Source organism: Leucopleurus acutus, assembly GCF_964270905.1.
Source record: "Leucopleurus acutus genome assembly, chromosome: 16".
Taxonomy (NCBI): domain Eukaryota; kingdom Metazoa; phylum Chordata; class Mammalia; order Artiodactyla; family Delphinidae; genus Leucopleurus; species Leucopleurus acutus.
The window spans coordinates 61,650,774-61,935,804 of NC_139158.1; the positions used below are offsets into that span (position 1 = coordinate 61,650,774).

At 52.1% G+C, this 285,031-nt stretch overlaps 2 protein-coding genes and 2 pseudogenes across 7 annotated transcripts; 3 read left to right on the top strand and 1 right to left on the bottom strand.

Moving 5' to 3' along the window:
- Positions 1–7,580: 7,580 nt before the first annotated feature.
- ASXL1 (ASXL transcriptional regulator 1) lies at positions 7,581–74,405 on the top strand. Of its 3 annotated transcripts, XM_082858088.1 has the most exons (12): positions 7,581–7,657; positions 13,495–13,592; positions 15,919–16,027; positions 64,012–64,132; positions 64,209–64,306; positions 64,881–64,974; positions 65,433–65,585; positions 66,802–66,965; positions 67,060–67,156; positions 68,660–68,765; positions 69,051–69,684; positions 70,425–74,405. In XM_082858088.1, exons 1-12 carry the CDS (start codon positions 7,601–7,603, stop codon positions 73,341–73,343), a joined length of 4,650 nt encoding a protein of 1,549 aa, XP_082714214.1. In that variant the 5' UTR covers positions 7,581–7,600; the 3' UTR covers positions 73,344–74,405. The 3 variants fall into 3 exon arrangements, with proteins under 3 accessions (XP_082714214.1, XP_082714212.1, XP_082714213.1); XM_082858086.1 differs by lacking the exons at positions 7,581–7,657; positions 13,495–13,592 and having other exon boundaries at positions 15,880–16,027; XM_082858087.1 differs by lacking the exons at positions 7,581–7,657; positions 13,495–13,592; positions 65,433–65,585 and having other exon boundaries at positions 15,880–16,027.
- Positions 74,406–83,540: 9,135 nt separating this feature from the next.
- NOL4L (nucleolar protein 4 like) lies at positions 83,541–208,065 on the bottom strand (the record flags this gene model as incomplete). Of its 2 annotated transcripts, none has more annotated exons than XM_082856484.1 (11): positions 83,541–83,761; positions 88,264–88,465; positions 88,904–89,026; positions 89,230–89,421; positions 89,501–89,686; positions 92,075–92,325; positions 108,283–108,424; positions 141,868–141,977; positions 150,723–150,834; positions 156,787–156,942; positions 207,745–208,065. In XM_082856484.1, 11 exons carry the CDS (start codon positions 208,063–208,065, stop codon positions 83,541–83,543), a joined length of 2,016 nt encoding a protein of 671 aa, XP_082712610.1. The 2 variants fall into 2 exon arrangements, with proteins under 2 accessions (XP_082712610.1, XP_082712609.1); XM_082856483.1 differs by having other exon boundaries at positions 92,057–92,325.
- Positions 134,314–134,783, top strand: LOC309972823 (large ribosomal subunit protein uL23-like; annotated as a pseudogene). Its single transcript has one exon. The product of its transcript is annotated as a large ribosomal subunit protein uL23-like (transcript).
- A 64,036-nt stretch (positions 208,066–272,101) lies between the features above and the next one.
- On the top strand, positions 272,102–273,313 carry LOC309972904 (ubiquitin-fold modifier 1-like; annotated as a pseudogene). The gene is made up of 2 exons: positions 272,102–272,123; positions 273,066–273,313. The product of its transcript is annotated as a ubiquitin-fold modifier 1-like (transcript).
- The last annotated feature ends 11,718 nt before the right edge of the window (positions 273,314–285,031 follow it).

The window sequence follows — 285,031 nt, forward strand, 5'->3', positions numbered from 1 at the left end:
AGGGCACCTCCCATATTGACTTGCCATCACTTGAAATCCATCTATATGATGCAGGAACTGTGTCTAATTGGACTGTTAGTCCCCAGGGCTCAGCACAGGGCTTGTATCAGTACTAACTTATCAGTGCCAATTAAAGAAGGTGCCCCATGCTGTACTACTGTTTTCTGGGATAGAAGAGCCTCTCTTCTAGGACAGAGGGCAGGACGGTAAATAGGCCCACAGTCCCTGACCTTATCTGGCTGACAGTCTAATTGGGGAGCAGACATTGAGGAAGTCATTATTAATGTCAAGAGTGAATTATATTTTTCCTCATTACATTTTGAAGGAAGCTTTGGATGCTATGGGAGTGTAAAGGACTTAGTGAGTATAGGGCAGCAGAGAAGGCCTTGCTGAAGAAATATACAAGGAGGAGTCTGGGGCGACTGCACCCGTCTTGCTCCCCCTCCACTGCAGACCAGTGTTAGCACCCAGTCCTGCTTGAACGTATCCGTTCAGCAAACAAAGAGCATCTGCTCTGTGTCAGGCTCTGTGCTGTTGGGTCTGGGACCACAGAGTTGGGTAAGAGCCAGTATCTGAGCTCAAATCAGAGTTCTGTTGATTCCTGGTAGTTACAGGAGGCAATCAAAACTCCTCAGCCTGGAGAGCTACCTCCTGTCCCTCCCTTATGCCCCTACTAGGCCCCAGCCCACCTTTCTGCCCTTGGGTCCTCCTGCCCCACTGGACTGCTGACCCCTCCCCAACTGAACACACTTGTACTTTCATACACACGTGGAGGCTGTCACCCCCTTCCCCCATCATACTCACTGTCACTTCTACCTAGAACTCCCCTGAGCCACTCCTCTTTCCTCTGGGCCTTCAAGAACCAGGGAATCACCAGCTCTGTGAAGTCTGCCTTCCCAGCGTTTGTTACTTCATCCTTGTCCAAAATTGATGGTGGGTCTTAAGAATGTGTATAGTTATTTGTTTCCACGTCTGTGATCCCATTAGACCAGGGCGCCTTCAGAGTCAGTGACCTTGACTTTGTCTCTTTGGTGGGAACTAGGACGCAGTGGATAACTTAGGAACTGCAATTAAAATAGGGTAAAGAAATGCAACTTCTGTAATTGAAGGGGAAGGATACAGAAGTTAGAGAAGGGATGGGATTACTTAGCTTAGAGCAGTGGTTCTGAACCTAGGGCTCTAGGATAGGAGCAAGGTGGCAAAGAGTGTGAGGTATGTGCAAAGTTAGGTTACTTGGGTTTCAATCCTGGCTCTGGCATATAGTAGCTCCACAAGTTGGGACAAGTGGTTTTATTTCTCTGAGCCTTTGAGAAAAGGGGGAGTACTACTGTTACTAGCATTACTATATTGGCTTCAGAGGGTCTGGGCACACCCTGAAATGCTATAAAGAATTTTGTATAAATAGGTGTAAGTAAAGTTTGTCCAGAAAGAGGGTCCCTTGATTTTCAGCAGCTTTCACAGAATGTACAAACTAAGCAGAAGGGAGGCACTGTCTTTCTCAGTTGTCTGGTGCTGTGTAACAGATTACCTGAGAACTTAGTGACTTAAAACAGTAAACATTATCTCACACAGTTCCCAGGAGCAGCATATTTGGGTGATTCTGGCTCTGGATCTCTTATGAGGTTGATCTCTCAAGATGTTGGCCAGGGCTGAAGTCATCTGAAAGCTTGTCTGGGGCTACTGGCCGTGTAGACATCACCTCTCCATATGGCTGCTTGAGTGTCCTCACGACAGGGTGCCTGGCCTCCCCCAGAGCCTGTGATCTAAGAGAACAAGGCAGAAGCTGCAGTGTCTTGTATGACCTAGCCCCAGAAGCCACACATGGTCATTTGCAAAACATCCTATTGGTTCCATAGTTCAGCCCTATTCAAAGTGGGAGGGGACTAAAAAGGATATGAATGTCAGGGCTGGGAATCATGGGGGGGGGGGCGGGGGGGCACTTTGGAGGCTGGCTACCACAGTGCCTTAGAAGGAATTTGGAATGAGGAGTTTTAAGTTTAAATCTCGACTCCAACAACAACTAATTGTGTGATCTTGGGGAAAGCTCCTTTGCTTTACTGGCCCTGCCAATTTTCTTACTCAGCTCACATGGTGGGTTGTGATATTCAAGAGTTAAAGCCTGTGAAAGCCATTTATTCAAACCCTCAACTTCACATTCAGTTATTAGCAATCATTAAAGAGGAGGGGGAACAAAAGCCACTTGAGGCAGTGTGTAAGTTCATGTTTTCCGTATAAAAAATTGAAAATGAAGAAACAACCCAATTTCATCAAATTAGCACCACTCTTAAAATTTTGGTGTTTAAATGCACTTTAAAGTTTCTTTTCCTTCTTCACAGAGAAGGAATAGAGGAAATGTCTTAAATTGAGATGAGAAAGATTTATGGGAGATGAGAAAGATTTATGGTAGATGAGTACATTTCTTTAGTATTAAGAGATATTGAAAATTGGGATGGGCTCCTTAATGGGGTCCTGAAATCTCCACGTGAAAACCTTAAAGAATCAGGCAGAGGGCTTTTATTATCTATACTTTTAGTAAAAACTAGCTCAGGTCATCCTTTGAGGCCATTTGGGAGGGGACACCACAAATCTTTTTTTTTTTTTTTTTTTGCGGTACACGGGCCTCTCACTGTTGTGGCCTCTCCCGTTGCGGAGCACAGGCTCCGGACACGCAGGCTCAGTGGCCATGGCTCACGGGCCCATCTTCCCAGACCGGGGCACGAACCCGTGTCCCCTGCATCGGCAGGCGGACTCTCAACCACTGCGCCACCAGGGAAGCCCCCCACAAATCTTAAGTAAAATGAAAAGAAGTATTATTAAAGGTGTTCTCATACTGTTAAGCATTAAAATCTTTATTTTTTCATCATACTCAAATGAGTATGAGTAGCACATACTCATTCTAGAAGATTTGGAAACTACAGACAAGTGTAAAGAAGTGAAAAACATTATATCTGCCACCTTAATCTAAGCACTTTGTTTTGTGGCTTAGATGAAAAATAATTTTTTTCAATTAAAATAATGTGGGCTTCCCTGGTGGCGCAGTGGTTGAGAGTCCGCCTGCCGATGCAGGGGACACGGGTTCGTGCCCCGGTCCGGGAAGATCCCACATGCCGCGGAGCCTGCGCGTCCGGAGGCTGTGCTCCACAAGGGGAGAGGCCACAACAGTGAGAGGCCCGCGTACCACAAAAAAAAAAAAAAAAGTAATACTTTGTAGGAAACACCCTCCCCCCAAATTGGCTGTAGTCTCACAAGCCAGAAGTAACCATTATTAACATTTTGGTGGCGTAAAATGGGATTTAAACACGTTTTCAGCCTCATGGGAGACTGAAAAAACAGGAGTGGATTTAAGTGATGGTGAATGGCAGGTAAGCTGAGTTAGGGCTGCCCATCACGTGGGCAGATTCTGTGCCTAATGACCACAGTGAGGTGAGGAGGTCTCCATCTCTAAGCATCTTTACAACTTGCGTAGGTCTGTTCGGGTGAATCATGCCTCACTGTTTACCAATTCTGCCTGGGCAGGTTCCAAATACTGGATAGGGCTTATTCCATGGGAAATTTGTAGTTAGGGACTTTGTCCAATAAAGTAATTATTGAGTAAGGTCATCCAGATTGAGTGCCTACCATGTGCCAAGACTGTGCCAGATGTTGGGGGTATGATAATGACCTCAAAAAGATGCTAACAAGAGCACAGACATTAGACCAGAAATCATACAAGGAAATGAGATGTGGGAGGTACCAGGAGAGGTGCACATTTGTGGATCATCTGCTATGCTGGAAGTTTAGCAGATGTGATCTCACTGGGACCTGAGGGAGGTAATTTGACCTCTCTGAACCTCAACTTCATTTGAAACTGGGGACAGAGTCACTGGGAGAGAACATTCGTTAGTGTGGCAAACTCTGTTTCAGGGTTCACTGAAGGTTCACTGAAGTATAAAAATGAGACACTTTTTACACTTCAGACTCTAAACCTTCTCGGTGGCAAATACAGCTGGCCTTTAGTGAGTCTACTGTGTTCAAGGTGTTTCACAAAGGTCCCATTTAATCCCAATTCCACCTTTTGAGTTTATGTACCCCATTGTCTAAATTGATGGCTCTGAGTCAATGGGAGTTTTCATAACTTGACCAAGACCACACAGCTGGAGAATGACTGCAAGAAGATTTAAACCCAGGCCTGCTGAAGTCCAAAGCCAGTGGCAATACATTATCTCATAGTGAGGTTCCAGGGGTGTATGTGTCCTTTTGGAAATGCTTGGGTCTGCTGGTGGTGTGTTTGTTATTCAGATTCCTGAATGTGTGCTTTGCTCATAACTGTGCAGTTTGGAAACACTGACTCACCCCCAAACAGGGCAGGGTTGGATATCAGTCCCGTTTATCTTATACTGTCCTGTGGCACCTGTGTTGACTTCAAAGAAATTCTGTAATAAAAGCACTGTGATTAAAAACAGAAAAACACACACCAAAAAAAGGTATAGGTTTGTTTTTGGTGCTTGTGACAAGAGAATACACTCATGAGTGTCATTAACTTAAAAAATGACAGCTATTTAAGGTTTAGTGACTAAAGCCAATTTTCTAACACACATCTTGTATAGTCCTCTGAACATACTCTTTTCCCACTTAACTATGATGTTGTCATTAGTTTCCGTTTGATCCTGCAAGGGCAGAGACCTTGAACGTTCACATCTGGATTCCCCCATGGCTTGACCCAACTGACAGCCAGGCAGAATTGACCGAAAAACTTAAAGGCGTTTCCACGGTGCCTGCCTACATTAGCTTTCTTTTGCTACTGTAAAAAGTTACCAGATTTAGTGGCTTAAAACCTTCTGTCTCACACTTTCTATGGGTCAGAAGTCTGGACTGTGTGGCTTAGCTGGTTCTTGGATACAGCTAAAATCAAGGTGTTAGTAGGACTGGACTCCTCTCTGCAGATTCCGGGGTTGGGGTGGGGAGAACCTGCTTCCAAGCTCAGTCAGGTTGTGAAAGCTCAGTCCCATGAGGCCGCAGGACTGAGGTCCCATTACTTGCTGACAGGGCTTGTTCTCAGCTTCTAAAGGCTGCCTACATTCCCTGGCTCATGGCCCCTTCATCAACAGTGGGTTGAGTTCCTCTCAAGCTTCGAATCGGATTCTTCTCCTGCCTCTTCTCTCCAAAGCATCTCTTTTGCATTCCTCTTCTGCTTTTTAAGGGTCCATGTGATTACACTGGGTCCACCCTGATAATCCAGGATAATCTCCCTATTTTATGGTCCTTAATTCCATCTGCAATGTCCCTTTTGCCATGGAATGTAACATATTCACAGGTTCCAGGGACTAGGGCATAGATAGTTTTAATTTTTGGGGGGGGAGGGGGTGAGGAGGACGTTATTCTGCCAACCACAGTGCCTGTACTAAACATGTAAATTTTAGAATTAATCTTCTCTAGTTGACTCCTTGGAGGTCAGAGGGGGATGAAGCTACTCAAGAAGAAAACATTTGAAACAAGCCAAATGACTTGTCAAAGGTCACTGCGTCTGCTGTAGATTAAACCACCATCACCACCACCACCCCTTTGTGAAAAATCAGGTCAAACAATTTTTTGGTCGTGGAGGTGGGGTTCTTCCTTTCCCCCTATTGGGGTGAAGTTAGAAGCGGACAGAAGATTTAAAAAACATGCCTATTTCACCTTCTACAGTCTATTCACTTTGCAGGGTTTTGTTTATTGGATGTGCAAGTCTTCTGTGTGACGAGTGTTAGAAGCAGGAGCACTGAACTCCATGATGTTAGGCTTTGGCAGCACGTGTTGATCTTCCCTAAGCACTGCGCTAACACCAGTGAGTGGAGGGTATGCTTCCTCACCCTGGGATAACTTTCAAATGTGGCCATTGACCCTTCCTCCCTAATTTTAAAGAAGTGGCCACTATCCAGTTTAGGACTGATTCTAGGAATGTTTCTGGACGTTGACTGGTTCAACAAATAGGCACAGAAAACCTGTGTGTTGGGTACTCTGAACATCATTTCATTTCATGCTCTGCAACCAAGGCTCAGAGAGGGTAAGTACGGTGCCCACTGCCCCTCAGCTGGTACCAATTATTAAACACTTGCTATATGTCAGGAGCCAAATTATATGGACCTAATGTCATGGTCCCCCTTCACACCCTCTTCCAACCTGCCAGGTGTTTTATGTTGATTTTAATCTCAATAATGCTGTGAGGTATTAGGCTGATAGCCATGGAGTGGCTTAGCCAGAATTCCGGTCTAGGTCCGTTTGACTCCAGGTTCTGTGTTCCCTTCAGGATATTGCCTCTAAAAAGGCCTCAGGTGCATTCTGGTAAGTATGTCCCCAAAGTCCAAGTTCTTCACACAACCCGTAATCGTATCACCAAGTTCACCAGGTGGCATGAACGCTGTAGGCTGCGTGTGCAGCTTCTGCAAATAAAGCTTCTGCAAACACATAGCGGCATGAAAGCACAGGAGGAAATGGAGAACTGTCTAGGTTCATCAATCGTGAAATAACCGTTTTACTGGTATGAGTATCTTTTTGTCTCATTATTATGCGGCAGTGAGTCATTTAGGGGAGGACCAAAAGGGAAAGTCCTGTCTCTTGTTACCTACAAGAAGTGTCAGTGAAAACCGCTCAGGCGGAGAGAGGCACAAAGTGGGCGCTGGAAGTCGAGCTACCACTTCTCGATCCCCCCCGCTTTACCCGCGTGGCGGCCCCAAGGCGAGAAGCGCCGAAGGGGTTAAACACAGCTCACGGTAGTGGGGCACAGGGCCACCGCCCCTTCCCAGCATCGCCTCCCAGAATGCCTCAGGCCCCCAGCCAGTTCCCGCACCTCGCGAGACTCCGCCCAGCCCCTTTCCCGAACGACTGTCCGGCCCCCTTCCTTACCGAGCTCTGCGCGGGGCAGAGGAAGGGAGGGGAGGGCGGAAAAGACGGGCCGCGGGGCACACTGGGAAGTGTGGTCCAAGAGTTTCACTCAGCCATATTCTTCCGGAGCGGGGGAGGCCAGAGAGGCAGCCGGGACTACGACTCCCAGCCGCCCTTTCGGTTTGTTTTTGTTCAAAAAAAAAAAAACCCCACACTCCCCCTCCTCACTCTTCACACACACTCACACACACCCACGGCAGACACGCACACACCCGGGCGCCGAAGGGAAAGCCGCGTCTCGCTTTCCCGCCCCGCCGCCAGTCCGGTCTTGGCCTCGCAGTAGAGCGGGAAAGCGGAGGCCGGAGCCGTGACCTCTGACCCCGTGGTTATGCGGAGCCGCCGCATTCCTTAGCGATCGCGGGGCTACCTCCTTCTCCTTCGCCGCTGCCGCCGCCGCCGCCGCCGCCGCCGCCGCGGGCGACTGACGCAGCGCGGGCGCGTGGAGCCGCCACCCCTCCCCCACCGCCGCCCTCGCGCCCGGTCTAGCGCCAGCCGGTCCCCGCGCGCCCGCCCCCTCTCCCCAGCCGCACCCGAGTTCTCGCGCGCCGCCGCCGCCACGCGCCCCCCGCCGCCGCCGCCGCCGCCGCCGCCGCCCCGCGCCGCCGCCGCCGCCGCCGCCGCCGCCGCCGCCGCCGCCGCCCCAGCCCACCCCGCCCGGAGGTCCCGCGTGGAGCCGCCGCCGCCGCCGGGGAGGAGGAGGATGAAGGACAAACAGAAGAGGAAGAAGGAGCGCACGTGGGCAGAGGCCGCGCGCCTGGTGAGGCGGGTCGCCGAGGGGGGCTCGATGGGGGGCGTGGGGGGTTGGCTTGCCGAGCACCCCCCACTGGGAGGGGGGAGGGGCGAAGCCCTGCCCACTGTAGGAGGGGGCGGGCCACCCTTTCTACTGGAAAGGGACAATCCCCCAAGGCGTTGGGTGGGGAGAGGTCCCCCGCCGGGTCGGAGGTGGCGCCTTTTTCTGCACGTCCCCCCTCTAAATTCCTGCGGAGGGGTCGAGCTGGCAGGCCGGCTCCTCCCCCTCCGGGCGGCGGGGCCCCCGCCTCCCCTCCCCCACTATTTGGCAGCTTCTAGGGGGTCTGGGGAAGCTTCGTTTATGCACTCGGGGGAGTTAGGTTTCCGGGAAGGGTCGGAAGCTCCTCCCTCGCTTCCTGGTGGGCAATGGGGTGGTGCGTTTGACTCCAGGGGTTGGAAAGAGCCCCCAGTTTCAAGGACGCGAGTGGCATTTTGAGCTTTCGCAATCTAAACCAGGTGTGTGGAGGGAAGCAAATGCTTACTCCCAGCTTGAACCCTGAGCCCTGGTTCTCAAACTTTAGTGTCCTGTGGGGACACCTGGGGAGGTTGTTAAGAATGCTCATCCTAGGGCCCTACTTAAGACCTACGGAGTCTGAGATTCTGGAGTAGAGCTTGAATATCTTCATTTTAACCAGCTTCTCGGGTTGGTTGTAAAGCAGGTGGCCCACGTACCACACTTATGAGATTCTGCTGACCGGACTTCACAAGCTAGACTGGAAACAGGCACTCTTCAGAGAACTAACTACACTTCGCAAAGAATGTATGCGTGTGTTCTCTCTTCCTTAGTGTCCTGGTGCATGTATACTTGAAGTGTTGGGCAAAGACCAAGTGTCTCTGAAGATAATGCTCACTGAGGACTTAGCAAAGGAGAGAGTAATTTGAGTATTTGAAGCTGCCTTGTAATGGGGGTTGTGAATTTTCTGTTCTCAAAGTGTCAGAGGACTTGCAAGTGAAATATCTTCCTTTTGGATTTGCACCCACAAAGCTAAGACACTTTGAGACATGTTCTTATAAAATCTTGCTGATGACAGTAGTAACAGGTTATGCTTGTCTCAGAGATGTCACTTCCTCATAACTGTCACAAAGCAGGGTTATAGTGCAGATAGTATACTTGTCTCTTGACACCCTGTAGTTTATATGTAATTGCTGTAATTCACTTTTAATGATGAATGAAGCTCAACCTTCTAATCTTTCATTTTATTGGGAAGTAGGGTTCCTGCCTCAAAGGTGTTGTGCAAAAAAAGACAAATATGTGTTGGAGGTTTTTACAAATCTTTGGTACACCTTTTTCGTTCTTGGAGCCTGTAAAACTCAGTTATTGACTTAAAAGAACTAACTCTGTTTGGTTTATAGGGGAAATTAAACTGGTGTACCTGATCCTCTTCCTCAGGCATTTGTTGCCCAAGAAACAGAAGTAGCAATTAGTTTGTATGCTGAAGTTTTGTGCTTCAGTTAATTTGTTTTGGTTTGGCATATGAAATTTGCAGATTTTGAAGTACCTAAATACTTTTTTCAGGTTCAGTCAGATTTGGAAGCTTTGTTTAGCTTTCAGGATCTCTTGGTAGTTTCAGGATTTCTCCATTGTTGCTTTACCTGAAGAGAGTAGAGGAGAGCCAAAAGGACATGCTCTCTTTCTCCTGGAGGTTGAGTCTGTTTATTGAAATTCTCCTCTGAGTTTCTGTTCTGCAGGTGTTTATGACTCTGGGCACCAACAGGAAATTTGCTTGCCAGAGTTTTACTTGTTAGAGGTAGGTGAAAGTACCTTTAAATCCTGTGTTATTTATGTCTCGACAGAATTCTAAAGTCTGCTTGTCTCAAAGCTTTGTTGGCTCTTCCTAGTTGAAAGTCTCTAGGAATTTGGGGTCCACTCTTAAGCCTCTTTAGGCTCTTGAATTTACGGTGATCTGCACTCCAGTATCTAAGTTGCTATTTCTGTTTTATCATTGGCTCAACTCATGCTAGATTATCCCAGTAAGTTCTTTCTCTTCTTTTACTTCTATGGTTCTTCATTAAAAAATAGTAAGTCCTACTTGGAATTACTTCTGGTGCTCTTAAACACATGAAAGATGACTTGTGGGTATATGGTGTGTAGTTTTGCCTGTCTTTTATTGTTTTTTGTTTAGAATTTTCTGTCCCTTTGGATGGGACTAGTTGGTGAGCGAGGGGGAACTTTTAGAGTTCTCTCCTCATTTGGGGAAAAAAAAATTGTTGTAGCAAACCAAGTGCTGGAGAGTTTGTGAGGCTTAACACTGGCTAGAGAAAACCTTGACTCTAGTGAGCTATAATGATAGGGCTGGAGATTAGATCTAATTACTCTTTGGACAGGTGAATTTGGAGTGCTTGCAGTGGCGATCAGATGCACTTGCTTGGGGGCAGTTTCATATTGCTCCCAACCTTGCTCACATTGGTGGCTAAAGTGATACCAGGAGCCCTTTTAAAACTATTTTGGTAGGAAAGAAGAGACTTCTGGACAATTTCAGTAGTGTAGTAAGCCCCAGGAGGTTGATTTTTGCAGCTGTTAATTATGTTGTTGAGAAGTAGATATTCTTCTTTCAAACATTTTGTAGTCTTGTTTTTCCTAGATGTAGGAGGTAGACTTTAGGGGGTTGGGTGGGTGTAAATCCTCCTACTTGTTAGGAACAATTTGTTTGGGAGAAATAGCTGAGTGGATTTCCCTTTAGATTGAATGCCCTTAAATGGATTCTCCCTGGCTTTGAGAAACTCTTCATTGCATGCTTTATCTTTCACTTTGATTCATGACTGACCATTCTTACATCAAACATTTTTTTCCCTTTGAAGTTGGAGAAGAGATACTTTTTTTTTTTAAGTATGCTTTAGAAAGACGGACTAGGGATAGAACACTGCTGAATTGTTCTTATACTGAAAGCCGGAGGCATGTACAGTTTTAATAAAAGTGAAAACTTTGTATCTTTTGATGTAACTTCCCTTTAGAGATTTTGTTTCCTCTCTCTTAGATTCTCAGGCTCTTCCTGACTGCTGTTTAAATAATTGGTAGCTAATTTTTCAGTCATGCTTCTTTAAAAAAAAAAATTACCATACAAAAATTCACTAGCTTAGCTCACAATTAGTATCAAAGAAGTTATATCTGTGGCAGTGAACATTAGTAGCTTGTATTGTGGGTTTGTTCAAGTCAACACTGCTTAACTTGGCACTTAGGTTCTTGGAATACAAAGATGGATAAGGTTTGCCCTTGGGGAACTTATGGTTTTTCTGGGGATGGAGAAGGTCCAGACAGGTGAATAGAATTTCATTACAGCCATGGTCAGTGCCATCATAGATGTATGAATGGTAATAGACATCCTGGTTCCTGCTTATTGTCTAAGCATAATTATGAATAGCTTCTCCTTTTACTCTCAAGTGTCCTTTGGAAGATAAATTAGCAGTGTTGTGCAACTATGGGGCAATGAAAAGAGACATTTGAACTGTCTGGCAGAGAGCAGAGAAGGCTTCCTGGAGGAAGGTGCTTTCCGAACTGAATCTTGAAGGGTGAGTAGGAGTTAGGCCTGTCACAGAGGACGTAAGCAGGAGCTGGTAACAAAAAATAGGAGTGTGTGTGTTTATTTGCAGGGTGGAGAGTGTGGGAACTGGGTAGAACTACACATAGTTATTGGAACATAAAGTTTGTGGAGAGACAGGCAGAGATCAAATTGTGAGGGCCTTGTACGCCAGGCCAGCACACACCTACTTGGTGCCAGGCACTGTAGGCACTCAGTACATTATCTCTAATCTGTACAACAACTCTGAGAGGAAGATCTCAGTATCCTTCCTTCACAAACGAAGGAACCTAGGCTTAGGGTGGGTAGGTAACTTGCCCAAGTTTAGAAGACCAGAATTTGAATTCCTTAGAACCACGTCTGTCTGGTTCTAAAACCTGTGCTTTTCCAGTGGACTAGTGGTCTCTCTGGAAGCTTCAGCTTTCGCTGTGTATAATTAGGTTTCTGTTGAAGGACTTTAAATTGGGAAAGTGATTAGGGCAGGTTTATTTTGTTGGACTGACTGGGGCTATATAGCAGGGTAAGTTATGCAAAAACGGGGATTTGGTCTTTTTTTACTGGTGAATTTTTAGAATTGTCCCTAGCACAAAGTGAGTATTTCACGTATTTGTTGAATGAAGGATGGCAGTGGAGTACGAATGAATTTGAGGAAAGCGGGGCTGGTTGCAGGGATATTAGCGGAAAGGCTATTGTGTCAGGTCAGGTCAGAAACTGGTGGTTGGGAACTGGGGGACAGGTGAGAGTGAAGGGTGATGCCTGGGTTTCTGAATTTGGTGATGAGACAGGCTGCCGACCAACGAGAGGAATGTTAGAAGGCGGGGTGGTGGTGGTGGTGGATGAATTAGAGTAGGTGAGCATGTGGGACGTCCAGTACAGAACTGAGTATTTGGAGTCTGAAGCTTGGGAAGCAGTCCGCACTCCAGGCTGGAGGTAGAGATTTGGGAGTTATCAGAATTTTGGTAGTAGTTGAAACTGTGAGAGATGATAATGACACCCAAGGAGAATGTAAAAACTGAACAGAGAGAGGCTAAGAATGGGACCATGGTAGAGGTTTTATTTCAGCAGCTACTCCTCCAAAACTTGCCTTTCTTTAGTGCTCAGGGTTCATGTTCTTCCACAGAGAGAACCTTCACAGCAGTCCTGTGGGACTGTACATTTTACTTGTGACAGAGCAGTACAGTACTTCGTTGTTAGGGTTGTTAAATGACTGCAAGATGTTGGTGTGGTTTGGAGTAACCTCAGCAGCTGCACTGGTAGAGATGGTACAGAGATATTGACAGCCTCTCTTTTTTCCTCCCTGAGAAGAATAACATTTATAAAACAACTCAGCTTTTTCAAGTGAGAGAGCTCTGGTTGCTCACTATGACCTTACTGCCAGGACTTAGTTATAGATGTCGCTAACATAAGTGGGATGTTCCATTTCTCATTGTTTGCTTGCACCAATCATATAGGATCACAGCATCATGTTGCCAAATGGCAAAATGTACTGTGGCAGTTAACAGAATTGCACAACCCAGTGGCACAAAAGCCATCATTTAAAAAATGTGGGTACTGGGAATTCCCTGGTGGTCCAGTGGTTAGGACTCTGTGTTTTCACTGCCAAGGGCACAGATTCAGTCCCTGTTTGGGGAACTAAGATCCTGCAAGTGTGGCCCCCACCCCAAAAAAAAGATAAAAAAATATGGATACTAATCAAAGTACCTTGGGAAAGAAAATCTAAATGCATTTCTTTTTTTTTTTTGCGGTACACGGGCCTCTCACTGTTGCAGCCTCTCCCGTTGCGGAGCACAGGCTCCGGATGCACAGGCTCAGCGGCCATGGCTCACGGGCCCAGCCGCTCCGCGGCATGTGGGATCTTCCTGGACCGGGGCACGAACCCGTGTCCCCTGCATTGGCAGGCGGACTCTCAGCCACTGCGCCACCAGGGAAGCCCCTAAATGCATTTCTGTCTTATAATTTATTGCATAGAAAACTATGTATTCTGTGGTTTAGCCGTATTAACAGCATCAAGTTAAGCGGTAATCAAGGTTGCTAAGGCCCCACATATCATAACATGTATGCTAAGAGGTTGTGTGTTTTCAGAATTGAGAATTAGAATATTTCATCTAATTGCAGTCACTTTCAGCAGCTGTTAGATATATGTGTAATTTGGTTTCAGAAGTAATTTTGTCTGTGGAAAGACTAAATTGTCAGCAGCGGTACCTCATAGCAGAATTGTAGCCCATGTTATATAGTGATGGATGTAAATGGAAGTTGCACACTGAAATCAGAACACTTATATTTTCTTCAGGTACTAGAAAACTACTCAGACGCTCCAATGACACCAAAACAGATTCTGCAGGTCATAGAGGCAGAAGGACTAAAGGAAATGAGGTTTGTATGGCTCTTGTTGCTTAATGTCAGGGTTTCACAGGACACGTGACTTCCTGCACTCAGGCAGTGATATGAGAAAGTCTGCATGTGCATATATGTGTACATACATACACACACACACACACGTCCGGTGGTGGTGTGGAACTATCTCCCATGTTGTGTGTCCTCTGGGTGGAGGGTGGGAGTGGCTCAACATTCATTTGTTTTCATCAGAGTTTCAGTGGCTTTCCCTATCCTTGCTCTCCCATAATTTCGACATGGAGCTTGTTTTTTTGTGTAAGGAGTCAGCACATTTTCTCATGTACTCTGTTTTGCAAGTTTCAGTGATAGAGAAGGGACAGACTCTGATAGGCTCCATCGTGTCTAAAACTTCCCTTCTCTCTATACCATATCTTTGAAGTCCTTTGTTTTAGGATCAAAGAAGGGTGGTCTAATCACCATAAAACCCACTGGCTTTTTTTCCCCCTACTGATTCTAGGCATTCATGATATGAGCATACTAAATTTGGAGGTGACCTTGATTTTCTTATCCTGTGATATATTTTTCCTAGAGAAGCAACAGATTGGAAACACAGAAAGAATTGCAGGCACAAACAAAAATCAGTGCCTGTCCTGAATCCTTTCTCTCCTCACCCCAACCTTTTTTAAAATTAAAATGAAAGAGGAGAGCACAGCACAGTTCCTTCTCGGGATTCAGAACAGACAGCATATATTCTGCTGGTTAAGCTTTAGCTGCTTGAAATTGATCTTTTAGGATCGAAAGATCCTCACTTTCCAGTTGTCAGTTCAAACATTCTCTAGCTGACGTTTTGTGGGGAGGGAAGATCAGGATTGTCTAGATACATTCATTTAAATACTACCTATGCACTGTGTAGTGTTATAATTGTTTTTTTTTTGTTTGTTTGTTTTGTTTTTATGTGCTATTTCCCATCATGCTGCTGTCTGCACTGCTGTTGGACCCCTGTGCCTATAGAAGGTAAATTAGTCCCTTTGGGACAGATGGAGTTGAGAACCTAACTTGTTTCTGCTTCTAGCTCTTACAGGAATTATGAAGCAGTCATGGTGGCTCGTGATGAGTGAGCAGCTCTGTGATTTGTAGACAGAGGTATAGTGTGTAGGAGTCACACTGTTTCAAGAAAGACTCTGCCAGCATGCCTTTCCCCACTGTAGCAGAGACATTAGCACACCCACTTGATACTCCAGATTCTGCACAAGGTTTCTTTTAGAGATTGGTTCTTCGTGAAATTTTTTTTTTTTTTTTAGCATCCAGTGTGTTCCAAAGCCGAATAAGTAATAGGGTTTTTTTAATGGCTTTTTTAGACTCAGAATTTATTTTTAACACTCTGCATAAATTAGGGCCTCTAATTCTGAAAAATGCTGAGAGGCTTTACTTGAGATATTTATATTTATTTAACATGCTGGGGAGAGGGAAGAGAAGGTGCACAGGTGAACCCTAGCACTAACATGCTAGCGCCAAACTCAGTTAATATTAATAATGGACATTTGTCTGTATTTTTGATAGCTTTTCTGTTTTAAGATTTAGTAAGTAGTCGCTAACTCACATGAGTTGTCATTGTTTTGCGACCTACTGTTGTAGCAGGGACCATGATATAACTTAATATGCTATCTCTTTTTGGTTTAATGTTTGAGCATTATTGGGTACTAAATCCATGTGACTTTCTATATTCAAATTTAAATGATTGCTCCCGGGTAGATATAAAATAAAACCCATCTTTCCCCCTTCCCAACTGAGAAAAAGCAAATGAAATACTGTTCCTTTTGTGTGTTTATTAGAAAATGTTAACTGGAAAAAAAAAGTGTGCTTATTTTCTTGGGACAGCACCAGTGATCCTGTGGTTTTTGTGTTGAAAATGTTATGTGGCAGTTTCTGAGCATGATACGCAGGTTGGAATATAGATGCTAGGAAACTCGGTTTTGTTTTTAATTAACATTAAAATTTAATTTAAATATTTTGGGTAAATAAAAATATTGGGTAATTTTTTTTTCAAAACTCCTGAGTGTACCTGAAAAATCATTGTGTAGTGTTTCTAAATTTCTTGAGAGTTTGGTTCATATTGTCAAAAGGCACTAAAGGATTGTCAGGTATGGAGTGGAGATATCAGATAGCATGTCTTATCCCAGAGCTCTCTGGGTGTGATTTATGTGAATTTCATTTGTTGCTCTTTTGCCACTTTCAAAGTAGAATTCTTGTCATGGGATGTTTTCTTTTATATTTCTTCCTCTTTTTCTTGATTTAAGAGTGAGTTAAAGGGTATTAGAGCTTTGAGTAAGTAGACATATTGATTTGTATGACCACCTTCCATCCTTGTATGTTTTTACAGTGGGACATCCCCTCTTGCATGTCTTAATGCCATGCTACATTCCAATTCAAGAGGAGGAGAGGGGTTATTTTATAAACTACCTGGCCGAATCAGCCTTTTTACACTCAAGGTAAGTAATATAAACTCTACTTTAGTGCAGTGGTTCTTCAGCTTTTAGTGTTCCTAAGAATCACTGGTAGGTCTGGAATGTGGCCCATGAATTTGCATTTCTAATAGGCAGGCAGGTGATGCTGATGCTGTTTTTCTGAAATGGCGCATTGAGGTGTTCTGGTGTGAACAGAGTATTAGGAATTATTTAGTCATATCAGCTATTGTGTCTGTATTCAGTTTTTCCTTGTTTATATCTGCAGATTGTATGCAATAGAGGGATAAGTATGTGTGGGGGTAATTGCAAATGTGCCTTAATTATAGTTTTGTTTGTAATAATATGTGAAGGATAAATTACTGGACAGCCAAGTAAGACCTAGTCTATGGAAAATAACTGAAATGTGAAAATACTTGTGGAAATTCAAAAACTCAGCATTTACCAAGTGACACTAATTACAAAGCAAGAGAACTTAAATCAGGTTCAATTCGTAAGCTTAAATAGAGCTGAAATGAACAAGCTAATTATTTTTCTATGATTTGTGATATACATCATTTAAACCAGGGATTGGCAGATTTTTTTCTGTAAAGGACCAGAAAATAAATATTGTAGGTTTTGTGGGCCACACTGTCTCTATCGTAACTATTCAACTCTGCCATTGAAGCAGGAAAACAGCCACAGAGAATGCACAAACGAATGGGCATGGGTGTGATCCAATAAGACATTATTTATGAAAAGAAGCAGTGGGCTAGATTTGGCTTGGGGGTGTAGTTTGCTGACTCCTAATTTAGACATAGTTAACCTGTTGATGGTGAGAAACTGAAAATTTGATGCTGATCCTTATAATCTTCCAAAATGTCGTTATAAATTGCAGTAGTCCATAAACAGACTTTTCTCTTTTAGTTTTGTTTTTGATAGACTTGTTTTCTTTAATTAATTAAAAATTAAACACTTGAACAAATACCAACTATATAACCTGTGGTCATAAAACTTGATCTTTAAGTACACATCAGATGTATCTTATGTTCAGATATCTGTGCTGTTCTCTATGTTGTTTTTATTTGTAGTATTTCAGACTTTAAAAGGCAGCATAATGTAATGTCAGAAACTGAGCCTTGGAAGAGTCAGAGCCCTGAATTCAAAATTTAGCTTTGTCACCTGGGACAGATTTAACCCCTCTTTATGGTGGTGTATGCATCTCTGACAGTCCTTAATAAATGGTACCCTTTATGATATTCCTTTAGGTTCCTTATCCTTAATTGCTTGTTAATGGCATTTTTCTATTATGTATTATTAAATATATTGTAATTATAGGTAATTATGTATAGTTATAGTTGTGTGTATTATATGTGTTACAAATGTGCCTGTTAGTGGAACATTTCTCTTTTAAGAGGGAGAAGAAATACCTATTTCTATGGATACCTTAAGGATAGGAATTGAGTTTCATTTGTCCTTGTAATTTGGCTCTGGGCAGAATTCTTGGCATAGTCCATGTTTAATAAATTTTTTTTTAAATAAATTTATTTACTTATTATTTTGGCTGCATTGGGTCTTCGTTGCTGCATGTGGGCTTTCTCTAGTTGCGGTGAGTGGGGCTACTCTTCGTTGCGGTACGGTGCGCGGGCTTCTCGTTGCAGTGGCTTCTCTTGTTGCGGAGCACGGGCTCTAGGCACATGGGCTTCAGTAGTTGTGGCACGTGGGCTCAGTAGTTGTGGCTTGTGGGCTCTAGAGCGCAGGCTCAGTTGTGGCACACAGGCTTAGTTGCTCCGCAGCATGTGGGATCTTCCTGGACCAGGGCTCGAACCCGTGTCTCCTGCATTGGCAGGCAGATTCTTAACCACTGCACTACCAGGGAAGTCCCTGGTAGACTTTTAGCTTGGTTGATCATCCGTGCGTGCTATCCGTGCGTGTCTCTTTTAACATTTTGACCTGTTAGAAAGCGATATGTGCAAATGCAACAGAAAGTAAAATGCAGCAGGGAAAGTGAAGGTAGCCCATAAATTCTGCGATTTGTAACCTAAATGATAATTTATATTAATAATATTTGAAAAAATTGGATTATAATTTCCTTATAGCTTTACTGCTTGTTGTATTCAGTTAATATATTTGCCATGATGGCATTGATACATACAGGCACACCTTATTCTCCACCACTGCCCCCGCCCCTCCCAGGGCTCCTTGAGAGTCTGAAGTATCGATTAGTCTTATTAATTGCCTCATTATCACCACACTATCTTCCAGAAGTTGTGCAGGCATTTACTTTATTGTTATTTGGGAATGGATAAGAAAGGATACCAAAAATCTGAACCAGCTGATTACCATCCTATCCTCATCACCCGAGGACCCAGGTCTGCTGAATAAAGTACAAGGTGGTGCATTTTTTCCTTTCTTATCCTCATTTGAAGAAATTTCAAACCTACAGAAAAATTGGAGTACTACACTGAACACCCCACCTATCTTGCTTTCTTCCTAATTGTTACAAGTTTGCCACATTTGCTTTATCCCTCTCTACATATATACGCTTTTTTCCCCAGAACCATTTAAAAGTGTTCAACTAGTACTGGTACTTCACCCTTACATATCTTAGAATGTATGTCTTAGGAGCAAGGACATTGTCCTACATAACCACAATACCATTGTCATAGTCAAGAAACTTAATGATACAGTAGTATATAATATATAGTCCATATTCAGTTTTTTTCTAGTTCTAAAAATATTTTTTCTTTATTTTTGGCTGCGTTGGGTCTTCGTTGCTGCACGCAGGCTTTCTCTAGTTGTGGCGAGCGGGGGCTACTCTTCGTTGTGGTGCGCGGGCTTCTCATTTTGGTGGCTTCTTTTCTTGTGGCTCATGGGCTCTAGAGTGCAGGCTCAGTAGTTGTGGCTTGCAGGCTCTAGGCACGCAGGCTTCAGTAGTTGTGGCACATGGGCTTAGTTCTGCGGCGTGTGGGATCTTCCCGGACCAGGGCTCGAACCCTCGTCCCCTGCATTGGCAGGTGGGTTCTTAACCACTGCACCACCAGAGAAGTCCTGTGGCATTTTTTGGGTCTGTTTCTCATGTGTTAAGGAGAAGCATGTGCAGAATGGCTTGGTATTTTTCTCCCCACTGCCTGGAAATCTCTTCTAGTGGGCCATCAACGTCAGAAACCATGTGGTTTCACTACTTAGTTGAAAATAGGAGTTTTTTCAGTTCTGAATACATTTGTGTGGACTTATCTATGGTTACCAAAGCTTTACTGATAAGCTGGAGTCTTTGGGGGCATGCCACAGGGTTCCTTCTCTGATAAAAGTTGTTCTGGGTAATGCGATGGTACATTTGACACTATATGTAGATGCTTGCATCAGGCCTTAGAATTAGTACTCAGGGATGTGTGGGAGAGGTGAAATCTATCCATGCTTTGAATTCTTGTTTTGAGTTGCTTTTCTTAAGCTTTTCCTGAAGTCAGCTGTCAGTGTCCATCATTGCCTGGTTAGAGGTGGGATTTATATTGTTTTTTACACTTGGAATTTCCCATCCTTGTAAAACCAGTGAGAGCTCCTTTGTAGTGTTCTACATTTTTATGACTGTCATGCTGAACTACTTTGCTTTTGTGACTAGGTGTTTGTGTCATTGGTGAGTTTAACCTGGGTTGTGAGTTGTCATTGCAGCACTCACTGTCAGTCATGACTGCAGTCATCTGAACATTGTTCAGTTTTATTGTGGAATGATGCTCAAGTCAAAGTGTCATGGCCATTTGCACTTCATTATACCTTATGTAGTGATAGAGGGCTCAGCCTTAGGGGGGTCCTTTAATTCAACTAACAAGTCCAGTTGAATCTTTTTAGTATGTAGAATATATATTTTTAAAGTATTAAAAGATCTTCTTGGTAAAAAAATAAATGACTACACTTAAAGTATCCATCCATTAAAATTCACTGTTTGCAAATAAAAGAAAAGCAAATGGAGGATGAGAAGGAGGTAATTTTTGCAGTTTCACAATGTTATTTATAGATCTACAATTAAGTTTTTCGTATACAACTCCACACTTGCAGTGATTCCAGAACTATTTATATTACCATTAAATACTGAGGGGACTTCCATACAGTCAAATCATAGAGTCTGTCATTTGCGAGGCAGGACCAGAATCCATTTTGATTTTTGATAGGTACGCATCAAGCAAAGTGGGCTTCTAAAAATGCAAGTCATATCATCCACTGTCCTGCGTGGCCCTTGCCTACCTCTTTGATCTCTCCTGGCACCTTCTCCTTGGTCATTATACTTCAGCCACCCTGGCCTTCATTTACTCTGTTTCTCAAAGGCCCCAAACTTGTGTCCACCTCAGAGCCCTTGCACTTGCTAGCCCCTATGTCTGGAAAGCTCTGGGGTAACTTCTTGTCATTTGGTTGTTAGTCCAGAAGTACCTTCTCAGTGAGGCTTTCTCTAACGGTAGTTCCAATTCCACAACATTATGAGGGTTTTGGTTGTTTCACAGTCCTACCTTGTTTGTTTGGTTACTTGGTTATCATTAGCCTCCCTCCACTTGAATGTCAGTGCAGGGACTTGGTTTTCACTGTATCTCCTGTGTCTGGCAAATAGTACATAATGTAATAAATATTGGCTGAATGGAAAGTAGAAGATAGCATCATCAATATCTTAAGCCAACTAGTTCTCCTTGTAGTCTACCTTTCTTTTATATGTTTTATTATAGAATGTGCATATTCTGGGTTATTTTTTCCTCTCAGCAAGGCAACTTCTAAGAACCCTTTTTTTTTTTCTTGCTCTCTTTAGAGCAATTCTACGTTAATCTGTGAAAGAATCTGCTGACACTAGAAATAAATCTTGGGACTTCCTCAGTGGTCCAGTGGTGAAACTCCACGCTTCCAGTGCAGGGGGCGTGGGTTTGATCCCTGGTTGGGGAACTAAGATCCCACATGCCATGCGTGGTGTGGCAAAAAAGAAAAAAAAGAAAGAAATCTTTCCCTGGCTGTGGCCCTAATGTGGTTCTTCTAATTGCTGAAGGCAGAAACTGAGCCATTAGAAACAGTTTGAATGTTTTAGGTATCTTTTAGGTATCATGTTATTCTTTTTAGTTTTGAACTTTGGTCATCATCTTTGTTAGAAAAAAGAATTTCTTTCATATAAAATGGTAGTGACGTTTTTAGATGATGTCTTTTATAGTCTGTGTTAGCTTTATCAAATATATGATCTTTTTAGTGCGTAGAATTCTAGAATTTTAGTGTGGAAGGGGCTCTCAAATCATCCGGTTCATTTGCATTTTGCAGGTAGAAAACTGAACTTCTAACAGATTAGGTTTACCCATGACTGTGTGTCCTTGCAACAAATGCATTTGGCCAAGTTGGGACTAGAACCCACGGCCCTACCTTTTGAGTTTGATTTCTTTTCATTATGCCAATTCAGAATAAAGAGTTTTTCTTCAGGTTTTAGGATCTTTGGTTACTTCATCTTTTTAAAGCGTCTTATGAGTGCCTTGATACTTCTCAGAATGTTAGTTTTATTCTCGTAATGAAAATTCTTATAATTGTTAAGCAAAAGTAGCTTTTCATGTCCTTAGATTTGTACTCTTCAGTTATGGGTGGTTGGTTTGAATTTCTGCCCTCTGCATTAATCATATTGGCATTTCTGATTGTGGTCATTCTTTTCTGTACCAGAGTGAGTGGTATATGGTGGTAGTAAGAGCACTGGAGTCAGCTTGAGGTCTGGGGTCCAGCATAGTGCCTCAGGTCCTATGGAATATCTCCATTTATACTTCTTTGTCTCTAACACTGAGAAGTTGAAATAGATTGGTCATTTAAATACTTCAGGTGTAAAACCTTTCATATCATGAAATGGAGCTGCATGATGTAGATGACTGTGAAACTGCTCTGGTTGAAACAAGCATGAAGACCCCGCTTCTCCATCTGTCGTGGATTCTGCCATCCCTATCCCATTCGCCAAGCACCCAAGGCATCTTTCCCAGACCCAGGAGCTCTGTTGAAAACCTCCTAGAGTGAAAATTCAGTGAAGATCCTTCCTATGCTCACATTTTAGCATCTAGACTATTTTGTGTGAAAAGTAAGTCGGCCCTGGATATTTTTCTTTCCTGTTCTTTTGTGATGCATTTGGTATTTACTGGAGGCTGACTGTTTTATTACAAACCCTTTCCCACTCTGTACTGCATAGAAGGCCTACTTAGTAGACCAGTACCATTTACTCTGGTTAGTGGTAGCAGTAATTTGGTCTTGATGGAGGCTTTGACCCGTCATTTGGTAAAAGTTTCCTTATTGGAGTAATTCTCAAGGGCCGCCTGGATCCACCTTTGAAAAATGGGGTATTCTGTTGTCTGACAGGATATTCAGCAAGCTCAGGGAGAAAAGAGAACTTGATTGTTAATGGAGCCCTGGTTAGACTCTGGTTTGCCTAAGAGGTGAGCAGCCTTTTGTCCTGCTACCTCCAGAAGTTCAAAGCCCTGCAAGAATGAAGTGGTAAATGATAAAGGTCAGGGAACAGAGGTTTGGAAAGCACTACCACTGGAATTATTTTTTATAGCTCAGAGGGGTGGGCAGGATGATAATTTCAAGGTTTCTAAAGCAGTATATATATATTTTAACAAAAAGGTTATAAACATTTTTTAAGTGTTATTTTAAAGCATCAGGGTTCTAGGAAAATGAGGAGCTTGTATGTACTTCAGGCTTCCTTGGGACTGTGTGAAAAAATGCTTAAACTTTTCTGTGGTCAGCCAGTATGAAAACTGCGTTTGATCTCTTCTCAATCCTTCATATCAGACTTTTGGGGAGGGTTGTTTGAGGAACTTGTTTAGTGTCAGAAAGTTGCTTCTTATCCTAGTTTACATAATCTGGTAGAAAAGATGAAACTGATGCTTAATCGAGTGCTAACTATATTCCAGACAGGCATCGTACTGCTCACGTTGGTCTCTTGAAACATAAATGTGTTTCCTACTCCTGTACTAATGGGGGAAACAGCCTGAGAGAGTTTAAGTAAATGGTATGAAGTCATGTTTTTGGTTATTTGAGAGGTTGGTATTTAACAGACGGAGGACAGGTCAGGATATTCTAAGTTTCTCCCAAATGAGTTGGCTCTCAAATATGTGAGATGCATACTCAAGGTTCTGAAAGAATGACTTCAAATTCTTTGTGCATCATGAGGCAGGAGAAGAACAGGGAGCCAAAAAAGATGTCTATTTTCTTCTGGAAGATGCTGTCTTCTTCGATTCAGTTGTACTAGATGGGCTTTGAAATGTGTGCTTTTCCAGTCAGGTAATCCTTTTGTTTTAGTTTTCTCTTTGGCTCTTTATGCCAGCTTTTCTTTGGTAAATTAACTCCTGACAGTTCTTTTAAAACTCCTTATTTTTTTTTTTTGTCTGCATTTCCACTGCCACCTTAGTCTAAGTTATCCTTGTACGCTAGCTACTGAAATAGCTCCTGCCTGGTCCACTTGCTTTCACTTTTGCCTCCTTAGAATCCAGTTTGCTCTTTTGTAATCCACAAAGCAGCCAGAGGGGTTTTTTAAAAAACAATTTGATCATGACACATCTCTATTTGATTCAAGTCTGTGGTTTCCTATGGTGTTTACCAAAAAATCCAAACCTTGCTCAGCCACACTGCCCTTCTTTCAGTTCTTTGAATTCCTTAAGCTCTTTCCAGTTTTAGGGTCTTCTATTTGGAACTCTCTTCTCTCCACTTCTGCCTGGCTCAACTTAATGAGTATCAACTTAAATCTCAGTCCCTTAGAGGAGCCTTCTCTCTAAATTGGGTTTTCCTGTTGTGCCCTGAACTTTACTTCTTTTCACTTACAACTTTATAATTATATAATTATTTGGATGATTGTTTGATGCCTCTCCTGACCAGGTCTTAGGGCAGAGAATCTGTATTATTTTGTTCTGGGCTATATCCTCAGCATCTCTCATAGTAGGTGCTTAAAAATGTTTGTTAGATAAATGCAGTGGAAAAAGCATAGAAGGAGGTTGTTATGACTTGATTGGTAGCAGTTCTCTATGCCAAACAGTAGAATTGGTTCAGAATAGTAATTGTTAGTATTAAAATTGAAACATGTAGTACAGAATGTTTATCAGGATCTCTTTTTCAGGGAATGGAGTGTTTGAAAACCTCCAAAGTGTAAGCTTTGTTTTCTCAAAAGAAAGAAAAAGTAATGTCCAGTGTTGCCTTTGAAATCTAGTGCCGTATTGATTCCTGAGATTCTGTGTTTGCCTGCCTTCTTTTTTCTATTGCCTCTCCCTGAAAACTTTTAGGATCTTATTTCCATGATTATATGCTTTAGTGTGGGTCTTTTTGCACTCCGCATGTCTTACTCAAATGTCTGATGATTTTTGGTTGAGGGCTATTCTTGACTCTTAAATATTAGCGGGAACTTCAGTGTATTGTGGTTTTGTGGCTTCACTTGTCTCCTGCAGCAGTAGGTACTGGTTGTCACTTAGATGTATGGTACTGGAGTAGGGGTGCCCATCTCCTCCTAATGTAGACTTAGCAATTCCCACGTTCTCAATTCCATACCTCATCCTTGTCTGCCATGTACCTGGTTTAAGTTCTGAGCCTGTCTGGAATTTAGGGGGTGAAGCTGCTTGGGTCTTTTCAGTATCTCCTAGATTACTGTAATAGCTTCCTAACTGGTCTCCTTACTTTGCTCTTGCCACCCTCCTCAACACTGGAGCCAGGAAATTTTTTTAAAAGCTCATAGAGGGGCTTCCCTGGTGGCGCAGGGGTTGAGAGTCCGCCTGCCGATGCAGGGGACACGGGTTCGTGCCCCGGTCCGGGAAGATCCCACATGCCGCTGAGCGGCTGGGCCCGTGAGCCATGGCCGCTGAGCCTGTGCGTCCAGAGCCTGTGCTCCACAATGGGAGAGACCACAGCAGTGAGAGGCCCGCATACGGCAAAAAAAAAAAAAAAAAAGTTCAGTCAGACTGTGTCATTCCTCCCACCCCGCTTCACTCAGGGTAAAGGCCAAAATCCTTAGAGTTGCTTGCAGTGCCCTTTCGCCATCTTCGTCCCACCCTCACTCCCATCTCTCTTCCTCTTACTCTCTCCCCTTGTTCACTCTGCTTGACAAACACAGTGGCTTCTTTGGTGATCCTTTAACATGCAATCGCTATTCGTCTCCAGGATTTTGCCTGTGCTGCTTCAGCTGTCTGCAGTGCTTTCCCCCAAACACCTTCATGCGTCGCTCCCCCACCTCGTTCAAGTCTGTGGTCGAATTGCACCCTGATGCCTCCACACCGCATAGCTCTCCCAGTCCCCCTGTTCCCTGCCTTACGTTTTTTTTCTTGGTATTTATCACTGTGTGATATACCATATTATATATGTTTTGCTTATTGTTATTGTATGTCTCCTTTGACTAGAACTAGTCCTCTAGGGGAGGAGTTTTTAATTTTAGTTAATGCCGTCTCTTCAGCCCCTAGGAAAAAGTAGGTACTCAGTATTTGTGTGAGTAAATGAATCATAGTTTATTTCTTTTAATTTGGTAATATAGTGAATTAGTTCAGTAGAATTTTTTTCCAGTGCTCAAGCATCCTTGTATTCCTAGGATAAATGTCACTTTGACATGGTTTTCTTTTAAATAACACGTCATTGGATTTAGAGTATGAATAATTTATTTAGGATTCTTACATCTGTGTTCATAAGTGACCGATCTGATATTTTGATTTCAAACCTTGCCGTGTTTTGGTATTAAAACAAGCTGTGCTGTTTTCCCTCCATTGATTTTTGCAGTAGTCTCTTTAAGACAGAGATTATTTGGGTTTTTTTGGTAGAACATGCCTATGAAGGCTACTGGGTGTGATGTGTCTTACTTTGAGAATATGTTGTTTTTAACTTTTAAAAATTGTGAAATATATAAACTATACAAAAGAGAATATATGCAAATTTTGTTATTTTAGATAATAATAACTGAGAAATAAACTGCACACTGTATCCACCAGCCAGCTCAAGAACAGAACATCCTCTGCACTCTTTGAAACCTCTGCGCATATCCCTTTCTCTCCCTGTGGAAGATAACCACTGTTCTAATTTTCATATTAATCATTACCTTGCTTTTATTTCCAGGTTTGTCCACATGTGTATATATTGCTGAACATGCTTTAAAAATATCTTTATGTGAATGGAATCACGTTGTATGTATTTTTCTCTCACTTGCTGCTTTGTGCTTATCATTTCTGAGCTTGATGTGTGTTGGTGCATTTAATTGAAATACATCATATTTTCTGCTATATGCTGTCTTATGGTGTGAATATTCCATGATTTCTTTGTCCATTCTGCTCTTGGTGTGCATTTGGGTTGTTTCTAGTTCTCGCTGTAACAAACACTGCTGCATTGAATACTCTTGTACGTCTCTTGGCGCATGTGTTCGGTAGCTTCTCTAGGGTGTGTACATTGCTAGGAATGGGACTGACCAGGAGGTTTTGCACCGAATCATCATGACTAGGTAGTACAGCTGTTTTTCGTACGTAATCGTATGAATTTGTAAAGTAATCGTATGAATTTACATTGCTTTCGTAGTACATGAGAATTCCTGCTGTTCCACAGCCTGAGTATTGTGGGTGTAAATTAGTATTTTTGTTCAGTTTTTAAAATACGGTATCATTTACCTACAGTAAAATTCACCCATTTTGATGTACTAGTGTACAGTGTACTAGTGTACAGCTCTATGAGTTTTTTTAAAAAATTCATTTTTTTTTTTAGTTCACATTTGTGTTGACATTTTATTTGGCATTTTAACAGTGCTATTTAAAGGTATGCTATACGTGTCTTGAATGCAGTTGCTCCAGTAAATGCTTTTGCTAAAACATGCTTCTCCCTCCCCTAAAAATTCAGTTTTATATTTATATACAGTAAAATTCACCCTTTTCCGGTTATAGTCCTTTGAGTTTTTTGTTTGTTTTTTTTTAGTCCTTTGAGTTTTGACAGACATACAGATGTGTAACTGCCACCATAATTAAGATATAGAACAGTTCCATCACCCCAGAAACTACCCCCTTGCTTTTTTGTAGTCAGTTCCTCTCCCGACCCCAGCTGCTGGCCAGCTATTGATTTGTTTTCTATCCTTGCAGTTATGCCTTTTCCACAATGTCATGTAAATTGATTTATACATTATGTAGCCTTTTGAGTCTGGCTTCCTTCGCTTAGTGTGAGGTGTCTGAGATTTAACTATCTTGTAACGTACAGTATAGTTCCCCCTTACCCGAGGTTTCACTTTCTGCAGTTTCAGTAACTGGTGGTCAACTGCAGTCTGAAAATACTAACTGGAAAATTCCAGAAGTCAACAATTCATAAGTATTAAATTGCACACTGTACTGAGTAGTGTGGTGAAATCTTGAGCCATCCTGTGCTGTCCCGCCTGTGATCACCAACCATCGACATCATCTCCTCCTGGCACCCAACCACTGATGTTGTCATGGCTCAGTGATCTAGGATTACCTGAAGCAGATGATCTTCCTCTTGAAGAAGGTCAATAGTGGCCTAACACTACGTCACAATGCCTACATCATTCACCTCACTTCATCTCATCATGTAGGCTTTTTTCATCTCATATCATCACAATAAGAAGGGTGAGTACAGTACAGTAAGATAATTTTGAGACAGAGACCACATCTACATAACTCTTACTATAGTTCTATTTTATTATTATTGTTGTTAATCTCTTACTGTGCCTAACTTATAAACTTTATCATTGGTGTGTATGTATAGGAAAAAACGTAGTATATATAGAGAGAGAGTTTGGTACTATCTCGGTTTCAGGCTTCCACTGGGGGTGTTGGAACATATTCCCCATGGATAAGGGGGGACTACTGTATATCAATAATTTGTTCCTTTTCAGTGCTGAATAATATCCCATTGTATGGATCTACCATGTTTTGCTTATCCATTCCTCAGCTGATGGACGTTTGGATTGTTTTCTTCTTTGGACTACTAAGAGTAGTGCTATGAATATTTGTAGACAAGTCTTGTGATAAACGTTTTAATTCCTCTTGGGTAGATGCCTAGGAGTGGAATTGCTGAGGTGTGTTGTAATTACTGTTTACTTTTCTAAGAAACAGCCAACCTGTTTTCCAAAGTGGCTATATAATCTTACATTCAAGTTTTTTGTTCTTTAGTAAAATTTTTTCTTTTTTCCCCCGGCAGTATTATTTTTTTCCTGAAGTCTATTTTGTTATTGATATAGCCCATCCAACTGTCTTATAATAAGTTTTTTTTTTTTTTTTTTTTTTTGCGGTACGCGGGCCTCTCACTGCTGTGGCCTCTCCCGTTGCGGAGCACAGGCTCCGGATGCGCAGGCTCAGCGGCCATGGCTCATGGGCCCAGCCGCTCCATGGCATGTGGGATCCTCCCGGACCAGGGCACGAACCCGTGTCCCCTGCATCGGCAGGCGGACTCTCAACCACTGCGCCATCAGGGAAGCCCTATAGTTAGTTTTTGCATGGTATATTTTTCCATCCTTTTGCTGTTAACCTGTCTATGTCTTTCATGTTTCTTTATATTTTTAGTTGGATCTTATTTATTTTTATCCAGTCTAATAATTTCTACCTTTTAATTAGGATGCTTGGACCATGTACATTTCGTGTAATTATTGATAAGGTTGGATTAAGTCTTCCGTCTAGCTCTTTGTTTTCTCTTTGTCCTATTTTCCTTCTTTTCTTTTCCTGCCTTATTTTGGATTGAGTATTTTTATTTTTTATTCATATTTCTTTGAGACATTTATTTATTAAAATTTTTTAATTGAAGCATAGTTGATTTACAGTGTTTCAGGTGTACAGCAAAGTGATTCAGCTATATATATATATACATATATATCTATTCTTTTTCAGATTCTTTTCCATTATAGGTTATTACAAGATAATGAATATAGTTCCCTGTGCTATGCAGTAGACCCTTGTTTATCTGTTTTATATATAGTAGTGTGTATCTGTTAATCCCAAATTCCTAATTTATCCCTCCCCCTACCACCTTACCCCTGGATTGAGTATTTTTAATATTCCCTTTTATCATCACTGTTAGCTTATTAACTATATCTGTTTTTTCCCCAGAGGTTGCTTTATTATTTACAAAATGCATCTTTAACTTCTCACAGACTACCTTTAAATAGTATTATACATTTCACATAAAATGTAGCATCCTTGTGATGCTGTTCTTCCATTTACCCCCTCCTAGTCTTTGTGCTATTCTTTTCATACATTCTACTTCTATATAGGTTATACAAGTCACAAAGCATTACTACTTTTGCTTTAAACAATTCTTATAAAGAAATTTAAAAATGGGGGGAAAAGTCTTATTTTACCCACATATTTACCATTTCTAGTATTCTTCATTTCTTTGTGGAGGTCCAGGTTTCCATTTGTTACTGTTTTCCTTCCTTCTGAAGAACTTTAACAGTACTGTGGTGCACATATGCTGTGACAGATTCTCTCAGCTTTTCCTCGTGTGACAACGTCTTTATTTTGCCTTGAAGGCTATTTTATCTAGATACATTGAAAGGTTCCCACCCCCACCCCCGGCATTTTAAAGATGCCAGTCCTTTGTTTTCTGGTTTGCATAGTTTCTGATGAAAAGTTTGTGGTAATTCTTATATGTGTCCCTCTTTTTTTCTGTTGCAGCTTTGAAGATTTTTCTCTGTATTATAGGTTTTGACAATTTGATTATGAGGTACCATGGTGAACTTTTCAGATCTGTGGGTCAAATTTGAAATATTTTCAGCCATTTTTTCTTTAATTTTTTTTTCCTGTCATCCTGTTTCTTCTGGAAAGACATGTGTGTTTGACCACTTTATATTATACCACAGGTCACTGATGCTCTGTTAATTTTTCCAATCTTTTGTTTCTGTGCTTCATTTTGAATACTTTCTGTTGCTACTGATCTTTTCTCCTGCAGTATCTAATTTGCTTTTAATCTGATCCAGTGGATTTTTCATTACCGATAATGTATTTTTCATCATTAGAAATTCCTTTTTTTTCTTATTTTATATCTTCCTTTTTTCTCATTGTGTTCATTCTTTTAATCCTTGATCATAGTGCATGCATTTATGGTAGCTGTTTTAAGTCTTTGTCTACTAAGTCCATCTCTGTCATTTCTGGGTCTTTTGCTGTTGACTCTTGTGAGTCATATTTTCCTCCTTCTTGGCGTATCTAATAGTTTTTGTTTGGATGCTGACAATGTGAATTTTACAATGTTCAGTGCTACAGTCTATCTTCCTTTCAAGAGTGTTGGGCTTTATTTTGGCAACTCATTAGGTTACTCCCTTTGGATTAGTTTACTCCCTTTGAGGCTTGTTTTTTAAGCTTTGTTAGGGCAGGTCAGAGTAGCCTTTTCTCTAAGGATGATTTAACTCTCCTACTAAGATACTTCCCTTCTGGGGTCTCTACCAGATGCCTCCGATGGTTAACAATGTCCCTCCACTCTGACTAGTTGGTAACTCCTAAGTCTCTAGGCCTTCTGTTTGGCGGAATTACCTCTGGGAATTACTCAGCCATTCATTGCCCAGCCTAATGGAATTTCACCGTATACATATGCAGAGACCCTATGCAGATTTTTCTGCAAAGCTTCCTTCTCTCTGGAATTCTGTTGTGCAACCTCAAGCCATTTTAGCCAACCAGAACTTTGATTCTTGTCTCAGCTCAGGAAACTGCTGTGCTCTGCTTGAGATGCCCCATATATATGTGTGTGTGTGTGTGTGTGTGTGTGTGTGTTTTAAGATAAACTGTTTCATGAGTTCTTGTTGATAATTCCAATTCAAATTCAAGACTATAGGTTTTTTGCTTGACCTTCTTCAGTTTTACATGTATATCTCCTTTCTTATGTGGAAATTCTGGTTCCCAGTGAAACCACATAATTACTCATTTGCTTTTTCCAATAATCTCAGAATAACAATACCAGCACTACCACCACCAATATGAATACTCTAAAGGGTTTTTTTGGTCGTTGTTGGCCTTAGGTATATTTTACTAGGGATTTAACACATCACTGCAATTTAAAAATCACTTGAAATAATTCATTTGTGTGTGGTTATGCCATCAGCTTGATACACAGTTTGGTTTATTAGTTTTACCTACTTTTAGAGATTGCATTTATAAATTTTAATTTTGCTTTATAATGATGTAAAATATTTATGTATGGTTCAGTACACAGCACAATGTTCATTTAATGAATTCTGTTTCCTTTCCAATCTCCTTTACCTGCTTCTTTTCCCTGTGGGTAAGCATTTTATTTTATTTATTTTTTGTTATTTTCCTTCCTTTTCAGAAATATAAATAACATATTTGTATTTGTATCCTCCTTTTTTAGAATGGCATCATTACACACTTTTCCCCACTTTATTTTTTTCACTTGACCGTTTGTCCAGGAGATCACATGGCCATATTATAGAGCTATTCATTGTTCCTCTTGACAGATGTTTAGCATTGTATTTTGTGGATTTACCATTGTCAAAAATAAGCAAAGTGTGATCCACAGACTGCTCTCAGTTTGTGAACTATTGTTCCTATCTGTGATGAGCTAAGTACAGAAATTTGGAATGTTTAGAAACTTTTATTGCAATTTGACATTGCCACAACACCTGAGTATGCTTGGTGGACTCATCCCCACTCTAGAACAGTGTATAGATCAGCTTGGGTGTTTTCAGGCTTGCACAGTGAGTCACGTGGACTAGTCCTGTGCAGTAGGACCACATATTGGTCTTTGATGGGTTGGGGGATGAAACCAAAACTGGTCCTTTAACCCAGATAGAATGAGAAGGAGTGTATCTACTCTGTGTACCCTTTTGGTGTACCTGGCGCCACAGGTTTCGACATGTGTACTTTTAACATATTTCTCCAGTTCTAAATATTTTGAGATTTCTATTATGAAATCTTACTTAATTCATGAATTAAAACTGTTTTTTTGTAAGTTTCCAAATATATTTATTGTGTTTCCTCCCATTTTATCCATTTTATTAAATCAGTGTCAAAGAAGTGGTATGTGTGTTTTGGATTCTGTTGAGACTTCTGGCTTAATATTGTCAGGTTTTTAAGTGTTTTAGCTGTGCTTTAACAGTATATTTTTTTTTACTTGTCTATTTTCTGTATTAGTATTCTATCTACTTTCTGTCTCTGTGACTTTGACCTACTATAGTACCTCATATAAGTGGAATCATACAGTATTTATCCTTTTGTGACTGGCTTATTTCACTTAGCATAATGTCTTCAGGGTTCATCCATGTTGCAGTCTGAACTCGCTTTTAAAATTCCTCTTTTGTACCCTCTGCTGGCTTGGAAGTTATTTATTCTCTTTCTATCATATACGTTACCTTTACGTTTTTCAGTTTAGGCTGAATACTTACAGCCTAAACTGAATATCTGTTTTTCCTCATAAACGATAATTGCATTTTCAAGTGTTTTAATTCTCAGTGTTTCATCTCTCCCATGCTCTTCTCTAGTTCCACCTTACTTTTAGCTCTCTCAAAGACAGGCATTAAAAAATGTTTAAAAGTTAGTATTTATGTTGAGATATTCCAAATTTATTGGTTTACCATTGCTTCTTGCATCCCATTCCTTCATTCTATGTTTCCTTTCTTTTGTATTAATGTACGTCATTTATCTAGCACTTCCAATTTGGATCTGTAAGTATAAGCTACCTTTCTGTATCTTAAGGCCTCTTTGTTTTTACTCTTAGATGGCATTTTACTTGTGTACTGATTTGTAGTTAACTGTTATTTTCCCTCATAGGAAGATGTCATTCCCTTGTTTCTGGCATCCATTGTTGCATTTGAGAAGTCTGGTGTCCGTTGCTAGTTATAATCATTCTTTTCTGTTGGTTACTTTTACTACTTTTTGCTTGTCTTTATTGTTCTGCAGTTTTGCTGTAGTGTATATTTGAGTAATTTACCCTGGCAATCTGAAAACTCATGTGTTCAATTTTGGTCAGTATGTCTTTGAATATAATCTTTCTTGCTTCCTCTTCTGTTGTTGATATTTATTGATGTTTCACCATGTTAAAACTTCTCATTCTGTCTTCCATACTTTCATATTTTCCATCTCTATCTTTTTGTGCTACATTCTGTGGGATTTCAGATCAAGAATACAGTTTACTAATTCTTTAGTTTTGACTGAGCATTCAGCTTTAGAGTCACATTTTTATTTCTAGATTTTTTACCTGATTCTTTTTGAAATTTGTGTCTTCTCATTCTATCCTGTTCTTGTCTTGCGGTTTTTCTTTCTAATTTTCTTTCTGTGCATTTAAAAAATAATAATTATTTAAAAGCCTCTTTATTCTATTTTACTTAGATCTGGAGGCCTGAGTTTGCCTATTTGTTGTGTCTGCTGAAAATCCTTCCTGTCTTTGAGGACTCATTTCTTTATATAGTTTTTTTTTTTTTTAATAATTTTTATTTATTTATTTATTTATTTATGGCGTGTTGGGTCTTTGTTGCTGCGCGCAGGCTTTCTCTAGTTGCGGCGAGTGGGGGCTACCCTTCGTTGCAGTGCGCGGGCTTCTCATTGCCGTGGCTTCTCTTCTTGCAGAGCACAGGCTCTAGGCACGCAGGCTTCAGTAGTTGTGGCACGTGGGCTCAGTAGCTGTGCTCGCGGGCTCTAGAGCGCAGGCTCAGTAGTTGTGGCACACAGGCTTAGTTGCTCCACTGCATGTGGGATCTTCCCGGACCAGGGCTTGAACCCGTGTCCCCTGCATTGGCAGGTGGATTCTTAACCACTGCGCCACCAGGGAAGACCTCTTTATATAGTTTTTAATTTTGACTTACAGGTCTATCATCTGTGGGATTTGTTTTTTTATGTGAGTCAAGTTGTGGAGGTGTCCCTGTAAGAAAGTTTGGAGCTTCTGCTGAACCTGACAGGTGTCTGTAGTGTGATTCCTGTGGTTAGGCTAATGTCTTGGCTTGCGTTCCTGGACTGCTTGGGTACAGTGATTTTTGGAACTCAGACTTGTGATAATGGGGTTTCATTTTCTCAGAGGTGACTTTTTCACCTCTTGACTTCTGGCATATGGCATACTTCTTTTTCATGGACTGGAAATGGGAGTTCATGATATTCCTGTTTAGTTCTTTTGTGGCTCTTGGTATTTTATGCATTTGACTCATTTTCAATTTCTTGTCTCTTAGTTTCTTTCAGGCATTAAAACACCTGTCCTAAGCCCTAAGCCCTGTGTCTGGTTTTAGTAGCCCTATGAGTTATTTGGCCTTGTAGCTTGTTTCTAGCATCAGGGAATTTCCCCTTCTTGCTTTTGGGCTTGCCTATGTGTATGTGTTATATTTTGCACAGTTTTTCTGTGTATTTGGATTGGGAAACGAGTGTTGCTGTGTCAGGCCTGTCTGCCATATTCACTGGAAGATCTGTGACACATTTGCTCACTTGCAGTTACATCCTGTAAAACAGGTGTAACTCACTAAAACATAGAAGTTTCTGAGTTCTGTCAGAATGGTGCTACACAAAGCACGGTGTCAGACTGCAAGGATGTATCAGTTGACATCATTAATGGGCCCTTTATAGTTTGATTGATCAGAGTGCTTTTGATTGCCTTGAGTTGTAGCACAGTTCTTTCTCATCAGCTGTTCTTATGGGAAAGAATTGCTGGAGTGGCCCAGTGTTGTTTTCTGAATTTAGATATATCTTGGGATAGACCACAACTTTTCTTTTAGTGATCTGCTCCATGCCACGCGGCATGTGGGATCTTAGTTCTCCGACCAGGGATCAAACCCACGCTCCCTGCTATAGAAGCATGGAGTCCTAACACTGGTCTGCCAGGGAAGTCCCTAGTGATCTAATCTCCAGCTATCACAGCTGAATGGGCAGATGCCCAGGTTTCTGTCTGTAATTCAAGAACTCCAGATCTGCACGCCCAAAAGGACATTCATTTCCATGCAAAGATTCCACCGGTATCACAGATTCACCTTTCTCTTCATCTAGTGTCCTCTTACTGACATCCCAAGTCATCCTTCCTGTTATGTTTCCTGTTTCTGTCTGTGCCCTCACTGTCTTCTCAGTAACCCAGACTCAAAACCTGTTTGTGGCTGTTTGTGTGTGGTCAGGATATTTTTCCTTTAGGCATATTAGGACATAACTAGGAAAAGAACCAGAAATGTATTTCCCGTTTTTGTTCTGTTTTAAACAAGTTAGTGAGTCATTAGGAAATTTTGTCTGTGGTGGTCAGGGAGTAGGGGAAAGGCTGATTCTAGAGACTGGACTTTTAGTCATTAACTTAATAGGATGTTGGATAAATTACTTATATTCTTTGAGCCTCAGTTTCGTCATCTATAATATGAGGGTTGGGGACTTCCCTGGTGGCACAGTGGTTAAGAACCTGCCTGCCAATGCAGGGGACACAGGTTCAATCCCTGGTCTGGGAAGATCCCACATGCTGCGGAGCAACTAAGCCCATGCGCCACAACTACTGAGCCTGTGCTCTGGAGCCCGCGAGCCACAACGACTGAGCCCACGTGCCACAACTACTGAAGCCTGCATGCCTAGAGCCTGTGCTCTGCAACAAGAGAAGCCACCACAATGAGAAACCCGTGCACCGCAATGAAGAATAGCCCCCACTCGCCACAAGCCCGTGCACAGCAACAAAGACCCAACGCAGCCAAAAATAAAATAAATAAATTTATAAAAAAATAAAAAATATAATATGAGGGGTTGAAGTAGGTGATTATATTATAGTCAGCATTTATTGAGCTGTTAATTTGTTCCAGGAACTGGGCTAACAGTATTTTCATGTGTTGTTACTTTAAAAAAAACTTTTTTATTTGGAAATAATTCTCAACTCACAGAAAAATTGCAAGGATAAAATAAATAGAACAAAAACATCCTTATTCCATACACCCAGATTCATCTATTGTTAACATTTAATATTTGTTAGCAATGGAAATATTTGCATCTGTGTTCATGATGTGTATTGGACTGTAGTTTTCTTTTCACGTGAGAGTAGTGCTGTTCTTACAGAATGAATTAGTGTCTTAGTTTGTTTGGGTTGTTATAACAAAATACCACAGACTGGGTAGTTTATAAACAACAGAGATTTATTTCTCACCGTTTCAGAAGCTAGAAGATCAGGGTGCCAGCATGGTAGGGTGAGGGCCCTCTTCTGAGTTGCAGACTTCTTTTTTTCTTTTTGGCCATGCCACGCAGCTTGCGGGATCTTAGTTCTCCAACCAGGGATTGAACCTGTGCCCCGCTGCACTGGAAGCACAGATTCTTAACCACTGGGAAATCCCCTGAGTTGCAGACTTCTGATTGTACCCTCACATGGTTGAAGGGGCCAGGGAGCTCTGTGGGATCTCTTTTATAAGTAACCCCATTCATGAGTCCACTAATAATCCACCTCATGACCTAATCATCATTCAAAGTCCCACCTTCTAACACTATCACATTGGGCGTAAGGATTCCAACGTTTGAATTTGGAAGGGGGTGTGGGGGACACATTCTGACTATAGCAATTGGGAACTATCTTTTCCTTTTAGATTTTTCTCAAAGAGTTTTTATAGAATTGGTATCATTTCTTCCTTAAATAGAGTTCACCTATGGAGCCATCTGAACTTGGAGATTTTTTGTTTGTTTGTTTTGCGGTACGCGGGCCTCTCACTGTTGTGGCCTCTCCCGTTGCGAAGCACAGGCTCCGGACGCGCAGGCTCAGCGGCCATGGCTTACAGGCCCAGCCGCTCCGCGGCATGTGGGATCTTCCCAGACTGGGGCACGAACCCGTGTCCCCTGCATCGGCAGGTGGACTCTCAACCACTGCGCCACCAGGGAAGCCCTGAACTTGGAGATTTTTAATTATAAATTCAATTTCTTCTATAGATACAGAGCTGTTAAGGTTATCTATGTCTTCCTGGGTGAGTTTTAGTAGTTTTTGTCCATTTCATCCAAATTGTCAAAATTACTTTCATAAGGATATTCATAATATTTCTTTATTATCCTTCTAATATTTGTAGAATCTGTAATAATGTCACTGATCTCTTCCTGATATTGGTAATTTGTGTTTTCTGTCTTTACCTTATTAGTCTGGCTGGTGTTTCATTAGTTTTAGTAATTATCTCAAGAATCAGGTTTTGGTTTCTTCGACTGTTGTTTTTCTGTTTTCTGTTTCGTCGATCTCTGCTCTTGTTTTTATTATTTTCTTTCTTACGCTTGATTTGGGTTTAATTTGCTCCTTTCTCCTTCCCATTTTTCTCATGAGGGAAGCTGAGGTATTTATTTGAGACCTTTCCTCTTTTCCAAGTTAAGCATTTAATCTATACAACAAAATAGGATGTGTTTTTGTTTTTATTCAGTTCAAAATATCTTTCTGATTTTTCTGTTGCTTCTTTAAAATTTTGGTTATTTGGAAGTTGATATTTAGTTTCTGTGTATTTGGGGAATATCCAGAGATCTTTCTGTTTTTAATTTTTAATGTAATTCTGTTGTGATAAGAGAACGTACCTTATATGATTTGAACCCTTTAAAATTTATTGAGGCTTGTTTTTTGGCCCAGGATACAGTCTGTCTGTGTAAATGTTCCATGTGTACTTGAAAACAATGTGTATTCTGCTGTTGTGAGGTGGTGTGTTCTGTAAATGTTGATTAGCTTGTTGGTGGATAGCATTTTTCAAATCTACATATATTCTTACTGATTTTCTATCAACTTATTCTAGCAGTTATAACTATATATAGGGAGGGGTTGTTGAAATCTCTAATTGTGGATTTGTGTGTTTCTTTTAGTTTTATCAGTTTTTACTTCATGTATTTAAAAATTCACTTTAAAAGGTACAGAAACATTTAGGTTCCTCTTGATAACTGACTCCTCTGTCATTTTGAAATGATCATCTTTAGCCCTGCTAATATTCTTTGCCCCCAAATCTACTTTATCTCATAATAATATGGCCACTCCTGCTTTCCTTGGATTAGTGTTTGCACAGTATATATTTTTTCCTTTTTTTTTATAGTTAGACAATAATTTATTGTAGAACGAATAATACAGTTAGAAAACCAGAAACTATTTTGATATAAAAAGTTATACCACTTAAAAGTTTTTTTGGAGAGGTAATAGGAATAATTAAATACATATATTTTTGTTTGTTTCTCTTTTTTTTAATTGGAGTATAGTTGCTTTACAATATTGTGTTAGTTTATACTGTACAGCAAAGTGAATCAGCTATACATATATATGTCCCTTCTTTTTTGAATTTCCTTCTCATTTAGGTCACCACAGAGCATTGAGTAGAGTTCCCTGTGCTATACAGTAGGTTCTCATTAGTTATCTATTTTATACATAGTATCAATAGTGTATATATGTCAATCCCAATCTCTCAATTCATTCCATCCCCCCCTTCCCCCTTGGTATCCATACATTTGTTCTTTACATCTGTGTCTCTATTTCTGCTTTGTAAAGAAGATGATCTACACCAATTGTTTCAGATTCCACATATATGAGTTAATGTATGATATTTGTTTTTCTCTTTCTGACTTACTTCACTCTATGACAGTCTCTAGGTCCATCCATGTCTCTATATATGACCCAATTTCGTTCTTTTTTATGGCTGAGTAATATTCCATTGTATATATGTACCACATCTTCTTTATCCATTTCTCTGTCGATGGACATATAGGCTGCTTCCATGTCCTGGCTATTTTAAATAGTGCTGCAGTGAACATTGGGGTGCATGTGTCTTTTTGAATTATGGTTTTCTCTGGGTATGTGCCCAGTAGTGGGTTGCTGGGTCAGACAGTAGTTCTATTTTTAGATTTTTAAGGAATTTCCATACTGTTCTCCATAGTGGCTGTATCAATTTATATTCCCGCCAACAATGCATGAGGGTTCCCTTTTCTCCACACCCTCTCCAGCATTTATTGTTTGTAGATTTTTTGATGATGGCCATTTTGACCGGTGTGAGGTGATACCTCATTGTAGTTTTCATTTGCTTTTCTCTAATAATTAGTGATGTTGAGCATCTTTCCATGTGTTTGTTGGCCATCTTTATGTCTTCTTTGGAGAAATGTCTATTTAGGTCTTCCACCCATTTTTTTGATTGGGTTGTTTGCTTTTTTGATATTGAGCTGCATGTGCTGTTTGTATATTTTGGAGATTAATCCTTTGTCAGTTGCTTCGTTTGCAAATATTTTCTCCCATTCTGAGGGTTGTGTTTGCGTCTTGTTTATGGTTTCCTTTGTTGTGCAAAACCTTTTAAGTTTCATTAGGTCCCATTTGTTTATTTTTGTTTTTATTCTCATTACTCTAGGAGGTGGATCGAAAAAGATCTTGCTGCGATTTATGTCAAAAAGTGTTCTGCCTATGTTTTCCTCTAAGAGTTTGATAGTGTCTGGCCTTACATTTAGGTCTTTAATCCATTTTGAGTTTATTTTTCAGTATGGTGTTAGCGAGTGTTTTGATTTCATTCTTTCACATGGTTTCCCGGCATCACTAATTGAAGAGGCTATCTTTGCTCCATTGTATATTCCGATCTCCTCTGTCATAGATTAGGTGACAAAGGAGGTGCGTGGGTTTATCTCTGGCTTTCTATCCTGTTCCATTGATCTGTTTGTCTGTTTTTGTGCCAGTAGCATACTATCTTGATTACTGTAGCTTTGTGGTACAGTCTGAAGTCAGGAAGCCTGGTTCCGCTAGCTCCATTTTTGTTCCTCAAGATTGCTTTGGCTGTTCGGGGTCTTTTGTGTCTCCATACAGATTTTAAGATTTTTTGTTCTAGTTGTGTGAAAAATGCCATTGGTGATTTGATAGGGATTGCATTGAATCTGTAGATTACTTTGGGTAGTATAGCCTGTGTCTTTGTATTTCAGGTGGGTATTTTGGTTTGTTTGTTTTTGCAGGCATCATACAATTGTGTCTTGCTTTTATCCAGTTTTTCTCTGCCTTTTTGTTGGGATGTGTAGACCATTTACATTTAGTGTGATTACTGACATTATAGCGTTTAAATCTACCATCTTGTTAGTTGTTTTCTGTTTGTGCCATCTCTTCTTTGTTCCTTTTTTTCTTCTTTTTATGCCTTCCTTTCATTACGGATTTTAAAAATATATATTTTAAATTCCCCTTTGTCTCTTAGTTGAACTTTTTTTAAAAAAAATAATTTATTTATTTTTGGCTGCATTGGGTCTTCGTTGCTGCACGCAGGCTCTCTCTAGCTGCTGTGATTGGTGGCTGCTCTTCATTGTGGTGTGCAGGCTTCTCGTTGCAGAGCATGGGCTCTAGGCTCGTGGGATTCAGTAGTTGTGGCTCGCAGGCTCTAGAATGCAGGCTCAGTAGCTGTGGCGCACGGGCTTAGTTGCTCCGAGGCATGTGGGATCTTCCCAGACCAAGGATCAAACCTGTGTCCCCTGCATTGGCAGGCAGATTCTTAACCACTGTGCCACCAGGGAAATCCCTGAACTTTTAGATTTTGTTTTAGTGGTTACATTAGTACTTATCGTATAGATATTTAACATCACAGTTTGCCTTCAAGTAATATTATACCACTTTACCTGTATTTAAGAACCTTATAGCAGTATACTTTCACTCACCACCACCCCCCAGTCTTTGTGCTGCTGTTGTCATACACTTCAGTTCCACAGATGTTATAAACTCCATAGTACATTGTTACTATTTTTCATTTAAACAGTCTTTTTGAGAATCTTTTTGAGAGATTTAGAAAATAGAAAAAGTCATTTTTACCTACATGTTTTCCATGTCTGGTACTTGTCATTGTCTATCTGGTATTATTTTCATTCTGCCAGAATGACTTTCTTTAATATTTCTTGTAGTGCTGGTCTGCTGGTGTTGGTATTTTAAAGCATTTGTGTGTCTGAAAAATTATTTCTCCTTCTTTCCTAAAGGATATTTTCATTTGGTACAGAATTCTAGGTTGATAAGTTTTTTCTTTCTGTACTTTAAAGATCTTGCTCCACTGTTTCTGGCTTGTATTATTCTTGATCAGATGTCTGCTGTTATTGTAATCTTTGTTCCTAAGTAAGTTATGTTCTTTTCTCCTCCTTTTTGTTAATTTTAAGATTTCTCTTTTTTCTTTCTTTTTTTTTTTTTCTGACTGTGTGGTGCAGCTAGCAGGGATCTTAGTTCCCTGACCAGGGATGGAACCCAGGCCCACAGCAGTGAAAGCATGGAGTCCTAACCACTGGACCACCAGGGAATTCCCAAGATTTTCTTTTCATCACTGCCTTTCAGCAGTTTCATTATGATGTGCCTTAATGTGGTTTGTTTCATGTTTCTTGTTGCCTGGGTTTTGTTACGTTTCTCGGATCAAATTTGATAAATATTCTGCCATCATTTCTTCAAATATTTTTCTCTTATATCTCCCTTCCACCTTTCGGGACTATAATTACATATGTGTTTGGCCACTTGAGGTTGTTCCCAAACTTATTGATGTGCTATTCATATTTTTTCCAGTCTTTTTACTTTTATTTGTTCTGGGTAGTTTCTGTTGGTACATCTTCATGGTCACTGATCTTTTTTTCTGTAGTGTTAGGTCCCTTTGGGTGTTGTTTATGTCTTACATGTCTCTGCTTAATGTGCTCAGTGTTCAACACATGAAATACAGTTATAGAGGCATACCTTGCGCTTTGCTTTATTGTCCTTTGCAGAAGTTGCTTTTCTTTTTTTTTAAACAAATTGAAGTTTTATGACAACCCTGCGTCAAGCAAGTCTGTTGGCATCATTTTTCCAACAGCATTTGCTCACATCATGTCTCTGTGTCACATTTTGGTAATTCTCACAATATTTTAAACTTTCTCGTTGCTGTTATTATGTTTGTTGTAGTGATCAGTGATCTTTGATATCACTATTGTAATTGTTTTGGGGTGCCATGAACTGTGCCCATATAAGACAGCAAACTTAATTGATAAGTGTTGTGTGTGTTCTGACTGTTCCACTGACTAGTTGTTCCCCCATCTCTTTCCTTCTCCTTGTGTCTCCCTATTCCCTGAGACATTATAATATTGAAATTAGGCCAGTTAGTAATCCTACAATGGCCTCAAAGTGTTCAAGTGAAAGAAAGAGTCTCATGTTTCTCATTTTAAGTCAAAAGCTAAAAATGATTAAGCTTAGTGAGGAAGGCACATCAAAGCCCAAGATAGCCCAAAAACTAGACCTCTTGTGCCAAATAATTAGCCAAGTTGTGAATGTAAAAGAAAAGTTCTTGAAGGAAATTAAAAGTGCTACCTCAGTGAACACAGGAATGCTAAGAAAGCAAAACAGCCTTATTGCTGATGTGAAGAAAGTCTGAGTGGTCTGGATAGAAGATTAAACTAGCCACAACTTTCCTTTAAGCCAAAGCCTTATCCAGAGCAAAGCCCAACTCTCTTTAATTCTGTGAAGGCTGAGAGAGGTGAGGTAGCTGCAGAAGAGAAGTCTGAAGCTAGCAGAAGTTGGTTGATGATGTTTAAGAAGAGAAGCCTATCTCTGTAACATCAAAGTGCAAGGTAAAGCAGCAAGTGCTGATGTAGAACCTGTAGCAGGTTATCCAGAAAATCTAGCTAAGAGAAGTAATGAAGATGGCTACAGTAAACAACAGATTTTCAGTGTAGACAGAACAACCTTCGATTGGAAGAAGACACCAACTAGGACTTTCATAGCTAGAAAGGAAAAGTCAAAACCCAGCTTCAAAGGACAAGCTCTCTTGTTAGGGGCTAATGCAGCTAGTGATTTTAAGTTGAAACCAGTGCTCATTTACCATTCCAAAAATCCTGGGGCCCTAAAAAATTATGCTAAATCTACTCTGCCTGTGCTCTAGAAATGGAACAACGAAGCCTGGATGACAGCACATCTGTTTATAACATGGTTTACTGAATACTTTAAATCCACTGTTGAGACCTACTGCTCAGAAAAAAAGATTCCTTTCAAAATATTACTGCTTATTGACAATGCACCTGGTCACCCAAGAGGTCTGATGGAGACGTAGAACATGATTAGTGTTTTCATGCCCACTAACCTAACATCCATTCTGTAGCCATGGATGAAGGAGTCATTTCAACTTTCAAATCTTATTATTTAAGGAATACATTTTATAAGGCTATAGCTGCCATAGGTAGTTATTCCTCTAATGGATCCTGGCAACTTTAAATTGCAAACCTTCTGGGAAGGACCCACCATTCTAGATGCCATCAAGAACATTCGTGATTCATGGGAAGAGGTCAAAATATCGACATTAACAGGAGTTTGGAAGAAGTTGATTCCAGCCCTCATGAATGAATTTGAAGGGTTCAAGATTCTAGAGGAGGAAGAAACTGCAGACGTGGTAGAAAAAGCAAGACAGCTAGAATTACAAGTGGAGCCTGAAGATGGGATTGAATTGCTTCAGTCTCATGATAAAAGTGGAACAGATGAAGAGTTGCTTCTTGTGGATGAACAGAGAAAGTGGTTTCTTGAGGTGGAGTCTACTCCTGGAAAAGATGCTGTGAAGATTGTTGAAATGACAACAAAGGATTCAGAATATTACATAAACTTCGTTGATAAAGCAGTGGCAGGGTTTGAGAGGATAAACTCCAATTTTGAAAGAAGTTCTACTGTGGGTAAAATGCTGTCAAATAGCATTACCTGCTATGGAGAAATTATTCATGAAAGAGTCATTCGATGTGGCATATTTTATTTTATTGTCTTATTTTAAGAAATTGCAACGGCCACCCCAGTCTTCAACAGCCACCATCCTGACCAGTCAGTAGCCATCAGCATTGAGGTGAGACCCTCCACCAGCAAAAAGATCATGACTCAATGAAGGCTTAGGTGATGGTTAGCATTTTTTAGCAATGAAGCTTTTTAATTTTTATTTATTTATTTTTTAAACAATTTTCTTAAATTAATTATTTTTGGCTGCGCCGGGTCTTCGTTGCTATGGGGGCAAGCAGGGGCCACTCCCCGCCGTGGTGCGTGAGCCTCTTACCGCAATGGCCCCAGGCGTGCGGGCCTCAGCAGTTGTTGCATGCAGGCTCAGCAGTTGTGGCTCGCGGGCTCCAGACTGCAGGCTCAGCAGCTGTGGCACGTGGGCTCAGTTGCTCCGAGGCATGCGGGATCCTCCCGGACCAGGGATCAAACCCATGTCCCCCTGCATTGGTAGGCGGATTCTTAACCACTGTGCCACCAGGGAAGTCCAATAAAGCTTTTTAAAATTAAGGTATGCACATTGTTTTTTTAGACATAGCACTATCTTTCACTTAATAGACTACAGTGTAGTGTAAACATAACTTACATGCATTGGGAAACCAAAAACTTGGTGTGATTTGCTTTATTGCGATAATCACTTTATTGCAGTGGTCTGGAACTGAACCCAAACTCACAGTATCTCCAAGGTTTGCTTGTAATAACTTTTTGTAGAGTCTTCAGTAGTCCTACCATGTGTCATTTTTGGGTCTGTTTCTATTTATTTTTCTTGTCATTATGGGTTAAATTTCTCTGGTTTGTATTCTTAATAATTTTTTTATTGGTTATCATACGTGAATTTAACTTCGGGTCCTGGATATTTTTGTATTCATGTTAATATATATTTTTAAGTTTTATTTACTTTTGGCTGCGTTGGGTCTTCGTTGATGCACACAGGCTTTCTCCAGTTGTGGTGAGCAGGGGCTACTCTTCCTTGCAGTGCATGGGCTTCTCATCGTGGTGGCTTCTCTTGTTGTGGAACATGGGCTGTAGGCACGCGCGGGCTTCAGTAGTTGTGGCTCATGGGCTCTAGAGCACAGGCTCAGTAGTTGTGGCGCGCGGGCTTAGTTGCTCTACAGCATGTGGAATCTTGCCGGACCAGGGCTTGAACCCGTGACCCCTGCATTGGCAGGCGGATTCTTAACCACTGCTCCACCAGGGTAGTCCCCATGTTAATATTTTTGAGCTTTGTTCTGAAATGCAGGTAAAGTTACTTGGAAATGTATCCCTTGGGGTCTTGCTTTTAAGCTGTGTTAGGTGGAGTTTATCCTTCCTGTGTTTATTTTTATAAAGATACACTGATATATGTTTTCAGATTTCCTTTTCTTTCTTTTACAAAAATGGCCTATATGTGTTCTTTTCATTCATTCTTCCTTCATACTCATAACTGTCTTTTTCCTTACAGTTCTAATATTCTTACTCAGGCAGTAATTACCCCTGGCCTAACTATTGCATTCGTCTCTTAATTAGTGCTCTAGTTTTCAGACTCTTTCCATCTCTAATGTGGTGTTCCAATTACTGTTGGAATGATTCTAAAGTACAACTCTGATAATGCCACTGCACTGCTTTTCAGTGCCTACAGCAGTGGGATTCACATTTTTTTATTATTTCCCCAATAGTAATTTTAAAAAAATACTGAGTTCACATCCTCAGTGTGTATATGTTTATATTTGTTTATTTATACATCATATATATGTACTATTAGACGTAAGCATATGTTCTTTTATAATATGTCCATTGTGAAATACACCCTAAAACAAATTTTAAAGTATTTTAAAATTACACTATATTTTGAAAATAAATAGTTAACATTAGAGTGAAATTATTAAATGGCAGAAGGTACGTTTCAACTAGTCTTATCTCATTTTGAATGTTTGGGCTAACATCTTTTTTTTGGGCATGATTTGCTTGTTGTTGACTTTATCGTGTAATATACCTGATGAAGAGTTTATATACTTGCTATAAAATTGTCAGCTCTTGGGCTTCCCTGGTGGTGCAGTGGTTGGGAGTCCGCCTGCCGATGCAGGGGACACGGGTTCGTGCCCCAGTCCAGGAAGATCCCACGTGCCATGGAGCGGCTGGTCTTGTGAGCCATGGCCACTGAGCCTGCACGTCCGGAGCCTATGCTCCACAACGGGAGAGGCCACAACAGTGAGAGGTCCGCGTACCACAAAAAAAAAAAAAACAACAAAAAAAATTGTCAGCTCTTCTGTTTTCTTAGTGTCCCTTGTACTTGCATTAACAGTATTACCTCAAAACTGCCTTTTCTTTATGGTAATGTTAGTAAGCCTGGTTAAAATTAGATATAAAGTCTGTTAATCTAACTATGCATGTGAAACATGCTGAAAAGAATTTCAGAATACTGAATATGATGTAGGAGTGATGTAGGAATTGAGAAAGAGCAGCTGTGTCATTCCATATACTAAATGGGTAAAGCTTAATTTCGTGTTCTGTCTTTGGATTAAAAATATGTGTGGGGAATTCCCTGGTGGTCCAGTGGTTAGTACTCTGTGCTTTCACTGTTGACGGCATGGGTTCAGTCCCTGTTTGGGGAACTAGGATCACACAAGCCACATGGTGTGGCCAAAAAAAAAAAAAAAGATGTTAAAAATATGTGTGTATGTACATTTTATTTTGGCAATTACTGGCCCCATCGATAGACACATCTCTGCCTAATCCTTGAGCACCTCCTGATTATTCTGTATGTTTAAATATTATAGCATTTTGTATCAGTTAGCTTTGCTGTGTAACAGGTCATGCCCAAATGTGGTGCTTTAACTCAGTTCCTTGGGAGAATTGGTTGAATGGGCTGTGTTTCTGGTTTGGTCTGGTTCAGATTATCCGATTATCTGGGCTTGGTGTTTCATGTATCTGTGGTCAGCTGGAGGGATGGCTGGAGGCTGGATATGTTATGCAGACTTCTAAAATGATCCTAGGACTTCCCTGGTGGTCCAGTGGTTAAGCCTGTGATTCCACTTCAGGGGGAGTGGGTTCGAGCCCTGGTGGGGGAACTAAGATCCTGCATGCTGCATGGCACGGCCAAAAAAAAAAAAAAAAAAAAAAAGATCCTAATAATTGATGCCTTTCTATAATCTCTTTCTTGGGCATGGGAGTGAGATTTGCAGTTGGCTTGTCACCAATAGGATATGGCAAAGGTGAAGAGAGTTTATAGATGTATTTAAGATCTCTAGTCAGTTACCTCAAAGAGCTATTATCTTGAGTTGGCCTGACCCAATCAGGGAAGCCCTTTAAAAGAGGACCTGGAGGTCAGAGATGGGAGAAGTAAGCTGCTATATTGTGAGAGGGCCACACGGCAAGAACTGCAGAGGTCCCTAGGAGCTGAGTGAAAGATCCAGATGACAGCCAGCAAGAAGGTGACCTTAACTCTGCACCACAAGAAATTTTCTGCCAATAACCACATGATCTTGGAAAAGGACACTGAGCTCCAGAAAAAAAAGCTTGGTTGACACCTCGATTTGAAACTTATGAGCTCCTGAGCAGAGAACCCAGCTAAACCATGCCCAGATTCCTTACCCCTGAAAATTGAGATAATAAATGTGTGTTGTTTTAAACTACTAAGTTTGTGACAGTTTGTTATACAACAGTAGAAAACTAATATACTTGATGTCTAGGATGGCCTTAGTATAATTTTATCTTTTCCAGAATGGAATAGAATCATACAGAAAGCCTTTTGAGATTGGCTTTTTTCACTCAGCATAACACCTGAGGTTTACTGAAGTTGTTGTGTATATCCACCCTTCCATTTTATTGTTTGATAGTATTCCACTTTATGGACATATCATAGGTTGTTTAGTCATTCTTATACTGAAGAACATTTGGATTGTTACCAGTTTGGGTCTGTTACAAATAAAACTACTGTGAAAATTTGCATGCAGGTTGCAGTGTGAAAACATTTTTATTTCTTTGGGATAAATCTATGAGTGGAATTGCCGGGTCATATGCTGTGTGTGTGTGTGTGTGTGTGTGTGTGTGTGTGTTCATTGTTCTCATCAGTTTATTTTATTATTTTTTTTAAATTGGAGTATAATTGCTTTTTACAGTGTTGTGTTAGTTTCTGCTCTACAGTGGAGTGAATCAGCTATATGTATACGTACCTCTCCTCAGTCTTGGACCTCCCCCACCCCATCCCACCCATCTAGGTCATCACAGAGCACTGAGCTGACCTCCCTGTGCTGCTACATACGTGTTTAACTCTATAGGAGACTGCCACACTTTTCCAGATTGGTAGTACCATTTTTTGTTCTCACTAGCAATGTATGTGTGAGTTGTTCTGCTTTCTCATTAGCACTTGATATTGTTGGTATTTTTCCTTTTATCCATTCATAGTAGAATCTCATATGGCCTTTAATTTGCATTTCCCTTATGGCTAATTATGTTGAATATCTTCCCTTATGTTCCATCTGAATATCTTTTTTTTGGTGCAGTTTATGTTCATGTCTTTTGTCCAATTTCTAATTGGATTGTTTTCCTATTGTTGACTGTAAAGTGTTCTAGATAATTTGTTGGATATGTGACTTGCAAATATTTTCTCCCAGTGTATGGCTTATCTTTTCATGTTTTTAGGAGTGTCTTACAGAGGAAAGGTTTTGAATCTTGATGAAGTCTAATTTATCAGTTTTTAAAATTTATAGATCTGTTTTTGTGCTTCTGTGCATCATGTCTTAAGAACTCTTTGCCTAACTCTAGATGATAGAAAATTTTTTCCTTATATTTTCTTCTAAAAGTTTTATATTTTACATTTAGGTCTACAATTTCTTTTGAGTTAATTTTTTAATTAGGTGTAAGGTTATGTTAAGGCTTTTTCTTTTTTTGCCTCTGGATGGCCAGTTGTTCCAACACCATTTAAATTGCGTTTACACCTCTGTAAAAAATCAGTTGGCCATATTTTTAAAAGGTTCTGCTTTTGGTCTCTCTTCCATTAACCTGTACGGCTTTTCCTCTGTCAGTACCATGTTATCTTGATTACTGTTGTATACCCATATGATAAGTTGTCAAATTAGGTGATGTGCTTCCTCCAACTTTATTCTTTTTCAGAATTGTTTTACCTGTTATAATAACTTTGCCTTTCTGTATGGAACTGTCTTAACTATATCTGCAAAATACTTTGTTGAGATTTTAGTAGTAAATACATTAAACCAGTGGATCAGTTTGGGGAGAATTGACATCTTAACTATGTTGAGTCTTCCAGTTTATGGATGGTATGACTTTTCATTTACTTAGATTGTTTTTGGTATTTTCATCAGCAGTTTTTGGTTTTTAGCATACAGAGTCTATACATGTTTTGTTAGATCTATACCTTAATATTTAATTTTTGAACAAGCTATTGTAAATGGTATTGTGGTTTTACTTTTGGTTTCTAATTGTTGATTGCTAGCATATAGATAGTACTGATTTTTTTTTTTTATGTTGACCTCTGTCCTATGAATGTGATAAACTCACTTGTTGTAGGAGTTTTTCCTTTAGATGACATGGGATTTTCTATGTAGATTATCATGTTATCCATGAATAGGACCAATTTCATATGTTCTTTCTGTTGTATGTGCCTTTTATTTCCTTTTCTTGACTGATTTCACAGGCTAGGATTTCAGGGATTGTGTTGAATAGGAGAGGTGAGTGTGGACATCCTTGCCTTCTTCTCAATCTTAGTGGGAAAACATTCAGTCTTTTACTATTAGTATGATGTTAGCTATAGATATTTTGTAGATGCTCTTCATTGAGTTGAGGAAGTTCTATTCCTAGTTTGCTGAAAGTTTTTATCATGAATGTGTATTGAATTTTGTTAAAAATTATCCAGCTTTAATAAATACATGGTTGCTTTTTTTAATACATATCTCATTGTTTTAATTGATATTTCTCGTGATAAATGATGATGAGTACCTTCTCATGTACTTATTGGCCATTTGTATCATCTTCGTATGTGAATTGTCTATTAAAGTGTTTTGCCCATTTAAAAAATAATTTATTTTTAGTTTTTAACAGTGATTAAACTTTCAGAAAAGTCTTAAATACAATGCAAAAAAGATCTCTTTTCCTGAACCATTTTAGGGCCTTGTTACAATACCTTAATACTTTAGTGTATATGTGTTACAATTAAGGACATCTGCTACATTTCCATAATACATGTATCAAATACAGAAAATTACATTGAGTCATTTTTGCCATCTAATCTTCCGATTCCATGTAAGTTTTGTTAATTGTCCCTGTAATATCCTTTATGCTTAAAGGATCTGGTTCAGAATTACATGTTGTGGGACTTCCCTGGTGGTCCAGTGGTTAAGACTCTGTGCTTCCAGTGCAGGAGGCGTGGGTACGATCCCTGGTGGGGGAACTAAGAGCCCCAAACCGGTAACAATCCAAACATGCTGTGTGATGCGGCCAAGATAGAAAAAAAAAAAGCAGAATTACATGTTGTATGTAGTTGGTATAAGGAGTTGGTCTCCTTCAGTCCAGAACAGTTCCTTCGTCTTCCCTTGACTTTCATGACCTTGACTCTTTTGAAGATTATTTCATAGTTATTTCATAAAATGTTGTTCATTTTGGGTTTTCTTAGGTTTTCTCATGATTCGATTCAAGTTATGCATCTGTGTCAGGTATTAGCAGAGAAGTGATGCTTCTTAGTGCATCTTGTCAGTTGGCTCATTATTTCTACTTGTCCTATTACTAATGCTGTCTACTTTTATCACTTGGTTAAGGAGCATCTGCCAGACCTCATCACTGTAAAACTCCTCATTTTCCCCCTTTTAATAACTGTTTTGTGGGAGGGGCTTTTAAGCTCTGTGATATCCCTTTCTTCTAAATTTTGGGTTGTTTATATATCAATATGAAATCATGGTTTTCTGTTTTACTCAGTGTGTTATAATCTGTTATTATTACTTATTTAGATGTTCAAATTGTCCCTGATTTGGCTGGTGGGAATTTTGTCAGTATGACTTCTGTGTCCCTTTGACATATTCCCATCATTCCTGGAGTTCTGTCTTCTTTCTGGCAAAAGATGATCTAGGCTCACTGTGTAATTTCCCTGCCTTAGCCCTTATTATTAGCATTTCTCCACAGAGCCCTGGTTCTTTTAACGTGTAGTGGCATTTAGAAGCCAGGATCTAGGTTTTAGATATGCTTGATGTTATTGGGGTGTTGCTGATCCCAGTTCCTCTCAGTGAGAAGCAGCTAAGGAATATTTGAGTGTATTTACATACATATACATATATGCACTTATATACATACATGCCCTTATATCTATATTTATGTGTAGTTTTATCTAAATATACTGAAAACCATAAGTTTACACTAATAACACAAATTCTAATGTAAGCCCAGAGGGTTCATTCTACTTTTCTGCCTTTCCATATTAAAAAAAAAAATTTAATTAAACATTAAAAAAAATCTATTTATTTATTTATTTTTGGCTGCGTTGGGTCTTCGTTGCTGCACACAGGCTTTCTCTAGCTGCAGCGAGTGGGGGCTACTCTTTGTTGTGGTACGTGGGCTTCTCATTGCGGTGGCTTCTCTTGTTGCAGAGCATGGGCTGTAGGCGAGCGGGCTTCAGTAGTTGTGGCTCACAGGCTCTAGAGCACAGGCTCAGTAGTTGTGGCACACAGGCTTAGTTGCTCCGCAGCGTGTGGTAATCTTCCCGGACCAGGGCTCAAACCCGTGTCCCCTGCATTGGCAGGCGGATTCTTAACCATTGTGCCACCAGGGAAGTCCTCCATATTTTTTTTAGCATTCATTTATTTTTATTTATTTATTTTGGCTGTGCTGGGTCTTAGTTGTGGCACGAGGGATCTTCATTGAGGCATGCGGGATTTTTAGTTGTGGCGTGAGGACTTCTTAGTTGCAGCATGCGAACTGTTAGTTGCGTCATGCATGCGGGATCTAGTTTCCCAACTGGGTATCGAATCCAGGCTCCCTGCATTGGGAGCACAGAGTCGTACCCACTGGACCACCAGGGAAATCCCTCCATTTCCATATTTGTAACTCATTTCTCCAGCAGTAAGAAATCCAACTCCTATTTTTCCTGTTATCTCTATATATCTAGTGTATCTCTTAATATATTTACTTGTTTAATTTTCCCACTCTCTTATATAACTAATCTCTCCCATCAGTGTTGCTGCCTTTCCCTCATGAAGATGCCCCCTTGACGCCTCTTGAATTCCAACACCCTCTGCTAGGTTGGCCCCCATGGATGATGGCCTCGCCTGCTCAGACTCTGATTCCCTGCACCAGGCTGCCATCTCGTATAAGCGCCGTCCTCACCCAACTTGGGCTTTGATACTCTGCCCCTTGTCATTCCTTGTTTGGGAATTTCACCCTTTTTTAGCTCTCATACCCACACCATGCTGCCCTCAAATGTGAATACCTTCTGTTCCCCACTCAGGCTCTAACATCCTACTCTTGGCCACTGGGGCTCCTTTCCCCACATTTCTCGTACACACACCTAATGGGAGGAAGAAAATAACAGCCCTTCCCCTTTTATTTTTAAATTGAAGTATAGTCATTTTGGTTTCCATTTGTAGATTTAAAAAAATATATACCCTGGATTCAAGTCCTTTGTCAGATATATGTATTGCAGATATTTTTACCAATCTGTAGGCTGCCTTTTCAATTTTTTTTTTTTTTAAGATCTTTCTTTTTTTTTGACCATGCCACGTGGCTTTCGGGATCTTAGTTCCCCTACCAGGGATCAAACGCAGGCCCACAGCAATGAAAGCACCAAGTCTTAACCACTGGACTGCCAGGGAAGTCCCCGCCTTTTCATTTATATTAAGCTGTCTTTAATTAGAAATTTTCAATTTTGAGAAAGTCCATTTAAAAAATTTAATGAAAGTATATAGTTAGTGTTTTTAGAAATCTTTCCTTTCCAATGAATATTTTATTACGTTTTCTTCTATAGAAGCTGTATATATTTGGCTCTTACGTTTAGGTTTGGCTCCCTACTTTATCTACTTTGTTATCTAGTTATTTGCTCAGGTCTAGAATAAACATTTAATACTTTAAGAATTGCCAACCTATTCTCCTATGAAAAATCTAACTAGAGCTCAATATTTGTTTATAGTTCATTTATTTCTTTAGCGCAAGTGTACATAGTTAAAATACTGTGTTTAAAAACTGCTACTTGAGGGACTTCCCTGGTGGTCCAGTGGCTAAGACTCCGTGCTCTCAATGCAGGGGACCTGGGTTCGATCCCTGGTTAGGGAACTAGGTCCTGCACGCATGCCGCAACTAAGAGTTCGCATGTCACAACTAAGACCCAGTGCAGCCAAATAAATAAATAAATATTTTTAAAAGGAAAAAAAAATGGAGTCGCTACTTGGGTTAAATCCACCCCTGCCCCCCTTTCAGTATGGTTGTGTTATTTGAATACATAAAGCAAAAAATTTTTAAAGTATCACAGTATATTTTCTCTTTTCAAGGCTGTGGGAAAACAGGCATGTCATACTTTGCTGTTAGGAACACAAATCAGAACAACTTTTTTTTGAGGGGAATTTGGCTGTTAACAAAATTACATTTACATCCACCTTTTGACCCATCATTTTCCACTTTAAGAATTTATTCTGAAGATACACCTTCAGTAATATAAAAGCACAGATTCACAAGGTTATTCAAGGCAGTGGCATTTCTATTTGTAAAATATCAAAAAGACATCTAAATGCCGGCATGTGGAGAAGTAATTGCATAAATAAAGTTCGGTACGTCTGCATCTTGGAGTGTTATGCAGCTGAGAAGAGAATGAGGAAGAATATCTATAAAATGAAAGAGTCATTTTCAGGATACTTTTTTTTTTTTTTGGCTGTGCCTCACGGCATGTGGGATCTTAGTTCTACCTGAGATCGAAACCACGCCCCCTGCATTGGAAGCGTGGAGTCTTAACCGCTAGACTGCCAGGGAAGTCCCAGGATACATTGTTAATTGAAAAAAGTATTTTGCACTTTGCTATATATAGTGTGCCATTTTTTTGTCTAAGGATGAAGGGGAAATTAGGTGTATATATTATCATTTGTGTAAAAAGAAACACAAGAGAAATAAGCTGGAAACTAATGAGATTGGTTACCTAACCAGGGGATGGGTAGGAATGGATTGGAAAGCTGGGGAGTTGGGGGAGGAAGAAAGGGATAAAGGGGGGCAGTGTCGATTCTCTGAGTGTAACCCTTTAGATAATTGTGACTTTTATAACCATGTTATAGTTCACATTTACTTCAAAAGTAAAATGATAAAGATGAGGAATAAAAAACAACATGGGGCTTCCCTGGTGGCGCAGTGGTTGAGAGTCCGCCTGCCGATGCAGGGGACGCGGGTTCGTGTCCCGGTCCGGGAAGATCCCACATGCCGCGGAGCGGCTGGGCCCGTGAGCCATGGCCGCTGAGCCTGTGCATCTGGAGCCTGTGCTCCGCAACGGGAGAGGCCACAACAGTGAGAGGCCCACGTACAGCAAAAAAACACAAAAACAACATGGATTACAAACAGAAAAGATGAAGCCTAATGCTATTACTAGCTATAAAAGTCCTCTTGATATGGTCAGACACAATGGTTTTGTTCTTCTTTCTAAAGGTTGGTCCTATTGCTGTCCTTATTCCGGTTCCCAGTATGGACTATTTATTGGGTGGGCAACCATCCTGGTTTGCCCAGGATTGAGGAATTTCCTGGGGTGCAGGACTTTCGGTGCTAAAATGAGGAAAGTCCCAGACACACCTGGGGCAAGTTGGTTACCCTGTCTGACATGCATCTAGCTGTTTTCCTGGGAGTTCCTTTCATTCTCACCTTAGAATTCTCATCATCTTTCTCCTGTGTTATAGCCTCTCTTACCTATACCTCGTGCAGGTGTTGTTTATTTATGTAACACATTCTCTAGTTGCTTCCTGAGAACAGGTGCATAGGAGGTAAATTACTTTGAGACCTTACATGTCTTTGTTCTGTGTTCCATACTGGATTATGGGTTTGACTCAGAATTCCAAAAGATGTTATTTTATTACATTCTCTAAAACTGCTCTTGAGACGTGTGATGCCATTCTGACTTCTTTGTCATGTAATGTGTTCTCTCTGATTAAAAGATTTTAGGATCTCTTTTTCAATCCTGTATTCTCAAATTTCATGGTGAGGTGTTGCGGAATGGGTCTTTTTTCATTCGCTGTGCTGGGCATTTTGCCTTATTAAACCTGGAAACTCAGGTCTTAATTTTGGGAAAACTTCCTGTCTTTTTCGGTTTTCTCTTTCTGGAACTTTTGTTTGTTGTATGTGGGACTTTTCTTGATGCAGCAGCCTGTCCTCTTTTTCTTTCGAGCCACTTCTGTGAGAAATAGCCTATTGGTTGTTATTGCTGATTTTTTGGGGGGTATTATTTTTAATTACTAGCACATTGCTCATGTTCTCTGATGTTCCTTTATTTTTTAAAAATAGCATTTTGGACTTGTTTTTGGACTGTCTCTTGGAGGACATTTGCTGTGAGAGCTTCATTATTTCTGTTTCCTTTCAGTTCCTCCTTTGTTATTTTGGTTGCTGTCCTTCATATAGCAGTAGTGCTTACTTATCTGGTGCGTTGATAGGTCATTTATGGTGAGAACTGACAGATTCTGTGCTTGTGGGCACTGCTTGTTGACTGTGGTAGAGTGAGGACCTGGATATTTTTTTGGAATCTCCCAATTATCTGTACTTTGAAGGTGTATTTTTTTAGGTTGGGCACTTTTTGCAGGAGGAGAGATCCTCCCGTCTCTTGCCAGGTAGCTGAGAGTAGGCTGGGGCTGTAGGGCTGCCACTGTTTGGGGAGCTTTGGGAGCCGTAGCTGGGGGAGAGAGTTAATGGTGTCACCGTTTTGTATATGGTCTTTGACTTAATGCTTCTGTTTATGGAGTGTGGCACCTCAGTCTCTCCCCACTCCTTGAACTGGTGTCTTCTATTCCAGAACCTCTCTGGTTTAGTCCAGTCAGAATATAAATCTCCTGTTTTCTTCTGGAGCTGGAGAAGGGTATTGCTTGACTGTTTGGGGACAGAGAGGAGATCTGAGGGGTCTGACTTCTTGTTCGGACTTGCAGCCACTTCTATTTTCATTCCCATGCCTCACCTCTGTCTGCAGTTGTTCCTGGTACCTCTTAATCCCTGCCCCCTTGGGGGTTTTACAGTAGAACTGGCTTGCTCTTTGTGGCTTTTCCCTCTGCAGTCTTAGACTTTGGTTTTCTTTCCCCTGCTGAGTCATCACTTGTCTTCCTGTTATTCATCTTCTAGAATTTTATTGATAGTCCTCATCTACTGCTTTTTCTTCCCTCTTTCTCTTTGTGCATTTGTACTTTTTAAAATGCAGCCATTCTAAATGAGGCTTCAGGAGTTTGCAGAGAGCTGTGTGCGTTCATTTCGCCATGTTTAAATGGAAGCTGCAGCCTTTGTGCAGAGAAAGTGAGAAATGCCTTTGACTTCCACACCAAACCCTACCCTTGTATATGCCATCCAGGCCTATGGCCCTTGTTCCTTCCCAGTAGCAACCAACTACTGTCATCAATTTAATGTGCATCCTTCTTACTCATATGTGTCCATGAAAAATGTGTGGTTTGTTTATATAGATGTATTTTTTTATTCCTTTTACCTACCGTTTAATAGTGCATCATATCAATATATCTTTTTATTTATCCAGTCCCTGTTGTGTACATTTAGGTTTTTCACAAGTTTTCCAGTTTTTCATTATTACAAACTATAATAGTAAAATTGCTGCAATAATCATCCTTTTACTTTTGTAGTCTTCATATGCAAATGTGTGGAATTTTTCTAGGAGATACTTCCCTATCTTTTAATGGGTAAAATGGAGGTGATTTGGAGGTGCTGTGTGGGCTCAAAAATATTTCATTACATTTTCTTTACGTGTTACACCTGTGATGAGAAAAGTTGAATTATAAAACTTCCAAATCTTTTCAAAAATTTTATCAAGAAGCATGTGCTTTTTTAATGGTCCAGTAACCCCTTATTAACAATACGGAAATCTGAAATATTTTGAGAACTGACAAAATTTATTCCTAACTCACTTGGCAGTAAAACTTGACTTGCTTAAACTCATTTGGTGGCAAATCTCTGATCTAGACTGACAAGGACACTTTAAACCTATTTATTTCACCTGGTATGTACATTATGTTAATTCAAAAAATATTACTGTGTTTGATTATGGGTTGCTGGTGGTGTTAATATGATATATTGCCATTTGTAAAATTCAAGAAATCCTAAGTTCTAAAACACATCTAGACCCAGGGGTTTCAGAGGAGGAATCATGGGCCTATGGTCACCCTCAGCTAGAAACTTTGTTTGCAGATGTGGGTGTCACATCACAAAATGAGAATTTTTCTGGTTGATGGAATCTACTTTTTAGTCATTAATGAGATCTCAGACAATTTCTTGTCTTTAAACTGTATTCCAAGAATGTGTTCATTTTTTAAATAACAGGTCTTTTCTTTGACAGCTGTAATATTGAAATTGCTTCTGATAATGCAAATGGATTTCAAATTCAAAGAACTTTTTTTACATTAAGTATTTTTAAAAAGGATAAAGCCTTTTCTCAAGCATACACAGAGGTTGCTTTACAAGTTTTAATCTTTCTTTAGGATTCACATAACAAAGTTAAAACATAATAACGGACCATTGTCTAAAAATGAATTTTAACTTTCGATCTATAAACGTTCTATACACTTTAATGTTTTTTATGTGGTTTTTATAAATTTTGATTAGATTCTTTCATGTTTTCAGAGCTGTCAAATTTAGTAAGCAAATTTTTATCCAGGTTTTGTGGGATGTAACTCACAGACCATATAGTTTACCCATTTAAAGTGTACAATTTGGTGGCTTTTAGTATATTCATAAACTTATGCAGCTATCACCATTATATAATATTAGAACATTTTCATTACCCTTAAAAGAAACCCCATACCCTTTAGCAGTCATTTCCTATTCTCCCCTCCCCCAGCCCCTAGCAACTGCTAATCTACTCATTTCATTACTAGAGCTTTATTAAAAAATAAAATAAAATAAAGCAGAGCGTCTCATCTTGTTCTTCTTCAGGAGTGTCTTGGCTTATTTGTGGCCCATTGCTTGTCCCTGTACAGTCAAGTTCTACCAAAAAAAAAAAAAAAAAATCTGGTTGAGTGTTTTATTGCAATTTCATTGAACCTACAAGTCAATTTGAGAAGAGTTGACATCTTTACAGTGTTGAGTCTTCCTAATCAAGAACATGGTGTAGCTCTCCGTTTACTGAGTTTTAAACCTTTCTTGATAAAGTTTTGTTTTCTTCATAAAATGATTGTTTCTTTTTGAGCTTTATCTCAGAGTAACATATTCTTTGTTATAAATTACATTTTCTAATTGCTGGTATTATGCTGATGTTAGGATCGCTTGCGTTTTTAATGTGATTTTGAATCTTACAGCCTTGCTGAATTTCTTACTAGGTCGGAATCCCTTGCATCTTCAATGTGGATAATTATACTTGTCTGGAATAACGACACTCTGGTTTCTTCTAATTCCTTCTTGTTTCTTTTTCTTATGCATTGGTTAGGAACTCTAATATACTGTTGAATGGTCAGTATGTTCTTAGTTTTTAATAATACACATTAAACAACCCTCAGATCAGCCTTCTCTAAGAGAGTACAGATTTCTTGTTGAGGACAGGTTTGTCAGACCCATAAAGAAAGCAAAGGCATACCTGAAATTTGCTTATCGTTTTTTAGTTGTGAACCTAATCCTGGGTGGTTTAAAACTTCATCGGTTTAAATTTTAGAGTTCCATTTTATTCATGTTTGGGGCTTCTTGTATTTACAGTGCATTTTATTTTTTAAAACATTTGACTTGGGCTTCCCTGGTGGCACAGTGGTTGAGAGTCCGCCTGCCGATGCAGGGGATACGGGTTCGTGCCCCGGTCCGGGAAGATCCCACATGCCGCGGAGCGGCTGGGCCCGTGAGCCATGGCCTCTGAGCCTGCGCTTCCGGAGCCTGTGCTCCACAACGGGAGAGGCCACAACAGTGAGAGGCCCGCATACCACAAAAACAAACAAAAAAACATTTGACTTACAAGAAAATATTGTATCTGGGTTTGTTAATGCTGGTTGCTTTTTTCCCCATCACTAGCCTCTTTGCCAGTTGCCTTGCCAAACTAATATATTTTATGTATTTTTAAAACATTTATTTGTGTTAATAGGTGAACAGGGGTAAAAATTATATGGCAGGTGTTCTTTGTACTATTTTTATTCTTACAGCTTTTCTTTAAATTTGAAATTATTTCCAAATAAAGGTGTGCAAAATGTATTTGTTTGTAAAGGTAATATATGCCCATTATCAAAATAAAAAATGATTCAGAATAGCTATAATAAAAAAAGACAAGTAACTCTTTTTTTTCTTTCTTTCTTTTGGGTTTTTTTGGCCATGCAGCTTTCAGGACGTTAGTTCCCTAACCAGGGATCGAATCTGTTACCCCTGCAGTGGAGTGCCGAGTCCTAACCACTGGACCGCCAGGGAATTCCCTTTTTTTTTTAACAAATAAAAACACTTGAACAAACAACTTCAGAAAAGGAAGATATGAAAATGTCCAGTAAGCACATAAAAATGCGCTCAATATCTTTAGTCATCAGGAAAATGAAAATTAAAGCCACAGTGAGGTACTCACTGCATTAGAATGGCTAGAATAAGACTGATACCACCAAATGTTGGTGAGGATGTGGAGCACCTGGAACTCTCATACAGTGTTGTTGGAAGTGTACATCTTTGGCTTTTTTTTTTTTTTTTAATAAAATTCAACATTCATCCATCCTATACCCCCACTGTTCTATGCTTAGATATTTACTCAGGAAAAATGAAAACATGTCGATAAAAGCTGTGTACAAGAATGTTCAGAGTAGCTTTGTTCATAATAACCCAAATTTGGAAATACCCCAAATGCCTTCAACAGGAGAATAGATAAACAAATGGTTGCATATGAATGCTACTCTGTAATAACAAGTAATGATCTACTGATGTATGCAGCAGCATGGATGACTCTCATAGACATGAGACTGAGCAAAACAAGCCAGACAAAAGAGAGTACCTACTGTATGATTGCATTTACATGTAGAACAAAAATAGGCAAAACTAATTTTTGGTGGTAGAAATTGGAACAACCATTGTCTCTGTGGGGTGGGAGGGGCAGTGTAGAGTGGGGATTGACTAGAAAGGGGCACAAGGGAACTTTTAGGAGTGTTGGGTATGTTCTATACCTTGGTATGAATTTTTAGAAATAAATTTATTGGGCTTCCCTGGTGGCGCAGTGGTTAAGAATCCGCCTGCCAATGTAGGGGACATGGGTTTGAGCCCTCCTCCGGGAAGATCCCACATGCCGCGGAGCAACTAAGCCTGTGTGCCACAAGTACTGAGCCTGCACTCTAGAGCCTGTGAGCCACAACTACTGAGCCCGCATGCCACAACTACTGAAGCCCACACACGTAGAGCCCATGCTCTGCAACGAGAAGCCACTGCAATGAGAAGCCCACGCACACTGCAACAAAGAGTAGCCCCCGCTCGCCGCAACTAGAGAAAGCCTGTGTGTAGCAACAAAGACCCAATGCAGCCAAAAATAAATAAAATTAAATTTAAAAATAAAATAAATTTATTTATTTATTTATTTTTGACTGCATTGGGTCTTTGTCGTTGTGTGTGGGCTTTCTCTAGTTGCAGCGAGTGGGGGCTACTCTTTGTTGCAGTACACGGGCTTCTAATTGCGGTGGCTTCTCTTGTTGCGGAGCACGGGCTCAAGGCGCGTGGGCTTCAGTAGTTGTGGCATGTGGGCTCAGTAGTTGTGGCTTGCAGGCTCTAGAGCGCAGGCTCAGTAGTTGTGGCGCACGGGCTTAGTTGCTCCACGGCATGTGGGATTGATCTTCCCGGACCAGGGCTCGAACCCGTGTCCCCTGAGTTGGCAGGCGGATTCTTAACCACTGCGCCACCAGGGAAGTCCCTTGATACACATTTGTCAAAACTAATCAGATAGTATACATTTCACTCTTTGTAAATTGTACCTCAATTTAAAAAAATAAGGGAAAGAACACAAAGAGTATACATTGATCCAAGGACAGTCTCCTGCATAAGCACAATACAGTTCATCCATGTTGTTGTGAGTAGCTGTAGTTCATTCTTTTTCTTATTATTGTATAATATCCATTTATTGAGTATTGATCAATAAATACATCAGTCAATCCATGGTAGTGATTCTATTGATGGGCACTTTGTTTATAGCCGAAGTTACAAATGACGCTGTCACGAACATCTGGATGTGTACATGCATGTATTTCCCTAGGGAATCCAAACCTAGGACTGACATTGCTGGGTCACAGGATGTTTGTATCTTCAAGTGTAGCAGATAATGCCAAACCACATTCTTAAATGCCTGGATCCATTTTCAGTGTACCTGTTCCCTGTTCCACATCCTATTAGCACTACTTGGTATTGTTAAACTTTAATTTTAGCCATTCTTGTGGATGTGATGTCATCTCATTGTGGTTTTAATTTGCATTGTTTTGTGTCTTCCTTACTTTATTGAGGTTAAATACCTTTCCGTGTGAATGTTGGCCATCTGGACATCCTCTTTGGTACAGTGCCTAATACAGGTCTGCCTATTTTTCTTACTGGTTGCCTTTTTCTCTTTTTTTTGCTGTGCTGCGTGGCATGCGGGATCTTAGTTCCTGGGCTAGGGATCAAACCCGTGCCCCCTTCAGTGGAAGCAGAGTCCTAACCACTGGACTGCCAGGGAAGTCCCTGGGTTGCCTTTTTCTTATTGATTTATGCAGTCTAGATACAAGTTCTTTATTGGTTATATGAATTGCAGATCTCATGTTCAACTCTGTAGGTAGCTTGCCCTTTTTACTCTATTAATGGTATCATTTGCTGAACAGAGGATATTAATTTTAATGTAGTTCAATCGATTGATTTTCTCCTTTTTAAGATAATGTCCTGGGTGAGTCTTACAAGTGTTGGGTTAAAAGGTATATACAGTTTTTAGAGTTTTGCTTACAGTTTACTTTACCACTGGCTGTGTATAAACCTTTTTATACCATTTTCACTCTCACCAACAGTGTTTATGTGATTTTCCCACACTCTTGCCAGAACTGGAGTTTTGGGGTCAGTTTTGACAATGTAATAGACCTCTTTTCTTCATTAAATGAGTATTTTGTCTTAGTTTGCCTGTATGATTCAGGGAATAAATTTGTTGCATTGTTCCAAGAACATGGCAGTCAGTAAGCCTAATTACAAGATTAATACTAAAAATATTCTTTAGCTTTTGATCCTGTGAGGAGCATTTATGGTTGATAGGGAAAAGAGAGAAAGATATAAAAAACCATTTTCTTTTTTATTAACTTAAGTCAGCTTGATGTTGGCTTAAATTAATGCAAATAAACTGATGAAGACTTAAGACAGTAGTCCCCCGTTGTCTGTGGGGGAATATGTTCCAGGACCTCAAGTGGATGCCTGAAACTGGATAGTACCTAACTCTATATATGCTATGTTTTTACCTACACATACATACCTATGATGAAGTTTAATTTATGTATTAGGTACACTAAGAAAGTATAAATCAGGCAGAGCGAGAAGTGCCAGCACCACTACGCTTGCCTTTGGGGCCATTATTAAGTAAAATGAAGAGTTTCTTGAACACAAGTGCTGTGATACCATGACAGTCGATCTGATAACTGAGATGGCCACTCAGTGACTAATGGGTGGGCTACGCTGGACAAACAAATGACCCACGTCCCAGGTAGGTCAGAGCTGGACAGTGTGAGACTTTAGCACACTACTCAGAACAGCATGCAATTTGAAACCAATGGGTTGTTTATTTCTGCTACTTTCCATTTAATATTTTTCAACCATGGTTGATTGTGGAAAATGAAAAAAACCCTTCAGATAAGGGGAGGCTACTATATAGTGGATCAAGGAATCCATGGAATTGATGAGTTAGAATTTTGTGGATTTTCCTTGTAAATTTCTGGCGTATTTTTAAGTGATAGAATCATGATTTTACCTACTCTTTTTCACACACTTTTACTCAAAGAAGACATCCCCACCCCAGTCTGTATCTGCTCCTCCTCTCTCCATCCCCAGTATTCATTCATACTCCTTCCTGGTTTCAAGGTAGCTCCTAAGTTTTCCTTGGGGATGGGTAGAGTTTCATTTTGAGACTCCACGACAGAGACTGTTAGAAGGAGTATTTGTTAGGAGATGAAATTTGGAGTGGAACTCTCCTCTACACTCTAGCCTTGTTCCCACTCTCTTACTTTAGTTTAGATCTTTATCCTTTTCAGTAGATTGCTGTCATAATCTAACTCTTCTTCTGCCTCCATTCTTCCCATGGTTAACAGAATGAAATTCCTAAAACTCAGATCATTCTCCTGATTCATATCCTTCAGACTCTAAAAAAATCAGTCTTAATCCCTCAGCACAGTGCCATGATTATCATCAGCCCTCTCCTGTCTCTCTATCCTCCTCACGTATCCAGTTTCCCACACACCTCCTGAAGTCTATGGTTTCTTTGAATTTGGAATGTTCTTCCACATTGGCTCATCACATTACCTAGGACTCCCTCTCCCTCCCCACTGGCAACTCATCTGCCTATTAACTGACTTCTTTTAAAACTGAGCTCAAGCAACACATCTCCTTGGAGACCCTACCTCCCTGATCCTTATTCCCCTTCTGTACCTCCATGCCCTCTTCTCCAGCTCAGTGAGGTAGATGTTCCCTGTTCTGGGCTGCTACAGTTCTCTCTGTATCCTTCCATCACCGTGCTTTGTATTGTTATAGATTTAACTTTGTCCTCTACTCATTTGAGCTCCTTGAAGGCAGGGGCCCTGATTCCCCTCCTTATTCCCACCCCACCCACCGCTTGGAACTAGCATGGTATAGTTTATAGGAGGCACCCCATAAATGTTTAATGAATAATTAGATGCAAAATTATATCTAACTTTTTAATTTATTTTTGGCTGCGTTGGGTCTTCATTGCTGCACATGGGCTTTCTCTAGTTGTGGCGAGCGGGGGCTACTCTTCGTGTGGTGCGTGGGCTTCTCATTGCGGTGCCTTCTCTTGTTGCGGCGCACAGGCTCTAGGCACGCGGGCTCAGTAGTTGTGGCACACGGGCTCAGTCACTCTGCGGCATGTGGGGTCCTCCTGGACCAAGCGTCAAACCCGTGTCCCCCGCATTGGCAGGTGGATTCTGAACCACTGCCCCACCAGGGAAGCCCCTCTAACTTTCTTAATGTACGTATGAGAAGAACTTTCTGAGAAAAAGAGGTCAGTTAGAAAGGGATAGGAATTTAATCGATATTCTAAATCCCTCCTCCCCAAAAGCAGCCCCCATTAGGGGCGACTGCTGTGCTGGTAGGATTTGTAGGGTTTTGCTCACCTGAGCTGTGCCTTGCTGTCACAGAAGGACGCCCTGCAGTGGTCTCGCAGTCCGGCTGCAGTGGAGGGGGAGGAGCCAGAGGACACAGCTGACGTGGAGAGCTGTGGGTCTAATGAAGCCAGCACTGTGAGTGGTGAAAATGATGGTAAGTGTCCTTGACAAGATGGGTGAAGAGCCACAAGCAGTCGCTAGGGTCTAACCTTTATTTCCCTCTCTTACAGTTTCTCTCGATGAAACATCTTCTAATGCTTCCTGTTCTACCGAATCTCAGAGTCGGCCTCATTCCAATCCCAGGGACAGCTACAGAGCTTCCTCACAGGTGGGGGGAGAGTTGGTGACTAGGCTGGATGGCAAAGTGAGGCAGGCACAAGACAGGACTCTTACTCCTGTAGTTAACTGAGCGTGTTGAAGAGTGGAGAAAATCACCTTGGTCTCCACCTGTTAGTACCATTTAAAAGCGGTCCATAGGAAAAGTGGGTAGTAGATCTGAGAGCAGAGCAGTTTGTTTTTTCTCTTTACCATGGATGGATAATTTTGTTTGTATTTATGAAAAACCTGGGAACATTCAGGGAGAAGTATAACAGAGTGGGGAGAACATGAGCTTGGGAGTCATCAGTTTGAATTGCAGCCCTGCCACTCACTAGCTTTGGGCATATTCCTTACCTGTAAAGTGGGGAGAGCAACACATTCTTTTCAGTGTGGGGTGATGCTTGGCATAGTGGCCAGCACCTGGCTCAGTAGAATGAGTCGTTGCTATTATTGGCATTACCTGCCCATGCTGGTTGAACACTAACTCTGTTTTACAAGACGGCGAGGGAGACGTGGTCGAGAGGGACAGCTGTTGTGGCCTGCAGGTGACTCAGGCTCCTTTTGTATCCCCTCTGGGAAAATAGGCAAACAAGCAGAAGAAGAAGACCGGGGTGATGCTGCCTCGAGTTGTCCTGACTCCTCTGAAGGTAAACGGGGCCCACGTGGAATCTGCATCAGGTATGTGTAAACTCGTGATTGCGATGCTTCTTCCTCAGGGCCTGGGGACCTGCCTCCCTCTGGCAGCAGCTCTTGGCCTAGGTAGTGCTGTGCCAGTAGAGTCAGGAGCCCTCCTCTGGCAGTCAGCACGCCGTGGTGGTGAGACCCGACCTAGCTTCCGGCATGGGCTTTGCTGGGCGCCCTTCCCCTGGCCTCCCAGGGCAGTTGTGAGGGTCCTGTGAAGGCGTGTGCAGGTGCTTTGTAGAAGACACAGTGCAAACCAAGATGGCGGTTTGGCATTCTTACGTGATAATTTAAAGCCAGACCAGGAGGTGGTGATCTCTGACGGCCCAAGGCTGGGCCATGGAAGCACCAGTATTGCTGGCAGCATGTCAGGGAGAGCTGGGAGAAGTAAGCTTGTCTGAGAGCCGTGGGCGCGGCGTGTGATGCTTTTGACCGGTGGAATGCTGTGCCTTCAGGGTTCTCAGGCCGCCACGCCGATGGCGAGAGCGGCAGCCCGTCCAGCAGCAGCAGTGGCTCTCTGGCCCTGGGCAGCGCTGCTATTCGTGGCCAGGCCGAGGTCGCCCGGGACCCTGCCCCGCTCCTGAGAGGCTTCCGGAAGCCGGCCACAGGTAGGTGGCTTGGCACTCATTTCTCTGCCTGTAAGGGGGCCCCTGCAGGCCTAGAGAGAAGATGATGTCTTCTACTCCACTCCTTTACAGTTTATTTTTACTTCTCAGGTGGCCCTCTATTTTTGTTGGTTTTTACCTTGTATTTTGGTTATGTCACATACAGATTTTTCTCTGCTAGACTGAGAGAACTCCCTGTGGGCAGAGATGGTGCCACATTGCTCCTTGTATATCCCTGTAAGGGCCTAGCCTGTGCCTGCCTTGATACTGCTTAGTGAGTGCTCAAGTGAGTGAAAATTGCTTCTGAGTGTCTCAGTGAAGAATTCCAACATTTGTTTTCTTTCTTCGGTAGCATCCTGCCAAGTTTGTTCTCAACGTCTGCAGTCTCTGTCAGATGCCCTTTTTTATAACCTAGTTAGCATATGGGGTGGAAGCCTATGTTGAATATGGGCTATGCAGACAAGTTCAGTAGTGTGCACCTCCCACCCGCAGTAGGGCTATTTGCAAGGCTAGTATGCCATTTACTATTCCCGGATTTATTTCTCAAAGCCCCCATGCTGGGTTTTTGTAGATGGGCCACTTGAAATCATTAAGAAGACTAACCTTGGCTTCTGAAAATTAGAATAAACCATCACCCAAGTGGCAGCTAGGTTTGCTGTCTTGTAGCCTCTCCAGCTCATCAGCCTTGCTGAATCTTAAAGCCTCACAGGTCTCTGTTCCATTTGCTGAGGCTTTTGTGAGAGGTATTGACATTGCAGTGGGCTTTAAACAACCCTTAGCACCTTTCTGCCTGGAGGTCAGACCTCTCCAGCCCATTCACAGAAGACTTCTGCAGATTTTTCTGTAGGACGCTAACCGGATTCACTTTTAGACTTCCATCGTTTCTCCCATTGGCTTTGTGGAGCCTGTTCTCCAGCTTTGGAGGGAAGCTCAGAGCCTGCCCCTTGCCTGGTTTTCTGTGGGAAGAGTGTCCCTTCAGGCTGTGACACAGCATGCTACTGAGTCTTGTCTGAGACGATGCAAGCAAGCCCAAGTGTTCTCTTAGGTTTGATGGTAGCTGATAGGTTAGGGTAGACTGGATGATTGAGCTCATTGTGTGCAGATAAGTTCTGGGTAGCTTGGGTGCTGCCACCAAAGTTTTCCCTCAGTTGGCATTTGCTTTTTTGGTTTAAGAAGCTGAAAATCTACATTTTGCGTCCTACTGCTTGAAAAATCACAGGTCAAATGAAGCGCAACAGAGGGGAAGAGATAGATTTTGAGACGCCTGGGTCCATTCTCGTCAACACCAACCTCCGGGCCCTCATCAACTCTCGGACCTTCCATGCCCTGCCGTCCCACTTCCAGCAGCAGCTCCTCTTCCTCCTGCCCGAAGTGGACAGACAGGTACCTGTGGGCGGCTTCCTCTTTGCTTTCTCTGGGCTAGCTTCTGTTCTCTTTCTAAGTTTCTTTATTGTTTTTTTTGCCTTGATCCTTCCAGGTGGGGACCGATGGCCTGTTGCGTCTCAGCAGCAGTGCACTGAACAACGAGTTTTTCACCCACGCGGCTCAGAGCTGGCGGGAACGCCTGGCTGATGGTGAGTAAACGTTCTCGTCGCAGCGGCTTGAAAGGTGCCTGCCACGTGTGGTGTCACTTGTCTCCTGGTATTTAAAACCCAAAACCCAAATACGCATTTTTCAAGTCTTTTTTTTTTTTTGGCGATATGCGGGCCTCTCACTGCTGTGGCCTCTCCCGCCGTGGAGCACAGGCTCCGGACCTGCAGGCTCAGCGGCCATGGCTCATGGGCCCAGCCGCTCCGCGGCATGTGGGATCTTCCCGGACCGGGGCACAAACCCGTGTCCCCTGCATTGGCAGGCGGACTCTCAACCACTGCGCCACCAGGGAAGCCCCTTTTTCTTTTTTTTCCAAGGGGTATACTTTAGTATAAGGCAGGCTTTCCTCTAATAGACGTGGTGGATGTTAATATGCCCCGTAGCTCTAAAGAAGGTACAAGAGTATTTGGGCTTTCACTATTTTGTGTGTATGTATTCATCTGCATTGCCTCTTCATCATTAAAACTATAAACTCCTATTCTTTCCAGTAAGCATGGCATTGACCTACTCGGTAAGTTCCACCAGGTGCTCTGTCTTTTTAGATGTTGCCACTTGGAGTGATTGTTAGCTTCTCATAATTCAATTTTGTGGGGAAGCTACGTGGGAAGTGCACTGGGAGGTCCCCAAGACTCCCCTCCAGGTTCGATGATTTGCTAGGAGGACTCACAGGACTCAGCATGTAGTTGTACTCATGGCTGTAGTTTATTTTGGTGAAAGAATACAGAACAAAATTAGCAAAAAGGGAAAAGATGTCTGGGGTGTAGTCCAGGGAAACCAGGTGCACACTTCTGAGATCCTCTCCCGGTGGCGTCCCACAGGATGTGCTCAGTTCCCTCAGCAAGGAGTTGTGACCGCACGTAGTCACAAGTGTAGTCTGCCGGGAAGCTCGTCAAGGACTTGGTGCCTGTGGTTTTTACTGGGAGCTGATCATGTAGGAAGCCTCTGTCTGACCCAGACCCAAATTCCAGATTCCCCAAAGGAAAGCAGGTGTTCACCATAAACCATCTGGTTTGCTTCAGCTGTTCAGGCACAGTGAGCCATTCCCTGTCAGTTATGGGGTGGGGACCCTCCTGAAATCCAAGGTCCCAGCTGTCAGCCAGGGGCCCACCTTGTCAGCAGGCCTGTCTGAGCCTGCTATGTTAACTTCTTTCTGCGCATGGAGTAAGAACAATTCTCTTGTTTGTTTTTGTTCTGATCAATGTGGTGTTTGCTGTTGAAGGACTGATTACCCGAGGGAAGGGTAAATTTCCCTTATAACAGGTGTGTTAGTTCTGTCCTGAATAAGAGCACCATGTGAGAGTTCCTCTGGGGGAGACGGGAGCCAGCGTGAGGAAGATAGTGAGGGTTAAAAAAATGGTTTCCAAGCTCACCAAAGTCACGTGTTATTTTGAAAACTCCTGACATGGTAGAACTGCAAGATTTGGCGTTTTCTAAGACAGACCTTAATATCCTTAATGCATCACTTGAAGAGTTTTGTTTCTCTCTAGGCGAATTCACTCATGAGATGCAAGTCAGGATACGACAGGAAATGGAGAAGGAAAAGAAGGTGGAACAATGGAAAGAAAAGTTCTTCGAAGACTACTATGGACAGAAGTAAGGCCCTTGGTGCTGTGAGTCCTAGTGTGGTTTCTGGGGGGACAGAGGCAGGTGTTCTCAAAGCCATGCATACTGCTGTGTCACCCAGGAATGTGGAGATTGCAGTGACTCTTATTTAGCTTAATGCCATTCATGGGGAAGCTAACATAGGTTTTTCTATGGTTAGTGTTACATACCATGCAGATTTATTTTGTTCTGAGAGATCTAATATTTGGGTGTATATTATTCACAGTGGATGTGCCCTCTCTGCCCTGTAACTGATAATGTGAGTTTGATTTGCAGGTTGGGTTTAAGCAAAGAAGAGTCATTGCAGCAGAATGTGGGCCAGGAGGAGGTTGAAATCAAGAGTGACTTGCGTGTCTCGGGAGAATCAACACGACCGCAGCGTGGCCCGGCCACCCGGCAGCGAGATGGGCATTTCAAGAAACGCTCTCGGCCAGATCTCCGAACCAGAGCCCGAAGGAATCTGTACAAAAAACAGGAGCCAGAACAAGCAGAGGTTGCTAAAGACACACAGTCTGTGGCACCAGACATCCCCCTGTACAAGGATGGGGAGGCTAAGACCGATGCAGCAGGGGTGGGCGGTCCCCACCTGCCTGGCACATCCTCCGCAGCACCCAACCCAGAGAGTTCCGAATTCCCGGTGGAAACTGTGGCTTCCCGGATCCAGCCCAATCCAGACGACCTGGCACGTGTCTCCACGTCTCCAGACAGAATTCCCAGCTTGCCTCAGGAGACCGTGGATCAGGAACCCAAGGATCAGAAGAGGAAATCCTTTGAGCAGGCGGCCTCTGCATCCTTTCCCGAAAAGAAGCCCCGGCTTGAAGATCGTCAGTCCTTTCGTAACACAATTGAAAGTGTTCACACCGAAAAGCCACAGCCCACCAAAGAGGAGCCCAAAGTCCCGCCCATCCGGGTAGGAGGCTGTTTGATCCTGGCTGCCCTGAGCCCAGGCCCCTTTGAGGGACGGGAGTTTAGTGGGGTCCTTTGCAGGGACAGAAGGCCCCCGGGCCCTTGTGTTAATTATGTGGGAGTGTAGAGCTCTCTGTACGAGAGGCGTTCTTGAGACTGACTTGAGTATCAGGGGGATAAGGTTCTTTTCTTCCTCACTTGGTGGTTCACTCTGTTGAAGTTCTCTCTAGAGGTCATAATCCTTTGGGGTTTTAAAATCTTTTATTAGGTGGTGGTAGATTTTTTGTGTAGTGACTTACACAGTCCCACCAGAAATTAAATTTAGAAGTGTGGCATATAACAGCCCTTGAGCAGAATCTTCTCAGAATGGTGTGGTGTCTTGGACAGCCATTTTACCATGATTATTTATTTATTTATTTATTTATTTTGCGGTACGCGGGCCCCTCACCATTGTGGCCTTTCCCGTTGTGGAGCACAGGCTCCGGATGCGCAGGCTCAGCGGCCATGGCTCACGGGCCCAGCCGCTCCGCGGCATGTGGGATCTTCCCGAACTGGGGCACGAACCCCTGTCCCCTGCATCGGCAGGCGGACTCTCAACCACTGCGCCGCCAGGGAAGCCCGATTATTTCATTTTTAAGGAAAATGATTGGATTCTCCAGGCCACTAGGGTCGCGATTTAGCTTTACAGTTCCTAGGTCAGAGTGCTCAGTCAATTAAAACTGTTTTCTTACTTTTCTCTTGCAGATTCAACTTTCACGTATCAAACCACCCTGGGTGGTTAAAGGTCAGCCCACTTACCAGATATGCCCCCGCATCGTCCCCATCACGGAGTCCTCCTGCCGGGGCTGGACTGGCACCAGGACCCTTGCAGACATTAAAGCCCGTGCTCTGCAGGTCCGAGGGGCGAGAGGCCACCACTGCCATCGAGAGGCGGCCACCACTGCCATCGGAGGGGGGGGTGGCCCGGGTGGAGGTGGCGGCGGGGCCACCGATGAGGGGGGTGGCAGAGGCCTCGGCAGTGGTGATGGTGGTGAGGCCTGTGGCCACCCTGAGCCCAGGGGAGCCCCAGGTACCCCTGGAGAGTGTGCGTCAGATCTACAGCGAACACAACTACTGCCGCCTTGTCCTCTAAATGGGGAGCATGTCCATCCTGGAACTGCCGTGTCCAGAGCCAGGAGAGAGGACCTGGCTTCTCCCAGAAAGGAGAAGAGCTACCCACGACAGAGGGTTCCAGATGGCCTCAGAAGCGGGCTGGAAGATGCTTCCCGACTTCCCATTGCTCCCACTGGGGACCAGCCACGCCAGGCCTTACTCCCACTGCCCTCCAAAACCCCGGCACCTGAGCGATTAGTTGAGCAGCCTGCGTTGCATCTGGGAGGTAGAACTGAATGTGGGTCTGGTACCACTTCCTGGGAAAGGGGTAATGAGGAGCAAGGACCCACCATCCCCCTGGAGAGCAGTCCTGTTCAGGCTCTAGCGGGGGATGTTGGATTAGAAGAAGGAACCAGCCAGGCTCTAGACAGTGACAGTAATCCCACCGTGAAGGATCCTGTGAATGTGACCCCCAGTCCCATCCCTGAACCATCGTTGGCCGGTTCCCTGCAGGACAGACCATTTGATGACGGATCAGGACTTGGTGGCTCGGGCCCACCCACGAGGGAAAGTGCTACTAGACAAGAAAACTTGAAAACCGAGGCTCCCGTCTCCGCTGGTGCTGCTCCTTGGATGCCTGGCCTGTCAAATGACAAGGCAGTGGGACAGCCTGAACCCGACTCCAGAGAAGACGTCCCATCTGTTGAGCCGCAGGTTGGAGAGGAGTGGGAGAAAGCTGCTCCCCTCATTCCAGCGTCACCTGGGGGGCTGACCACTGAGGAGGGTCTGGGTCCCCCCGACAGCTCGGCTTCACTCTGGACAGTGCCATCTCCGGGGTGCGTTGCCAGCACCGGCCACGACCGCAGACAGCTGGAAGGTGGAAAGCTGAAAATCAGTGGAGACTCTGACGTGCTGAGTCCTCACAGCGAGTCCACAGACACAGCCTCTGACTTTGAAGGCCACTTCTCTGAGGACAGCATCGAGGCCGAGCCTAGTGAAGCTGCAGTGCCGAAGAGGTCCTCAGCGGTGGAGCAGGGTGAGAAACACGCTTGGAACCGCTCCACCTCACTCTCCAAGGTGAACGGTGACCTGAGTCTGGTCACAAGGACAGACGGGATGGTTGCTCCACAGAGCTGGGTGTCTCGAGTATGTGCGGTTCCCCAAAAGATCCCGGACTCCCTGTTATTGGCCAGTACCGAGTACCAGCCGAGGCCTGTGTCCCTGGGCAGGCTTGCGTCCTCGGTGGAGGCTACTAACCCCCTCGTGATGCAGTTGCTGCAGGGCAGCTTGCCCCTAGAGAAGGTTCTTCGTCCAGCCCGCGGTGGCAGCAAACCCGAATCCCCACGACTCCCACTGACGACAGAGCAGAGCCATGACGGCTCCCTGCATGTGGGATCTTTGCAAGACCCTGCGGAAAGCAGTTGTGAGGTTGGCAGTAGCAGTCCCAGTTCTTTACGAGCTTCGAAGGAGTCTCTTCTACCTGAGAGCCGTGAAGCAAGCACCGGCCTCGCCAGGCTGGAGGCCGTCCAGGCTCCTGGAGCGCCCCCAAAGATTTCCAAGCACGCCCTGAGTTTAGGCTCCCTATATCCAGTGACAAATCCAATGGCTGCCTCTGGGAAAGTAGAAGTGGATTCCAAAGAGCAGTTCTCTCCCTTTAGTTTTGAAGATCAGAAGGAAGCTGGTGACCTGTCCCAGTGCAGTAATTCAAGTGCTGCCCCAGGCACGAGTCCGGGAAATCTCACTACCTCGAGAGCCCCTTGTTTCTCATCTCCAGTTGTGGTCTCCTCGGGTCCCGATCAGGCAGGTCGGGCCCTGGGTGATCAGAACAGTGCTGGAGGCCAAGGGAAGAAGCTCTTTGGCTCCAAAAACGAGGCTGCAGCCCTTCAGTGCCCCCGGCCTGTGGAGCCAACGCCTCTGCCTGCTGATGCCCCTCCCGATTTTCCCAGCAGGAAGTTGGGGCCAAGCAAAAACTCTGTGTCTGGTGGGGTACAGACTGCCAGGGAAGACTGGGCTCCAAAGCCACCGCCTGCCTCTGTTGGCAGCATCAAGAGCGAGAAGACTTTTGGTGGGGGGCCTCCCAAGGCGAATGCAGAGAACAGAAATGTCGCGGGGCCTAGTCCTCGGGAGCTGGTGGATCACTTGCAAGGGATCCCCTTTGTCCTTGATTTGCCCTTCTGGAAATTACCCCGAGAGCCTGGGAAAGGGCTCAGTCAGCCTCTAGAGCCTTCTTCCATCCCCTCCCAGCTCAACATCAAGCAGGCATTTTATGGGAAGCTTTCCAAACTCCAGCTAAGTTCCACCAGCTTTAATTATTCCTCTGGCTCCCCCACCTTTGCCAAAGGCCTTGCCGGAAGTGTGGTGCAGCTGAGCCACAAAGCAAACTTTGGTGCAAGCCACAGCGCATCGCTTTCCTTGCAGATGTTCACCGACAGCAGCACGGTGGAAAGCATCTCACTCCAGTGTGCGTGCAGCCTGAAAGCCATGATCATGTGCCAGGGCTGTGGTGCGTTCTGTCACGATGACTGTATTGGACCCTCAAAGCTCTGTGTATTGTGCCTTGTGGTGAGATAATAAATTATGGCCATGGGAAAAGTTGTATATTTAGTGTGTGTATTTTGATAATGACGGATCTTAAATCTGTATACAGAATATCATTGATAAAATAGACTGTCTCTCTAGGCAAGAGTTCTCTTGCCTGTCCCTAAAATCTGTAGTGCTAACGCCCCTCGGCCACTTGTCGGCCTTCTGGTTTTGCTGGAAGGGTTTCCTGCGGGGCAGGTTGCTGGGCTGCCCAAGGCTGGCCGGCCAGCCCGAGCTCTTGTCACACAGACAGAGCCTGGTGCGGCGTGGGGAGCCGCCTTGAGACTCAGAGGGACTTGAAGCTGAAGCAAGAAGGTTGTGTTCTCCACCGAGGGGACTAACCTACCCGAACTGAGTAGAAATGTCAGTCTTCCACTGCCCCCTCCGTGCCGTCTTTCCTCCCGCTGTTGCTCCGGGAGTTGATGGGGAAGAAGCCAGCACAGGGTTAAAGCAACTCCCAGCAGTGCCCACCAGGGGGCTTCAGAACCTGCTGACCTCAGGGTCACAGTCGTTTGCCAGTTGGTGGAGCCAGTTTGACCTTTGGTTCTGTTGCTGAAGCCAGTTTGGGACTTGGCTGTCTCCGAATAATCCACTGGCCCACGGGAGCTTTCGGGACCTTGAATAGACCTGCTTGGACAATGGGTCGGGCATAGGATTGTCTTTCCTCCTCGTAAGTCAGGTGTCCAGACGTTTGGCAGGTGAATTTGTCTGCTCGACACCCTCTCCGTCACTTTGGACTCTGTGGGAGTGGGCATCTCCACACACCTGTGTATGTGAAAGTCATTTTACATTTCAAAGCAGTGTGTTTTTCTTATTTTTATATTTTTAACTCTTTATCCTTGGATGTATAAAGTGAACTTCTGGCTTCTGTAAGTATGCTCTCTGCACCTCTAATGTTTTATCATGTATTTATATGTTGTACACAGTACTGGCCGATTCTGTAAATGGATGTATTGTACAGAGAACACGAACGACTCTCCCTTATTTTACGTCTTCGGCATCATTGCATTAAAGTGGTGTCATTGACTTCTCTCCACCTGTGTCAGAGCCACTGCGTGCTGTGCTGCCCGACGTGAGGGGTGGAGTGATTGATTTGGGACCTGCCAGTTGGCCCGGTGCCCTGTCACCGGTCAGCCGGTGGACCTGCTGCACTGGCAGAGCCACGGGCAGCCCGGCTGCTCGCTGCTGGGCGAATGCGTCTTGCTCCTCATCGCTTCTCCTCCGACCTTCACTGGCGGCTCGCCGCCACATGTGACAAATCACCACCACCAGTGTCAAGTGCTTCTGGATTCAAGGGTGAGTGACCTGGGCAGCCCCCAGGTGGGCCTTCTGGACCTGGCTCCGGGCTCCCCACCTGTCAGCAGTACCTGGGAGCACGCTTTCCTGGGGCCACAGGACTCCACTGGACATACTTTTGACAGCAGGTTAAGGAAGAAACAGCTATGCCAGCTGCCAGCCTCTCTCCCAACACGTTTCCAGCAAGTAGATGTCTCCATAGCTGTGTCACCTCACCCTGCTTCCTGCCTTATTTCTTGTTCCTCGACTTGTGAGTTGAGCATCTTCCTTGTTGAACTTAGGTCTCCCTGTGTGAGTGCGTCTGTGTGAGCTGTAAAATTGGTATGACTTCAGCAAGTCTCATTTCATCCGAAAGGTCTTTTCTTTCCCCCACTTTTCATCCATTGTGGCATTTCTGTCATCTGAAGCATGAGTGGGAAGTTGGCAAAGATGTGGTGGTGATTTAAATGCAGTATTGGCCAAGTCCAGGTTGTCAACTTCAAGAGTCTGTTTACCAAAGACAGGGAGCAGAGGCACAAGCGTGTTTGACCCTCTTCCTCCTTCTGCTGTGACCTTTGGGGCCACCCTAGGGGACAGTTGGAAACTGGTCCGCCAGGGAAAGCACTGCTCTTGTATGTCTCTGTGGTTTTGGAAAAATAAACCTGTACAACCTGCACGTGTGGTCTCGGTCATCTTCTGCGGCCGCCCTGCTGGGCTGGGAGGAAGGTTAGGTTGGGAGGCAGACCCTGGCTCACTTCACCTCGGCGCTGGAGCTGATTTTCTAGTCTGTGGAGTTTTTGTTTCGTTTGATATAGACCATTTTTTAAAGTCTTTATTGAATTTTGTTACAGTATTGCTTCTGTTTCATGTTTTGGTTTTTTGGCTGCAAGGCTTATGGGACCCTAACTCCCTGACCAGGGATCGAACCCACACCCCCTGGGGTCTTAACCACTGCACCGCCAGGGAAGTCCCTCATGTGTGGAGTTCTTTTGAGACGTTGGTCCCAAAGGTGCGACTTGTCAGTGTTGCTGGTCTTCATCAGACTGAGCATGACGTGGCGAACTTACCCATTTATCCACCATGTGGACTGGAAGCAAAATCTCATGAAAACGATGGGGGTCCTTTTCGCCTGAGAATCGAAGCCGTGAACTATGCCGTCCCTCCACAGCTGCTCATCCCAACCGCCTTGCTGAGGCTGAGGTTGCCTGAGAGAGTCCTCCGGGCAGAGGGTCTTGCGGGAGGGTGACCAGCAGCAGTGAGGGAGGGGCCTGCCCGAAATGGGGTCTGACGCTGGTTGACGAGCCTCAGTGGATGACAGACTGCAGGGCTTGACTTTAAAGATATCCATTAATTTGTTTCCCGTGAACTGGAGAAAGTAGATGTTGCGTGCGTTGGAACATGTGTTGGGGCAGTGCAAGCTGTCGTTTTGCGGTGCTGCCATTTGATCGAGGTGCGGGCAGAGGAGTCGTGGTCAGGTGGCTTTGTGGTGCCTGGGTAACTGCCTGGTGGTGGTGATGTGTACTTGTGCCTTCATGTCATGGAATCTGTTTGCCCAATTACTTCTGCAGGAGCTTAGAATGTGTTGGAAGCCGGGGCTGGGACCTGACTGCCAACTGCATCTCAGCAGGGAGGTGGAACGTGCGCTGGGTGAGAGTGGGGGCCTGGCCGCTTGCCAGCTCAGTGGTTGGGGGAAGTCACTAAGCCCCTGGCAACTTTCTCATCACTGATTTGGGCTGAGAGTTGCTACTGCATAAAGTCATAGTGTGCGGCGCATAGGAAGTACCCCATCCTGTTAGCTCGCGCGGGACCGAGACAGGAGAGGCTCCTGGCGTCTGCTTGACCCTCACCCCAGGGAGGAGCCGTGGAGAGGGGGCCCCGTGTGGCGCGCTGAGGGCTGGTGCGAGCTGAGTGGATATCTGACTTTCAGCCCCTCGCTACAGTTGAGTGCATAGTTCTGGGTGTAGAGACTGAGTACTTGGCAGGAGAGGCTGATTTTACTCATGGTCCAAAGGACAAGGAAATCTACTGTTTCAGAATCTGGAAAGTGCTGTCTTACTGGCCAGGCACAGTGTCACCCGTTTGTTTCATGTCCGACCTGCTCATGAGGAAGTCAGACCCTGCTTGAGAGGGATGCGTGTGTGTGTGCGTGTGTGTGTGTTTACACTCAGAGTAGCCACGTCCCTCCGGCCTCGGGGACCAAAGCCCAAAGCGTCTGCCTGCCCTGTGCCCTGAGAGAAGGCGGCACGGGCTGTGTTGCCGTGTGTGTGTGTGTGTGTGTGTGTGTGTGCGCGCGCGCGTGCGCCGTTTAAAGTGATGGAGAGGGTAGGCTCTGTGACCCTGGAGGTTAATACTTGAAACCAAATGGTGACAGTGCCCTGTGCTTCTTCCTCTTTGTGCATCATTTTGAAAACCTGGAATGAGCATCTCTAACAACCAAAAGGTATAGACGGAAGCTCTGTAAGGATGACAGTAAGAAAAATACAGCTGTCAGTGCAATGATTCTTAACTTTTCTGGGAACACGGGCTCCTTTGAGAGTCCAGTGGGAGCTCTGGACCCTCTCCCCGCAGGAACGTGCACATGCACACACAAGTTGTATTATTTCAGACGGTTTAAGAGACCCCCTCTGCCCCGCCGGCAGCTGGAGCCCCTCACTGAAGAACCCCCTGACTGATAATAAACCTAATAAAATCTGGGTTTATACAAAAGAGGGGAGAGAGGACTTTGCAAAGGATTATCCTACAGTCTGTAGCTACTGACCTTCACTAGTGCATTTAGATTTTAAAGTGCGTTACAGGCACGGTGTCCCCTCCTCACCAAGTAAGCTGAGCTTCGCCTTCTGGGTCACTGAGTAGCCTTGATCTGACTGTTCCATGGGGGCGTCCCCTTTGATGTCGTCCTCTACACTTAACACCGGTGGTCTGGAGCTCCATTTAAAGAAGCTGGGCCGGGACCAAGCAGCCCTTCTCTGTCCACAAGCGCTTCCTCCTTGGATCCCAGTGTCCCCGCGGCTGGCTGCGGCTTCAGCTGGAGGTGAGTGCTTTCCATTGGGCCAGCGCGGATCGTGTGCCGTGGGCCCGGGCTCTGGCTGTGTTGTCCCAGGTGGGGGAGTTTGTGGTCCTTCGGTGACTCTCAGCAGTGGTAGTTTTGGTGGGACAGGCACTGTCATGGCATCACTGAGGACTTGCTGCTCTGGGTCCCTACCTGCATCTGAGATGAAGTGTCACCTTGTGCTTTGACTACCTGCTCCTCTTCTTACGAATCTCAGCCCCAGGGTATATAGACTCCCACGGGGCAGCATCTTCAAACTGTTGGCCCATCTCCCTTTACCTGTTTTATATATTTGGCTACTGCACAGAATTTCATTTCAAAAAAAGATTCTTCTGCCATTACAAAAAAAACGTTTAACGACTGCCACATAGTGTGTGGGGGTGTGTGTATATACAAGCAATTGTTAATTACATTTATGCTTTTAACTCAGAATTGATTTTAAACTCCTGATAATCAGGTTTGGCCCCAGTCACATTCCTGAAAGTTTTCCTCAAAGTTTAACCTAAATTGAATGCAGGATGAAAAAAAGTCTGCACACAAGTAAACGTCTTTGAAAAAAAAAAAAAGCAGCCCTTTTGTTTCCTTCAAGGGGATCCCAGGTGTTGGGTTGAATGGAGTGTCAAGTCCTGACGGTTCAGGACCAGGGATGGTGTTTCCTCGGGTTTTCCCAGCCGCCTGAGTTTGGTTTGTCTCAGAAGAGCTGCGCCCTGGGCGGACGGGAGTGGAAAGAGGGCGATTTGCCGGGAAACAGCTGCATTTAAGACCTTGCTTGGGCGCTGGCTGAATCCAGGCGAGGTGTGCACCCGGCGTGCCCTCTTTCTCATCTGTAAGTGGGGCCAGAGCACCTCCCTGGGAAGGCAACGGTGAGATTTCAAAATGATGTGTGCCTGTGCTGAGCACCTGACGAGAACCAGGAAAGGTCCATTTCCTTCCCTTTCTGAAGGGTGAGGCGCCAAAAAAAGTGACAAGTTCATGTGTTCAAGAAAATCTACTAAGGACCTTCTGTGTGCTAGCTTATTGGCTAGGAAAAGGTGGAATCTGGGACTTCCCTGGTGGTGCAGTGGTTAAGAATCTGCCTGCCAACGCAGGATACACGGGGTTCGATCCCTGGTCCGGGAAGATCCCACATGCCACAGAGCAACTAAGCCCATGCGCCACGACTACTGAGCCTGTGCTCTGGAGCCCACGAGCCACAACTACTGAAGCCTGCGTGCCTAGATGTGCTCCGCAACAAGAGAAGCCACCACAGTGAGAAGCCTGTGCACCACATCGAAGAGTAGCCCCCGCTCGCTGCAACCAGAGAAAGCCCGTGGGCAGCAACAAAGACCCAACGCAGCCAAAAATAGTAAGTATATAAATAAAAAAAAAAAAGGTGGAATCTACTGGTAGAATGGTGTCTCAGTGCCAAACTAGAGTTGGAGGGAACAGAACTGGCTGGCAGTGCTGCTGCTGAGAGGACACAGTGGAAATAAAGCATTCAGTTTGTTATTCAGTGTTTATTAAGTAGATTCAGTCTTATATATGATATACAGATTCAAAAGAAAAAGGATTCCACATACTTATGAAATCAGTGCATTTAGCAAGTAATACCATGGAGATAACAGCTCGATTAACAGCTCATTGGTCTTTTGTTAAGTGAGGGGAGAGGGAGTTGGCCTGTGCTAGTCATTCCACAAACAAAACAGAATTTAGTTGCATCACATAGAGAAGACACATTCTAAGAATTAAAATATTAAGCCACATTTACTGGAAAAACTCACTATATAGAACACAAATAATTTTTATAGAGCATTGAGGAGGAAGTCCTCACCTGCTTAGAAGAGCCACGTTAAGTTGCATAGGTGCATATCTGTAAAAATATAATTTAGAGGTGAAGCCATTGATTAAGTAATAAAGAGTCATCTTTAAAAGTTCGTGCCATCTGCTTACTGTCCGGAGCCCCCTGCCCCTCCCCAGAGGTGATGCCTCATGAATGAGCTGCCTCCAGGGGACCCTGAAGAAATGCTCATACCATGTGCATTGGAAAGTCTTAAAACTCATCTCAGGTAAGGAACTTGCGCTCTTCCCCAACGTGTCTACATTATGCCAGGGGATTGGTAACCTCTCGGGTTGTCCCTAAATCTTGGGTGGCTTGACCCTGAAGCTCCCATGAGTCAACGTGACCTTCCCATTCCCAGGCTGTCAGGAGAAGAGCTATATCCACCCCCGGCTCTGCAGCCAAGTCCTACTTTCACTTTTCATGAGTCCACGCAGTCAGTGTCCCACCTGCAGCCGGTAGGAAGTCTCCCTTCTGAGCCCTGCTCCTAAATGGACCATATGACACAGGCATATGGGCCATCTGCCGCATGGAGATTTTTCTGAGCTTAGAAAAGTATTTTTCAGCAAATCTGAGTTCTGTGTGGTGTAGGGTTTTTGTTTTTGTTTTTAGGTGGAAACACAGGTAAAAAGTGAGAGGTTTTTGTTTTGTGGCTTTGCTAAGCAGATGAGCTTTGAGGCGCACCTTCCTCCTCAGGAGCGAGTCTTGCAGGACACACAGGGACCGGGGCATCTGTACATGTAAACAGTACACTTTCACTGAGTCCAAAATTAGGAGCAAAAATACAAAGGTTCACATTGGTCTTAGGTAGATACAGGCGAAAAAGGACTGAGCTGTTTAGCTCATAAACAACAAAAACAAAGTTTCTAAAGCACCACTAAATTATATAAAAATCAGACCATGGACGGATTGAAACTGGTATTCTGGTGAAATACTTTACTATCTTGTAAAAAGTTTTACAAAAAATTACAAATTAAAAGTATCAACCCTCTGAGTTCAAAGCAGCATTTTGAATATGAACTGGTAATTAATCCTATAACCACCCCTGGAGTCGTAAGTGGCCCTTGGGAATAGGGATGGCTGGGTTCCACCTGTTTGTTTGAAATCTTCTAAAACTGTCCAACCCCCTGCCGGTCCCCCTCCCCCTCAACACTGTCCTTGGGTATGAACTGAGTGGTGACGGTAAAATGAGTTTTAGATGGGTTGTACTCTCACTGGTCTACCCGATGACCCACCCCTAAGACCAAATTCCCATTTCTCCTCTGATTCCAACCTTGTGGGATTAGTTAGCCCCCTGCAAAGACTCTGGAACTGATACATTCTATTCTTGCATTACCTCTCAAAAGTAGGATCCCGAATGATCAATTTGTGCCCTGAGGCCCTCCGTAAGCACTGGCTGTGGGGCAGGGCTTTAGTCGCTCCCTTTAGGAGACGCAGTCCCTGGGGTGGGCGGGGACAGCAGCGAGCTGGGTTCGGCAGAGCCAGCTCCTTGGTGCTTCTCCAAGTCAGGACGAGAGGGATGGGGTTGACGCTGCATCTTTTAAAACAAAAGCAAAACTGAACAAGTTCCCTGACTGAACTAGCTAATGGAATCCTGTTTCCACACAGTAACTTGCTCCTGATTCGGCCGTCACGAGGGCTTCACTAGGAAGGAGCCCACCCAAGAGGTGGGGTCAACGTGACGGGATCCACTGTCCTGGAGGGGCTCTGGGAGCCCCAGTGGACCCTGACCACTATCATCATTTGCTTCCTTTCTCTTTGAAGCACACTGAACCTACACTCTTATCGCGGTGCTAAGGCCGCTGAAGGTGGTCAGTTAGTTAGGACAAGCTTGACTCAGAAAAACACGACTTCACACTGGAGCTTATACTGAGCTTCAGATCTAATCCCTTGTGCGGGTGGTGGCGGAAGCCCCTTCCCCAGTCTTTCTCACTCCTGTGCGTTCAGAAAAGCTAACCGTTTGTGCCTGGCTTGGGTACTGCCTCCGGGAGGAGAAATGACATGTGAAGCAGTTGATGTCGAGAATTCTAAGGCGGCGATTGTCTGTGCCAGTTTTCAACATTAAGATTTTCACAAATTGCCTGGGGTAACATTTTGCAAAAGATCTACTGATTACTTTTTGTAGTATTGTTCACACACAAAAATAAATATTTACACAAATTCAAACGTCCGCGAGTAGTACTGAGCAGATGGGGGCGGGACGTGTGGACGCTGGGGGGGGTGGGAGCGGCCTCGGGCACTGGAGCTTGTGCTGTGCTGACGGCGGGCGTCCCGGCCCTGGCTGGAGCCCGGGGACTGGTCAGATGGAAGGCAGAGGTGGTGTGGCTGCATGGGGTGCTGGAGGCCACTTGGGAGAGCAAAGGCCCCCCTCAACCTCTCGGGGCTGGAAGCAAGCAGGGGGCAGGACCCCCTGCCCTTCAGACTTTCTGGATCGGGGGCCCGTAGCTCAGTCGCGGATCCGAGGAGGGGGAGGCATCCACGCTGGGGCCCCCTCACCACCCCTCCTGAGGGTGGTCTGCCAGTGCCAGGAGGCAGTTGGCTGCAGAAAAGCTGGTTTGGGAAGGGGGGGGGGGTGCCTGCTTTGGGGTCGAGCGGCTCTCGACCCTAGGGTCCCCTCGGCCCTGGCTCCCATGGGACCTCTTTGCTCTGAGGGCGGAAAGGCAACAGAGGGCTTCTGCCAGCTCCGGGCAGGGGCAGGCAGCAGAGGGCTGCTGTCATGGCTACGGAGTGTCGCATGGAGAGGCCCTGTGGGCCTTGTGAGGTCTGGGCAAATCCCTGGTTTTAGCAGCACTGGTAGGTATTGCACTGAGCAAGAGGAAGTGCCTATCGGGGAGGAAGGAAACCAGGCCAGCCTTTTCTTTTTGCCCTTTTTCACACTCCAGGGATTATGGGTTTCTTCCAGGACTGGCCCCTGCAGAAGGGCTGGTCCTAGGAGAACCCAGGTGGCTTCTCCACTTCTGCTGATGGCCCCTTTACTCCAGCCACGGGGGCAGGGGACAGGAGCTGCGGTCCACCTTTCCTGACAGCCAGGGGCGCACCCTGCAGCAATGAGGGGGGTGGGGTCGGGGGCCCTGTCCGAGGGGCCAGGGCCTGTGCGGAGAAGTGTTCAGACCTGGCTCCCTGGGGGCAGGGTGAGGGCAAGGGCCCAGCTGACCGGCTGCCTGTGCCCCAGCACTCTGTCCTGTCAAGCGCTGGGGCCAGGGGCTCCTCCCTGGGCTCCATCCAGCTCCTGGCCTCCCCTCTGGACTTACCTCCCAGGCAGACACACTGGGTGGGGGAGGTGGGAGACAGCCGTTCAGAACAGGCTCAGGGCACATCCTGGAAAAGCCCACGCTGGAGTGTGAGGTAGAATACGGGTGACCGTGTGACTGGGGCGTCTGTGGGATGGGGGAGGGGGAGCCGCTTTTGTTTGTCTTTGCTCTGTAGTGGGTGTGGGTGAGGTCCTCCTGCTTGGCGGGGCTGGGCGCTCAGAGGGACAGCCAGCCCGGCGCCCCCGCTGCCCCCAGCCCTGCCGGCCCCCAGCCCGCGCCAGTGTAGTGATATGGAATGTTAGGTCACAGGGATACATCCTTCTGATCAGACAGACACAGACTGGCAATCTGTACAAACACAAAAGAATCCATTTTCAGAAAAATAAATTACTAAGGGGAGAGGAAGAAAGGGTCCACTTTGTTTTTCTCAATAAATATGCAATTCTGCTCACCTAAGACTTGAAAGGTAATTATCTGGGGGTGGGATTCTAACATCAGGGTCCACGAAGATGATTCTAAATAGAGCTGCGGCCCCAGCGCCTTGTCAGGGGGAGCCCCAGCCCTTCCAAAGCTGCCCCGTTGGCCTCTTCCAAGCAGGTCAGAGCACCCGTGTGGTGAGATTCCAAAAAAAAGTGTCCTTGTGCCCAGAGTCTCAGGCGCTTGGAGTGTGGCTAGAAACAGCTCTTCTGCATCCACCTCTTTCAAAAAACAAAAGGTACCAACTGGTGAGGCGGGAAGCCGGTCCGGGGCTGGGAGAGCCTCCTTCCCTAGGGTAGTGCACTCCACCTGCTGCTGGGTCAGTTCTGCTGTAAAATGAGGTTTTCCAGTTCATCTGCTGAGCGCAGCAGGAAGGCGGCGGACTCCCGGTAGCCGGCGATGAGCTGCCGCACGGCACTGATCTCGGTGGGGCTGAGCTGGGCGGTGGGCATGGTCCGGCTGGTGCTGTTGCTGGAGGGCGTGGGCGTGGGCGTGGTGGAGGTGTTGGAGGCCCCGCCTTTCATGCTGAGGTCCGTGGGCCCTGTGAGGAGGGGAGCCAGGGTGAGGAGGGGCACCCTTTCCCCTATCGTGGGGGCCCAAGGCCCTCGTCTGTCTCCACGGTTGTACCCCAGTGCTTAGAAGGGGGCCTGCAGACAAGACGTGGGCTTCTCTGTTAAGCCCGAGGGTGATCCTGCGTTGGGGTCGGGGGGAGGCTTTGGCCTCGGGCCGGGCAGCACTCTGAGCCCAGCTCCCTGGCACTCATCGCACCTCGGCTGCTCTCTGAGGACAGTCAGGCAGGTCTCCGTGCTCTGGGCTCTGGGCTCCGGGGGAGGAGGCGGCCTCGAGCTGGCGGGGGAGGGGGCGGCTACGACACTGCCGGTAGGTGGGGGTCCGACGCCCCCGAGGGGGACGGGGTGCGGAAAGCCCTGGACGGAGTCCAGAGTTGGAGCCCCAGAAGGCCAGGAAAAGGAGCACCCATGTGTGCGCCCCGTGAGACAAGGAAGGGGTTTCTCAACCGCTGCCGCCGGGGAAGGGCAAGAAAGAGGCTGGCTGCCCTGGGCTGCCCTGCTTGGGCCTGGGAAAGAGGCTGGGGCTGGAGCGGCCAGATGGAGCGCGCCCTGCCGGGAGCGGCTGGAGGGGCAGGTGGAGGGAGGCGCTGGGGGCTGAGCCTCCTCCTGATGGGCTGCAGCACCTCGAAGCCCCTTGCCTTTGAGAAGTTCTCTTGTGCCCAAGCGAGGTGGAAGATTAATGCTGGTGGGACGGGAGAGCGTGGGGTGGGTGTGTGAAGGTCGGAAGGTCAGACAGGACCCAGAGGGGCCCTCTGGAGAAATCACCTCCCCTTTGCCCTTGAACGGTGGCAACAAAGAGGGAGCCTGCAGTCTTACCGAAACACACTGGGGGTGTGTGCTGGGGCCACCAGGCCTGGTCTCCTCTCCACCTTTCCCAAACGGCTCTATGGGGTGCGCTGTGGCTCTGCAGTCAGCGAGCCCGGACCCCGCCGTGGGTGATTCCTAACTTCCCTGGGCCCCGGCCCTCAGCTACAGCACAAGGAGACTGTTCTGGGCTGAGCCACGCCGGTGAACCCCTCGGTGCGGCTCGGCCTACGGAGGCCCACTGGGAAAGGGCTTCCAGGAGACACAGAAGCTCCCGGAATTTGAGCATTCTTTCGAGGTGTTCAGCAAGAAAACCGCCAAAGGAGAGGATCTGGCGGTGTGGGAGCGGAAGCTTGCTTGGGAGGCCTTCTGTGCCCTGCCCAGCCCCCAACCCCCATAAGCAGAGATCATCGTACAAGGGTGTGTGAGGCAGTTCTCAGTTACCAGCCAGCTCCCCACCACCCCACCGGCTCTGAAAGCCAGTTTGAATCATTATTGCACCTACAGTGGCAGCAGCTTTTTTTTTTTTTGGCCGCACCATGAGTCTTGCAGGATCTCAGTTCCCTGACCAGGCGCTGAACCCGGGCCACAGCAGTGAGAGCCCAGAATCCTAACCACTAGGCCACCAGGGAACTCCCTATAGTTTTTATGCTGCTACAGAGATGGACAAGCCCTTGTCACTGGAGACATATAGACCAGAAGTAACATCTTGGGAGAAATTATGGAAACTCGACTACTGCTAAAAGGAAGCTGGGGAAGGAAGTTGGAATCTAGATGGGACAGTCTGTCACGTGGGGCTATTTCTTCTCTAATCAGAGAACAGGGACGTCAAGCAGGAGGTCCTGGGAACTGGCCTGCTAAGGAACATCCTTGGAACTGAGGGTCGAGGGAAGTCCGTTAAAATGAAACACAGGAGGAAGGACTGGGGCTGGGAACTGCTGGGAACTGCAGCCAAGCAGGCGGCTGACCCCCACGTGGGTGCTGCTGGGATAGTCTGGGAGCAGGCAGGGGTGCCTGCGCTGGCTCCCGGCTGCTGCAGGGTTTGGTCCCCTCCAGACACTGGCTGGGGATGGCAGAGGAAGGCCGGAGCCGCCTGCCACATGGGTGTGAGCCGGCCCTGGGCTTCCTCTCTTTCCTCTCTCCGCCCCCAAGCCTTGTCCTCTTCACTCCCATGCTCGGAGCAGGCCTTCCGTCTCTTCCCCCAGGGCTCTGGTTACAGGCAGACACTCAGGTGGCCAGGTGGTTGCTAGAGGGGCCAGAGCGGGTGCGAGTTGCCCAGCACGCCGGGTAAAACAGGCAGAGCCTGAGTCTATCTGGGCCGACCTGGATCCACCCACGATCTAAGTGAGGAGCTCTGAGCTACCAACACGACTGCCCAACCAAGGTGCCAAATGGACTGAACCCTCGTTTAAGGGCTGCTGCTGGGAAGGTACTGGGACTGGGACTGCCCGTGGTGTTCTTCCAACTGCTGGACCCAAACCCAGTGCTCACAGGACGCCACTGCCCCAGGCAGGAGGTCAGCGAGCAGATCTCGGCCTCCGTGACCTCACCACCCACCTCTAAGGAACCAGGGAGACTGAGGTACAGGGGCAGAGCTAGTGGCCTTTCTTGAAGCCTCTCTGGCAAGTGTGAACAGGGCGGGAGGGCGGCAGGCCTGGCCCTCAAGAGAGGCCGGAGCAGCCCTGGCAGCTGCGGCCCGAGACAGGCCCTGCTGTGTGGTACCAGGTGGGGGCCTATCACCATCACCTGCCCCCTGGGAACGACTCTCCCCGTGCGCAACAGGGGGGGCTCTAACTTCCTGCCCCGCACCTGTCTCCAGACCCGCTCTACCAGGGTCCCCACTCAGCAGCGCTGTCAGAGAGGCTCCTTCCTGGAAGGAAAGCAGCCCGCCTGGGACAGCCATTTCACCCCTGCTGCAGCTGGCCACTCTGGCCTCAGCCTCAGGGATTAGGGCCAGGCAGCCTCTTATTTTAGGTTAAGAGGCATTAGGAAAGGATGAGAAGTTAAGCCCAGGCAGGAATCTTCCAGGGACCCGCACGTACTTGCCGGTGGTGGGGGGCAAGGTGAGCGAGGGTGTCTGGGCTTTCTGCCATGGGTAGGGACCAGCCGCCTCCATCGCTGCCCAGGAACAGTAAGGGGTCTCCCGTGGCCAAGGACAAGGGCCTGAGAGGAATTCTCAGCCAAGACCTAGAACCAGAATTCCCTGGCCTGCGGGCGGCACCTTCCTCTAACCTACTCGTCAAGCGGCAACTTGCTGTCACCCCCAGCCTCTCCTCTCGCCTCTGAATGACCCCCGAAGCACACTGCTTCTGCCTCCTGTCCTCCCCACTAAAATCTCACCACAAGGGCAGACAGCACATTCATAGCCTCCTTCGGTTAAAGCCTATCTGTGGCTCCCGCTGCACACAGAACTAAACCCAGATACCTGGCTCAAGAGGCCCTGGGATCACCCCTACCTGACCCCGCCAGCTCCCGGAGGCCGCCAGGCTGCCCTTCACCGGGGGAACCCGCTCTTCCCCTGCCGCACCGGCCACCCAGGCCTCAGTGTGACAGGGCCTGAGGTCCGCACTCAGGGCGGCACCTAGCTCCATGGGGAGGTTTGTATCTTTTGGGGACTGTTTCTCCAATATTGGCCTGTGTTCCGTCTGCATCAGAGTCACCTGGGCAGAGTTACAGGGGGCACCTAGGGGATCACCAGCTCCTGGGGTTAGAGTGGAGGGACAGACGGCTAACCACTGCCCCAGGTGACCTAGATGGGGCCCCACAGTGCAGCAGAAAGGGCTGGGGCCCTGCTCCTAGGTGAAAGAACCTTCATCTCGGGGCTTCCCTGGTGGCACAGCGGTTAAGAATCTGCCTGCCAATGCAGGGGACACGGGTTCGAGCCCTGGTCCAGGAAGATCCCACATGCCGCGGAGCAACTAAGCCCGTGTGCCACAACTACTGAGCCTGCGCTCTAGAGCCGTGAACCATAACTACTGAGCCCGTGTGCCACAACTACTGAAGCCCGCGCGCCTAGAGCCCGTGCTCCGCAACAAGAGAAGCCACTGCAACGAGAAGCCCGCGCACTGTACCGCAACGAAGAGTAGCCCCCACTCGCCGCAACTAGAGAAAGCCCGCGCACAGCGACGAAGACCCAATGCAGCCAAAAATAAATAAAATACATAAATTTTTTTTAAAAACTAAGAAATGCTTTTAAAAAGAAGAACCTTCATCTCACAAGTGAGGTCCTAAGCGGTGGCCTGGAGAGGGAGATGACCTGCCTGGGACCAAATCCTGGCTCTGCCACCGACTCTGCAAGAGCTGGGCCAGCGACCGTCTCACTGAGACTTGGTCATTTTGGGTGAGACGAGGGTGTGGAGGGGCTCAACTCAGGTGAAGAGCGGGGCCTTGGCTGGGACTGCACACAGTGGCCCGTGGAGGGGGTGTGGGGCAGCGGCAGGGGACCAGGGAGAGGCCCAGCAAGCCTCCGGGGAGGCAAGAAAGGAGTGGAACGCTGTTCCTGTTAACCTTGCCTTCCAAGCTAAGGACTGGCTAAGATTATGAGATGGGGAGGGTCCCTGTGCCAAGAAGGAGTCACTTTCCCGGCCGCCTCTGCTGCTTCCTCGCCTGCCCCGCCCCCTTCCCAAGGCAGCTGGTCAGGGAGCCGCAGAGCCTGGTGTCCCACACTCACCATTACTGTGATTTCCTGTTTGGAGGGAGGCAGGGGGCTGCAGGTTGCTGCCCAAGGCCCCGTAACCACGGTAACTGTAGTTCAGGCCACCGTTGACGTACACAGGGTCCTGGGAGTAGGAGGAGGCTGGCAGTGAGTAGGTGGAGTGGGGGATGGCTGCGGAGTCCCGGGAGTGCTGCTTGTCCAGGGCTATGGGCTCGTCCTGCAGAGCGGGAGGGAGGCGCTGGGGAACCACAGGGGCAGCAAGCCCTGACCACGGTCCCTGGACGGGGGTGGGTGGTGGCCCCAGATTTGCCGGGACCCGGCGCGGCACCTGCAGGACTCTGCCTCTCCCCCTGGCTGCCTTGCCCAGGGCCTCCCCCAGCCCCCCATGTGCTCATCTATCTTCAGGGCAGATTTCATCTGTTCCTGCCCGGCTGAAGACACTCTCAGGGCTCGGGATGAAGTCCAGACTCCCTTCCTAGGTCTGCAAGGCCTTTGTGTCTGGGCTCCTCTGACTTCCCCCCGCCGCCCCCCTCCCCCCAGCATCTCCATCTCCCCTCTGAGGACGCCCTCCCTGCTCCCTCTGCACCCGGCGGCCGTGGCAGTATCTGCGGCATGGCTGAGGACACCCTCCCAGTGGCTGGCGGCGGGCAGGCACCTGAGAGGACGGGTAGATCTCCAGGCGCATCCTTTTGGCTGCTTTTCTCGTCTCGCTCTCACAGGCAGCTGCCAGGATGTTTTCTGCCATGGCCGAGGTCAGGTGGGGAGGTGTGGGTCTGGTCTGCAGGCAGAATGGGGATGGAGCCAGTGTTAGGGCACAGGGACCCTGCCCTAGAGGTGGGCAGGGTGGCACTGGGCTTTGGGCTCCTCTGTGAACGAGGGGCCACAATGCCTGCTTCCAGGGGTATTGGGAGGGCTGTGGGAAAAGCGCCCAGGAGGCCGGGAGGGTGCGGGGAGCCTGGGACTGGTAGGCCTGGGGCTCACCATCTCCATGCCGTTCTTCTTCATGCGCCGGCAGGACTTGAGGTACGTGCGGATGCGCTTGCGGGCCCGCTCCTGGAACTCAGGGAACTGCCGGCTGCAGGACTCGATGATGGCCTGGATCTTCTCCTTGGGCTGCTTGGAGATGGGCACCATGCGGTCCAGGTTCTCGTCCACAAAGAGACGCACAAACATCTGCAGGAGACACAGGCTGTGGGAAGGGCTGGCCTGGCTGAGCCCCCGCCCCAGCCAGCCATCCCGGGCGGGCGCTCACGTTGAAGGCCTTGAGGCGCTCAGGGTCCATGCCCTCGGAGTCATTCATCTTGTCATTGTCCTCATGGTCGTCGTGGTCATCGTCGTCGTCATCTGCTGTGGGGGCCCGGCCCACCGTCAGGTCCTCAGGGCAGCCACTGACCTCGGTTTTGATGGAGTCATAGCTCCCTGAGCTGTAGGGGGGGGACTGAGAGAGGGCGGGGCGGGGGGGGCAGAGGGTCAGGCCGCGGTGAGTGTGCGGGCAGGCGCGGCGAGCACACCCCGATGCCATGTGAGCCACGCTGCAAGGCCCTGAGCAAGTCACTCTCCTGCTCCTTTCCCCTGTGACACGGGGACAGCGATGCTGCCGCCCCTCCCTGGGCGGCATAGGAGGGACTGCCCACAACCACACATGCAGAGGCCTGGCGCCCCGGAGGAGTTCAGTGGAGGGGGTAGTGGTTTACTCGGCAGCAGTGCCCACGCCAGGCTGTGCCTCATCGCACGAGGGAAAGGCAAACACAGAAAGGGCTCCTTCCCGCCACCAGCCAGCCTCTCCTGCTTGTGCCAAGATCTGTTCTGGCTTTGGGGTTTCCCTCCCTGGTCTCCAAGGCGCTGCAACCTTGAGTTGACAACCGAGCTGTCACAAAAGCAGTGAGTGTGCTGTCTGTCGGGGATGAGGAACAGATGGGCTGGGAAAGAACCAGCCAAAGAGACAGGCCCATCAGGCAAAAGGGCATCCCCGCAGCTCCCAGGCTGGGCTTCTCCTGTCTGCTGCCACCCCTGGAAGTCACCGTGAGCCCTGATGCAGAGCGTGTGTAGAAAGGGGAGAGGGAACCAGGCACAGCCCACTGGGAACCAGGCACAGCCCCTTGTCCTGCAGTAGAGAAGGGACCCACCCCCTGAGCCCCTCTTGGAGCAAGACCCTTCCCCAGCTCTCCTGGGAATGCACTTCCCCACTCTCCTCTCTGCTTTTTCCATCCTCTTCATCCTTTACGGCTCAGTTCCCATCCGGTCTCCTGCCCCCTGCTGCACGTACTCTGGGAAGGCTCCCCGAGGACCACTGTCATTTGCCTTTTAGAAAGTTTGCGGCTTTGTCCAGTCCTGACTTCACTCAGTGGTACCCTGACTAGCAGTGTCCTGGAGACACAGTCCCTGCCCTCAAGGAGGTGGGCATCTAGTAGGCAGTCAGGCCCAGGAAACAAACAGCCGCGGATCACACCCTGCAACGTGGCCACATAGTGGCCCAGACGGCATACAGCTCTTGCTGACAAACGTATAAAGACAGACACTGATTGGTGCCCTGTCCCACGGCAGCTGCCACCACCAGCCTCCATGTGACCACACCCACCGGGGTCAGCCCTCCCAGGGTCCCTGGCCTCGTGCCCATCTCTTGATCCACACATAGACTCTGAAAGGGAAAGGACACCCAGGTTCTCTGGCCTCCCACTGGGCTGTGTCAGACTCGCGACGGAGGGTCAAAGGCGCCTTGGGCAAGTCACATTCCCAGGTGCTCTTTGGCCAATCCTCTGCCAGCGTCAGAGGAGACAGAAGAACTATCGGTGGCACTCGTGTTCCCGTCTCACTTCCGTGGTCCACACATGTGGCCTGAGGCCACGGTGGCAAACTCAACCCCTCTGGCTCTCTGCCTGCTGAGGCAGCAGCTGTGCCTGCCCCTGGGACCCAGTCAAAGAAGGGAAGACAGTGCTTTGGCCAGTACCTGTCCCTCAGCCTGGGCTCAGACACACAGCGACGACTGAACACCGTTCATTTGTACAGAACCTTCCCACGAGACACGTCATTGGAAGCCAGCACTGGCACCCACCCCACACCCTCTGCAGAAGAGAAAACAGGCCCTGGGAGGGGAAGGAACCTGTGCAGGGGCCCGTAGCTGCAGCCCAGGAGTGTAGGGCTCTGAGAAGGCACCTCTGGCCCCCCTAGCCTGGGCAGAAGAAAACACCCCCCGGGAGAGCTCCCGCCCCCGGTGCCGCACTGCACTGCTGCAGAAGACCTCCGTGGCCCGGAGATGGCTTTCGGAAGCAACAGGGGAGGGGTAGGGGAGCGCCAAACGGTGGGGCACCTGTCCGCCCCCCATTAGCCTGGTCTATTGAGTTTCACACATCCACATCCCTGGGGCCACAAACAAAGGCCTCACCTTTTTTCTGCACCATCTGTAGAATGGGGACAGGCATGCAGAGTAGCGAGAAAACATGAGGCCTTGGGCCTCTGTGCTGAATGCAGCCCACTTGCTGCTGCTCCTCACAGCAGACTGTTTTGGAGGCAGAGGGGGCCAGGCCACACGTCACCCACCACGTCCACCAAGGCAGAGGCCAACAACCCCACTTCACAGATGGGGGTGGAGGCTGAGAGAAGTGAGGGCCTTGCTCGAGGTCAACTGAGCGGTCTCCCATTCCAGAGCCTCCCCAGGACAATGAGAGCAGAGCAGCCACGGCTACCACCCTGACTTGGTGTCACAACCCCGGTACGCGTGATTTCACGTCAGCCCCACACAGCCCTGCCGTGTACGGGCGCGGCAGAGGCTCCCAGCTCCGGCGGGCCAGCAGCCCGCAGCCCCACACACCTCGGGGGTGGTCTTCACCCCGTACTTGACGCGGCTCCGCAGTCCATCGGCGTCGGAGGGGTAGGAGGGCGTGCCGAGCGCTGAGCCCTGCGGGAGCTTGTCGCACAGGTTGATGGGCTGATCCTCGGCGGTGGCGGTGAAGTCCACGGGGGCCACGGTGCCGTTGCCATTCATCTCGGGGAAGGCGGGGTCTCCCTGTGTGCTGCTCGAGGTGGACGGGTTCAGGGTGGAGGAGCCATTGCCGCTGCCGCTCTCGGAGGAGGAGTCGTCTGAAACGAGAGGCCTGGGTGTGAGGCGCCACCGCAGCACCCGCTAGCCCCTAAGACCCCCCTCCCCCCAGGTACGTGGCCACGGCAGCCACAGGGGGTACTTGCCCTGTGCTGTCCTCGCGAGCATCCCTGGGCAGGAGGCGAGTGAGCGCTGCCGTCCCCGCTGGGGGTGCCAAGAGGCTGGCCTTGCCCCAGCCTGAGGTGGGGGCAGGGTCCCTCTGCCAGAAACTGGGGCCATCAGGGCGGAGCGGCCATGAAGCATGCCTCCTGCCCTCCACCCCACAAAAGCCTTATCCAGCTTCGGGGGCCAGGGAGTGAGTGGCTGCAGCCTCAAGTGTGACCTGCCTGCCGCAGGTCCAGAGGTCCTCGGACATGCCAGGGGCTGCATGGGGCCTGGCCAGTGCCCCCCTCTTCCTCCAGATCACCACTGCCTTGCCCCTTTACACCCTCTCCCAACAGGACCCCTTCCCCACAGCAGACCCTCGAACTTCTCCATCCTCTGCCTGAGGAAGGTTGGCTCCACTGTGACACCCCTGCCCCTTAGTCACTCCCTCCAGCAAAAACGCCCAGGCCAAGCCTGTGCAGACAGAGATCTGCCCTTGGTGCACGGCCACATGGCACTGAACACCCAGAGCCAGGGCTGCGGGTGCATCCCTGGCACCTCCTGGGCCATCCCTGCTTTCCTGAAGTGACAGCCCAACAAAGCCCTGTGGAGGGCGCCCCCTGCTGCAGACAGCGCGGCATTGCTGGGGGACCTAGGAGGACAAACTTTTAACTAGGGGGTTAGACACTTCAGATAAATTCCAGGCCCCTTTTCCCCACCCTGCCCCAGCCTCCTGCCTGATCAGCTGAGAAGGCAGAGGCCCAAGCTACGCTCAAGCTCCCGGGGTCACTGTCAGGTGAGTACCGCGTGGTTCCTGGTGGCGCCCAGGTGCCCAAGCGGCTCTGCACCTGTAACCAGTGGGTGGGGGAGGGGCGGCCACTGTGAGCCCTGACCGCCTCCCAGGCCACCCCCTCCCCCAGGCCAGGGTCGCGCACGACCCCACCCCCACCCTCCCAGCCGGCAGATTATGAAGATTTAGTTCCTGGTGCTGGGCACTGGGCACGCGCACCTCCGAGCGTCCCCATGGTGACCAAGCGGCTCTAGCTCGCCAACCAATCACTGGCCTCCCGGCTGCCCAGGGGCGGGGCCGGGCTGCCCATCAAGCAGCCAGGGCCCAGGGCACAGGGGGATGGGAAAGGCCTTCGCGCCATGGCACCCCTCCCCCTCGGCTGCCGCAGGTCCCCTGGGCCAGGATGCCCCTCCTGCCCCTCTTCCTCTGGGCAGTCACTGCTCTCTCCATCCTCCTGCAGGGCAGCTCCAGGCTCTACACAAAGCCACCCCAAAGATCCCCCACGCCTTGCTCAGCTACATCCCACAGTCCCCAGGCTAGCCGCCCTGCTACGTCTGGAACCTCACCGCCCATCCCCTCCTCCTCAATCACAGATGGGTCTGGTTTTCTTCTGGCAGTGTCTCCAGCGACCAACCTAGACATTTGTAGAGTGAGTAGTATTTACTGAGCACCTACTGCGTGCTAGCTCTGTCCCAGGCTGAGAAACAAAGTAGTGACTATGACCCAGATGCCAGCCCTCCTGGGGGGACAGACGCACATTACTGAAACACACAGAGAGTGAATGGGCCACCAACTTGCCAAACCACATCCAACCCACCCCCACCCCATCCAGCCTCCTTGGCCGACCTCCCCCTTCAGCACCCCAGCTCCCCTCGGTCACCCCACCCTTTCCCAGCACCAGTCTAATGATCACTCCCCTGTTCCCTAACCTTCCTGCTCCCCACAGCCTGCCCAAGAAGAGTCGGCAAGAGTGCCGGGTGTGTTCTTGGTCCCACGATCTCTGCAGCCTCCCCCAGCCCAGGTCCCACTATCCTGGGCCACTTCTGAAGCCTCACACCTCCAGGCCTCTGCTTGGGCTCTGCTGCCTGCCCGCCACGTTGCTTCCAGCTCAGTAAATGTCAGTCCACCTTCAAGACCTGGCTCAACGCTACCTTCTCAGAGCAGGCCTCCTTCCTCCGCTGTCCCTAGGAAGGAGGTACTCAGAGCTCCGAGCCCAGCCTGGTACCCATCCTTCCAAGGGATACTTCATGCCTCCTTCAGCGGCTCAGGGTCAGTCCTGAGAGCTGCCTACCTCCCCACCAGGGCTGGGCCCGTTGCCAGAGAAGCCCCAGCACCCGGGATTCAGAAGTCTCTGCCAGGGTCAAGGAGCTGAAGGGCAAGGATTGACACCCATCCTGGCCAACGTCTGAGCTCCTCTGAGCTCTGGCCGGTGCCCATTCTTAGCTCACCTTGCAGGTGTGACTTCACATCCTGGCATCACCCCCAAAAGGCCACTTGCTTGACCTCAGAGGGCCTTGTCTTCCTCCTCTGGAAGGAGGGGTTGCTAGGAGGGTCAATGGGCACCACACCAAGCACAGAGAGAGCCAATTGTCACTACGCTCAGCACGGGCGTCAGGCCGACGGCCTCCTGCAGCATCACACCAGGAACGGGCCCAGAGGTGGCACCCTGACTGCCTGCCTCCTGGCCAGATTCCCTCCAGGGAGGATGGACCCTCTTGCCCTGTGCATCTCCAGGCATGAGCCTGAAGGAGGCTCGGGTGCTGTGAGGACACACGTGCGTGGGTGTGTGTGCGCACGGGTGCGTGTGTGTGCGCGCGTGTGCGTGTGTGTGTGTTCCCAGGGCCCTCCAGCTCAGGAGCCCAGGGTGCTGGCCCAGACTCTTGAGCTGCCAACACCCTCACCCCAGGGCTGTGCACCTCAGGCACTGGCTCCAATGGTGGCGCGGCCCCTCCGAGTAGGCCGATGCCGCCTGAGTCTGATAGGGGAAGTGGCTGGGCAGATGAGACCCATGAGGCCAGGAGCCCTGACCCCCTGTAGCTGTGCATTCCAAGTTTTTAGAAGAAACTGGAAATATGCACCATTATGTAAATGTCCAGATTTTTAAATACTGGTGACTGACTTACATTGTTCACATTTTGAAAAACCTTACTGGACACACGGACAAACAAAACGTGGTCTATCTATGCAATGAAATACTATTCAGCCATAAAAAGTAATGAAACTCTGATACATGCTATAACACGGATGAACTGCGGAAACGTTACGCTAAGTGAAATAAGTCAGAAGCAACAGGACGGATACTGAATGAGGACACTTACATGCAATATCTAGAACAGTCATGTTCAGAGGGGCTGAAAGTATATGAGGGGACACCAGGGACTGGGGGAGGGCGGAATGGGGAGTTATTGCTTAATGGTTACAGAGTTTCTGTTTAGAGTAATGAAAACTCTGTTTTGGAAATAACGTGTGCTGGTTGCACAACACTGTCAATGTACCGCTGCCGCGTTGTACACTTAAAAATGGTTAAATGGCAAATTTTATGTTTTACAAAATTTTTCACCACAAAAAATTCCCCCAAAACAAAACAAAACAAAGCAAAAGTCCTTGAGTAGGCCAGCGGGCTCAGTTTACAAGCTCCATTTGCTGCCGCCGCATGTATCCACGGGCCAAGCCTCTCGCGCCTCCACTCTGCATCTGGGGTCAGGGAGACCCAGTGACACACACAGAGCCCTCCTCTGGGGCATAGGTGAGTCACAAGTGCCTCCCCCCGCCCCCAACATGCCGCCCTTAACCTGCTCATGGGCTGCCTGCAACCTGGGGTCCACTTCCAGCCGACGAGGGAGGCCATGGGCTTTAGGCAGAATGCAGCGGGGCTGTGTATCCTTGAAGACACCCCTTCACCTCCTTTCAAAGTGGGTGCCATGTCAGTAGACAGCACCCGGCACAAAGCACCCCGATTCCCTGCCCCCGCCCAGGCCTTCTCACTTTGTAACGCACGTGCTTCCCGAGCGTGGCTTTTCCAGGCTGGACTGTGGGCTTCCGGGGGCCCCGTGGAGCCCAGCTCGGTGCCAAATCTGAGGTGGGCACGGTAAAGGGAGGTGGGAGAGGGACAGGGCCGGGAAGATGCTGTTCCTGCCCTCGTCCCTTCCTTTCTCGAACACTTACTGGGTGTCAGGCCTGTGTGGGGCACTGGGGACACTGAGGTGAAAAGATGGGGGTGGTCACTGTCCTGGAGCTCATGCTCTAGGGAGCAAAAAACCAAACATAAGGTTCTAGAGGACGCTGGGCTCTGGAGAGAGCCTTGGAGTTTCTCGCCCCTCCTGTCCCCCCACCTCCCCCTGCAACCCCTTCCTCCTCTGGGAAGCCCCCTCTGACTGCAGCGGCCATCGAGGCCCCAGTTCTGGACCACCCGCTGCGGGTCTCACCCCAGGGAGGGTGGAGCTAGGGTGGCTGCTAGGCAGGTGGGAGGCAGGGCAGGCTTTCTGGGAGAAGCCTCCAAGGAAAATGCTGAGAAAGCCCTGGGGCAAGGGCTGAAGCCCCCTGACCAAAGCAGGGCAGAGGGCTGCTGAGGAGAAGAAAAGCAGCTGCATCTGTCCAGAGGCCCCGAGGCAGCGGCTGCATCTGTCCAGAGGCCCCCGAGGCAGTGGTGATGACCCGGCCCCAGTCCACGGACTGAGTTCAAACCCCCAAGTTGAAGCCAAACTCTCCCCAGGCCCACTGGGCCCTGCTGGCAGCCCCCCACCCCCGCTGTCACCCGCTCTGGCTGTGCGCCCTGGCCTCTGCCCTTGTTCCCTCTTCTCGGGACACTCCGAGTTCCCTTCCCTCCAGGGCTTTGCTGAAAGGTCACCTTCCCAGTAAGACCTCCCTGCCCCCACTCTGACACACTGACCCCTTTACCCGTTTCTTTCAGAGTGTTTATCACCTTCTCACATATTATGTCTATGGTCTGTGCCCAGCGCCCCGGTAAGCTGCCCTGGATCGTTCCTGCCTCTCCAGAAACCACACCCCTTCCTCTTGTGAGGGCACCCCGAGTCTTCCAGGGTGTGAGCATGTGTCCCAGGCCCGGCCACTCAGCACAGCCCATCACAGCGATCCCTGATGGCCATGTGACCAAGCTCGACCCATGAAAGTCAGTCCAGGGGCTTTTGCAGAAACAACTGGGGAGAAGTACCCTCCCCTCACCACAGGGGCCGCTGAGCCCACTCAGCAGGGAGGCCCTCACCCGGAAGGCAGGGCTGACAAGCTGGCACAGACAAATCCCCCCTAAATCCGTCCGTGCCCAAAGCCAAAGAAGGCCCTAGACTTTCTGGTTATAGGAGCCAATGATTTCCTTAACCGCTAAAGCTGGCCGGAGGCAGGTTGCATCACGTGTGCCTGGTTTGGTCTCTGAGTAATCCACGGTCCTGCCCCCGGGAGCGCCCGAGGGAATGCAGCCTCCACTGGCCCTCTCCTCACTGTGGGCCACCCCAACCCCAGGAGGGGCTGGCTGCAGGGCCCGCCCTCCCCCAGCGCCCCGCACAGCCCTGGCCCAGAGACCTGCCTGTCACCGTGTGGGGAAAGAAGAAAGAGGGAGAAACATCAACATCCCAGGCTGGGGCACGCTGGGCTCTGATCCATTCCTAGTTCTCTCCTCCTCCCGACCCTCTCCAAAAAAATGTGATTTAAGGGAGTCATGCACGCAAACCCACGCCCGAGGAGCAGGGCCGGGGGAGCAGGTGCGCGGCCTCGCTGTCTCCCGACCTTGGGCACAGCCTGCCTCCCTGGCTCCTCTTATCTGCAGTCTAGGGAGTTGCCGCTGACGCCCTCTTGGGCTCTGACACTTTATGACCCTGTGAAAGAACCCAGCTGGCCCCATGGGCACCAAGGGCCCAGTACACGGAGTGCAGGAGTTGGGCCTGCCGGGGGTGCAGGCCTCCAGGCACGGGACACGGAGCTGGAAGTGACCCTCTTGTCTCCACCTGGTCCTTATCTGTGCAGCCGTGCCAGGAGGCCCCTCCAGGGTGGGCACCCCACCCACGGCCGGCCAGCCGGAGCCCCGAACAATGCCAGCAGGACAGGACGGCCCCCAGCCTGTGACTGCAGTGACAGGGACAAGTGCAGTGCGGGGCCACAGGGAAGCGGCGGGAATGCACCCCTCCCAAGCATTTCCACAAAACCAGGCCTCCCTGGCTCCGGCGAAGGGCAGCTCCCCGGTCTGGGCAGGACGCAGGGCCCACCACCTGTGCCCGGAATGCCTATGGGCAGGGGAGGACTGCGTGCCCATCTATGTAACGTGGGGCAATGCGCTGCTATTCAAATGGGGGAATTAGTGATGAATGGGGGAAATTGTTCCTCCTTCTGTCCAGTCTCCAGAAGGAGACAAAAACCCCTTTTACCTCGGCAAACAATGCCCTTATGTGGGCGCCAGCACCCCGCAGTCTGCACAAGCCCGGCTCTGTGCGAGCCGCCAATCGCCACACCAGGCTCTGGGGCCACAGCCGGTGGCGCCCTCTCCCAGGGGCGACCCTCACAGGCTCCCGAGGAGGGCTGGGCAAGAGCGCGAAGGTCCACCAGCCCTGGGACCACAGGCCGGGCCCCACCAGCCCAGAGTGCCCACCGCAGGCTGCCCGCTGTGGCCAGAGGTGCGGCTGGACTGCCGCAGGAAGCGCCCCCTCCTGGCGGGCTTCCAGGCAGGGGAGGGGAGGGGGCGTCGATAATTCACACACACAGGACACGGCCCGGAGGAGGCGGGGAGGGGAGAGCTGGAGCCGCAGCCCCACCGCGGGCCCGGCGGCCCCCAGGATGTGGAAGAGCCAGCCCTGCCTCCCCCCTGCCACGTGGCTTCGGGCTGCAGTCCGGGGGCCCTGACTCTGCTCTGAATTTGGGGTGCGCGCCTCGCCAGGGCTGGCCTCCGCTCTGACAAAGGCCAGTGGCCAGGCTGTGTTGACATGATGCCTAGTTCCCAGGAGCACCCGGCTCCTGGCAGGCTTACCCGGCTCTTCCTCCCGGAAGAGGGCCCTGGGGTCAAACGGGGGACACCGAGGAGTTGGGTGAGGCAGTGTCCCTGGGACCCCACCATCCTGGGCGGTGGGGCCACGCTGGGCATCTGCCCCACAGTCTGCCTTTGGACCCCGCTGCCCCTCCTGAGCGCTACCCCGCTCCATCCCTGTGGCTCCCAAGGCCTGGCCCGGCCCCTGCTCCCCATCCCAGCTCCACTCCTGCCCCCAACATCCCCAGCACCTCTACTCCACAGCATCCACCTTCCTGCACTTTTATGACTCATTCCTGAAGGTGGCATCAACACCTGAGCCCTCAGAGTCCAGAGCGGCGCTGTCCAACAGAAACGTAACGCGAGCCACCTACGGAATTGTCAGTTTTCTAGTAGCCACGTTAAAAAACGTAAAAAACAAAAAACAAGTGGAATGAATTTTAATAAACTACTTTATTTAACCCAATATATCCAAAATATGATCATTTCAACTAATAATTAATTCCGTGTTAAATCTGAGATACCTCACATCCTTTTTTCATACAAAGCCTTTGAAACTCTGTGTGTGTTTTACACGGTACACCTCAATTTGCACGAGCCCTTTTCCATAGCGGTCTGTGGCTCCCATGTTAGCACAGACCCAGATTTTTGTGATTTCCCTCTGAAACTGAAATCATTTTGCTCAGTGCAGGGACCCTGGGGTCTCAGCCCCTAGAGAGGTGTCCAAGTTGCAGATGAGAGCTGGGGTCTTGGGGCAGGTGGCCTGAGCAGGGCTGGTGGCGGGGCACTGGGGGCAGGCGCCGCCTTCGGTGGGGGTGGACACCAAGTATGTGGCAGGCGCCAGGCAGACTCATCGTGCCTGATTTGCACAACCACCCCCCGGAACAGACATCAGGAAGGAACCAGAGGATCCCAGAGGGAAGTCATCGGCCGTCACACAGTGTGAATGGAAGAGCACAGATGAGCCCCAGTGCTGCCTGATTCCCCGAAGCACCCACCCCTCATGCTCTTTCCTCTCTTGGCCTCGATTTGCCCATCTGTACTATGGGACAGCCCCCACCCCTGCCACTGTCCCACTTTCTGCCGGCCCTCCCCAACATATCCTGGCCCAATGTGCCCCGGGGGAAGACACTCCCAATATAGACTGCCTGGGTCTTTGTCTTCCCAGGCCTGACAGTCTCCCTGGCCCCACCCTCAAGGCCAAACACAGGCAGTGAGCCCTCAATGCTAATTCAGTGTGCAACTCTCTAGCTGAGATGTCCCCTGCGCCCCCTCAACCCAACCCCAAAACAAATGAGCGAAAAGAGCCACTTCGGGCAACCATGTGTGAATGATTCATGGGGCAGCGCCCTAGCCCCAGAGCCTGTGTGCTTGTGCGTGTGGCTTCTGAGGGCCTGGCAGGCCTTCTGCCAGACGGCTAGGAAGCCCGTCTGGGTTCGGTGCATCCCAGCCCTTAGGTCAGAGTGATCAAGCCAGCGTGGCCCCGGTCACTTCCTGGTTCCCGGGAACGTGGCCTGTGGACAGGCTCCGGTGGCGAAGCCTCTCCGACACACCCCTCCCCCGGCCTCCTCTCCAGCACAGCAGGCCTGCCTCCACAGAGGGGCAAGAGGCAGCTGGGTTTCCACGTGTCCTGGGCTGGGGAGGGGGGCAGGGGGGAGCAGGGCTCTGACACCCCGATGGCTCAGCAGGCCTAGGCGAATCTTCCAGGTGTCGGGGGGGGATCTCCCTCTCCCCTTGTCAGCAGGTGAACTTTACCTCTAGGGCCCTGGAGCGTGTCCTGCCCTATGCCCCCACCGGGCGTCTGGGGGCCTGTGAGGGCCTAAGACCCTGGCAGCCTGCACAAGGCCAGGGCTGTGCAGGCCTGGCCTGCTCCGGGGATAAAGGGATCTCTCGGTGCTGTCTCCCAGCCTCCCTTACCCCGCAGCGGCAGGAGGCCAGGACAGCCCAGCATTGTCTGTGCTGCCTGCAGCCCAGCTGATGATGGACACTTTCCTGTGACCCGGGCCTGGCAGGGTGGCCCACGGCCAATCCCCGGAAGGGCCTGGGCCCTAGTTCTGGGGTTGGGGGGCGGGGGCAGGAGGCCGCCGCCGCCACTGCCTCTCTCCATCCGGTGTGGATGTTCGGAGCCTTGAATACGAGCAAATAGCTACTGCTCTAGGAGGAGGAAGTATGTGACCTGTAGCCAGAAAATAAGGCCCAGACACAGCTTCCAGTCTCACCTGAGAAAGGTGGAGTCAGGACCAAGATCAGGCGTGGGGGAGAGGAGGCTCAGTTTAAAGGCCCACTGCAGGAAGCCATCCCAGGGAGGCCACTGTGAAGGGGCCACAGTCCCCCCCACATGTGACAGTGACCAGGGAGGATGCCCAACGACGAGGGCTGGGTCCACAGTGAGCAGGCTGCAGCAGGCTGTGAAGCCTTGGGGCCCCGGCTGGGGAGACAGCTGCTCCAACCGCAGGGGTGGGCCCGTGGGAGGGTGGGTACCATGCGCACAGAACACGAGAAGTGGCCGCGGCTCAGGGGTAATGCGGGAGATCGTCTCCGAGCCTGCCTGGCCTGGCCCCAACCCCGCTCGCAATACAGCCTCTTGGCTCTCCCCTTGCACAAGCAGCTTCCATCCCCGGCCGGGAACACTCCCGTGGCATCCTCAGTGCCCGGCACAGTGGCCAGCACACAGGAGCTAAGCTGCTGCCCGGGCGCCTTCTCCTTGGACAGAAGAGCTAACTTGCAGCTGCCCGTGGGGCTGCCCATCAGTGAGGGAGCCTGGGACGGGTCTGGGGTTTGCAGATTAGAGAGCAGGATCCTGGGAGACGTAAGGTCCCCCAACAGGCCCTGGCACACATGGGTGGTGAGTGGGACAGGAACTCAGGAGATGCTAGAGCAAGCTGTGGGTGCCCAAGCCGCGAGCTTGTAAAGAAAGCCGTGGTCAGAACCCCACAGGGCGCGGTGGGCAGAAGGGATCAAGAAAGACCTGGATGGATGAGGAGACAGGACTGGACCGCATGGGGCAGTGAAGGGTCGGGTGGATGGGGTAAAGTGAGGCGGACTCCTGACCCACCTACAGCCCCCTCAGCCTGTGCCAGTTGGCCACGGACCCCAGCCTCCAGCTCTTCAGCAGAGGCTCCTGCAGCTGCCTGGCCACCTGAGAGGAAACGATCCCCTCTCCGGTCACCAGCCTTCCCTGTCCACACACTGTCCAGTCCTCACCCCGCCATCCAGTGATGGGGAGGGATTGGCCCCAGGCCACACAGCAGACAGGCCGCAGAGGCAGAATCTAGCCTGGGCTGGCTCACCGTGGCTGGGGTTAGGGCACACTCCCCCTGCAGACCCACCCTCCGTGGAGACCGGCCCAGGTGGGTGAGGACAGGGGAGGCGGCACTGCTGTAAATACTGAGCCCTGGGCAAGCAAGTCACACACCTGCTCCCCAGGTGACCGCCCCTGCTGCTGCCCAGTTTGCGTGTCTGGGTAGTGGAGCGCCACACCCAAGGGCAGCAAGAGTCAGGAGGCAGGAAGCCTTGGTCTCCTCACAAAGGGCTCCTGAGACACACCAGGATTAATGGCTGCAGTCACGCAGGCCACGCTCCAGACAGCAGCCAGGGATCAGAGGTGAACAACTTGCTTAAGACCCCACTGCAGGACCAGGGCAGGCCAGGACCTGCTCGGGAGAGCCACGGCAAGGTGCCAGGGGCTGCCGGCAGGGGGCCGAGTCCGGGAGAGACCCTGGGCCCACAGAGGCGGCTTCACCTCTCTCCTTCCTCCCGGATCCCCTGCGTGCCAGCCTCTCGCCTGGCCTGGGCCCTCTCTCCTGGCTGAAGCTTGGGGCCACAAGGAGCTTCTGGAGACATGTGACCCAGGAAATCCCCAACCCTGGCATGCAGCATCTCCCTCCCTTCCCAGCCTCCTCCTGACGTTCTGCCCAAGCTTCCCAGGCTGTTGGAACACCTGCCTTCGACATCACAACGCAGCCTCCTCCGAGAGGCTTCCGCTGGTCCCCCGTCTCTGCCACCAGCTTCTCCAGAGCCGTTTGCTGGGCACCTGCTCTGAGCTGAGGACTGGGGATAAAGCCCAGAAGAGGACACTCGGCCCCGAGGCTGCTCCGTGTCGCACTGTTTGTGACAACAGAAAAGTGGGGGCTGGGATGTCCTTCCCCATGAGTGGCCCAAACATAGGCTCTGGAGTCAGAGACACCCTTGTGGCCACTTGGAGTCTGGGCACGTTACCTCTCCCTCTCCCTCTGCACGTCAGGCCTAGTCACAGCTCTGAGCTCACAGGGTTGCAGCCAACCTGCCACCAGCGCAGAGCTGAGCAAACAGTGGGCTCAGGAATGGGACCTCCAGTCACTGGGGTGACCAGACAACCTTTAAAAATGCCGTATCAGCGATGGGGAGAGACGAGACACCATGTGGGAAAAAACGTGGGTCCAACACTACACGATCCCTCCCCCCCACCTTTTTTTTTTTTTTTAAAGGAAACGACTTCGATTATATACACAGAAAAGACTAAGAAAAACAGCACTGGTAACATTGGTAACTTTGTCATTTTTTTTTGCTCCTGTTTTTTTTCTGTTTTCCACAATGAATGTAATACTTGTGAAATAAGGTAAAAAATAAGATACGTTTCTTCAAAGACACATCTCCTGCCCTCAGAACGCTTACAACCTGGCGGGGGTCCCACGTTCTGTGTGCCTGTCTCTCTCCTGCAGGTTCCTTGAAGGGGTGAGGGGTTAACAGCCTCCCAGGCCACAGGGCTTGATATTCATGTGACAAGACTGGTGGAGAGCCCTGCAAGAACCAAAGGCTTAAGCCAGGACCCTCAGCGCCTTGGTCCAGCCTCAAGACGTGGTGATGGCCACTGGAGGAGAGACTCCAGACGTCCAGTCTGCAGGCAGAAAGCGCCGGCACCATGTCCCCGGAGGGAGGGAAGCTCCGAGGTCCAGTGGGTCCCAGAGGCCCAAGGCTGGAGGAGCCTCCCATCTGAGAGGCACAAACAAGAGGCCCCCCAGATGCCCCACAGCTCCTGCCCAGCAAACCCCAATGGCCCTGCAGGAAGACAGAAGCAGGACCCCCGGTTCTGCCCTGGCGGTGACTTCCTGTCTGCCCGGAAGGTGAGTAATGTCCACTCCCCACCCCCCGCATCCCTTCTGGAGGCCAGGCCTCACATTTTCCGCTCAGGAAGAGGCAGAGCAAGAGGCCTGGTGAAGCACATCAAGGGGAAATGGAAGGAGAGGGCCCTGGCCTGGCCATGCATCTGACATCCAGCAGCCTGCTGGCTCACCTGCCCGGCCTGGGCCCTCTTTCGCTCACTCATTTAACAGACACGCCCCCTCACTTGCTCTGTGCCAGGTGCTATGCTGGGCACCAGGGAACTGGCTCTCAGGGTGCTCAGTCGGTCACTGGGGAAGAGACGGTCATCGAACAGATAATCCCACTGACGGGGCATAACTACAGATGGATGTGCCGTTTGGTCCTAAGTCAATGCCAGACCACCGTGTCTCTGGACGGAGTCTCCACAGTTGGCTTCTTCCAACTGTCCTCCTCTCCACCCCCTGAATGCAGCTCCTGGGTGTGTTTCCAGGCACCTGTGATGAGACCAGGGCTCTGTGTGGACTCAAAAGAAAGCCCAAAGCCTCAGCTGGGGCTTAGTGGAGGGTCTGGAGGGGACCTGGCTGTACGTGGACTGCAGGCAGTGGTGGGAACAGCCTGGATCACTCAGCCCTGGATCACGACTCAGAGAAGGTCGTGCTCTGAGTTTGGGGGGACAGCCTCCCCTGGTTCCCAGGCTCCCGTGCCCATCTTCCGGGGAACCTCACACACGACCTCGACGCCTGCCAAAGAGGACAGAGGAGGGCAGCAGCCTTGGCAACCCCTCCCGACTCTGGCCAGATCACCCAAGTTCTCTCACTGATCAACAGTTCCCTCCCCTGAGACGGGACAAGAGCCCTGTGCTCACCCACAGCAGCTCCAGCCGCCAGTGAAGAAGCACCACGGGGTTCCCCGGCCGAAGCAGCCGATGCTGGGATTTCAAGAAGCCAGGAACAGGGCCGTGAAAGAGACCTGAAGCGAGGCCTCGCAGGCAGTGGCAGGCTCGGGGACAGAAGCACAGCCGCGTTTGTGTTCATGGCGCGCACACTCCCACAGCTGCTGAACCTCAGACAAGCTCCCAGGAGTGAGAACTGGCCTGATTCATTCCTGGTCTCAGCCACGGGACCTGCCCTGCCAAGGCCCAGCCCTTACCTGCCTTTGCTAAAATTTGAAAAAGGGGGAGGGAGGAGGAGGTGTTGGAGGAAGAGGAGGGCCCCCGATTCACATCCACCAACAGGTGTGAATCTGTGCAAACTGCCTGGTTTCCTGAAATGCTCTGGCTGTATCCCTGAGCAGCAGGGGTGGGCTGCTGCTCCCCGGCATGGCCTTGGGAGTCCCCACACTTTCTGGCTAAAGGAAAAGACCCAGGTGCTCAGACTGGGGGGTATCCTCGGGAACAAAGAAGCCGCCTTGGCGGGGGCAGACCTCGATCCCCTCTGGAGGGCGTGCTCGGGGGTAGGCCTCAATAAATGTTCGCTCCTTTATTCATTCGGGCAACAAACATTCAGCAGGCCCCTATGACGTGCCAGGCGTGCAGAGTCACCGGGGACAGAGCAGAGGGCGAGATCCACGTGGTCTGCCCCTTGTGGAGCTCACAGCGGGGGCCTCAGACTGAGGACCCCCGAGGCAGGACCGAGGGCCAGAGACCGAGCGCCAAGCCGTCCTGGGGGTCGGTGGCGTTGGGGAAGCTTCTGGATGAAGGCACGGAAGCAGGGAGTGGAGACCATGGAGGGCTGTGCCTGGACGCACACAGAGCCCCTGCCTGGCCTGTCCCTGCCCAGTCCTTCTTTAACAACAGGGGACATGAGAACACCCTGAAGCCCCCAACGGTCTCCCACCGATTCACTGATGGGAGCGGGATCTCAGCTCACGTCTACACTGCAGGCACCTTCAGGGGGAGGGCTGGAGGGCTGGCCAAGGACTCCAGGCCGGGTCTGCGCCCAGCTTTGGGAGCCCACTGGTCTGGACAGACACGGGAGTCACCACCAGATCTAGGACCAGAAGGGCAGCAGAGACCAAGCCAGCCGGTCTCTCAAAGCCTGCGACCCCCTGCACTGGGTCTGGGTCGGCCTCTGGCCAGCACATCAACCCACAGCCTCCAGACACAGCCTCTGATGAAATAATTAAATCGATGGTATCGTGGTCAACACCATCCTCCCTGTCTCCAGCTCTGGCTGCCTGCCCTCATAAACACCCTCGTCCTGTCAGCGGGCCAGCCTGCCCCGGCCCCAGCACCCAGTCAGGAGGGACCTGGGCGGCCGGAGGGGTGGGGGACACGTGTGACGACACACACCCGGGTTGGCGCCGCCACCTGGCTCCTGCAGGACGGGCTGCGGGACACACTGACCCCATTAGCCTCCGTGGCTGAGGAAGCCCTGTAAACCCCACAGAAACACTCCCTTCTGCTACCTGATCCTGGAGGCCCCCCCAAATCACCACATCTCCCTGGAAAGCGTCTCTGACAGAGCTGAGACACCCCCCACCCCGCCCCCCGCCGAAGGGTGGTTGTAAGCAACAGTAACACGAGTTTTCTGAGAATGAGTTGGGGGACTAGGGCCCCCATTCAGTCCTACTACTCTGGGGTTTTTAAAAATAAATGCTCTGGATCCTTCCTGGGAAGGTGTAACCGACAGCCTTGGGCTGAGCTTTGCTGGTGTGGCCCTCGGTGTGGCCTTTGGCTGTGGCCCTCAATCAGCTCAGATGAGGCGGGAGGTCAGCTGCTGGGCACGTCCGGGCCCCAGAGCCCCCCGACAGCATGCGCTGCCCCTGCCCCGTTCCCCACCCGCGGGAACGCTGGAGCTGGAAGGCGGAATCGGTCTGGGAGGCTCGCAGCACAAGGGGGTCCTGCTGACCTCATGCAGCGTCAAGGGACAAAAGCCTTTTCTTTCCCAGCAGCCTCGAACCCCACTCCTCACAGAACCACGCCCTGGGCTCCCCAGCCCCAGGCGCAGCCACCCCCAGCGGCCTCCGGGCTGGGTCTCCTCCCAGACAAAGCCGGATTCAGGCCTGGGAGGGCTGTGGGGAGGCAGGCACGCGGGTTCCGCCATGGAGACGAACTTTGACCCAAACTGCAAGGCTTCTACCCCTTATTTACTCTTTAAGGCTAACCCGTTTCACAGAGTTAACATTACACCCCTTTTTAACCCTGCACCTCCCGCCCACATTCCAGGCCCCGACCTTCGACCCCTCCTAATTGCAGCTCTACACCCCAGTTCTCTCCAGCTCATCCCCCACCCCCAAGCACCTCCTCTGGGAGAGCAGAGCCCGGCCCGCCCGGGACGCTGTGACTACAGGTGCCACCCCACGCCCACAAATGCATCTAACTGAGGCAGGCACCGGAGTCCCAGAGCCCAGCCCTGGGGCTCAGCGTGGGAGCACCAGAGTGGACCTCTGGGGTCTGACTCTGACCCCAGCGCTCCTACCCCAAGAAAGGAGCCTGTGTTCCAAGAGAGGCAAGAGAAGGCTGGCTGGCAGGCCCTGGCGGGTGACAGCTCCTCACCAGACCACCTCTCATCCCAAGGGCCTGGGCACACACGTGGACAAGCGCACTGCCTGCTCGCTGACCAGGGGAAGGGAAGGGACCCTGGTCCTGTAGCCTCACATCCAGGCCACAGAAGCCCAGCTCTTGTTTTCGTTACTGGGCAGCTGGACTGTTCCAGGTCAGGCACACTGTTAACCTTCCCAGACCTGAACCGTGATAACTTCAAAATCCATATCCCACCAGCCCGTGAGCATCAGAGCAAACAGGGAGGACACCATCAGGCTGCCTATCCCCGAAGAGCTCTGAGCCCTTCACCTTTGGGAGGAACAACTGTTCTCCCCGGAACTAGGGGCTGGGGCAGTGGGGCCTGTGGAGACGCTGAGAACACTGGGGGCAGCTGTCAGCCTGGGCCCAGCCGCCCCCAGAGGCTCCAGCCCAGATTCTACCCCTGCCCCCCCTACCCCCCCCCAGGGATTCCTAGGACCCTGCAGGTGGGGACACAGCCCCTCCCCCACCAGCCACAAAGGGACACTCACCGTCCTCTTGGCTGTGGAGGTTCTGCGGGCTCCGCATCCTCTCCTCCTGGCTGGGACTCAGGCTGGAGGCCAGGTGTGGGTCAGCTGACATCCATGTGGAGTCGTTCATATCAAAATCTTCACTGCTCACAGAAGTTTCATCCTGATAGGGACAAAGAAGGTGGGCGTTCAACAGGGACGGGCTCTCTGCAGCCCCTCGGCAACATTCTGGATGAACCCCAAGGCCCGTGGGCGTTTGGAGGTGCCCCCAAAGGCCGTAAGGCACCCCCAAACCTTGCAGTGGGGGCTGGGTTGCTCCCCCTACCCTCCCATGGAAGTGGCTCGGGCTCTGGTTCCTGTCGGAAGCCGGGGCTGAGGGCCGGCGCTGTCTGTAATTGAAGACAATTACGAGGTTTCGCATCCTGTAGGGGCGGATCGCAGGGCCTGGCTCTTACCCCTGTGAGCCAAGGCTGAAGCAACCGCTGTAAACAAGGGCCACTGCTCCCCACTCCCTGCCCACAGCCCGGCGACGGGGGCTCGCTCCACGCAGGGCCAGGCGAGCAGAAGTGGGCAGCAGGACACGCCGGGCACCACCGAGGCCAGGCTGATCGCGCCCACCACGCCTGCTTCCCGACTCCCGTGGAGCATGCATGGAATTCCTTTCTCCCACTCCCCCAGCCCAGAGGACATTTCTGTCTTCCTCCTTCCTAACCTTTGCTGTGCTTCAAAGATATGCTCTTGGGCGGCTTCCAGAGCTGAAAAGGCCAGCCCCAGAAGTATAGAGAAGGAAGGGGGTGGGGCAGGCGAGGGTTCGGATCAGACCGCAAAGGGGGTTCGGCTCAAGGGCCTGGGGGGCCGCCAGGGCCTTCCAAACAGCCGGAGGGCCTGCTGGAGAGGACCACGCCTGCCTCCTCTCCCCTCGCTGGCTTCAGTGAGCCCTTGGCCAGTCATCCGGGAACCCCCGGGGCGGGGCCCCTTCAACCCAGCCCTCCAGTGGGAAGGGACCCCACCTCCTCCTGGCCCAGCCTCTTTCAGGGGCAGCAAGCAACTGTGTTTGGGAGCTGGCTGTAAACGCAAGAAAGATGACCCAGCAGCTCCCACACCCTGGAGCTCTGGCTTTGCCCCTTCCCCTTCCCCAGCAAGATACAGTGGCCTCTGTGGGCCCCCAGTAAGGACCTCTGGCAGAGCACTACCCCCCAAAGGCCTCCCTCCAGGGGCCCCTCACAGAGGTCTCTTTTACAGCGAGCAAACACACTTCGGTTTGAACTTTCTTCTGCTGCTGTCCGAGGCAGACACATCTGCTCTCCAAGTGCTGGGGAACCAGCCTGGATTATCCCCACTCCCTCCCCCACCAGCCCGGCTGGCAGGGAGTTTCCTGGAATTTATAGCTTCTGTGCAGCACGAGTGTGCACCCTCTGCGGCTGAATCAGGAGGACTCAAGCCCGGCCAGAACGCCAGCTCCGCCCAGCTCAGGGGTCCCCACGCAGCACGCCCAGAGCCTCAGGGGACGGGGACCACATGTGCTCTCATGCCCTCTCCCCACACATGCACGCACTCTGCTTCCCTCCCACGGGTCGCCCTGCTCCTCATACACAAGGAAGCTCACTCACACACTCACTCAGACTGTGTTCTCACACCCGGAGGGAGGAGGGAGAGACACACGTTCAAAAGGTTCTCTCTGCACAAAGGGCAACACGACTCTCCCTACGCTAACAGGACAGGACCCAGAGTGAGGGGTGGCGGGCAGGTGGGGAGAAGGACCCTTGGAGGGGAAGGGCCATACAGGTTCTGGAAGCCAGGAACTGGGCCATCCTTGCTTGGGGCCCTGGCTGCTTCCTGGCTGCCCAGGGGTCACTGTGCTCAGGGTATGACCTGAAGTCCCTGCTGAAGCAGGAAGGCCCTCTCCTGGCTCTTGGGTATTGTCGAAACACTCATGGTTTAAAGGACCAAGTATTCTGTTCACATCTGGGAGTAACATCTACTCAAAATGCTCCGTCCGTTTACTCAACAAGTATTTACTGAACACCTACTATGTGCCCAACACCTTGCTAGGTGCTGGAAAATTCAGCTGTGGACAACTCCTGGCCTGCCCAGTGCTCACTGCCCAGTGGGGGCGATGGACAATCAGCAGAAAAACTCATAATATCAGGAGCGACGAGGGCTACAAAATAAAGCAGAATAAAGTAGAAGAAGAGAGAGAGGAACCTGCAGGACTGTGTTTGCCAGGGTGGCCAAGAGGAGCCTCACTGGTCAGGGGACAATCAGAGCAGAGGCCTGCAGAAGTGAGGGAGGTTGCTGGAGAGGGGGTGGTCCACGTGGGGAGTGCACCACGCACCAGCACGTGCTGGTGGCTTCCAGCAAGCAGCCCAGAGGCCACAGTGGCCGGGGGATGGGGGAGCGGTGGGCAGCGGAGCCATGCGGGGCACGTCACCTTGGACAACCATCTTCAGCTCAGAGAAGGAGTGTTCCGCTAAACACACAGGTTCTCACTGAGGAGCATGAAAAAGTCCAAGCTGCTGGCTGCAGCGCTGAAGGCTCCCACATTCTAGCCCCACCTGGCAGCGTTTAAAACAGTAACAACAGGGCTTCCCTGGTGGCGCAGTGGTTGAGAGTCCGCCTGCCGATGCAGGGGACACGGGTTCGTGCCCCGGTCCGGGAAGATCCCACATGCCGCGGAGCAGCTGGGCCCGTGAGCCATGGCCGCTGGGCCGGAGCGTCCGGAGCCTGTGCTCCGCAACAGGAGAGGCCACAGCGGTGAGAGGCCCGCGTACCGCAAAAAAACAAAAAACAGAAACAACAGAAGCCCATGTTTATCAGGTGCCAAGTGCGCCACAGGCCCGCGGGTAGGTGCAGTTATCAGCCCCATTCTACAGATGAGGAGGCCGAGGCTCCAAGGGGTGACGGCAGCTGCCCAAGGTCACGAGCTAACAAGTGGCAGAGCCACAGGTGGGCAGTCCTGAAGGCCCAGATGCACCCTCCTTCCTGCCCCTCACCTGGAACACCCGCACTGCCTCGGTGCCCCACAACCCAAACTCCAAACGCACGTCCGTCCCCCTGGCTCCGTCAACTCCAGCTCAGTCTCCATCGTTCCTCTCCTTACACCCTCTGCCTGCCGGTACCATCAGCCCTGGCACTTAGGCAGGCACAGAACTCAGCTGCAGCAGGCGGCACAGTGGCTCTCTGCCCTCTCTTTCCCCAAGAAAACCTGAAGTTCTCCCAAGAGCGGGGACCAGGCTCTACGCTCTCTGGACAAGGCCAGCGAGACCAGTCAAACTGGCTGAATTGCCTGGCATGATACCGGTGTTTAATGAGGACGCGGCAACAGTTTGACAATCAGGGACGTGGACCCACTGAGCACAGCTCCTGAATGGAGACCATATGAAACCTGGACGCTGGCTGCCGTGCCGCATCCCCCCCCTGCAGCTGCCAGGCGCCCCCATGCAGAGCCTCAGGTTTCTCTGGCTCAGATCACTTAACTATCCACCAAAATGGCCCCCCTCCACTTCTCCCTGCCCTGACAGGTCCAACGGGGCAGAGGTGGGCTAAATTTTACATTGAGTTGCAATCGCCCGATGATGAAGAGCACCCAGTGCCCACACATGAAGGGCTCTGCGGCAAGGGTGTTATGAGATTTCCTCGCAACAGCCCCACAGAGAAAGCAGGCACCCGTGTAAGGCCTATCTCCAGATCTGGTGCCCGCCCCTTGGAGACCTGCCTCAGCTGCCCAAGGGCACCGTAGCTAGTGGCAGAGCTGGGATCTGAACCCAGGCTGTCTGTGCCCAGAGCCCACATGACACTCCACCACACCAAGGGGTCCCCTCACCACACTTCCTCCCTTCAATCGGAAGAATCAGATTCCTTAACAACAAAGTGTCTCAGGACGAGACCCAAAGGAAACTCCGTGGGAGACAAAGCTATATTTACACCCATACCCACACCCAGCTCACTCTCGTCAATGAGTCGACGCGCACTTACTGAGCATCTACTATGTGCTGGTGTTACGTTAGGGGCACCAAGACTGTGGCAGGGCTCCTTTCCTCCAGGGCCCTGTTATTTAGGGAAGAACAGAGAAAAATTCTGACCCACTTGTAAGCGCAGAGAGAGAAGGGGGCTGGGGAACCCCCTCTCCAGTTATCTACCGGCCATCAAGCTCTCCCCAGCGAGTGTTCCTACAACCCCCAGGCTTCTGCCACACGAATCCCTGTTTTGTGGGTGATGGTTCTAGCTAAGCTTCTGACCCCACTGATACAGCAATTTCTTAAGTGAGAAATCAAACTTATTAAACTTAACTTTAAAAACCTGCCAAACTCTTAAGTTCCAATCAAAATTAGCTCCCACACCCTCACTTCCAGGGCTGACCTGGGACAGAAGGTTTCCCAAGCCCCCCTGCCACCCACCTGCTACAGCAGAGCTCCCAGCTGCAGAGGGCAGACTGTAACCTCACCGGCTCACACTGAGCCCAGGCTCCAGGAGCAGCCCAATTACACAGGCAATTACCAGTGCACAGTTCAGAGCCCATCAACGACGAGCAGAGGGGGGCACAGCCGGGCCTGAGGGACCTGCGGGAGATGCCAGCGCAGGCTATGAAGGGCCAGGCCCAGAGGCCATAAGTCGGGCACTGCTTGTTTTTCCCTCTGGAATCTCAAGGGAACTCAGCCTACTAATTTCTCTTTCTTTAAACAAATGTCAATGAAACTTACATTAGAAAATAAGAGTGTGTACAATCCATTACTTCCAGGTCCCCTCTCCCTAGACCCCACGTGACTGGCCAGCCAGTACCCCCGGCTCCTCTCACCTTACCTTCGGACACCCTGAAGCCTGCAGCCTTGCCCACCTGTTGACAAAAGTCCATCATTTATTAGGCACCAAAGGACCTGAGCCACTTGCGGGTCACAGGGCGATCAGGTCAAATGTTCTTCTGAAAAGGGAACACAAGAGTTGGGGCAGGGAGAGGGGGCAGGCAGACAGCACCCAGACAGCCCCTGGGACACACCCCAATCTGGCAGCCCTGACTCTGGGCAGAAGGAGAGGAGCCGACCAAACCCTCCCTGCTCTTATCTGTGGTCCAAAATTCACGGGCAGGTTCAGTTTCTCTCCACCCAGGTTCGGAGGCCCTTCCTCCTCTGCAAGCAATAGTACCAAGCACGGCTCAGCCCAGGAGGAGGAGAAAATGGGAGACCAGAGGGGAAATGGTGGAAACGCGCCTGTATCCATGGCACGTAACCAGGGGCAGGTGCTATCAGTAACCTGATTATTTTACAACTGGGGTCACTTTCTCGGGAACTGGGTTCCTGGTGCCTCTGAAGTTGAGCCATTTGCATCCTCCAGGACAGGGATCCTGGGCTTTGCCTCCACAACATTTTCCAGGCCTTTCCTCAGAGCTGTAACTCTATCTCTGCCACTTGCTTTGAGAGAGAAAAGGAGGAGGATTTGCTGTGAATTTCGTGCAGTTGTGAGCCGTAAGCCCTGACCAGGAGCCTTCTTGGGTGTGTGTTTCAGAGGAGGGGCGGAAGGCAGGCATGGGCCAGGCAGGAAACAGAGCCCCTCTCTGTCCAGCCCTTGGGGTCTTTTTGATGAGAAGCTGAAGCTCCTGCCAGAAAGACCACCAGGCTCAAGGCAGTTGCCCTGGCACCGGCCCTAACCCAAGCAGGCGGGCACCAAGACGGAGAAAGTGAGCACCTCCTTCAGGAACACCTGCAGGCCCCTTCCAGGCCCTGGAAATTCTTCAGTGCGAGGCAATTCCCCCCCTTGTCTCCATGTCAGCGAGCATTACACACACAGCCTTCTGAGCATGCCAAGGAGGTACTGAACCGCATTTGACCCCAACTTAACCACTTCAGTTCATCAGATGGCTTATTAATGGAAGACGAAAACCCTCCAGGATCCAAGGCAACAAGGGTTCAAATCCCTGTTGGGAAGGAACAGCACAAATGAAATCGTAGGGTGGTCGGAGCCACAGCTCCTGGGAGCTGCGGGGCCTCAAGGCTGCTGCTCATGGTCCTTCCCAAGCCCACCTGGCCACCAGGGGAGGAGGCCAGCCTCCCGGAGACACTCCCACACAATTCCACTCCTCCCTGCCAGCGTACCTCCTCTGCTTCCTAGTCGTACGAGCATACAGGCTCATCTGGGAAATGGGAAGTGGGGAGGGCTGATACAGCTGATCACCTAGCACATTCTAGGTAGCCCCCCCCCCCACACACACACGCACACACACACACATGCACACAGCGTCTGTCAGAAACATGTTCGCATCTACACAGGGACGCTCTGTTGTCTTTGCTGTCATGGGTGCCTGGATGCTGGGGTGAGCATTTTCAACACCTTCCTACCAGTGTATTGAGTGTAAAATGGGCTTTTGTTTCCCAAGCAAAGGCAACTGGCTGTCTTCCCAGCACTCCTCACCACGAGGGCCTCACTGATACCCCAGGCCCTGCCTTGAACAGGGGTCTCTTTAAAAGGGAGGCTGGAGAGATGAGCTTCAGTAGACAGGGTTCTTCCAGCCAAAAAGAGGGCTGGAGAGAAATCACTCTGCACTAATCCCCTGCAGGAGTTTCCTTCCAAGAAAAGGGCCCAGACAAGTCAAAAAAGTTCTTGAGCAACTCAGGGGCAGTTCAGCTCCACATGGCCCCAGGGTGACTGAGGCCACAAAAGCTTCCCCAAATCGGCCTTTCCAGCTGGGAGGAAGGCCCTGGGTGCTCTGTTCCCGGTGTTCCTCAGGAAGGTGCTGAATGGGGTCTTGGCACCCAGCCATGGTGCAAGGGTGTGGGAGGAGGTGCTGTCTCAAACCCTGACTCTCCAGGACAAGCCCACCTTGAGATGGGGTTAAATTAAGCTTGGTATTATTCATTCACGGACACACTGAGGCCCTAATGGTTTTCCAATATAGGGGTAATTTACTACCTGGGGGCTAAACTACCACTGGGGCCTGGGCCCTAAATGGGTCTTTCTCCCAGAATGACCTGAAATCCAGAAGCAGGAGGCAAGGCAAGAAAGGGCCCCTGGTCAGGACTCTCTCCTGAGGAGCTGTGAGAGCCCCACAGCCCTCTCCCCATGCCCCCCACCTCGTAGGACAGGGGCCCAGGCTGGGGTTTCCAGCTGATTCTGGGATAAGTAGGGCTTTATCTCAAGGGAGGATCTATTTCAAGCCACAATCCTTCTCAGAAAGAGGTGGAAATCACAGAGTCCAAACACCATTTCAGGTGAAATCAGGAGGTTATTAATCTCCCCTCAGAGCAGACAGAAAGAAAAATCAATGTTTTAGAGGCGGGGGAAAAAAGGTTCCATTTGAATTAATAGGTTTGTGGCTTCTCCATTGATCAGTGCCTCTTCACACTTTCTTTTTGTGCTTTTGTGCTCTTGGGGAGGAGGGAGGAAGAAGGGAATGGGGAGGAGGGGGGTGGGCCTCCCGATAAGGAAAAGGACGCTCTAACCTTAACCTTTCTCCAAGAATAATGCTAATTAGCAAGGCTTAGTGAGAACTTCCCCCAGGAAGCACGGCCCGCTAGGGACGACCGGACTCGGGCAAACGCAGCTCCAGGTGGGATTGGGGGGTGGGGAGGGGGGTCACTTCTGAACCTGAGCTGCTGGAATAAGAACGCGAATGGCACTCCCCCACCCCGCCGCCGGAAAAAGTGTCCAGCCTTGGAGAAGCGGAGAGCGGCGGACGGAGGTGTAAATCCAACTTAACCCGGGCGCGCGCCCTCACTCTGGCCAGCTGCCCCCGCCCCATGTGCCCCCGTCAGTAAGGAATGCCCCTGCGACAGGGGCCGCCGACGCCTCCAGCTTCCGCTCCGACCGAACACTTGCCAGGGGCATCAGGTCCGCTCCGGGGAGGGGCGGGGGCCTGCCGAAGTGGGCTCAACTCTGCAAACCTCGTCTCAACTCCCCGCGCCGAGGCAGGGAGCCCCTCCCTGCCACTCTACGCTTCCCGTCCTCACATCTCCAAACAGTCCACTTCCCTTCTCGCTACGGCCGCGGTGGCGGCAACCCGAGCCTGACCCCCACCCCGCCGCCTGCGAACGCCTTCCTCACCGGGACGCGGTGCCGAGCCCGCTGCAAACCTTGTGGCCGCAGCACAATACCGCGGCGCGGCGCACACAATCACCGCCCCCCAGGACCGGCGGCGCGCACGGCCCGGGAGTGGGGTGCGCCCGGCGGCCCCCGGTACTCGGGGCCGGGCACACCTCTCGAGCAGCCCGCGGCCCCCAGAGTGCAGGCTTCACGGCCCCCACCCCATTCGGTCACACTCACCCGCCCCCCCGCCCCAGCCCACTCCGCCTAGGGCGCAGCCGCTTCCGCGCGCCCCCCTCCTCAGCCCCGGTGCAGGAAGCTCCCCCGCGTCCCCCTCCCCGGAACCCCCCCAGCTTCCCGCCCCCCTAACCGCAGCTCAACGGCCGGCGGCAGCAGCAAGAGAAGGGGGGCGGCGGCCGGGGGCCCGGAAACGGCCCGATCGCGGGGATCCGGGCCGGACTCCGTACCTGGGCGGGAGGCGAGGCGGAGACAGACGGTCGGGCTCGGCGAGTGAGCGGGGCGGGCGGCGGTGACAGCCCTACAGCTCCAGCTGCTGCTGCTGCTGCCGCCGCGGCCGCCCGGGGAGAGGGACTGGCACCGCCGCGGCGCGTCACTGCCCGGCCCGGGGGCGGGGGTGGCCAGGGGGAGGGCCCAGGCGAGCGGCGGCGGCGGCGGCGGCGGCGGCGGCAGCGGCGGCGGCGGCGGCGGCGGCGGCGGCGGCAGCGGCGGCGGCGCCGCGGCCGGGAGGGAGGAAGGGGGAGGGGGGCACCGGGCAAGGGGAGGCGGGGGAGGGGGGCGGGACCCGGCACGGGGCGGGAGCCGGGGGGAGGGGAGCACTGGGAGGGCGCACGCTGGGAGAGTAGGAGGGGCAGCAGGAGGAGGAGGTGGAGGGGCGGGCGGGCGGGCGGGCGGGCGGGAGGGAGGAGTGGGCACTGGGGGAGGGGGAGAGAGGAAAAGGAGGCACCCAGAGAGAGGAGAAAGGAGGGAGAGGCGGGGGGTGGGGAGAGGAGGAGGAAGGAGCGGGTGCTGGGCCAGGTACGGGGGGAGGGATGAGGGCGCGCTGGACGCGCCGCCACGCTCTCTGTGGGGAGAGCTCTCTTAAGGGGGAAGCGCTTGGAGGAAGATTCTTGCCGGGGTCTGAGCCCGGGAAAGAAGGCGGTGGGGTCTGTGCCCTCCCCTTGCTCGCGGAGGACTCAGTCTTCGAGTCCGGGGTGGGGGTTGGGGGGCGCCCGGTCGGCTCTCCGCGTTCAGACCAGAAGAGGAGACACTTGGCCCAAAGAAAGTGACTCGGGCACTATTAGGAACTCCCGGCACCCTGGGGCCTTCGGACAGCCCTCGACCCCTGCGCGTCTTCTGGTTCCCCGGGGACTTGGGTCCTCGCTGGGCGGGGCTGCTGGGCCAGAGGGCTGGGCCCCCCGGCGGTCAGAGCGAGACCCAGCTCTGGGAAAGACAGGCACGTGGTCGGCTCTGTGCCGCCCCCCCCACTCTGGGCCCCCCCTTTTCTCGATCAAGTTCAAGCTCGGGCTCCTCGGCTTGCTGCCCATTCGCTGCCCCCTCCCCTCCCCCTCCTCTATTCCGCACCATCTCGCCTCTTCACTCTTCCTTTGTCTCTTTCCCACCACTTAGTTTACACCCTCCCCTGCTCCCCTTCTTCCCACTGGCGGGCGCCGAAGAGTCCGGCTGCGCTCACCTGTCAGACCCAAACATTTCAACCATCTCCAGCGCCCGCCGCCGGCCTGCTCCCGGCTCTCTCCCCTCCCCACCTCCCGCCGGACATTGTGCTCCTCTAGACCACACAGTTCGGGCTCCTTAAGACGCACAAAATACAGCTGTAAAGTCATAGGATAACATCAAGAAATGCTGCTCCATCCCAGACCCGGGCGCGCACTGTCCACAGACACAGAATCGCAGTAGGGGAAGGACCCACGCGAATCAGAGACGCAGTGCTCCGCGCAGTCAGACCTCATCCACCTGGGGTGCGGGAGAAGACGGCACCGGGCGTCGCGGTGGTGGGGGACCCTGGACCTCTGAGCAGCCTCAGACTCAGCCTGAAACATAACACGCTCGTACCCCGACAGCAGAATTAGCCCCCGACAGAGAAGATTGGTCAGGGCGGATTCTCCTCTCCCCAAATCCACACCCTCCAACAGATCAGCCTTCAGAAAATCTTGTGCTTTAACGGGGATGGAGAGCTGCCCTCGTGGAATTCTGTGAGGAAATGGCCAAAAAACAAAACAAAACAAACCAATAACGATCCCACCACCTGGTTCCTCTGGTCGCATCCAAAGAGGAGGGGCAATTTCTACTGACTTTCCGCTACAATTCATTCACAGTGAAACCAGCAAAGAAGAGAAAACGAGACAGCCACCGCGATTGTTTGCAATTTTGAAACAGACTGCCTTTAACCCTCCAACTTTTTTTCTGTAAAAAGCCTTTTTCTTTCTTCCACTGAAAGCTTTGCATTGTGAACAATCCGAGGTAAACAAGGCTCCCTCTACAGGTACGAGTTGGAAATACAACACCGCAGGTTCAGGGCTCAGTATTCACCCATTAGAAAAATAAAAAGATGACAACACATCAGATTAACAGCACACCGACTTCCTTCGGCACACGCTAAGGATTTTACTGTCAATATAAAAGTCACACTTTGTTTTTAAAAGAGGCTCTAAGCATGTTACTCATTAGCACCTTTTATCCCTAAAATCAAATGTGTTTTCAAACCAATTCACTCTTCCCACTTTTCTCTATGAGATCTTTATTTCTCATCCTTTGTGGTGGGGGACAGTTTGGAAACTTCATTGTCTGAACGGCCACACACCAATAATGATTTTTAGAATTAATTAGTGGCCACGAATCTTCAGTTCATACAGGGAAATACGGGTGTTTCCAACATGGGAACTGTCCTTCCTCACTCTGAAAATGAGATAATTCAGGCCCAGGATTTCCCATCTCTTCCCACCACATTTCTAGAGACCTCTGACTTCTCCTGGCCTGAGTCACTATTTCACAGCGGTGGTGGACATCTGGGCTTGAAATATAAAGCCAGATCCAGCTGATGTTCAAAGGTGGAATTGAACCCAGATAAGCCACCTCTTCTCTGACTAATAAGAGAAAGAGCTAGTACGCCAGGAGGGCAGAGCAGTGATTTTCTCTAGGCATGAAATGTGAACTCATTTACCATCCCTGAGATAAAACAGCCCCAGCCTCACTCGATACACAGGAAGCGGTTGGGAGCCCTGGAGAAGCCTGGCCATTTAGTAGCACGGCGAATTAGGTGAGTTTTCATGTGTGCTGAAGCCTGCAGAAATCTCCCGGCTCCTTAATTCCTGCAGGAGCTGCCACTCCTTGAGTAACCTTGTGTAGGTTGCCCTCTGTGTCTTTGCGCATCTCCTTAAAGTGGCCACAGCATGGGTCCCAACAAGGAATGGCATAACCTAGTTTCTTGACCACTAATTCTCCCAGTGATGTGTCTCTTCTTCCAGCCCCAAGCTGGTGGGAGACCATGACAGAGAAGGGCTGCTCTAGTCTGCTTAAGGGGGCGGTACTGCCTTCATGTCCCCTCCAGGCTCTGCAAACAGTGGGTGCCTTTGTAAATGGCAAAATTAGCAGGACATTTGCTCTGCGGAGCTTCTTAAGCAGCAACTCCCTCCAGGCGGATTCCCATATGAAATGAGCGCGCTCCGTGAGCAGGGACCTGGCCATGGGAACCAGAGGTTGTGATTCGGAATAACAGGATCTTCGTGTGACCAGAACAGATGCTGTTCAAGCATCTCAAAGCATAAAAAAAAAAAAAAAAATTATCCCTACAAATGACTTATTAATGATAAAAGGCACATGTACCTGCACCATGGAGAGACTGGTAGACACCCCCCAATCAAGGGATCAAATGCAGCAGACCCCGAAGTAGAACCACCTGACACGATGTGCTTACTTCCTGAAGGGATGCAATGAGAGAACATAGCATTACCTATGTTATGTTCTCCCCATGTCAAGTCCTCCCCTCCAAAATGCTTAACCTGAATCTGATCATGAAGAAACAACCAGACAAGAAATACTGAAAGAGAGACTCCATAACACAAGTATCCCGGACACTTCAAAAGATTCAGTGTCATTAGTTTGACTGTTCTTTTAATCACGAGACTAATGAGAAAAAACAATGAAATGCAAAGTTTGAATCTTGGTTGGATCCCAGAGACAAAGAGTGAGGTGGTGATGGGGTGAAGGAGACGCAGAGGATGGGGGCGGTGAGGGGTGGAGGGGAGACAGGGGTTGAGGGTGGAGATAAGGTGGGCTCTGGGCTGAGTGGTCAGGGAAGGCCCCTCTCAGGAGTAAGCCCACATGTGCTCTGACCCCAGGATGCTGGAAGCTGACAGCTGGGTGAAGACTTGGGGGCACAGTCTTGCAGGCAGAGGAAACAGCTGGTGCAAAGGCCCTGAGGTGAGAAGGGACTCGGCATGTTTGAGGACTTGAAAGCTACCAGTGTAGTTACAGCGTGGGGGAGGGTGGGAGGAGGTAGGGGTGAGAGGGCATGCAGGGCCAAGCACTCAGAGCCTTGGACACCACCGTGAGGTGTGTGGATTTTATTCTAAGAGCGAGGAAATCATGCCATCTAAATTATGTTTTTAGATCAGAGGAGATGAAATTATAAGGAAGCAGGAGTGGCATCCGGGAGACCACTGAGGAGGTGGACTAGAGTCTAGTCAAATGGGACTGGTTCCAGTTCTGGCTCTGACACCAAACAAGTGTCCTTGGGCACCAGTTTCCTCATCTACAAAGCAGATAATAAGATAGTGTGTTTAATGTATTCGACACCAAAATGTCCCCTTTGACATCAGAAACTGTGGTGTCCGGCCTCCCAGCTCTCCCGATGATCCTTCCCCCTCCTGGTGTCACACCCTTGGTCCCCTGGCACAATGGATAGAGCTGTGGAAATGAGGCTCTGTGACTTCTGAGCTTAGGTCATAAAATACAGCTTGCTCTTTTCCCCAGAGGGAGTACTCGGTAAATGGTAGCTTTTATCGTCCTCATCAGGAGTCTACATTTTCACAGTGCTGGTCAGAACCCTCTCCACAAACGCTGTACCAGTTTCCTCAGCAGCCAGCAGCATCTGGTAGTTGTCATTTCACTACACACTTGTCAGCGCTTAGTACTAGCAACCTCCTTTATCTCTGTCAATCTGAGAAGTGAAAAATGGTGTCTCTCTCTGCCCTCTTCATTTGGGAATGTGAGCCTATATTTATGTGTATCGTGTGTTTATTGGTCACTTGTAATTCTTTTCCTTTTTTTAAACAATCTATTCATATTCTTTGCCCTTTACTTGAGTTGGTGGTTTGTTTTTTTGGTGAGAACTGTTTAGAAAGGAAGGGAATTCATCTTTTGTCATATATTTTGCAAACATGTTTTCCTTTTGTTGTCTTTTTATTTATGATGGGATTTTTTGCCATATGAAAATTTTACTTTTTTTGTTTTTATATTGTCTCATTAGGTTTTTTTTTTTCCTTTAGGGCTTTAGGATTTCACGTCAAAACAAAGGTTTTTCTTTTTCCACTCTAAAATTATAAATGTAATTCACCTGTATTTTCTTCTAGAGCATTTATAGCTTCATTAGAGTTAAATCTTTATTCTATCTGTAATTTCTCTCCATATAAGAAGTGAGGTGAAGATCTAGCTTATTTTGTTTTTTAATGCCTATCCTAGTTGTCCCAATACCATCTTTTTTTTTTTTTTTTTTTGGCTGTGTTGGGTCTTCGTTGCTACTCATGGGGGCTGCTCTTCATTATGGTGTGCGGGCTTCTCATTGCAGTGGCTTCTCTTGTTGTGGAGCACGGGCTCTAGGTGTGCAGGATTCAGCAGTTGTGGCACGCAGGCTCAGCAGTTGTGGCTTGCGGGCTCTAGGTCGCAGGCTCAGTAGTTGTGGCGCACGGGCTTAGTTGCTCTGCGGCACGTGGGATCTTCCCGGACCAAGGCTCAAACCCGTGTCCCCTGCATTGGCAGGCGGATTCTTAACCACTGCGCCACCAGGGAAGCCCCCAATACCATCTTTTAAATAACTCATCTTTATCCACTGATTGGAAGTGCCATCTTTATAGTATACTAATTTCGCCTTATTTTTGGAATTGCCTATTCTACTGATCTGTCAATTCCTGTCCCAATAGCATGGCTCTGGAATATATTTTAATATCTGGTAGGGCCAGCACTCACCTCTACCTGCCATGAACTGTCCCTGCCCGCAGCATAATAAAGACAAACTCTTGCCACAGCAGGGAAGGCTCTAGGTGCAGCACAATCATGGCAAACGGTGGGGGGGGGGGGGCGCGTTTCTGACTGAGGGGCTGTTGGGGGGGTGGTTCCTGGAAGAGGTGACATCTACTCTGAACCAAAGAAGGCGGGAGGAATGTGACAGGTGGCAAGTGGAGAGGGCATCTCGGTAGGAAGAAGAGCGGGGATAGAAGCTCCAGGGCTTCACACATGCCTGGATTCAAAATACCTGATCTGCAGGTTGGATAGTAACTCAGCTTATCCATTTATTCTTCACATTCACTGATTTTTGCCCAGCTGGCTGCAACCTCATAGTTGGTTTGACACCTTTGTTGAAATCTAGGAGAAACTGTCCCATGCCGTTTCCTCACTCCTTCTCTATTCAGATAAATTTCCCATGATGCGTATCACTAAGAGTCTGACTTGTAGAAATACACTTTCCTAACAACCATGACAAAAGGTAAAAATTACAATTTCATCAATTGCCTTTTCAGAAATGTGTTGCTTTAAAATGTCATCAATTAAGCTCTCTTACTCCAAAACCTTCAATGGCTCCCAGTCACTGGCAGAATCAAGTTAGAGCTCTCTGGCCCGGTGTTTAAGGGCTTCCACAGCCCTGCTGGCCTTACAGCCTTCTGTTCCAAACTGTGAACTCTGCTTCAGACTCACAACTGCTGTCCCTCAACTGCCCATGTGTGACCCCCTTCAAGCCTTTGATCATGCATGCTTCCAGACACACGTTTTTTCCACAAATATGTATAGACCCCCTTCCACATGCCAGGCACCATGATTAGTATGGGTGACACAACAATGAACAACACAGATACAGGTCTTCCCACCTGTAGCCTGCAGGCCAGCAGGAGAGAGAGAGATTAATCAAATGACCACAAAGGTTTTAGTCACAGGATATATATTCGGTTTGTACTTGACAGCTGTGGGACCTGCTAGGAAGGAAGTGCCTAGTTATGTGAGAAGGACATAGTGGATCCTGGAGGGCTCCACTGAGGAGGTGACATTTAAGTTGGGCATTGAAGAATGCATGGGCATTCACTAGGTAGAAATATACTCTGGGCCATTAACAAAGACATCCTCCACCCCTGCCGGATCTAGGCCCCTCTGAACTCAGAGCATCAATCTCACAGACCACCCAGCTGGCTCTGGTGGCAGGTCTCCGTCAGTCTTATATCACTTAATGCACTTGTAGTACTTCCCATCTCCTCGGCTATACCTCATCTCCCCAACTGGACCATGAGCTCTCAGGGGCTGGGACAGGGTCTCAGGTGGCAGAGTCCCCGGTAGCATCCGGCACACAGTAGGGACCTACCACTGCATCACTCAGGACCCCATCCTGCCCACTGCCCAGCACAGCCCTGATGTCTGCAACAGAGCTCTGAATTAAGCACACCCCCCTTAATGCAGACCACACTTTGGAGCTCCCCAGAGAGGGCACCTACCTCCTCTCTCCCTTCTTTCCTGGCACCTTTGGAGAGGCTTGGCCAAAAAGCCAAGGCCAGCTGCAACCTGGCACTACTGCTCCTGGGGGTGCACACAACAAAAACGAGTACAGATGGTCCCCAAACACGCCAGGATGGTGATAGCAGCACTATTCACAGCAGCCCCGGCCTGGACGCTACCAAGTGTCCATCAGCGGAGAATGGATGACGGTGGTACAGCTACACTGTGGAATACTGCTCAGCAATGGAAAGGAACAAACTAGTGGTGCAGACCCCAACACAAGGACTCTCACGAACTCATGCTTGTGGGCAAAAGAGCACACACAGGCCATAGTAGAACAGGCAGAAGCAATCTGTGGTATCAGAGGTCAGGAGAGTGGTCACCCTTGCCAAAGGTTAGTGACCAGAGTGGGGGCTCAAAGGGTCCTTGTGGTGCTGACAAAGTTCTGTCTTTTGATGTGAGAATTGGTCACAAGAGGTGGATTCAGTTTGTAAAAATTTACTGAGCTGTCCACTTAATGATACGTGTTGTTTTCTGTATGCGTGTTATACTTCCATAAAAGTATGAAAAAGGGAAAAAAAGCTGAGGCCAGTTACCATAGCTGAGCAGCTTAGAGCTTGGTGTGATCCATTATGGCGACCCATACACTACCAGGCACCCGTGCTGGGTGGTAGGATATGTTACCTTATTTGACCAGCCAAATAACAAGGGTGATTTAACTACCACTTCGCACACGAAGATAGTGGCTGTGGGAGGGAGATTAAATGACCCATTGAGTCCCCCAACAGCTCAGAGACCAGGGGACATGCCCACAGTCACAGAGCTAAAAGCTAGTGGATGTGCTGGGGTTTGAAGCAGGGTGAGCTGGTCTCCAGGGTGCATGGTGGGCCCTGCCCAGGTGGGGCTGCTGAGACGTACCGCGGGGCACTGTGCTTCACCGACCTCCAGCAGAGCAGAGAGGGGAACCCTCTAGAGCGAGTCTGGGGCTGTGTGGGCAGAGGTTTCCCCCGGGGTTGAGGCTGCTGCGAGGTGGTCAGCCCCTCCCTGCCTGGAACCCCAGCTTCTCCGTGCAGCCCCTGAGGGCGGCTGGGCCTGGGAGTCTCCTGGGAGGCAACTCCGGCTGCTCCTCAGCAGGTGATTGGAGGAGAGGCAGGGCCCCTCTGCGAGCTGAGCGAGACGCTGGGAAACTGGGGCAGGTGGTCCCTCCGTGACGGAGGCTGCAGGTGGGGGTTGTGTGGGGGGACGGGTAGCAGCCCAGGCTTTGGGGCCAGAGATGCTGCACAGAGGCCTTGCTGGCGGCTGGCGTCCTGTGTTTGACGCTCAGCATCTAAGGTGGGGGCAGAGCAGGGGACATGTTTTGCTTGCATTCAGGCCCTTCCTCAGTGTGATCTCAGGCAGGAGACTTAACTTCTCCAAGCCTCAGTTTCTTCATCTCTGAAATGGGGGCACAATAATAGAAGCTTGTGTCTGAAGACTGCTGTGCGCTTAAATGCAGGGATGCCTGCAGGGCGCTGGACTGATGCCTGACACAGAACACCTGCCCAAACCCTAGTTATTGTTAATGATGATGATGTGAAAGATAAGTAATTAATGATACAGACATCAGTCAACAAACATTTCTTGAGCCCCTACTGTGTGCCAAGGCCTGACCCAGGTGAGGGACTGTGGTGGTGAGATAAGCAGACCCAGGCCTGTGCCCATGAAGCTGCTGGTGCAGGGCCCTTGGCCTGGCCCTAACCTCACCACCACTTTCTTTCTCCTTTCCCTTCTCCCCCCCACCTCCCCACCCATCCGTTGGGAAATAGCAGCGTTAACGTGGGAGGGAACAGGCTCTGCCTCTCACACACTTTGGGTGAGTTACCTGAGCTCTCTGACACCGAGCCTCAGTTTCCCCATGTTGTCTGTGAGGGACCCAGCACGCAGAAGGCCTCGGAAGATGGTTCCTGCTCCCCTCCCTGCCACCCCCTCCTCTCTTCCCTTCCTCCCTGCTTCCACTCTGTTTCCTTCCCTCACTATTCTTTTTTTTCTTTTGATGTGGACCATTTTTTAAAGACTTATATTGAACTTGGTACAATATCGCTTCTGTTTTACATGTTGGTTTTTTGGTTGTGAGGCATATGAGATCTTAGCCCCCCGACCAGGGGTCGGACCTGCAGCCCCTGCATCGGAAGGCGAACTTTTAACCACTGGATAGCCAGGGAAGCCCCTCCCTTACTATTCTTCCCCCTGCCCAAGCCTGTGGCAACTTAACACACAAAGGCATTGTCAAGCTCAAATGATGGTGCCCAGGCCATGGCAGACACTGTGGACTAACTTACCTGATAGCTAGACTCAACATTTCTCTCTCCCTTGTCTGAACTACAGAAGGTGGGAAGTGAAATTTTTTCTTTCCCAGCCCCCGCCCCCCACCTGCACCCCCGCAGCTGGAAGTGGCCATGTGACCCTGGCCAATGAGATGTTAACAAAAGTGTATTGGCAACTCTCTGGGAAAGCTTTTGCTTTGCTGGACTAAGCTTACGCCACCCCTTCCCATCTTCCTCTCACCCTGAATGTGGACAAGATGGCTGGAGCAATAGCAGCCAACTTGCAAGTGTGAGGAAAAGGTCAATAACATCACAGAGACACCAACCCAACATGGCTGACATCAACACCAACAGCTGCGCCACCACTCTTCCTATTTCAGGTGTCAAAAACCTTCATGTTTTGTTATAGAGCCGGCTGGGTTTTTAGACCTGTCGTCAAAAGCATCCCTGTCTGATTCACAGGGCTCCTGTTTATGGATGGACTGGACAGTAAGGACCCCAGACCCATGTGGCCTTTTCCCTAGAGCATCAGCTCCTTAAAGAGACTGAGGAGGGGGGCTGTGTCAGGGCACCTGCTGTGGCTACTGCGGTGCAGGGTGGGGGAGGACTCTGCAGAGGGAAAGGTGCCAGGCTCTGCACAGGTGTGCCCGGGCACTTCCCGAGCCACAGCAGTGTTCCAGGTAAAGAGGATCTTCTGTTTCTATCCTATTTTTTCTTGAGGCACTTGGAGCTGTTCCAAACATCCAAGCCTCCCAGCAACCATGGGGCTGGCAAGGCATAGGCTCTGTCACTCACGTCTGCTGAGGAGGAAGCTGCAGGAGAGAGGGGAGCGGCCAGCCTGGGGCCGGGCTGCCTGTGGTCATGCTGGGCTGAACCCCTCTCCCGCCTGACCGCAGCACCCCAGCCCAAAGCTCAGGGCTATCCAGGCCCTGTTATTTACTGCTGAAGGCTGGAGGTGGGCTGGCTGGGGGCAGGAAGGGCAGGTGGGCAGAGCTCTGGGCCCCTTTCCCAGCGACATGCCTGCCTCCTGCTGACCCTTGACATACTAACTTCCTCCCCAGAAGAGTTTCCTTGAAGAAAGGGGTTCCTCTGTCCAAAAGCAAATTTTGAAAACCACTGAAGTCTGGCCCAAACGTGCTGTTCCAGTAACAGGGAAGCTGCAGCTTGGAGAAGTGAAAGTTAGGCAGCTGGTGCGGGGCAGGGCCACACCTAGGGTCGGAGTCGATGGGCTCTCTTGGCCGCTCATCTCCACTTGCTGTCACCTCCAGTTAAGCCCCTGCCCTCCTCTGGAAGAGGAAGGTGCGCCTTGAGGTTCCACGTGCACACGACAGGTGGGCGAGAGAGCACTGTCCTCTGCAGGCTGCTCGGGCTTCTCCCAAGCACATCTGCCCCTCACTCCCCTGTCCTAGTCCCCTTGCTGTTCCCAGCCTAGGGCCTTTGCACCCACTGTCTGCTCCACCTGGAAAGCCTTTCCTCTATAGGGCGGGCCACCTCCTATCAATTGGGTCTCAGCCTGGATGCCATCTTTTCAGAGAGGCCTTCTCACCCAGAGGCGCAGTCTATCGATGGTCTCTATTTTCATTCTCCGCCCTAAGCATCTCACTTTTGCATATCTTTTTTTCTTTCTTGTCTTGTTTATCATCTCTATGGCCTGTGAACTCCCAGAGAGCGGGCTCCTTGTCTGTCTCAGAACAGCGTCTGGGACGTTGAAGGAACTTAAATGATTGTTGAATGAATGAAGGAGGAGATTTTTTAAAAACTATACACACAGAGGGTCGCAGGGAGGGCAAGGGTCTGGAGGGCTGTGAGCAGAAGCGTGGGCCTTTGCCTCCTCCGTCTGAGTGGAGGTTGGGGAGCTGCCAGCCCCCCGTGGGTCGATGCCTGGTCCCCGTATGGGTAAAACAAGGCAGGCAGCACAAACAGTGTGACACTGCTGTGCTACCCTCAAAAAAAAAAAAAGAAAAAGAAAAAGGCCTGTTAATGAGGTAAACACAATCACAACCAGGAAAAATCCTGGCCATGCTTCTTCGAGTCCACCCAGAGCCATTATCTCTAATTGATCTCCAGACATCAGCTGCTGAAGCGTCTGAACCCCTCCTGCATTTTCCAGGTCTGGTTACAAAGCCCTGGCCCACCCAGCCACCAAGTGGGGTCAGGTCTCCTGGAGCAGCTCTTTGCTGGGGGCCGGGACCCGTCTGGGCCCCACCTGAGAAGAAGGAGCCATCAGGCTGCCAAGGTCGGGGGAGTCAAGAAGCTGTGGAAAAGCCACAACCCATAAATGCTCGGCGCCCCCGCCCCCCCCCCCCCCCGGAGCCAAGCAGCCCGCATTGCGGTGCCTTGAGCAGAAGTCTCCACAAAGCCACCCGGGGATTCGCCCTCAAAAACATGTGACAAGAAACAGGGAGGGCGGGAGAAAGCGCCCCGCCCACGATATCCCCCTCGAACTGGGGGATACCCAAGAACTGGGGTCAGGAGTTCCATTGTTAAAAACAACAACAGGACGTGGCCATGAGACAACAAGGCCCCTCTGGGTCTCAGTCAGGCTGGACCCAGAGTTGGAGGCGGGTGGGGCACAAGGTCGGCCATTGGTTCAGTGACCATCTGGTTTGAGCTGCTCCTTCCTGGCCCAGCTGGGGAGAGACACCTCCTTTGCTGTTGGGTCCTTAGAGACAGAGCAGGGAGTCAGCTACCTGGGTGCCTTGAGGGGCGGTTCACAGTCAGAGGTCTGAGGAGACAGAGCTGCTCCCATGGACGGAGGCCCAGGTAGCGGCTCCTGACCTTGCCCCCGCCTTTTCCCTTGACACAGATAAAGCATCTTCAGGCCAGCCCCACATGCAGGATTCTGCTCCGGGCACCAGGCAGCTCTCCTGCCTGCACCAGTAAATTATGGGCACTGCATGCATTTTCCCCCCCAGATAATGAAGCTGAAAGGCTGCGTCAGCATCCTTGCAAGCATGGGGGTGGATTTGGTAGCCTGGAAGGGGGCTGAGACTTTTGGAGCGGACGGGGACAATGAGTTGTTTAGGTTTGGGGTATCTACTAACTGCATCAGGCAACTGGCTTTGGAGACAGGATGTTGGTCGTTTTCTGCTTTCCCACACAGCTTCAGGGAAGCAGGAGGAAAGAAGAGAGACACGGACGTCTCTGAACCCAGGCTGCCCTGGTGAAAACAGCTGTAATGCTCATTTTCTTCAAGTATTTGGAAACTGTAGCAAGTTTCTTCAAAGCACCGAGGACTGTCAGTGAAATATATTGATCACTAAAACAATGCCCTGTAACAAAGATGTTTGACAATGGGTTTGTCACTTCCCTTTCTGTCTTCTCAAAAAAGAGGTTTCTGGCTTCCCTGGTGGCGCAGTGGTTGAGAGTCCGCCTACCGATGCAGGGGACGCAGGTTCGTGTCTCAGGCCGGGAAGATCCCACATGCCGCGGAGCAGCTGGGCCCGTGAGCCATGGCCGCTGAGCCTGCGCGTCCGGAGCCTGTGCTCCGCAGCGGGAGAGGCCACAACAGCGAGAGGCCCACGTACCACAAAAAAAAAAAAAGAGGTTTCCCAGAAAACTTTCCCTCTCAAGTTTTAGTGATGCCCTATTTTGCCTGTCACCATCTTTAGGAGGATGGGAACGCTGGGCTGTCAATATTTATAGCCCCCAGATTCCAGCACGGAAGTGTGATGCTCCTGGCTCACGGCCCACCCGGTCCGCTGGGTGAACAGAAAGGCCTGCAATCAAAGTGTTTCAGCTTCATGTTCACGTGGATGGATCAATGGTGCCTCAGTATCTTTCCCTCACCAAGAACGGAGTATGAAATTTTTTAAGGCATTAAACTTCTTTTTTTTCAAATACTTCTTTTTTCAAGCCAAGGAAACTTTAAAAAATAAGGACAACAAGGAGGGGAACCATTCCTGCTACGTAGTAAGATATATTAATTACATGTATTAGATATTAAGACATATTAGTCTCAATACTTAAAACAGTGTGTAGCTGGTACATGAACAGACAAAGAAACCGGTGGACTGAATAAAAGTACACTCTGTTTCAGATGGAAATTTAGTAAATTATAAAGGTGGCATCTCAGATCAGTGGGAAGAAAATAGATTCCTTAATAAATGATGTTGACACAAAAGGGTAAAGCAGGACCTGTATCTCAGAATATACTAGGATGAGCTCCAAATGGATCAGAGATCAAATATGAAAAATGAAAACACATATATGTTTTTGCTCTGTCATCTGAGAGGGTCTAAAAGAAAGGACACCCCAGTAGCAATAAGTACACTTAGTGCCCAGATCTTGGTTTTCAATATGATTCTATAATATAAGGAAGATATGGCTGATTCTAGGATCGGGGTAGAATATATACAAGATGAGCCTGGAGCATCTTGTAGTAAAGAAACACTAAAACAAAATAAAATCCTTCAAAAAACAAACCAACAAAAAACTTCAATGGGGGTATGTCAAAAGGGCACAGGAGCCAGCTGAAAGAGCTCCCGGTGGCCAAAGCCGGAACAGTTGGAGCATCAAAATAGATACAGCAGTACTGAGTTATAACCCCAAGTACAGAATAAATAGCCATATAAGTAAATGACTGAATAGATTTATAAATGAGGAAGGAGAGACAAACCTCCCATGCAAAAGAATTCCAAATAATGTATGTAGACACTCTACCCTCAAGGAGGGAAATTACAAACCCCACTGCTTAGGTGTGGGCTGCACATGGTGACTTCCTTCCAAAGTGTACAGTGATGACACCTGACAAACACTATGTCAGCCGGTGTGGCCAAGGCAACATCAACGGTCATGAGTCATGGTGACAGTAGGTACACTTGATACGATGTGGTAAAAATGGCACTCTGAGTTGGGCATTGGCAGAGGCAAACTATTGTATACAGGATGGATAAACAACAAGGTCCTACTGTATAGCACAGGGAACTATATTCAATATCCTGTGACAAACCATAATGGAAAAGAATATGAAAAGAATATATATATGTGTGTGTGTGTGTATATGTATAACTGAGTCTGCTGAAATTAAACACAACATTGTAAACCAACTATACTTCAATAAATTTTTTTTTAAATGGCACTGTGTCTGTGGTCTTCCTCCTAATAACCCATAAGCCCAGTTTTATATTGAGAAAAACATCAGAGAAATTCCAAAATTCTACAAAATACTTGACCAGCATGGTTTAAAACTATCAAGGTCATCGAAACCAAGAAAAGGCTGAGAAACTGTCACAGCCACGAGGAGCCTAAGGAGATGTGACAAGTAAACGTTAATAGTGTATCCCAGATAGGACTGTGGAGCAGAAAAAGGACATTAGGTAAAAACTAAGGAAATCTAAATAATATATAAACTTTAGTCAATAATGTATCAGTATTGGTTCACTAATTGTAACAAATGTATCATACTAATGTAAGATATTAATAATAGGGGATGGGCTTCCCTGGTGGCGCAGTGGTTGAGAGTCCGCCTGCCGATGCAGGGGACACGGGTTCGTGCCCCGGTCCGGGAAGATCCCACATGCCGCGGAGCGGCTGGGCCCGTGAGCCATGGCCGCTGAGCCTGCGCGTCCGGAGCCTGTGCTCCGCAACGGGAGAGGCCACAACAGTGAGAGGCCCGCGTACCGCCAAAAAAAAAAAGAAAATAGGGAAAACTGTGTGGGGGTGGATAATGTGGGAATTCTGCACTAGCTTCTCAATTTTTCTCTAAATCTAAAACTGTTCTAAAAACATGAAAATACTAAAAGAGAACACGGAGGCAGAGTGGAGTTAGGTTTTTCTTAAGACTCAAATGCAGAGGCTATTAAAGAAAAAAACTGATAAATCTGAGTACATAAAAATAAAAATGACACACACACACACACACACACACACACACACATCATAAGCAAGCTCAAAAGATGGAGGGCTAAGGCTGGAAAAAAAGAGGCAATGGCTAACTCTGGGGAATCAAAAGAAAGAAAATGTAATCACAGTGTGCTGATTGGCTCAGCTATGAATAACCTATACAGCCAGTATAAGAGAAATATAATAATTTACCTAAATAGGGAGGTATAAATAATACTGAGGGATGGAAGAAGGAGAAATAATACATGTGTTTATGAGAGGGTGTAATAGTGTACATACTTATCTCCTCCAGCAGGAAATTAAACAACAATAACCAAAACAGCCCAAACTGAAAAATCAAGAACTAGCAGCATGAGCACATGTTATGTAGAAATAGGAGATAAATACCAGAAGAGACAGCTAAAAGATAAGAAAGAACGGAGGCTGTCTCTGAAGGGTAGAAATTGAAGTGGGGAGGCTGGGACAGGATCTGCTGTTTTTCTATATGACTTTTAAGATATGTATTTTTTATTGATAAAAATAAAAATGAATACAAATAAACAAAAAAGATGAACACTTGAGAAGCTGTTTCTGAGGGTTAGCTGCCCTGGGGTGATGCGGGGGGGCCTGAGGGGCACAGGGCAGGACCTGAGATCAGCTACCCCACCTGCACATCTTCTCACAGCAGAAATGTGCCAAGGATCATTCTTTGCCTGGAGAAATCCAAACAGCAGCCTCGGTCAAGGTCAGTATTTCAGTGGCTTTTTGTTTTTCTTATCACAGTACAAACCTTCTACAGTGCCAGGGATTTACTGAGATGGGAAAAGGTTTGTGCTACAGCTTCTCAGATCTTGATAATGGGGCCAGTGGCATTTCAGGCCTTTCTTGGGCTCTCATGGAGGCAAGCTGGGCCCCCTTCACTCAGCTACATAAGGCGGGCTGATCCCAGAGGCCTGTGGGGGGTGTCTGAGTGGAGGGAGGCAAGAAATGGAACGTGAGAAGGAAGCCAGCAGAGGACCAGGAAGGCCTGGACTTGGAAAGAAGGGAAGGCGGCTGGGAACTGAGAAAGTGGCCCCAGCAGACCTCAATGGGTGAGCCCAGTGGGGAGAGGAGGAGAGGGACTAAAATTCAGGCAGCTAAGGCTGCAGACCGCACATTCTCACAAGTTCCATGGAGTCCGCCCCTCATATTGCTCCATGCACATTTCCAGAGAGCAAACGCTGATGCTCCAAGTACAAATACTGGTTTAGAGAAGTAGCTACAGAAAGATAGTAGCAAAAATTGCAAAGGTGAAGAGACTGATGATGGGTAGATGCTGAGGGATGTGAAAGAAAGGTGCTGCCTCCACCCTTTGCCCCTTCTACTCCCCTGATACGTCCAGGGACCAGTAAAGGCCCAGAGTATATTTACATTTTGCTTACATGCTGGGATTATAAAAGATCCTCACAAGAAAAAGGGATAAAACATGAGCGTTTGGGAAAGAAAGAAAGATGGAAAGAAAGGAAGGAAGGAAGGAAAGAAGGAAGGAAGGAAGGAAGGAAGGAGGGAAGGAAGGAGGGAAGAAAGAAAGATGCTGCCTCCCACAGTGAAGTCCAAGTTACTCTTTATGTTCTTAAGACCTACTGCCCTCCTTGACGCCCCCTCAGGGCAGACTGCTGAGGTCAAGAGCCCTCAACCTCCCCAAGGGTAGACCTCCAAAGTCAAGAGGCTCTGAAATCTTACTGGGAAACTGTGCTTTTGATCAACAAAATATCTCACTTTGCCCTATTTAATGCTTTTTTTGCCTTGAACATGTTTGCGTTGAACTTGTTTGACACTGATAGCACTGCCCTCTCTTTCTTATATTTTAATCTTCCTTTTTGTGTCATCTGAAAAGTCTTTTATAAATACCAAATGGATTTTATCATTAAAAAACCTCATCTGAGCCTTTTTCACTCTTTGTAGTGGAATTTAACCCATTTATGTTTATTGCGACTTACTAGTGTTTCATCTTGTTCCTGTTAGTTTACCTATCTTTTCCATTTATTATATCTCTTTTTGGTTACTTCTTCTTCTATTCCGTCTTTTAATTACTCTTGCTGGACTGATCAAGTTTTCTTTGGTTCTTTTATTGTTCTCTAGTCATTTAGAAGTTCTACATTCTGTTTCTATTCCATGAAGATTACTGTTTAATTTTCAAGAACACACTGGCCTTTCCACGGTGATGGCACCGAAGGCAAAGAAGGAAGCCCCTGCCCCTCCCAAAGCCGAAGCCAAGGGAAAGGCTTTGAAGGCCAAGAAAGCAGTGTTGAAAGTCACGCATAGCCACAGAAAAAAGAAAATCTGGACGTCACCCACCTTCTGATGGCCCAGAATACTGCAGCTCAGGAGGCAGCCCAAATAGCCTCAGAAGAGCACCCCTAGGAGAAACAAGCTTGACCACTATGCCATCATCAAGTTTCCCCTCACCACCAAGATAGCCATGAAGAAGATAGAGGATAACAACACACTTGTGTTCATTGTGGATGTCAAGGCCAATAAGTACCACATTAAACAGGCTGTGAAGAAGCTCTATGACACCGGTGTGGCCAAGATCAACACCCTGATCAGGCCTGATGGAGAGAAGAAGCCCTGTGTTCAGCTGGCCCCGACTATGATGCTTTGGATGTTGCCAACAAAATTGGGATCATCTAAACTGAGTCCAGCTGGCTAATTCTAAATATAAAAGTTTTCACTATTACACACACACACACACACACACACACACACACACACACACACACACACACACATCAGAACTGATGCTTCCTTAAGAGACCATTAAATCCTTGGACATGGCAAAGTTTCCATTCTGCTATTTCTCCCCTGAGCTCACACCTTGCCTGGGCTTCAGGGCAGCCTGAGGAAGGGGAAGGAGGAGATTACCATTGCTATCAAGCTCTTAAACCTGGGTGTCAGAGTCAGTACTCACAGGTTCTCCACAGGTAAAAGTCCTGTGAGTCAGGCGCTGTTTAAGTAAGTGACAGGCTCTCACTGTAACCCATCAACTGTGCTTCCTCTTTAGGTCCGCCCATTTTGGGGGGTCCTTTTGAGCAGGAAGGAGGTTGAGAATGTCCATGAGAAAAGCAAGCCACAAAGAGGGGTAAGGACTCAGAGAGAGAAGGAGCAGATCCCTGTTTTAATCCCTCCCTATCCCATAACCTGGTCTAAAATATTAAAAAGTGAATGTGGCTAGCCAAAAAGTGGAAACAACCCAAATGTCCATCAACGGACGAATGGATAAAAACAATGCGTTCTATCCATACAATGGAATATTATCCAGCCATAAAAAGGAATGCAGTTTTGACATATGTTACAACGTGGATGAACCCTGGAAACATGCTGAGTGAAATAAGCCAGACACAGAAGGACAAATATGTGATTCCACTTATATGAGGTAGCTAGATGGTCAAATTTATAGAGACAGGAAGTAAAACAGTGGTTACCAGGGGCTGGAGGTGGGGGGAACGGGGAATTATTGCTTAATGGTTACAAAGTTTCGGTTTGGGGTGATGAAAAACTTTTGGAAATAGTGGTAATGACTGCACAACACTGTGAATGTACTTAATGCCACTGAACTGTACACTTAAAAATGATTAAAATGGAAAATTTTACCACAATTAAGAAAAAAGTGGGGCTTCCCTGGTGGCGCAGTGGTTGAGAGTCCGCCTGCCGATGCAGGGGACACGGGTTCGTGCCCCGGTCCGGGAAGATCCCACATGCTGCAGAGCGGCTGGGCCCGTGAGCCATGGCCGCTGAGCATGCGCGTCCGGAGCCTGTGCTCCGCAGCGGGAGAGGCCACAGCAGTGAGAGGCCCGCGTACCGCAAAAAAAAAAAAAAAAAAAAGAAAAAAGTGAATGTGGAGAGCTTTTCAGAGTGGACTTGTTTCCTTCTCCTCTAAGGAAGATGCAAGCCTGAGAAAGTTTCACACTTGGAATGTGCTCATTTCCTGCCCCAAATCCTTGCCTGGCTCCCGAGTGCTGACTGAGGAAAGGGCTCTCTCGTGGCCTTGCTTGCAAGAGGTGCATGCTCTGAGTCCCCTCCACCACCTCTTCTTCCTTCTCCTCCTTTTCCCCAAACTGGCTCTGTTCTTCCCCAGCCCAGGTTCTCCTAGAGCTGTTACCCCTCAGCTTCCCTCACCTGGGCCCTCTTTGCTGGTCCAAATCTCATTTTCAAATAAGCGAGTGTCCCCTGAACCGCCTGGCAGGTTCCTGGTCCCCTCTTGTTTCTGTTTTCTTGTCTTGGATCACAGTTCCCTGGCTGCTGTCTTGTCCCCTCTACTAAGAAGAGCTCCTTGAGACCAGCTACGCTGTCTTACTCATCTTTGCGGCGCTGCTCTCTCGGACAAGGTCATTCACTGTGTCTATTAAACCGAGGCTGCATAATAACATTACCACCAACAATAGCAGAGGTCACTGAGATTTCCTCTGTGCTTCTGAGGTGTCCGGCACGGTGCTAAGCGCTATGCCTGCTTTGTGTCATTCAACTCTTGGAATAACTCAGTGACGTAGCTGTACTGTTATTATTCTCAAGTAACGTGAGGAAAGAGGAGCACGGAGGGGTGAAACGGTTTGCGCGGAGTCACACAGCCGGTAGGCGCCGGAACTGGTACCGTCAGCCGGACTCCAGGGTCTCTGGTGGGCGGGCTGGAGTCCTGGCTGAGAACAGTGCTGCTTCCCGCTGGCCTGGAGACCCCCCCCACCCCCACCCTGCAGGCCCCACTTGTGTGTGGGGGAGGGGGGAAGCCTGCCCTCCTCCCCCAGCCTCCAGGATCCAGGGAAAACTCAGGGCCGGGCGAGAGCTGCCGAGGAGAGGGAGGCAGACGTTAAGGAATCGAGAGCCTCCGTCACGTGGGTTTAAACAATGGGGCAGCGCACCACTTCACACGCTGCCGGGAGAACCATTAAAACCATTAGCGGGACATTAGTGCTGCTCCAAGAACTGGAGACACTGGAGGTGGGAGGCGAAGGAAGGTGCCGACAGCCCTCCCGCTCCGGAAAGAGCAAGGGGCTGGTGGAGGGGCGGTGGGCACCGGAAAAGCCTGAGCCAGGGGCTGCCCTGGGAAAGTTGCTGAGCCGCCCTGGGTCTCAGCCTCCGCTACTATAAAATGTAAGTATGTGTCGGGGAAGGAACACAGATGATTTGTCTTCCTCCTTCGGATCTGGATCTGATTTCTACAACAACAGGGTCTTGGTTCAAACACCGCGATCTCAGGAAAGATCAGGATCACATCGCCCGTAACGTGGCTATCAACTTATCCACGCACCCCTGCAGGTAACTGAGCGTTCACGAGGTAGGGGGCGACCTCTCCCCCACCCCAGCCCCCTACCAAATCCCTCCTCCCGTATTTCCTTAAGCGTTATATGCTTAAGGCGGCTCCCAGTTCCCAAGCCAAAGAAAGCTCTCTGCCCTGCCAGCGTCTCTGCCAAGGACATTTTCTCTCCACTAGCCGTGCCGGCGATCTGGCATTCAGTACCCAGGTGGCACACCGCCTCCGATTCTCAAGAGCACACCCTCATCCAGGAAGTACAGGGAGAAGCAGGGCTCGCGGCCGCGGCAAGCGCACAGGTTTGGACGCAAGAGGTCTGAGTTTCAGCTCACGTTAGTGGCTGTGTGACCTGGAGCAAGTACGGAACCTTTCTGAGCCTCAGCTACGAACCTGTAAGGCGAGGATGCTGAGCTGTGAGGGCGAGGGGTGAGGTGTGTAAAGTGCTGAAACAGCATCCGCCCTGCTCACTGCCCGTCCCTCCTCTGTCCCTCCTCTAAGCTCTTCCTACAGACCCCTTTCTCTCACTGAACTCTGAGAGCCAGCAGGGCAGAGACTCTGTTCGCTAGTCTCCTCCGTGCCTGGAACCATGTGCAGGATGGATGGATGGATGGATGGATGGACGGGTGGACGGGTGGATGGGTGGATGGGTAGGTACGGGTGAGAAAGGAGTGAATGACAGGAAATTATACAATCAGCTTATCTGGTAGGTGGGAACAACAGGGCCCAGAGGGTAAGGAGACTGAATAGGATGGAAAATCAGCATCAGAAAAGCAAAGCGGGTTGTAAAATGGTGCAGACGGGGTAATTCCCTTTTCTATTCAACAGTCTGGAGGGGTGGACACCGAAATATCCACAGTGATCTGTGTGGTGAGATGATGGTGACGTTTGTCACCATGCTTTTGCGTTTTGGCAACCGAGGCCATGTGTATTTGTGTAACTAAAAGTATGAAAGAAAATAAAATGAGACAGAAAACAAACCAGCGGCTGCGTGAAGACGAGACCCTAACATGCCTCTTGGTGCGTCTCGCACACGGCCCTGAGAGGGGATTCGAAACATCAGCGGCTGGGGGTGCACTCGCCGGCCGCCTCTGGCCCTATGAGCTCGGCCTGCACCCCTCCCTAGGACCCCATCTTATCAGACAATGCTTTGGAACATTCTCTGAGACAGTCCACATCTCATGAAATCTTCACACCCTCCCTCCTACGAGAAAATGTATTAACCATCAGTACAACTAAATGCGATGTCAGTTTTATATCTTTATGACTGTTTTCCCAAGTAAGGCGGAAAAAAAAATTTTTATCAGGCTACCCTCGCCTATTTTCAGCTCCATGTGGCCACCGCAATGACGGCTCCTGGGGGGTCTTGTGTCTTAGGGTGGAGCTCCTGGAGGGTGGAGTCTGACCCCTAAATGTCTTGCATGTTGAGGACACCATAAATATTTGCTGCACTGGATCAGATGTCAAGAATCTTTTTTGTTCGTGTGAACATTATTATTAGATTTTCATATTAACTAATGTCCTCCGTGGAGAAAGACCCATTTCTCAGCACATTAACCCAACACAACTGGACAAAAGGTAACATGGTTCTGTCCAGTCCACAGGCACACTCCACCGCCTGTTCGTTGTCTGCTCAAAGCCAAGTGAGGGGAACATGTTCTACTTGCCTCACTAGTATAGTGTCTCCTGGATATCTAATGCTGGAAAAAAATGAATTCTTAGATTTTTCTCCCCCAGAGTTTTTAGACGTAGCGCTTTGCTCGGCATTAATAAAATATCACTTATCCCATTACTTTAGATTTGGGTTTGTTTTCCGTGTAGCCTGCATGAGTGATTTGTAGACACTACAGGTGTCTTCTGTTGGCAGGCCTTTCGGGGTCGCAGGGATGCTGCAGGGAATGAAACTACTTTCAGAGCCTTGCCTTGGGACGTGGGGTTTGACGGCAGCAGAGGTAGCCCTGTGGCTGCGTTGGGATAGGGAGCCATTCACCCAGTCCTGCTCTGACTGCACTACAGGAAAGAAGCTACCAATTCAAGTATGTATTTTCAGTTCCAACCCAAGCTGAAGAATCAACGACATCTGGGCCCTTGGCCCTTCCTTGCTGCTGCAGATAAATAAACTAGTGAGCAATGCGACTTCTTGTTTGCCACGCGCCTGGCTATAGCACCGGGCCAACGGTGCTGGCCGAGAGGCTGAGGCCTTGAGCGCTCACTGCAGTGCGTGCAGTGTGGGAGACTGACAGCTGAAGGGCCCCAGGCACGAGGTGGGGTGCCGCTTCTCCTGCCAGGTGTGTGCAAGGAGGGTCTGAGCCTTTATCCCCTACCACGGGAATGTTCAGATGATCCCCATCTGGGAAACCAGAAATGCAGGCAAGGAAGACACAGCCAACTCCACTGTCCACGGAGGCCACCCCAATCTCAGCGTCAGCCCCAGCCGCAGCATCCTGGGGACAAACACATCCCACAGTTCTCCCTCCCTTTGGGAGTAGCCTGAACCTCACCAGGGCAACTTATCCATCTTGTTACATGAATTTCCGTTCATTCACAGATGCGCAGCAAGTGCTTATATGCCCAACACTGTGCTTCTCCCACTTTCCTTTAGCTACAGAACTCCTCACACTCCCCGCACCAGCCACACCAGCCTCACAAATTCTCACTGGTGCTGTCCTCCCTCGAGCCACAGGGCCTTTGCACAAGCTGTTTCCTCAGCCTGGAGCTCTCCTCCCTTCAGATCTTGATCTCAGCTCAAGCACCCCCTTCTGAGGCAAACCTTCCTGACCCCTGCCTCAGTCCCCGCACCGTGTCCATCTAAGTACTCATGGCACCATGAGTCTCCTGCCCGGCACTCGTCACAGCTGCACCGTGGTGGCTTATTACCATTTGTGCGTAATTTTTTCATTAGTGTCTGTCTCCCCCTAGATCATAAGGAGAGCTAGGAATGGTACTGTCTTTGCTCATCCCCAGAGCCTGGCTCACGGAGTGGGGCTTCATAAATATTTGTTGAATGACTGAATCCTTGCTAATGTACCTAACCTACAGTCTTAATGCCCCACAGACAGTAGGAATTTGTATACCAAATGAAACATAACAGAATCCATTAATGAGGGGTCACAGAGTGGGCTACGCTGACCACTGCTGGTTCTGGTGGTGAGCTGGATGGAGCGCCATTTTGTAGAAAAGAAAGAGCCGTGGGGCTGTACTCCGGCTGTTTGGCTGTTCGAGCGCCTCTGCTCTTCACCCCGCGTGGCGGTGTTTAGATTTTAAAGCTATTAACAAAACAACACCCTTATAACTGGCATTCCTGCACAAAAACAACGTTACCACTGTGAGTTGAAAATCCAACACCATTTTCCCCACTGACATTGTTTGTGAGTACATGAAGTTTCTTAGGGATGCAACCATCATAGGATAGACCATCTCAGATGAAAAGACGCAAGAGACACAGACGGCTCTACTACCCAGAGCCAAGCTTACTTCATTTGACCTTTGGAGGCTGTAAGGATGGGAGGGCACACCATGCCTCCTCCTCGGGGGAGTGCAGAACTCAAGCCAACCAGCTCAGATCCTCAAACTGGGTGCCACAGCCCCAGATGCCACCTGAGCGCGTCCTGTAACATCACCTCGGAGCTGACTGCAGAGCCATCACCCCCTGGGCGGACACAGGCTCAGGTTGTCAAGGAGACCAGCCATACCCAGGACGGAATGCACCCAGGGCTGAAGTCAGACTTTCAACGGAGGAGAAAGAACCCATTCCCCTTGGCAGGCCTCAAAGATACAGTAGGTTCATGTGTCACAACAGATGAAAAAACTTGAAGCGAGAGGTTAAGACATCATTACTCTAGTTTTCTGGGCAGCGGCGGAGGGAGGGGGTGGCACTCACCTAGTCCTCCTCTGAAAGACAGTCAGGCTACTTGCCTTGCAAAGGGCTAGAAGGTGGGCTGTGTAGAGAGGCAGGCAGGAGGGGTTTTCTTTTCATAACCTGTTTCCATGGTGCCTGACAGCCCTGGGCAATCCACAGCTGGGGAGTCTTAGACAGCCGGGGAGGGGGAGCCCAGGGCCTTATGTCACCCAGGCCACCCTCCAAGGCCCATCTTCTTGGCCTGTCTGGGCCCCAAGGGTGACAGAAGCCACAGGCAGGCAGCAAGGGCCCCCCTCTCACGGGGGAAAGGAGCCGAGTGATGTAGCAGACAAAGGGCAGAGCAGAGAGAGAAAAACCCAAGGGCCAAGGTGGGCAGCTCTTACCCACCCCCTTCCTCGCCCCTGCCCTGAAGGAAAGTTTCACTGAAGACCCGGCAGACCCTCCAACTAGGAACACATTCCCTCCCTCCCCTCTCAGCCTGGACTGCATGGCCCAGATAACCAGATAAGGGCCTCTTTGATTTCCAGTGTGTTTACACAGGTCTCGGAAAGGATCGACCATATCCAGGCAAGTCAGGGCGCCTCCAGGGTGGGTGACGGGGGCGGACGCCTTACCTGCTCCTGGGAATTCATCACGCGCAACTTCATCTGCTTCAGGTACGTAGAGGTGAGGGGCATGTTGTAATCGATAATCCCGGAGACCAGAGGAGAGGGAGGCTCGTTTTCTGGCGGAAAGAAGAAAAGGAAGCCCCTTTCAGCCTGTGCTGTGGGCCACCAGCAGCCTGGCACCCACGTGGGGGACCCAACACAGGGACTGAGGAGGAGGGAGGGGAGGCCGGAGATCGCTGACTGGGGGCTCGCCCGCCGTGCCTGGCCCGTGGATGTGGACTGCATGACGCTTAAGTGCCAGTGTTTAGTGAGAGAGTTCACCGTTGAAAACCAGGGATTTCTGACTCCTTTGAGAAATGGAAGGTCTGGCCGCACAGGGCCCGCACTCCCACGTGGCAGACACCCACTGCAGCTGAGCAGCAGCCGCTCCTTTTAGACAGAGTGTGAGGGCTCCATTTTGCCACAGTCCCCACCCCTCCCTATTGCACTGCACACTTTCACTCAACGATGATGCCTGCCAGGCCCCTGAAGTCATTTAAGTTTCCAATGCTGGCCTAAGCCAGCTCACGTGCCACACTGTCCCACCCCGTCCCCCAACCCCCACGGTATCCCCCCCAAAGCACCGTCAGGGACCACATCACTTGCAGGTCTGGGCCAGGCCTCCAGTATGCCCAAATTCTAGTTCCTCTTTCATCACACAGAGAGGAGCATTGTTCCTCCCATTTATTGCTTTCTTGTCCTGAACATCAAAGTAACGCGTATCCCTTTTGTAGAGCATTTGCAAAGTGTGGAAAGATGTAAAGAAAAATTTTAAAAACCATAATTGCACCAAGAAGCTTGGCATATGCTTGTTTATTTTTTCCCCGTGATTTCTCTTTTTTATATACTTGATATCACAATGCATACAGAGAATTACAGTCTGCTTAAAAAAATTTTTTTTTGCTTAACATTTTCTCATAGGCATTTCCCCCACCATCAAAAATCTCGTTTTGCTTTGCAAGTATAATTTTTATAGCCCTGTACTATTTTATCCTATTTTCCTTAAGTCATTCCCTTATGATTGATTACTTAGGTTGTTTGCTATCGGGGGTTACTATAAACACTGCAGGGGACATCCTTGTGCAGGAATACTGGTCTGTATTTACGATCGTTTCCTTTTTAGACCAGACTCCAAGACGTGGAATTTGTGGGTCAAAGGGTAGGACTCGGAAACTCTTGAGATGTCTGGCCATGCTGCCTTCTGCAAAGGCTCCTGCAGTGGACACTGCCCAGCCGTTGTGTTCTGCATCTTGGGTGCCACGGTGGGTACCATTTAGGAGAGACTGCAGTGGCACAGGAATGAGTCAAGAAGATGAGAAGCATGATTCGAAGGGAGCCCATCATGTCTCTCTCCAGTCCAGCTTCCCCTTCAGATGTCTCCTGCTGTGACCAAGCTCGAAACCCTGGAGTCACCCGCTGGGACCCGTCACACGAAGCGGGGCCTCATTTCGTCACTTAGTCGCTTGACCTGGCTTCACCCTCCGTCCAGGGAATAGTCTTGGTTACCTGTTCTCTGGTTGCCTCTTCCCCCCGTCTCCAAGGGTGCCAGGCCTTTGACCCATGTCCCCCCTGGTGCCTAGTTCTGTTCACGGGCTGGGGTTTGAGTGGTGCGAGAAGTGGGAACGACTTCCAGACGGGCCAAAGCCTGCCTGCACGTCACCACAAGCACCGCGCCCAGGAGATGCGCTGGACGGGAGCGGGTGACAGGGCTGAGGTGGAGAGAGGCAGGGATTTGCAGAATCTGCCGCTCCAGAGCCAGAGCCCAGGCCAGACAGGCCCCTGCGACCTTGAAAACGCTCTGCTGAGGGAGAGAAGCCAGACGCCACAGGACAAATACGTTGTGATTCCACGTGGATGGAACATCTAGAACAGGCACATTCACAGAGACAGAAAGTAGAAGAGGGCTTCCCTGGTGGCGCAGTGGTTGAGAATCCGCCTGCCAATGCAGGGGACACGGGTTCGATCCCTGGTCCAGGAAGATCCCACATGCCGCAGAGCAACTAAGCCTGCGCCACAACTACTGTGCCTGCGCTCTAGGGCCCGCGAGCCACAACTACTGAGCCCGCGTGCCTAGAGCCCGTGCTCCACAACAAAGGAAGCCACCGCAATGAGAAGCCCGTGCACCGCAACAAAGTGTAGTCCCCGCTTGCCACAACTAGAGAAAGCCAGTTTGCAGCAATGAAGACACAACGCAGCCAAAAATAAATAAATAAATAAATTTTAAAAAAAGAAAGAAAGTAGAAGAGAGGTTACCGGGGACGGGTGTCTGAGAATGGGAAGTTACTGCTTCACGGGTCCACAGTTTCTGTTTGGCGTGATGAAAATGTTTTGGAAACAGACAGTGGTGATGATTGCCCAGTGGTGTGACTGTAACTAACACTGAGTTGTACACTTAAAAATTATTAAAATGGCACGTCTTGTGTTGTAAATATTTTGTCACAAAAAAGAAAAAAGGCAAAAAAAAAAAACCCAATAAAGATGTATTTAAAAAAACCTATAAAGGTGTACTAAAAAAAAAAAAAAAACACCAATAAGGATGGATGTACATAAAAAAAAAAAAAAAAAGGTAAGAAAAAAGGCCCCTGCAAACTAGGGGGAGAAACTACCCAAAGGGCAGCGGGCAGTTCTTACTTGGCGCAGATAGAACAGCCCTGCGGAAAACAGGGTCCACGCGTCTTGGGATGGTGTCCTTCTGGTGACTGCACAGCTTGAGTAACACTTCTTATCAAGTTTCATAAAAATGCAGAGCTTTGTTTTGCTTTTTTTTTTTTTGCCTTTGGGCCGTGCCATGCGACGTGTGGGATTTTAGCTCCCTGACCAGGGATCAAACCCAGTCCCCCTCAGTGAAAGCGGTGAGTCCTAACCACTGGACCGCCAGGGAATTCCTTGTTTTGCTTTTTAAAGCTGTGTTGTCTTACGCAGAATTTGTGTGTCCAGGAGGAGGTAAATGTCACTAATAGAATGTCTCAGAAACTGGCTTGGAATGGGCCAAACCTTTCTTTTTCTTAAGGGATTTCCTCTTGGTCTGTGGCAGAGGGGTTCTCTAACACCAGTGTGCACTGGCCCCTCTGACACAGATGCCCAGTGCTGTGGGGAAACTAAAATGCATTTTTGTGACCTTGGGTCCTCTTCTTCTTGCCGCCCCACCATCAACCCAGACGTGACCTCTTTCAACCCAGGGGCGTGTTGGGACCTGGCCTCCGCAGCTCCATGAGGTTGGATACAATATGTGAGGCAGACATTGCAGCCACATTGAGATGATGTCACTCAAAAGAGCCGTGGTTCCTGGTTTGGAAAGTGGGTCTTCAGATGGAGGACTCTGCCGTTTCCATTTCACTTCCTCAAAGACGTGGTTGTCTGCTGAAAAGCTGCTGGACAACATGGTAGATGAGAAGGGACCTCCACCCTAAGGGTCGCCGGTCAGAGACTCAAATGAAGACTTCATCGGCTGCCATGGCGACGCTCTTGTGTTTTGTTGTCCACGGAGGCCGGACACTGTGTTCCTTTATGGATGGTCACCCGTGTCCTGCCTGAAAGCCATGACTACTTACGAAAAGGACACTTTAAAAAAGCCAGGTATAGCTACGTTTAGAAGAAAACCCACAATGGCTGGGAAGGCACTCTTGGGGGGTGGGAGAAGGGGTCTTCATTGGCCTGTTCCCTCCATAGCAGGTCCACCGATCAGAAACTGCTTCCAGGGCCCGGAGGTGAGCCAGGAGAGCTCGGGAAGAGGAGGCCGGATGCCCTCGTCTGGGGAAGCAGGGACATCCCGGGCACACACACGAATCCATCCGAGATCGGTGTGCAGTGAAATGCTTGCATCTGCAGTTCCGGAAGTGAGGGTTCTGTCGGGGAGGCGGGACCTTGGTGGGTGGGACACATTCCAGGTGAGGGAACATGCCAGGGAGCTGGCTGTGGGAGGCCAGAGCTCGGCCACACCACAGCAAGAAGACAGGCAGGCAGGGTTTTCGGCAGTGGGAAGCCAAATGGTTCCGGGGGTGGTAAGTACCACACGCGAAGATGAACAGCTTACTAGGAAAGAGCTAAGGAACAGGGCCAGTGGGGGCGCCATGGAGTCCGGTGCTCGCGGCGGGGTGGGGGATGAGCTAAGGTGGACACACGAACAAGGAAGAAGTGGCTTCCCTGGGCTCTGATGGGCAGGCCAGGTTCCCGCTGTGGTCAACAAATACAGTGGCCACGCCTGAGCCACTACAAGCAACCTGAGACCACGGGTGAGTTAGGAGCTAGGAAGGGTCACGGAGCTGAAATAACCCAGTAGGTTGTTGGTGAGAGAAGCAGAGAAACCACACAAAGAAATGTTTCGACACCTTTTTGCCAAGAAAAACTGAAACCAGCCCAAGCACTAGTCCTAGTTTTACAGGCCTTGAAAATAACCAGCGATGTAGAGGTTCTCCCAGGGCCAAGCCGAGAGCTGATCACAGCTGGGCTCCAGTGACATTTGCCAATCAATGCAAATTCCAGCTGAGGTGGTGGCCCGGATCCTCCAGGTGGAACACAAGGTGGCAATTCTCATGAGTTTCCCCCTACAGGATGGAAGAACTCCTCCGTCCAGAGACAGCTGTAGCTGCTGGATGCCAGGGTGAGACCTCTCGGGGTCAGAGCTGGGGGTTGAAGGACGTGTGCGTGATGAAGGCCTGGCACAGAGGAGCCTCGAGAGCGGCCAGCCTGCCATGGGGCTCAGATTTGGAACTAGAGAAGCCAGGCCTGGGGCTGGCTCAGATGAAAAGACCTCTCTCCCGGGGAAGCGAATCAATAGGTCAGCAAGTCTTCAAGGAGCACTGATGTGTGTGCGTTCAGGGTGGGGACGGTGGGGGGAAGGGCGTAGGGACGGTGCCTGTGCTCAGCAGGGCAGGACTGATGGCGAGTCCATTAGCGCTCCAAGGAGGAAGAGCTCACAGGGCTGTGAAGGAGCTCCAGGCAGCCTTGTGGAGGGGGGATCTCAACAGGACTTCCATTCACACTCAGATGACAGCCACTGAGCCCTGCCAGAGCACCACGCAGACCCTCCTGCGTGGTGCTCCCAAGGACTCCGTGGGGTGGGTGCTCGTGTTAATAACCCCACTTTACAGATGAGGCAGCCACACGTGAGGAGGCTACGCAACCTCCCCAGGTCGTATAACGAGTGAGTATGAGAGCCGAGAGAGGACAGGCCAGCACAGGAGAGACTGCAAGGGCAGAGGAATGAGCCGGGATGGGGTCACATGGGGCAGGACAGGAAGGGGGGATCTGGAGGGGCCAGGCAGGGAGGGGGTTGGAAACCACAGAGGAATCTGGGCCCGGCTGCAAAGGCGCTGCCACCTGAGTGGATGGCTCTCGCTGAGGAAGGGACCCTTCTGTAGGTGACTGGCGTTGCCCACTGCTAACTCCTAGTCTGCAGCCATGCAAATGGTATTTCATCACATCAAAGAAACGTGAAACGTGCCCCCGAGGCCCCTCACCCCTGCAGCCAGAGCTGGGCCCAGGGCACACCCACTTCTCATCTCTGCCTCCTCCAGTCCAGACTCAGGGGCTGGTGGAAGAGGAGAGTGGAGCCGGCAGGCCCTGGAATCTCCCATCCTCGGACTTCCTGATCCCCGGCAGCCTCCTTTGTTCGTGCTTCTGGCGCTGGGGGAGGGCACAGGGCTGTCCAGCCCCCTACCCCCCCACCCCGCCCCCCCCCCCCCCCCCGTGCCGGGACAAACCACTGAGCAGGGGAGGCTGCTTTGCTTCCTTTCTTTCTTTATAACATGAGGCCAGGAAGCGAGGCGTCCTCCCAGCAGCCCCTCGAGAAGGCTCCATCCTGTTCCCTGTCTCCCTCCGGCCCCACCTTCCTGGGACAGGAACCTGGGGCCTGCCTCTGGGCCTTGGGGCAGGCTCTGATTTCCCCGGAGGGCGGGCGAGGGAGGAGGGAAGGCTGGCAGAGCAGGGGTGCCTATGAAAGAGCGGTCGGAGCAGCTGACCACATCCAGAGAGGCCAGCATGGCAGGCGGAGACAGGATCTCCAGGCTCTCAGCTGGGGCAGGAGAAGGGAGAACCTGCCAGCTGGTGAGGGTGGTCCAGGCGCTAGTGCCTCTGGCCATCAAGCAGACAGGGGAGCCTTTCAGCCTCTAAGGCTCTCCACTGGCAGCCTCCAGAAACCAAACCCTTCCCTTTTGCCCAGCGGCCAGGTTGCGGACCCAGGGTGCTCACCTGGGTGGGTGACTGACCGTGCATCTCCCCGTGGGACCCCTGGACATTGGCAGCCTTGTGCCTGGGGGGTACAACAACACGGCGGTAGGGTGGGGGCAGGCTGATGCTCCCTAGGCAGCCACGGCACCAGGCGCCTGGCAGAATGGGCTCGTTTAATTCAGTTGCATCCTCATGAAAACCGAGACGGGGGAATTCCCTGGTGGTCCAGTGTTTAGGACTTGGGCTTTCACTGCCATGGGTCTGGGTTCAATCCCTGGGGATTGGGGAACCAAGATCCTGCAAGCTGCGTGGCGTGGACAAAAAAAAAAGAGAGGGAAGCATTACTCCCATTTGCTGATGGGAAGGTAAGTTCTCCTGCCTTCTGGGGACCTCGGACAAGTGATTTCACCCTGCACCTCTCTGTGCCTCCTTTCCTTAGCTGTGAACAGGGACAGAGCCCTCACAGGATCATAGGGGCTGTTATGAGCAGCTGATGTTCAGAGAGGCCCCTGAACCTGCTGAGGGACACACAGCAGGGAGCAGGGCGGCACACCCAGGCCTGCCAGACCCCAAGCCCACTTTCTGAGACACTGAGGCCACACAGTCTCCTGCTCCCTCAGCATCTCCTCCTCTCCCTGCACGGGAAGCTCCACTCCTGGGGACAGGGAAGTGGCACTCTGCCCGAGGACAGGCAAGCATGGGCACGGCGCAGCCTTACTCTGCCTGCCCTCTGTCTCGCTGGCGCAAGCCCCTGGACAGAGAGGCTCCAGCACAGGACCCATGAAGCTGGGGCGTGCGCTCTCTGCCTCTCCCCCTCCCTTGGTCCCCCCTCCCTCCCCCCGGAGACCTTGCTGCCTCTACTGGGGAGTCGGGGGGACGTGAGGATGTCCTCCACACCAGCATGGAGAAGGGAGCAGAATAGAGCCTGCAGACGCCCCAGAGCAGCCCAGAAACACAGCCCCTCTTGGCCTGCCTTTGTTTCCCCCAGGTTCTGTGTCTGACTCTGCCAGTTGCTATGGAAACGATTAGGCCAGCGCTGGAGGGGACAGGCGGATGGGCGGGCAGGGACCACGCAGCCACCACCAGGGCCCGCGTCCCTGGGACCCAGACCCAGGCAGGGCGGGGAATGCAGCAGGGAAAGCCTCCTGGCCCATTGGCAGGTACCAAGTGCTGTCTTGGTGCAGGGGATGCAGCTGCTTAGCGGGGGCCAGGCCACGTGGGGCAGGGGCCTCACTCAGGCCCCACACGTTATCACAGTAACTGCCACAGCCGTGGCTCACTCCTCCTGCATGGGAGCCCTGTGCCAGGTACAGGGATTAATTCTCATATTTCATCAGAACCCTGCCCCCCCACCACCAGATAGGTGCCATTATTAACTCCATTTCACAGATGAGGAAACTGAGGCTCACAGAGGTGAAGTCACTTGTTCAGAACACATGGCTGCTGAGCGGCAGAGCCGGGATCCGAACCCACCCAGTGCGGCCCTGGAGCCCCTGCTCTTAAACCAGGAACGCAGCACTTATGAGGGATTAACTAGATTAATTCCTGTCCCTCATGCTTTAGTGGTCATCCAATGAGCTCAGTGAAGTGGCCATGGCCTAATGGCCCCCAAGGACAGGAAAGCCTCTGGGTCTGGTGAGGTGGCTGCTGTCCGAAGTCGTATCAGGGACTACCAACCAGGAGGACAACCTCACTCGACACCTGTGCTCCAATTCCTTTGCTGTCGTCGGGCCTCGTTGTTGGTTTCTCCACGTATTTGGTGGACGCCACTTGGGCACCACCTGAGCAAATGGCTCACCCTTCATTCCGAGTCTGTTCCCATCCTCAGGCAAATGCCCACCGACCTCAGCAACCTTTGCGGGCCTGATGCCTAGGAGCCCTGATAGGTCAGCCACCGGGGCATCATTTCTCAGTGCTGAGTTAAACATAACGGCCTGTCTCGCTATGCCAAAGCCACCTGCGAACAGATGGCCCAGACTTACTGGAGGCCTCTGGGATGTTCGGGTAGAGGCTGTGGGAGACTGAAGCGGGGATCTCACTGGGCAGGGTAGAGCTGGAGAGCTTGGATGTCGGTCTAAGGGACCACCTTCGGCTGATCACAAGTACTCTGGGCATTTTCAATTCTAACGACTCCCCACAGATCTCCTGGGTGTGCACTGGGGGTGGGGGGCAGGGGACAAATACTTAGGGAGGCCTGCTAATGGCAGGTGGGTGGCCATAGGGTAGGCGGGTGCACGCAGTGGGGGGTGTGCTCCTGTCCTCAGAGAGTGTACAGTCGGGTCAGTGAGACCAGATCCACGTGCACGCCGCCTGGGGTGAGATCTGGGAGGCAAGTACTGCAGAGCTCAGGGAACGGGGCAAGGTGGCCATTTCCGTCTGGGACCTCGGTGGGAGAGGAGAGTCTTGAAGGGCAGTAGGAATGCGCTATTGGTTTTTAAGTGAAACTTGACATTTAAAAAAAAGTTTTAAACAAAACAAACCTAAAATGAGGCTCTCTGGGCAGCTCCATGGACCCACACTGGCCTCTGGGAATTGTGACAACTGCTGGCCATGCACTTTTCTGTCCGTGCCAGCAAAGGGCAGGCCCTTCTGGGGGAGAGCCCCTCCCCGCAGAGCCTCCCCTGAGCCTCCAGCACGCCCACCTCCTCCCCTACCTTTGGGCTCCAGGCCGTTGGAATTAAAGTGCATCCTCTTCTGACACTCTGTGCAGCTCATCAGGAACCGGGTCACAGCCTCTCGCGGAAGGAAGGCGTAGGTCTCGGCGATCTGGGAGAGAGAGGAGGTTTGCTGTTACATGGACCCTTGGGGAGGTGGCTTGGTCACCGGTTCACCAAGGGCTGTGCTTCGGTGGCAGGCACTCTGCCCTTGCCAGGAAGGGCAGGGATTTGAGGAGCAAGGAGCAGATGTCTTAGAGTGTCAGCCATGGAAATGAGTCAGTACTTTTGCAGAATACCAGCAGTTGTAAATTTTTCAATTAAAGAAGCTTAAAAATTGAATAAGCAAAACAATGAAACATCATCTAGTCTTTAACCTATGTTCTCATAAGTTGGGAATATTCCTCTCAACATATCACTGCTACTACTGAAAAATGATTTGATAAACATCGGTCTAGGGTAGGAGGAGACAACTTCCACAATTCGAGATGAAGAAACTGAGCCTCACTTACAAAGCTACCGGCTCCGGACCTACAAATGGAACCCGAAGCTCTACAAGCTATTCCTTGATCTACTCACAGATCAAGAGAGCTGTGAAAGGCTGATGCCAAGCGGTTCGATTTTTCAAATTGGACAGACTCTTAGGGACCCCCTTGTTCCAGGTGAGTTTATGAGGCCCAGAGAGGTGAACCAATTCGCCCAAGATCACACAGCTCCTTAGAGCAATGCCAGACTAGAACCCAAGCTCCAGGTCACGCCCCACAGCTGTCTCCAGGGGGCCTCCCCTAGCTAGGGAGACAGAGTAAGCAGAGTGGGAGGGTAGGTGAAAGAGATGGGAGGCGACACAAGAAAGAGACTGGGTGGGGGAGTGGGGAAGAGCGGGGTGTGGGCCCAGAAGCTCAGTCCTCTCCTCTTGTTCTGGGTTTTGAGAAACCCACTGGTCCTGGTTTGGCTGCCTGAGGGGCCCAGAGGGACCTCTTGGACCCGGGTTTCCTGGCTGAGGCCGGTGGCTGCCCGGTTGCTGGTTTTCACGTTTCCCAGAGCCCAGGCCCTTCCGCTCCTCTCCACTAAGGGGCAGCACCACCCTAGCATTCCGCCGTTCTCGCCGCAGCCCAGTCGGGAAAGTTGGCCAAGGGTGCTGGTCAGCCCACAGTAGGAGGGGCTGCTCTCCAGGACGCACCTGGTCTGCTCCTGCGGGGTGGACACGTGCCCAGCCCCATCTCTGTGGTGGCTAGGAAGCAGGGCGGGGTGAGGCAGAGTGGATGGGGTTGGGGGGGTGCCAGGGGGCCCCCCCGGCTGCGGCCAGGCCGTCAGAGGACCAGCTTAGGCTGTGCTGCCTGCGGAGCTCCAGGGGCCGCTCCTGCCTGGTGGCCGGCTACAAACGCAGAGTTGATCTTGGTGACACAATTGTTATTTCTCAGCTGATTTGATGCTCTGCGGAGCAGGCAGGCTCCTTGATGAGTTATCTCCCTTCCAAATTCCCTGTCTGATTGCCTTCCTCTGGAGGTCAGGGACAAGGGCAAAGCCCTGCTCTCTGATTGGAGCTGGTGGATGGGAGGGCGTGAGGGCCGAGGCACGGGGGCTCTCCTGCCACGCATGCGGACATCTTCATCCCCAGCCAGGGGCTGCCTGGTAGTCTTAGGGGTGGCAGGTCCCTCTTGGGCCTGCGGGGTTGGGAGGGATGGGTCCTGCTGAGGGGCTGACGGCTGCAGGAGTCAACGGGCAAGAGGGGAGGATGCCCGCTGTGCCAAGCAGAGGGCCAAGGCTCAGTTGGGCCAGCAGACGACCTCCTAGGTGCCCGAGGTGTGGCCTCTCTGGTCAGGCCCCAGAAGAGCTGAGGTGAGGTCGTGGAGGAGGAGGGCTGCCGTCTGCTGGGAAAGGAAGGGTGACACCATGGGGAAAGAAGCCCTACTTTACTACCCGGAGCTCACCGGCCGCTGGGCAGAGACAGAGTTTCTGCAGGGCTCAGGGAGAGCCTCCTGGGTGGGCTGCTCTGCTGAGGGCTGCCTGTGGCATAGGCAGAGGCCCTGCTTGCCGCCTGGCCCACTGCGGGCACAGGGACAGTTACGAGAGAGCGTCCTACCCAGGGGCCGGAGTGGCAGCCCCAGCTCTCCCGGCCTTGGCAGGGACCCAGCAGTATGCAAAGGCTGGCCGGAGTGCCACAGGGAGGTGGCGCACCGGGCACACGCCTTCTGGCCCTGGGTCCCATGGACGGGCAGGTGGGCTGGACCAAAGGCGGGTGGGTAAGAAGTCCTTGGAGCTCTCCGAGGGCCCGGGAGGGAAGCCCTGCCCTGCGTGGCTGGAATGTCTGCAGCCTCGCTAAGAGCTCCCCGGGGAGCCAGTAAAGCGCAGAGTCCAGCTCCACGCTGCTGCAGGGACCCGAATGGAGGACGATGCCTTCCCCCACTGGGCCTTCGACCTCCTGTGGGCATCTTTTGGTTCATGCTCCTGCCTTGTCCACATGAGAAATGGGACCTCCATTTGTTTGACTGCACAGATGCCCAAGGCCACAGGACCCACAGGATGAGCTGAAACAAGGAGGACCATCCCAGCTGATGCCCTGGTCAGTAGAATGGTGGTTTTCAGATAGTTTTAGAGCTACAGACAGTGTTCTGGAAATAGACCCTTATCCTGAAGCCCAAAACATGACACAGATAAAGATGGAGCTGTTGCAGTTAAGAGGGGAAGAAGCTCCAGGACCCCTGTCCCCACCCAGCTGCCCTTGGAGGCCCTGGACTGTCTGTTGCCTCGCTCTCAGGCCTCCTGCCTGGACACTGAAACACATACATGAATGTGCCTTTCACGTTTTTCTTAGTAGTAAAAACTGAGTGAGATTTCGCTGGCAGGGAGAGCAGAAGCTATTTGCAGAGTTGCTGACTTGCAAGGCCCCATTTTCGGTCCCCAACTCAGAGGTCAACAAAGACAGATGAGGCCAATTGGGGGGATTTGCACCACTTTACAAGATCCTCCTTCTGCCCTGCGGGTGGATTAGCACGTGGTGGGCCTGCAGCAGCTGCTGACCACATCTGGCCCCAGCTCCGAAGTGGTCTGGGCAGCCAGATCAGGACTCCAGAACCCGATCTAGCCTACTAGCACCCTGGGAAAGAGGAAGGAAGCAAAGGGGATCACCCTAATTCAGATGGGTGCAGACACCAGAAACGCCCCTTGAAGAAGGACCAGTCCTTCTTCTATGTGGCTTCAGCGAACTTTGTAGAACCCACACCCCTGCCTTGGCACGACTCCCCGGGATCCTCTGGACCTCAGGTCACGCTGCGTCAGAGGCAAAGTAAGGCAGGGGCTTCTTGCCCAAGACGGGACTCCCCTGTATTGTCCGTCGTAAACAGCCATCTACCCCTGGCTCAGAGACCTCCAGTTTCAGAAAAGCTCATTACCTGCCCTCTCTGATCCCTAGAAAGTCCTTTGCCCACTGAAGAATGCGCCTCCTTTCATGCCCTGAACAAGCCTGCCCATCTCCCTTCCAGGCTCCGGCTCCCTCAGGCACCCCAGGCCTGCAAGAATCTGGAAGGTCCCAGGTGTCCCCAGAGACAGCAAGGCAGTCCCAGGATTTACGTGCTTTACGTTTGGTAAAGCACACACAGGCAGGTCCAAAAACCCCTCCGAAGGGCCTGATGCAAAGCCCGCAGCACCAGGCTGTGCCTCTCTGCACCCAGCAGCACGGAGTTTCCTTTGGGGGGGGCGGGTCTCTTTCCACAGGCATGGATGGGGCTGAAGAGCTAGGCTCAGGCTGAGGAAAATGGGAGCAGGTGAAAAGAGGAGGACAAAAGCATGCGGGCACCGCCCCATCCCCCCAAAAGGAAAAGGGTGGCAATGAGAAGGGTGACAGATGGAGAAGAGGGGGGAAGGGAGAGGAGGCACACAGGGGAGGAAGGGGGTACGGCGGCCCCCCGGCCTCACACCCACTGCAGGAGGGCCTGGCCTGCTCCCTCAGCCCTGGCCCTGCTGCTGAAATTCCAGCTCTGCACGCAGCCCAGCTGGCTCGCTGCCAGTCATGTGCCAGCTCCAGGCTGGGCAGCGGGAAGTGGGGCACGCGGCGGGCATATGGACGAGAAGCCAGGAAGCGCAGAGCCAAGGGCTGGACGTCCGCTTGGCCCAGAGACGCAGAGCCTGGCGGGTGCAGCCAGCCCCGCCCTCTCCGCAGCACAGAGCTCGAAGACCCCAGCCTTCGTAAACACCCAGGAAGTGCCCGAGGGCGAGACTGGGGGCTGGGCACCCAGGGGACCAGGGAAATCATGAGGTCTGGTTGGTACAAGCAAGTCAGCGGACCCCACTAGCTGGCCATAGGAGGTTTGTAGAGAGGTGGCATGTGTGGTGGTCAGGGTGTGGGCTCTGGGACAGCTGCCTGGCTCTGAACATCAGCTGGATGACCTCAAGGCAGGTTTATTCATCTCTCTGAGCCTCGCTTTCCTCATCTGTAAAATGGGGGTACAGCAGCACCTGCTTCATCCGTGTGATGGCTCAGAGAGCTGGTGCAGGGGACGTGCTGAGCGCAGAGCCTGGCACGTGCCGGCTCCCAGCAAGGCAAATTCAACGCTGAGAAAGTGTGCGGGGTTGCATCAGTACCAAGGGGCCCACACAGGCCCCAGCTCGGGTATCCCTCCCTCCATTTATGACCCTCCGGTGGAAATACCCTCAGAACTCCCTTCCCACAAGCCGTTGCCCAACGCACAAGGGCTGAGAAGCAGTAGAGGTCGGGGCAGATAGGACAATCATCTCCCGCTTCCCTCAGCCCGACCCCTCATCTCTCTGAGGTCCTTGTCATGCGGGTCCATCCTTAAGACTCATTTAGAGCAAAAGCCATAGGAGGACAAGGACAAACCAGATTATTGGATTTTTTTAAAAAACTCAGGCCATATGGGGAAACTATAGACTTATACAGGCCACCTCCGCTGCACTCCAAGGCTACTTATAAAAGAACTTGGAGGGTTCGCATCCGCTTTGGGTGAGGTAGCCCCATCACAGAGGGGCAGGTCTCTAGGAAGCCAGAGAGAAAGTCAACACAGAGCTGACTGCCACTTCAGTGCTGTGTGACCTTAGAGCGGTAGCCTACCTCTCTGGGTCTCAGTTTCCTCAACTGTGAAATGGGCCACAGCACCTCTGTCACAGGACTGCTGTGAGGCTTGAATGAACATAAACTGCTTGGCTTTACTGGTTCAGTGGTGGGTGCCAGACAAGTGGTTCAGAGCTGGGCATGAGCCATGGCAATGGGGGTCAATGGTGGGGGGCAGGACCAGAACCCAGGCAGCCCCTCCTGCTCTGGCCACCATCCCCTCCACTGCCCGGTGTGTGATGTTTCCCACCCTAGGTTGCCGCCTCTGCTCTCTTCTGCCTACCCAAAGTTTAGACTGCTAGCTCACCTGCCACCTTCTCCATGAAGTCCTCCTGGCTTAGCACTGAAAGTTGGTATCTGGAGGGGCCTTTGCTGAACAACCAGGCGTACCTGGGTTCTTGTTCCCTCGAAGCTAGTCTTGGACACATTTCTGTTTCTCGTATCTTGGTTTTGCTCTCAGCCTCCCCACCCCAAATCGAACTGTGCTTTCCTAGAGGGTGGGGCCCAGGTCCTCAGACTTCCCCTGGGGAACTTCCAGCACTGACTTCACAGGGTCGTAGGGGGCTGAATGAACTCACGCGTAGGGAGTATTCGGGACAGGCCTGGCACACAGTAAATGCCATGGAAGCATTTGCTCTGATGATTATTATCTAGCCACCCCACCCCCAACTGCGGCCCCAGGCTGGGGCTGGGGGGATGGAGTGAAGCAGAAACCAGGAAGAGGAGGGCTTTCCTCCTTCCCTCATCCCTCTCCTTCCCTCCCTCTCACTCCCTTCAACCTGCTTCTCCTTTGTGCTCAGACCACAGAGCCCGCCCCCTCGCCCCATGAGCCATCTCTGGCTGCCATGCCCTTGCCCTGTGCCCCCCTGGGTCCCCAAAGGCTGTTTCATCACGCCTCAGCTCCCTGCCCCACCCCCCTGCCCAACATGTGCGGATCCCATGGCCTCCTGCCAAGGCCTGGGGCTGCCAGCAGAGGCAAAGAGACAGAAATCTCACCGCTCGGTAGGTTTTCTTCTGCCCAGCGTGCTTGGGGGCTTTGCCTGGCTCCGCTGAGCTCTCCACATGCATCGAGTAGATGATGTCAAAGAAATCTTCCACCACAGCGACCCGCTTCAGAGAGATGCCCTCCGGCTCCGACAGGCCATCTGCCCCCTGCGACAGGGTGGACAAGCTGTGTTAGTGTCAGGGATGATGGCAGGGTGAGAGCTGGGCCCTGTGGCTGGGCAGTGGGTCAGGGGCAGGGACACCGCTGCTCGCTGACCCCGTAAGGCCTCCGATGGTAGGTCTGGGGGGCTGGGGGACAGAAGCCTGCTGAGAGGGCCGCAGGGAGGGGGCTTCCAGAGTCAAGGGTGGCTGCTGCTACTAAATCTGCCAGAAACAATGGGCAGAGAAAAACAACAAATTAAAAAACCAAGAGCCACCATGTTCACAATTTCAGACAGATTGTGCCAGGCTCAGAAGGGAGCTTTCGAATCACACACTGTGCCAAGACCATCCTGGAAGCCTCTGGGGAGGGGGGCGGTGCTAACTAGATGCGGCTCCATCGAGAGCTCCCCAATTAGCAGTAACCCTTCGCTGTGGTCGGGGGCTAGGGTCCCAGGGAACCGGCTCGGATCACCTGGGTGACTCCTGCCTCGCCCTGGCATTTCAGAAAAGCTTTTCACCGCTGCCCACCTCCCCACTCCAGCAGCTGAGCGCCAGCAACGGCACCCGGGCTCTTTGTGTGTGGAGACGTAGAGAATGACAGACACAAGGCCACGTGGAGGTGGCAGGGCCACAGGAGTGGGGTGACCGTGGACCCCCCGAGCCTCTTACTGGGCTGGCACGAGTGCTGTCAGCTGGCCCCAAAAAGGAGTGCCAGGATCTCAGGGACACTGGGCTTTCAGCCACCATCTCCCAGAGTGGAGTCTTGGAGGGCCCCGGGGGTTTCAAAGAGGAAGAGCAAGCAGTGTTTGGGAGGGGGGATCTGGGAAAAAGGAGGCAGGCTCGTCTCCAAGAGCGCTCAAAACATACATCTCCAACAGAATTCTTCCCCAAAGGATCCCACTCAAGAATGCTGGCTCTCTGGAGGGGGAAAGGGGGTGTTCTTCTGGGGGCTCACAGCTGTCTCCCCAGCACAGAGCACAATGCCTGGCACACAGTAGGCTCAATAAACAGCTGCTGAATGACTGGGTGGTTGTAAGCGGCAGCCAGGCAGGGTAGTTTAGACACACACTTCTCCAGTTTCAATGGGGCCCCATCATTGACGTGGTTGTGTGACCCTGAGCAGGTATTTTGCTTTTCTGAGCCTCAGGTCCTTTACCTAGAGGCTGGGCATAACGGAAGCACCTTTCCCATAAGCTGCAGAGAGGAGTAAGTGAAATGTGTGCGCGGCACTTAGCACCAAGCCTGGCCACAGAAACTGCTGGATAAATATTGTCATTAAGAAGTGCTTTGCCAATTGCCAAGCTTCCCCCAGCCAGGACGGGGCTGAACATCGCGACAAGCCTGGGAGACCGTTAGGGTCAGGACCTGCCTGTGGGATGGTGGCTGGTAAGGGTCAGAGCTGGCTCAGGACTTTGGTCTTTGTCGTCCAGGGAGAATCGAGGGCACGCTGAATGGGACACTCACTCACAATACATTCTGGGCACAGGCAGGGTTTGCTTTTATCCAGCAATTTTCTCAACGTGCCATGATAGCATAGCAGGGCTATCTCTTTGCCAGTGGCCCACTTGAGAGCAGGTGGAAAGGAAGGGCATCTGGGACGTAGGGACCAAACACTAGGGCTAGTGGGCAGCGTCCATGAGTGATGACCCTGGGTGGTGACCTCACTGGCCCTGCATCCACTGCAATGGGGACTTCTCAGCAGGTACCTGTGTGTGTGTGTGTGTGTGTGTGTGTGTGTTCGCGCGCCTGTGTAGGAAGAGCAGCTTGCTGGTCCTGACTGCTTGCTGTGAGATCGTAGGCAAACTCTTCAACCTCCCTGAGCTTCACTTATGAGATGAGCTGTAAAATTCCATGACTGCTATTCTTAAACCCTCTCAGAAGTTCCTGTTATCTCTGTCTTGAGGGTATCTGAAGTCCCCCTCTGAAGTCCTGGGCTCATCAGTGACTAATTCATTAGCTGACTTGTAACTACCAGCATTTTGGAGATCTTCAAATACTGCCGTGACAGAGATGCATGGGACAAATATGATGACAGGTCAGTTACAATACCCTTCTAACCAGAGGTTCACATTGGCAACAACAAACAAAAGAAACTTAAGAATGAAAATACAACTGGGTTTCTATTTCTTGAGCGGGGGTGGGTTCAGTTTATAAAAAGCCATTGATCTGAACACTTACAATTTGTGTACTTTTCTGTGTGTCTGTTAAACTTAATTTTAAAAGGTATATTTTTTAAAAGTATAATGGGGTGGGTAGTCCCAGACGCATAATGATGGGTTTCGCTGCTTACAAGTGAATAGACCTCTCTGCTCATAAAATTGTTTCAGGCCAGAACACAGATACTTCTGGAAAAAGTTGATAAAATTTGATGAGAAGGAAGAGAGAAAAAAGACAATCTGATGAAAGCTAATATTTTAGATAGGTGAGATGGAAGGTGCCCCCTAACCAGCTTGGTGACCTTGGACAGGTCACTTCTTCACGTCTTAAAACTCAGTTTCCTGGGCTTCCCTGGTGGCGCAGTGGTTAAGAATCCACCTGCCAATGCAGGGGACACGGGTTCGAGCCCTGGTCCGGGAAGATCCCACATGCCACGGAGCAACTAAGCCCGTGCACCACAACTACTGAGCACTCTAGAGCCTGCAAGCCACAACTACTGAAGCCTGCATGCCACAACTACTGAAGCCTGCACGCCTAGAGCCCATGCTCCGCAACGAGAGAAGCCACCGCAGTGAGAAGCCCGCGTGCCGCAACTAAGAGTAGCCCCCGCTCACTGCAACTAGAGAAAGCCCGTGCACAGCAACGAAAACCCAATGCAACCAAAAATAAATAAATTAATTAATTTAAAAAGAAAAAAACAACTCAGTTTCCTCTCACCTGTAAAATGAACCTAAAAAGTCCTAGTTGGATGTTCCAAGGCTCAGGTAAGAACGTAAGTCAGGCATCTGCCACATAGATCCATTCAGGTTACAAAAGGGGTCCCCCGAGGTAATCACCACCACCAGAAGAGATGCAGAATCTTATGCAAAATAACATGCTAATAAGGCTGTCACAAATACTTGGAATAAGCTTTCCTAAAGTCAAGGTATAACTAACGAACTCAGATTAAACAGCAAAACACACTGCCCAGTGCCTGACCTGCCTCGGTCCCAGCCTCCCACCTCCATTCACAGGCAGGCGCGGGTAACCAACAGCTTTGTACCTGGCCCAACGTGACCATAAAATTAACCCAGAGAAACTATTCAGGGATGCTCCCTCTTTAAAAATGGATTGTCGGGGCTTCCCTGGTGGCACAGTGGTTGAGAGTCCGCCTGCCTATGCAGGGGACACGGGTTTGTGCCCCGGTCCGAAAAGACCCCACATGCCGCGGAGCGGCTGGGCCCGTGAGCCATGGCCGCTGAGCCTGCGCGTCCGGAGCCCGTGCTCCGCAGCGGGAGAGGCCACAGAAGTGAGAGGCCCGCGTACCGCAAAAACAAACAAACAAAAAATGGATTGTCATCTCCTGTGCTGTTCAAACCTGGGTCCTGTAATCGGTCTATCTCAACTGCAGAGATGTACACGGGAAAGGAGAGGGCCCGTAGCAACCAGAATTCAAACCACACAAGGTCTGCAGAGCCACACCTTGAACTGTCCTCTGGTGAGCTGTGGCCACCTGGACACCATGTGTACCACACCCTGAGGGTGGAACACCAGGATATCTGTGTGGCCTTCAAGGAGAACCCTGGGAAGAGAACAAAGGGATCACACGGCAGTCACGTGCCACAGACAGCTCTGCCATGCCCTGCATCCACAGAGGTAATAACTTTCATGCTAAACGCTGCAGGAAAGACATGCCTTTCCTAGCCGAGAATCCAGACGCAGTACTACAACGCTTGAGCTGCTAATTAGGGAGTGGACAGCACCTTCCGCATAGCCTTGGGATGCCTCTGCCAACCACCTCTGCTTTGTACCCAAGTTAGCTTAGTCTGATCCACAGCCCTAAGCAAGCTGGGCCCTGGGTTGACAAAGGAAGCTCACTTCATCTACAGGCTGGATAAAGAGTGGGGCTGGAGCCTCTTGGCTATTCCCCACTTCCTGGGAACGCCAACTAGGAGTGATGGAATGGAACCCAGCAGCACCGCATGGGAAAAGCCATGAAAAACACATGGTCAGGGCTTCCCTGGTGGCGCAGTGGTTGAGAGTCCGCCTGCCGATGCAGGGGACACGGGTTCGTGCCCTGGTCCGGGAAAATCCCACATGCCGCGGAGCGGCTGGGCCCGTGAGCCATGGCTGCTGAGCCTGCGCGTCCGGAGCCTGTGCTCCGCAACGGGAGAGGCCACAACAGTGAGAGACCTGCGAATCGCAAAAAAAAAAAAAAACCAAAAAAAAACACGTGGTCAGTTGTGCAGGACCGACCTCTGGGGCCTTCCTGTGTGGGGAAGAATATTGCCATGGTAACTTACTACATCCTTTTGAAACAGCTAACTCCAAAACAGCCAGCCACACTTGGGCCAACAAAACCAGACATGACAATAGTTGTTAAAAATTCATGGAGCGGGACTTCCCTGGTGGCGCAGAGGTTAAGAATCTGCCTGTCAATGCAGGGGATACAGGTTCGAGCCCTGGTCTGAGAAGATCCCACGTGCCGCGGAGCAACTAAGCCCGTGCACCGCAACTACTGAGCCTGCGCTCCAGAGCCCGCTTGCCTACAGCCCGTGCTCCGCGACAAGAGAAGCCACAGCAATGAGAAGTCCGCACACCGCAACAAAGAGTAGCCCCTGCTTGCCACGACTAAAGAAAGTCAGCGCGCAGCAACAGACCCAACACGGCCAAAAAAAAAAAAATTCATGGAGCTACAAACTTTCTTGGTTATTACCATCTTCCTTAAAACCAGCCCATCTGGGTTCCAAACTAAAGACCAGGTTGCAAGTCATTGAGGAAACCACCAAATATCTACTTAAGCAAGGCTGATATTTCAGAATATTTATAACAATGTTTGCAAAGTGTGGCCCCTAGGCATCACCTGTGAACTTGTTAGAAACGCAATTCTCAGGTTCCACCTCAGACCTACCAAATCTAACACTCTGAGGATTTTAATAGACCCCCCAGTTGATTCTAATGCATGACAGATTTGGGGAACTGCTGATTAGAATGTCTCTGTGATTGAGACAGGGAGGTAACTAGTAAGGAAAATGGCATTGGATAATGAATATAAACATGTTCTGGGACTTCCCTGGTGGTCCAGTGGTTAAGACTCCACGTTTCCAGTGCAGGGGGCCCGAGTTCGATCCCCGGTCAGGGAACTAGATCCCGCATGCCGCAACTAAAAATTCCGCATGCCACAACGAAGATCCTGCAGGTGGCACGGCCAAATAACTATTTTTTTAAAAAAAGAATAAACATGTTCCGTGCTGCCAGGCCTAACATATTAATATTTTCTTCTCCGGTGAAGGCCCATTCTCCTAATGGAGGGAAGAAAAGAATCTCATTGGACAACATTAGTATGAATTCAAAACACCTACCCAGAGGCTTAATGTGGCTAATGGATAGAAAGAGCGGGAGTGCCCAGCATCCTGACATCTGATTTTTAAGTCCTCCCTGGCAAAATTAATTAATACTTAAGCAGGTCATCCCTTGACGGGTCTTTTTCTGGCTTCCTCAGTTTCCTCAAATGATCTGAATGCTTGGCACAAAGGGGACTGCTGTGCCCAGGGCTGCAAACCTAGGAGAGAGATGAGCATGTCTTCCCAGGCCCCTGCCTGGGTGGCCTCGCGGGCTGTTGTTGGGAGTCATCTCTCGGGTGAGCTCCTGAATCTGACTGAGTTTTGCCCGTCTTCCCACTAAGCCAATTAAACGGACTCCTGCCCTTGATGGCAGGTGAGGTCCAATTGCTAATGGATTGCAGTTCTGTCATCTCCACTGGAACTTCAAAGTCACTTGCTGGTAATAAGTTATACACTTATCAAAGTGGGCTCACCGTTTCAGGCCACCGGGGTGCCGTTTAGTGCACCACCATCACTATAGTAGTGGCACATGCCTTCCAGCAACGAAGTGTCCATGATTAAGAGAAATGAGGCTAAACAGTGGGGACATTTCTCAATTGGGTTCCTAAGGTAGAGGAAGAAACCATGCAAACAGTCCTTAGGATGAGCCCTTTTGGTGCAGCTCTCGACAAAGAGTAAAAATCAACGAGCTTCCCTGGTGGCACAGTGGTTAAGAATCCACCTGCCAATGCAGGAGACACGGGTTCGAGCCCTGGTCTGGGAGGATCCCACATGCCTCGGAGCAGCAAAGCCCATGTGCCACAACTACTGAGCCTGCACTCTGGAGCCCGAGAGCCACAACTACTGAGCCCGTGTGCCACAACTAGTGAGCCCACGTGCTGCAACTACTGAAGCCCGTGCGCCTGGAGCCTGCGCTCCTCAACGGGAGAGGCCACCGCAATGAGAAGCACACGCACCACAACGAAGAGTAGCCCCCGCTCGCCGCAACTACAGAAAGCCCGCGCATGGCAACAAAGACCCAATGCAGCCAAAAATCAATAAATTTATTTCAAAAAAAAATCAACGAGGTTGCTGTCAGAGGAGAAAGTCAGTGAGCAGAACCCACCCCTGGGGAAACACACCTTTGGCTACCACTTGTTTGGGAGCCCAAGACTTCAGGAGGTTGCACAGACACGTGTGAAGACGCTGCCCCATCCCATGAGGGCCAGCCAGATTACAGGCAAAAGCTACTGCAAACGCTATTAGCTGCGTGTTCCTCCCAACTTCTGGAACTGTGGCCATTCCTCCCGTGCCCCAAACCACACTTTAATCAATTCAGGCGGGACCAAGGTTTTGGAAATGGGGGTAGCAGTTTTTGGGGAGTTCTCACTAACTCTCATTCCAACTACTGGTAGGGCTGAAAGAAGACCCAAGGGGAGAAGTCAGCTTCCTGCAAAGGGTCCTCAGAGGGAAAGGAAAATGGTGGAGATGAAATTTAAAAAGCAAACTAAATGGAGAGAACGAAAAGAACAGAAAACCAGAATGAAGACCGTCACCCAAATATCCAGAAATTCTTTCCTCAGAATCTCCAAGAGAAGCCGGTCACAGTTTGTAAAGGGCACTCAGATGACTGAGAGGGGCCGTTACTTTAATGGGACAAGGACAGTATTTGAATTTCCCTACGTTATGAACACTACTTACTGCAGACTGGAAACCAAAACCAAAAGCAGAAAACTCCAAGATAAAGATTCACAGCAGAATTTTCGGACCCATGGTTGCACTGAGCTCTGTAGGCCTGGATGGGGCGGAGGGATGAGACCTCCCCCCGCATAAATAAATAAATACAAAAACAAGGCGTGGAGGACCTAATGTTGCCTCTTCTCCACCCCTGTGCACAATCTCCAACTGTTAGTGCAGAGCCGCCACCGCATCGCACCTGCCATCTGGAACAGGCCTCATATATTCCAAGGCTTCCTTTCTGCTTCGCTGAACCTCCATCTTCTTTCAAATCACGCCGGGGACCGAAATGCACACGCCGGGGCCACAGGGCAAGGTGCTGGGGATCAGCTCCCAAACAACAGCACTACCTTTGAGGGATGCCACCCTTCAAGCAGCTCTGAATGTTTTTCTTTTTCCTTTTTTTTTTTTTTTGGTTTTGTTAACTGTGGGATGTCTGGAAAGGGTGGACGGGGAAGGAGTGGGAAGAGAAAGGGGTGTAGCGGGCCAACGTGTCCCCCTCTTGGCGCAATGACCCTGGTTTAAGGGATGGAGGGAGGGAGTAGCTAAGGCACTCTCAAGCAGGATAGGGTAGGGCCTGGAGGATAGGAATTCTGGCCTGGGCGTGCCAGGAGGGCGCAGGTGCTCTAAGGTTAAGTCACAGGCCTGAGGACAATGAGCCCTGACCCTGGGCCTCAGTTTCCTCCTGTGCAGAGATGACACGATACGCGCAGTGCCTTTCGCCACCTCACAGGAAGGTTGTGGGAACCCAAAGGATGCACAAATAGCCCCCACCCTGGGCGAGATATCCATAAATAACCGCGGTCACCGCTAGTATGGAGGGGCGCGCTCCAGGATTCTGGGCACCCGCCTCCCTCGAGCGCCGCGGCCAAGGGCAGGGGAGTGGGGTCGCTGAGGTGGGGGTGAGGCGGAAGGGGGCGGCCCTGAGCCAAGCAGACCCAGCGGGCGGGTCCCTTCGGGGCCGCGGCGGGCGGCCGGGGCGCGCTAACGAGCGGGGCCCCAGGTGCGGGCCCCACCCCAGACTTGGAGGGAGGAGGAGGGGCTGGAGGGGGAGGGGAAAGGCCCGCGCTAATGACTGTTGACAGCGCGCGCTGGGACTGGCCGAGCCGCGCGCGCCACTGACAGCTGCTCCGGCGGGGAGCTGGGGGACGGGGGTGAGGCTGCTCGCGCTCCCCCCACGGCGCACGCGCGTGCGCCTCGGCGAGGAGGGGCCGGGAGGAGCGCGCGCGCCAGGCCCGGGTTCGGAGGGCCTGCTGGAGCGGCTCGCGCGGGCTCCTCGCGGGCAGGCAGGTAATGAGAGTAACCATGGCAACCCACCAGAGGAAGTGTATTCTGCAGGAGACGTTAATCCCCTCTCCCCGGAGCTGGGACAGCCTGACTTTCCATTCTCACACAGTAATTAGATACCAGCTGTCAGTGCAGGGGGGACGGCTCCGCGGCTGCAGCCCGGCTGGGGGGGCGCACAAAGGGGGCGGGGGGGGCGGGAGGAACGCGGGGAGGAGGACGTTAAAGACACAGGGACGCTTTCCGGCGGGTGGGCCGGGGCGGCGCGCCTCCCCCAGTCTCCGGCCTCGAGGCGCGCTCCCGCTCACCTGGAGACCCCGCCCGCGCGGGGCCCCGCCCACTCGACACGCACCTGCTGCGCGCGCGCGCCCGCCCGCCGGCCCCTGCGTTCCCCCTTTTTCGACCCCGCCTCCCCACTCTCCGCGCACCTGCTCCGCTCCCCGCCCTCCTGGGACGCTGCCCACCTGTCCTTTGTGCGGGGCGGTACCATTCGATCTGCCCAGCTCTCCTTCAGGGAGCGCCCGCTATGTGCCAGGCGCCGTGCCAAGCCTGATCTGTGTAATCCTCACAGACCCTCTGCGGTAGGCGCCTCTGCTGTTCCCCGCCCAGGGCGCAGCGGGGTGTGGCCATTTGCCCAGGGTCACGCAGACTTGAACTCCCATCCCGATGCCCATTTAACCACCAAGCTGCAGCGCCTCCCCATCGCGTCCACATCCGTTATAGCTCCAGGGGCCTCCCAACCGCCCAGGGAGACAAAACAATCACGCTGGTGGCTGGCATCGTGGTGCACTTAATGTGTGCCAAGCATTCACTGCCTCATTTCACTTTCCCAGCAGCCCTGGGAGGAGTATTACCCCCATCTTATAGATGAGGAAACTGAGGCACAGAAAATGGAAGGGACTTGTCCACAGGCATGGAGAACAGAGAGGAAGAGCTGGATTCAAACCCAGGCACTCAGACCCCAGGATCCATGCTGTCAGCTACCGGCACTATTAACTCCACCCCCAGGTTCCTGGTGTCTGTAATCCAGCCCAGGCCCTCTCCTTTCACCCTTCAGCCCACCCACATCCTGTCCCAGCATCAGTAAGGAGCTGCCTCTCTTAGCCATACCTGAGAAATAGAAGTTTCTAGGCCTAAAGCCACTGCCACGTCCCTAATTTCTGCCAGACCTCCCAGAAACCCTGGCTCTCAGTGAGGGTAGCCACTCAGAAATCATTGTAGGCCAGCCTCCCCATTTCCCAGGTAGGGGAACCAAGACCACCAAGGTGAAAGGGCTAGCCCAAGGAGGAGATGGCCTCGTGGAGCCTTTGGCGGGGAGTTCAGTCCCCGCAGGCCCAGCTATGGCTCCTGCCCCCCACCCCACAGTCAGGTCTGGGGGGGCACGCCAAGGAGGGGCAGGAAGTGCTGAGAAGCAGAGCGGGCTCCCGTCCCCAGTGGCGGCGGGTGTCTGGGGCAGGAGGAGGCTATCTGATCCCTTCCCCACTGCCCCGGCCATGACCTCCTCCCTCCCTCCATCTCTCCCTCCTCCCTCATGGCCAGGGGAGCCAGCACCCTGGGCTGCAGCTGAGAACCCAGCGTTCCCCAACCAGGCCCACATTCCTGTGGGAGGAGGAGTGGGGGGGGGGGCATTGGGCCAAGGGCTTTAGGGACGGGGCACCCCTGGGGTTGCCCCACCCTGCCTGGGCCAAGGCCGGGCTGTCTCCAACCTCACCATTTCCTGCCTCCGCTCTCCGCATCTCTCAGTAGCAGAGCTGCCTAAATTTGGCTCCAGGAGGGAATGGGGGAGGTGGCAGCAGGCGGGTGCTGTCAGAGGCCAGGGCGCAGCTCCCTGTCTAGCCGGCTGGCATTTTTGCTGTCTGGAGGAGGGCAGGGGGGCCCAGCAGCCCTCTCCGGGAAAGGGAGATGTTCGTACCTTCTGACGTGAACTGAGTAATGTGCAAACGACATGCAAACCAAGCTTCAAATCAGCATCTCAGCCAGGGAACAGCTTGGGTGCTGCTTTTGGGATGAGAACAGAAGGACCAGTGGCCCGCTCCCCAGGGCTCCCGTGGGGGCTGAGGGTGGGTACAGGGTGTCCGGGGCTGGGAGCCGGGAGACTCCGTTTCTTGCTGGTTGGAGCTTCAGGGCTTTAGATCAGTGGCTGGATGCTCTGGGTCCCAGCCTGAGAGCAGGGCCATGGCTTGCTCTGCCTGCTCGGGCACAGTGCTTGGCACACCCTGTCACATGGTTAAGCACATGAGTTTGTAGCCACCCTGTCTAGGTTTGAACCTTGGGTCTCTACTGGCCAACTCGGTGAATTCATCAACAGCTGTTTACCCAGGCAAACAGCTCATGTAATTGGCAGCCCTTTTAGGACTTCCCTGCCCTAGAAGGTGGGCACAGGGGCATGGCCCAAAAGAACATGGGCTTCGGAATCAGACCTGGATTCCAGGTCTGGCTTAGCCAGTGAGGCTCTGTGGGTCTCACGCCCTCCTCTGGGAAATGGGTTCAGGATCTCAAGCTCAGCTGTGATGTCCACGTGAGGGCCTGGACACTCCAGAAGTCTTCCCACCAGCGTGGTCTCACTGCTCTCTGCATTCATTCAACTACCTTCTCTGTCCCGATCCCATCTCCCCTCTCCTCTTTGCTGTCTTGGTTTTTCTCTTGTCTTGTAGATTTCTTTCAGTCTCTCCCCTCCCGTTCTCTCCACTTGTCTCCGCGACCTCAGGGAAGCCACAGCCTCTCCCAGTCTCAGTCTGCACATCTGCTGCATGGGGGTAATGGGAGGTGGATGACGAGCTCTGTCTGGGGTCTAGGGCCCAGGAGGAACTGGATGGGCGGCAGCACTTCATAAGGCCCATTTACATCCCAAATGACCAGGAGGGGTGGGCTGTGCCCCCAGCTCTATCAGGTATGGGGTGTTGGGGCCCCACTTCTCGGTAACTCTGTTTAACCCCAGATAACTGCTCTCCTGCCCCTCGGCCAGGGCTGATATGAGCTGAATCCAACTTCCTGCCACCCAAAAGCCACTTCCTGCCAAACTCGAGCTGATACCAGAAGAACTTGTTTTCTGCGCACAGAGCAGTCCCGCTGGGGCGGCCACCCGCCTGCCCCGGGTGTGAACATTTTTTCCATCTGCAGGTCGGCCTGGTGAGGCCGGCAGGGGTGGGGGGGGAGGATGGGGACTCTGCCCTCCTCACCTCTGAACCTGCCTGTCCTGCCCCGCCATAGCCTCCGGGCCTGCCAGCCAGCCCAGGAAGGGTGCCAGGTGGCCCTTTGGGCCCAGACAGACGCGTGTAGGCAGCCATACACAGTCTGACACAGCCACACACACAGCCGGCCTGACAGTCCTCACAGCCACCGGGCGTTTGGGTGAAGACTCTGGGAGACAAGTGCGTGACCCTGTCAGACAGCAGTCGCACACACTCAGAGTCACAGACAACCGCACACGGAGACAGTATACCCAGTCTCAGTCACTCACACACATGCACACGGAGCTCCCCACACTTGCCCAGCGTCCCCCTTCCAGATGTATTCACTAATTCAACAAACACTCTCTGAGGGCCTGCTCTGTGCCAAGCCCTGGGCTAACCCAGAGTAAAAGCTACTGGAATAGTAACACATAGGTAGCTGACCTGTGCTGTTCCCTCAGTTTCCTTACCTGTGAAATGGGGAGAACAGCCCTGCCCCATAGGTCTGTTGGGAGGATTAATGAGCTAATTCGTGCAAGGCCCTGGTCCCCATCTGGCCCGTAGACAGCACCGTCTAAGTTAGGCTATCTGAGTTAACCAGGAGCTTCCTGTGCCCAGCTCCGCTGAGATCTTACATACCTTATGGCCCTGAGTCCTGGCCCAAGCCCCCCACGGCTCAGGTCCTCATTCCCATTTCCACAGATGAGGAAACTGAAGCTCCGGGAAGAGGCCCACAGGTCCTCAGGGTGCCCCCATGACCTCCTCTCCTGCCGCATCCCTCTGCTGCTGCGGCCTGCCTCACTGCCCGCCTCGCCACACAGCCACGGTTGCCTCTGCCTGGAATGGCCTTGCCACTTGATCTTGGTGTGACCGGCTCCTTCTGACCTGCCTACTTCCCCAGCTCCTCCCCAAAGCCCAGGCAGCCCCTGTTCACTTCCCTCAGAACGCTCATCACCTGTGGAGCACCTGGACCCTCCACTGGCCTTTAAGGGCCAAGAGTCAGAACCATTTTGTCCATCCTCTGGCACCTAGCAGGGGCTCAACAACTTCAGAACTAAATGGATAAACGAAGTGGCCTGCCCCTCACAGCTACTGAGGACAGAGCCTGGGGCCACGCCAGGACACCTGAAGCTGGAGCTCAGTCCTGTGCTATCTTGCTTCTCACGCCACCAGCACTTCATAGCGTGTCAATGCATGAATGAATGAAACCAAGATTTCGGGATCCCGGTCCAGTGCTCTCTGGGCCAAACCTCCTTCACTTCCTGGCAGCGTGGACAGGAGCCAAGCTCCAGCCGCTTCGGATGGTGGCGGGGCTGACGGGCCGCCTGAAGCCTGCTGTCAGGAGCTCGTCTGGCCACAGCCGCCAGCAGGGAAGACCAGCTGGCGGTGCAGGGTCCATCGGCCCAGGCCTGGAATCTGAGCCGCCCTGAGAGGCCCAGCTTCTCTCCAGGCCCCCACAAACTGGCCTTTGTTTCCCAGGCCGGCCAAGACCCAGCAGCCTGGGCTTTCTCTCTGCCTGCGGCACCCGCACTGAGCTGGCGGGGTAAATGGGCCAGCCTCCCCTCTGTCCGGGCCCAGGATGTCGCTTCAGGACTAAATGGAGATGTAATTTTCTATACAAATCCATGACAATTTAGATGGAGTGATTGTAATTGGCTTTTCAATGGGGGTTTTGTCCAGTGCTGGTGGCTAGAACTGGGTGGCCTGTTTGAGGCAGGCTGCATTTAAATGACAATAAAGCAATAATATTGAGGACTTGTACAGTGCCCAGAGCCCCTCCTGGGCCCAAGTGGAGCCTCATGTTTATGGATCTGGTCCTTCCCTGGGGCTGTCTGGACAACCGGGTAGTGGGGGGCACAGAGCCCGGGAGAGGGGCTATTCCAGACATAAAGGCTCTGGGACGGCCGGGGCGGGGTCGCGTGTCCACCGGCTTCCCTGCTCCACACTCATCACACAACCACTGACTAGTGCCGCCCGTGGGCTGCTGCTATTCCAGGTGCTGGGGGTGCCGAGAGCCAGAGAACCCTCCTGGGCAGGTCAGAGGCAGGAGGGAACAGTGGCTAGCTAGCACAACATGCGGCTGGATGGAGAGCATGACCCAGAGCCAGATGGCACGGGTTCAAATCCTACCGCGCTCCTTACTAGTTTCCTGGGCTTTGGCAAGTTACTTAACCTCTCTGTGCCTCCGTTCCGCCAGCCATAAAATACAGTTGCAAAGTCCCTGTGAGGACGAAACACCTGTCGAGGGCTCAGCACAGTGCCTGGCGGGCGGAAGGGGCTGTCGGTAAGTTACCGCCTTGTTCGCCTTGTTCGTTAAAACTCCAGCTCTGGTGTCAGACTTGCCAGGGGGTGACTGCGAGCTTGTGACTTAACCTCTTTAAACCTCCACCGGCTTCTCTTTAAGGTGGGGCTTTTAGGAGAGCCAACCCCACAGGGTGGTGGGGAGAGGATGCAGGAAGTGCTTGGCTCAGTGAACGTTAGCTCTCACTTGCAGTGATGCTTTTTGGCCTTGAGGAGCTTCCCATTCCGTGATAATTATACTGTTGGGTGTGGGAGACAGAAAGGGAAGGAGAGAAAGCTCACAGGAAGCCAGGACAGAGCTGTCTCTGCTGGCAGGGGCTGCACTGGGAGGGAATGATCTGGAGGGGCCTCGGGAACAGGGTGGGGCTGCAGGCTGTGTTAAGGAAGGAAGGCTTCACAGAGGAGGTGACATTTGGGCTGGGCCTTGAAGGATGAGTGGCGGGGTTTTGCCAACATAGGACGGATCCCAGTGCCAGGCACCGTGGCTACAGAGTCACAGGCAGACCCTGCAGCCCTGCCTCCTGAGCACGTGTTTCGTACCTGTGGGAGTGGCTGAGGCGGGAAGATAAAGGCAGGCGGTCAGGGAGACCCTCCTGAAGGAGAGATGCCGAGAGCATGTAGGAAGGGAAAGAGCCTGTGCAAAGGCCCGCAGGTGGGAAGGCGGCTGGCGTCTTAGGCTTTGGTGAGTGGATGGTGGGGAAACTGCAAAACATGCCTGGAGGGACTGGACAGGGGCTGTGGGTTTACTCACAGTGAAGTAGGCGGCCACGGAGGGATTTTAAGCAGGCGGGTAACACCATCCACGTTACATTTTTAAAGGATCCCTCCAGCTGCTTGTGGAAAATGGACTGCAGAGAGGAAGGGGTAAGAGGGAGACCTTGGAGAAGTGGGCGAGTCACTGGAGGGAGGGAAGTGGTTGGATCCACAAAATAGCAGGCGCTCGGTAACTGCTGGCTGGATGATGGGCGAGCAGAGCAGAGCATGGTGAGGGGCTGGGTGCAGCTGGCACATAAGCAGGGTTGGTGAAAGGAGATGAGAGAAGAGAGGTGAGGGCCCCCTCCCACCTCCCCTTGCAAGGCTAAGGCTCTGGGGCTTTTTCCTGAGGGCAGCAGCGGAGCCAATACGGGTTCTTCTCCAGGCAGAGAAAGACCATGCTGCGATCTGTGCTTTGGAAAGATCATTCTGCCGCAGGGTGGAAGGGTGGGAGATGGTGGGTGGGCGAGGCTGGAGGGAAGGAGGCAGGGAGGGAGAGGGGTTGCTGAGGGCTCAGAGGCCTCAACAGGCATCCTAGCCATCCCTCAACTCCAAGAGCAACAAACTTCCTCTTCAGCAAGGTCTAAAATCTAGTCCTGGGTCACAGAGCTGTCAACGCAGAGTTGGGATCCGACCCCAGGGCTGTTCCCCTTTATTATCGTTCCCATTCTGCAGATGAGGAAACCAAGGCTACGAGAGGCTGAGTCACTCATCTAAGGAGACACAGCTAGGAACTGAAATCCAGGCTCAGACCCAGGCAGTCTGACTTCAGACCTTTACACCAGGGGTCCTAACCTGTATGTGGGGGGCAGAGGTTTATTACCATTTTGAATTTATTGCTAATACGTAAAAGTTGGGAAATTTCGTGGAAAAAGAAAACCCGAACTTTGTACAGAACCTCCTGATGTTGACAGCTCCAGGACCCAGTCCTTGAACCTCGTCCACCTAGCGGCTCCCAGGTTTACGCCTCCAGCCTGGGCCTCTGCTCTGCGTCCATTCGGCCCATTGGACATGTCTGAAAGCAAGTGCGTGTCTAGGGCCCCTGCAGAGGGCCAGGGAAAGGCATCTACCTATCCATGCATCCATCCATTCATTCAAGCATTTGGACCACCGCCACCGCCTCCAATGCCCGGCCATCGCCACCTAATCTCCTCCACCAGAAGCCTTCTCCATCTCCACTTACTCAGGCCAAATACCCAGGAGTCATCCTTGATTCCTCCCTCTTTCTCTCACATCCCCCCACGCCCATCTCACCCAACAGCAAATCCTGTTGGCTCCACCTTAAACTTTAACCAGAATCCAACTGCATTCCACCACTTTCCCTGCTCCTGACTTCCTGTCCCGGGACCTGCGGGGCTTCAGGGAGAAGCACGTGCTGGCACTGGAGAGCCCTGGGGCCCTCCCCACTGGGTCTCAGTCTCTTCATCTGTAGGAAGGGTGGGATACAGCAGGTCATTTTGACTCCCGTTATCCTTTTGTCCAGATTCTGGATCCGGGAAGAGCCTGGTTCACAGAACATTTCATGTTGAACTCCTAATTCCTTTCTGGCCTGGGCAGGACACAGGTGGGACAAAGGAATAGAGTGTGAGTGTCTGAGACAATGACAATCTTGACTTTCAACACCCTGGGGTGGGTTAGGAGCCCCCTGGAGTGGAGGACGTCTTGCTCACCACTGACCAGTCCCCAACATCTGCTGGAGCCTCGCACCAAGTAGGTGCTCAGGAAACATTTGTTGAATGAATAAAGGAATGAATGAACCTTCCTGGCCCTCCAAAGGCACCCTGGGCACTCACCCAATTTCAGAGGGCCTTGATTTTCCCATCTGAGAAATAGGTAGAGTAACCTAATGCCACTGCCTTCCTTCTGTACAACAACTAACATGTACTGAGCGCCTGCCAGGCACATATTAACTCATTTATGCTTCACTATAATCCCAAGAAGTAGGAACAACTCCCTTTTATGACTGAGGAAACTGAGGCCCAGAGAGGTTAAGTGACATGACCAAAGTCACACAGGGCACAAGTGGCTGAGCCAGAGACCATTCCAGGCAGCCTGGACCTAGAACTCTCATTCTTAAACACTGTTCCAGGCTACCCTTCAAGGAGAAATGAGGTCTGGGGAAGCCTGCCCCAAGGAGGCAGCCCACAACTTTATAGATGGGGATATGCTGAGCAGGGCTGCCAACTCGACGGTCCTTCCACGGCCCCCATTTAATACCAGTCAAATAAAACCCAAATACCCACATCTGGACTCAAGGCCCCTGGAAGGAGCTCCAGCTGCATCTTCTCCTTCCATAGGCCAGCCCCAGCGCAAATGTGATACTCCAGCCATGCTGGCTGCTTCTCTTCCCCATCAGCCTGGGGCTGTCCTGCCTCTGTGCCTGGACACACCCTGTCCCCTCTATGTAGAATGCCACCCCCTGGCTCCTGGGCCGTCGTTCCTCCAAGTTTCATTCAAATGTCCTTCTCTCTCCTTCCTCCCTTCGAAGACTTCCCTGACCCCCAGCCATATTTCTTATCTTCGATTTCCTAAAGCACTTTGCCAGCAAGGATAACATAGTTAATGCGTCTCCATATGCCAGTACGTACTATTAACAATGCCACTTTACAGATGAGAAAACCGAGGCAGCGAGAGGAGAAGTAAGTTGCCCAAAGTAACATGGGATGGAGTCAAGATTGAACCAACACTGGCCTGACCCAAAGCTAGATCACCAAGCCCTGAGTCAGACCACATTTCCTGAAGTCTGTCTTTGAGTCTTAGCTGCCTTACCAGGAGGGATGCAGCCTGAGGGCAGAGGCTACTTCTCACCCATCTTGGCACCCCTGGCTCCTAGGACAGTGCCAGGCATACAGTAGGTGCTCATTCAAGATTCCCTAGTGACTGAACAGTGTGGACCTTCTGCATGAGTAAATGTGGTCTTAGAAACAGATCTTCCAGGCAGCACATGCTGAATTTGTGCTCTTCTGGCAGTTATGTCGGAAGGCGTTTGAGGCACTGTGAAGGCACAGGAGCTGGATAGGATGGTGGAAAGTGAGTCAGGGTCAGAAGCCAGACAGACCACGTGACCTTAGATCACTGCAGAGTGGGGATTTTAATCCTGACCTTCAGGGTCATTGTGAGGGTATACACAGTGCCAGTATATAGTGAGCGTTCAATACACAGTAATCATGATTATTAATTAACAATACATATTCTAGACATTGCTGCCAGGAGTGGAAGGCAATCTGGCATCATCTACCAAGGACCAAAAGCACATGCCTGTGGACCCAGCAATTCTACTCCTTGATAAAAACTCACATGTGTCTGAAATGGCCATCTGCGTTCAAGGAGGTTCACTGAGGTCTTGTTGTGAGAACATAATGCTGGAAACAACTTAAATGTCCATGGACAGAGGGCTAGGTAAATAAATTGTGGTACATCCATAAAATCGAATACTACGCAGCTATAAAAAAGAATGAGAAAGTTCTTTACGTTCTGACATACTTATGCACTGACAGCACATAGATCTACTGTTTCATGGGAAAACAACCTGAAGAATGTAAGAGCTAAAACTATAAAACTCTGAGAAGAAAGCATAAGGATAAATCTTTGTGACCTTGGATTAGGCAATGAAGATGACACTATAACACAAGCAAAAAAAAATCAGACAAACTGGACCTCATCAAAATTAAGAACTTTTGTCCTTTAGTGGACACCATCAAGAAAGTGAAAAGACAAGCCACAGGCTGGAAGTAAATATTTGAAAATCATGTATCTGATAAGGAACTTGTATCTAGAATATAGAAAGAATTCATAACTCAATAATAAAACAAATAATGCAATTAAAAATCAGTCGAAGAATCTACATAGATATTTCTCCAAAGAAGCTGTACAAACAGCCAACAAGCACATGAAAAGATGCTAAACATCATTAGCCATCAGGGAAATGCAAATCAAAACCACAATCAGGGGACTCCCCTGGTGGTCCAGTGGTAAAGAATCCACCTTCCAATGCAGGGGAGGCAGGTTCCATCCCTGGTCCGAGAAGATCCCACATGCCACGGAGCAACTAAGCCTGAGCGCCACAACTACTGAGCTTGCGTGCCTCTACTAGAGAGCCTGCGTGCCACAAACTACAGAGCCCACGTGCTCTAGAACCCATGCACCACAACTAGAGAGAGAAAGCCCGCAGGCCACAACTACAAAGAAGCCCGTGTGCCGCAACAAAGAGCCTGTGCGCCACAATGAAAGATCCCACGTGCTGCAACTAAGACCTGACGCAGCCAAAAAAAAAAAAAAAAAGAAAAGAAAAACAACCCACAATCAGATACTATTTCACACCCACTGGGATGACTTGAATCAAAACGACAGATAATAATAAGTGTTGATGAGGATGTGGGAAAATTGGAAGCCTCCTACACTGCTGGTAGGATTGTAAAATGGTGCAATGATTTTGGAAATCAGTCTGGCAGTTTCTCAAAAGGTTAAACATAGAATTACCCTATGATCCAGCAATTCCGTTCCTAGGTAGAAGAGAACTGAAAACGTATGTCCACACAGAAACTTGCACATGACTGTTCATAGCAGCATTATTCCTAATAGCTAAAATCTGGAAACAACCCAAACGTCCATCAACTGTTGAACAGATAAATAAAACGTGGTATATCCATACAATGGAATACTATTCAGTAATAAAAAGGAAAGAAGTGCATGCTACAGCATGGACAAACCTTGAAAAAATTACACTAAGTGAAAGAAGTCAGGCACAAAAGTCAGGCACATATCGTATGATTCCATTCATAGGAAATGTCCAGAGAAGGCAAATCTACAGTGAAAGAAGTAGTTTCCTAGGGCTGGGGAAGGAGGTCTAGGGGAGTGGGGAGTGACTGCTCTTGGGTGTGGGGTTTCTTTTGGGGGTGATGAAAATGTTCTAAAATTGATTGTGGTGACACTTGCACAATTCTGAATATACCCAAAAACCACTGAGTTGTATTTTAAATGGGTGAATTGTATGGTATGTGAAGTATATCTCAATAAAGCTATTATAAGAACAAAAAGCAACCTACAGAACAGCGTACAACATATTTTGTGTAAAAATAGAAACAAACCCCAGAAATACATGTGCATATGTGCTTATACATATGTATAAAACATCTCTGGAAGGAAACCAGAGAAATAATAGTGGCTGCCCCTGGGGAGGGGAGCTGGGTGGCTAGGAGGGAGAATTGTTTTTTTCACTGTACACTGGTACCTGATGAATTTTTTTTTTTAATAATGAGATTTTATTACCATTTCAAAATGTTATACTTAAAGAAAACCAAACCAGTGGTTTATAACTGGCCCTCAGCCAGGGGGTGGGTTGGGCGAGGCAGCTCTGAAACACAGGAGGTGGCGAGAGAAACCCAACTTTACAGTTTTCCAAGCCTTGCTAACATCCATCGTCTTTTTTATTCCTCACGCAAGCCCTGTCAGAGGGTTTCAGCACAAGCCCTGTTTCCAACAGCAAATCCTGTGGGTCTTCCTTCAAAAAAAAGCATAGAATTTGTCCACTTCTCACCCTCTGCAGGCACCCTTCTGGCTCAGGCCACCATCCCCTTCCACCTGGCTGACCTGGATCAAGGCACCGGCCTTCTCCCAGCTTCCACCCTCTCCAGTCTGTACTCCACACGGATCTGCCCTTGGCTCCCACCACTCGCCCCCACAGCCTGGGCTCCAGCCCACTGGCCTCCTCACGGTTCCTCAGACTTACCAGGCACTTCCTTCCTCAGGGCCTTTGCACTTGCTCTGCTCTCTACCTAGAATACTTTCCCACCAGATATCCACCTGAAGGCTCCCTCACCTCTAGACAGTTCTCTGCTCCAATGTTTCCTCATAAAGAGGCCTTCCCAGACCTCCCTATCTTCTTTCCCTGCTTTATTTTTCTGTATAGGACTGACATATTTAATATTTACATTTACTTGCCTGTCATCTGTCTCCCTAGCCCCAAATTTGGCTCCATGAAAGGTAGGCTTCTGTTTCTTTCCCCAGCACCTAGAACCATGCACATTGTAGGAGCTCAAAAATATCTGTTGAAATAAAACTGGGGGCTTCCCTGGTGGCGCAGTGGTTGAGAGTCCCCATGCCGATGCAGGGGACACGGGTTCGTGCTCCGGTCCGGGAAGATCCCACATGCCGCAGAGCGGCTGGGCCCGTGAGCCATGGCCGCTGAGCCTGCGCGTCCGGAGCCTGTGCTCCACAACGGGAGAGGCCACAACGGTGAGAGTGCCGCGTACCGCAAAAAAAAAAAACAAACTGGGTCCTAAGAAACTGTCACAGACAAGAGGAGCACAGGGAGATATGAGGACTAAATGTAACGTGGTCTCTTGATTGGGATCCTGAAACAGGAAACGAAAGTTAGGGAAAAACTAGTGAAATCTGGGAAAAAAAAAAAAAAGTGTGAGCTTAGTTAATAGTGATGTACCCATGTCGGTTCCTTAGTTGTAACAAACATACCATAATAGTGTCAAATGTTAGCAATAGGGGAAACTGGGTGAGGGGTAAATGGGAACTCTCTGGACTATATTTGCCACTTTTCTGTAAATCTAAAATTGTTCTAAAATAAACCATTTATTTAAATTTTTAAAATGTGTTGCATGAAAGCACACGTGTGCAAACTGAGGCTCAAAGGTGAAGGCATTTGCCACAGGCTACAGAGCCAATGAAAAGCCGCAGCTCACGGGCAGAGACCGGTGAACATCCCCCAAGAGAAGGAGGCCCCTGTCACTGCAGATCCATTTATTTTGCAATGAAAGGCAATGTTGTATTGGGGGAAGGTGGAGGTTTTCTTTCCAAACATCACAGGAGACTCAGACATTTTACTGAGAATCCACGTCTGGTCCTGTAGAGCTCAGAAGACAGGCATGCTCTCCCAGCAACTCCCCAGGAAACCGTCCTTTTCTCCTTGGCTCCCAGGAGGCCCAAAGGGCCTCTCCAAGTCATGATATTGTTTGCCAAGGGTTCTTGGCCCTGTGGCTCAAGATCTCAAGCCGGGTCATGCAAATCAGGTTGGGGACAAGGAGAGGGGCTAGGGGAGACAAAGGGTGGTCTAGGAAAGGAAGAGAAAAGGGACAACTCTTCTTGAGCACCTACGAGGAGGTGGCACTGGCCAAGGCATTTTAGGCCTGTGTGACCTCATTCCAGGCTCCCAGCCCAACAGGCTGGTTTGGTTATTCCTGTTTCCCTGATGAGGAAACCGACGATTGGAAAAGGATGCAGTTACAGGGTGATGAAGCAGACACATTGGGGTTTGATCTCTTCGGGCCTCATCTTGAACTTCTCTCCACACCCTTCCTGCCCTCTAGCGACGCTGGCTGCTCTCAGAACCACATTTGTCACCTGGCCTTTGCCCATGCTGTACCCTCTGCCTGAAACACCCTTTCTTCCCTATTACTAAGCTAACTTCTACTCGACCTTCAAGTCTCAGCTCAAGTATTACTGCCTGTTATGGGCTGAACTGTGTCCCCCCCCAACTCCTTCCCACTGCAAATTCCTATGTTGAGGTCTTAACTCCTGTACCTCAGAATGTGACTGTATTTGGAGACAGGGTCTTAAAAGAAGTAATTAAGTTAAATGAGGTTATTAGGGTGGGCCCTAATCCAACATGATCGGTGTCCTTATAAGAAGAGGAAATTAGGACACAGAGACACACAGAGGAGAGACTGTGTGAAGACACAGGGAGAAGACGGCCCTCTGTGAGCCAAGGAAGAGGCCTCAAGAAACCAAGGCTGCCGACACCTTGATCGCGGGCTTGTAGCCTCCAGAATCGTGAGAAAATTAAATTCTGCTCTTTAAGACCCCCATTCTGTGGTGCTTCGCTTTGGCAGCCCCAGCAAGCGAACAGACTGCCTCAGAGAACCGTCCCTGAGCCCCATGCCCAGGTCAGGACCTCGTGAGCCCCATTCCTTCACGGCACCTCTCACGACGGGGATACTCCGTTTATTTGTGTGACTGTCTGGTTAACAGCTATCGCCCCCAGCGGATGGTGAGCGTCATGAGGGCACAGACGGGGACTGCCATGGTCTCTGCCAGGGCCTAGCACAGTGCCCGCACATAGTGGGTGCTCCATAAACGAGCACTGCACGAAGCCATGAAGCTCCACGGCCTCGTCTCCCTGTCTCCCTTCGTGCCTCTGTCCCTGACCACAGAACAGCCAATGGAAGGCTTCTGGAACTCTTAAACTTCATTCCTTTTCTGAAGCAAATATTTCTTTTTGGGGCGGGGGGGGGGGGGGGCTTCAGGTCTGTCAAGCTCAGGTTTGCCCAGCAACTTTAAATCCAATCCTTGCTAAAAAATGTAAAATTCATTCCTGGAGGCAACAAAGGAAAAGGTACCTCGCCCTCGGCTACCTGTGCCCACGCCTCCCTGAACCCTGTTCTTCCTGCTCTCCAGTTCCAGCCCTGCCCAAATCCTGCCATCTCCCTCGGGCTACATCCAAAAGCTTCCCTCCCAAAGAGCTCACCCTGGGGAGCCTAGAGACATGAAGTGGAGGCTCAGAAAGGGAAAGAGAGTGGCCCAAAGTCACGCAGCCAAGCAGAGGCTGGTGCATCTGTGAACCTCAGCTCTGGGCCCAGTCCATCCCTTGGGGCATCAGCTATGGCATCTCCCCACATAAACGTCATCAGCCCCGGGGAAACTGCCCTACTTCTCTGACCTCAGGTGCAGCAGAGGCCCTGGGGCTCAAAGAGGATGTGACCTGCCCAAGGTCACACAGCTGGGAAACAGTGGAGCCAGAGCTGGAAGTCCCGGAGCTCAGCCACCCTGACCTTCCACGTGGGCTGCCGGAGCTGGGTTACGTGACGCTGATAGAGCTCCTGCTGCAGGGTGGGTGGGGAATCTTAGGAATCAGACCTGAGTTCAAGTCAAATCACCACGTGACCTCAGACAAGGGACTCCATCTCTCTGGGATGTTTCCTCAATTGTAACATGGGGTTAATGGAGTTCACGTGGTGGGGATAGGGTGCGGGTTCAACGAAACAATGTTAAGGTTAACATTCGATTCCTTAACTATGTTAAGGGGGTGAAACCATCAACAAAGAGCCTGTCCACTACATAGAGCAGGTCTACCTGCTAAGCCCATTCCATAAAGCGGGGTCCACCCTCCCATCCCGCCCCCATGAAGGGGCCCCTCGCTGCTATGCTTGTGCTGGGGTCCTGTCTGCTGAGTCACGGCACTGCCTCTCCCCACCATTTGCGTTGCGGATGGTGCCCGAAGGCGCTCAGGATAGTCAGTTAGAATGTTCTTAACATCTCCTCGGTCACTACTACTTGTACAGAGACACACTCTGAAAGCAGGATCCTCTCTGCAGGGGAGTCAGGAACCACCCAGCCAGCTTCCCGAATCGCCCCATGTGGGCATGCCCAGTGCTTGGGCAGGGGGAGGCCGGTGGGTACTCTACCCCCACCAAGCTCTGCGACCTCTGGCAATCCCTTAAGGTGGATGGGGGCAAACTCTTACACTGACCAGTTCTTTCTAGTTCTAAAAGCAGGTTCTGTACACTAGCACTTGCCTTCGTGCACATCAAATATCCCTGGAAGGACAGACAAGAAGCTGTTTGCCACGATGCCTTCTGAGAGTGGGACGGAGCAGCTGGGGCAGAGAATGGAGGATTTTTACCATATCTTTTTAAACTTTCAAATTTCGCATCATGTAAATGCATTGTGTATTTAAGCAAAATTAAAATTAACAATAGTAACAGAAACTAGGATTCTGGGTGGAAGGATTAAAACCCCTGGCTTGGGACTTCCCTGGTGGCACAGTGGTTAAGAATCTGCCTGCCATTGCAGGGGACACGAGTTCGAGCCCTGGTCCGGGAAGATCCCACATGCCGCGGAGCAACTAGGCCCGTGAGCCACAACTACTGAGCCCACGTGCCACAACTAATGAAGCCCACGCACCCAGAGCCCGTGCTCCACAACAAAGAGAAGCCACCGCAACGAGAAGCCCGCGCACCGCAACGAAGAGTAGCCCCCGCTCGCCGCAACTAGAGAAAGCCCGCACACAGCAACGAAGACTCAACGCAGCCAAAAATAAATAATAAACAAAACAAAAAAAACACCCCGGCTTCCCGAGTTAGCCTGACCCTTCTGCCATGACTGCAGATAACTGACACTGGCCAGAGCGGCTTGGTTACTACAGGGTGAGCTGAGTAAGCATCCTTTTACCTTATGGGCCTCAGTGTCTCCTCGGGATCAAGTGAGCTATTGAAATCCATGTCCTAACCTAACCCCGATTTGCTAGTCTCTTCTTTGGATCAGATCCGGGGAGGGCAGGAAATAGTCCATCATGGGAGCCATGGGGTGAGAGGTGGGGGATGAGCTCATGAGAGCCCCAGTGGCCCAGCGCTTTGAATGAGACTCTCCAGGGCACCACCCGGGCAGTCCCCTGGTTTTGCTGATGGGGAAACCGAGGCACGATGCTGGAAAGGGACTGTGTGCTGAGATGGCACTGCCAGGCTAGGCACATCACCACCCCACTGGCCTGCACCTGACAGCCACAGTCGGGGGGCTCCGTCTGCATTAACTTCACTCGTGCACCTCAAGAGGCTGCGTGGGCAGGTGGAGGATCTGGCCTGGACGTGGCCCTGTCCGCAGCCTGGGGAGGCTGGAAGGTCAGCTGTGCTGGCCCGCCTGGGCCTTTCAGGCTGAGGTATGGAGTCTGGTCTTTGTCCTAAGAGCCCCTGGGGAGCCACTGAAGGGTTTTAGGCTAGGAGTGATGTTGTCTGATTTATGTTTCAGAAGATTGTTCTGGCTGCTGGGTGGAGAATGGACCGGAGGGGCGAGAGGGGGAGCAGGAGACTGACGCAGAAGCCGCTGCAGCCTAGACCAGAGGGGGAGTGGTGGGAGAGCTGTGAATGGGTCCAAGGGAAGGTCAGCTGACTGCAAATGGAAAAAGTATATTCCTCCTTGGGTAGTGAGTCCCCTGTCCCTGGACATGTTTAAACTGAGCCCAGACCACAACATGACAGGGCTGTTACAGAGGGGACTTGGTAAGGTGGACCACAAGGCCAAGGTCCTGGGTCACCTCCTCCAGGAAGCCTTCCCGGACTCCCAAGGCTGGGTTGGCAGCCCCCGGGGCATCCCACATCACAGCACTGATCCCAGGTCATAATCATCGGTTTCCAGATTTCCATGCCCTTCTCTGCCACAAGGGCAGGGGCCACTCTGCTCCTTTCTGGATTCCCGGCACTCAGCAAAGAGCCTGGCTCACGGTAAGACCTCATACATCACTTCCCCTTCCTTCCTTATCCTTCTCTCCCCAACACCCGTTCTCCCAGGTCTTTCATCTGTGTATCCCCAATGCCCAGCCCAGATACTGGCATAGAGTAGGTGCTCAGTAAATGGTTCTTGAAATGGATCCTCTCTCCAGTGGATCTAACACACAGTAGGAGTTCAGCAAATGTGCAGCCCTTCCTCTCAAGAGCGTAGTCAACAACAGTGCAGTAACACTTGCTGGGTGCTTTTTTCGACCGCTCTGAGAACTTGAGGTAGGACTACTGTCATGTTTATCTTGGAGGCCTAGAAAGGTGTGGGATTTGCCGGGGCCAGAGGCTGTCCGATGGCAGAACAGGGATTTGAACTCAGGCTGTCGGGATCCAGCACTGGACTGTGTGGCCTTGTTCTGAGGGCCCAGCTGCTACCACCACTGCTCCTGGCACATAGGAGGTGCAGAGACCTTTCTGTAGTGGGCCCCAGAAGGACAAAGTCACCCCCAAGCTGGCTGCCACGGGGAGCACCAGCCTGATCCCACTCTCCTCCCAGGCTTGGGGCTTCCTCCCGCCTGAGTGGGCCAGGCTGTCCCAGGGGGCCGCTGCCAGCCCAGGCCTGCCCAGGCCCACCGCCCACACAGCCTTCCCTGAGCCGCCAGCCGGCGGGCAACATGGCCTGCCCCGGGGGACTGAGCCTCGGCCGCCGGGCAGCCCAGACAAAGGCCGGCAGCGTGCCCGATCCCCTGGCACTTGGGCTGCTGCTGCCTCCTCCTCCTTCTTCTCCGGCTCTCCCTCCAGGGCCCAGGCTGGGGGCACTGGCAGAGGTTGTTTTCAAAAAGGAGGTGGAAGGAAGGGTGAGGAGCCCCAAGGGCAGAAGCTGGAGCAATTAGAATGACGGGCGGGAAGCAGGGCAGTCCTGCAGGGCCGAGCAGCCCAGTAATCAGGTGGGTGGGGGGGCTGGTGAGGGCACAGCCTGGCAGGTCTGGCACCTCTCCCTGCCCCCACGCAGGCACCCAGCAGGCGCCAATCCAGGTCTGTTGAATAATGACCACTCTCGGAACTGAGTGCTGTCAGGGTGGGGCCCTGGGCACACGCATCACTGGTCCTTCCAATAAGAGATAGGGCTTCGAACCTGCCCGGAAGAGAACAGGTATGGAGATAGCTATTAACTACCTCCCCAATTTAGATAAGAGGCAACTGAGGTTCTGAGAGGCAAAATGACTTGTCTAAGGTCGTACAGTTGGAAGTGCGGCAAACAAACCCTACCCAGACCTATCTGATTGCAAAAGCCCACATGCTTCCCACTGCCCTGATTGTCTCTTTACAAATAATTAATTAATAATAAAAGTGGACACAAGTCGTCTTTATTGAGCATTTAACATGTGCCAGGCACTGTGCCTAGGGCATTGTCTGTATTAAGTCATTTAATGCTCACAACAGCACTACGAAGTAAGAACTATTATTGTGACCATTTCACAGACGAAAAAACCGAGGCCTGGCAAAGTAGAGTAACGTGACCAAGATCAAACAGCAAGTAGGGTTTCAACCCAGCCATCCAGAGCCTGCACAATACACCACCATTCTATCCCGAATGGATGGATAGAGGGATGGATGGACGGACGGTGGGATGGACAGACTAATGAGTGGGAGCTCTGCCCTGCGTGCACCAGGCCTACGGCCGGGCACCCAGTAGGTGCTTGGCCAGCAGTAGCCATGACAACGCAGTACTTTCTCCTGCAGCCCCTGCCAGAGGGGCCTCATGTCCCCAGCAGGGCTGGAGCTTGGGGGCCGTGGGCTGCGTGCCCGGGCTGCTGGGGCCGCCCAAGCTCCCTCGCTGAGCCGAGCAGCGGCATGACGGATGTGCCTGCCACCGCGGGGAGCCCGGGGTAGAGCAGTTGCCTGGAAACAGGCTGCTCTGGCGGCCCACACTCAGACCTTTGTCACCATCTCAAGGACCTTTCTTTCCTCCTCCTTTCTCGCTGGAGCCAGACCCGGCACGCAGGTGAGAAGCTGCAGCCAATGCCACCAGCAGCCCCCATCATGGGGGACCCATGGGGGGGGCAGGGCCGCAGGTTGGGGAGAGGGAGGCAGATGCAGGAGAGACAGGAGAGCCTGTGGCGGGGGAGACCGAGCTCTGTGGGCGGCCCAGCCAAGGCATGGAAAAATCCTGATGCCGGGATGCTTCTCTCACTGGCTTTATTTCTCCCAGCTTCTCTGACAAAAAAATGATTCTCAGTCCTTCTTCTAAATGGTGCAATACTGGAAGCATCAGCTTCTAGAGCTGAGGGTGGTGCCCGAAGAGATCCAGGCAGGGCCGGGCCTCCGGGGGGCCCAGGGCAGGGGGACAGGTGTGACGCCCCCGCACAGCAGGCACTGACTGGCTCTCGTGCTGGTGGGCCCTGACGGGGGACTAACCGGGCGCTGGGGGAACTGGCTGGGGACTGGGCCATGCCCTAGCCAGGGCCCCCCAGGGGACAGGGGTGTGGAGTCGCTAAGAGCAAGGACTCTGGGGCCAGACCAGCCTGGGCTCAATTCCAGCTCTGCCCGTTGGGCAAATCATTTCTCTTCTCTGTGCCTCAGTTTTCCTCCTCGATGAATGGGAAGGGGCTGCCTAAAAGGGCAGTTGTGAGAATGCAATGATGTATAACCTCTACAGAATACCTAGCACATAGCGAGCGCTCGGTGAAAGATCACAGGCAACTTTTTGCTGAGATGCCTCAGGGTGCCCGGCCCCAGGCGTATCATAAGGACGATTTCACGCTCATCCCAAGCGCTCAGCGAGGCAGGAGGTCTACAGACCCCTCGGACACACGCAGAAGCTGAGGCTCCCGAAGGGATGGGGTTTGCCCAGGTCGGACACCCCGGAAGGTAAGAGGCCAGGCTGACTTCCACCCCTGTCAGGTTTCCAGTTTGAACAACCACTATCTAAACCTCCCTGACTAATGGGGCTGCACTTTGACTTTGAAAATCAGATCTCAAGGCTGCCTCCCTCAAACCTTCCTTGTCTCCCCAGTGCCTGGATAAAACCCAGGCTCGTTCGCCGGGCATTTGAGATCTCTGTGACGTGGCCCTACTCACCCCAGCTTTGAAGTGTGCTTTGTGCCTCTGAAAGCCTGTCTCCTCTGCCTGGGATGCCCGCCCTCCACTCGGCTCTTTGCTGAGTCTTGGCCCCTAAGGTACGCTCTTCCAGAAAGGCCTCCCAGCCCAGCGCTCCCCAGGCCAAGCCAGGGACCCCTTCTCCTGTGCTCCAATGCTCTGTTCACCAACACCCCTCTGACCCGTAGGCCCGGAAGATCTCCTCTGCGGAATCTGGGCCCCGAGGGGAGAATGCACCTGGCCTGGCACCCAAGGCCACACAGTCAGACCCTATCTATCTCCCGAATCTCTGCCTCGCCTCAACCTGCCACAGTGCCCAGCTGCAGCCTATGTCCTGGGCCACCAGCTTTACAGCCTCATGGCCCCAGAGCAGACTGTCTATCCATTTGCGTTCCACTCCTCTGCTCACACAGAACCCCCACCACACTGTCCCCAGGCCACTCTGCAGCCCCCTGGCCCGCTGAGTCCCATTCAGACCCTCCCTCCTCTGTGGCCTTTTCCTGACCACCCCAAGACAGGCAGACCTTCAACCCAATTTTCCAGCAGGAGTTGCAGCTGCCCCCCTCCTGTGTGTTCCTGAGGCCTGGGGAGGGAGGGAGAGATGGGGGAGGGAGAAAGGGAAGGGGTGGGGGGGAGGGAGAGATGGGGGGATGGGGAGAAAGGGGAGGGGGAGAAAGGGGAGGGGAGGGAGGAGGAAGCAGGGGAAGGAGCTCCACCTTTGTTAGGCCCTGTTCTAGGCACATGACCACACAGTATCTCAATTATTCCATCGCTTAAGGGAACAAAAAGAGGCTCAGGTTCTGAGAGATTAAGTTTCTCTCTCGCTAAAGGCCTAAGGCCTAGCTGGGCTTCTCCAGCTGCCTGTGACCCTCAGGTGGCACTACATTGTCCCCAAGGGTTACGGCTGGGCTTGCACTCCTTGTATTCGCCACCTGGGCCAGCACAGGCCCAAGGCAGCGGCAGGAGTAACATGACTCGCTGACTACACTGAGGTTCCGGGCCCCGAACTCACACAACCTAACGTTCGAGATGAGGAAACTGCCACCCAGACAGGCAAAGCGCCTTACGCAGGTCACAAGCCAAGAAGCCACAGAGCCGGGATCTGCACCCCATGATCTAAACGCCATGATGTCCCGGAGCCCAGGACACCGCCTGGCCTCCCAGCCGAGCTGACACTAGCCTCGGGCAGCCGTAGCCCCAATTCCAGCCACCAGGTCCTGAGCCTGTCCCCGGCGGCCGCTGCTAATTAGCTAGGCGGCTTCTGCTTGCTCTGCGGCTGCTCTGGGGCAATTCTCCCAGGAAAGGCCGCGCTTGCAGGCGCAGGAAAGGTACTCGTAACCTGCACGAGAGGTGACAAAGGGCACAAAGGCATCCTCGGCTGCCCGGCGCAGCCTACGCTGGCCTCACACCCACGTCCCAGGACTACCCGCCACTCGCCACCACCACAGCAGGCTCCCTGGATGTCTGCTGTCAGCAGGACACATCTACACAGAGGCCCCATCCAGTCTGGGTCACCCGGCCACCCCCCAGGAAGGGCAAAAGTGAGCATTAACATGGCCCCAGCCATCCTTTCAAGCACTGCAGGGAGGGGTGGACAGGAAGCTCAGCAATTTCAAAACCTGCCACCCCTGTGCGCGTCCCTCACTCTGGGCAATCGGCACGGCTGCTCCCCGGACCTCACAGCAGCTCGAGGGGTGATACTGCTCTCAGCCCCATTTACAGGTGAGAAAACTGAGGCCTGGGGAGAGGAAGTGACTATCCAAGGTCACCCCGCTAAGAAGTGAAGGGGCCAGGATTCACATTCAGCCTGTCTCACACTAGAGTTTGTGCTGTCTCCACCCTGCTCTAAATTGAGGTCATCCAGTTCCAGTCTCCCACTTTGCCACTGAAGAAAGAGAGGGCAGGAGGCTACAGTACAGAAAAAGCATGGGCTTTGGAGTCCCAGCTCTGCTCTCATGGCCTGTGTGTTTTAGGACATAACCTTTCCTCTTTGTGCCTCAGTTTCTTCATCTAGAAAATGGGCCTAAGGGGCTTCCCTGGTGATGCAGTGGTTAAGAATCTGCTGCCAATACAAGGGACACAGGTTCGAGCCCTGGACTGGGAAGATCCCACATGCCGCGGAGCAACTAAGCCCATGCGCCACAGCTACTGAGCCTGAGCTCTAGAGCCCACGAGCCACAACCACTCAGCCCCTGTGCCACAACTACTGAGCCTGCGTGCCTAGAGCCCATGCTCCGCAACAAGAGAAGCCACTGCCATGAGAAGCCCACACACTGCAAGAGTAGCCCCCCCTCCCTGCAGCTAGAGAAAGCCCACGCACAGCAATGAAGACCCAACGCAGCCAATAAATAAATAAATAAATAAATTAAAATGGGCCTAGGAACCCCTGAGCTGTGTGGGCACTGGGCAAAGGCTCTCTGGGGCCTTAAAGGCACTAAATAAGGATGGGCTCTCTGACGTCCCCTGCAAAGGGTCAGATGGTGAGTCCAGTCCCCACACTGAGCTGATGCAGGGTGGGCTAGAACCCGCAGCCTCGAGCCCCACAAGATGAAGGTTGAGGCTGCAGCAACTGAAGAGCAGAGAACGACCGGTCTGCAGGGGCCCCCATCAAGGGTTAGGAGGCCAGATCGTGGCCAAGCAGGTGGGCCAAGGGAGGAAGGGGTCCTCCTGCACAAAGCCTGCCTGCCAGTCCCTGCCTGAGCTGTGACCCGGAATCGCCAGCACTGGGGCTGGGTCAGGCACAACTGGGTCCAAACCCTGGCTCCCCCCACCAGCTGGGCACACCCCGCCCTGAAGCTTGGCTTCCTCATTTGTAATGCACCCCCCCACCCCGTTCCTCCCTCCCCAGGCCGTCCTGAGGCTCAGAAGCTGATCAGGTCAAGCATCTGGACGACAAAGCACTGGGGGCCAGGCTGCTCAGAGGCCAACCTGGAGACCCCGCCGGCCCTGCCCAGGAAGGCCAGACACCGGATGGACAGACAGGCCGAGTGGACAATCACATGAGCCCAGACCTCTTCCTCTTCTCAAGGACCTGCCCGACTCCGCCCGCCTGTGGCCTGAGCTTCCCCATGCTCTGGGCCTTTCAACATCCTTACAACAGACCTCCCGACCCACCAAGCCATGCCTTACAAAACCTGCTCGCGGACCACAAATCTGAAAGTCGCTATTGTTGCTTGGTGCGGGTGATGTGTGTGTGCACGCACGCACACACACACACACACACGCGTGCACACGCGCTCGTGGTGGGGGGCGGATGGGCGCGCTCTGCACAATCTCCACTCCCTTGGCTCCCAGGCTTCCCTGAGCCTTCCCTGAGCCAGGAGCCCCATGTCTTAGCCCTCCATCAGCCCTGCCTCACTGTGACCTTGGGCAAGTCACCCTCTTCAGGCTTCAGTCTACCCCGCTCTAAGTCGGGACTATTATTTCCTGCCCCCTTTTCCTCACGGAGTTCTTAGAAGACTAAAGTAATACTACAAATTCCCAAAGGCTGTGAAAACAGTTTGAAGTCATATAAATGTTAGGTTCCGGCTTTAAATGTATACAGAGCACCTCCTCCAGGAAGGCCCAAGGCTGGGCACTTATACACGTGCTTCCAGGTGTGTTTCCTGAAAGTCCCATCCCATCAACCCTGACAGACAGACACTGTAGCCTCATTCTGCAGATGAAGACACGGAGGCGCAGAGAAGGATTTGCCTAAGGTCACACAGCCGCAAAGCAGCGGACCCAGGATTTCAACCCAGGACCGTCTGATTGTCAGTCATGTGGAGCGACGAGGAGCATACTGTTCTCTTTTCTAAGCCCTCACAGGCCTTAAAATTCACCCTTTGGGTTGAAGAAACAGGCAGCAAGGTCCCTGCCCCGGCCCCATCCAGGAGGCTGGCATCACCAGCGCTCCCCAGGATGGGCTGTGGGGGTTCAGAAATAATTGTGTTCTGGGGCCTAACGTCCTGAGAGGTAAAATGTGGTCTTTTGATTCCCAAATACAGGGGGTGCATGAAGCTGTGGACACTGGCCTCCTCACTCTTCCTCAAATCCTCCAGACATACTCCTGCCTCAGGGCCTTTGCACTTACTGTTCCCTCTACCTGGAATCCTTTTCCATCAGATACCTGCCTAACTTGCTCCTGCACCTCCTTCAGGGCTTTGCTCAAAATGTCACCTTCCCAGCGAGGCCCTCTCTGATTAAAATTCCATTATTTCCCACTCCAGCACCTCCGATTCGCCCCACTCTGCTTGATTTTTCTCCAAAGCATCTGCCAGCATGTGACAAGCTGGGAGCTTTCCTTGTTTATTACGTAGTGTCGGTCTCCACTAGAATGTCAGCTCTCCGAGGGCAGAGTTTTTCATTTGTGTCTCCAGAGCCTGGCACAGTGCCTGGCACAGAGCACCTACTCTGTATATATTTGAACAAACGGATAAAACTGAGGCCCAGAGAGGGACAGTGGTGGGCCCTAGGCTACACAGGGAGCGCAGAGGCGGCATCTGTGTCCAGGCCTTCTGCTCCCAGCACCCACCTTCTGTCCCCTCTCTTCACGTTCATGGGACTACTTGGGTTTGCTAGAACTGGGGGTGTAGGAGCCTGGGTCCCAGAGGCAGCGGAGTCAGCAGTGGGTGGGAGAAGAACAGCCCCTCCCCTGGGGCCTGCACAGGGGAAGCAACAAGTGGGGGTGTGTGTACAGAGCGTTCATCCATCCAGGGGCCCCTGCCTCCCCGCGTGCCCCTCCCCATCCCACAGCTGAAGGCAGACTCCGAACTGAGTCTCTCTCTCTCGCCTCCTGATTAGGGAATGGGGTCTCCCCCTGGAGAGAGGGAGTCTCCCCCTCAACTGCTCCAGTGAGGGTCGGGGTTCCTTGACCTTCTGGCGGCCTCCCTGGGTTCTTCCCTTTCACAAATGACGTGCTGAGGGCAGAGGAGCCAGGGCATCATCTGCCCAAGTGTGCTGGGACAAAGCCTGACCTCCAACCTTGTTCAGGCAAGTCCGATTCATGCACTCTCCCCAGCACTGGGCCCCGTGCTAGGTGCTGGGTTCAGGAGGCAAGAAAGGGACCTGACGGTGAGGGGGAGCTGCCTGCTGGAAGTGGCAGGTGGCCATGGCTAGGAGCAGCTGCTGGTCAGCCTGCCTGCCTGGGTTCACATCCGGTGCCACCCTTGTTTCACAGGGGGCCTCAGGCAAGTTGAGTAAGATCTCGGTGTCTCAGGGGGTGGTTGCAGGAGCCCAGAGCGCAAACACACAGGAAGCATTTAGAGCAGCCCGGCATCCAGTGAGCACTCAATAAATGGTAGCTGACACACCACCAACCTCACCATCACTATCACCGTTATCACCACCAGCATCGTCACTGCCATCACCATTACCACCACCATCACCATCACCACCACCATCACCATCACCACAACCATCCTCACCGCCGCTACCACCACCACCACCATCACCGTCATCATCATCATCACAACCACCACTGCTATCACCAGGTCCCGTAGCATCTGTCTCCCACAATGCATCCTGAGCTCTGCCAGGGCAAGAGCCACATCTGTGAGGCTCACCACCGCACCCCAGCAGGTCCTCTCCAAGTTGTCAAGGAGTAAATGAGCGAACGGATAAATGAATGATGAAGAGGCGCTTACGGAGAACAAAGCAGCTAACACAAGGAGGAGCCTGTGGGATCCGTTCGTCCAGCCCCCAGCAGCCCCTCCGCCTCAGTTCTGTAGCTTCTGCTCCCATTTGGGCTGTGGTGCCCTAGAACCCAGAGCTTCCCTGGGCCTCGGACTCCAGTCTCTGCTCACACTGGACCAGACTCGGTTCCCTAACAGCCTCCCTCCCCATGTTCCCCTGCTCTGTAATACTCAGTCACTCCCACCGCCTGAGAGCTGGCATTCTGGGGCCCCATTAAGGGACCACCCAGCCACATCTCCCCAGCCCCAGACCTCCCTTCAGACCAGCTTCTCTTCCCCTCGTCCCACAGCTGTGTCCCTGCCCCATCTAGGCTTCCCAGCATGGCCAGGACAAGTCCAGACACCTCCACGTGGGGCTTGGAGCCTTCCCTGACCACCTGCTGACCCTGCCAGCCTTCCTCTGGCTCTCTCAGCCCTTGGACTGGAGAAGCCTGCTGGTTGGGTGGGTCAGACAGCCCTTGATGGGATCCTGGCCAGCAAGCCAGCCCTCATGTAGGCCCCGTAACAGCCCTGGTCCTCCATTTTGCAGAGGAGGAAACTGAGGCACAAAGAGAAGAATGAATAGGTTGGAGGCATTCATTTAACAAATATTTTCTGAGTGCATACCATGCACCAGGTGTTAGCAGGGGGTCCCTGGGACCTGCAGAGATCAAGTCTGTCCTATTCGCCACTCCCGGTACATAGTGGGTGCTCAGTAAATCTTTGTGGAATGAATGAACAGGACCTGGTACACAGCAGGTGCCAATCAAAGTTTGCTGAATGAATAGGTGAATGAATGGATTGCCTGCAGCCCTGCACTGTTTGCTGGTGGTTTCTCAACTTTGTCTGAGTTCCTTAAAATAACTGCAAGGCTCTGCCAATCACAGAGTCTTACTGTGAGCCAGACCCCTACCTCCGTTTCTTACCAACAACCCCACAGAGCAGGTTCTATTGCTATGCCCATTCTACAGAGGAGGAAACTGAGGCCCAGAGACTTAATTAACTTCCCCAAGGTCACTCAGCTACTAAGCAGAACTTTAATACCTCCCAAATTTGGATCTTATCAATGACACCATCAACTCACTTGTAAACCCCCTGCAGGCAGAAACCTGAAGGTGGGGTTCTTATCAACAGCCCAATGGTCCATCACATCTGAGGCACTGCCCTGGCTCCTCACCGCAGCCTGGTACCACCTTCCTGATAAGGAAACCAAGGCTTGGAGCTGGGAACTCTTTCAAGAACCTTAGGGGTGAGAAGTGGCAGAATCCCCATCTTCTGGAGCCTGGCCCAGGGCTCTCTCCACAGCCCCTTCATCCTTCCTGTCTCCGACACCACCTCATGTCCCCAGCACAGGGGCAGGAGATGGAGTCCCCGAACCACAAGCCCTGCATGGGTAGGTGGCTAGTTCGGGGGGTCCAGCCGATGACATAAAGTCCCTCCACATCAGAGGCCTGTCTCAATATGCGGGACCATTGGGATGACCTCTGGGCTGACCTCTCACCTCTGCCTCTTCTTAAATGGGCAGAAGTGATGAAAACTGACCTTCAGGACCTGCCAGGGGAGCTGGGCATTTAAACTGCACACCCAGTGTACGGAACTACACTTGCACAACAGTGATCGCAGCGGTAATAGTAACAGCAACAGCAGCAGAGACAGCCCGTGCTCCCGGAGCACTCAGGCATGGGCCCTGGCCTCCGCTAGGCTTTAGGAGCCCTGGTCCTCACAACAGTCCAGAGAAGCAGTTCCTATTACCTCCACTTTCTACATGTAGAAACCGAGGCACAGAGAGGTGGAGTAACTTGCCCAAGTCACACAGCGAGTATATGGCGGGTTCAGGATTCAAATCCAGGTAGGCCAGCTCCAGAGCCAAGTGTATCAGGGAAGACACATAAGGGACTGGAGCCCTGTGGGCAGGGGAACTAGGTGGGGGGCGGGCTGGACCCCTGTGGGCAGGGGAACTAGGTGGGGGGTGGGCTGGACCCCTGTGGGCAGGGGAACTAGGTGGAGGGTGGGCTGGAGCCCTGTGGGCAGGGGAACTAGGTGGGGGGCGGGCTGGACCCCTGTGGGCAGGGGAACTAGGTGGGGGGCGGGCTGGACCCCTGTGGGCAGGGGAACTAGGTGGAGAGTGGGCCGGACCCCTGTGGGCAGGGGAACTAGGTGGAGGGCGGGCTGGACCCCTGTGAGCAGGGGAACTAGGTGGGGGGCGGGCTGGACCCCTGTGGGCAGGGGAACTAGGTGGGGGGCGGGCTGGGCCCCTGTGGGCAGGGGAACTAGGTGGAGGGCGGGCTGGACCCCTGTGGGCAGGGGAACTAGGTGGAGGGGTGGGCTGGACCCCTTGGGCAGGGGAACTAGGTGGGGGGCGGGCTGGACCCCTGTGGGCAGGGGAACTAGGTGGAGAGTGGGCTGGACCCCTGTGGGCAAGGGAACTAGGTGGGGGGCGGGCTGGACCCCTGTGGGCAGAGGAACTAGGTGGGGGGCGGGCTGGACCCCTGTGGGCAGAGGAACTAGGTGGAGGGGTGGGCTGGACCCCTGTGGGCAGGGAAACTAGGTGGAGGGCGGGCTGGACCCCTGTGGGCAGGGGAACTAGGTGGGGGGCGGGCTGGACCCCTGTGGGCAGGGGAACTAGGTGGAGGGGTGGGCTGGACCCCTGTAGGCAGGGGAACTAGGTGGAGGGGTGGGCTGGACCCCTGTGGGCAGGGGATCTAGGTGGAGGGTGGGCTGGACCCCTGTGGGCAGGGGAACTAGGTGGGGGGTGGGCTGGATCCCTGTGGGCAGGGGAACTAGGTGGGGGGTGGGCTGGACCCCTGTGGGCAGCGGAACTAGGTGGGTGGTGGGCTGGACCCCTGTGGGCAGGGGAACTAGGTGGAGGGGTGGGCTGGACCCCTGTGGGCAGGGGAACTAGGTGGGGGGCGGGCTGGACCCCTGTGGGCAGGGGAACTAGGTGGGGGGTGGGCTGGACCCCTGTTGGCAGGGGATCTAGGTGGGGGGCGGGCTGGGCCCCTGTGGGCAGGGGAACTAGGTGGGGGGCGGGCTGGGCCCCTGTGGGCAGGGGAACTAGGTGGTGGGCGGGCTGGGCCCCTGTGGGCAGGGGAACTAGGTGGGGGGCGGGCTGGGCCCCTGTGGGCAGGGGAACTAGGTGGGGGGCGGGCTGGGTCCCTGTGGGCAGGGGAACTAGGTGGGGGGCGGGCTGGGCACTTCTCGCTCTTTGGAGGCTGCTGTTTGGTGGCTGTTGCGTTAAGTCAGGTGCCTGTATTACCTTAAAAACAAACTTCTCTTGTGCTCCTTTGTCCACAGCGCCCCTTCCCCATCCTGGGAGGCCCTATCCCCTCCTCTGCTGTTTCATGGCTTACCTCCTCGTAAGAGCCCTCCCGAGGTCCTCCCCAGCCTCCGTGGGTGCCGCCCAGGCCAGGCACTGGCCACCCATACCTTCTCGGGGCTGCTGGCAGCTGCCTGTGACCTGGTCGTTGAGCCATGCCTTGTGTCGCGCTGGTGGGCACAAAGCTCCCCGGCCTGAGCTGGGTGCAGCGCGCTGGCCGGCTTGGCCGTGGGGTTCCATGCCACAACCTGGCCCTCCCCGAACCACAGAATCCCCCGGTGACCCCCGAGGGTCAACTCTACCAGTAGATCCCATTTGCTCCTAAGCAATGTGTTCCAGAGTCGGTACACTCTGCCAGACAGACTCACGCCTGCCTCCCCATCCTGGGAAGAGCCACTGTCCAAGCCCGTGTAATACCACAGGGGACCTCATGATCCTCATCTTACTGTCAAAGAGGATGGGTGATGTAGGGAGTAAAGGACACAACACTTCTCCACCGCATGGGCTCAAGTCCCTGCTCTGCCTCTTGCCAGCTGTGTGGCCTCAGGCATGTTACTTAACCTCTCTGAGCCTCAACATCCTCATCAGCAAGATGAGGATCATGGGACTTCCCTGGTGGCGCAGTGGTTAAAAACCCGCCTGCCAGGGGCTTCCCTGGTGGCGCAGTGGTTAAGAATTCGCCTGCCAATGCAGGGGATGCGGGTTCGAGACTTGATCCGGGAAGATCCCACATGCCGCGGAGCAACTAAGCCCGTGCACCACAACTACTGAGTCTGCGCTCTAGAGCCCGCAAGCCACAACTACTGAAGCCCGTGCACCTAGAGACCGTGCTCCACAATAAGAGAAGCCACCTCAGTAAGAAGCCCGCGCACCGCAACAAAGAGTAGCCCCCCCCTCGCCGTAACTAGAGAAAGCCCGTGCACAGCAACGAAGAGCCAACCCAGCCAAAAAAAAATTAATTAACTAATTAAAAAAAAAAAGATGAGGATCATAATGGTAGCCACGTTTGGACAAGCACATGGAGGCATGTGCATGTGTTTAGCAGCGCGCCTGGCATTTCGCAAGCACTCAACAAATACTAGCTGTGTCATGACTGTCATTGTTTCTGCTCAGCAGCAGGCACTGACTGAGAATGTATCTCAAATGATCACCACGACAACCCTAAAAGGTAGTTGATATCACTATCCCCATTTTACAGATGTGGAAATGGAGGCTCAGAGAGGTTGAGATGCATCCAAGTTGCACAGCTGGTTGGTAAGACAGGATTTGAACCCAGGGTTCCCTACCCTGGGGAGCACACCCACTCTTAGTCCCATAATAGGCAGCCTAGACTCGGGGAAGCCCACGGCCCCTCTCGCCCTCATTCCCTGACAGCCAACTGCTGACTGGACCGGCAAGACTTCTGGTCTCTCCTTCCCACCTGCTTTGGCTCGGCACCTTCCCTCTGCCCTCTGGCTTCCATCAAAGCCTTCTCTCATCCAGATCTGGGGGCGAGGGGGTTGTTACTCCTCGGGGCAGACCCAGCTGACCAGCCCTCCTCCTAGAAGTCCTCCCCTACGGTTCCCTGCACATTCCTTTCTGCCTCTGTCCTCTCCCTCTTCTGTACCTCTCTGCTCCAGCATCCACTGGCCCTGCCCCAGACCCCAATCCCTAGCTCTAATTGCCACTGGCCACGTCACAGGGGCAAGCACAGAAAAGCTCCTGCTTCCTGTGCTGAGAACTTGACGTGGAGTCCCTCTTCACTTGCCCACAGCAACCCTGTGAGATGGGGAATACTACTGAGCCAATTTTACAGAGGAGGAAACTGAGGTTCAGAGAGCAACTTGGTTCAAGGTCATCCAGCTAGTGAGTCACAGCTCAGTGCAAACCTAGGGCCAGTCTGAACTCCAAAGCCCAACTCAGCAGCACGGCTTGAATGGCCTTGTCACAGATTCGCGGGTTATTGATTGGCTCACAATCGTAATCCTAATTATAGCTCCCTTTTATTGAGGGCTTTATTATGGCCACGCCCTGTACAGATGCTTCTAGATTATAAAATATAGTATACAGTACAGTGTACATACATACTGTAGAACACAGTATAGGAGGAGGATACAAGTGAAGCCACAGCTATTATCACCCCATTTTACTGATGAGGAAACTGAGGCTCAGAGAGGGGAAGTGACCTGCCCAAGACTGCACAGCAGTAAATGGCAGAGCCTGGACCCAGGCCCTACCTCCACACTCTGTACTCCTCTGCTGACCTATAGGGGCCTTACCTTCAACCCAAAATCCTTTGCCCCTCGCTCTGCTCCTGTCCCAGCCCCCAGATCTCCCAGAGAGACCCCATCCCCCAGGGAGTTTCCTAGCCTGAACTCTCTGAGCTGCCTCCCCTCCCCTCTCCCTCTTGGTTTGGGCTTGAAGCACCCTTGGGAGGTTAACAGCTGTCTGGTTTGGGGATCTTCACGCTGGGGTGAAGGGAATCCTCTGAGGGACCCTGAGATGGAGCCACAGCCCCTACTTGGTGGCCTGTTTGTCAGGCTTGGTGTTATGTCATCTTCCCAACTACCTCCCAGGGTGTGGGTCATCACCCGCTTATATACAAGCGGTCGGGGGATCAGAGCAGGCAAGCCATTTGTCCAGAACCAGGGGCTTGTGGCAGCGCTGGGATCCAAACGCAGGTCTGTTTTTGGCTATGTTACCCTGTGGCCTTCCCTATGGCTGCTCTACCCAGTAGGGAGCTCCTGTAGCCTGGGCGGACCCCTCTCCCCATCCTCATGAAAATGACAACCCCACTACTTGAACATCACATGATTCCCTCCTTCAGTTCTTCCCAAAAACCCTATAGGGGAGGGCCAATCCTCAGACCCATTTTTCAGATGAAGAAACTGAAGTACCAAGTGATGACTTAGCCGGGTGCCCAGCAGAGGCTGTGCCTTGGTTCACTGACCTGTAGAATGGGGTCAGGACGGCCTCCCAGGGCAGTTGAGGATGCGTGCGATTGTGGAAGCCAGGGGCTCCTGGAGACACGCACTCAGGATGCTCTCAGACAAGGTCTGAGGCCGAGTGTGTTTTTCTCGACCCGCCAGCATCCAGTCAGGGCCTGGCCTGCCAAAGGAAGGGCCCCATGTCTCCTTGAACATTTCCTTAGCCTGGGGATGCCGAGAAAACGATGAGTCATCCACCGAGCACAGGCCTCCCAGGAGGCTGCATCGGGTCCCAGCCGGGGCGGGGAGGGCTCCAAGCTGGGAAGGGGGCCCCGCGAACGTGATGACTCCCGAGCTGGCCCCACTGAGACCTGAGTCACCAGGTCTCCTCCATGGCCTCTCGCTGCCACATGCTACCAGCCTTGGGGACAGCTCTTGGGTTCCGCCCACTGGACCCTGCCCCTGGGCCATCACCCCAGATGTGTGTGTCTGCCTGCCTTCCTCGTTTCCTAAACGCCTCTCTTTCCACCCAAGAATACTGGGTCAACTGTGACTACCAACCATCAAGCTTCCCTCGCCCCCCTCTCCCCTCCCCATGTCATCCAGCCCCGGACACTCAACCTCTTGTCCTACCAAGGAACCAGCCCCTCCTCTTCGCCCCAGGCCGGCCTTCTCTCTCCGCACCTACTTCCCAGCCTCCTGTTTTTCCTTCTCTGTAACACATCTCCCTCTTGCCACATCTAGCATTCCGAGACTCCTTCTAAAACACGAATCTAACCTTCTCTCCCCTCTACTTAAAAACCCTCCTGCGAACTCCCAGCTCTCCTTGATTCTGACGCACCAGCTCCTCTGAGTGGCTTTCCAGATCCTTCTCTTCCATTTGGCCCCAAGTGATTTCACCAGCCCATCCCCCTCAGGATCCCCAAGTGGTTCTCAAGCTGATCTGACCATTCACCCACCCACCACCGCATCTGAAATGCTCTGTAGAACCCGCTTCTCCAGGAAGGTGGCCCCGGTCACCATCATACACAGCCTGCACTGACCCTCCAAAACCTGTCCCACCCCTAGCCCTTGCTCACATTCCCACCCCCTGGAGTGAGCTTTCCCCGTGTTCTGTTCTTGCCGAACAATTTGTTTTGGCCCTCAAGGTCCAGCTCAAATGTCGCCTCCCTGAGGACTCCCTGGACGCCCTCAGGCAGGAGGATGGGTCTGGGCCTTGGGGCTCCTGAGGCCCTCTGAGTGCAGAAGGCATGGGCGACTCTCAGACTCCTGCTCTAAGGCATTTGCTGCCCCCACAGTGGGGAGTCCCTTAGGAGCAGGGGCTGTTCTGGGTCCTGGGGATACAGCAGTGAACCAAGCAGGCTGGTCTACCCTGGCAGATATCACAGCCTTGTGGAGAGAAAGATACTAAATATATAAACTAGTAAAATACATACACAATGTCAGAGGGTGGTAAGGACTATAGAGAAAATTAAGTAGAAAGAGAGAGGGTCCAAGGAACCTAAGGTGGTCCTGGCTGGGTGATCAGGGAGGGCTTCTCTGAGGAGGTGACACTTGAGCAAAGATCTGAAAGAGGAGGGGAGCAGCCATGTAGAGATCTGGGGGGAAGAGTGTTCCAGGCTGGGGAAACAGTCAGTGCAAGGGCCCTGGGGCAGGATCGTGTTTGGTAGTTTTTAGAATAGCAAGGAGGCCGGTGTGGCTGACACTGAATGAACAAGGCGAGGGTGGAGGGTGGTGAGGGAAGCAGGCAGCTGGGCCAGATCATGCAGGGCCTGTAGGTTTCAGGAAGGACTCTGGCTCTTGCTTTGAGTGAGACGGGAATCTCAGAGGGTTCTGAGCAGGGAAGGAGGAGAATCTGATTTGCTTTTTGCTTTTGCTGATTTGCTGGTTGTGTGAACCACAGGGGATTACAGGGGGGCAGAGTGGACACAGGGATCCCAGTGGGGAGGCTGGCGCATCTCCAGGCTTGGACGAGGCTGGAGGCAGTGGAGGTGGTGAGAAGGTAAAATTTGAGTTGTATTTTGAAGGTAGAACCACCAGAATCTGCAAATGGTTGGATGGGGAGGGAGGGGTGGCAAGAGAAAAGAGTCCAAAATGATGCCCAGGTGTGGCCTGAGCCAGAGAAGGTTGGAGCCACTGTGAGGCGGAGGGTGGTGAAAGGAGCAAACGAGTGAGCGAGTAAGCGAATGAATGAATGACCCCCAGCTTTGGAACCAGATGGGCTCACCCTCAGCCCTGGTGCTCTGTGGGACCTGGAGCTCCCTCCTTTGCATCTGGCCTTAGTCCCTCCATCTGAGGCTGAGGAACCTGGAGTACCAGGGTGGCCGGGAGGACTGGATGCTGCCGGAGTCGTTGACCTTGTGGGCAGAGGACAGCTGCTCTCTCCCCGCCCCCTGCAGCCTGCCCAGGGCAGGCTGGGCCCGTAGCTGCAGTTGAGGTGAGAGGTGAAGGTGTGGGTGACGGGGAGGGGTGGCATCTGTCTCCCACCAGGCTGGGTCCGGACAGAGGGCTACCTCGAGCTCTGGGAAGCTTTTGTAGGGTGTCCTCAGATGAGGGGCCACCGTGAGCCTGGGGTGGGGAGGTGGGGAGAGCCAGGGCACCTGTGGGCCCCTACCTCCGTGCCCCGGGTCTCAGAGGGTCAAAGAGCCACGGGACCCAGGCCCTGCCACTTGCTCGCTGTGGTGCTTGGGGAGGTTCCCTGGCCGCTCTGATGCCAGGTTCTCATCTACCTCACAGAATCCAGGGGAGATTAAATGAAAGAGAGTGTCTGGCACATGGCAGGGGCTTGAGAACATGAGATATGCTCAGACCCCTGCCCCAGGGGGGCAGTCATTACACCAGCCTCACTGTGTTCTCTGGAAGAGCCCAGAGCCCGGAGCTCAGGCTCCCGGCCAGGGACTGGGGCGGGGGTGTGTGGGGGCCGTCGGGTGGTGAGAAGCCTCTGGGCAGCTCACCCTTCTACCTTCCCACCTGGCGAGTGCCTCCAGGCCTGGGTAAAGCCACTCTCACCTCTCCAGCACCCCTCCTTGAGCTCTGGGATTGGGCAACCCCAGCACCAGGAAGAGATTCAAAGGCAGGAGGGGCCACAGGAGGCCTCACTGTGCAATGACTAGGGAAACTGAGGCTCAGAGCAGGGCAGGAGCCAGCCGGGGCAGAGAGGGAGCCTGAGCCTTCAAGTTCCCAGCCCTGGGGGCTCATGCCACACCTATGGCCCTCACCAAGACTTCGCTGGTGTTCTGTGTAATTCAGTACAACATTAACCAGGCCCCCAGTGGCACTGGAGACACAGAAATAACCCAGACACAATCTCTAGGGAACCAATAGTTGCTTCCCACCAACTACATGCCAGGGGTTTGGCTGGGGGCTTTATTTCCATTATCCCACTTAATATCCATGACATTTCATTTCCATCCCCATAATCCAGATGAGGAAACTGAGGCTCAGTGAGATCACATAGCAACTAACATGTTGTAAGACGTGCTACCTTCTTAAGGCTCTATACGCATTAATGCATTCATCTTTATACCAGTCTTAGGAGGAAGGCAGTTTTCTCATCTGTAAAATGGAGCTGATATTCCTAAGGCCAAACAGGTGCAAGAGCAGAGCTGGGATTTGTACCCAGGACCCTGTGGCTTGACACCCCAAGCCCTTCGCCTCTTCTCTATGTCAGGGTGGGCCAGGGGCAGAAAGTGGACTCAGAAGTCCTTGTTCTGACAAGCCACCCGCCTTGGTGGGCCCTCTCCCAGCTGTCTTTGGCTCCTTCTTCTGTTTTGGGGCCTAGGGCCCAGGCCTGGCTTTGACAGAGGTTGGCGGAGTGACCTCCTGAAATGACAACAGAACCTTTTCCAGTTTGCCAAGCCTCTTGGAAGTGGGGCTTTGGAGCCCATTTTCCAGATGAGTAAACTGAGACTTGGAGAGGTCAAGCAAGCTATTTGCCCGAGGTCACATGGCAAGAAAGTGGGTGTGTTAGGATCGGTCCTGGCCCCCTCACTTCAAGTTCAGAAGCCTCTCTCCCACCCTGCCCCCCATGGAGCTTATCTTTGGGCTCCGTAAGTGCCACCATGGCAAAGGTCACAAGTTTTACCTGCTGCCCTTGTTGGGCAGAGAGTGGCGGGGTGGCAGGGAAGGAGGAGTACGGCTGCTGGAAACAAGGAGGTGCTTCGGCCACTATCGCGGGGACAGGGACGTGGCACCACCTCTCGTGTCCACTCCATCCCTCACACTACGCTTCAGCAGCTGCTGAGACCCCAGGAGCAGCACGGGGCCAGGCCAGCAGCTCCGGCTGACTTGGTTGTGATGAAGGACACCCCGTCAGCTCCTCACTGCCAAAGGACAGGATGCTTTTCAATAGGATCCTGAACATGTGGCATGCACACGCACACTCGTGGTCTGCCAATGCCCACACCCCAGGTGCTTGCACATCTGCCAACACAGCCGCTCACAATCACACACACTCACAAGCATGCAGTCCCCCTCCACCTGTACACACACACACACACACACACACTGCCCCGGGCCCACAAGCGTCCCCAGCCTGCACATGGACAGGCACAGGCACACACAGGCCCACACAGCCACACTCCTGCATGCACACCCACGTGCGCACACATGCTGTAGCCCAGGAATGCACGTGCATGTGCATGGTACTCAATCAGTCCCACAACCTCTAAGTTAAGAGCTGGCTTAGAGAAGCCCAGGTTTGCCTGAGGCTGGGTTGGACCCTTGACCTTTGTCCCTGGGCAGCCCCAGCCACAGGCCCCCCACCTCCCATCCTCCCAGCAGGGTTTTTAGGGTCCCAATTGGACCTCCTGACTCCCAGACGCTCAGGGATGGGAAGGCAGCCTGTAGTGAAGGAGAGAATGTTCACGCCAGGCCTCGCCCAAGGACGAGCGGGGCATGCTGCCCCCCACCACCAGCAGAAAGTGACCCAGGACCCGGAGGAGACGCCCCGGGAAGGCAGAGCCTGATCCACCAGCAATCACTCAGGCGCCAAACTGCGGCCCCGCCCCCACAGAGACCCCAAGACCACATTCACCCAAATCACTGAGGCTTAATTAACAAAACAGCCCACTTCTGCCATTCATGAGAAGTCCAAACAGGGCCCGTGTCATTGCCAACCTTCTCCCTGAAAGCCCCCAGGACCCAGGACAGCAGAGGCTTCCTCCCTTCTCCGCACCCCATACCCATCCTTTCGCACCCCAGGCAAGTCCCAGACACCATACACTGAGCCAATCCTGCCTTAAGTACCAGCCTGTGATTACAGACATCTTGACTAGAGGATTCTTCCACACTAATTCAGGTTAGGGTGTAATGGACTGAAAGCTTGTCACGAAAAGCCCTGTGAACCAGATGAGGCTGTAAGACAACCAGAGAGGGTCAGAAAAGAGGGGTGTACAGACGGCACGCAAGCTCAGCGTGCCCTGTGAGGACTCAGCGAAGTTCTAAACCTCCCTAAGCCTCAGTTTACTCATCTGAAGGATGGCAGGAACCTCTGGGCCGCTGTGAGAACCTGACGCACAGGGACAGACACACGGTAGGTGACTCAGAAAGGGTCACTATGGTGACAATTTAGAGAAAAGTAGGAAATACTGAGGTATTCAACCGAAGGTCACAGCATATATTATGTTGTGCTAAGTCAGAGGCCATTTCCTGCCCAGACCAGCGGCCGCAGGTGCCAAAGGTTTACACAAAAGCTCTGGGGAGAAAGGCTGAAGACTGTGAAAATGCTCTCCACTAAATGAACATTGTCTGCAAACTGGGAAAAGACCACCATTAGTCAATTTGGCCAGCGGAACACCTGGGGTCTGGCTCGCAAAAGCCCAGTGCTGAGAGTGGAGTTTGGCAATCTGGCGTTTCCCCCTCGGGGGACGGGGCTCTAATGGGGGGATTCCTGGCATGTGATGGGCCCATGGAGAAGCCTCAGTGGAGCGCAGAGATCTGCGTTCCAGGCCCAGCTCCCCACCAACGGAAACTTCCCCTCTCAGGGCCTCAGTTTTCCCATCCGGAAGATGGTAGAGTTGGGCTGAGAACATCTATCTCCAAGAAGCCTGAGGGCTCTCTGGTCCTGGGAGTTGACAGATGGCCCGGGGCCCCTCCCCAGACATAACCTGTGGCCCTTGCAAGCGCCGGGACAGCCTCGTTCAGAGAGACCAGAGGAAAAGGAAAGGGATTGGTTCACTTTTGGGCTGAGGCTGGAATGGAATCGGAGGGTCTCATTGGCAAAGGGTTTGCTTCCCACCCGCCCCCCGCCCCCAGGCTTGGCAGCCACAGAGGCCGGAACAGGCCAAACGCAAGAAATAATAAATCCTAACCAGGCTTTGCCCAGTCAGGAGGCCCGGCTGGCTCTTGTCACAGAAAGATCTTGTCCCCAGGAGCGCCCCGTGCTGCCCGGTGGAGGACTCCGCCCTCCTCCCCTCAGCCCTCCGCCTCCACATCTATTTCCTGTGACAACCTGCAAACCGAAGACCAACTTGCCTCCCCCCCCACCACCATGCCCTGGCTTCTGCTCGACCCCCGCCCCGCCCCGCCCCCCAAGCAGGCCCCAGCTGCAGGAGGCCCCGCAGAGTGTAATTCCCCGCGCCCTGCTCTCCGCCCTGGGCCCGTCCGGACAGATTAAGCCTTTGTCACACACACCCAGAAAAGCTCAGGGCCAGATGGGACGGGACAAGTGGTGTCAGATCATCGACCCTCCACGGCCGGGACTCGGAAGGGCCCCAACCGCAGCACCACATATGGCTGTGGGAAGAGGAAAGGGGGCCCACGCAGGGGGCAGCCAGAGAGCAACATGGAAGGGAGATGACATACCATGGCCACCCTGGGGACCTGAGCCGACGCAGGGGCGCAGGGGGCCCTTGTTCCGCGGCTGCATGACACAACTCCCATACCCCCTCTTGGCCGAAATTGCTCTGCCTCCCCGCCTGCCCTCCCTTGGAGCCTCCATGGGCTTCTTGATCAGATCCTGAGCTATGCCCACCCCCACCCCCAGCAGCTGGGGGCCCAGGGAGCAGGCTCTGAGTCCAACCCACTCCAATGCCCCAGTGCCCCCAGAAGGCCTGTGGATGCCAAACAAATGTCTCAGACAAAGGTTTGTGGCCCAATGACCTTCACAAAAACCCACCCAGGACAAAACTACAGGGTATCTCCCAACTGCCACCAGAGGCAATGATAACTTTACTCTGTGTGTGTATGTAAAAGCCAGTGAAGGTAGGGGATATCCTTTGCACCTTTCAAAGAAGGTCCCATTCAGCTCCTCCCGGGAAGAGTCCATGGCTGCCCCAGAATTCCCAGCAGGATCTGTCCCTCTTAGATCAGTGAAAAGGAAAATGGAAATGTAAAAATAATAACTGAGCCCCAGGAAGGTACTTGGAGCTGGGGGTGGCAGGACTCAGGGCATCTCCTGCGGCTGGCTCCGGCTGACTGGGCGAGTGCAGGTAACTAACGGGCTCCCTGGGGACCAGCAGGCCAGGCAGGTGGGCGTGGGTAGCTTGAGGGGCGGGCTGTCACAGGAGGGCACTTCTGTTGTGTTTGTCGTCCCCCTGGCAGCCTGGTCGGGGAGGCCTGGGTTCCCTTTCTCTGCCTCCCAGGCAGGTGGTCCCTTGGGAGGGCTTATTATTGGTCTGGGAGCTAGGGTGGAGTCTTTCAAGGCCCCTGTTGCCAAGCAAAGCGGGTCGGCGTGGGCCTCACGGAGGATCCGAAGGCTGGCAGGACCTGGGGCCCAGGCCTGCACCCAATTTCTGCATGTGGCCTGGGTGGGTGTATGTTCACTTGCTCCGCCTTGACAGCTCTGTGGCTAAGGGGGTAGGGGGACTGACGGCCCCATGATGCCCACTCCCTAGGGGAGAGGTCGACCAGCTCAGAGAACTGGTGAGCTAGCTGCCCTGTCTGAGGGTCACCTGCCCTCCCAACTCCAGGAGCAGGTGGAGTGGGGGCTCCTGCCTCAGGCAAGAAGGAGGTTGGGCCAAGACTCCCAGCTCCCTGGGGAGGGATAACCAGGATGGGATGGGGCTGAGGGGCACTAACTGACCTGGGAAGCTGGGATGGCTGAGGGCAATGACCCAGGGTAGGGGGTGTGGACCAAGCCAACCATCTGGTGGGTCACTGACTTCGAAAAACCACACTTAGGCTGGGGGCACTAGCCCAAGATGGAGGAGAACCGAGGGGGGTTAGCAACTGGCATAGTGGGGAGGGCTGACCTGGGGAGAGGCAATGACCCCTACTCCCCGGGTGGCAGAGTGGGCACCAATTTGGGCTCGGGGAGGGGTCCCTGACTCGATCGGGGGAGGGGGGACAATGACCCAGACTCCCCGCGTTTGGCACAGAGCACTGATTTAGGCTGGAAGGTCCCCGACTCGCTCAGGGTGGGACACTACCCCAGCCTTCCCCCGGGGAATCCGGCCCCAGCGCGCCCCTCGGCCCGGCCCCCTGCTCTGTGTCCGGCCGGAGGCGGCAGCGGCGCAGATGGGCCGCTGGCGGCCGCAGCGGCAGCGGCGCGGTTATCAGCGCTCCTCGCAGATGGGCCGCCCGCCCTCTGCGCTCACGGCTCCCCACTCCCCGCGGCCTGCAGCCCCGTCCCCTGGGCGAGGGGGGAGGCGCCTCCGGATCCGCTCCCCGGCTCCCGCCTCCCTCCCTCTCGCCCCCTCACCCCGCGGGCCGGGCCCGGGCGGCTGCCGGAGGGGGAGGGGGAGGGGACAAGTGCACTTTTCGTAACGACCGAATCAATTGTGTGTGAAGAGCCCGCTCCGGCCGGGGACTGGGCTGAGCGCAGGGCGGGCGGGCCGGACGGGGGAGGAGCACGGAGCGGGGAGCGGGGGAGAGAGGGAGGGAGGGAGGCCGGCGCGGGGCGGCCCCGCTCGCTCGCTCGGGCCGGGCGAGGCCGGGGAGGGAGCGAGGGGGGCAGGGAGGGAGGCTGGCCTGGCCCAGCCGGGCCAGGGGCTGAACGCACTAATGGAGGGTCTCCGCGACGGAAAGTTCAAAGCTCAGCAGCACCCCGGGAGCAGCGGCCCCCCCAGCCCCCACCCGCTGCAGAACAATGAGGTCCCGGCGGGGGAGCCGCGGGGCCCACGCCGCACGCCCTCTCCAGGGTGCCCCGGGCCGGAGGGGACGCCCCCGCCCGGCCGCCCGCCTCCTCCCTGTCGGCGGCTGCGGTTCCCCGTCCCCTCCCCCACGCCACCCCGCCCGGACCGGGCCGGCCCCGGGGACGGGGGAGGGGAGGGGATGGATAGGTCAGGCCGCCCCCGTCCCAGGGAGGGGGGAGCGAGGGGCCCGGGGGGCGGAGGGGGCGCCCCACCCACCCGCGGGAGGCTGCTCCTGCGCCAGGCTGCGGCTCGGGCTGCCCCTCCCCGGGCCAGCCCCGGGTGGGGTCGGGTAGACAGTGCCCGGGCGGGCCCCCTCCCCTGACGCTGGGAAGCCGAGCTGACTCCCCGTCCCGTGGCTGTCCCTGCCCCCCCGCCCTCGCGGCACCACCCTCCACACACACATACACACGCACGCACACACACACACACACACACACACACACACCACACCGCCCAGCCGGCCCGGGGGCGGGAGCGCGAGGCGCCCGGGACAGGCAGCCCCGGGGCGGGCGGGGGGAGGCTCGGGCTTCTGAGCAGCCGCCTGCTGGCGGGGGGAGGGGACGGGAGAACGGAACATGCTGGGGTGAGCAGCCCGGGACAGCCCGCCCGGCACGGCCCGGGCAGCAGCGCAGAGGGGGGCAGGGACGCCCCGAACCCGGAGCGCTGCCCGGGCTGGCTGGGGCTGGCGGGTGAGCAGGGACGCGTGCGCCTCGGGAGGGCCAGACCCAGGGACAACCTCAGGGACACACGTTCGGACACACATCCACACCCCCACCCCGCCCCCGCCCGCCCCGAGCCCCGCGGTGGGACCGGCCCGCGGCCGCCGCGCGCGCACTCACCGAGCCCGTCTTGACCGGCACATACACCACTTGGCCCATCTTGGGTTCCCGGCCGCTGCCCAGGCGGAAGCCCTTGGAGCGCACCCAGAACTGGAACTTGCCTTTCTCGCCGGCTGCCGGGCCGCTGCCCGCGCCGGTCCCGCCGCCGCCCTGCAGGACCTCGGCGATCCGCTGGTATTTGCTGCGTGTCACCGTCTTGGTTTTGGCCGAGTCGCCGTAGGTGCGCAGGCACCAGTCCCGGAACTGGCGGCCCAGCTCCGAGTCCCCGGGGCTGCGCTCGCGCTCCCAGCCCCCGCGCAGCAGCAGCGTCGGTTTCGGCATCCTCCCGGCGCGCCCGGCGCCCTCGGGGGCGGGCCGGCCGCCGGGCCGCCCGGTGCCGGGACTGGGCTGGGCTGGGCCGAGCCGGGGTGCGCCGCGGCCCGGGCTGTCCCGCGGTGTAGCTCCGGCGCGGCTGCTTGATGGGCACGGGCGGCGGCCGGACGCGCGGGGCTGCGGCGCGCTCTGTCCTGCTCGGGCGGCGGCGGCGGCGGCGGCGGCGTTGGCGGCGGCGGCTCCGGCTCGCCTCCTGCTCCGCCTCCTCCTCCCCCCCGGCCGGGATGCAGGAGCGATGGAGGCAGCTCCGGGCCCGGAGGTGCAGAGGGGGCGGGCCGCCCCGCGGGCGGCCGGGGGAGGCGGGAGGCGGGGAGCGGCCCCGGGCGCGGAGAGCGAGACCGAGCCTGGGCGCGGGCGGCGGCGGCGGCGGCTGTCAGCTCGCGCGGCTCATCCTGCTCCTGCTCAGGCTCCCGCTGCCGCTGCTCTTCCTCCTCCTCCTCCTCCTCCCGCGCCCGCCTCCACCACGCCGCGGGATCCCACCTGTTAGAGCGTCGCAGCCTTCGCCGCCGCCCCCCTTCCCGCGCCCGCCCGCGGGGCCCAGCCCCCGCCCTGGCCCGGCCCCTGGGGGCGCGGGGGCCGCCGCGCCCGCAGCCGCCGGTAGGGCAAGAGCCGCAGGCGCGCAGTGCCCAGCCCAGGGACCGAGTTCCCTCTGGCCGGGCCTGGCCCCGAGCCTCGCAGGCCGCTCTCAGCCCGGACCCGGCGGCCTCGCAGGGAGTAGGGCGCAGACCCCGCCCGGCCGCAGGCGTCCCGGCCTCCCCGGGCGGCCCCGCCCGATTTTAGCCTGGCGCTGGTGGTACAGGGCAGGGCCCCTTCCCTTCCTCTCGGCGACTGGCCTGACCTCTCCGGTGCGAGCCCGGCGCCAGAGGAGCAGTGTTCCCCTGGGGAACCCCAAACCGCCGCCCTTCGGAGGCCCCCAAACTTCCTCCCCTCTCGCCTCACCTGAATTCCCCGAAGTTTGGCCGGTCTTGGTTCGGCTAACGCCACTGGTCTGGGACAGCGCCAGGCCCCGGAGAAGTCGTCAACATTGACCGGTGGCCTCACTCAGGCCAGCCCCACCAAGGCTTGGAGCAACGCTCAACACACCCACAAATTCATCCCGAGACACCCTGCCTTCCTGGGTGCACCTTGGCCTAGAATCACTGGCTGAGTAAACTCAAGTGGATATGCCATCCCCCTCCTCCCCGGGCAGGACTGACCTTGGGTAGAGCCAGTCCCCTTCCCCTTAATGAGATTACTAACATAAATAAAGGCACAGGCCAATTCTCCGGGATGTCTGCCCTCCTTTGCTTAACAGGTTTGAGAAATTGCTGAGCTTCTCTTCTTGCTGCTTCTCTTCCACCCTCAATGTCCTCAGGCCACTCCTGCAAGCAAGTCACCACCCACGCCTGAGTCCCAGATTTTGCCCAGTGCAGGACCATTTTTTGCCCAGGAACTACTGGCTACCCTCATCCCAAGGTCCCCAACCCTGGCACCTACAGAGTGCCAGGTCCTGGCAACTCTGAGCGGCAAAGGAGACTGGCCCATTTTGCAGATGAAGGCCTGGGGCTTGGAGAGGTGGCCTGACCTGGTCAAGGTCACGCAGGGAGGAGAGGAGGGTTCTGGCTCAGGTCGGTCTAGCTGCTGCTACCACATCACACATGAAGACTCCCCCTGACATCCCGCTGGGAGGGATACCCACTCTGTATGTGGCTGGCTCATGTCCCCCAGTAGACTGGAAGCTCCAGACGCTCAGGGTTCATGTCAGGCCGTAGCACAGCACCTGGCACACAGTAGGTGCCAATAACTGCCAAAAGAACGCCAGAGGTCTTCCAAGTCCCAACCTCTCTCTGCATTTCACATAGATTTATTTTTAGATAATTTACATTTCTATGTTACTTTATATATACCAACAACTCCACACTCATTTTTCCTCTTTATCTTCCTAAGAGCTCTATTTGGTTCCATGCTGCCATGCCCATTTTTCAGAGATGACCCCTGAGGCTCAGAGAGGGCAAGGTGCTACCCAAAGGCCATACAGCCCCTCCCCTGGGGGTGGGGGAGGAGGGGCTTCTGCATGATTTAGAAGCCCACTGCCTGACTTTTCCAATACAGCCCTTGACACATAACCCCACAGTTGACTCTTTCCCTGAGAACAAAGGTGCTCTAGCCTAGCAATGCTAATGATTACTTTCAGCAAGGGTGCCCTGGTGCCTAGGTGGTGGGGCCCCCCCGTTTGAGCCCGGGTCTCTGTCCAGTTCCAAGACACACCAATAACTGCTAAGCCAGACCACCTCTCCATGCAATCTGGGTCTTTGCCTGCCTTCCAGAACCTAAAAATCTTGTTAATCTTGAGCTGAGTTCTAGTGTGACAGAAGGTGTAGTACGATGAAGAGAATGTAGGCTTCGACAAGGACCTACTGTATAGCACAGGGAACTCTGCTCCCTGTTATGTGGCAGCCTGGATGGGAGGGGAGTTTGTGGGAGAGTGGATACATGGATATGTATGGCTGAGTCCCTGTGCTGTGCACCTGAAACTATCACAACACTGTTAATCGGCTAAACTCCAATAGAACATAAAAAGTTAAAAAAAAAAAAAAGAATGTAGGCTTCGCATAGAGTCAAACAGACTTGAGGTTGAATCCTGGCTACCATTTGCCATGGCATTCTTCGTGCCCAGAGATCCCAGTTGACTGCTTCCCAACTAAATGAACCCATCAACCCACCCTTTGCTGGGTGACCTCTGGCAGGTCACTGAACCCTAACTTCATCATCTGTTATAATGGACAGACTGTAAAGGTTCAGCAAAATAACGTATGTGAGAGAGGCTGGCATATTTAACAGGTGCCCAATAAATGCCATTTGCACCTCCGTAGAAGGAGGAAGATGAACTTTGTTAATACTTTTTGTGTTTCATTCCATCAACAAACACTTCTTGAGAAGCCATTATACACTAGGTGTTTGGAATATAGCCATGGGATCCCCAAGGTCCTTGCCCTCTTAGAGCTTACCGATGGGTGGGGAAGAGGGCCATTGAACAAACCAACTATCAATAATTACAGCTTAGGGAAAGGGCCATGATGGAAATAGGGAACTGTGATAGCAAATAATGGACAGGAGGGACCGCTGTTCTTAGGGGGATCAGGAAAGTCTCCTCTGAGAAGGTAGATTTGAGCAGTGATGTAAGTGACAAGGAGCCAGCCATGCTATGTTCTGAGGGAAGAGCATTCCAGGCAGAGGGAACAGCATGTGTAAAGGCCCTGAGGTGGGAAAGAGATTGGTATTTTCCAGAAGTTGGAAGGAGGCCAGTGTGGCTAGAGTGAAGTAAGTGAGGAAGGCTTAGAGGGCAGGAGACCATGGGAGAAACCTTGGATTTCAGTCTAGATGTGCTGGGAGGCCTTTGGTGAGTTTTAAACAGGGGGGAGATTGATGAGTAGAGAGGACTGGAGGGCAGCTAGAGTGGCCCAGGGGTCTGTGATCTAGGGGCTTGGAGGTCGGGGGCCTTGGTTTCTCCTCCCATGTGTCAGCTCACTCTACACCAGGCATATCTCAGCCTCTTGCCCCAAGGGATGCTAGGAAAAGAGTGGAGGGGGCTGAGTCAAGGATGAGAATAGCCTACTGCAACCCATCTCCACTTCTGCGGAAGCAGTTCCCTGGACCTCTGCCTTGTTCGTGTCAATGGCATCCTTTAGCAAGGGTCCTGCCCCAGAGCACACTAGGTGGAAGGTAAGTTTCTCACAATGCCCAGCAAGAGCAGGGCAGTGGAAGGACAATCATGGTCCTAGGGGGAAACTGCGCCTCCTGTCTTCTCATTCCACACAGCTGCCAAAGGACAAAGTGGGCTGCTCCAGTAATCGTGGGTTATTGGATCCCTGGATTTTTTTTTACCCTTAATCCAGACGTCCACAGGAGTCCAGACCACCAGGGCTCATGTCCACTTCCAATACTGACAGTAATGTACTGGGTCACAGGAGCTTAAGTGAGAAAGGGTCTGGAGAAATCGTACAGTCTAAACTCTGCCCTTTACAGATGGGTAAACTGAGTCCCACAGAAGGGAAGAGGCTCAGGGTTACCAGCAGAGTGGGGCACCTGGCCTTTGCCTGGTTTGGCCCAGATCACTGAGCTCTGACCCTGGGCCCAGATGAAAGGGAATGCCTGCAACTCGGAGGTGAGGTGGCCCCAACCCAGCCTGGGGTGGGGCAGAGTGACTCAGGCCCCCACGGAGGCCTGTCCACCGAAGGCTGGGAGAAGCAGTGAGGTCCCGGAGCCTTGGGGCAGCCGGGGGGAGGGTGGTTTCCACCGTCAGGCACGTGTGCCACTTCCGTCAAGGACTATGCAGCCATTCCCCGCCCCGCAAGCATCTCCCCCTGTAGTCTGCTCAGCCACAGCGACCTGCTGCTTCAGGTCCACCCCACACAGTGTGGTCCAGGGGCTTCCATGGCTGCTCACAGACCCCTGGGCTTTCCCCATCCTGGCTTTGACCACACAATATCATGATTGCCTGCTTACCTATGCCCACCAGTGCCCAGCACACGGGCTGAGGTTTAATAATTATTAAATAAATGAGTGAATGAAGGAATGAATGAATGTGTTGGTTCTCAAAATGCACATCTCAGACTGACAACTACAGCATTTCCCACCACACTACTCTGCCCCCGTAATCAATCAGTTTGTGAGCATTTATGTGCTCCCCCTTAGAAGGCTCTGCCACTGAGTCGCCTGCCGTGGGTGCCTTGATTCCTCTCAGCCTCAGTTTTCAAAACCGATAAGATGGGGATAATAATTATACCTAACTCACAGTGCTGTTGTGAGAATAAGCACTCAATAAATGTTAGCTCCAGTTATCACCATGTCCATCTGCCATTCATTCCGGCGGTTGTTTGAGTAGCCTCTGTGTGTCAGATGCTGTGCCTGGTGTCGGGATCACAGCCATAAACAAGATGGACCTGGCCCCAGCCCTCATGACACTCAGGGACCAGCTGACTTTGAAAAGATCATGACAAATGTGTTGAGAATTAGAAGACAAAAAGCTGCCATGAGAACACAGGAAGGGGGCTCAAATGTGCATCTTCTGAGAAACCCTGCCCTAGAGTTCCCTGGACGGAGGCACTCAGGGCGAAGACAAGGGGAAGGAGAAAAATGTCTCCACACCTACAGTGGCCCTGGTCGTGGAACCACATCAGAGTGGGAAACATCGACCCACCTTCCCGCAGAGTTTAGGAAGCCCTTGAGTCCAGCATCTCCCTTTCCAAAAACTAAAGCATAAAGAGATAAGGGTTTCCTTCAAATGTCACTGCCCCAGCCGAGCCCTCCTTGACCACCCTTTCAAAAATAATCCCCAGTGTCTCTCTCTATCCCCTGCCCTACTTTATTCATCTTCATAGACTCAGCACCACCTTCTGTTATAATGTGTATTTATTTGTTTCTGTTCATCTCATGCACTGCAATGTGTCAAAAAGACAGGGATTTTGTCTTGTTGACTGTAGTATCTCCAACACTGAGAACAGCCTGGCACATAGTAGGTGTTCAATACATATTTGTTGAATAAATGAGTGAATGAAGAAACGTTTATGTGTGTGTGTGTGTGTGTGTGTGTGTTTGCATGCACATGCATTATAACTAAAATTTGCAATGATATCCACAAAGATTTATGTTGAATTGAAAAGGAAAGAGGTTTTTCTTTCTGTTATTAATTTTGTCTACTGCAAGTCACTTCCCTTCATTGAGCCTCAGTTTCCTCATCTGTAAAATGGAGCTAATATCTACTTTGCAGCATCATTGTGGGACATCAATATGGTGCAAAATGCCCAGATGCCTGGCACACAGTAGGTCCCCTGTGGGCAACTCTGTTATTCTGATGGAGCCCTTAGCTGGGGAGGCTCACAGAGGGGGATACCCAGGGCCTGAGCCTTCCTGTAGGACACAGAGGCAGCTGACACTGGATCTGTCCCGTCACCTGAACTCGCCGGTAATTTATTGATGCTGGATGCTGGCACCTAGCAGCTTGCCGGGTCAGCCTCAGGGAGCAGGTGTGGGGCCACCGGGGCCTACCCCCAGCCTCACCCAGGAGGAGCGGGTGGGGAGAGTGGGTCTGCACAGCCCAGGAAAACTGATAGGTCAGCCCTTACAAATCCCCTACTATGTGCCAGGCACTGGGGGACTCGGAAAAAAACCAGGTGAGTTCCTTGCCTGACCAGAGCTGATAGAGGGTGAGAGAGACATAACTCATCATTTGAACACCCACAGAAATAGTGACAGCTGCATGCGGGCCTACTGTGTGCCAGGAACTTTGTACATATAACCACATTTAAGCCTCATGAATAGGTTTTGTTCATATACTATAGGTCGGAAAATGTCACCAAGGAGACATCAGATGATGTGCTCAAAGTCACATGGCTAGTGAGTGGCAGTCTGAACCCAGATCTGACTGGCTCCAAAGCCCATGCATATGTTACCACCACCCTGCCCCCATCAGGCTGGCTGGCCTAAGGGGCATGTAAACACCCTAAATTAGGAGCACTGCAAGGTCAAGGTGAGCAGAGACCCATTCCACTGAATCCTCCTGGAGACCAAGGCCTTTAGCTGCCTTTCAGAGGATGCGTGGAAATACCAAAGGGAGGTATATTTTAGGGCAGGGAAAGAGCCAGAGGAAAGGTTTGAAGGTGGAAAAGGGACTGGTGGGTTTTGTGTGTGTGTGGTGCGCAGGCCCACCTGGGAGAGCAGAGGGGCCCAGTAGGGGGCAGTGAGCATGTGGGGGCTTTGAATGCCTGGCCAGCTCTGGGCCTCCCTGGGTGGGCCATGGGGAGTGGGTGCGGTGGGGGGGGGGGCTGTTGCTGAAAGATGAAGCCACCATTTCCCCCTGACCTTTATATTCTAAGAGGCTGGTCGGTTAGGCCAGAGGACAACTGGCATTCAAGGGCCTCTAACGTCGGATTCCAGCCTCACCTACCTCCACTCCCCCCGCCAGCCCTCTGGGCCTGGCGTGCTCACTGGCTCTGAGACACCTCCCTGCTTGCTCTCACCTCCGTACCTCTGTTCTCCCAGATCCCAACTCCTGCCTCCTACCCACTGCTCAGGCCTCACTCCTAGACCTGTTTCCTCCACGAAGCCTGCCCTGACCACACCAAGCCTTGCTTATATGCCTCAGCCTCAAAGGCCTGGGCTGGGCAAGGGCCCATCCTCCACTAAAAGCCACAGGCACTCGCCATCCACGGTGGTCAGCTGTTGCTTTCACCTGCCTAGCAACATTCTTCGCCTGGTAATCTGAAATGCCTTTGAGAAGCTGCCCCTTCCCCTTCTTTAGAGCGTGTAGCTGGAGCAGGACAGACCTAAACCCTGGCCATCAAAAACATCCTGTCCCCTTGACCACTGTGATGGTGGCCAGATTTCTGACATTATTTGAGCCCCTTGATTCAGTCGTGCCTGGAGGCCCTTTTTATTTTCACTTAGGTCTCTTTGTGCTGGATTTCTTGCAACCCAAAGATCCTTGTCAGATGTACCATCTGTGCAATGCAGTTTGGGCCTCCTCTGGTCTGGCCCAGACAGCTATACCAACCTCCTCACTGGACTCCTGGTCTGTACGTCTTACCCTCCACCCCAACCCAAAAGGGTCTCTTCTCTTAATTATGACCTCTGTCATTCCCCAGAATAAAGTCAAAGTCCTCAACTCAGCATTCAAGGCCTTTCACCATCCTGTTCTTCTCTATCCCTCTCTGTGCCAGCCACACTGAGCTCTCCATTCCTCTGAACAACACACCTTTTATGTGACTATAATTTATATATGCTGTTCCCCTCACTGGGACTTCCCTAAGCCCCCTACCCTCAATATTCTTTCTGGCGAACTCGTACTCACCTTTCAAAACCCCATTTGACTGTCACCCTGTCTGCCATATTTTCCTTGAACGCCCCATGCAGGGTGAGATGTCTCTCCCTGCCACCCTGGGCACCTCAAGCTCCCCAGCTGGTCTCGTTCAGGTCAATGACCACATAATTTGCTTATTATCATCTATTTGGCTACCTTCTCCCCAGATGAGGAGCTCTTCAAAGATAGGGACATGTCTTATTCACTTCTTATCTCCCAAAGGGCCCGTTAATAGCTGTCAACTAACTAACTTACTAACAGGGGGCTGAAGCAAAGTCATACTCCTTGAGGCCTTGTGAACCATTAAGTAACCATTTTTGCTGGTCAACTCTTCAAGGCAACCACTCACTATTTTTTTTTTTTTTTAGCTTCAGGACTTCTCAGTGCCTTTAATTTGCTAATGGGCACTGTGAACCTGTGCACCGGCTTGCTCCATTTCAGGAGTGGGGAAACTGAGACCCAGAGAGGGACAAGGATTCATTCAGGCAGTTGACAGCAGAACCAGGCCTGGGGTCCAGGCCCCTGCCCTGCCTCAGCCAGTGTTCTCCCCCCTACACCTCAGGCCCCTTCTAGGCACAAGTCACCTCTGTAGCAAAACGTTAAGAGCAAGGGCTCTGAGCCTTGCACCCCCTTTTGCCAGCTGTGTGGCCTTGGCCAAATGTCTTAATCTCTCTGAGTTTCAATTTTCTCACCTGTAAGGTGAGAAAGCACCTTACCTCATGATGTTGCTGTGAGGGTTCAAGTCCATGTAAGAGCACCTAGTACAACACCCAGCACACAGTAGGCCCTCAACGAATCCCTACCAGCATCTCTATGGCCTCAGCTTTCTCAGTGGGCATGCTGAGCCCTGACATCTTTGGGGGGATGTGGGTCTTTCTGGGGAAAGATGCCAACTAAATGCTCGGTCCGGCCTGGTCCTCCTTCCACAAGGTTCAAATCTGGGTCTCAGCAGGGGCCTGCTCGTCTGGGTGCCCAGCTGTCAGGCCTGCCTCCTTCCTGATTTGAAAAGAGGCATTTTTTGTTTAGAGGAATTTTCCCCCATTTCATACTGGCTCTATAAATTGGATTTTGTTGAGTGGTTTCTGACAAGCAGGTCGAACAGGCATGTGTATGGAGGAGACGCAAGGCTGACTCTGGCCACAGGGGTGGATCTGAGGCCTTGAGTTCTGCTGCTCGCTGGCTATGAGCTCAGCCCCTGGGCAGCCGCATCCTAAGGAGAGTGTGTGTCCTTGGGGGTGATCCAGAAGGACTTCTTCCCCAGGAATTCTTTCCAGAGGTTTCCCAGAAACTTCCCTTAGAGGAAAGGCCCCTATGGCATATGGATCTGCCTACTTACCCTCCTCCAGCAAACCTGCACCCTGGATTCGGATTCATGGTGGCCAGGGGCTGTCCCTGAGTCTCCTACCCCAGTTCAGTCCTCCCGAGATGATAGTCAAGGATCATGAGAAGGATCACAGTGCTTTTCCACATCTTCAGCCACCCAAACAAGGGGAAACTGACATAGTAAAGCAGGAGAGATTTCAGTTAGACAGCAGGAAGAACTTCCTCCCTTCCAGATGGCTGAAACTTGAGCTGTGCATGACCTTGGAAAGTGCACTAAGCTAGGAGCCAAGGCACCTTCGGCTGATGATTACTGTGGGACTCTAGGTCAGTGTCTCATTTTCTCCTCCCCTTGGTTTGCTCATCTACAAAATGGGGATTCGAATTTCTATTCACCATGCCTCCATGTCTTCAAATAAGACAGTGGGATGATGCGTTGAGGGCAGTGCCTGGTGGGGCTGGATCAAATGACCTCCATAGGTTCCTTTTCCTCTCTTTTTTGGAAGGAATTCCAAGGGCCATGACCCTGGCAATAGGCCCAGGGACCCAGTGGTGAAGTGTGTGTGTGCATGTGTGTGCATGCACAGGACTCTGGGTCACATAGTAGGTGCTAAGTTAATGTTTGGTTTTCTCTCACTTCTCTTGGGCAGCTCTCCAGATGCAGAAAGAGCCCTGGGGAGATGTCAAGAAGCCTGGATTCTAACCCTGGGTCTGCCCCAAATTGATTTTACCTTGCCATGTCCCTTACCCAAATGAGTCTCGATTTCCCCATCTGTACCGGGGCTTCCCTGGTGGCGCAGTGGTTGAGAGTCCGCCTGCCGATGCAGGGGACACGGGTTCATGCCCCAGTCCGGGAAGATCCCACATGCTGCGGAGCGGCTGGGCCCGTGAGCCATGGCCGCTGAGCCTGTGCGTCCAGAGCCTGTGCTCCGCAGCGGGAGAGGCCACAACAGTGAGAGGCCTGCATACCGCAAAAAAAAAAAAAAAAACACAAAGTACCAGGAGGAGTTTGGATGGTTTCCAAGACCACTTCTCTCCTGAAACTGTGAAACCCATGACTGACCCAGTGAGGTCTGACCCCTGATCCCTGTCTCCCACCAGCCATTACAGGAGGTTTCAGATACACTGACCTTCCTATGCTTCCTTGAATTTGCCGGGGCCTTGGGAATGGCCTCAGGCCCCTCTCACAAGCCACATGACCCTGGACGTTTCACACCTCCCAAGCCAGTGCCTCCGCCCAAACCCTTCCTCTCTTGCCACAAATTCACCTTAATTAACTCCAACTCATCTTTACAGCTCTCAGCTCAATCATCACTTCCTGAAAACCCCTCCCTCCCTGAGATCCTCCTCCACGATTCACTCTCATGGGGGGCTCCCCTGCACCCCTTCTTTGTAACACTTAACCACCTGTGCATCTCACATTTATGTCGTTTCTTTAGTGACATCTGTCCTTTCCCAGACTGTGAATTCTATGAGGACAGGGACTGGTTGGATCTCGGTCCCCACCATGTCCGGGTGCCCAGCACAGAATAGATGCTCAATGCATAACTATTGAATGAATGGACGGACGGCCTCCCCATTTTTGGTCAGGAGCTAAGCTGCTGACAGGCCCTACCTGCAGAAGATGGGCTGGGGGTATATTGGGAGCCCCTCCCATCCCCACCCAGGCTTTCCTGTGAGGCTCTCCCAGCTGACCTGAGACCTCGGGAAAGGCAGATATGAAGCATCAGCTCCATTTTTCAGACGAGGAGAGCAGCCCCAAAGGCAAGTTGGCTGGAGGGAGGTCACCTAGCTAATACATGACAGGGTTGGGGTAGGATCCCAGGATTAACAAAGCTGGAAGGGTATTCTAGTCCCTTTTTGACAGAGGTGGAAACTGAGGCATGAAAGGGGAAGGGATTGCCCAAGGTTTTCCTGGCCAGGCAGCAGCAAGGTGGGGATGGGAATCTGTGGTTCTTGAACTCAGAGAACTTTCTCCTGCCGGTCTGAGGAAGAAGATCCATGGGCTTGACCCCGGGATGACCAAGCGGCTTCAGATAACTGATAACACCACACGGCACCCTCTGGGAGTGGACAGTGCTGGCAAAAAGCCCCCTGAGGGTTTGGGTGTCTGTATAGAACCAGGCTGCCTGGGTTTGAATGCCATCTCTGCCGGTCACCAGCTGTGAGTGACCTTGCTTGGGTCACTTTACCTCTCTGTGCCTCAGTTTCCTCATGTGTAAAATGGAGGAAATCTGGGTTAATACGTAAATAGAACAAAGCACTGAGAGCAGGAAGTGGTCTGGGACAACGTCTAATACGCGTGAACTGCAGAGCTGACCTGGCCAGAAGCAGGAGGAAGTGATTCATTCTCTCTGTGTACCAAGGGACTGGTATCAGCCTGCTTCTCGCCCCCAGGTCCACAGGATAAAATGTAGCGGAAGGGTTTCAATCATCATGGTGACCTTTTTTGAGCCCTCCGGTACTTTACAACCCACTGAATCCTCAGAACCACCCCAAGAAGCAGGCTCTGTCATTATCCCATTTTATAGATGTGAAAACCAAGGCCCAGGCAAGTCACCTGTCCAAGTCCCACAGTTTGTGACCGGCAGAAGCGGGGCTCATGTCCAGAGGTCAAAGGATGAAGGACCCAGGGGTCAAAGGATGAAGAGAGATGTGTTGGCCAAGGGAGTGGGGTCCTAGAGGAGGTCCTGGTCGGGCCTCGCACGTTGAGGAGACCTGGGCAGTTGGGGACTGGCGGAAGCTGCCACTAGAGCCCCCATCTCCCCTGGGGTGGGATCCTCGGTGGGCCCTGCTTGGTAATCACAGCATTTGCCAAGTGCCTGCTGGGCAAGCTCTGTGAGCGCAGGGCTAAGTCTCTCATACCCACCATTGGGCACCCAGCCCAGCCCCAGGCAGGTGCCATGAGTGCTTGTTGGGTGAGTACTGCCAGACACCCGACCCGCTGTGGCCAGACCTCTCGACAATCACGAGCCCCATTCTCCAGGTGAGGAAACCAAGGCTCAGAGAGGGGAAGCGACGTGTCCTAAGCCACACACTTCTGTCCAAATCTTTACTCTCCTCCAGGGACGTGAGCCCAGGGACCACGTCTCCCCACCTCCAGCAGTCAGTGCCCTTCCCAAGGTCTCACCAGGCATGAACAGATCAAAGAAGGGCAGCTTCTCCACGGCTCCCAAGGCCCCCAAAACGTGAAAATGTAAGGACTGTCTTTAGGGCTCAAGGAGTTCAAGCTTCCCCTTTTACAGATGGAGAAACTGAGGCCCAGAAAAAGGGTAAGCCATATCCGGGGCCATCAGGCAGGTAAGGAACAGACCAGAAGCTAGCAGAGCAAGTCCAAAGGCCCTGAGGTTGACACAAAGTATGAACTAAGGCCAGCAGGCTGAAGAGAGATGAGGCTGGAGAGGTGGGCTGGGGCCAGGCCGGGCAAGGAGTATGGTCTCTAGGCCAGAGCAGTGGGAAATCATTGAATTGGAAAGTCTGTCCACCTCCTGGCTTTGGCGCTTTAGAGACCCATCTGGTGGCCAGGGACTGACTGGCCTGCAGGAGGGCAGGATGGGAACAGGAGACCCGGGAGCAGGGCTGACACTGAGCCCAGCCTGCTCCTCTCTCCTGCCCTCCAGACCTGCTTGCCAGCCTGCCGACTCAGCCTCACTGCTCAGAGGGCTGAGGGCATCCTAGCAGCACGCGTCCAAGCCCGAGCTCCTGATTTCCACCCCCAGATCTGCCCCTCCACTGTCTTCCCATCTCAGTAAACACAAACTCCATTCTTCCCAAAAACCTTGGAATCATCCCTGCCCCTCCTTTCTCTCACCCGCTACACCTGATCCGTCAGCAAATCCCTTTGGCTCCACCTTCAAAATATAACCGGAATCTGACCACTTCTCATCACGGTGCTGCTCTCCGGTCCCACGGGGGATAGTTGCGCCAGCCTCTCCCAGCCCCGTGGTGTCCCTTCCACCAGGCAGCTCCAACACACATCAGATCACGTCCCTCTGCTGCTCCAAAGCATCTTGTGGCTCCCCACCTCTCTCAGAGTAAAGTCCTAACTTGGCCCTTGAGGCCCTCAAACTCCGGCCTCCCTGTCCCTGTGTGGCCCTCTGTCCCCAGTCTCTCGCCCCCAGTGTCTGTGGCAGCAACTCCATCCTTGCCGCGTTTGTATTCTTACCTCAAGGCATTTGCACGTGCTGTGCCCTTTGCCTGCAATGCCCTTCCCAGATGTCTGCAGGGCCGGCTGCCTCACCTCCTTCAAGTCATCAGATGTCACGTTCCCAGGAGGCCTCCCGTGACCACCCGACTTAAAATGGCAAAGCCCTTCTCCCATCACACACACACACACACACACACACACACACACACACACGCACACACACACACACACACACACACACACACACACACACACGTCGTTTGTCAGCTTCATTTTCTCCACAGTTTGCATCATTTTCTAATATATTATTTAATCGCCCTGTTTGCATTGCTTTTTCTCAGCTACCCTTGGCACCCCTCTCACCCACAGTAGGATTTCAGCTTCCTGAGGGCAAGACTCTCTGGCTCACCAGTGCCAAGAATGGCATCTGTGCAGAGCTGTTAACCCTGATTCACTCTCATGTGGTTCTAACTCTTGGTGGGAGGCTGCCTTAGTGTCCTGTCACAGACAAGGAAACCGAGGTCCAGGGAGGGAAACAGTTTGCTGGGGGTCACAAGGCCAGGACACAGTGGAGCTGGGACTTGGACCCTGCCCAAACCTCCCACCCTGACCAGCTCAGGCTGAGTGTGGGCTGGGAACAGGACCGCTGAGCTAGCTCTTGGGGAGGAGGCTGCAGGGCCGCAGCTCCTGCCAGCCCCCTGCGGTCAGTGCCCTCCCCGAGGGGCCACGGCAGCCGGGCAGGGAGAGGGCTCCAGGGCGGTGGTGTAAGAGGGGCATTGGGAAAGGCCCGGGGCACCAGGTCCATTCTACGGTTGCCCAGTCCTCAGAGCCTGAACAGCCATGGCTGAGAAAGGAAGTCAGCAGGATCCAAAATAGGTCTGAGTTTTGGGAAGTGAAACCGGGTGCTGGGGACACTCGGCCAGAGGAAGACCTGGGCCTCCTGGGCTGAGGCTGTCTGGCTGGGGGGGGTCTTCCCCTGCCTTCTCAGCCTGGGGAGAGTGGGTCTGGGAAATAGGCTCAGGCCCCTCTCACAAGCCACGGGACCCTGGACGCGTCATTCTAGTTCTCTGACCCTCAGTGTTCTCATCTGTAAAATGGGACTAAGGGAAGGACCTACCTCACTGGGGACTGGGAAGGTGTGATGAGACCACGCCCTGAAGCCTGAGGCTGTTGCTCAAGAGACGGTAACAGTTACTACCTACTGGTGTTCCAGATCCATCGCTGGTGACTCCTCCTCCAGGAAGCCTCCCCAGGACCTTAGGTCAGAATGCATCTCTCGTCCCTGGAGTCCCAGTCCCTCTTAACTGCTCTTTGTTTCTCTTCACGTGTGTCTTTTCCACTAGAGGAGGCCGGGACCTCATCTGTGTCCTCTCAGTGTCTCTAGTGCCCAGGACAGGGTCCGACACACGGGAGATGCCACATAGCGGGGCTGAATGGGGGAACGAAGGGCGGATGCTGCTGTATGCCCTTGAGGGTCTGATGTCTGCATCCTGATAGCCAGCTCCTCAGGGCTGGCCTGGAGTTGCAGCAAGAGGTAAGTAGGTGAGCTACGTTTCCTCTGAGCCAACTGGCTCATCTTGTAAAATGGGGACAATTGGAAACCGGGAGCCACGGTTTCTTTGTCCCAAATCAAAGAAACACAGGCCACCCAAGATGCCACCCCAGGCACCTCAGAATGTGCCTGGGGACAGGGCTGCCCCAGGGTGGGACTCTTCAGACCGAGGTGGCCCTGCATTCTGCCTGCTCCTGTCCCCATCCTGCTCCAGTGATAAGCAAGCCTTTGAAGCTGAAAAACGTCCCAGGTATAGCTGAGGACTTGCCACCTACTGGAATCGGGAATCTCTAAATAACAATAGCGTCAACAGTCCGCAGAGGCCCTCACATCATGCAGGTTTTACAGATAAAGCCCAGAGAAGTCAGGCTACTTGTTCAAGGTGACACAGCAAATTAGGGCAGAGCAGGTAGGGTGTCCAGTCCTCCTCTAACTCTCGGTCCTGGGATTCACTTAGCACATTTTACAATCACCATGTCTCCACAAAGGGAGACTCAGGACACCCATTCTACAGATGAAGACCTCAGGCTTCTAGAAGGGAAGGATCTTTCCCAGGACCATCCCCCAGAGGCCCCACTCTTGGAGCTTCCGAAGGGCTCTTGGGGTCCCTTGAGGGCTGGGCCTTCAAACCCAGGGACCAAACTCGGAGCTGAGGCTCCTCCAGGAAGGACTCTGAAGGGTCTGTGTGGTCTTCAGTTTCCCGTCAGCCCAGCCCTCCTGCCAGCCTCACCCACGAGCCAGCTACAGCTGCACATCTGGAAGCCCCACTGTGCATCTGACCAGGCAGACTCAGAATAACGAGACCCACATGGCATTTCCTGGAGGCTGCGCCCTGTTCTAAGGGCTTTACTACAACGCTTTTGAGACTCAGAAGAACTCAGCGAGGTCAACCCCATGACTGGCCCCATTTTACACGGAGGAAGACTCATGCACATCCCAGACTGAGCGCAACATCTTCTGAAAAGCTGCTCCTCTCCTAGTTCCCAGCCCAGGAAGTGGTTCCTGAAGCCCCCAGGGAACCACTGAGAACAGGAGTCATTCCTGACCCCCAACTCCACCTCTCCCCCAGCATCCCATCAAGTCAAACTCCTAACCTGGGCCCTGGAACTGAACCTCTCTGGGCCTCATCTGTCAACTAGCAAAACAGCCTAGGCCTGTGAAGGGGACGGCAGAGTTGTGGAGATTCGCCATCACTGCCCAGCTGTGTGACCTGGGGCCGGAGCACCAACCTCTCTGGGCTGCGGTTTCCACATCTATGAAGTAGAAATGCTAACGTGGCTCACCTCCTAGGCTCGTGGGGATGATTCAGTGGCCCCTTCCCTCCGTCCTCCCTGAGACATTGCTCCAGCCACTGTCCCCTCCTGTTAGAACCCCTCAGCCTTTCCCTCTCTACCGGATCAACCTGAACAATGTACAAACGGCTGATTTGTTTCTCTGAGCCCACATCCCCTCCCCTGCTGCCCGGCTTCTCTCCCGCCCTGCACGGGAGTTCCCTGAAAGCGTGTCTATCCTCGCTGTCCCCACTCCTTCCTCGAACCCTCTCCCCTCGGGTTTTCACACCCCCTCCCAGGACACCAAGGACCACCACGGGTAAACCAGAGCCATCTCTAGCCCTTGTCTTTCTGGTCCCACAGCAGCATTGACGCAGTAACTCTCCCTGCCTCTTCAATGCCTTCTTTACTGGCTGGCAGAATGTTCTGGTTTCCTCCGACTTCCTGGCTGCCCCTTCTCAGCCCCTTTTCTGCTTCTTCCTCCATCTCGCCCTCACCTCTCAAGGTTAGGGGCCTCAGGCTCGGTCCCCAGTCCTCTGTCTCTCTCCATCCGCCTTCCTCCTTGGCGGACTTTAGAGGAGGCTTCTCTGCGGGTCCCCCGCACTGCTGTTTCCAACCTGGACTCTCCCCTGAGCTCCAAGCCCAGCATCACCTTCCTCCTCCTCAGTGCCTCCCACCTCCCCGCTTTACCTTATTCCAATCTGATCTCCCGACACGTGCACATCGACCTGTTCCACCCTCAACCTTCCTCAGCCCAATGAAGGGCAACTCCATTCTTCCCACGGCCCAGGCCAAAACACTGACTGCCATCCTGCATTTCCTCTCTCTGACTCTCTCTCACATCCCACATGAGATGCATCAGCAAGTCCTGCTGCCCTAACTTCTAAATCCATCTCAGTTTCCAGCACTCGTCAGCCTCCCCTGGACCAGCCTCCATCATCTCTCTCCTGGATCTTCACCACAGCTGCCTCCTGCTCTCCTGGCTGCGGCCCCTCTGGACTATAGGCCCCTGTAGTCTATTCTCCACACAGCAGCCGGAGGGACCCTATTCCCGGCGGAGTCGGACGCAGCCTCCTGTGCTCCACCCCTCACTCTGAGAAGCCCTAGTCCTGATAAAGACCTCCGAAACCCTGCATGCTCCCCACCCTACGGCCCCCTCCCTCCTGCCTCCCCTCCCCGGGTTCACCCCGCTCCAGCTCCTGCCTCGGGGAGCTGGCTTTCTGGAATGTTCCCCCAGCAGCACGTGTGCCGAAGGCTCCTCCTGCGGAGGCCTTCCCAGGTGCCCTATCCTCGAGTTCAACCTGCCGCTGCCACCCCTCGTCCCCTTGCCACTTCCTTCTTTCCCCTTTGCACTTACACTGATCTCACATACCGTACAGTTGACTTGCTTATCATGTTTACTGTTGGCCTCTCCCAGGAGGGCAGGGATTTCTGTCCTGCGCCTCCCCGCCTAGAGCAGGGTCTGGTCGGCAGTGGGGGGCTTCGTGGGGACGGCGCTGTAGGGACGCTGGGTGAGAGCTCACTGAGCCTGGGATGAACGCGGCCCCCTCCCGCCCCCCGCCGTGCGGGGCTACTCAAGGCATCCTGCTCTCCCAGGGCCCTTTCCGTCTTCCCACTGCCTCCCGTCCAACCTCTGGCCCCGTTGAGATCCACTCCGTTCTCCACAATGGACGCCGGAAGAGTTGTTAAAAGCCTGGAGTAGATCGTGTCATCCACGCGCCCAAGCCCTCCCACGACTGCCCTTGGCCCGCAGGATCACATGCCGATTCCCTACCTGGCGCCGGAGTCCCCTGAAGGGTGGCCTCGGGAGGCTCCTCCCGTGGAGGGGTCCCCAGCTCCCTCACACCCGGGGCCCCGGGACGGTGGGTGTCCTGAAGGCCTCGGTGTGCAGCCCTGGACAAGAGGCCCCACGCGGTCCATAACCCTCCCACTACCCCCCGTGACAGCAGTGCCAGCTTTTCTTAAGCACCTACTATGTGCTGGCTGCCCGGAATGGGGCAATAACCAAGACACCCCTTGTCCTCTCCGTCCGGAGGCACGTTCTAGAGACGGAGGCAAAAATGCCTCCTCAGGACCTCCGCCCCGACACCTTCCCCACAGAGCCCCGAACTCTTCCTCTGCTTCTTCGGAGACCCTGCTCCAATGCGACTCGTCGTGAGCTCTCCCCCACGACCACCACAGTCCCCCGCAAGTCCCACACCCCCGCCTGCTTTCTTTGACTTAGCATACGTATCTCGTGCGGAAAAGCCGGCAGGGGGTGTCTGTTCTGTTCTCTGCTTGTCCGCAGCACCTAGGACAGTGCCAGGCAGAGAGGAAGTGTGTGCTGAAGAAAGGAACGCGGTCTAGAAGGACCGTGAACACATAAAGCACAGGACGGGTACAGAGGAGTGGAGTGGCTCTCTTCTGACTGGGTGGTCTAAGAGGCCTCACCAAGGAGGTGGCATTGAGCAGAGACTCAAGGCTGTAAAGACTGCGCCTGAGGAAGCGGTAAATTGCAAGGCCCTGAAGCAGGGTGTAACAGAACAGCAAGGGAGGCTGGAGTTGGAGTGAACCAGAGGAGAGCTGGGGTCGGGGGCGGGAAGAGTCTTCCTAAGCTCTTTTCCAGGAAGGTCCATGAGGCTCAGGGAAGCTAAACGACTTGTCCAAGGTCACAAAACAAGGAAGAGGCAGAGGTGGGCCTGCTGGTGGGATGTGAGGCCAGAGACCGGGCCTCCCCTCACCAGGTGGGGCCCCTCCCTGTGGCTCTCTGGGGCTCACCTACGCTCTGCTCATTAATAGCTAACCCAGGTGGGGCCCTGCTGGCTCAGGAGCCTCCAGGTATTGGCTCAGCCCAGCAGCCTCTGGGGCAAAGCCCAGCGAGTGAGTGAGTGAGTGAGTGAACAAGGGGCCCACTGGGGAGCAGCCGTTGTCCCTTGCCCCCGCCCCCAGCCGAGCCATCGCCACGCACGGAAGGCTCAGTTTGCTGGAGTTGAAGCTGACTGGCTGGGGCAGGAGACATCACAGCCAGGCGCTTGGAGACCGTGCGAAACTCAGGCAGGCAGCCCCTGCCCACCCCGCCCCGAACCTTCCTAGCGCAGGTGGGCCCGCGATGCGCTGTGGCCTGCCTGCAGCTGGGACTCCAACTTCCTTCCCTCTCCTGGCCCCTGTGCTCATGCCCTATGGGCCACTGGGCTTCCTTGCTGCTCCCAGGCTGTGGTGGGCCACGCTTTTGCCCTTGCCTGTCTCTCTGCCGGGGACTCTCCTCCCCCAGTGCTGCCTGGCTGGTTCCAGCTCAGCCTCAGGCCTCAACGTCCCCTCCTCAGAGGCCTTCCCTGACCACCTGTCCAAAGCAGGTCAGCCCCACCACCTCTTACTCTCCATCAGAGAACATTTTGAGGTCTTTCATGACAACAAAAATGACAGTCATCCTATATGCCGTTTATTGTCAGTGTGCCCATCCCCACACTGGGATGTGATCTTCCCATGTATCTTGTTCCCTGGAGTCTCCTTAGGGCCTTCCCCAGGGCCTGGTTCACATTAGATGATCAGTAAATATTTGTGGAATGAGGGCATGAGAGTCTACCCCCCTCATTGTGCAGAGGCAGCAATTGAGGTTCAGAGAAGGTGAGTCACTTGCCCAAGGTCACACAGCAAACCAGAAGCAGACCCAAGGCAATGGCCCAACTCAGTCTACCTGACTCTGTGTCCAGCACTCTTCTGCCTTGGTCATAACTAGCACTGAGGACTCAGCCAGTCCCACTCCAGCCCTTCAGGTAGGACCTCTACCCCTCGCTACTATCTTTTAGTTCTGGGGAGAAGGAAGAAGTGGGTAGAAAGCAGGGAAGGGAGCAAACAGGGGAGAGTGAGTGTCAGAGGTAAATGTGTCCTCAGGAGTCACCTAGTCCCATCTGACCAGGCCCAGAGAGGTTGGGTGCCTGGCCTGGGGCTTCTGGGCCCCCAGTCCAGTCTTGCCCTTGCCTGCCTGAGCTGCAAGGGGTTAAATTTTGTGCTTGGCTCCCGGCTCGCTGCGGACCGTGGCTGGGACAGAACATCTGTCTGTTGCTATGGTTGCCGTACACTTGAAGGGGACGGCTGGATAATTACGGCAAATGCCGCTGAGCAAGTGAGCGGGTGCCCAGAAGTGGCTCAGGACCCCTGCCCGCCCAGTGCAGTGGAGGCCGCAGGCCCTTTGCCTGTTCACTGTGGGCCCTGTCCCCAGGCTTCAGGTCCTGGGCCAGGTGGAGGGGAGTCAACCAGAGCCAACTTGACCTTTGCACAATGAATGGGCCTGGCCACAGGGCTCCTGGGAAACCTGGAGCAGGGCAGACACTGCAGCCTTGGGCACTGGAGCCTGAGGGCAGTGGGCTGGCTGGGACAGGGGGTAGGCTCTGAGGGTGTCCCAGTGCCTCTGTGTCCTCCCCCCAGGGGAGAAGCCCTGTCAGCTGTCCCTGTCTCCGTGGGTCCCATGGAGCCCAGGAGGTGGCAGGTGGAGACTGGTGGCCTCAGGCCCGGCCTCTCTGCTCTGCCCACTCTCTGGGCAATGCAGGTGGCTCGCTGGCCCCCTGAGCCTCAGTGTCCTCACCTGCCCGTGGCGGCAGAGCTCAAGGAGCTCTACGTGGGCCTGGGCAGGGCAGAGGTGGCTCTGGGGCAGGAAATGGTTGCCCCGCTCTGGCTCGCCAGGCCGCTCGTGAACCTCACCCAAGCGGCCACGGACGTGGATTCTAACCTGCAAAGTGTGGTCCCGTGGAAGGGCTGGATGCGGCTCAGCGCTGTGGCCAATCACGATTTGTCCTTGGATCCAACCCCTGCCCCGCTGAGCTATGGGCAGGGCAGACGGGCTTGCACCAGGAAGGGTCATTTCCCACCCCACCGCCCCTCTCAGCTTCTGGAAAGCTCTGTGCAGACCCACCGGCAGACCCCAGAGGCCTGAGAGTTCCCTCTGCAACAGCAGGAAGTGGGCGGGAGATGGAGCCTTGCATCTTCCCCAAGGCCACCTTACGGGTTCCTGGCTCTCCCCACGCCACTGCCCCCTTCTCCAGGCAACTTCTCTCCTCTCCCCCATCTGCTTCCCTCACATAACAATTGCAGTAATAATAACTGACGTTGTGCTGGTGCCAAGCTCTATGAGCATCAGCTCATTTACTTCTTTCAACAACCTATGCAGAAGGTGTTTCTAATGCTGTTTTCGGATGAGGAATATCGAGTCATGGAGCAGTAAAGAGATCTTCACAAGTTCCCCTGGTAGGTAGTATAAACCCGAAGCTCAGAACGGGGCCACTCTGGGCACCGACTCCTCTTCTGTCTTCCTTCCCTCTGAGGATGACCTCCTTGGTGTCAGAGATGGGTTTAGTTCTTCTGTTTCACCAGCTCTGTGCACACAGGAGGCACAGACACACGGTTAACTTCCTGCTCATTCATTCACGCTTACATTCATTCATTCAACAAGTGCGGAGCACATCTTTTTTTTTTTAATTAACTTATTATTTACTTATTTTATTTACTTTCGGCTGCGTTGGGCTCCCACTGCTGCGCGTGGCCCCTCTCCACTTGCGGTGAGCTTCGTTGCGGTGTGCGGGCTTCTCATTGCGGTGGCTTCTCTTGTTGCAGAGCACAGGCTCCAGGCGCGCAGGCTTCAGCAGTTGTGGCATGTGGGCTCAGTAGTTGTGGCTCGCGGGCTCCAGAGCACAGGCTCAGTAGTTGTGGCTCACGGGCCTAGCTGCTCCATGGCATATGGGGTCCTCCCGGACCAGGGCCAGAACCCGTGTCCCCTGTACCGGCAGGCAGACCCTCAACCACTGCGCCACCAGGAAAGTCCCGTGTGGAGCACATTTAATGCGCCAGGTCCTGGGCTGGGTGAAGCAATGATCCCCTTCGCCACGTCGGCCTGTCTAGAGGTCCCTGAGGGTATCTGAGCCCAGTGCACAGAGGTTGATTCAAATGAAGGCTCAGAGTCACTCTGGCAATCTGGACGCTCCCATTGGCCTGAGGTGGGCAGGGCAGCGGCCCTGCCCTCAGGTTACAGAAGTTCGTGGAGATTAGGGGCCCTGCCCGAGGAGACACAGCTATGCCTCAAGACGGGCAGCCCCTGGGACCCAGGAACGTCACACCCTAGGGAGCTGTCAGGATGGGGATGGCTTTGATCTTGGAGTGCTTACAGGAGAGCTACCAACGGGTCCTGGTTTGCCTTCCTCAGGCCCAGGCAACCTGGACGATTGGTGACCCTCCCTCGGGACCTCCACAGACCCAGGCTCAGGTGCCACAGATCCAGGCTTTAAGTCCGGCTGCCTGGTCTGGGATCCAGGCTCCTTCCCTTCCTGGGGGTGTGGTCCTGGAAAGGGGAGAGCCCCTCTGTGCTGGTTCCTCCCTGCCCTGCCCAGGAACCTGCAGCCCCGCCCCAGGCTGCCTTAACAGGTTGGAGTCACTAGTTCTGCACCAGACCTGCCCAGTTCCTGTTCCTCTGGGAACGCTGGCTGGGTAGGGAGGCCCAAGCCTGCCTTAAAGAGACAGGCGCAGGCCACAGCCACGCTCTTATTTAACAGGCAGCTCCTGTGAGCTATGAATCAGCATCCCAGGGGCCCTCTGGGCAGCACCAGACGCATTTCCCCAGCCAGGCCCGTCCTGCAGCCATGGGGGTGGATGCGCGGTGGGCCAAGCAGGTCTGCAAGGAGGGGCCTGTGGGCCCCAGAAGGCTGCTCCCCTCCCAGCTGCAGGGCCTCCTTGGGGCTTGACAGGTCCCAGGCAGGGCTTCCAGGAGACCTGCAAACAGGGCTGCAGTGGGAGGCATGGGGGCGGGAGGGACTCTGGTACCAAGCGTGACCTTCCTGCTTCCTGGCCATGTAAACTTGCATGGGGACCTGAGCTTCTCTGGGCCTCAGTGTACCTAGAACAATAGCATCTGGCCTCTGTGACCTCTCTGGCCCCTTCCAGCCTTCCTAAGGTCCTCAAACCGAAACCGGACTTCTGGGTACCCAGTGACACTGGCTGAATCCTGGGCCTTCCGGTCCCTGGGTCTCAGTACTCGGTCCGATACACGGTAGGTGCTGAGAACGGCAGAATAGAAAGATGGCTGGCCGGATGGCTGGATGATGGGAGATTGGTTGGGAAGCTGGATCTATGGATGGATGGATGGATTGAGAAGGGGACCTCTGGGCCAGTGGACCCCTAGTGCTCAGTGAGGGCACTGCCTGGCTCCGCTTGAGTAAGGGACGACTGGGGGGGCGGGGAGTGAGTCCTTAACTCCTCCCTTGCTCTTAGCCTCACATCCACTCCACCGTCAGGGCCACCTATCCTACCTCTGACTTCCTCTCCATCCCCCCTGCTACCTTCTGGCTGAGGCCACTACCCTCTTAAGCCTGGACACCATAGCACTCTTCTCACTGGACTCCGCGCTGCCTCCCCACCCCCCTTCAGATCGTTCTCCAAGAGCAGAAGGAGTGAGCATGTAAATTAGCCCCCACTGCGTCCTGCCTCACATCTCCCCCCACCCCACCGCCGCCCTCCTTACCCTCGTCCACAGGCCTCACATAGTCACGCCCCCAGTTACCACTGGGCCTCACCTCCTGCCCCTCACGGCCCCACCCCACCCTGATCTCTCCATGCTCCTTCACCCGGACCACTCTCCTCACGTGCACCCTTCTCCCGCCCACCTCACAGGCTGGGGATACTCTTCCTCCAGCCCCCCCACCCCCCGTAACCAGTGCACCCCCCCTGTACCCACTTACCTCCGCTCTCCCTCAGATCTCAGTTCAGTGGCCGCCTCCTCAAGGAAGCCCGCCCTGATCCCCAGCCTGTACCAGGCACTCCCAGACCTCTATTTCATAGTTCTTTTTGCCGTCGCAAGCTCGTGCTTGTCTGAGTAACAGCATCTGTTCTCCCAGCGACGTGGACCTGTACAGGCCAGAGCCCCGCCTGTCTCATTCCCTGCTGGCTCACCTGCACCCAGGACAGGGCCTGGCACATAGTTGGGGCTCACTGAGTGTTTGTTCAATGAGTGAATGAACAGATGGAAGGATGGATGAATGGGAAGGTGATGGTTAGACAGATGGAAGCCGAGTAGAAGGTAAAGGATGTGGTGATGGCTGTTTAGACAGGGTGGTCGGGGCCCGAAAGCCTCAGTTAGGAGGTGACATTTGGGAAGAATCATGAAGGTGGTAGGGGGCAGGTTATGGGCATCCAGGCGGAGGAAAGAGCATTGCAAAGACCCGACGGGAGGCCAGCACGCATGTCCAAAGGACACAGGAGAGTGGAGCCAGAGAAGCAGGCGTGTGAACCCTGAAGCTTGTCCCAAGGGAGGTGGGAGGAGCCTTTCGAGGGCTCTGAGCAGAGGCGTGGCTTCGTCCCTTTCTCCCCCTGGAGTGGAATATTCGCTCAGTGAGGGCAAGCCCTGCTCTGCCCGGTTGGCTCCCAGTAGTAAGCACGGGTTTGGGAGGCGGCCGAGAGGTCCTTGCACAGGCATCTGAGGGGCGTCTGCCATCCCTCTCCCTGGGGTGGCCCATTTTCCATCCAGTCAGGCCACTGTCTTCCCTCTGCTTACCACCCTCCTGTGGCTGCCGGATCACTTGGAGTAAAAGCCAGAGGCTTCGTGACAGCCCTCAGCCTCTAGAGCAGGTCTTCCCCGCCACCGCACTAATGACATTCAGGGCGGTGATCCTCTGCTGCGGGGCTGTCCTGTGCCCTGCAGGATGGCGGCAGCAGCAGCTCTGGGACCTGCCTGATGGATGCCAGCAGCACCCCACCCCCAGTTATGACAAACAAGACTCTCCAGACACTGTCTCCGGGGGGGCAAAATCTTCCCTGGCAGGGGCAGGGGAACAAAAACCACTGCCCTACCAGATCTGTACCGTCCCCCCATCCCACCTCTGTCCTGGACATTCTGCTGAAAATAGCCCACCTCCATTTCCCAGCCCAGCCCCAGCTTAATCTTGCTCATAGATCTTACCAACATCTGACATTTCTTTAGTTCCTTTGTGTGTTTAGCTGGTCTGACTCCCCACTTGCAATGAATTCTATGAAGGTGGGCACCAGCTTGGATCCCCAGTGCCCAGCACAGGGCACTCTACGCATTTGATGAGAGGATGCCTGAGCTTGGATCATCACTCCCTGTTTTATGGATGAGAAAACTGGATCAGGAAGGGAAAAAACTGGATCAGAGAGGTTTGGTGACTTACCCAAGGTCACTCAGCTATGTCTGTGGCACCAGCAAGACTAGAACTAGGGCCTCTGACTCTAAATCTGGGTTCATTTAACTCCATCTGTGCCCTCGACAGCCAAGGCCTGGGACAGGGTGGGCAATGCAGAGGGAGACCAGAGTAGCTGGATCCCAGGAAACAGGATTCCAGTGGGGCTCAAATCCATGACCACCTGGATGTGAAGCAGGTATGTCAACAGGTGTCACAGTGTGGGGCTGAGGGAGAGGGCCATTGCTGGGGGATGCGAGCAAAAATCTTCCAATGATTAATTCATCTTAATTGACAGTGTTTTACTGAATTCTCAACAAGCCCTGGGCTGGGCATTTTGGAAAACACAGTTGCAGTGTCTCCCCGGGAAATGTCCTCCAATATCAGGCAAGCAAGCAGACGCTCCTTAAGGTAAAAGTTTGGTGAATTTACCCAGTAGACATTCCATCTGGGGTCGGGGGAGGCAGTGCTCAGGAGAAAGGGGTGTGATTTCCTGAAGAAGAGAATACGCTTTTCATAAATTACCGGGAGGAAAATTGTATGTGTCGCAATAAACTCTGTCAAGAAATATTGCAGGGCTGCCAGATAGTTAATAATTCAGAGCTGTTCCCCAGCACCATGTGGGATTTAAAAAATATTTCCTTGGGACTGTTGTTTAAAAATACTGTTAATGGCGGACACCCTCTCATCGCATTAGATGGCCAGAGTGGGCCAGCCGGGTGGGGCCTCTGGTGGAAGGCAAAGGGCAGTGACACAGTGACCCACTGTGGTGTGTGAGTGAAGCTCTGTTCCCAAGGAAAGCACCACAACGCCCATCCATCCTCCTTACAGTCCCCAGGATGGGAGGTGAGGCCCTTGGGGCTCAGAGAGGGCAAGAGCACAGCCCCAGACCACACAGCTAGGAAATGGAGGACCGGGTTCGGATGAGAACCCAGGTTGCAGTGGTTGAATTGCAACGACCCCACCCTGACTTTGGGCAAGGGATTCCCCTCCTCTGTGCTTCAGTTTCCTCATCTGTACACTGGGGGTCTGTTTATTTGCTTCAACAACAAGTATTTATGGAGTACTTGTTAAAATCCGGGTGTTGGAATGGAGTGTGACCAAGGCAGACCCAGTGCTCGCTTCCATGGAGCTCTGTCTGGTGGAAGAGTCACAAATGGTAATCAATACTATCAAGAAAAATAAAGAAGGGACTTCCCTGGCGGTCCAGTGGTTAAGACTTCACCTTCCAGTGCAGGGGGTGTGGGTTCGATCCCTGGTCGGGGAGCTAAGATCCCACATGCCTCGGGGCCAAAACAAACCCCCCAAAAAACATTAAAACGAAAAAACCCAGAAGCAATATTGTAACAAATTCAATAAAGACTTTAGAAATGGTCCACATTAAAAAAAAAAAATCTTAGAAAAAAAAAGAGAATAAACGTACAGGCTGGGTGGGAGGGTGGATACTTGAGTTAGGAGAATCAGGGAGATCCTCTCTGGGCAGGTGATAGTTGAGTGGAGACCTGAAAAAGAGGGAGCTGAGAGGATTTCTGGAAGAACAAGGCAGAGGGAACAGCAAGTGCAAAGGCCCTGGGGTGGGGGCTTTGCTGCTGTACTAGAGGAGCATGGAGGAGGCCATCGCAGCTGGAGTGGAGGGAGCTGGGTGGAGAGAGGTGGGAGGTGAGGTCAGAGATGCCGGCAGGGGCCTGATCATGGAGGACCCTGTAGAAGTTTGGGTTTTATTCTGGGGACCCACCAGAGGGCTGGTTTGCAAGGGAAGGACCAGCTATACTGCATGTTTTAAAAAGACCCCCTGAAAATTCTTCAGACTAGACTGTCAAGTGAAAAAAGCACGGGCAGAACCACGTGCGTGGTATGCTACTGTCTGCTTTAAAAAAAGGAGATAAAGGTATGCATTGGCTTGTATATGCATAAAATTATCTCTGGCATGATAGATGAAAATAGGAGGAAACAGTGCTTGCCTCTGGGGAGGAGTTCTGCCAGGCTGGGACTGGGTGGGAGGGATACTTTTTTCTTTATTTATTTTCTCTCGCACCTTTTGAATTTTGAGTCGTGTAAATTTGTTACCTATTCAAAAAATAGGTAAATACATTTTTGGAAGCAAAAGTAAAAGAAAGAAAAAGGCCCCTCTGGCTACCGTGTGGATAACGGATTACAGTGCACCAGGGTGGCAGTGGGGAGGGAGAGGCGGAGTTTGCTGAGGCCGCTTGGTCGGTACATTTAGCACCACTTTACAGATGAGGACTGAGGAGCTCAGAGAGGGCTCGTGCTGAGCCCCAAACCACACAGCTAGGAAATGAAGGATGGACTCAGGGGGGAATCGAGGTCTGCTGGGTTCCTCGCTGTCTCCCTTCCACTCTCCGCTACGTGTCCTTGGATCACCTGCCTGGTGATGTCCTCCTCAAGGCCTGGGTGTGAGGGGTTTGGTTCCCAGGCCCTGTACCAACAGCAGATCTTGCCTACAGTAAGTGTTCATAAATGTTTGCTGAATGATGAATTCGTTCACTCGTTCATTCATTGAACGATGGTATCGGGTGCCTTCTCTGGGCCGGGTCCCCGGCCCCAGGATCCAGCCAGGAACAAGACGAAGCCCCCTCGTTCGTGGAGCTCACGTTCTCGAGGCAGGGTGGGGGGAGGGTGTGGGGAGGCAGATGATCAGACATGACCTGAAATATGTCTACCATATGGGCCAGGAAGAAAACTAAAGCAAAGTTGGGGCGTAACAAGTGAGAAGGGAGGTGCCTTTAGACGATCAGCAATGGCTCATCTGAGGAAGGGGGCATTAGAGCAGAGGCTTCAGGGAGGTGCAGGAGTTTGCCCCACGGGGATCTGGGGGAGAGCATCACCGGCAGAGAGAACAGTAAGTGTGTAAGATGGAGCAGAGCACTCAAGGGGGGAGTCGGCCAGGCAGGAAATCCCAGAGTGGTGAGGCCAGAAGGGACTGTCCCATCTTTTGAGGCTCCTGGGGTGTGCTGGAGAGGACTTGGCCGTGTAGACAGAAGCTGGTGTCCGTTCCCAGGCCTCAGCTGTCTGCTTTGTCATAGAGGGACAAGGTCACGGATGGAGAAGAGCTCCCAAAGGCTGGCAACACTTAACACCAAGATCAGCGGTGCACCCGCCACCGGTAGAGACTGACCCGGGCAGCTGAGGCCCACCGCGAGGAAGGGAGGGTCTGGAGGCCGATGGAGCCCCTGCCACCGCCATCGCCTGTCTTACCACAGACTGGGCTCTGGCTCTGGAGACCTGGGTTTGGCCTCCTGTGCTTTCACCATCTGCGATCCACGTCTGGCCAGGCGTGCCCGGCTCTGGGGCGCCCATCTGGACGTCAAGCTCATGGTACATCCGGCTCATGCAGAGAATCTTACAAGCAATCATTCACAGATTCATCAGGCTTCTAGCGATTTTATTTTGGTTTTTTGGCCCATCTCCTCTCCCAGTTGCACTGACAGGGGAAGGGAGGGGAGACAGGAGCTCACACTGCCTGTCTACTCTGTGCAGGAGCCGGGCTGGCCTCAACACCCATTACCTCATTCTGTCCTATAACCTCCCCCGCAATTTGCAGGTGTGTAAACTGAGGCTCAGAGAAAATGGTGGCCAGCTGTGTTAAGAAGCAAAGCCAGGATTAAACCTGGGAATGTCAGATTCCAAACCACCACTTTCCACCAAATCCCAATTCTGCTGGCAGCTCATGCCTGGAAGGGGCTTGGCGGGGCGGGGGTGGGGGGTGGGGTGGGAGGGGCGGGAGTGCAGTCAGGGGTTGACAAAGCCACACCTTCATCCCAGGTTCAGGGAAGCCCACGGTTCCTCCGTGGTAGTGAGGAGGTGAGCTGGCCAGCCAGTTGTGTGACCACAGCTCCCTCCTCCCCCTGGGGCAGCCATGACCTGGGCTCAGGTGACACAGCACCTGCAGCTCGAGCCACCGCCTGCCTGGCCTGCCAGCTACAATATCCCCAGAGCAACGGGTAGGCAGACTGGGGGCCTCAGTCCACTGGCCCGGCCTTGGGAAGCCCAAGAAGGGAGGTCAGGAACACCACTGCCAGGCTTCCAGAAGCTTCTCCAATTTCTGCAGCCCCAGCAACTTCTGGAATGGATCCAGGGCAGCCTGACCCCCAGCCAGCCCAGACGTCCTCACAAGTGCCACCTCCTACACGCACGCACACACTGCCAGCAAGAGTGATGCCTTCTGCCCTTGGCTCGTCAGGGCCTTTGAAGATTCTGGGGAAAACTCACAGAGGTGCCACCATGCCTGAAATCCACCATTTTGTCAGCTGCCGTTTTTAAAAATATGCCTATAGGGCTTCCCTGGTGGCGCAGTGGTTGAGAGTCCGCCTGCCGATGCAGGGGACATAGGTTCGTGCCCCGGTCCGGGAAGATCCCACAAGCCGCGGAGCGGCTGGGCCCGTGAGCCATGGCCGCTGAGCCTGCGCGTCCGGAGCCTGCGCTCCGCAACGGGAGAGGCCGCAACAGTGAGAGACCCGCGTACTGCAAGAAAAAAAAAAAAAAAAAAAAAGCCTATAATCTCATGAGGGAGAAAATGACAAGTCTTTAACAGATCAGTGAAATAGGGAATTCCCTGGTGGTCCAGTGGTTAGAACTCTGAACTTCCACTGCCCAGGGCCAGGGTTTGATCCCTGTTCGGGGAACTAAGATCTCATAAGCCGCGTGGCGCAGCCAAGAAAAAAATAAATTTAAAGTAATAAATAAATAAATAAAAATAACTGGCTGTGGGGGGAGGAAAGAGCATTCGCTTCCTGTCAGACTCATCAGACTTGAACTCAAATCGTGACCCAAGCTTCCACGCCAGTGGCATCTCTCTGCTCCCCCAGCCTCACATCTGTCTTTCGGTCCCCCTCAAAGGCATTTCTTCCTCTCCTTCCCCAGGCACTGCCGTGGAGTCAAGCCCTCCTCATCCTTTACGTGGACTGTTGCAGTATCCTTGCAACTGGTCACGACCACTCCATTTACACTCCATAGAAGCCACGGAATCTTCTCTCTCAAACATAGCCCTGACCCTCCCCCTCTCCCACTCGAAACCCTACTAGGGCTCTCCAGAAGCCCCACGAGTGGGTCCTGTCACCTTAGCTTGGACTTCAGGACCTTAGTGGCCCAACTCGAACTATCCAACTCCACTCCTGGGTGTTTGAGAGCACGGGCTCTGTGGTTGCTGTGTGACCTTGGGCAAGTGATTTAACTTATCTGAATCTCAATTCCTCATTCATGAAAGTGAAATACGCCTTTGCTGCAAAGGGAGCAGTGTTTAAATTGTGTGATTCCAATGAGCTCCTGCCTGTAGCACTGAGCTGGGCATACAGTCAGTGCTCAATAAAGCTAGCTATCCTTATTTATCACTGGCCCTAAGAAACAATGAAAAAACAATCCCCCACCATACTATACTGTTTCCTATCTCTGAGCCTGTGCAAGTGCTATACAGTCTGGTGAACTCCTATTGATGCTTCAATGACCCTCTCAGGCAGTGCCCTGACCTGTGTCAGCTCTCCTTCCTCAGAACACTCTTCTGTACTGGCCAAACAGCTGATCTGGAATTTTTCTATTTACTTGTTGATCCTCCACCATATGACTGTGGGCTCCCAGGGCAGCAGCTGACAAATGACTAAAATGAACCAGTCAGGGAGGGATGGTGTGATGGGGGAGGGGGTGGAGAGAGGAAGGAGGGAAAGGTCGGGGGAGAGGGGCTCTGTGGCTGGGCACTGCAGAATAAAACTTCCATTCATTCATTCACTCATTCATCCAACAAATGTCTTTTGACCTCCTTTTCTACCTAAAGCCACTTGCTAACTTTCCACAGCTTTTAGAATCACATCCAGAAACTCCCATCCATGGCCCACGAAGCCCTGAGATCCAACCCCAGGCCACCTCAGTCTCCCTGTCCCTCTGTGCTCCAGAGGGAACTGGTTCCCTTTGGCTCCTCAAGCAAGGCCACATTCTAGAACGTCCTTCTCCTGACCTTCCCAGGCTGGCCCCCTGGAGAAGCCCTCCCTGATCACTCTGTGTAACTGGGGTCTCAGCCCACCCGGCACCAGCTCCATCTCAGCCCGGGTTTGTCTCCTTCCTCACCATCACAACCCACACCCCAGACACACTTGTGGGATTAGGCGATTAACACCACCTCCTTGCTGGGCTGTGAGCTCCCCATGTCTCAGCTCGCAGTCCCGACTGGCGCCTTCCAGAGAGGCCACGCCTTCAGAAAGCCGCCTGGAGAGCCCAGGGAGGCTGGAGCCAACAGGGGCCTCGGTGAGCATCTAGGTCCGCCTCCTTAGGTTGTAACGACAATAATAAAAATAATCATATTTCCAACTATAACAACAGCTAATGCTGCCCACGTGCCAGGCCGTGCACTTTCCACTCACTGTTTTCTTTAATCTGAACAACAGCCCCATAAGGGGATGTTCAATTATACCCCCATTTTACAGAGGAGAAAACGGAGGCTAGGAGAGGTGGACTCACATCTCAACCCAGGCCACAGAGCCTGTACTCTTAGCTAACCTCTGGGCAACACTGCCAGGTGACAGGGAGACAGAGAATAGCTACAATGAACACCACAGCAATGGCAGGGCAGTTGCAAGACTGAAGTGGGTTGAGGCTCCACATTTTTAGTTGTGTGACCTTAGACAGATCACATAACCTCTCTGGCCTCAGTTTCCCCATCTATAGAATGGAAATAAACACAGTCCCTTTCATCAGATTGAACGTTCACAGGAGGGAGAACGACAGAGCCTCTACTACAGAGTGGAGGGGAACGGGTGCCATGAGGGCAGGGTTCTGGGAGTCCCCAGACAGGGCCCCAGGTTCAAGGCCTTTCCCGCAGCAAACTCCCCACAAAGCCAGTCTTGCCCAAGGCTGCTCGGGGCCTGGCTCCACCAGGACCCCAGCAGGGCAAGTGAATGGGTCATAAACCCCCTTCCCTAAGAGTGCCCAGGGATCCCACTGTGGGTGGTGAGACCCAGGGGTCCTGGGGTGTGCCGTGGGCACCCAGGTGGCAGCACCTGAGCCACGGGGACCCCGAGCACCCCCAGCCCTCCTGAGACCTGCTCCCCTCGCCCCAAGGGCCCTGGTAGCAGAATGGGTGTCTGGGGGAGCCTCCCCTGGGCCGTGCCAGCCTCCCGGTGCCCAGACAAAGCCCCCTCCCCCTGGCCTCCGGGGAGGGGGGCGGGTGGGCGAGGAGCTGACAAAGGGAGCCAGTGGGGCTGCACCCGGGGCTCGTGCCACCCCCTCCCCGACCTGCCCAGAGCGCCAGCACCCCCTCCTGCCACTCGGCCGCTTGGCTGGGGCGCCCGGCACCGTTGCTATGGCGGCAGCTCTGGGGAAGCTGCAGCTGGGTAATTATTGCGAACATCCATCCTACCTCCTGCCCGCCCCGGAGAGCAGGGTAGCGAGCAGCCGGGGCCAGGGCAGCCCCTCCTCACTGGCTGCCGGGTGGCCGCACCCAGGCCTGGCACGGCGCCCGTCCGAGGTGCGGAGCGGAGGAGAGCCACGCAGGGAGCGCGGGCAGCGGGCAGTCGGGCTCCCACGGGGCCGGCCAACTCCGCTTCCGCCCCGGCCCCCCACCCCAGCCCTGTGCTGGAGCTGGCCAGCCAGCCCCGAACTTATTTTTTCTAGATATCAACGTACACGCCGCACACAAAACCCGCCAGAGAGGCTCTTTTGTTCAAACGGAGTCTTTCCTCGGCCTTTTTGGGGCAGTGGGAGGCCACAGTGCCTGGTCTGGGCTCGGGCCTGTCACACAGGGACTGTCGCCCTGGACGAGGAGGTCCCCCTGGGGCCCCACCGTGGGCCCCACCACCTCCTCAGACCCAGAAGCTCGCCCTGGCCCTGGTGTCTAAATATAGCTCAGCCTGGCTGAGCTTGAGGTCACACACGCTCCCAACTGCCCCGGGATGGCCACGCGGGGGGCGGCGGGCGACGTCCATTTGTCTGGGCGTCTGACAAGCATCTCAGGAGCCTTTGTCCGTGCCGGGCACCATATGGGGCCCAGAGCCCCAGCCACGAAGCAGGCCTGCCTCTGCCTTGCAGGGCTCATGACCCCCTTAGAGAGACGCACAGCTGTGACACTAGGAGCTCACTCCGCGGGGGGACATGAGAAAGGGGCCCCTCACGTGGACTGGAGTGAGTGAGGAGATGGCAGGACTGAGGGAAGGGGTGGGTCCAGCCGAGGGGAGAGGGAGCGGGCGGGCCGGGCCTGGGACAGCCTCTTGGGGGGTAGGAGTGTGGGGTGCACCCCAGGCAGGACGTGGGGCCAGGAGCAGGGGGAGGCCGCTCCTGCAGGCCAGGGGTCAGCAGGCCGCAGGGCACAGGGCCACCCTTTTCTCTCCTCTGGCCCTTGCCGCCCCTTGGGGCTCTGCACAGCCCGTGCCTTGGTGGAGGGCATCTGAAGGGCACTCAGCAGGAGGTACCTGCTAGGAACCTTGATTTCTAAAGGTCCCTGGGGGCCAAGGTGGAAATGGAGGGGGCATGAGGGAGGTGGGGAAGCTGGCAGGGGCAAGGGCCGTGGGTGAGGCAAGGCCTCCTGGGACAGCAGGTTAGAGGGGAAAGGGAAGAACAGACAGGACGTGGGGCTGAGAAGGAGGGAGGGCATGCCTCTCCCACTACCTGTGTCCCCTCCCCAGACCTCAGTCATCTAGGCGCTGACCAGGGCCCTGCATGGGACAAACATGCAAAAATAAAAGGGAAAATGCTGAAAGAGAGCCCAGCCCCAGCATGCCCCCAGACGTCAGGGCCTCGGGGAGAAGGCTGTCTTCTCTTCCATCGGTGATAGAGGGAGAGTGGCCTGGGCTTCAGCATAGCCTTCTGGGTAGGGACCATCTGGTCCTGATGGCCTTCGGACCTCACACTTACAGTCACAGCAATAAATCTTCCCAATGGGCCAAGGTTTTCCAACTGCAAAGCTCTTTCCCATCCAGCATCTTACACTATCTTCAAACAGTCCTGGTGCTTGGCTCCAGGGAGAAACAGCATCGCAGACGTGAGGAGACTGAGGCTCAGAGAAGTGAGCTGACTTGCCCCGGCAGGGACTGGGGGGAGAGGGGTCATGATGTCAAGTACCCACTAAGTGGCGGGAACCTTGCACACATCACTCGGGGCTGCAGCTAGAAAGTGTCCAGGAGCAGAACTTGAACTCACAGCTGATCCCCTGGTCCAGGGGTCCCCTCGCCCGCCTCCTGAGACAGAGGCTGGCAGGAAGCAGAGGCCAGGCCAGGCCAGGCTCCACTCCCTCTAACAGCATGTTTTCTGAGACTAGAAACCAGAAGGCCGGGGGGCCAAGGCAAACAAAAATGCCCTTAGAAATCACCCAATCTGACTGTGACCATTTCTATCTTACAGATGGGGAAACTGAGGCTCTGGCCAGGCCCGGATCCAAAGAACCTGCTGTTTTCCAGATTTTGGAGTAGCTCAGACTGGGTGGGTGGGTAAGTCCCATTATCCCCAGAGTCCTATTGGGTCCAGCTGTTCACGTAGCATGTGGGGTTTTCACCTGGAATGTGGGAGAAAGAACTCCAGATGCAACTTCAGGAGAGAGGGTTCCGGGCCAGCCCTGCAGCTAATGTCAGCCCTGGGGACTCGCAGGTCACTGGGTTAAAGCGACTTGGAGCAGGAAGAATGAGGAGGGGCAAGCCCCAGCCACCTGCAGGAATCTCAATAGTGCAAGTGACAGTGACGGTGCGCGTCCGGTGCCATGCATGAGAAAATGAAGCCAAGGCCCTTGAAGGAGCGCCTGGCACGTGGTGAGGCTGCAAGACACACTCGCCACGATTGTTATTATTGTTCTTATCCCTCTGCACCAGGTCTCTGCCCGGCTTTTCTCACTTCATCCTCAGCATGACTCTGTGAGTGAGGCGCTAGTATTATCTCCATTTTAGAGACTAAGAAATGGAGGCTCAAAGATATCCATCCATCCATCCATCCATCCATCAGCCATTGTCCATCCGTCCATCCATCCATTATCCATCCATCCATCCATTATCCATCCATCCATCCATCCAACTTCCTTCCTTCTTCCTTTCCTCCCATCCATTCCTCCTATAGCCGAGACCCAGTGCCTACAGGGGTGAGTCAGTGGTCCTTACCCTGCCCTCATGGGGCTTCCAGGCTAGACAGTTTCCTAATCTGTAAAACAGACATCATGGTGACCATCTCCTGGAGCTGCTGGGAGAGTATGCTGGCGTGTTTGGAAGGCCACAGCGCCAGCAGCTGTATTGGTAACACAGATGTCATTGGCTGCAGTTGATAATGAGGGTGGTGATGAGTTTCAAGCCAGTCCCCAGCCTGGCATCCACAGCCCACAGGGCAGTCCTGGTCTCCCATAGCTGCCAGCTCTGCACGTGGCACTATGACCCAGACCAGGCTTTTCCACCATCAACATGCCAGGTTGGGAATTCCGTGGCGGTGCAGGGGTTAGGACTCAGCGCTCTCACTGCTGGGAGCCGGGATTCGATCCCTGGCTGGGGAACTAAGATCCCGCAAGCCTCGTGGTGTGGTCAAAATAAAAATTAAAAACTTTTACAAAATAGAAAAATAAAACAACAAACAAACAAAAATGCCAGGTTCACTCCCACCTGGGGCTTTCGTTCAGGTCCTTCCAGCCACCTGGAAGGCCCTTCCCTTCCTCCCCAACCCCACCCGTCTCTCCAGATGCTCCCTCCTCACACACACACACGCACACACGCACACACACACCTTCTCTGTCCTTCGTCCTTCATTGATCTCAGACTCTCTGGGGAGTCAGCACCACCTCCTTACACACATTTTAGCTCCTTGTGGGTTCAGGGCCTGGGCTCTGGGGCTGTAGAGGCCTGAGTTCAAATCCTGGCTCCTCCACCCTCCAGGCCTCCGCCGTCACGTCACTTGCAGGGTGGGGACAGTGATAGCACCGCAGGGTGTGTGCCTCAGGCTGGGGGTGGCCCCAGGCGTGCAGGAGGTACTTTATGAGGAACAGGCCCTTAGGAGGGTTCTGTTTCTTTGGTGCCCCTGTGCTTTCCACCTCCCGTGCCCGCCCTTCTTTGCCCCACGCTGCCCATGTAGTGGGAAGCCTCAGGTTAAAGGACTCCCAAAGGGGGCAGGGCCTTCATCAAACCTCCCCCTTCATGGAGGAATTTCAGGAGGGGTGGACTTTAGAAGGCGGAGAAATCTGGGGATGTGGGGCTCCCCCACTTCTCCCTGTAATCACCCCAGGTAGCAGGCTACTCACCAGCAGGGTAAGCCAAGATGGCTCAAGAGTTCTCTGTGGCCCAGGTTTCAAAGCCAACCCAGGGGAGTGATTGGAGGCTTGGGGAGGAAGGATTATGCCAGGAGAGGTGGCCTGATGCAAAAACGTGACCCACTAGACAGCGCGGTGCCGGTGATGAGCGTGGATGGACACAGGCGGTCTACACCCTTGGGTGGGAGTGGGGCTCAGCTCAGACTTCCCAGAGCGCAGTCTGTGAGTAGCTGGCCCACATTCTACCCAGCCCTTCAGTGGTGCCAGGGGCTAACCAGGTACCTATCCCCGAGAAACCGCTCAAGTGCACAACGAGGCCAGGGCTGTTTGTGGAAGCAAAACGATTTCAATGTCCATCAGCAGGGGACCGGACAAAGAAATGATGGGCCAGCTCACATCATGGAATACTGTGTGTGCAGCTGTTAGAAAGAGGGAGGTGGCTGTACACGTATTGGCACAAACAATGTCCATAACACGTTCAGTGAAAATAAGGCAACTTGCAGAAGAAAACATACAGAATGTTACCATTTATGTGAGAAGCACACAAACACTACAGACACATCTAAGTCAATAGTTACAGACGGGGCTTCCCTGGTGGCGCAGTAGTTAAGAGTCTGCCTGCCGATGCAGGGGACACGAGTTCGTGCCCCGGTCTGGGAAGATCCCACATGCCGCAGAGCAGCTAGGCCTGTGAGCCATGGCTGCTGAGCCTGCGCGTCCGGAGCCTGTGCTCCACAACGGGAGAGGCCACAACAGTGAGAGGCCCGCATACCGAAAAAAAAAAAAAAAATAGTTACAGATGATGCAGATATGGATATAGATATAGGTACAGGAGATATAGGTATAGATATAAATCAGGATATAGATACAGGGCTTTCCTGGTGGTGCGGTGGTTAAGAATCTGCCTGCCAACGCAGGGGACACGGGTTCAAGCCCTGGTCCGGAAAGATCCCACTTGCCGCGGAGCAACTAAGCTGGTGCCCCACAACTACTGAGCCTGCGCTCTACAGCCCATGAGCCACAACTACTGAGCCCGCGTGCCACAACTACTGAAGCCCACACACCTAGAGCCCGTGCTCTGCAACAAGAGAAGCCACTGCAATGAGAAGCCTGCGCACCACAACGAAGAGTAGCGCCCGCACGCCACAACTAGAGAAAGCCCGTGCACAGCAACAAAGACCCAACGCAGCCAAAAAAAAAAGATATAGACCCAGTTAGAGGTATATATATATATACAGGAGAGTAAAACTTTCGAATGGATGCCTACCAATTGACAGTAATGTTTCAGGAAAATGGGACTTGGGAAGTGCAGGGAAATTACTTGGGTTTTATTGGCTACATTTTATTAATGTTTGAGATATTACAATGAGAATATTTTCCTAAAATATGTATGTGATGCTAAAAATTCAGAAGGAGCCTGGCCACGTGGCTGGGAGCTCGAGGCAGGGCTGGGCCGGGGGCTCGTGGGAGGCAGGTCTGCTGGGTCGTCTCAGGCTGCACCTGGAGCCTCTTCCTAAACCAGCTGTGGCTCCTTTTCCCCGAGGCCAGAGGCAGAGAGAACTGGCTTTGGCAGCAGCAGCGGCACACGCAGGCCCCCTGGTCTGGAGGTAAAGGAAACTGCAACCACTTACTCTGTGAGATGGGCCCACCTCCGCCCCTCGAGGCTGGGCAGCCCCCAGAACCCGGCAGAGGGTGACCTCAGACATGAGGGCAGAGAAGTGGGCGAGGGACCCCAGGAGCCCGCAGACCTGCAGGCGGGATGCCGTGCAGAGCCTGAAGCTGTCTGCCCAGGCTGTGCTTGCACCTGAACCTGACGAACACTGCATTAGAGAAGGCAGCAGCCCACCTGTGCCCCCTGAACACCCAGCCCACAGGTTGATGAGGTCATGGGTGGGAGCGGGGAGAAGGCCATTCTTGGAGCAGCTCTGGTGCTGGCCCCTGAACTAGGCGCTTTTCCTAACTCTCTGTAACTTGGGCCTTTTACTTTTGTTCAGGGTGCGTTTTTTTGTTCTTTGGTTTTTGACACACAGAGCTGGGGAGTTGTTTTGGCCAGATAATGAAAACAAAGAGTTAAAATAATTCCAACAATGCAAAAGGATACATAGTGACAAGCAAGTGTTTCCCCATCCTTTCTCCCAGCTCCCCGGTTCCCTCCCGGGAGAATCGACGGATGCAGGAGTAGATGCGTCTATTCAGACCGCCCACCCCCCAACTACTAACAGAAGCACACCGCACAAAGCATTTTGTACCTTGCCTTGTTCACCAAAAATATGTATCTTAGAGCTTCTTCATGGCAGTTCCTGCGAGCCGGCTCGTGCTTTTTCATGCCTGGATTTCCATGGCAGACAGAGCTCTTTCTATGTAACGAGTCTACAATTCTGGCCCCATGGTTTCGTGCCTTCCCTGTGTGCTTACTTCTGTTCTGCACAACAGCCCTGGGAGGCATACAGTTCCCTTTGTTACAGATGAAGAAACGAGGGTGACCACCCATCCCTGCTTGCCTGGGGACTGTCCCAGTTTTAGATCTGAGAGTCCCGCATCCCGGGAAAACCCTCATTCCCAGCCCAACCAGGGTGGTTGGCTGCCCTAAGGGAAAGTGAGGCTGGGAAGGGTAGGGACATTCTCCATGACCTTGTGGGTGGTCAGCGTACACCTGACACTGCAACTGGAGTCCACTGGGCAATGACGACACCATAGGAGGACCATGATAGCAGCACCTGCTTAGTAAGTGCTTCTCCGTGCCAGCACCTCACCCGGTTCTCACCATAGCCCCGAGGGGTAGACTGCAGGGCACCATGCACAGAATCTGTGGCCGACAAACCTGGGTTTGATCCCAGCTGCAGGGCTTCCTGCACGTGTGACCGTGGTGGTCAGCTCCCTCTCAGCCTCCAGTCCTGGGCCCAGAACAGGCACTCAACAGTGTTTGTTAAGTGAAAAAAAAAAAAAAAGCCAATGAATGAATGAAGTACTAACATTTATTATTCTCGTTTTATAGTCGGAAAAACTGAGGCACGGAGAAGTTAAGTCACTGGCTTGAAGTCACACAGCTCATAAGCAAAAGGGTCAGGATTTGAACCCAGGTAGGCTCCAGAGCCCATGAAACTTTGCCCTCTTCTGGAATTTTCTTGCCCTCATGACCCATTGGTGCCCCCTGCTTCTGACTACTCAGAATGGTCCCCCCAGCTAGCCCCTCTCTCCCTGCACTGCACTGCCTGGCCCCCTGGTCCCAGCCTCCTTTCGCAGGAGTCTTGCCTCCAGCTCCCCAGTCTGGGCTCGGGGGCCCTGCTCTGCACCTCCCTCTGTCCCCCTGGACTGGATGCTCGTCCGAGCCCAGTGAGCTTCGGCCTTCCCCTGCAGACTTTGTTTCATTTGTTCATTTCTGTATCTGACTCTTCCGTTCCTTTGCTCAACAAACATTTAGTGAAACTGAAATGAGCCAGCTCAACCCCTGGTGCTGGAAATTCAAAGATGAAACTAGCCTGGGCCTTGTCCTCAGGGGACAAAGAAAACCAGACAAAGAAACGGCACTCGTAACCCAGTGAGATAGCAGCTCTGATGGAGGTAGCCCAGGCACAGCTGCAGAGCGGGTGGGCATGGGAGCTCCCCGCCCAGGCTCTGGAAGAGCTTCCTGGAGAAGGTTATGCCGGCGTCTGGAAAGATGAAGAGTTAGCAAGACAGGGAAGCGAGGAGAGAGAGTTGGGGGTTGGGGGGCTGTAACAGCTCGGACAGAGTGGCGGGGAGGTAGGAGAGAGCATAAGGCATTCATAAAGTGCAAGGTGTTCCTTCCAGCTGGGCCCCAGGCTGTCCTCTGGTGGGGACAAGTGGCGCTGGGAAACCCACCCCCTCTCCTGGTTACCCAGCCAGCTCTGCTCCCAGCGGGGCTTCCAAGAATCTCATGTCTAAGAATTAATCAGGAAAAAACAAAATAATCAGCGATGTGGACACGGAATTATGTACGTATGGAGGCTGTTTATCACGGTGTTCTTTCTTACAGCGAACAAGTGGAAACAGCCTCAGTACCCAGCCCTGAGAAATCGCCTCCTAGCCGGAGTCCACCACTGGCTGGAGTCCTCCGAAGGGCTTAGAAGTCAGGTTTTCAGAGATTATTTAATGGCACTGGAAAATGAGTCTGATGTAATTTAAAGCAAAAAACAGCAAGCTGGGGCTTCCCTGGTGGCTCAGTGGTTAAGAATCCGCCTGGCAATGCAGGGGACACAGGTTCGATTCCTGGTCCGGGAAGATCCCACACATGCCACAGAGCAAATAAGCCTGTGCGCCACAACTTCTGAGCCTGTGCTCTAGAGCCCACGAGCCACAACTACTGAGCCGGCGTGCCACAGCAACTGAAGCCCGCATGCCTAGAGCCCATGCTCCGCAACAGGAGAAGTCACCGCAGTGAGAAGCCCGCACACTGCAACAAAGAGTAGCCCCCGCTCACCGCAACTAGAGAAAGCCCTCGCGCAACAACGGAGACCCAACGCAGCCAAAAATAAATAAATAAAATAAATTTATAAAAAAACAAAACAACCACAAAAAACCCAGCAAGCTGCAAACTATTTTATTACTCTAAGTTAGGATGTATATATATATATATACATATATACACACACACACACACACATATATATATATACACACACACATACATGTGGGAAGATATTAGGAAGAAACGTATCAAATGCTTCACAGTGGTTATCTCTGGTGATGGGCTAACCTAGGGGTTGTATTTCCTTTTCAAAAATAATTTCCTGTGCTCTCTGATTTTGCAACAGAGGGCCAGACTCACTTTTATTTTCGGAGACTGATTCTAGGAGACAAGCTCTCTGAGGCCACGACTTCCCTTTCCAGCCTCCTCTGAACCGTACCTCCCGGCCCACCAAGAACCCTTCACTGAGCCGCACAGACCACTGTTCCCCAACATCCCTGTACATCAGCCTCCGTGCTTCTGCCTCTGCTGTTCCTCTGCCTGCCTTCCCTTTCCCTCTCCCTCTGGTGAAACATCCCCAGCCTCCCAAGCCTGCCTCCCAGGCTCCTTCCTCCGAGGAGCTGGCAAACACGGAGCGCCCACGCCATTGAAGGCTGGGTTTACGCACCCAGATCCCTCAGTGGACCCTGAGCTGCTGGAGGTAAGGACCTGCTTTATCTCCACCCCCACAGATGCTTCATTTGGGGGCCAGATTTATTTGTATTTATTCCCCCCAACACTTTATTTTGAAAGTGTCTAAACCTACAAGAAACAATAAGATGAACACCCATATGCCCTTCACTTAGATTCTTCACTATTTGCTTCTTCCCTCCCTTGCCTGGTCTTGCTGATCCAGTGCAGACATCTCAGCTGGGGATGGGAAGTTGCTCAGTGGCCATTGGAATGAAGGAAAGAAGGAACGCGGACACGGCATTGCTCCCCTCTCTATCCTCTGCCCCAGCGCAGAACCTTGCACAGCAAAGCATCGCTCTTTCTAAAAGGCTGAAGTCGAGTTGCCCACCTGTTTGGAGGCCGGCTGCCCGCAGTCAGTGCAGCCCCTTCGCGGACACCCAAGGCCTCACCGTCCCTTCCGGCCTCATCATCACTGATGCCCGGGAGGCAGCCTTGTCGCCACGCCAGCCTGCACCCCACACTCTGCGGTATTTGGCACTTGGAGCCTCTGCCCTCCTCGCTTACCTGGCGTGGACACATGGCCTCTCCTTCCACATCTTCAGAGAAGCAGAAGCCTTTGCTGGCCTTTCCTCAGCCTCTCGGGATGAGGGCAGCCTCTGTGAGGGCGATTGCTCGAGCTGTTTGCCCAGGACTTTCCGGTTTAGCCCTGAAAGTCCTGTGTCCTGAGGGTCCCTTAGTCCCTGGCAGACCACAATGGCTCTTACAGGGCGGGTCGGACCCCACTGCTAGGAGACAACGTCTGTAAGCTGCTCGGGGTGAGCCCACGTCCCCACGCCCACCACCAAACAGGGCCAAGGCAATGTTTGCTGATGCTGGCTGACTGCCTGGAAGAACGAACGAACAAACAAATGAAGGAATACGAATGAGTGGACGGATGAACAAACGATAAAGTCACCTCCTTTGAATCTTTGCTCAAATGTCACCTTCTCTGTGGGGCCTTCCCTGGTTGTGCTGTCTCACATGACAACCCCCCGTACCCCCTCCCCCTACCTGTTGTATGAGTTTCCTCAGAGTCTATATCACCAAGTGACATTCTCCATATGGCACTGTTCATTTTCTCTGGGGTCTGTCTCTCCCACTAGAGCGTCAGCTCTACCAGGACAGGAGTTTCGTCTGTCTTGTTGGCTGCCGTATCCCCAGAGCCTAGACTAGTAGGTGTTCAGCAGGTATTAGTTGAATGAATGAATGAATGAGTGAGTGAATTGGCATTTTCCTGCAGAAGGTGGAGCCTTGTGGCCTTCTTACACATTTGCTCTTCTGTGCAACTTGTTCGACAGACATCAGCACGCACTGCGTCAGCAGGTGGGGACGGGGTGTACAAAGCAGGACACCCAGGCTGATGGCCTCATGGACGAGGGGCAGAACCAAAGAACCATCACGCCTGGCTGTATGTGAGGCCAGAGACCCGGCATTTGGGGATGGGGTCTCTGGGGCAGGACCCCCTGCACTTTGCGACAGCCCTAAAAGGCCAGGATCACGGTAACCGTGGCCAACATACGTTAAACACTTGCTATGGCCCAAGCATGGTTCTGGGCTCTTCATGTGTTTTTTCTCAGTTAATTCTCAAGTCTCTGAGGGGCTGTTGTCGTCCCCACTTTGCAGATAAGGAGACTGAGGCTGGGGAAGCCGAGTAACTTTCTCAGGGGACCACAGTGAGTAAGTGGGGAGTCAGAATCACACTCCAGAGCCCACTGCTGACCCCAGTGCCCTCGAGAAGGAATAAGGCTCAGAGAGGTGGAGTCCCACTTGGTGGCCGGCCTGGGGTGGTGCAGAGGGTGACCAAAGGGAGGGGGACAGGAGTCAGGGGAGGAGTACAGAGACCCCACACCAGGTGGGTTGGGATCCACGTGCCAGAGGTGCAGAGCAGCTCCCCAGGACTGGGGGACAAGAGGGACCAGGCCTGGCTGGGGAGGTGCGGGCAGACTTCTCGGTGGAGGTGTCCCCGCTTCCTCTCCTCTCCTGGGAAATGAATACAGAAGCAGTGGGCAACTGTCTCCCACCCTTCGTGTGGGCCCGAGAGCAGTGTGAAAAGGCTGGGCCGGGCAGCAGCCCCTCTCCCAGCCACTCCTCCTGGGCTCCTAGCCTCCATCCACCTGCCCCACCTGGTGGTACCAAAGCTCGTTCCATGTCAGGAGGTGGCCGAGTGACTCAAGGTTCTCTGACACATCTAATTCTTCCACCCACCTAATACAGACAGGGAAACAAGTTCACACAGTGAGGAAGCCGCCCAAGTCACCAGCGGAGGGGGGACTCCAACCTCGACTGTCTGGCTCCAAAGCCTGTGCCCCAAACCCCTACCCAGACCTGGGGCCCCGGCCCACCCTGGATCCCGCCCTGCCACCCACCCTGCCAGCCTGCACATCCCAGCAGACACTGCATTCAAGGCCCCACCGCGTCCCCACGGCCCAGCGGAGGCCTCAGCGCACAGTAGGCCCACGCCAGCACATCCTCGAGATTTACATCTTGCAGCAGTGGCTTCCCCATTTGCATGCTACCCTCCAGGTCTGGGGAGTAATAACACTCCCTCATTCAAACAACTCAGCCTTTTCAAAGACATCCCTTCATCAGAGGGCAGAGAAGCTGCAAGAACACAGGCTTTCAACCAGCCAGCCTGGAAATGACCCCCAGATCCACCCTCAGCTGTTTGAAAAGGTTAAGTGGCTGCCCCTCCCCAAGCCTTGATTTCCCCCTCCGTCATACGGGGTGGACAACAGTCATTGCGAGGGTTAAAGGAGACACCATGAGCCAGGGCCAAGCACACGGTAGGTGCTCCGAAGGGTGATTTTCTCCATTGAGGGTCACGACAACCTCCAGGGCTCTCCCAGGGTCTGACCCTGACCTGCCCCCGCTACTTTTAAAGTATGGATTTCTTTTTGTTTTCTTGTTTTTGGCTGAGTCAGATCTTAGTTGTGGCATGTGACATCTTCGTTGCGGCACGCAGACTTCTTAGTTGCAGCATGCGGACTCCTTAGTTGCAGCATGCAGACTTCTTGGTTGCAGCATGTGGGATCTAGTTCCCTGACCAGGGATTGAACCCAGGCCCCCTGCATTGGGAGCGTGGAGTCCTACCCACTGGACCACCAGGGGAGTCCCAAAGTATGGATGTTTTGAATCATGGTATGTGTGAAAAGTTACAGAACACACAGAAATGAGCTGTCCCCGGTTGGAGCGCTCCAGGCTGGCACAAATGTAATCATGACAGGGCTTCCGCTTCCAGAGTGTCTTCCTCGGGCCGGGGGCTATACCAGGTGCCAGAGGCGTGCAGTCTCCTTCCTTCCTCCTCACAGCTTCCTCCACAGAGGGTCCTTAGTTACCCCACCTTACAGATGGAGAGACCAAGGGTCCAAGCGGTGAGGTTGCTTCCCCAAGGCCCACAGCCAGTGAGTGGTGGAAGTAGGATTTGTTTTCGTGTAGAGGTATATTTATTGACATGGAAAGATGTTTACAATAGATTATTAAATGAAAACGCAGCACATAGGACAACAGAGTATAATTTGGGAGAGTATCATTAAAACGTAACAGTGGTTGTCTCTAGGTGATAGGATTATGGACCTTAACAATATTTTTCTTTTTTCTTCTGCTTATGTGTATTTCCTAATTTTTTATAGCAGCTTTATGGAGCTATAATTCACACAGCATACAATTCACCCATTTAGTGTCCAATTCAATGGCTTTTAGTGTATTCAGAGTCACGCAACCATCAGCACTGTTTTCTAGTATTACCACAGTCCCTTCCCAGAAAACCCCTACCCATTAGCTGTCACTCCCCACTTCCCCAAACCTCCTCTATAGATTTGCCTGTTCTGGACAACTCATACAAAAGGATTCATCCACGCGGTCTTCGCGACTGGCTTCTTTCACTCAGTATGATGTCTTCAAGTTTCACCCATGTTGTAGCATCATTCATTTTTATGGCTAAATAATAGTCCACATTATATTTATTAATTCATCAGTCAAAAGGCATTTCGATTATTTCTACCTTTTGGCTATTATGAATAATGCTTGCTATTAATATTTGTGTAATTTTAAAAAATTAATTAATTTATTTTTGGCTGCGTTGGGGCTTCGTTGCTGTGTGCAGGCTTTCTCTGGTTGCGGTGAGCGGGGGCTACTCTTTGTTGCGATGCGTGGGCTTCTCATTGCGGTGGCTTCTCTAGTTGTGGAGCATGGGCTCTAGGTGCACAGGCTTCAGTAGTTGTGGCGCATGGGCTTAGTTGCTCCGCGGCATGTGGGATCTTCCCGGACCAGGGCTTGAACCCGTGTCCCCTGCATTGGCAGACGGATTCTTAACCACTGCGCCACCAGGGAAGCCCCTTTGTGTAATTTTTTGTGTGGACATGTGTTTTTAATTCTCTTGGGTAGATACCTCAGAGTGCAATTGCTGGGTCATAGGGTAACTCCATGTTAACCTTTTGAGGAACTGCCAGACTGTTCTCCAATATAACTGCATCATTTTACATCCCCGCCAGCAGCAGATAAGGGCACGGTTTCTTTACATCCTCACCAGCACGTATTATTATCTGCCTTTCTGATTCTAGCCATCCCAGTGGGTGTAAGGTGGTGCCCCATGTGGTTTGAATTTGCATGTCTCTGATGGCTAATGACGTTGAGGGTCTTTCATGTGCTTGTTGGCTGTTTAAATGTCTTCCTTGGAGAAATATCTATTCAGATCCTTTGCCCATTTTAAAAATTGGGTTACTTGTGTCATTAAGTTTTTGGAAGGAGGATTTGAACCCAGGTCCTGCTTGACCAATAGATCTGCACTTGCAGGCGTGTACCCCTGCCTCCAAGGAGCTCTGGACGCACCCTGGAAGCCTGCCCATCCTCAGGGCAGGTGAGGGCCAGCACAGCCCTCGAGCCTGGCGGGGGCCCAGCACATGACAGGTGCCCAGGTAAACAGATGGACAGACAGACAAACAACTCTATCTCCAGGAACTGGTGAGCTACAGGGGGAGAAAAAAGCACCCAGAACAAAAAGTCTGCACCCCAGAAGGAGGAAGCTACTGAGGCCCTGCTCCAAGAGGTGGAGATAAAGCCCTGGGCGCTGAGCGGCCACCATGGCAACTGCTTCTCGTGTCCTCGGTGGTGGTGACCTATCTGCCAGTTTTTATGCTACTGACTGTTGGCCCACGTGAGGCTGGGAAGAGGAGGCCCAGGGAGATTATCAGGGAATCCGAGATCATATCTGTCCAGAAGGGGGCTGTAGTGGGTGTGCAGGGGCGGCAGCTAGACAGGAGAGTGGGGCCTGATGGGGTGTGGCCCCATACCTGTGCCACTGCCCTGGCCATAGGGACCCGCTGCCTTGTCACCAAGGGCACCCTTATCTTGAACACCCAGCTCTGGAGTCCAGCTCCCTGGGTTTAAGGGCCAGTCTCACCATCTCCTTGCTGTGTGACTGGACAAGTTACTTCCCCTCTCTGAGCCTTGGTTCCCTTCTGAGGCTCTCCTGCAGAATGAAGCTAATCAGGTTGAGAATGAAATGACAGTATAACATGGCCTTAATGTGACCTCTGGTGGGGCCAGGCTGCTAGACAGCATGGCTCACCCATGGGGCATCCCTGCCCACCCTGGACTCAGAGCCAGAGGACTGTCACCCTGGGAAACAGAAGCCACAGAGTCTCCCGAGAATACTTGAGACCAGCCACTTGCAGGAAGCTTCACCCTCAGACAGGAGCTTAAGTGCATGGCTGCAGAACAGGGCAGCTTTTGGGGGCTTCGTGGTAAAGGTGAACCGTGCAGTGGTTACGAGAGCAGCGCCTCACTCAGGCAGCCTGGGTTCAAATCCCAGCACCACCAGTTGCCAGCTGTGAACCTGGACCAGGACTTGTCTCTCTGTGCCTTGGTTTACCTTTGGAAAATGAAGATGACAACAGTCCTTACTTTATAGGTTGGTTGTGAAGATTAAATGTATTAATATAGGGAAAATAGGGATAAAGTCTTAGCTTTAAATTAAAGGCTAGAGCATCTTCCGAATCCTTTTCTTTGGACCCCGTGCTCCCCAAGATTCTTCCAGAGTCCCCAAGATTCCTCCAGCTCTTATATGAGGGAGAGGTTTTTTTACTATGTTGGCATTTCCCAAAGTGGGACCCATAGCCCTCTAAGCTCACTAGATGGTCCAGGACACCATCGGCAGAGGTCTGCCTGCTGCGTAGACAGAGCTGCTGCCTCTAGAATTTCACAAATGCACATGAAAGGCTCTGAGAAACCCTGCAGAGAAGAAACCGCATTGGATGGTTAGTGTTTCCCAGATTTATTTCACCATGAACACCCTTTTCTTTCTTGTTTTTTTAATTTTTAAAAATCAATTAATTTATTTATTTTGGGCCGTGTTGGGTCTCCATTGCTGTGCGCGGGCTTCCTCTAGTTGCGGCGAGCGGGGGCCACTCTTCATTGCCGTGCGCGGGCTTCTCATTGCGGTGGCTTCTCTTTTTGCAGAGCACAGGCTCTAGGCTCGCAGGCTCTAGGGCGCAGGCTCAGTAGTTGTAGTGCATGGGCTTCGCTGCTCCGCGGCATGTGGGATCTTCCCGGACCAGGGCTCTAACCCATGTCCTTGCATTGGCAGGTGGATTTTTAACCACTGTGCCACCAGGGAAGTCCCGAACATCCTTTTCTGCTCAATATCAATTTAACATCCTCCTGGAAAAACATTGATGGTCCAGGCCATTTCTAGCTTGTAATTTCTGCCTCACAGAAGAAACAGAAGGTTTTCTAAAGATTATCATCCCCGCATTGGAGAAGCCCCTTTCAGTTTTTCTAGCACTTGACACTTGCCCACAGGAAAGGGCTGCACCCCTGTGGCACGCCCTCAGTCCTGCTCCCAGGGGCAGAGAGGACCGGGTAGAGAAAGCCCCCTCACGGACGCCCCCAGGACTGGCTCAGCTCCCTTCCACGCCCTGCAGTCACCTCCAGCTCCAGACCAGACTGAAGGCCCAGAACATTGTCAGGACAGGAGGCGGTGTCTTCTGGGAGACTTCTAGAAAAGTAGTTGCCAAAAAGAAGCTGTTGCGGGTTGAGCCAGCCCAGCCTCAGGCAGGGGAGATGTGCTGCTGGATCAGCAGTCTCCTGGCGCTTGCAGAGGAGGCCCTGTGGCCACCAGGCCCCATCAGTAGGGACAGCACCACTTTCAAATGCAGTAGTCTCCCCCATGTCCCTGTTAATGTTTCAGCAATTCTAACATTTGGAGACCAAAGTGCATCTCCCAGCCGGCTGCGTGAACACAGGACAAGTGCCAAAATTCGTCTCCAGGCCTGTAGGGTTTGGAAAATGAGCTTAATCAGCTAGTCAGTGGAGGAGAGTAACATTTATTGAGCACCTACTACGTATCGTGCTTTGTGTAAGAAGCTCTACCATTATGATGAGATCTCGATTCTGATAACAACCCCATTTTACACATGGGAAAACCGAGGCTCATGGTGGTAAGTTAACATGACCAGGGACGAAGCAGAGCTGGGATTCAAACCCAAGCCGGGTTTCACATCCCCAGTCCCGGCGCCCCCGCTCCCCAATCCCCACCCCGCCGTGGTGTTCTGGGCGGCCTGGCTGAGATCACTGAGAAATGCTTTGACACCGCGTTTCATACCTCAGTCCCCAGGCCCCTCTCATTATTAACCCAGGCTCCCCAGGCCTGGGGTAAGAGGAAGGGAATCGGAGGGGAGACTAATGTCGTCTGGCCCTTAATGGTGTGGTCCACGTCGTCCATGAAGAAACTGGCTTTGGGTTTTTTGGTCCATGTCCTGGAGAATTGGGCTGTCTTGACCCCAATCCTCTGATCATCTCTGGGGCACGGCAGGGGAGAGGCAGAAAAATCAGTTTTCTGAGCCTGCTAAGCTGAAGGCCAGCCCACCAGCCTGGGGCAACCCTGCTGAGGTGAGGACCACACCCCTGGGAACCCAGCCTGAGCCGGCACCTGGGCTGGGCCCCTTTGCTCTTGGTCATTCCTGTGGCTCCTGGCTGCAGCCTCCTTCCCTGCATCCTGCCCCGCCCACCTTGCAGGGTCCTGGCACACAGCCTGGGTTGGGGTGTTGGGCCCACTGCACAAACCTCTGGAAACCCCTTTTCCCTCCCCGACTCCCCAGAATTCCTCAGTCAGCAGTGCAGCTGTGGGGTGGGTAGAGGGTGGATGCAGGGGAGAGGGCACCACCCATCCCGCTCCCAGGGGGCAGGGGGGGTCTCTCATCTGCTTTGTCTGCACAGTTGCAGGGAAGGGACACCCCACCTTAAGCTCCCGGCCCCCTGAAACACCTATCTGGCCACATCCTTCCTCTTGCCCTTCACAGGAAGCGCCCATCGCACGGTGGGGAGAGCAACCTCCCAGGTGCCACAGAGGCCTCTCCCTCCACCTCCCTCATCCCTGAGCCATCTGACTGGCAGGCTTCCTTTTCTCCATGCTGAGTGGGGAGCCAGATCACAGAGAAGACAGTGACTTTCCCAAGGCAAGGCAGCCAAGCAGTGGTGGGCAGCACTCCGGGATGCGGCTTACTCTGGAGTTGGGGTCCTTTCTCCCAGTACAGTGCAGTGCTCAGGGGTGCAGGTTCAGGATCAAGACTGCCAGACTCGGCCTCCCTGGTGGCGCAGTGGTTGAGAGTCCGCCTGCCGATGCGGGGGACACGGGTTCGTGCCCCGGTCCGGGAAGATCCCACGTGCCGCAGAGCGGCTGGGCCCGTGAGCCATGACTACTGAGCCTGCGCGTCCGGAGCCTGTGCTCCACAACGGGAGAGGCCGCAGCAGTGAGAGGCTGTGTACCGCAAAAAAAAAAAAACAAAAAAGACTGCCAGACTCGAGTCCTGGTTCCTCCACCTCCTTGCTGGGTCACCTGGGGTTGGTTACTCAACCTCTCTGTGCCTCAGTTTCTTCATCTATACAATGTTGTTAAAGAGTCCCTGAGTTCAAACCCTGTGTTAGCTGTGTGGCACTGGGCAAGTGATTTAACCTGTCTGTGCCTCAGTTTACTCCAATTTTAAGTGGAGATATTGATATATATACAGCAAGGGTTGGTATGAGGATTAAAAGTAACAACTGTACGTCTAGGGCTTTCTGGCAGGTGGTGCCAGGCAGGCCCACGGGGACTGCTGGTTGTTTGTGGTCAAGGTGCTGCTGTGGAAAGATGCACAAGAAACAGGTCTCAGAGGGCATCTCTGAGGGAAGGAAACTGGGGGGGGAACCTTAACTTGTCTCTATATGTTGTTTTGTACCTTCAGAATTCTGTATTACAAACGTGTAGAATTACTATTTCCAAAGTTGATTACAAAACTATTATACAAAGATGCTCTCTAGTGCTTACACACAGCCTTGTGCTGGCCAGAGATCCCATCTCTCAGGTGCCCCCTTCCTGCTTGGCCTACCCCTCCATAGCCACACCCAGGCCTTGTGCAGGCCCTGCCTTTTAGCCCACTCCATGTCTACCAGCAAGTCCCCAGCACAGCCTCAAGGGCCATAAGCACTGGCCTTCCAAGCACAGGCCTGTCACTTTTACCGAGAGGGACGTGGGCTGAGTCTCTGTTCCTCCACCGTCTCACCTGTAAGTGAAAATGCCGGTTCTCTCCCACAGGGTGACTGTAGGGACGAAGTGAGGTGCTAATTCGTGGAAAGGGCCAGATACAGTCCCAGCCCAGGGTCTCCCTCCTCCCTCCTGTCCTTTGAAAAGGGTAAAATGATGTTGAAGAAAAGCTGCCAGCTTCTCGGAGCTCATCTCTACCTGCGAAGCCCCCTCCAGCCCTGCATGTGGACCGCAAGCCTCCCAAGCCAATTCCTGCCTCCAGGCCTTTGCACCTACTGTTCCCTCCTCCTGGCCCATCTTCCCCTGATCTTCCCATCACTCAGTTTCTCCCAATGCTACCTCCTCTGAGAGGATCACCCTCTCTAAAATGCCCCCCACCCCCTCCCTTATCTCTCCGCGCCCCCCCCCCACGTTGATCTTCTTCCTGGTACTTACCATTACCCCAAATTGTATTTTCTGTTTCTTTTTTTTGCCTGCATCTCCCACGCAGCTTGCAGGATCTTAGTTCCCCAACCAGGAATTGAACCAAGGCCCCCCTGCAGTGAAAGCATGGAGTCCTACCCACTGGACTGCCAGGGAATTCCCCTTTTTGTTCTTTTTCTTTTTTTTCCAAATTGTGTATTTTGAATAAACTATTTTTAGGGAATAATTTTAAATTCACAGAAAAGTTGCAAAGACAGTGCAAAGGGTTCCTGTATATCCTTCACTCAGTTTTCCTAACCTCAGTCCATTACCTAACAGTGGTACATCTGTCAAGACTAAGAAATTAACACTGATATATTACCATTAACTAAACTGCAGACTTAATTCATGTGAAATTGTACTTTTCCTTTATTTATTACTTGTTTTCAGCTGCTTCCCCCACTGGAAGGAAAACTGAAAGCAGGGAGGTCACCTCACTCACCACCAACTCCCTCATACCTGGCAATAAATATTGATGGATAAAAAGAAGGGAAATAATGGCAAAAACGGCCAATGATGACTGAGGACTCCCTCTGTCCTGCGTGCACTAAACATGGTAAATCATTTAATCCTCACGGCAACCCACGAGGTAGCGGCTACTTGTGGGGAAACTGAGGCCAGTGCAGTTTGGTGACCACACAGACGGTGAGCACCAGGGCAGACAGGCTCTGGCCCTTCCCTCAGGAACCGGAATAAATGCCCATCCTTCCACGCCCTTAGTCCACGTCGGAGCTGGGGGTCGGCACCCTCGCGCGGCCAGGATGCTGAGGCCCCAGTGTGGCTGATTTGCCTGAAGCCACAGATGGACCAGAGAGCAGGGCTGGGCTGGAACCTGAGCCTCCTGCCTCCAGCTGGCTGCCCCGAGGCGGCAGCTGCCCCCGCTCTGCAGGAAGGGTGTGGGGTGTCGCTCCCAGGGCTCCCAGCCCCGCCCTGCTTCAAGGAAACAGAGTGCCCGGTTCAGCCACAGCCTGTGGGCTCACTCGTGGGCCCCCGACCCCCAGGGCCCTTGCAGACGCAGAGCGCAGCTGAGACTCCCCCACCACTGCCCTTTGCCCGTGGCCTGGGCCTCCGGGATCTGCGCCTGGGGGAGGTGGGGTTGGAGGATGGACCCTCTCCATCCCGGAAGATGCAGCCTTCTCGGGGGAGCCTGCTGGGCTCTGGGACAGGGAGGAACAGGAAGAAATGGCCGTCCCTTTCCGGATGTGGGGTGGGGGCAACACCTCCCAAAGGGAAAAGCCGCCCCAGCAGGCGCACAGGACTGAGGCGGCCACCCCCGCCCAGCCTGGGTTCCGCCCAGCGCCAGCCTGGCGCAGGCTCGAGGCCCTAATAATGTTTGCTGGATGCCTTCAATACAAGCCTCGGTGCCCAGAATCTCCTTGAGGTTTCAGCCAGGCGTGCCCGCCCCATCCCCCATTCTGGGGAGCAGAATAAGTATGGGGGGGGTGACAGGGGACACCATGAGGTGGTGGCAGCCTCTGTGAGAGAGGCAGGCTGCTCAACCCAGAGCTGGGGGGTAGGGGCGCCTTGTGTGCGGCTAATTAAACAGTGACTGTGATGAATCAGGGAGAGGCTGCTGCTTGCTAATTAAATGTGCCGGCAAGGATGGAAGGCAGAAGCAGCCCTGGAACCATGTCGCAGGGCCGGGCCAGCAAGGACAGCGCTTGGCAAACCCCACGCCCCCACGCTGGCTCTGGGCATCCCTTCCGGCCTCTGGCCCTCCCAGCAGGACCCCCGTGGCCCCCTCCCCACTTCGCTATCTCTCCTACCCACCTTGCCGGAGCCAGCGGCCTCGGACTTCCCCCTCCCCACCAACCCAAATCCCTTTCCTGATAAGGGGCTGGGCCTTGGGGAGAGGGAGCCTGTTGGTGCCCGGCGTCTGGCTGGTGGGTGGGCATCATTCTGAGCCTTTGAGTACTCCCCATCACCCCCCGCCAAGACCCCAAAGTTGGGCAAACGAGTCCAACCACAAGAGGCTGGCTGTTGGGAACGAGGCCCCAGGATAATTTTTAGAATCATAGATTCTGAGACTCATGGGCTTAGGCGTCACCCAGTTTCTGCCAGGGTCCTGCTTTGCCCCCAGATGCCCTGGTGTGTGAGAGAGACTGAGGGAGGCTCTCCTTTCTGGCCTCAGTGCTCCAGTCCTGAAACAGGAAGGTCAGAACAAATGATCTCTGACCCCTGAGGATTCCTATAGAGTGGACAGAAAGACCCCAGGGCTGCCCATCCCTGCCCCGTGTCGGCTTCGGCGAGCAGGCTCAGTAGCTAAGAGCACGGGCTCCAGAGGCCAGACACCAGGGTCCAAGTCCCAGACCCAGCACTGGCCAAGTGTGTGACCTCAGGCAACGTAGCTAATTGCTGCCTGCCTCAGTTTCCCTGTCTGCAAAGCTGGGGATGGTCACGCTGCCTACTCGAAGGGTCACGGAGGGGATCAAGAGAGAGAATCTGGGTGAGATACTTAGCACAGTGTCTGGCCCATGGAACAGGCCCAGGAAATGTCTGCCATTGTTATTTGAAAACTGGGGCACTCGGGAGGGTGTGGCCTGGCGCCTGCCTCTCATCCATGTGACCTCCGCGTGCAGCCCTGTGCTCTGAGGACAACCGCCCGTGACATGGGGAGAGCATGTCACCCTTCACTCCAGGGCTCTCACACTCTCTCTGACCCTGGCAATCTTCTGAGGGAAGGAGAGCAGCAAAGAAGAAAACAGAGTGGAAGCTCAGAGAGGCTCAGCAAGTGGCCCAAAGCCACACAGCTAAGTGAGGGGCAGAGGCAGCCCCAGTCCTTGAGTGGGAGGACAGGATGGGATAGGGACTCCCGTGGTGACATCTGTTGAGCTCCTACTGGATGCCCAGTCCTGAACCAGCTGCCACAGAGGGAAGTGAGGAGCATGGGAGAGTCACTCTGCCTTCAAGGGAGCCCAGTCTGGAAGGGGAGAGAGAAAACATACACAAGTAATGGAATGCAAGGCAAGTTGCAGGCATCCGGGCGGGCGGGGGCTGCGGCATCCCTCCGGGGAACAGGCTGGGAGATGCTGCTTTGTCTTGGGGCTTGATTTGCAAAGCAAAGGTTCTGCTTCTGTTTGGAGGGTGAAATCAGCATTAGGGGAGTCTCAGAGGGCCTGATAGAGCCCCTCTGGTGCTCCCAGGAGAATCCTTCAGAAAGGAGGTGAGATACTCTGCTCTGGGAAGTGCAGGGTGGTCCCTGAGGTCTGTGGTGCCTATTTCTGTGGTTCTGGGGTCTGTCACGTGAGGTATCTGGGGGTCCTGGATGTTGTGGTTTCCAAGACTACGCAGTCCAGGGCCCCCATCGTGAATCCATCCATATGCAAAATGGGCTGTGACGTGTCCCTCCTAGGCAGCCAGGCACTGTCCAGGATAGGGGCTTTGTACTGCCGGGTAACGTGGTGGGGGAAGGGTGCCTCAGCCGTAAGAGGCCTAGTGACAGTGGAAACCTTTTGAGGCTGAGAAACTCAAGGCTGTTGGCCCTGACACTGGGGCGCCTGGGCCTTATGCAGCCAACCCAAAGCAGACAGGGATGAGTGCAAGGTCACTGGCCTTGGGGGTGATGTCTCCATCCTCCCTTCTCAGAGATCAGTGCTCATAGGAATGGGGAGATGGCTTGAGTAGGTCTAGCCACCAGGAAGTCTGTGTAAGCAAAGCTAGTGGCTCCTGGAAAACACGCCCTGCCTCTCAGCCTCCCTAGGGCCCCCTGCACCAGAGCTGGGCCAAATGCTGGTCTGGGGCGCCCTCTGGTGGTCCTTCCGGGCAGTGGCAGAAGCAGCTGAGGGTTTAAGGGTGAGTGGTCAGAGCTGGAGGACTTTAGAGCGGACCACCTCTCCCACTGCAAAGATGAAAACACTGAGGCCCAGGGAAGGGGGAATAGAGCAACATGCCCAGGATCATACAGCAATTTAGCGGTCAAGCCAAGAACAGAACCCAGGCCTCCCTCTGTAGCCGTGGCTGCCCTTGGTGGGTCTCAAGGCATCCCTACTAGGGGAGGGAAGGTTGAGTGTCCAGGAGGCTGACTCCCCAGTAACTGTGGACAGCTGGATGGAAGGCGGCTGAGCAGCTGTGTCATGAGGCATGCAACACTTCCCTTCCCTGGCCTTAGGGTCCTCACCTCTAAACCCGGGGCCATTGTGTTGGCAAGGAGACTGGGGTCCCATTCATACACACTAGTAGTGAGGCTGTAACAAGCCAACCTTCCAGAAAATTCTAAAATGAGCCTTGCTACAGTGAGTATTGCATTTAATGGTGAAAGACTGGGTGCTTTCCCCCTGAGATCAAGAACAAGAGAAGAATGTCCACTCTTACCATTTCTGTCCAACATTGTACTGGAGGTTCCAGCCAGGGCACTAAGGCAAGAAAAGAAAGGCATCCAGATTGCAAAGGAAGAAGTAAAACTATTTGTAGATGACTAATGTATATACAAAATTCTGAAGAATCCACCAAAAAATATTAGAACTAATAAACGATTTCTGCAAGGTTGTGGGATACAAGCTGAATATACAAAAATCAATTGCATCTCTATGCATTTGCAATGAACACTTCAAAAACGTAATTAAGGGCTTCCCTGGTGGCGCAATGGTTAAGAATCCGCCTGCCAATGCAGGGGTCATGGGTTCGAGCCCTGGTCCGGGAAGATCCCACATGCTGTGGAGCAACTAAACCCATGCGCCACAACTACTGAGCCTGCACTCTAGAGCCCGTGAGCCACAACTACTGAAGCCCGCACGCCGAGAGCCCGTACTCTGCAACAAGAGAAGCCACCGCAATGAGAAGCCACCGCAATGAGAAGCCGACGCACCACAATGAAGAGTAGCCTCCGCTCGCCGCAACTAGAGAAAAAGCACACACGCAGCAACGAAGACCCAACACAGCCAAATAAATAAATAAATAAAGCCTCACATCTACAGTTAATTGATTTTCAACAAAAGTTCCAAGATAATTCAATGGGGAAAGGACAGTCTTTTCAACAAATGGTGCTGGGACAACTGGTTACCCACATGCAAAAGAAGGAAGCTGGACACCTTCCTCACACCCCACACAAAAATTCACTCAAAATGAATCTTAGACCCAAATGTAAAAGTTAAAACTATGAAACTGTTAGAAGAAAACACAGGCATAAATATTCACGCCCTAGGATTAGGCAACAGTTCCTTAAATATGACACCAAAAGCACAGCAACAAAAGAAAAAAACTGGACTTCCCTGGTGGCGCAGTGGTTAAGAATCCGCCTGCCAATGCAGGGGACACGGGTTCGAGCCCTGGTCCGGGAAGATCCCACAGACCGCGTAGCAACTAAGCCCATGTGCCACAACTACTAAGCCTGTGCTCTAGAGCTTGTGAGCCACAACTACTGAGTCCACGTGCCACAACTACTGAAGTCCATGCACCTAGAGCCCGTGCTCCACAACAAAGAGAAGCCACCACAATGAGAAGCCCGCACACGACAATGAAGAGTGGCCCCTGCTCGCCACAACTAGAGAAAGCCCACGCGGAACAACGTAGACCCCACATAGCCGATAAATAAATAAATAAAAATTTACCAAAAAAAATAGATAAATTGGACATCATGAAAATCAAAAACTTTTGTGCTGCAAAGAACATCATTAAGAAAGTAAAAAAACAACCCATAGAATGGGAGAAAATATTTGCAATTCATATATTTGATAAGGAATTGTAACCAGATTATATAAAGAACTCTTACAACTCAATAATAAAAGACAAATACACTAATTTAAAAATGGGCAAATGATCTAAGTAGACACTGATCCAAAGAAGATATACAAATGGCCCATAAGCTCATGAAAGATGCTGAATATCATTAGCCATCAGGGAAATGCAAATTAAACCCACAAGATACCACTTCGCAACCACTAGGTTTCCTATTAAAAAAACAACAACAACAGATAATAACAAGTGTTGACAAGGATGTGGAGAAATCAGAACCCTCACACACTACTGGTAGGAATTTAAAATGATGCAGCCACTTTGGAAAACCGTCTGGCAGTTCCTCAAAAGGTTAAACAGAATTAGCATATGACCCAGCAATCCCATGCCTAGGAGATATATATCAAAGAGAAATGAAAACATACATTTGTACAAAAACTTACATGAACGTTCACATTCACAAAAGCTAAAAGCAGAAACAACCCAAATGTCCACAGACTGATGAATAGATAAACAAAGTGTGGTTTAATCATGCAATGGAATATTATTCAGCGATAAAAAGGAATAAAGTACTGATGCATGCTATGACATGGATAAATCTTGAAAACATTAAGCTAATGGAAAGTCAGTCACAAAAGTCACACACTGTTTGACTTCATTTATATGAAATGTCCAGAATAAACAAATCCATAGAGACAGAAAGAAGATAGCCCTTTTAAAAAAATAATAAATATATTTATTTATTTTTTTATGGCTGCGTTGGGTCTTCATTGCTACGCATGGGCTTTCTCTAGTTGCAGCAAGCGGGGTCTACTCTTTGTTGCGGTGTGCAGGCTTCTCACTGCGGTGGCTTCTCTTGCTGCAGGGCACAGGCTCTAGGTGCACGGGCTTCAGTAGTTGTGGCTCGCAGGCTCTAGAGCGCAGGCTCAATAGTTGACGCTCACGGGCTTACTTGCTCCACGGTATGTGGGATCTTCCCGGACCAGGGCTCGAACCCATGTCCCCTGCATTGGCAGGTGGATTCTTAACCACTGCTCCACCGAGGAAGTCCCAAGATTGTCTTTTATAGGGAATTCCCTGGCAGTCCAGTGGTTAGGACTCTGTGCTTTCAGTGCTGAGGGCTCGGGTTCAATCCCTGGTCGGGGAATTAAGATCCCACAAACCGCATGGCATGACCAAAACAAACAAAGAAAAAAAAAAAAAAAGGAGAAGACAGTCCTTTATAGCAGTGGTTGCCTAGGGCTGGAAGAGAGGATTGGGGAAAATGGGCTTGGGGTTCTTTATGGGATGATGAAAATATTCTAAAATTGATTGTGGTGATGGTTGCACAACTCAGAATGTACGAAAAAACAATGAATTGTATGCTTTAAATGGGTGAATTATATGGTATGTGGATCATTTCTCAAAAAAGAGCCTGTTCTTTGGACCCGAGACTCCACTTCTAGAAATTCCTTCTAGGAAGCATTCAAGTACATGAAAACATATGCATAAAGCTTTCCATCATAGTATTGTATGTAATGGCAAAAGTGTGAGAATAACCTAAGTGTCCATCAGTAGGGGAATGAGTCGGTTATATTCATCCCTGGGACGGAACAATGGACTCTTTAAAAATGAGAATCACATGGACAAGGTCCAAGATACACTGCCAAGTTTTTTTGTGTTTTTTTTTTTAAAGCAAGTTACAAAAATAAACCTGTGGATTAAAGGGACATAAAAGAGAGGTTTTTTAAAAGACAAAATTATAGCATCTAGGGATGCACACTTGAGTGATAACAAGCCAGAAAGTGATTATCTTAAAAATCCAGATAATGGAAACTTTTGTGGGGAGGTAGGGAGTGTGACTAAGATGGGGCACACTGACGGCTTCTGGGGGGCTGGCAGAGTTCTTCACCCGGGCAGTGGGTCCAAGGGTGTTTGCCTTATAATATGTCGAGCTGAGCAATCATTTTACGTGGTCTTTCTGTATGTGTCATATTTTACAATAAAAAGATTTTAAAAATAAAGTATATTCATTCCAATTTTTTTAAAAGCAAGTATCAAAGGATTCCATTCTCCAAAACAGTCTATATCTATATGTGTATACACAGAAAAACACTTGGAAGTTTGAAATTTGGGGTGCTCTTAATTTATATTTTTCTAATTTTCTATTTTTTTCTGCAGTGAACAAGAATTACTTTCACAACCAGAAAAAATAAAGCTCTTTGCTGTGTCTTGGGCATACCCTTGGAGCTCTGGCATCGTGTGAGCAGAGAGGTAGATTGTGATGGCCTTGGAGCAGCTGGGAGATGGCACAGGGGTCTGTGCAGGAGAAGACCAGGGTTCATCGCCTGCTCAGTGCCCAGGCCTAGCCAAGACCCCAAGGCCCAGCCGGGAGACTCGGCCCTCTTCGGGCTGCTGGTGGCAGCTGCTGCACAGCCGTCCCGCTGGCCTCGTGCTCCAAAGATGCTGGGAACGCAGTTTGACCTGGCGAGCTCGATGGAGGTCACTCTGCTCCCATCTGTCCAAGTCTCCTATCCTGGGCCGAGGACGAGAAGCCCAGGCAGAGGGCAGGCGAGGCAGGGGTGAGGCGGGGGGCAGCTTCTCACCCTGGCTGGCTTTGCTACCACCAGCAAAAACCGCATAATAATAGCTAAATGAGCACTTTCTACATGCCGGGCACTCACGCTAGGTGGGTTTTGTGGTTCGTTTTATTGAGTCCTCTGAATGACCTGAAGGATGTGGGGGAATCATCATCTTCATATTACAGGTGGGCAAAGTGAGGTTGGGGAGGCCCCTGGAGCAGCCACTATCTCTGAGGCTGGATTCAGCCAGACCCCTCGCGTGCAGGGCCTCAGTGACTCCTCACAGGAACCCTGGGAGGGGGCTGCCCTCATTTGGCAGAGGAGGACGCTGAAGCTGAGGGAGGTGGTCAGCTCCCCATGCCCCACAGCAACTGCAGCAGGGCCAGGCGGCTTCTTCCAGCTTTGAGGGGTGGTGGGCGTGTTCCCACCCCTGCGGACTGGCTCCTAGTCAAGCTAGTGATTGTACTATAACCTCAGGAGTGTACGTGACAGCGGCCAAAGTGCTCTCAGAGACACCCTCTCATTTGCTGCTTTCAGCAGGCCTGTAAATCTTCCGTCCGACTGTATTTCCCCCCATTTTAAAGTCTGGAGGCCCAGAGAGTTGAGTGACAGGCCGAGGGGGCCCGGGACTTCCATCCTGCCCTGCATGGGGCAGCTGGCGTGGGAGCCCGCGGAGGCAGTATGGCCAGCCCCTTTCCTGCTGCGGGGAGACAAGAGAGCGGCTCTCCAGAGGAGCTGGGCCCCCTCCTGGCCGAGCTCCCCAGCCACAGCGTGTGCCTTCCCAGCAGGAGAAAGGACACCCAATGACAGAGCCAAGGGCGAAGTGCCTGGGACAGCCGCCAGGTCTCATGGGATCCAGAACCCTCCGTGGCCTCAGCCCAAGATCGTCCCCTGCACCTCCATCAGTCAACAGTCAGCCAGCTCACGTCGGGGGGTTCACACCACCTACAGAGGCCAGGCCACCGCCAAGAAGAGGGACCGCTTCTCGAGTGCCCACCACTTGCTTGCTGGGCACCGACTGCGCTAACCACCAAAGCCTCACCACACTTTCAGGAAAGGCAATGGAGGCTCAGAGAGGTTGAGTGACTTGTCCAAAGTCACAGAGCCAGGAAGCCTCAGTTTCCACCAAGGAGGGACAGAGGAAGGGACCATTCAGGACTCTTCGGTGGGAGGGAAGAGACCCACGTGGAGGGGAGGTGGGGAGTAAGGGAGGGCCTGTATCGTGAGCTCTGACTCTCTCAGGACATAATTTGCTCATTGATCCAACCGTCTCCACATGCCAGTGTTTTTGCTGAGCATTGAGGACTCAGGTAAACCTGGCTGATCTCTGCTCTCCCAGAGCTCACGGCCTAGCAGGGCAGGACGGGAAGGAGAACTGAGGCAGTCAGAGGCCCCTGCTGGCCTTGGTGGCTAGTATTTACCGAGGGTCTACTGTAGGCCAGGACCAGCGCTGGGCGCTGAGGGCACCGAGTGAGTGCGAGGCACAAGGCTCCTGCCCTCCTGAGGCGTACATTCTAGAGGTGTCCAGCCGTGAGCCTCCAGAAACCCTGCTTGCATGACCCCTGAGCCCTGAATGCAACAGGAAATTTCTCAGAAAGGGCTGGGGGTTGCAGCAGACCTAAGGGTTCTCCATGAGTCATATTGGGGCCTGGTTCCGGGCTGCTGAGCAGGGATCCGGGAAGGACAGGAAACCCGATGAGTGCCTTGCTAGGGACGAATCAGGGCCCTGGGAAGCCAGAGATATTCAAAGGGGTCTGGAGTTATCCAGTCTGGACAACTGGAAGGCCGAGGGCCAGCCATTCAGGGTGTAGCCACAGACTCCTGGGGCTGGGGACACGGCAGAGAATCTCAGAGCTGGGAAGGGCTCCACGGCTCTTACAGGGCAAAGGTCACTTGCTGAGGCCACCCAGGCCCTACCAGGCCTTTGTTCCTTTGCTCCCCAGTGAGGCAATACTGGGTCAGAGGCAGCGTTATGGCTTTCGATTCTAGCCACTCTAGCATCAGGTCCACATTACAGCCTAGGGAGGGCGAAACGGAGCTGTGAGAGGACTTGCCCAAGATCACACGTCAACTCATCCCAAGCAGAGTGTGAACGGCGAACGGCCCAACCCTTTCTTCCAGCTCGCACCGCAGGACGCTGCCCAGAGGATGGGCACATCCACACACTGCACTGGTGATGTGAACGGCACTCCAGCAGGGGCACAGCATGAAAACTCTCTTCCTCAGCCTCCCCGGTGGGGTGCTGGGGTTTATTTTTTGTTTCTTCCAAATGCTCGACCTTTGTCGTCACCTGGAGATGTTAAACCGAGGGGCCCCTCTCAGAATGAATAGCAGACAGGATGCCCCAAAATGGCTCCAGCTCGGCAGCCGAAAAGCTGGATTTTTATATATATATATATATATATTTTTTTTTTTTTTTTTTTTTGCAGTACGCGGGCATCTCACCGCCGCGGCCTCTCCCGTCGCAGAGCACAGGCTCCGGGCGCGCAGGCCCAGCAGCCACGGCTCACAGGCCCAGCCGCTCCGTGGCACGTGGGATCTTCCCGGACTGGGGCACGAACCCGCGTCCCCCGCATCGGCAGGCGGACTCCCAACCACTGCGCCACCAGGGAAGCCCTGGATTTATATTTTTAAGTGGAAGTTTTAAAACTGCCAAATTCCCTTGATTAAAAGAGTCAAAATAGGAGAATTTAAAAAATAGGAGGATGGCTAAATAAATTCTTAATAGAATATTATACAGCCATTAAATAACTTTAAAGAAAATTTGAATGCTGTGAGAAAGTGTTCACAATACGATGTAACGTGGGGGTGGGGAGAGGGAAGGCAGCAGTAGAGTATGATTACAATTAAAACACACACTTAGATACACATGTATGATCCATGCAGAAAAACAGGACTAGAGAGAAATACAACAAAATACCGACGGCATTATCTCTGGGCACTGAGATGACAGATGACTTTCATTTTCTCCTTTCTACCTTTCTGTAGTTCCCCAATTTTACAGTGAGTATGAATTGCTTTTATAATTAGACATTAAACAAAAAAGCAGAGTCAGGGGTTGCTCTTGCCCAAGCTTACTCTCCCTACCTGCCCCTCCCTCCACACCAAGCTGGGGGCCGCTGGGCTCTGTCCTCGCTGGCCAGCCCGGCCTGGCCGGAGATCATGGGGTTCACCAGCCATCCCTGCCGGTGGAGGAACCAGTGAGGGGACACTGCCCTTTTGGAGCCCAGGCCCCGCCCCAGGCCCTCTGGAAGGGACAACTGCAGTATGTAAATTTCCTGGCTAGGGACTCTGGGAGATGATCCTCTCTAGCGCTGAGAATCAAAACATTCATTATCTACTGTATGAGAAAAGCCATCTTCTTTGTTCCTTGCACCTCTTTCGGAGCCGCTGAGCGCGCAGCGGGAGGGCTGAAGGAGAGCTGGCCTCTGTCACCTTCTCACCGCGGGCCCCGGGCAGGCTCCCAGCTTCCCCACGTGGGACTGGAGCTCCTGGCCCACCTGGTCTCCGGGGCCCTTCCAGCCCCAACGCTCTGGGCTGCTTCTAACCTGAGAGGCCAAGGCCCAGGGGCACCGGCCCTGTCTTAGGAAAGCTGTCTGGATCCATACAAGAGCAGTGTTCGGAAAAGCCTGGAGAGTCAGAAGGCAGCATCCACCACCACCCGCGCCCACCCAGCCCTGCGTCTGGCTGGTACCTGCTTTTGCCCCACCCTGTTCTCACCCACTGGGGCTGGACCAGCGGAGGTTTCCAGAGGGAGGGGGCCCCCTGCTCTCCAGAGCTGGCCGCAGAGTTGGGCCAGTTCCGAAACGGTGCCCTCACTTCCTTTCGGCCACCCCAACCCCCTCCCGGTTCTGGAAGCTTCTGCCTTCCTCCTGGACTATTTTAGCAATCAGGTCACCCGTGGGCTCACTCTGAGCTTGTGGCCAATTAGAACCCACATGCCTTCTTCACAGAAATGGTGGTACCTCCGCTTCCTCCAGATCCTTCCAAAGTCAGGGTCCTCGGGGTGAAAACACAGAACGAGGTGGTGACCTGGTGGTCCTCCCATATCGGGAGGTGGGGGGGTGGGGCTTGCTCAGGAACTAAGGCCAGGCACTGCTCCTGTCCCCGTCGTGGCCAGCGCCCTGCAAAGGTGGCTGCTGGCATGGAGGGAGGATTGGTCACAAGTACGTCGGGGTGGCCTGCACATCGGTGTGCTCCCACACGGTGCCGCGTCAGTGCTGGAGACACACGTCCCTCACTCTGGTCCTCACCGGCCCCAGGCAGTGAGCTGATGCTCATCTGGAGGGGAGCTGAGTGACCTGTCAAGGTCACCGTGCTGGTGAGCAGCAGGGCCGAGACGGAGCCTGGGGAGCCCCAGCAAAGCTCAAGTCCCCCTGGGCTGCCCTGACGTTTCCCTAGGGCCTGGCAGACAGTGGCAGCCGGCCCAGCTGGCAAACGAGTTCTCATGAAGCCTGGGAGGCTCTGCAGCCCTGGTTCTACCCAAATAGCAGGTTCCCAGGACCCCACGAAAAGCCCAAAGCCCCTTTTGGCCCGTGTGTTCCGCTCAGAGCTGCTGATTACCTACTGCTGCTTCTGCTAAGCCCTGGCCAACAGCAGGTGGAGCCTTCTGGCCTAAGACCCGCCCCCGCCCCCTCCCCGACACCTTGGCTTCAGGCGGAGGAATGTGAGCCAGTTCCCATCCTTCCCTCCCCCAGGCCTCTGACTGACCACAGGCCTTTCCCGGCCAACAAGGAACCAGGTACTGGACCAAGAGCAGATCCTCGGGAGCCTGCAGTCCATCCAGGAGGAAAAAAGATAACAAACATGCAAACAGAAGGGCTCTTCGTGATTGTGTGATGGAGGTGCAGCGGGGGTGGGGGGCAGGGCAACTGAGAGGGGTTGGAGAAGAGCTGCGGGAGGAGGGATGCAGTGGCCTGCGGCCTGGGGCTGGGAAGAGCTTGGCACCGTCCAGGAACTGAAGGAAAGCCAGTGTGGCTAGGGCAGCACAGGCCAATAGGAATAGAATGCGAGCCACACATGCAATTTACAATTTTCTAGTAGCCACAATAAAAAAATAAAAAGAGGGAGATGGCATGGGGTCTCTGTCCAGGCTGGTTCCACCACAGTTTCCTTTAAGATCACACCGACCTTGGACCCAAGGCTGCCTTACAAAGTACACAGTATTCCTGAAAGTACACCTTTCACAACAGTCTTATAGTTTGCAGCAGAAGAATGTAAAATTCCTGCATCAACAAGTGCACTTATTACCAATGATGGGATAGGAATAAATCCTGCACAGACAGCTGGAAATGCTTTTCCAAAGCATAGTTCAGAACTGTGAATTACTCCTATAGATCGTGTTGGAAGTTGTTAATATCTGCTACTTGGAACATATAATTACTTTTCAGAATAAATATTGGTATTGTTGTAAAAAAAAAAGTGAAAAGAAATAGGTGAACTTCATTTTAATATTTTATTTAACCCAATATATCTCAAATATTAATATTTCAATGTAGAATCAACATAGAAATTATTATTATTATTGGCCACGCCATGTGGCTTGCAGGGGATCTAAGTTCCCTGACCAGGGATGGAACCCAGCCCCCCTGCAGTGGAAATGCTGAGTCCTAACCACTGGACCGCCAGGGACTTCCCAATATAGAATTTATTAATGAGACATTTCACATCTTCTTTGTACTACAGCTGCGAGATCAGGTGTGTATTTTACATGGATGCGCACATCTCAATTCAGACTGGCCGTATTCCAAGGGCTCAGCAGCCCCGTATGGCTAGTGGCCACTGGTTAGGACAGCACAGGACTACGGGAGGGTGAGCAAAGGGGAGGAGGTGTGAGATAAGGTCAGAGAGGTGGGCAGGGATCACCTTGGATTTATTCCAGGAGTTTCCGGAAGCTGTGAGAGGGCTTTGAGTAGGGGCGTGATGTGATTCACTGCTGTCTTTACAGGCTGACTCTGGCCACCACTTGGAATGCTTTGGAGCAAGTGAGTGAGGTCAGTTGCCAGACAGACACCCAGGTCGGGGCTGAAGGCGGCCTGGGCCTCACTGAGGGCAGCCATGATGGAGCTGCAGGGGACACTGAAGAGACCGTGGAGAGGCAGAGAGACAGGGAGACAGGACTTCCCATCTGCTTTTTTTCTTCCTCTCTGCCAAAATTCCTCCAAAGTAACCCTGTCCTAACAGTTGCCTTCCTCCCAGGAAGAGATCTGCGTGGTTGCTATTTAACAAAGCCTACAGGCGCTCAACCAGAAACAGTTTGCCAAAGGCCCAGAACTGAAAAGGCTGCCACTTTCCGTGTCTCAAAGAATCACTGCATTTCTGAGCAAGAAAAGATAAATTTTCTAGATGCTCAGTATCACCTAGTGATGAGATGATCTCTGGGGCCAGCCTGCCTGCGTTTCAATCCCTGCTGTCCCTCTGACAAACTGCGTGACCTTGGACAAGATACTTAACACTCCTGGGCTAGCGTTTCCTCATCTGTATTCCAGAGGCAGTAATAATCTCTATCTCTGGGGTGACTGGGAAGAGTAAGTAGGTGTACACCTATGGAAGTGGTTAGCACAGTGCCTGACACATACGAGGCACTCACTGCATGTTATCTATCATAATTGTTGCTGTTTTTGTTAACAGATGAGATAACTAAGGCCGAGGGACAGGAAGGGACCTACCCAGTGTCAAACAGTAAACCTGCGGCAGAGCAGGAAACAGAATCTAAATTTTCTAATTTCTGGCTCTTACACGGAGCCACCTGCCAATTGGAAATGCTGGCCATCCCTTCGTTCAGACAGTTACCATGTTCTCCCCATGTGCCAGGTGCCACGCTGGTACAAGCCCCATCTCTACAAAACCAAGGCTTTCCAGTTCGGAAGGAAAAAGCTCTTTGTCAGCCACTCTGGACTACAGGGTGAGAAAGGGACTACACTGCCGGCAGAGAGACACATGCTGATAACAGGGCAGTCAAAACAGCGCTGGCCCGAGAACTGGCAGACGCCAGGCTGGGTTGCCTCTGCCTGAGCTGCTCTGTGATGTGGGCAAAGGGCTTCACCTCTCTGATCTCAGCACTCCTGGCTGCGAGGCAATGGACAGACGTTAACACGCACCTCCTCTGTGGAGCTCCGAACTCCAAAGCGCTCACGGCCTGACTGGGGAGAAGGAATGAACTACCAGTCAGACTGGGATGTGGCCTCCAAGGACATGGGCCCTATGGCTCAGATTTTCTGGAACATTCCTGACTGACCCACCCTTTTCATAAGAGCCATGTGTATACTGGCCCACAAATCCTAGTTTTTAAAAAACAATCTGTCACTATAATAAAATTATGAGAGTCTGGTTCACAGGATTTCATAAACCAGCAACATTTCTAAAGAAACTTTAGGGAACTTGCAAAGGACTGAAAATTTGTTATTTTTCCAAACAAGGCCCTTTGGAAAATTTGTTATTTTTCCAAAAAACAAATGGCGCTGGGAAAAGTGGATATCCATGTGCAAAAGAATGAAACTGGACCCTTATCTTCCACCCCACACAAAAGTCAACTCAAAATGGATTGAAGACTTAAATGTAAGACCTGAAACTATAAGACTCCTAGAAGAAAACATAGGGGGAAAGTTTCATAACAATGGTCTTGGCAATGATTTCTTGGATATGACACCAAAAGCACGGGCAACAAAAGCAAAAATAGACAAGTGCGTCTATATCAAACTAAAAAGCTTCTGCACAGCAAAAGAAACAATCAACAAAAAGGCAACCTACAGAATGGGAAAAAACATTTGCAAACCATAAATTTGCAAACTATATATATGATAAGAAGTTAATATATAAGGAACTCCTACAACTCAATAGCAAAAACCCAAATAACCAAATCAAAAAATGGGCAGGGGATCTGAACAGACTTTTCTCCAAAGAAGACACAGAGACGGCCAACAAGCAAGTGAAAAGGTGCTCAACATCCTTAATCATCAGCTAAATGCAAATCAAAACTACAATATGGGGCTTCCCTGGTGGCGCAGTGGTTGAGAGTCCACCTGCCGATGCAGGGGACACGGGTTCGTGCCCCGGTCTGGGAAGATCCCACATGCCGCAGAGCGGCTGGGCCCGTGAGCCATGGTCGCTGAGCCTGCGCGTCCGGAGCCTGTGCTCTGCAACGGGAGAGGCCACAACAGTGAGAGGCCCGCATACCACAAAAAACAAACAAACAAACAAACAAACAAAAAAACTACAACATGATATCACCTCACACATGTTAGAATGGCTAATATCAAAAAGACAAGAATTAACAAGTGTTGGAGGATATAAAAGAGAAACCTTGTGCATGTTGGTGGGAATGTAAAACGGTGCAGCTGTTAGGGAAAACAGTATGGAGGTTCCTCAAAATAAACTGAATACCATATGATCTAGCAATCCCACTTCTGGGTATATACCCAAAAGAACTGAAATCAGGATCTCAAAAATATATTTGCATTCCCATGTTGACTGCAGCACTGCAATGGAATTGGAAACAACCTAAATGTCCACTGACGGACAGATGAAAGTAAAGAAGACGCTGTATATACATACAATGAAATGTTTGTTATTCAGCCATGAAAAAGAAGAAGACCTTGTCTTATGCTACAACACAGATGAAAACATGAGGACATGCTAAGTGAAACTGGCCAGTCACAGAAGGACAAATCCTGCATGATTCCACTTATATGAGGTATCTAGAACAGTTAAATTCACAGAAACAGAAAGTAGAAGGGTGGTTGCCAAGGGCTGGGGGGAGGAGGAGATGGGGAGTTGCTATTCAATGGGGGTAGAGTTTCAGTTATGCAAGAGGAATAAGTTCTAGGGATCTGCTGTACAGAGCTGGGCATCTAGCTCACAATACTGTGTCATACACTTAACATTTTGTTATGGGAGTGGAACTCATGTTATGTCCTCTTTAACCACAATAAAAAAACAAACAAAGTACCTTCTGGAAAGGACATCAGAACATCAAAAAACAGGAAAGCTATCATCTCAGAATAAAGAATAGTCCTTCAAATTAAATAGCTTAGTTTTGTGGGGGAAACAGACCACAGGGTGTGTGTGTGTGTGTGTGTGTGTGTGTGTGTGTGTGTGTGTGTGTGTGTGTGTGTGTGTGTGTGTGTGTGTGTGTGTCTTGCTTTCTGCTCGCCCCTGCCCCCTGCCCCTGCCCATTTCTCATCACACTAGACCTTGCGTCTGGAAGTCCAGGGGAGGAAGCCATGGACGCTTCCTCCTCTGACCAGTGCCCCGCGCCGCCCCCACCTTCTTCCTTCAAGCCCACAGCACTTTGCACACACAGTTCTAGAAGAATGCTTCTCTCACTTATTTGGGGCTGGCTCTGCATCTTCCCACCGGGCTGTGAGCTGCGGAGGGCAGGATGCGTCCCACCCCTCTGTCCCCACCCCCATCTAACTGGTACTGGCACCGGGTAGGGGCGTGGCACACACTGTTGGGTGGAAAGTGGATTCTGACTGGACCTGGGGAGGCAACGTGGGCATCAGGCCCAGGAGACCTGAAGGGCTTAGGAAGGGAAGAATGGAAACCATATGGATTACCCCTAAGAGAAGCCCGCCCAGCCCCAAGACCCCTCTGTCTCGAGGACTGGGTACCTCTGTCCCCCCTCACAGCCTGGGGGAGGGTGGGGAGAGGCAGCGGGGGATAGGGGTGGAGGTGGGGAGAAGCCCTGGAAAGATTCATTCCCCATAAGGCCCAGGGCTGGGACGAATGGCAGGAAGAGGCTGAGCCGGGACCTCAGAACCACAGACAAGCTGGGAGTTGGGAGGCCCGGCCCCTCCTGGGCCAGCCCCGCTCCCTCCATCCGCTCCCCTCCGCGCCGGCCCGAGGTGTCTCAGTCCCAGCAGCCAACCACAGGGAGAGCAGAGGGCGGAAGTGGCCGGCTCTTCAGACCTGGCTGCCGGAGGTGGACTCAACGGCCATACGCTCCCCACATGGCAGCCACCGCGGTCCCCCAGGCCCAGAGGCCCAGGTGGGGCGCCGAGGGACATGTGACGGTCAGATGGCAGCTTCAGAAGCACACACTGGTCCTTCTGCTTGATTTTCACCCAGTCACTCCCTCCCCTGCTTAAAACCCCTCACGGTCACTCGGTGCCCTCAGAATAAAGACAGGCTGGCCAGCTGTAGGCTCCCCTCACCCTGCTCATCCGTGCCTCCTGCCCCGGCCACTCGGCTCTGTTTGCAAGTAGGCGTTTATTTGTGAGATTCTTCAAGTGCGCAGGGACACATCTGCTTTTGCTCCTGTGGCGTCCCCTACATGGTGCGGAGAGCCTGACCCCGGTAACCACGCAAGAACTGTTTGTCGGTGGAATGAATGAAGAAGCTGGGGAGGAGGGTGAGGCTGTGGGGCAGCCAAGGGTTTGGAGATCAGACATGCTCAGGAAGACCCACTGGCTGTGTGACCTTGGGCAGGTCCCCAGCCTGGCAAGCCTCTCCCAGCTTTTGCTGGCTCAGCTCACCCACCTCTGAGCACAAAGCCGGGATCACGCTGTTCAGAGAAGATTGGTTTCCTTACTTTGGTTCTTTTTTAAATTTTTATTTATTTATTGGCCACACCGTGCAGCACGCGTGATCTCAGTTCCCCAACTGAACCCAGGCACCCGGCAGTGGAAGGGCAAAGTCTTAACCACTGGACCCCCAGGGAAGTCCCTTTGTTTCTTTTTTAAAAAAAATCCAGCCCTTTCATTTTATGGACAGAATGCTGTGGGTGATGTGACCCCCCCCCCGCCGTCTCATCTTGATGTTCATGTTTATCTGAACCAAAAAGGGAGTGCAAATTGGTGCAAACTATTTTGGAAAGAGACTTAGATGTCACCTGCCTACACACAAAATGCTAGTAGCATCCACCAACCCAGCCCTTGTGCTTCTAGGAACTTGTCCTAAAGAAAAGTACAACACATTGTTTTAATAAGGGAGAAAACAGCAAGTGGGAGAATTTTCAGTATTTTTAGAACTGACCACCAGGAGGCGCCTTTGGGTCAGGGGCTCGATCAGGTTAGCCCAGAGCCCCTGGACTTAAAGGACAAAAATGACAAAACCCAGTTCTTCTCAAAGGACGTGCCAGTCTTACTTCATCGCACCCTGGGAGCTTTTGTTACAGACAATATCTACGTGTTTTGTGTCCTCTCTGCCCTTCCTCATAAAAGACTCCCCTTACCAAAAAAAAAAAAACAAAAAAAAAACCAGGCAATTTTAACTCTTACGTTCTAATATTGTTCTGCTGGGCTTATTTCTGTCCAGATCTTCATCTCTCAAAGCTCCCCGGTCAGAATTCAGTTTGTTAGAATTCAGAACTTGACTTGTGCAATGTCTTTCATGAGCTTCATGACAAACGGGTGCTACGGATCTTGTTATTCCTGTGAACAGGTGGGGAAACCAAGGTTGGCACTGCCCAGGCCGCAAGATATACGATGGCCCGGAGGAGAGAACCTGGGGCCCAGGGTAACCCAAATAAAGTCAGTGAGCTAAGCCCTGGCCTTGGGCTCAGCCCTCTAACCTCTCCTGCTGCCTCCTCTCTCTCTCTGCATTTTCCTGATGCCGTGTCCCTGGACCCAATCCCTCCTTCCCCTTCCGTCTGCTGGGAGCCTGCCATTTATCCTCCTGGTCTCTGTCTGCTGCAGGTTTGGGGCCCTCCTGGTGGGCCATGTTTCCCCACACTCCGCACACACACCCCAAGGAGTCCAGGCAAGGATTCCTCCCCTTACCTGAGGGGCTAAGATAAAGTCATGAACCCCCAGGCTCCTTCCCACCCCACATCCTCTGCTAGGGACCGCCCGCACTGCGTGGCCAGCCGGGGTGCTGGGCTCGGAGGGGGAGAGCAGGGGCTTGTCTCAGGTGAGCTAACGGAGGGGCCCACTGCTTGCCCTGGGGACCAGTCCTGCCCACCCAGCGACAGGAGGCGGGGATGCCTCCTCACAGGACCCAACCACCCACGAGCTACTCCGCCTGAGTTTCCAGGTGCCCAAGAGGCCTTCCTCCTGCCCCTCCCCCGAAGGCTCGGTGTGCCTCCTGCAGCCCCGTCCCCCCCTTCCCGTCCCTCACTTCTCAGTCACACTGTGCGTCAGGCACCCACCCTGGGGGCACAGGGCCGCTCCTGGCCCGTTTCTGGCACTGGGAGGGCCTCTCTCTGGGGCCTCTTTCCCCGTCTAGAGGATCCCCGGGCCCCTCTCAGCTCAGTTTCTCTACCCTCAGTGCAGTAGTTTTTCATTAAGCTCGTCTTTCAAGGAGGAATTAAGAATTAAGAATCTTTTTCCTGGCCTCCAGGCTGCTTACAATGACAGTTCATGAGGAGCTGCGCTCTGAGCTGAAAAAGATCTGTTTTGGAAGAGGTGAAGCCTGGAGGAGGAGGGGGCAAAGAGAAAAGAGGCAGTGACAGCCTCTAGCCTGGTCTCCCAGCTCCCTCTCTCCTCACCCCTCACGGGGTGACAGGAAGGCTCTTTAACAACACAATTGTGGTCCTGTTGTTCCTGCTTCATTTAAAATCCTTCCAGCCTTTGCCACCTTCCAGGAGGCCCCACGGGATCCAGCACATTCATTCAACAAATATTTATTTGGTGCCAAGTTCTGGGCTAGGGAGAGAAAGACAAGACAAGGGGCAGCACATAAACATACTGTTGCACCTGACGCAAGTGTCATAAGAACAGTGGGGTGGGAGGAGGCAGAGGCTGGGTGGTCAGGGAAGGCTCCTGGGAGGAGATGACAACTTGAGCTGAGACTCGCCTAACAGGAGGAGTTGGCCCCCCAGAGGCCTCAGGAGGCCAGAGCAGCAGAGGGGGCGACGGAGAGGCTGTCAAGATATGACACAACAGGAGAAGCGGGGGCTGGATCGTGCAGGACGGCCTGACAGATGGGGAAACTGAGGCACAGGACCAGGTGACGCACGCACGGCCCTGTGGCTAGTTGGCTGTCCCCACTCAAGGTACCCAACCCTCTCTTCAAACGGTTCTGAATCACCTGCGTCGGGTCCTGTGTCCACCCTGGGGTTTCCCAGGACAAGGCTGCATCAGCCACCTCAGAGGACCAGTGCCTGCTGTGTAGCAGATGCCCAGGAGCGTTTGTTGGATTGGATCTTGGCATCTCCAGGATGCCTGCAGAACAGCAGGGGCTCAGAGAGTATACAGGCTGTCCTGACACCGCCCTAGGCCACACAGAAGGCTCCCCAAGTGCAGCCCAACAGGCAGAGTCAGCCATGCAGCAGCTGCATCTGTACCCACGGTCTGTCCTGGCCCTCACTGCTACCTGCTGATTAGAGCTGTCACCAAGGTGCGGGGGCTTGGAGGCGCTGAGAGCACTGTGCGCCCCCAAAGAGTTCTGAACCCAGCTCCTCACCCCGATTTCACCTCTGATCTGTGTCCCTGTAAGCCCAGTACTTCACACCTCAAGGGCGGAAGCCGGCAGAGCTGCATTTCAGGATGTCTTCGGTGATGTGGGGGCTGTTACTTAACCGGCTCTCCTCTCTACCCTGTTGGTGCCTGGGGAAGAAAACCCCACCCCATAAGCAGGTATCCAGCAACCACATACCAGGCACCTCCGAGGTTTGGGGCCTTCTACAAAGCTAAGCTGGGGGAGGTGCGATGGGAGTGGCTCGCAGGTTTATCAGCTCTCACAAAGGAACAGAAACCACGGCTCAGGATGTGGCAGGTGTGAAAGGAAGAGGAACTGCATGAGCTGCAGCCCCGGCCAGCCCGGCTCGGCTCCTTCCCAAGGCCAACATTCTGCTTCTCCTGGTGCTACAGGGTTTATGAAGTGGCCACACCACCTGGAAGAAGAACCCAGGTAGAGGGAGCAGTGCAGAGGAGTCCCAGCCGGACGAGCCCTGCCCCCTGTCCTCCCCCTGCTGAGACTGTCAAAATGTCCATCCAGGGGCTTCCCTGGTGGCACAGTGGTTGAGAATCCGCTTGCTGATGCAAGGCACACGGGTTCGAGCCCTGGTCTGGGAAGATCCCACGTGCCGCGGAGCAACTAGGTCCGTGCGCCACAACTACTGAGCCTGTGCGTCTGGAGCTTGTGCTCCTCAACAAGGGAGGCCGCGACAGTGAGAGGCCCGCACACCGCGATGAAGAGTGGCCCCCGCTCGCCGCAACTAGAGAAAGCCCTCCGCACAGAAACGAAGACCCAACACAGTCAAAAATAAATAAATAAATAAAATTTAAAAAAAAATTGGATCATATATTCACCTTTCTCTTTAAAAAAAAAAAAAAAAAGTCCACCAACAAGAATGGGTGTCGGCTGTGGAGTGCACAGCCCCAGAATTCTAGGACTGCACCATCTAGGAGACAGACGTAGAAAGCAGCACGTACAGTTCAGGTGCTCAGACAGAAGACCCGTCAGGACACTGTCGGTGGGTGGGGGGGACGAGGGAGGTGGTCGTCTCCATTCCAGAGCAGCAAGAGGGGGACTGGGCGAGGTGCCACGCCTGCCACAACAACAGCTACCCCAGCAGCGACGGCTGTCACCAACTGGCTCACCATGGGCGCCAAGAACACACACTTGGCTCCATGTACTCCTCCCACAGCCCCAGAATAGCCACTGCCCCCATTTCAGAGATGAGGAAACCGAGGCAAGGAGGGGTGAGCGACTTGCCCACGGGCCCCCAGGCAGTAAGGGTACGTCTGGAAGGAGGAAGCTGGCACGCTGGTTCCCCCAAGGTAACAGCGACAGGAACTAGAGATGTTCCCCCAAGGTAACAGCGACAGGGCATCCAGCCACCAATGTGTTTAAACTTGCCAACTGGTTCCATCTTATTTCCAGCATCACCGGCCACCCTTGCTACTCTGCCCACTCTGGGCTAGCAGGGTGGGGCCTCTTCCTGGGGTGTGACACAAAGACCAGGACCAGGGGGCAAGCCTGACTCGGCCTGCAGACAAGCCTGGGAGGAGGAGATGGTGACCCAGATGCTTCTCAGCAGCTAGATTTCCTCTGCCCTCCAGAGGCTGCCTGCTCCCCTCCGCCCCCACTGCCTGCAGTCAGTAGCCTGCAAATTGCCAAGTGTTGATGATTACAGGAGGCCCAATCTAATTAACACCCGAGAGGGAGGAAGCAGGGTGGGTGCGTGCCTGCGTGCGTGTCCCATCACCCCGAACCCTTAGGACAGAGGCAGAACGTGGGTTATGTCCAGTTCTTTGAGGCCTGGGCAGGCCAAAGTCGCCAACCCTTCCAGGCCAAGCTGGGGTTGGGGCCAGCAGCGCCTCTCCTTCCCTGAATTGAGTGAGCCTCGCAGGGAAAGCTGAAGACCCACAGGGAGGTAGGTGCCCTGGTGGCCACAGCTGGCCAAGACTCTCAGGCCAGCCAGCGTCCAGCCCCTTTCAAAACTCTGGGCCTTGGCAAGGTGGTTTCAGGAGGAAAACTCTGGCACAGAGCAGGGATCTCAAAAGCAGCTAGTTTAAACCTCTCCTGGTCCAGATGGCGTAACAGAGGAGCACAGACAGGGCACAGTTTACCCAGTACTACAAGGCAGGTTAGACTCAAGTCCCTGACTCCCGTATCCCCAACTTCTCACCAATAAGAGGGACCCTTCCTCCCAATTCACTTTCTTCACAGGCTTTCTCTCCAAGAGGCTGGAAGTAAGTCTAAGGAATGGCTTTGGGGCTGGGCAGACTGGTTTGAAGCCTCACTCCCCCACTTAATTGCTGTGTGACTTTGGGCAAATACATTTCCCTCTCTGAGCCTATTTCCTCATCTGTAAAATGGGGGAAATAATAGATGCTTCTTAACACTGTAGTAGGAATTCAGTGAAATAAGGTGTCCCTGGGATGGAAAGCTCCTCCTGGGCCCCTGACAGGCCTTCCTGATGCCCTGTAGGTGGTCAGACACTCGGTGGACTCCCTTCCTGTCTCCCTCTGTGATGGCAAATACACCCTAACTCAGAAACACACATTCTCTGCCAGCCTTTGAGACAGGCTTGAAAATCCTCCCCAACGCTGGCCACAAGCACAGGGCTTCTCTCGGGATGGTTTCCCTGATGGGGCGGTGGGGGGTGGGGGGTGTGGCGGGGAATGGTAGAGAGAGGGATGGAATTCTCGGGGCAGAATCCCTCCTCACTTCTGCTGCCCCGAGTTTTCTGAGAGCTTGGCCCCCAGCCCCACCCCCCAAGAGCCTCCTGACTGCAGGGGCCGCTGGGTGGAGGGGTGCTTGGGAAGCAGCCTTCACCCCTTCACCCCTCCTACGGGTGGGCGCACATCTGCTGCAGGCAGTGAGGCGGGCAGTGTAGATGAAAGCAGCTGACGGCAGGCCTCTAAGGAGGAGTGTGGAGGGGAGGAAATGGGGGGAAGGAAAAGGAAGAGGAGGAGGAGAGAGACCGGGTGAGGCCTGCTCCCTCCCCACGACCCACCCCGGACAAGCTAAGAAAAGCTCTGGGGGAGAAAAACCGCCAAAGATGCACAGTTGCCCTCCCCAGCCCACCGAGCTGGAGGCCCTTCCTTCCCTGGAGCCAGCTGCCCCTGGCAGATTAGCATTTGGCTCCGGAAAAGCAGGCCCCACACACCAACCCACGGGAGGCTGCCAGCTGAGTCAGACTCTCTACCTGTCAGGAAATCATTCATAAAATACGACACCTGCCCAGCGCCCACCCTCACCCCAGCCACTGTCAGCCACCAGCTCCACAACCACAGTGCCTCCAGCCCACCCTCCCGCCCCCACCCCCCAGCCACTTCACACATTTCTCCTGGGATAGCTTGAAATAAGGCCGGCTCAGCCTCGGTAAATCAGTATTTACGGGTCGCCTGCCCTGGGGATGACAGCTGAGTCTAGAAGAGCGACAACTTCACTCAATTATGAACAAATGACAGTGACACAGATTCCAAAGCGTTTTCAGTGTCACGGCCATGCCAGTAGTCGGCACTTCTTTATCTTCAGTTTATGTACAGACAGCTGGAGGCTCCCAGGATACCTCACTAGACATAGCTAGACAAGGACCATGTGGCCAATCCTCCCACAAAGGAAAACTGGGGGCCCCAGGGGGAGGTGACTTGCCCCAGGTCACATGGGAGTTCAAACTCAAAGCCCACATTTTCAAAATGCAGATGATATTCCATGTTCTTCTCACTTTCCATCACTCAAA

Bases quoted from the DNA above. Each gene is read 5' to 3' on its own strand.
- ASXL1 (XM_082858088.1), top strand. From the start codon at position 7,601: ATGAAGGACAAACAGAAGAGGAAGAAGGAGCGCACGTGGGCAGAGGCC. The intron at 13,593-15,918 runs GTTGCTTAATGT...ATGTTTTTACAG, and splicing joins ATGAGGTTTGTATGGCTCTT to TGGGACATCCCCTCTTGCAT. The intron at 64,133-64,208 runs GTAAGTGTCCTT...CCTCTCTTACAG, and splicing joins TGTGAGTGGTGAAAATGATG to TTTCTCTCGATGAAACATCT.